Below are 288,358 nucleotides of genomic sequence, written 5' to 3'. Positions count from 1 at the left end.
TCAATTAGGACATCTACTTTGTGCATGACACAAGTCATTTGTACAACAATTGTTTACAGACAGATTACTTAACTGATAATTTTCTGTATCACAATTCCAGTGAGTCAGAAGTTCACACACACTAAGTGTTCCTTTAAACAGCTTGGAAAATTCCAGAAAATTATGCCATGGCTTTAGAAGCTTCTGATAGGCTAATTGACATAATTTGAGTCAATTGGAGGAGAAACTGTGGATGTATTTCAAGGCCTACCTTCAAACTCAGTGCCTATTTGCTTGACATGATGGGAAAATCAAAAGAAGTCTGCCCCAAAAATTGTAGACCTCCACAATTCTGGATCATCCTTGGGAGGAATTTCTAAATGCCTGAAGGTACCATGTTCATCTGTACAAACAATAGTATGCAAGTATAAACACCATGGGACCACGCAGCCGTCATACCGCTCAGGAGGAGGCACGTTCTGTCTCCTAGAGATGAATGTACTTAGGTGCAAAAAGTGCAAATCAATCCCAGAACAACAGCAAAGGACCTTGTGATGATGCTGGAGGAAACCAGTAGAAAAGTATCTATAGCCACAGTAAACCAAGTCCAAAACCGCCTTAAAAAAGCCAGACTATGGTTTGCAACTGCACATGGGGACAAAGATTGTACTTTTGGAGAAAGTCCTCTGGTCTGATCAAACAAAAATAGAACTGTTTGGCCATAATGACCATCGTTACGTTTGGGGGAAAAAGGGCACCATCTCAACCGTGAAGCCCTGGGGTGGCTGCATCATATTGTGGAGGTGCTTTGCTGCAGGAGGGACTGGTGCACTTCACAAAATAGATGGCTGCATGAGAAATGAAAATTATGTGGATATATTGAAGCAACATCTCAAGACATCAGGCAGGAAGTTAAAGCTTGCTCGTAAATCAGTCTTCCAAATAAACAATGACCCAAGCATACTCCCAAAGTTTCGCCAAAATGGCTTAAGGACAACAAAGTCAAGGTATTGGAGTGGCCATCACAATGCCCTGACCTCAATCCCATCGAAAATGTGTGGGCAGAATTGAAAAAGCGTGTGCGAGCAAGGAGGCCTACAAGCCTGACTCTGTTACACCAGCTCTGTAAGGAGTAATGGGCCAAAATTCACTTATTGTGGGAAGCTTGTGGAGGCCTATCCAAAAAGGTTTTACTCAAGTTAAACAATCTATAGGCAATGCTTCCAAATACTAATTGAATGTACAGTGCCTTGCGAAAGTATTCGGCCCCCTTGAACTTTGCGACCTTTTGCCACATTTCAGGCTTCAAACATAAAGATATAAAACTGTATTTTTTTGTGAAGAATCAACAACAAGTGGGACACAATTATGAAGTGGAACGACATTTATTGGATATTTCAAACTTTTTTAACAAATCAAAAACTGAAAAATTGGGCGTGCAAAATTATTCAGCCCCTTTACTTTCAGTGCAGCAAACTCTCTCCAGAAGTTCAGTGAGGATCTCTGAATGATCCAATGTTGACCTAAATGACTAATGATGATAAACACAATCCACCTGTGTGTAATCAAGTCTCCGTATAAATGCACCTGCACTGTGATAGTCTCAGAGGTCCGTTAAAAGCGCAGAGAGCATCATGAAGAACAAGGAACACACCAGGCAGGTCCGAGATACTGTTGTGAAGAAGTTTAAAGCCGGATTTGGATACAAAAAGATTTCCCAAGCTTTAAACATCCCAAGGAGCACTGTGCAAGCGATAATATTGAAATGGAAGGAGTATCAGACCACTGCAAATCTACCAAGACCTGGCCGTCCCTCTAAACTTTCAGCTCATACAAGGAGAAGACTGATCAGAGATGCAGCCAAGAGGCCCATGATCACTCTGGATGAACTGCAGAGATCTACAGCTGAGGTGGGAGACTCTGTCCATAGGACAACAATCAGTCGTATATTGAACAAATCTGGCCTTTATGGAAGAGTGGCAAGAGAGCCATTTCTTAAAGATATCCATAAAAAGTGTTGTTTAAAGTTTGCCACAAGCCACCTGGGAGACACACCAAACATGTGGAAGAAGGTGCTCTGGTCAGATGAAACTAAAATTGAACTTTTTGGCAACAATGCAAAACGTTATGTTTGGCGTAAAAGCAACACAGCTGAACACACCATCCCCACTGTCAAACATGGTGGTGGCAGCATCATGGTTTGGGCCTGCTTTTCTTCAGCAGGGACAGGGAAGATGGTTAAAATTGATGGGAAGATGGATGGAGCCAAATACAGGACCATTCTGGAAGAAAACCTGATGGAGTCTGCAAAAGACCTGAGACTGGGGCGGAGATTTGTCTTCCAACAAGACAATGATCCAAAACATAAAGCAAAATCTACAATGGAATGGTTCAAAAATAAACATATCCAGGTGTTAGAATGGCCAAGTCAAAGTCCAGACCTGAATCCAATCGAGAATCTGTGGAAAGAACTGAAAACTGCTGTTCACAAATGCTCTCCATCCAACCTCACTGAGCTCGAGCTGTTTTGCAAGGAGGAATGGGAAAAAATTTCAGTCTCTCGATGTGCAAAACTGATAGAGACATACCTCAAGCGACTTACAGCTGTAATCGCAGCAAAAGGTGGCGCTACAAAGTATTAACTTAAGGGGGCTGAATAATTTTGCACGCCCTGTTTATCAGTTTTTGATTTGTTAAAAAAGTTTGAAATATCCAATAAATGTCGTTCCACTTCATGATTGTGTCCCACTTGTTGTTGATTATTCACAAAAAAATACAGTTTTATATCTTTATGTTTGAAGCCTGAAATGTGGCAAAAGGTCGCAAAGTTCAAGGGGGCCGAATACTTTCGCAAGGCACTGTATGTAAACTCCTAACCCACTGGGAATGTGATGAAAGAAATAAAAGCTGAAATAAGTCATTCTCTCTACTATTTCACGTTCTTAAAATAAAGTGGTTATCCTTACTGACCTAAGACAGTGGCTAAGGTGTATGTAAACTTCTGACTCCAACTGTTTATAGAGCAGATAATCAAGGAGGTGATGGAGTCCAGGTGAGTGTCATTATGCACTGATGCGTGTAATGATGGTGACGTGTGTGCGCCCTAACGAGCAGCGTGGTGACTAAGAGGCCGGAGAGGGAGCACATGTGACAGGCTGGGCGGTCTGGCTTAAATCTGATATAGATTATGTCTTGATAAAGACAATCAAAAATTAAGTCTTTGTACTTTATTTGTAAGACGTGTTCATTTGTTTGGCTATTGGTTAAAGGTGCAACACAATATTGATTATTGAATTATCATTGATCTATTTCAGTCTTATCAATCACTTAAACATATGTAATAATGGTCTCCTACCTAGCTTGATGGCTGTCGTCATTTTTGCTTACTTTTTGTTTTAAACAGAGACGACTAGAAGGGCCATTGTCATATTAGATTGGGTAGAAATGTGAAAAATGGGTGGAGCCTCAGACCCCTCGCCAAGTTATGTCCCCCCATTTCTAAAACCAAAGTTGCTCCCCTAGTGAGTACTCTATAGCAAACACAACATAATAACAAAATGCTACCTAATCTCTAAGCTCTGGGGACCATCCTGAAATTGTTCTTCTTTGAGGTTTCTGATGGTTCAGCCATTTGAATAAACTGCTTGCGTTCCAAGAGCCGCAGTAATTGAGGGAAGTTTGTGAGCAGGCTGCTTGTTTGTAGTTGTATGCAGATCACATCATTTTCTCCCCCTCTTTCCCCGACTGGTGTTTCTAAGCTAATGCAGTAGCCTGGGTCAGAGGAGGAATGCTGATGATGCCGGCCCCATCCTCTGGTCCTGACAAGTTAATACGGACAAACAGAGCACTCCCTCCTCACTGCAACCATGGCTAGCAGATCGGGGATAGATCCCACTGGACTAGGGGGTGTGCATATCATTATGGATGCCTCTCATTTCACATGGATGACCTAACTTCAGAGTGTTTGTGGAAATGTGTGGGGATGCGAGAAAAAGAAACAGAAAGTGGGTGGAAAAGAAATGTTGGTTTGTCTGAACTGAACTGCTTACAAATTGTGTCATCATCTGGTGAAATATGAAACTATGAAACCTTCATTACTGTTTGTTTCTTATCCCATGGTCATTCTCTGCTTAAACTAGACCATTTATTGTGTGTTTTTTTTTCATTAGTAGTGTTCCCTATACATAGTCTGTCTGTATCCTGTCTTACCACAGTGGGGCCAGGAGTCTTGTTTAGTTACTTTTAAAATGAACACAAATCATGTGATACGGTTATTGGGTTAAAAGTAACAACAGGGTGGTTGTGTTAAAAGTAACAACATGTGTCTTCCCTAACTAGACACAGATGTCTAACACAACATGTTTTGTATTTATCACATCTGTTCTAAATGTGCAGGTTTGAATGCTGACGTGTGTTACTATTTTTAAAATGATGGAGCATGGCATGGAGATAAAAATAGAGGCAGGTATGAAACAACTGAATCGAGACAATATCCTCCACACAGCGCAGGTATGAGGGCCATCATGTGTGTAATGCACAAGAACTTTCCAAATATAATGAGAAATGTGGCAGCCTTTGCCATTCGATGTGTATCTCTACAAAAATAGAGCTGAACTGGCCTAAGACTAGGCTATAACCCGGTTGTTAAAATCACACAAAGTAAACTTTTCCACCCCGTCAGTGCCTGATCCAACCTGCCTGGTCCACCCGTCACAGAGAGGATCAAGCAGCTCAGAGAAGACAAACAAAATCCTACAGATAAGGCAACGGACTCGATCATCCAGAACTTTTTTGATGACTAATAGAAAAAGCTGTGGATGAAAGCGAGGTCCGAACGAGCATTGATGGAGAAAAAACCCCACATACACTAGAAATGCAGGGTTGGCGCAAATGTGTGTTTGGGGAGAGGTCAGGGTAAACATGCAGTGAGGTCTCTGGAGAGCGAAGGGTCCGCCAAATTACAGCAACCCTAATAATTCATAGAGAATATGCTTATAAAAAGAATAGGGAGAGTAGCCGTTTAATATTATCGTCCCCCTGGACTACAAACCTGCAGGAATATGATTAACTTTATTTTCAGCACATTATTCTTGTATCACCTCTCTGCACACACAGACCATAGAGGGGCTCAAGTGCCTCTATATTTTCACCCTCCCGTTGAAAGTCACTGCTATTTCTCGAGGGTTTTGTGGGCCCTCTTAATAGAGGGTTCCTGAGTGTGCTGTCAAGGTCCCCTATTGGACCTTGGCAGACATGTTTGATATGTTCATTATGTTACTGGCACTGCGATGCGCTGTTGTTGGTGGTGCTTTATGTGACGACCATGTCACCCAGGTCCCAGGGACCCATTAAAAACATTTAACCAGAGAAAGTGATGCTGTAAGCAGAGCCACCGCTGCCAGATGGCGCCAGGAGAAGGGGAGGTATACGCTGGCTAATAAAATACCAAAGGTCCTGATCAAACAGACTTATGTATGTATCAAGTGCCACACCTTCAAGTGCATGAGCGGGAACACTGGAGGCCCTCTCCTTGACAGGTTTGAGATTATTGCCAGGAGTGGACACATCATACCTCAGTCATGTTTTAATTCAAACGTAGTTCAGACCTTTTAGGAACAAGCTACTGATAGGTGGCTCCTCAACTGGAACTCTACAAGTGGAACAATGCCAACAGAACAGAGCCCATGCCTGCTAGGCAGCAGCAGGTAAAGTACCCTCAGTCGCCTGCTCAGCTGAACTGATACATTTCTATCATCCCTGTGAAATGAGGAGCGTATTCCTGGCAGATGAATGACCTGACGGCAGTGAGAGGAGAGATTAGGAAACAAAGACAGAGAGAGTGTTTCTCTTTGAAAGGACATTATTCAGGTCTGACTCAAGCCCGTATTCTAATTGTAACTGAGGAGAGAGCAATCTGAGAAGGGAAAAAAAAATTAATTTAACATTAAGGGAAGGGGACAGCTGCCCTGAGGGAGCGGGAAAGGTATGTTAATACAGAAATCATAAATCGCCACCATCCTCAGCACAGGGAACCCAGAGCGGCTGACTGTGTGTGTGTGTGTGTTAGTGCACATTTGCGCGTGCGTGTGGGGGGGTGGGGGGCGGGGTGTGACTGTGTGTGTGTGTTACTGTGTGTGTGTGTGTGTGTCCGTGCCCTTGTGTAATTCTGCATGTAAATATGTGCATGCCTTTGTTTATTTGTGTGCGTGCATTTGTGTGTGTGTGTCTGCAGTTTTTTTTTTGTCCGGCTCTTGGTTTGGATTAGAGGAGAACCCGCTGGCCCCCTCCTGGTCTTCACTCTTCCTCCGTTCCCACAGCAGCCCCCTGAGGAGGCGACGGGACGTGTCTGTTTCTAGGAGATAAAGGGTTGCTCACCGTGTCCCCAGAGCTAGCCCAGTTGGCACAGAACACACTGGCAGTCTGCTCATGTAAGAGGCCATGTCACTGAAACTGAGAGAGGGAGAGAGTAGAAGGGAGGGAGGGAGTAGAGGAGGTGGGTATGGGTATGAGAGGGATGGTAGGAGATAGGGATGGTATGAGAGAGGGATGGTAGGAGATAGGGATGGTATGAGAGAGGGATGGTAGGAGAAAGGGGTGGTAGGAGAAAGGGATGGTAGGAGAGAGGGATGGTAGGAGAGAGGGATGGTAAGAGATAGGTATTGTAGGAGAGAATGATGGTAGGAGAGAGCGATGGTTGGAGAGAGTGATGGTTGGAGAGCTGTTAAGAGGGCAAAATACATCTGGCTCAATAACTTTCAGAAGAAAAGGAGCAGCAGAGACAGAAATCCAATGGAGCCAATATCCTATTATATTTGCCAGAGATAGCTAACAAACAAATTACTAGCACTTAACTTGGTGCAAACTCCTTGGGAAGAAATGCCTTTGGATTCTTTACACGTTTCTTTTTCAGATACAGGTGCTCCATCTGAGGCAAGCATATTGTAACATGTGTTACTTTTAAATCATAAAGTAAAAATAAAATGAGTCTATTATGCAGTAGAGCATTAAGGCTGCAGGTATGTGTGTGGTTGGAGGGTGACCATACCAACCCATAAGTGCCTAGCATTTGTTGCAAAAAAATAGGGATTTCAGGCCTCTTTTCTCAGAATGTTACACAAATAATAGTTCAAAGCCATCCATTATGACATTCTGTTACAATATACTTCTGTGATGTGCTACAAGGTACTCTTTCCATGGACCATCGCCAATTCTCCAGAAATGGATCTGTCTTCAAGGTCAAATGTTAAAGTACTAATGTCTTCCGAGAGAAGTATTGGCACTAGGCATCATGTCCATAATGCCCTTCCGGCCACTGCACACAGGCAATATATGTGCAATATCCCATGTCTCAGGAAAATATGCAGCACAGCATTGATTAAATCAAATCAAATCAAATGTTATTTGTCACATTGCCACGTTCTGACATTTATTTCTGTTGTTTTTGTCATTATAGTATGGTCTTGGCGTGAGTTGGGGTGGGCAGTCTATGTTTGGTTTTCTATGATTTTGGGATTTCTATGTTTCGGCCTAGTATGGTTCTCAATCAGAGGCAGGTGTCATTAGTTGTCTCTGATTGAGAATCATACTTAGGTAGCCTGGGTTTCACTGTTTTTTGTGGGTGATTGTCTATGTTGATTGCTTGTGTCAGCACAGTTCTCATTAGCGGCACGGTCGTTATTTCATTTATTGTTTTTGTATAGTGTTTCAGTGGTTTCTTTATTAAAATTCATGATGAACACATACCACGCCGAATTTTGGTCCTCCGATCCTTCTCGCCTCTCCTCTTCAGATGAAGAGGAGGACGACCGTGACAGAATCACCCACCTACCAAGGCCCAAGCGGCGTGGTAAAAGACAGCGCCGACAGCGGCCAGCATCACAGTACTCCTGGACATGGGAGGAGCTATTGAACGGAGAGGGACCCTGGGCACAGGCTGGGGAATATCGCCGCCCCAAAGCAGAGCTGGAGGCAGCGAAAATTGAGCGGCGGTGATATGAGGAGGCAGCACGGCAGCGCGACAGGTACGAGAGGCAGCCCCCCAAATATTTTTTGGGGGGTGGCACACGAGTTGTGGGGCTAAGCCAGGTAGCAGACCTGGGCTCACTCCTCGTGCTTATTATAAGCAGCGTGTTACTGGTCAGGCACTGTGTTATGCGGTTAAGCGCACGGTGTCGCCAGTACGTGCCCATAGCCCGGTGCGCTATAGGGCAGCCCCCCGAGAGTGTCATGCGAGTGTGGGCATCGAGCCAGGGTGTATGGTGCCTGCTCAGCGTGTCTGGTCGCCGGTACGCAGTTTTGGTCCAGGGTATCCTGCGCCGGCTCTGCGTACTGTGTCTCCGGGGCGCTGGGAGGGTGCAGTGCGTCCTATGCCTGCGCTCCGCTCGTGCCGGGCAAATGTGGGAGTGGAGCCTAAAGGAGAGGTGCGCGTAGTAGGCACTAGATCTCCAGTGCTTACCCACAGCCCGATTCAACCTGTGCCTGCACTCTGGAGGGTCCGGGCTAGAGTAGTGATCCAGCCTGGGGGAGTGGTGCCAAGGCTGCGCACCAGAGCTCTAGTGCTCCCCCACAGCCCGGTCCTTCAGGTGCCTCCTCCTAACACCAAGCCTCCTGGAGGTCTCCCCAGCCTGGTGGGTCCTGTGGCAGCCCCACGCACCAGGCTGTCTCTCTGTCTCCTCCCTACAGGTGTTCCCGCCTGTCCGGCGCTGCCGGAGTCTCCCGCCTGTCCGGCGCCGCCGGAGTCTCCTGCTCCAGAGGAGCCGCCGGAGTCTCCCGCTCCAAAGGCGCCAGAGCCCCTCAGTCCAGCGCTGCCAGAGTCTCCCGCCTGTCCGGCGCTGCCAGAACTTCCACCCCTCAGCCCAGAGGCGCCAGAGCCCCTCAGCCCAGAGGCGCCAGAGCCCCTTAGCCCAGAGGCGCCAGAGCCCCCGCCCCTCTGTCCCGAGCTGCCCCTCTGTCCCGAGCTGCCCCTCTGTCCAGTGGGGTAATTTAGAAGGGTCGCCGTGGTTAGGAAGCCACGGAGGCGGACAATGAGGCGGACTAAGACTATGGTGAAGTGGGGACCACTTGTTTTTGTATAGTGTGTTTCAGTGTTTTCTTTATTAAAATTAATGATGTACAAATACCACGCCGCATTTTGGTCCTCCGATCCTTCTCGCCTCTCCTCTTCAGATGAAGAGGAGGACGACCGTGACACACATGCTTACTTACAAGCCCTTAACCAACAATGCTTTAAGAAGTTAAGAAAATAAATACTAATAAGTGTTAAGTAAAACATAGAAAATAAAAGTAACAAATAAGTTAACAGCAGTAGCAAAATAACAAGCGAGGCTATATACAGGGGGTACCGGTACAGAGTCAATGTGCGGGGGCACCGGATAGTTGAGGTAATTGAGGTAATATGTACATGTAGGAGTTAATTCAAGTGACTATGCATAGATTGTAAACAGAGAGTAGCAACAGTGTAAAAGAGGGGTCTGGGGAGATTTGTATTAGCTGTTCAGGAGTCTTATGGCTTGGGGGAAGAAGCTGTTAAGAAGCCTTTTGAACTTCGACTTGGCGCTCCAGTTACGCTTGCCGTTCGGTAGCAGAGAGAACAGTCTATTTGTAGAGCCTTCCTCTGACACCGCCTGGTATAGAGGTCCTGGATGGCAGGAAACTTGGCCCCAGTGATATACTGGGCCGTACACACTACTCTCTGTAGTGCCTTGCTGTCAGAAGCCAAGCAGTTGCCATACCAGGCAGTGCAGCTCTAGAACCTTTTGAGAATCTGAGGACCCATGCCAAATCTTTTTAGTCTCCTGAGGTGGGGAATGGGCTTTGTCGCGCCCTCATGACTGTCTTGGTGTGTTTGGAGCATGGTAGTTTGTTGGTGATGTGAACGTGAAACTCCCGACCTGCTACACTACAGCCGTCTGAGAATTTTGCCCTCCTTTTCCAGTAGTCCACAATCATCTCCTTTGTCTTGATCACATTGAAGGAGATGTTGTCCTTGCACCACACGACCAGATCACTAGAATGGATGGAATATGCATAGTGCATGGAGGGAGATCTATAATTGTTTACAGGCTGACCAGGTTACCCAGAATACTGTCTCTGGTCTGGGGACTTCTAGAATCAGAATGAGAAAACAGAGAATTACGCAAAATTGAACTAAACACAGCCTTGCACATTTGTCTTCGAAAGTTTGTTGTTTGTACCCTCGTTTCTTTCCGCAAACTGCCGAGCCAGGCACTGAATCCTTTTATTGATTTCACAGCTTCACAGGTGAATGTTCCGGCTGATTTCACACCGCCACCTCTGGGAGAAAGTGCTAATGGCACACCACTGGACGAGCTGCTGAGACAGATTGGTAACTAAAAAGGGCACAGGAAATTAAAGAGTCACATTGTACCCAAATTACTGTGCATACTAAATCTGAACAAAGGCAAAAAAGAGAAAATTATACAAAATCTGAGTAGTTACCTCAGCCTGCTTTATTTGTTCATAAACACTTTTCTTCATTATTGAGGCTCCATCTTCAATCACAGCCTCCTAACTAATACCACTAAGCCATGAACCTCTTCACACATGAATGCATGCATATGGTAGGGCAAACACACACAAACACTCACACACAGACTCATAACCCTCAGAGACCAAGCTCAATATCACAGACTGAACATTCTTACTACTCAGGCAGATCTGCCTTCATTTTACCAAATGCAGGGTGTCCTATATGCTCCACCGGTGGGAATATCAATAGCCAGCTATAGTATTAGCAAAAATCAATACAGTAGAGTACATGAGTACAAATCTCTCTCCCCAGACTATTGGGTCCCTTTGATATATAGTCACAGTGACACACATCCTAGCTGCTCTTATTCTGCACTCTCCTAAATCATATGCTTGGTGATCAACGGACCGTGTGACCTAAATAACAATGAAATGGTTCTGTCCATTGATGCCCAGGTTATAAGACATCTGGAAAGAACTACAAAGACAGTGTACTATATCATGTCATAAATGGAACATTCATGTATGCTTTATTACATCTATTCTGGGGCATGCCCCCCCCCCCCCCCCCCCCCCCATTTGGTTACAGTATGGAGCATAGAATCCATGTAACTAGTTAAATGAGGCACCACTACGCATGTGCTCATCCCTACATGCTTGGGGGCTTTCATGCTCTGCTGGACTTACACTTCAGCAAAGCAAAGACAAATGCTGTAGTCCCAATACAGTTTTCAAGATATGTAACTTTCAAAATACAGAAATCAACCCAAAATGCAAAATGCATCATATGGTGATGGTTTTCTATATTTTCAAAAAGTTACATATCCCTAAAACTTTTTGGGACTGTGTCAACCATGGATTAATGAACCAAATACCAAAAAATTGTGGTGGAGTTTTCCTTTAATTATTAATGTCCATTTAATGCGTTTTAGCTAACATTTTCCATCCACAGGCTATTTTGTTTCAGTATGCCTGAAGACAAAACAATTCTCAGATAATACACCATCTTTTCCCTCTTTACTTTTAGCTTTATTCAGCACTCGGATCATCTGCTCTTTCTTAGAGGTTGTTGCCGGAGTTTTTACTTGGTTTGGAATGCACTTGCTCGTCAGTGACCCAGAGTGTTTAATTCACCACGATTCATAATTGTTTTCAGTATCTACTCTATAAAAACACAAGCAGCCACAGAAAATATGCATCATTATCTCCATTTCATTCCAACGTCCTCTTTCTCCTTCGTGGCATTTCTGTGTGCATACGATTCATTCTGAGCATAATCACTCGATACACAGCAGATCAAAGTAGTCTCCATGGGGCCTCTGATACAATAGATACATCCCTCCCAGCTAATTATTGATTGGTTGAAACTGGAAATATACACTGTCTATGTGGGTGTTGTTTTCCTCAGAAACAGGCTTGGTGTAGAAAGTATATTCATAGTTGTAATCTTTGTTTTCCAATTATGTAATGCATGTCTTGTTTATTTGTCTTTCTGATTAAGATTCAAGATAATGGTATGCATGCAATGTTTAGTATTCCACTTCTTAATTTCCATATTGAATTGCTAAAATGTACACTACTGTTCAAAAGTTTGGGGTCACTTAGAAATGTTCTTGTTTTTGAGGGAAAAGTACATTTATTGTCCATTAAAATAACATAAAATTGATCAGAAATAGAGTGTAGACATAGTTAATGTTGTAAATGACAATTATAGCTGTAAACGGCTGATTTTTTTAATGTAATATCTACATAGGCGTACAGAGGCCCATTGTCAGCAACCATCATTCCTGTGTTCCAATGGCACATTGTGTTAGCTAAGCCAAGTTTATAATTTTAAATGGCTAATTGATCATTTGAAAACCTTTTGTAATTATGTTAGCACAGCTGAAAACTGTTGTAATGATTAAAGAAGCAATAAAACTGTCCTTCTTGAGACTAGTTGAGTATCTAGAGCATCAGCATTTGTGGGTTCGATTACAGGCTCAAAATTGCTAGAAACAAATAACTTTCTCCTGAAATTCGTCAGTCTATTCTTGTTCTGAGAAATTAAGGCTATTCAATGCGAGAAATTGCCGAAGATCTTGTAGAAGGCTGTGTACTGCTTCCTTCACAGAACAGTGCAAACTGGCTCTAACCAGAATAGAAAGAGGAGTGGGGGGCCCCGGTGCACAACTGAACAAGAGGACAAGTACATTAGAGTGTCTAGTTTGAGAAACAGACGCAGTTCTCAACTGGCAGCTCCATTAAATAGTACCCTCAAAACACCAGTCTCAACGTCAACAGTGAAGAGGCGACTCAGGGATGCTGGCCTTCTAGGCAGAGTTGCAAAGAAAAGGCCATATCTCAGACTGGCCAATAAAAATAAGAGATTAAGATGTGCAAAAGAACACAGACACTGGACAGAGGAACTCTACCTAGAAGGCCAGCATTCCGGAGTCGCCTCTTCATTTTCTTCCTCTGATACCCATGATAAGACAGATGCATGCAGATCCCCCACGCAACCAACCACATGATTCACAGAGTTCATTATCAGTGGATTTGTATTGTCTGTCGTCTAATAAGTTTGGAGACATTATCTACAGTACAGTTAATAGAACACTGTTCAGTGTTACTCCTTTACACTGTAAAATAAAATAACACATGCGCCTGATAGTCGAGTCTATTTGATATGGACAGCTGGTTTAACTTTCCTGACCATTTAAGAAATATGGACTCTGGATTCTGGAAATTGGCAAAAATACCATGTATTACTAATCAAATAATACAGGAGTATTCAGGGCTAAGTCTGAAAATGCCAACACTATTTAAATCCAGTCCATTTCAATTTCAGCCGAGCAAATAGTGGCACCTGATATTGTACTGCATTAAATCCTAAGGAAATTATGAATTCTTCCTAGAACTAATCAGTTCTAATCACCATGATTGCACTAAGCAGAAAATTAATCTAATTCTCATTTAAAGCAGCTGCCAGTTATTTAAGGAGTGACTTCCCATGTCTCTCTAGGCCATGGTTAATTAAAATGGGAAGGGAAGGGGGTGTATTTAAGGATTTGCAGTCAGTAATTCAGGTCAACCTATTATACCATTTTTTTATTGTGAAATTATATTAATAACCTTATCAAACAACTGTACTGATATCAGTGAGGAGTAAAGGTGCTAAGATTAATCTACAGCATCACAACCTCCAATTCAGTTTCAAGGTCATAGAGTAGATTGAGCAAGTTACAGTTTATACTGTATTTTCAATGAAAGACATACCCTAGTTGAAGTACTGTATGTGCTAATAGCCTTCCTTACTTGGTATTTGTGATTGTAGCCTTGACCTGATAGATTGTCCAACACACCTCAACATTGCGTATAACCTTACAGTTCTCGCACTGCTACATTGTAAGTAGTCTAACTAGCAGACAGAGATGTGCAGACAAAGAATAGATGAGGCTTGAAAAATGTGTAACAGTGACTGCAGCTACACAAGGGGTCTCTGTTGTTTGGTCCAGCAACTGGCGGCTTGCTTGACTAGCCTGGCTGGCTAATCGCGATAGATGAAGCAACTTTCTATCAGCTCTGACCTAATTGGCAGGGCCCACAGTCCCATGCTGGAAGCCAGACGGAGCACAATGCTGTCATTGTCAGGTCCCGGGCCCTAGTCTTGTTGTCATTCTGTTGGCTAGAGCAGGAGAAGCAAACACCCAGCTCCCCCAGTGCCCCGCAACCAACACTCCCCCCAAAAAACACATCTTCCCATGTCTTGGAGGCAGACTTTCCGTCACGTCAATCATAATGTGGAGCAATGTGTCAGATAAAAGAAGCCTGTAGGCATTGCCTTTATGTTTTGATTGGAACCCTGACTGTATAGATTCTCATACCGTATTATTATTGCATAGAATACACACGAAAAGCAGGGAAACACACACACACTAGTGTTAAACCCATGGTATGATATCCATAACACCTTATATATTTTTGGTACATTGATTTGATAATAAGAACATTCATATGTTTCATAATACTTTCCTGCTGCACTGGAAATGTCAAAAAAAATATGGACTCATGAGCAATGAGATCTGATTCAAATCTGAGTACACATAGCAACGTGAGTCTCATGCTCCTAAAGTAGAAACACGTTTTTTTTACTATGCAATAAAACAAATGTGCTGCTGTAATAATTTTGTATGGAGCCATATGGTGAAAATTGCCTACAAAATAATTAGTGGGAGTGTCAAGGTATTGAGAGAGACATATATATCTGTTATAGAGTATATGCAAAAATATGCTGCATAGCATTATTCACCAAATGTGCACCATGGGATCAACGATTTTACATTTGAAAGACAAATCAGGCTCCAAGTTCAGCTATGGCTGAAAATGCAAATAATTTGAGGGAGCCCAATCTTCACCATAGACTCAAACTGGCAACACGAGGATACAAAGGATTTACATTGCTTAGCACAATTTTGTAAATCTGAGAATTTAGGAAATATTAGTGCCCTTAATAGAACTTAAAGCTGTAACAGTTTATATTGGTGCAGTTTTACCATGATCCAAAACAAACTTTGGAAGAAAATATGAAGATAACTGCGGTAATCTTATACAAGTACTTTATGTAATTAACACATTTTAAAAATATTTCTACTTTCTATTCCCTTGAAGCCCTTTTCACCATGTTATACATTTTATCACATTTTGTTTTCATAAAAGTATAACAGAACCATGCAAGAAGAAGAAAAGTACTAGTGTAAGTCCTCTCCTGGTATGGAGATGAGCTTGAAGTATGAAGATGCAGTGGTGAAGTCAGCTGTGTTGGCCTTCCTCTCTCTCTTCACAGAGGGTGGGGCTGAGGGGGTGAAGAGGGAAGGAGGGTTATTATCGGATTCTGACTCATGCCTCACTCGATAAGTCAATGCCGCAGGCTTCGCGGGTCACTGTGCTTGGGATATAAGGCCAGGATTAGATGTTTTGATATCCCTCCCATTCCCTTTCTGTGAACAATTTAAATCACTGGAATTACCTTGTACATTAGACACACTACCAGTACTAGCTGTGGCAGTTTCTACAGGAGCATGTGCAATAATGTCTGTTTGTTTTGCTTATTTCCTCAGTCATTAAATGTTTGAACAATTGGTCAATCAGTATTGAATACAGTCATATAGAGGAGAAAAATGGTCCTAATGCATTTTCAATTCTGAATATTTTGCAGGAGAGAAAAATGTTAAAACATCTTATTGTAGGATATGCAGTATGTTTGAATTGTGTCCTTTTGTGCTCCTTCTACACTGAGTGTACACGACATTAGGAACACCTGCTCTTTCAATGACATAGACTCACCAGGTGAAAGCTATGATCCCTTATTGATGTCACTTCAGTCAGTGTCGATGAAGGGGAGGAGACAGCTTAAAGAAGGATTTTTAAGTCTTGAGACATGGATTTTGTATGTGAGGGTGAATGGGCAAGACACAAGATTTAACTGCATTTGAATGGGGTATGGTAGTAAGTGCCAGGCAAACCAGTTTGTGTCAAGAACAGCTGGCTTTTTCACGCTCAATAGATTCCTGTGTATGAAAAACGGTCCACCACCCAAAGGACATCCGGCCAACTTGACACAACTGTAGCAAGCATTGGAGACAACATAGGCTAGCATCCCTGTGGAACACTTTCGACACCTTGTAACAACTCAATAGTAGAAGGTGTTCCTAATGTTTGGTATACTCAGAGGCCAACCAGTCTTGCTATTTTCACACCAGCAATTGAAACATGGGCCATATTTCAACATCATTAGTGTCCTTTTTTGAGTAGAATGGATGGAGCAAAAGCTTCATATCTGACTTTTAAATGCTTTATTTGACATTTAGTGAGGAAGAAAGACAGAATTAAAAACTCTCAAGATAATTAAAAAAGTTCCCTGAAACCTTTGACTTATTAATTAATGTACAGTTGAAGTCGGAAGTTTACAAAAAAATACATTTAGACTCGTTTTTCAACCACTACAAATTTCTTAATAACAAACTATAGTTTTGGGAAGTCGGATAGGACATCTACTTAGTAATTTTTCCAACAATTGATTACAGACAGATTATTTCATTTACAATTCACTGTATCACAATTCCAGTGGCTCAGAAGTTAGTTGGATATATTGAAGCAACATCTCAAGCCATCAAGCAGGAACTTTCTTCCAAAGTTGTGGCAAAATGGTTTAAGGACAACAAAGTCAAGGTATTGGAGTGGCATCACAAAGCCCTGACCTCAAGCCCATTGAAAATGTGTGGGCAGAACTTAAAAAGTGTGTGCGAGCAAGGAGGCCTACAAACCTGACACAGTTACACCAGCTCTGTCAGGAGGAATGGGCCAAAGTTCACCCAACTTATTGTGGGAAGCTTGTGGAAAGCTACCCGAAACGTTTGACCTAATTTAAACAATTTATAGGCAATGCTACCAAATACTAATTGAGTGTATGTAACTTTCTGACACACTGGGAATGTGATGAAAGAAATAAACGCTGAAATAGATAATTCGCTACTATTATTCTGACATTTCATATTCGTAAAATGAAGTGGTTATCCTAACTGACCTAAGACACAGAATTTTTACGAGGATTAAATGTCAGGAATAGTGAAAGACTGATTTTAAATGTATTTGGTTAAGATGTACGTAAACGTCCAACTTCAACTGTACCTTCCTCATCAGTATCCATCCTGCAATAAAATGGTGGCAAATGATTCTCTCTCTGAATTGAATTGATACTGCGTACGATTGGGATCTGTCCTCTCTTATTAATAGCATGGACGTCATCTCACAGAATTGGATGGTGACTAATTTGACCAGATGCCAGTTGGAACAGGGGTCCTTGTTAACTTAGGGATCGGACCCTGCTGGCGGGATCAACATCGACAACATCGGGGAAATTGGAGCGCGCCAAATTCAAATTACAAAATCGTAATATTAAACATTCATGAACATACAAGTGTCTTACATCATTTAAAAGCTTCATTTCTTGTTAAATAATCCAACTGAGTTGTCAGATTTAAATGTATACCCTGAGATTATCTAACGACAGCGCCCCACATCAAAATACTCTTTCAACCTACTCCGGCTTCACAAACATCACAAATACAGTGCCTTGCGAAAGTATTCGGCCCCCTTGAACTTTGCGAACTTTTGCCACATTTCAGGCTTCAAACATAAAGATATAAAACTGTATTTTTTTGTGAAGAATCAACAACAAGTGGGACACAATCATGAAGTGGAACGACATTTATTGGATATTTCAAACTTTTTTAACAAATCAAAAACTGAAAAATTGGGCGTGCAAAATTATTCAGCCCCCTTAAGTTAATACTTTGTAGCGCCACCTTTTGCTGCAATTACAGCTGTAAGTCGCTAGGGGGGTGTCTCTATCAGTTTTGCACATCGAGAGACTGACATTTTTTCCCATTCCTCCTTGCAAAACAGCTCGAGCTCAGTGAGGTTGGATGGAGAGCATTTGTGAACAGCAGTTTTCAGTTCTTTCCACAGATTCTCGATTGGATTCAGGTCTGGACTTTGACTTGGCCATTCTAACACCTGGATATGTTTATTTTTGAACCATTCCATTGTAGATTTTGCTTTATGTTTTGGATCATTGTCTTGTTGGAAGACAAATCTCCGTCCCAGCCTCAGGTCTTTTGCAGACTCCATCAGGGTTTCTTCCAGAATGGTCCTGTATTTGGCTCCATCCATCTTCCCATCAATTTTAACCATCTTCCCTGTCCCTGCTGCCACCACCATGTTTGACAGTGGGGATGGTGTGTTCAGGGTGATGAGCTGTGTTGCTTTTACGCCAAACATAACGTTTTGCATTGTTGCCATTTTGGTTTCATCTGACCTGAGCACCTTCTTCCACATGTTTGGTGTGTCTCCCAGGTGGCTTGTGGCAAACTTTAAACAACACTTTTTATGGATATCTTTAAGAAATGGCTTTCTTCTTGCCACTCTTCCATAAAGGCCAGATTTGTGCAATATACGACTGATTGTTGTCCTATGGACAGAGTCTCCCACCTCAGCTGTAGATCTCTGCAGTTCATCCAGAGTGATCATGGGCCTCTTGGCTGCATCTCTGATCAGTCTTCTCCTTGTATGAGCTGAAAGTTTAGAGGGACGGCCAGGCCTTGGTAGATTTGCAGTGGTCTGATACTCCTTCCATTTCAATATTATCGCTTGCACAGTGCTCCTTGGGATGTTTAAAGCTTGGGAAATCTTTTTGTATCCAAATCCGGCTTTAAACTTCTTCACAACAGTATCTCGGACCTGCCTGGTGTGTTCCTTGTTCTTCATGATGCTCTCTGCGCTTTTGACGGACCTCTGAGACTATCACAGTGCAGTTGCATTTATACGGAGACTTGATTACACACAGGTGGATTGTATTTATCATCATTAGTCATTTAGGTCAACATTGGATCATTCAGAGATCCTCACTGAACTTCTGGAGAGAGTTTGCTGCACTGAAAGTAAAGGGGCTGAATAATTTTGCACGCCCAATTTTTCAGTTTTTGATTTGTTAAAAAAGTTTGAAATATCCAATAAATGTCGTTCCACTTCATGATTGTGTCCCACTTGTTGTTGATTCTTCAAAAAAAATACAGTTTTATATCTTTATGTTTGAAGCCTGAAATGTGGCAAAAGGTTGCAAAGTTCAAGGGGGCCGAATACTTTCGCAAGGCACTGTAGCGATAAAATAAATAAATTATCTTTGAAGATCGTCCTCTGTTTGCAATCCCAAGGGTCCCAGCTACACAATGAATGTTTGTTTTGTTTGATAAAGTCCTTCTTTATATCCAGAAAAGTCTGTTTAGTCGGCGCCATTGATTTCAGTCATCCATTGTTTTCAGTAATCCAACATGCATACAAAGGAATCCAAAAAGCTACCAATAAACTTCGTCCAAACAAGTCAAACAATGTTTCTAATCAATCCTCGGGTACCCTAATATGTAAATAAATGATAATATTTCAGACGGAAAGAACGGTGTTCAATAGAAAAGGAAAATAACAAAGAGCGCACCCTCATTCACGCGCGCCAAAAGCCTACCTTTCCTGATGAGAACACCTTGGATAAACTACAACTACTTGTTCGTTTTTCAAGAAACAAGCCTACAACCCTGTATAAAGACTGTTGACATCTAGTGAAAGCCATAGGAACTGCAATCTGGGAGCATTTTTTTTGTATATCCAATAGGTTTGCATTGAAAAGGCCTGTGACCTCCCCAAAAATATTTCCGGATGGATTTTCCTCGGGTTTTCGCCTGCCATATCAGTTATGTTATACACACAGGCATTATTTTAACAGTTATAGAAACTTCAGAGTGTTTTCTATCCAATTATACCAATCATATGCATATCCTAGCTTCTGGGCCTGAGAAACAGGCAGTTTACATTGGGCACGTCAGTCATCCGGAAATTCAGGATACTGCCCCCATAGTCTTAAGAAGATTTATTTAATGAGTTATAAAGCAAGAATGTATGGCATTCATTAGAAGGGGACATAGTCAGGGCATAGGATGACATGGTCTGAGATGTACTGTACTGTACAGTATGTACAGTCGTGGCCAAAAGTTTTGAGACACAAAATGTATACATTATATTAATCTTCAAAAATGTATTAATTTTCACAAATTCTGCTGCCTCAGTTTGTAAGATGGCAATTGCATATACTCCAGAATGTTATGAAGAGTGATCAGATGAATTGCAAAGTCCCTCATTGCCATGCAAATGAACTGAATCCTCAAAAAAAAAAATCCATTGCATTTCAGCCCTGCCACAAAAGGACCAGCTGAAATCATGTCAGTGATTCTCTCGTTAACTTCTCTAGGGTAGGAATTTTGGATGAAAAGCATGCCCAAATTAAACTGCCTTCTACTCAGGCCCGAAAGATATGACATGCATATAATTAGTAGATTTGGATAGAAAACACTCTTTCAAAACGTTTTCAAAACTGTTAAAATAATGTCTGTCAGTATAACAGAACTGATTTGGCAGGTGAAAACCTGAGAAACATCAATTCAGGAAGTAGGATTTTTTGTTGTTGTTGTAGTTTTCTATTCAATGCCATTACAGTATCCATTGACTTAGGACTCAAATTGCAGTTCCTATGCCTTCCACTAGATTTCATCAGTCTTTTTCAGGCTTGTATTCTGAAAAATGAGGGAGTAAAATCAGTCTGAATGAGTGGACCCTGCTGTGTCAAAGAGCTTTTTATACGCAAGACCGAGAGAGTGCCTTTCTTGTTTACCTTTTATATTGACAACGTTATTGTCCAGTTGAAATATTATCGATTATTTAAGCTAAAAACAACCTGAGACTTGAATATAAACATTGTTTGACATGTTTTTATGAACTTTACTGATTTTTTTGTATGCCTGTTGTGACTGCATTTGAGCCTGTGGATTACTGAAGAAAACGCGCAAACAAACGGAGGTTTTCGGATATAAAGAAAGACTTTATCGAACAAAAGGAACATTTATTGAATAAATGAATGTCTTCTGTGTGCAAACATATGAAGATCATCAAAGGTAAGTGATTAATTTTATCTCTATTTCTGACTTGTGTAACTCTTCTACTTGGCTGGTTACTGTTTGTAATGATTTGTCTGCTGGGCTATGTTCTCAAATAATTGTAAGGTATACTTTCGCCGTAAAGCATTTCTGAAATCTGACACCGTGGTTGGATTCACAAGAAGTTAATCTTTAAACCTATGTAAAATAGTTGTATCTTTTCTAATTTTTATAATGAGTATTTCTGTATTTGAATTTGGCGCTCTGCAATCTCACTGAATGTTGGCCAGATGGGACGCTAGCGTCCCACATACCCTAGAGTGGTTTACACAGGTGTGAGTGTTGATGAGGACAGGCTGGAGATCACTCTCTCATGCTGATTGAGTTTGAATAACAGACTGGGAGCTTCAAAAGGAGGGTGGTGCTTGGAATCATTGTTCTTCCTCTGTCAACCATGGTTACCTGCAAGGAAATATGTGCCGTCATCATTGCTTTGCTCAAAAAGAGCTTCACAGGCAAGGATATTGCTGCCAGTAAGATTGCACCTAAATCAACCATTTATTGGATCAAGAACTTCAAGGAGAGCGGTTCAATTGTTGTGAAGAAGGCTTCAGGGTGCCCAAGAAAGTCCAGCAAACGCCAGGACCATCTCCTAAAGTCGATTCAGCTGCGGGATCGGGCACCACCATTACAGAGCTTGCTCAGTAATGGCAGCAGGCAGGTGTGATGGCATCTGCACCCACAGTGAGGTGAAGACTTTTGGAGGATGGCCTGGTGTCAAGAAGAGCAGCAAATAAACCACTTCTCTCCAGGAAAAACATCAGGGACAGACTGATAGTCTGCAACAGGTACAGGGATTGGACTGCAGAGGACTGGGGTAAAGTCATTTTTTCTGATGAATCCACTTTCCGATTGTTGGGGCATCCGGACAAAAGCTTGTCCAGAGAAGACAAGGTGAGCGTTACCATCAGTCCTGTGTCATGCCAACAGTAAAACATCCTGAGACCATTCATGTGTGGGGTTGCTTCTCAAACAAGGGAGTGGGCTCACTCACAATTTTGCCTAAGAACACAGCCATGAATAAAGAATGGTACCAACACATCCTTAGAGAGCAACTTCTCCCAACCATCCAGGAACAGTTTGGTGACAAACAATGCCTTTTCCAGCATGATGGAGCACCTTGCCATAAGGCAAAAGTGATAAATAAGTGGCTTGGGGAACAAAACATTGATATTTTGGGTCCATGGCCAGGAAACTCCTCAGACCTTAATCCCATTGAGAACCTGTGGTCAATCCTCAAGAGGCGGGTGGACAAACAAAACCCCACAAATTCTGACAAACTCCAAGCATTGATTATGCAAGAATGGGCTGCCATCAGTCAGGTTGTGGCCCAGAAGTTAACTGACAGCATACCAGGGCGGATTGCAGAGGTCTTGAAAAAGAAGGGTCAACACTGCAAATATTGACTCTTTGCATCAACTTCATGTAATTGTCAATAAAAGCCTTTGACACTTATGAAAAACTTGTAATTATACTTCAGTATTCCATTGTAACATCTGACAAAAATATCTAAAGACACTGAAGCAGCAAACTTTGTGGAAATTAATATTTGTGTCATTCTCAAAACTTTTGGCCACAACTGTACATCAAAGAGAGCAAAGGAGATAATGGCACTATAGAGTGAGACATCATTTACAGTTTCAGTGTCCAACCTTTCTAGTGTAGGCCCCCATTTTCTCGTTGTAAAAGAAAATAACTTGTAGTAAAGGGATTCCATTCCATCCAATGAGATATTCGATGGATGTATCACCTGTGAGTTGTTCTGGCAGAGAGGAGGAGCACTATACAAATTTAAGAGGCCTAATGGTATTGACCTGTCAACAACAACTTCCATTATTAGTACAACAGGTCAATGTCAACAAAGCCTCACTATTTTTAGCCTAGGACACTATATCATCCCTAGAGATTAAACAACATGTTGTTCCTTTCTGTTTACCTCAGAGACAGTCAGGAGCATATCTTCTTGGGCCAGTACATCTATAAGTCTGTTTTTTGTGTGTTTGTTTGTTTATATATTTGCTTGTTTGTTTATTTGCTTGATGAATACAATAATTCTACAAGTTTCTTGTTTGTCCAATGAGTGTATTACCATTGACTCATATTGAAGGTCTGGTTAAAAGAATCCTACTCCATAGAAGACATTAAATAATGAATGCAGATCTGGCACCCCAGTTATGGTGATTTAGATGGCCTATGGACGGAGATGAGATTGGTCCAAACAAATCAACAGTCTTCTAGAAAACAAAAGGGGAATAATTTACTGGATAATATATGCAGCACAATCTTGAGAAAATGTTATTAATATGCAAACTCCATTTTCAATGTGTGCCTCACAGCACTGTATACATTTCAATTTACTTTGTAGCAGTGACAATGTTTAAATATTGGTTCTGGGACAATTTTCATAATTCATTCACTAGCACTTAATGCATTCCATGTATGAAAGCTTTCGTTTTCTCCCTGGGTGATTCTCTGTCGTTCACAATATATAAATCTTGTTTGCATTGTAGTAATGTGCTCATGATTATGAAACAAAATAGAAAGCCTGACTTTGGAAGAGTGTGTTAATATTTCATTTGTCGAGGCAACTTTCTCTTAATTTGGTCTTCTGACGTCCTCCTTGAATGCTAACAAGCTGACATGCCCCTGCTTTTCCAATTATCAGAGTGACATTAAGGAATTCTGAGTGAGCGAGAGTGCGTAAAACGGGAAAGGGGAAAACATTTACACAAAAAAATATATAATTAAGTGCCATTTAGATGGGAAGAAATATTGCCATGCCATTGTTTTAATACGTGGAAAGGAGTTTGATTAAATTAGATTTACACAGTAGCAGCACTGTAGGCTTCCTCTATGGTACTCTAGCAGTACAGGAAAGACTAATGAGTCCTTGTTATTGTACTGTGCTGAATCAAATCATGCCTACTCACATTTCCAGATCAGTTTAGGTTATTCAGTAGTTCATGTCACATGTCCTCGGATCATCATGGAACTAAATGCTCCTAAAATATCTTACAGGCTCTTCTTCATGAATCAATGTCCTTGCAAAGAGTCGTTGCAAAACAGTAATTTAAGGCACATAAAACAGCTGCATGTTCAGTTTTTAGCTGAAACTCAATGAAAAAACACTAAACTCAGTGAGTCATTAAACTATGTACTGAGCGAGAACTCGATGTGCGTGTTCTTCTGTTCTGACCTATTCTTCTTTAGTTCCTCATAGGAACAGCTGTGTGTGGATGCAGCCAGGGTACATCAAATGCTGAGCTCTTCCAGGAAACACTTTCAGAGGGTCATCATTAAACTCCAGTTAACAGCTGTGTATGGTCCTATTAGCCTAGCCCAGACTCTTTGTTTGCAGCTCTCTCTTGTATCCCAGTATGAAATGAGTACCTGTTCTGCCACCCAAAGACATCTGCTTTATACACTTACAAATGCTTCACAGATTCCTTTCAAATACATTGGTTAACAAGTTTCTGGGAGAGAACTTCTCAAACCTTATGTTATTCAGAAGTAGGTATCTATTTTGTTAAAGGAGTAGGAGTAGGGCTTTCGAACCAGTCATTGATTCCCAATTACATGGGTGCTTGGTAGCATTGGCAATCATTACAGTTATCTACCTAATAATACAGTCACTCAAGCTGTTGATGATGTTTGCACAGACTGCTGGGCTCTGTGAACGGTATAACTTTATCTCAACCATGCATTTCCATGCACAATCCATGACTCACTTTGTCCCCGACCAACAGTTTGCTGCTTTGTGAGCAATTGATGAGGCTGCTTTTGCGATTGCCAATATGCATAACGATAATGGGCATGTAATGCGATGCACTATCTGCTTCTTATTATGACGGGATGGATCTCAGAAGCCACACGGGGCACATCTATCAGGAAGAAGAGGGAAGGGGAAAATGCAGTGCCACATTCATCAAAAGGTGTCAGTGCCCCAAGCGTGCTCTCTCTCTCTCTCTCTCTCTCTCTCTCTCTCTCTCTCTCTCTCTCTCTCTCTCTCTCTCTCTCTCTCTCTCTCTCTCTCTCTCTCTCTCTCTCTCTCTCTCTCTCTCTATCTCTCTCTCTCTCTCTCTCAGGCTTATATTGGACCCCATGGGTTCTTACAACAAGCACAAATGCATCCAGCTGATTGGCTCCTGTCCCATATTTTCTATTCATGTTCCACAAGCTCAGCTGAAGATAGTAGCATATAAACTTTCCAAGTCTATAATATTTTTCTGAAGACTGATATCAAACTTTTGTTTGGACTGTGCCAGAGGTTGTTTACTTCTTACATATGAGCCTGCAGTACACTGAATGAAAATAGATTTTTACAACCTCAAACAAAAGCCAATAAGAGAGGGAAGGAGAGAGGGAGAGAGAGAAAATCAATAATTATCATGGCCATATTGTCTTATCAGAGGGTGCTTATGGATTCTCTTCCCGCCCTATGGGTTTCTTTATTGCAGGGCTAGTGCATGTATAATCCCCTTTTGCAACATAGAATGGGAATTTTCTCATTACAGCAATAGGCTGCTGATAAAGAAGTCTTAATCAATGGCACCAGATTCTAATAAGATTGACTCCCTCTGCAAATTGCATTGATCCCCAGTAAAAGGAGGGAAATAAACTAATGGTCAACAGGTGCATTGTTTTCCCTGAGTATTAATGTCTTCCCATTCCTTTAAAGGAGAGTCAGCAGTCTGTGTATTCCTCCTCTTCTGCAGTGGAGCGCATTTCGGTGCTGCCTGCCTGTCTGCCACAAACTCGTTTTATAGCTCCCTCCATCCAGTGCCTCCGCAGATTGGCTGTCATTTGGAAATCCCTTGGGAAATGTTGAATAGAAATGTCTACTGAAGTCTATCCTGGAATGAATATAGGTGAAAAGCAGAACAAGAGCACCACATGGCCAAGATACTGTACAGGTATGTGAGGCAGCTCATGTATCGCAACAAAATACCTTCTGAACACAAACATCTGTGAACCCTCTCCAACCCCCATCATTCTTTATCTCATATTTATATTACATACTGTGAGTATTTCGGATGATTACAAATAATTACATGTACACAAATTATGTATTGGTTGGCTATTAATATATCAGATGAGGAGTCTGAGTTTCCTCATTTATTAGAATAAAAAGATTGCAGACAACTTTGTAGACCAAATGACTATGCATTAATCACATTCAGTGCGTCCATTTTCAATATAACCTTTAAAGTCACCCTGTTCTGGACAGTTAATTATGAAGTTGGCATACTCTGCTGAGGCCTGTAATTCTCAAGATCAGGGCACAGGTCATTGACTTCAGACAGTTGAGCCAATGTAGTTGATCTTCATTTTTTGTGCCATCTCCCATATACAGTTCAGACATAAATTAATATGTTACCTAGATTATAGGAAACACCTACTAAAAGCTATCTTTTCAAGCAGACGAAATTACATGGGAACATTTTCGATCTGATACTACTTCTGCCACAGAAATGTATCAACGTTTTCCTCCTAGACGTGTGAGAGCATTGTTAACAGAAAGGTCATACTTGCTTGTTTACTGAAAATAAGACGTGAGGCAATGCTTTTTTGATCCTCCACTTCGAGGCAGGCCATCAGTTATAACCTTGCAGAGAGGGTTGAAAGTCATTTCTTGGAGCACAATGCCCTGGGATGATGTATCGATGGAATGAGGAGAAGTCAGGCCTGAGATGAGATGGGTTTAAAATGTTTCTTCCTTTCTGTGCATATGTCCCATATTCTGGAACAGTATTACCTACTGTAGTTGTTTGGTTTCTTGGATTTACACACGTATGTCTTCATTTATTTAGTTATGGTGCTATATTACATCAATTCAAGCACATATAACAATCATATATCTTTCAAAACAAATAATGGGATAACCTTGTTATAACATTGCTATAACCTTGGTATAGCCGTTATTATTGAGTCAGTCAATCCTGTAATACATATTTGATTGAATAGTGGCTCTAGTCCTTCAAATACTTAGAAGACCTGAGCTGTGCATTGCTTAATCCCTGTAGTTATTGGCAAGACAAGATATGACATTGAGATAACACGTTAAACTATGGTGGTGATTGGTGCAGGGGTGCCATAAACAATGACCATTATTTGACTGGTAAGAAAGACTGGCATGGAAAAAGCAATGTGTCTCCATGCTCTGGAGCACTGGGCTCATTTATTATTATTTAAGCATAGAAAGAAAGCCCAGCGGACTTGAATGTTTTAAGAATCCATGATTAATGAAACATGAATCATACATTTTGTAGGGGAACAGGAAGAGTTGTCGCGTTCTATTTAGACCCAGGAGGAGGAGGAGTAGAGGATAGAGGATAAAGAGGAGGATGATTTGGGGGTGGATGTCAAGGGAGGAGGGGGCGGACCAATGGAAAATGGAAGGGAAAAGCACTTTGGAATTCATAAGACGTTGACTTAGTCAGCCCCTTTGAAGATGCAAGGCCTCACCAGAGTGGGGAGGCAGCAGTACGACAAAGCAGGCACCATGCAAGGAAGTGTCAGCCTCACTTTGGAGCCAGTGATAGTGACAGGGACAGGTGACGCTTTAGTCTGACACAGTGTTTCTAATGGCTAGTCATGAAGAGACAAATCCCTGCAAAGTGCTGCTGCATGACCCAACTCACTTCTGAGTGGATTTGAAATAGCAGGGTGGTGGTAGATGACTTAATATGTGTGATAGCTCTGATATGTCGGCATCTTTGTGGCAAACCGTAAGAGGACGGCAAAGAAATTGTTGCTGGAATAAGAGAGTAAGGGAGCTCCAATATGCTACTCATCGTACTGTTACCCCTGATTCCATTTAATTAAATGACTAATTATTAGAATTTGCAAGGTTAAAAAAGGAATTTAGAGTGAAGCACTTGCTTCCACATAAAGAAGCCTTCCATATACTCTCAGAGCCAGGAGATTCTTCAACCAACAATGCAGTTCAATATTTACTGAATAAAATAAAGTAAAAAAATAGAATAAAAAGTTACACAATAAAATAACAATAATGAGGCTATGTACAGGGGGTACCGGTACCGAGTCAATGTGCGGGTGTACAGGTTAGTCCAAGGTAATTTGTGCATGTAAGTAAGGGTAAAGGGACTATGCATAGATAATCAACAGTGAGTAGCAGCAGTGTAAATACAAATGGGGGGGTCAATGTAAATAGTCCGGGTGGCCATTTGATTAACTGTTCAGCAGTCTCGTGGCTTGGGGTAGAAGCTCTTAAAGAAAGTCTATGACTGGGTGACTGGAGTCTGACAATTTTTTGGGCCTTCCTCTGACACCACCTAGTATATAGGTCCTGGATTGCAGGAAACTTGGCCCCAAGGATGTACTGGGCCATACGCACTACCCTCTGCAGCGCCTTATGGTCGGATGTCGAGTAGTTGCCAAACCAAGCGGTGATGCTTCTGGTCAGGATGCTCTCGATGGTGTGGCTGTAAAACTTCCCACCGAATCCGCCTATGTAACTGTTACGCCCTGGCCATAGAGAGGCTTTTATTCTCTATTTTGGTTAGGCCAGGGTGTGACTAGGGTGGGCATTCTATGGTCATTTTCTATGTTTTGTATTGCTTTGTTGTTTTGCCGGGTGTGGTTCTCAATCAGAGCTAGCTGTTTATCGTTGTCTCTGATTGAGAACCATATTTAGGTAGCGTTTTCCCACATGGGTTTTGTGGGTAGTTGTTTTCTGTTTTGTGTTTCTGCACCTGACAGGACTGTTTCGTTTTCGTTCATTCTCTTTGTTATTTTGTTTTGTGTTCAGTTTAAATAAAAATACATGAACACTGCGCTTTGGTCCACACCTTCTTCATATGACGACCGTTACAGTAACACTTCCGCATCAGCAGTGAAAGGTGACAGAGCTGAGCAGTGTTTGTCAGACCATGAGACATCCTGAAAATATTGATTTAACAAAATTGTCTGTAGCTTTTGTATGGGCTAATAGGAGTAAGACCCAAACAACTTTTTCATCAAATATATACAGTACCTGTCACGCCCTGACCTTAGAGCCTTTTTATGTCTCTATTTTGTTTGGTCAAGGAGTGATTTGGGTGGGCATTCTATGTTCTGTTTTCTATGTTTTCGTATTTCTATGTTTTGGCCGGGTATGGTTCGCAATCAGGGACAGCAGTCTATCATTGTCTCTGATTGGGAATCATACTTAGGCAGCCTTTTTCCCTTCTGTCATTGTGGGAGGTTGTCTTTGTTATGAGCACTATAGCCCTTAAAAGCGTCACGGTCGGTTTTGTTATTTCTTGTATTGTTGGCGACATTTTACAAAAGAAATGAAAATGTACACTCACCACACTGCCTGGTCTTCCTTGAACGACGGTCGTGACAGTACCAGTCAAAAGTTTAGACACACTTTCTCATTTAAGGGTTTTTCTTTATGTTTACTATTTTCTACATTGTAGAATAATAGTTAAGACATCAAAACTGTGAAATAACACATATGGAATCAAGTGGTAACCAAATAAATGTTATACAAAATATATTTTATATTTGATTCTTCAAAGTAGCCATCCTTTGCCTTGATGACAGCTTTGCACACGCTTGGCATTCTCTCAACCAGCTTCACCTGGAATGCTTTTCCAACAGTCTTGAAGGAGTTCCCACATATTCTGAGCACTTGTTGGCTGCTTTTCCTTCACTCTGCGGTCCAACTCATTTCAAGCCCTCCCGGGGCGGCAGGGTAGCCTAGTGGTTAGAGTGTTGGACTAGTAACCGAAAGGTGGCAAGTTCAAATCCCCGAGCTGACAATGTACAAATCTTTTGTTCTGCCCCTGAACAGGCAGTTAGCCCACTGTTCCTAGGCCACCATTGAAAATAAGAATTTGTTCTTAACTGACTTGCCTAGTTAAATAAAGGTAAAAACAAAAATGGTTTATGGTCAGGTGATTGTGGAGGCCAGGTAATCTAATGCACTCCTTCTTGGTCAAATAACCCTTACACAGCCTGGAGTTGTGTTGGGTCATTGTCCTGTTGAAAAACAAATGATATTCCCACTAAGTGCAAACCATATGGGAAGGAGTATTGCCTCAGAATGCTATACTGTGTGCCTTGAATTCTAAATAAATCCCAGACAGGGTCACCAGCAATGCACCCCCACACCATCACAACTCCTCTTCACAGTGGAAACCACACATTCAGAGATCATCCGTTCACCTATACCTACAAAGACACGGCGGATGTAACCAAAAATCTTAAATTTGGACTCAGATCAAAGGACAGATTTAATTGTTTGTGTTTCTTGGACCAAGCAAGTCACTGCTTCTTATTGGTGTCCTTTTGTAGTGGTTTCTTTGCAGCAACTGGACAATGAAGGCCTGATTCACGCATTCTCCTCTGAACAGTTGATGTTGAGATCTAAATAAACAGAACATAGCCTACAGCCTATTGCAGTGAGATGGAGCCATGCACAGCTGTCTTGCCAAACAAATACGTCTATAGGACAACTTTAACAATGGAAAACCATGCCGCTCAAAACCAATAGGCTACCAAGAAACAATAACAGAATGTACCTCTACCTATTTCTATGATGAAACATACCGATATGTAACTATAACCAGGGGCATCATTTGGTTTCTTGCATTGGAATTATGTTGAATTCTGCAGTAATCGAGTATTCCATCCACTCTCATCCTATGAACCAGTTGCTATTATATTAACATTCTTTGGACAGAAGGGTAGGGTAGGATTCTAGGCTAACCTGGGCTGGCTCGTCTGCTCCACGATTGTCAGGAACAGTCAGAGGTGGAGGGGCTGTGGAGCCATTATCCTAGCTGCGCTTGTGGAAGGGTGGATAGGCTGGGCATCATCGCTGCTGGGCCTGGAGGCGGCCTCGGTGGTTTGATAATGCTGCTCATCGCTCTCCTTCTCCTTTTAGCTTTGTTTGGGTACTTTGGTGAAGCCAATCTCTTTTATTCATCATGGCAGTGGCAGATTAGCTGGTTCAAGCTAGCTAAATAGGTTAAGGCTAATAACACTAATGCTTTTTACAGTTAGCTAAGAAGCTAACTAAACTCTGTAGTTGTGGGGCGTGAGGCAGAGTTGAGTGAAGCAGCTGCATTGGTAAACTTGACCAGCCCTTATAAATCTAAGTCAAATATTAGAGCCTTGTCATGTTATCCACTTAGCCTGCTGCAGATGAGAAGTGTTTTTCCCCGCTTTTTATGGAAACCCAAAGGAATCATACCTAACCACTCCAGAATACTTGCATAGCCACCGTCATTTTTTGATATTTTAATTTAACCTATTTAACTAGGCAATCAGTTAAGAACAAATTCTTGACGGCCTACCCAGATGACGCCCAATTGTGCGCCGCCCTATCGGACTCCAAATCATGGCCGGATGTGATGCAGCCTGGATTCTGGTGATGCAGCCTGGTACTGCAGTGACGCCTCTTGCACTGAGATGCAGTGTCTTAGACCATACTGTGGTGAGCTCTGTCCATTATACTGACGAAGTGCAGTGGAGATACAGATTTTCTGCCAACCTGTCACTCAATCATTTCAACTTTTTTGCCATTTTTATATGGGGACATAAAACTAAAACTGAGGGGGCACAGGTTTCAACTGAGCGGGCTAAGCCTCCTTTTGTCCCATTGTGGATCCATTCCCGCATACCTCTATGCTCTATTCGTAATATATCCAACCAAGGGTATGCAAATCATTAAAAAAAGCTAGAATAAAAAATAGCAATATTTTTGCCGGGTGCAACGGACTCCGCTTCCTCAGTCTGTCTGTGAATGCAAACTACAGAAAGAGAATGAGCGACAGCGGGAACATGAGACTTCTAAATGATGTTGCCTTTGAGGCAAACACTTCTGTGTTGAATGGACGGAAGAAGGAGAAAATAATCCAACAAAATAAACACTGCAGCTTCTTGTGTTGTAGACTTCCAGTGACTTCACAGCTCCCAAAATGTGACAGTGGTGCCACCATTGAGTGACTGCTGATAACAGATTGAATGCTTTGAGCGAACAAAACACAACATGACAGTTTTAGTCCTGCACACTAATAAGCAGTCTCTGGACCCATTGTGTTTTTGTTTCTGTCTTTACCCTTCTACAGATGTGGTGAGGGTAATGGTATTGCACTATAAGAGTGTTCACAATGAAACACAAACACAGTTGTCTTGGGGTGAAGACAGGTTTGGAGACATACATGGACAGGCTTGGAGCCTGTACAAGGACAGAGGAATAGATGGAAGGAGGGAATGTGGTGCCATGGAGCTGGAGTTGAACTGGATTTGACTTTCTCCATTTCACATTCCTGTCACCACTTGCCTAGGGGTCCACAGTACAAAGGGAGACTGAGACCAGAGAGGAAAGTAATTTCCTTCCTCCACCAATCTAGCACTTTGGCATAGCAGGCACCTGACACTTATCCCACATCTATCAGGGGGTAAGTCCTGCTTGGCTCCTGATACCATGGTCCTCTCTCCTTGGCCCTATCCAGACTGGAGCACAAGCCAGGCACATTGGTCATGCATAACTGGGTAACATCAAAGACATGGCCAAAGCAATCTCCTCTTCTATCATCCCAACTAAATTACATCCAATCACAAATTAGATATTTGGGCTTGTGTCCAGACATTCAAAGGCTCTGTGAATACTGCAGTTATAATATAACAATGATGAACACCTGAAGGAAAATGTTGCATCATGGATTAAGATCACTAATACCAACATCTGCGGACATCTATCATCCATATATAAAACATAACTACTTTCTCTCTGTGTTCGCTTATCAAAGACCTTCCTCATGTTTTATTTGCAGTATTCACTGTCAGATGTATCCAACTCTCGAAGGCCCCCCATTGTGTCGCTCGATTTATCAAAAGCAGAAAAAATGTGGCCTCATTTGCACAACAGAGGCAGACATCCTCAATCTGGCATTGATTTATTTTGATATACAGTTGAAGTCAAAAGTTTACATACACCTTAGCCAAGTACATTTAAACTCAGTTTTTCACAATTCCTGGCATTTAATACTAGTACAAATTCCCTGTCTTAGGTCAGTTAGGATCACCACTTCATTTTAAGAATGTGAAATGTCAGAATAATAGTAGAGAGAATTATTTATTTCAGCTTGTATTTCTTTCATCACATTCCCAGTCGGTCAGAAGTTTACATACACTCAATTAGTATTTGGTAGCATTGCCTTAAAAACTTGTTTAACTTGGGTCAAACATTTCGGGTAGCCTTCCACAAGCTTCCCACATTAAGTTGGGTGAATTTTGGCCCATTCCTCCTGACAGAGCTGGTGTAACTGAGTCGGGTTTGTAGGCCTCCTTGATCACAAACGCTTTTTCAATTCTGCCCACAAACGTTTTATAGGATTGAGGTCAGGACTTTGTGATGGCCACTTCAATACCTTGAATTTGTTGTCCTTAAGCCATTTTGCCACAACTTTGCGACCAATGTTTAACTTCCTGACTGATGTCTTGAGATGTTGCTTCAATATATCCACATAATTTTCCTTTCTCATGATGCCATTTATTTTGTGAAGCGCACCAGACCCTCCTGCAGCAAGGCACCCACACAACATGATGCTGCCACCCCCGTGTTTCATGGTTGGGATGTGTTCTTCAGCTTGCAACCCTCTCCGTTTTCCTCCAAACATAATGATGGTCATTATGGCCAAATAGTTCTATTTTGTTTCATCAGACCAGAGGACATTACTCCAAAAATAATTATATTTGTCCCCATGTGCAGTTGCAAACCGTAGTCTGGCTTTTTTTGGCGGTTTTGGAGCAGTGTCTTCTTCCTTGCATCCCGGCCTTTCAGGTTATGTCGATATAGTACTCGTTTTACTGTGGAACTAGATACTTTTGTACCTGTTTCCTCCAGCATCTTCACAGGTCTTGGCTGATTTCTTTTGATTTTCCCATGATGTCAAGCAAGGAGGCACTGAGTTTGAAGGTAGGCCTTGAAATACATCCACAGGTACAACACCAATTGACTCAAATTATGTCAATCAGAAGCTTCTAAAGCCATGACATAATTTTCTGGAATTTTCCAAGCTGTTTGAAGGCAAAGTCAACTTAGTGTATGTAAACTTCTGACCCACTGGAATTGTGATACAGTGAAATATAAGTGAAATAATTTGTCTGCAATCAATTGTTGGAAAAATGACTTGTGTCATGCACAAAGTAGATGTCCTAACCGAACTATAGTTTGTTAACAGGAAATTTGTGGAGTGGTTGAAAAACAAGTTTTAATGACTCCAACCTAAGTGTATGTAAACTTCCGACTTCAACTGTAGCTAATAGAACTAACATTTTGCTACAATCATGCAATACAGTGTAACGTCAGTAAGCAGGTTAGCAGGTCCCGGTGGCAATAAATTCGTAAAACCAAAAGCTTACCTTGACTTGGAAGAGTTCCAGTGTTGGATAATCATAGACAGCTAGCTAACATAGCATCCCTCTTTTTGAGCCAGGTGTTTGAGTAGGCTAAACTAGCTAGCTTCATTTGTTAGTTAAGTAAGTGAATGTGAAACAAAATGATGATATACAGCTATGTCTCTCTCTCTCTCTCGCTCCTCCTTAATTTTGGAATATATTATTTTTTGCAAAACTGTTCAACTATTGCCTTTCTCTCTCTTTGAGTCAACCACTCACCGCATGTTATGCACTGCAGTGCTAGCTAGCTGTAGCTTTCAGTAGTAGATTTATTCTCAGATCCTTTGATTGGGTGGACAACATGTCAGTTCATGCTGCAAGAGCTCTGGTAGGTTGAGGACGTCCTCCAAAAGTTGTCATAATTACTGTGTAAGTCTATGGAAGGGGGTGAGAACCATGAGCCTCCGATATTTAGTATTGAAATCAATGTACCCAGAGGAGGACGGAAGCTAGCTGTCCCCCGGCTACACCATGGTGCTACCCTACAGAGTGCTGTTGAGGCTACTGTAGATCTTCATTTCTAAACAGTGTGTTTTAAATAATTATTTTGTGACTTAAAGTCCAAGGAACTGTCCTTAGATATTTTGTATTGTATATCTATAAAGGATAACTTTTTAAATGTTTCTCAATAATAATAAAAAATGAAATTCACTGAGTAGGATGGTCCTCCCCTTCCTCCTTTGATGAGCCTCCACTGCAGAGAGAACAGTCTATGACTTGAGTGGCTCGAGTATTTTACCATTTTTCATTTCACCTTTCTCCACACACACACACACACACACACACACACACACACACACACACACATACACAGAGAGAGAGAGAGGGCGAGGGAGAGAGCACTGGGGAAGTGGTGGGAGGTCAAGGAGGCACAGGAAGAAAACCAGAGGGCGTGGCAGGAGCTCCTTCTCAAATCAAATAGTAATCTGCGCCTCCCAGTCACATTGTAAGGAAGGCAGCAAGGTGTATCTTTCAGAAAGACACAAAATGTATTTTCCATAAAGTATATGTTTTCTAGGGAAGGCAGATAAAGCACATACAGGCTTTTATCACAAGAGCAAAAACTTTGCATGTGAAAACTCAGAATCCTGAATCCCGTCCCTGTTTTGAGCCGACTTTGCCATCGGCTTTAATCAGGGCACCTGGCTCACACTAGGGAGGCAGCCATGTTCAAAACTAATGCACTCACTTTCCACACTAAAATGAAATAAGCAAAATCAAAAACGACACTTGTGAGATTTGAAAAATAATATTTTAATATTGGTGAATAGATGGGGCGGCAGGGTAGCCTAGTGGTGAGAGTGTTGGACTAGTAACCAAAAGGTTGCAAGTTCAAATCCCCGAGCTGACATGGTACAAATCTGTTGTTCTGCCCCTGAACAGGCAGTTAACCCACTGTTAACTGCTGTCATTGAACATAAGAATTTGTTCTTAACTGACTTGCCTAGTTAAATAAAGGTTAAAAAAATTGTATTTCTATGTATGGTTCACGGATCATAGGCTCTTACATGAGATATGTAATGGTCCTGTGAGTAGCTGGTGTAGATAGTCAGGTGCAGGACAGCAGATTTGAGTAATCAATGTGCTTTACTCAAAATGATTGGTACACGTAATTGGTTGAGTGAAGCCAGGTGTGATAAGACAAAAAACAGAACAAATGAAAAGTGGATCGGCGGTGGTTAGAAATCTGGTGACGCCGAATGCCGCCCAAACAAGGAGAGGGACCGTATAGGTCTAAAAAGTGCCTGAAATGGACACTTTTTAGTGCACTTTTTAGACCTATACTGTCACGACTTCCACCGAACTTCCACCGAAGTCTGGGCGGCATTTGGGCGGCATTCGGCATCACCAGATTTCTAGCCACCGCCGATCCACTTTTCATTTGTTCTGTTTTTTGTCTTATCAACCAATTACGTGTTTATTATTTAACCGGCTATTCCCCATGTTGTGTTTGTGAGTGATTGTTTATTGTAATTCGATCCGCCTTTGTGGGCTCGTGATGTTACTTTGTAAATGTATCATTTTGAGTAAAGCACGTTGATTACTCAAATCTGCTGTCCTGCACCTGACTCTCTACACCAGCTAAAGCATTTTTTTTTAATTGTGTGAATTGCCAGAACAATCTGTGATATCAAAAATATTTGGAATTGGAATTGAAATTTGAATTGGAATTGCCCAATAACAAATGGAATGCATGATATTAATATGTATAGCTGATTTGTAGACTGATCGCAAAAAAGGCAAACTCTGGATAATAAAATAATATTATTTAAAAATAATATAATAATAAAAACCTATTTCTGCACATGGACAATTGCCTTTGTCTGTCCATGTCCATTTCTATTTCCACCCAGTGTTTTCTTTGTGCATGAGTGGGCAAGCAGTCATTCAATTACCTCATGTGATTAGATGTGTAATCAAAGTTAAGGCTCACTCACACTTAGTTTGCCTGTAAAGTCAGCAGGGCTCAACCTTCCTCTCGTATCCCTCCTCTCCTCTGTATCTCCAGTCACATCTAATCATTTAATGGCATCTATAATTTGAGTCACTGCTTATTCATCATGCCTGGCATCCTTGCAAATGTGTTTGTCTTGCCGTGACGACAGTATATAGATTAATTAGGTTGCTTGCGAGGTTCTGTGCAGAGCATATTCATCACATTGCAAAGGAAGGTGTGGGTGTTTGAAATGACAGCAGATGGATCTTGGATCAAGCAATCAACCAGTTACCAAACTTTGCATCTGCACTGCTCTTCAAGTCAATGTGTTTATGTAAATTCTTCACCGCAAATTGTTAAAAGAGGTCCTTGTACATAGAGTTGTGTGGTTTCTTTAACTTTGCAATAATGGTTTGACATACATTTCAACGTGAACAATTTGAGTCTAGGCATCATTATGTTACAGTGGAATTGTCCTGAGATCAACAATTAGAAAAAGCAATGCCTGCCTACGATCGTGGCATACACCTGATGGAAAGGAATCTGAAGAGCACAACATGGGGCATTGACTATGCCTGATCTCTGCTATTATAAATATCATAGAATGCAGATGAACCGATACTATATGCTAAAACAGATTTGAGCTTTCCCTTGAACTATCTTGAAGTTCCTTCTTAACACAAGGAAATAAAAAATGCACGGTATTCTTGAATAATTAATCAACTTCTCCAGTCCCAGAGCCTGGCTATTATAAACATATTCATTGAAAAAGTCTTCTGAAGCCTCCCAAACTCTGGACAAGCTTGCATTATTCCCAAGCTCCAGAGACAGTGGGCTTTGTTCCAACTTTATTGGGTTTTTCATAAATTAACTTCATGAGAATATTTAGCACATGCTCTCTAGTCTGGTCTCTGTGAGCAGTTTTTTTTTATTTACTGATTTGTGACTTGTTTTCTCTCACGCGCTCATTGCAGAAGTTTAACAACACTGGCTGAGGATGACTTCTGTTGAATCCATGGGCTGAGTAATGGCTAACCAATGAGCGCTCTTCTACAGGAAGAAAGGTGATGTGATGAGCACATGCATTCTACTATACTTTTGATGTGCTTTTAAAAAAAACTTTGCAATAAAATATTATATCTTGGGAATCTTATTTTCATACAAAATTGAGAATATTAAGTAATATTCATATATTGTTCGGTGTTGTACGCCATTTCCACATAATTTTTACCAGCTTAAGCCCTTCTCACATAATGTCTACTTGTTGATCTTGTTTTGACCATGAATCCCAACATAACCTAAAATGAATCTGTATGCAGTAATGTAAGCTCTACCATGGTGTGTATTGAGGCAGTAGATGCCGGAGACTTGGGGGAGTCGAGAGAGATCTTAAATAGGACTTAGCCTGCAAAGGAGGAATGTGATGAGTGATTCGGTTGCACAAGAGAGTGAAGAGATATGAACAGATAATTCAAAGTGAAACTAACACAACTGAGTAAGAACTTGTCTATTTCTCTAAAATCTTCACAACAGTTGAATACTAATGAAGATGACTATACCACCTCTCACTGATGACACCTTTTCAGATACCCAATATAATCCTATCCTTTTCATAATATTAGGCAATAAGGCACCTCTGGGTTTGTAGAATATGGCCCATATACCACATCTATGGGCTGTTCTTATGCACGACTCAACACGGAGTGCCTGGATACAGCCCTTAGACGTGGAATATTGGCCATATACCACAAACCCCCAAGGTCCATTATTGCTTTTATAAACTGGATACAAAGGTAATTAGAACAGTAAAAATAAATGTTGTCATACCCGTGGTATATACGGTCTCATATACCGCAGCTTTTAGCCAATCAGCATTCAGTGCTCAAACAACCCAGTGTATATATAATTATGAATATACTTATAATAGAATGTCAGCCAATGCCTTGAGAGACAGTAGTATTTGGGACATACCCATGGTTCATTCTGTGTTGATGAACCAGAGGAACATACAGTATGGTCCCAGGCTGAGCTATTTCTGCTCAGTAAAGCACACTATAGGCCACCCTATTGAGCCAATTGGAAAGGCCATGAGGTATGGAAGATAAAGCTGCAAAGCCAATGGCCAGGGGAAATGAAGCACTACCCAGGGAATATTCCCAGTTCAATTGAACTGTGGTGGGTGGAAATCAATCTGTCCAGTGGAGAATGCTGCTAAGTTATGTGTGTAGATTTCATTAGGAATGAGAGGATGAGAAATGGCATGGGGAGGAAAAAGACAGAGTAAGAAATATAGTTTAGAGGAAGACAGCTGAAGTGATGATGGTATTGATTACATGTTTTTTTTAAAGACCAAGGCTAGTGCTCGAGTCAAGGAAAATTGGGCATGAGACCTCATCAAATGTTGTTTTTGTGGTCGGCTGCCATTTATTAAGCTACACCCAATTAGTGGGGAGGCCTTGACAATTCATAACTTGATTGGAATGGATTTAGGGCTCGGCCCTAAATAGGGCTCGACAACATCCGCTGAAAAGGCGCGAAATTCAAAAATATTATTTTGAAATATTTTACTTTCATACATTCACAAGGGCAATACACCACATTAAAGCTTAACTTCTTGTTAATCTACCCATCGTGTCCGATTTCAAAAAGGCTTAACAGCGAAAGCTCACCATATGATTATGTTAGGTCAGAGCCTAGTCACAAAAACACATACAGCCATTTTCCAGCCAAAGAGAGGAGTCACAAAAAGCAGAAATAGAGATAAAATTAATCCCTATCCTTTGATGATCTTCATCAGATGGCACTCATAGGAGTTCATGCTACACAATACATGAATGTTTTGTTCAATAAAGTTCATATTTATATGCCAAAATCTCAGTTTACATTGGCGCGTTATGGTCAGTAATGTTGTGCCTCGAAAGCATCCGGCAAATTTTCAGAGAGCCACATCAATTTACAGAAATACTCATCATAAACGTTGATAAAATATACAAGTATTATGCACAGAATTATAGATGTACTTCTAATTAATGCAACCGCTGTGTCAGATTTCAAAAAAGCTTTACGGAAAAAGCGAACCATGCAATAATCTGAGTACGGCGCTCAGACACAAAACAAGCCATACAGATACCCGCCATGTTGTGGAGTCAGTAAAAGCCAGAAATAGCGTTATAAATATTCACTTACCTTTGATGATCTTCATCAGAATGCACTCCCAGAAATCCCAGTTCCACAATAAATGTTTGTTTTGTTCGATAAAGTCCATCATTTATGTCCAAATACCTCCTTTTGCTAGCGCGTTTAGTAAACATATCCAAACTCATGAGGCGCGGGCAAGTCCAGGTGAAAGTACAGACGAAAAGTTCAAAAAGTTATATTACAGTTCGTAGAACCATGTCAAACGATGTATAGAATCAATCGTTAGGATGTTTTTAACATAAATCTTCAATAATATTCTAACCGGAGAATTCTTTTGTCTTTAGAAATGCAATGGAACGCAGGTTGCTCTCACGGGTGCGCGCGTGATCACCTTCTGACAGACCTCTGTTTGAAACAGCTCTCATTCTCCCCCACCTCAAAGTAGAAGCCTCAAACAACGTTCTAAAGACTGTTGACATCTAGTGGAAGCCGTAGGAAGTGCAATATGACCCCATAGACAATGTATATTTGATAGGCAATTGTTGAAAAACTAGAGTTGTTGAAATTGTTGAAAAACAAGAGTTGAAAAACTTCAAACCTCATATTTCCCACTTCCTGGTTGGATTATTCTCAGGTGTTCGCCTGCCATATGAGTTCTGTTATACTCACAGACATCATTCAAACAGTTTTAGAAACGTCAGACTGTTTTCCATCCAATACTACTAACAATATGAATATATTAGCTTCTGGACCTGGGTAGCAGGAACGTCAAAATGCTGCCCCCTATTCCAAACAGGTTTAAGCACCATCAGCACCAGGTTTACATGTTCATATTCAATGCAATATGCATGCTGCACACTCAGAAGTTACATTAGATTAACTGTAATCTAAATAGTCCCTGTTCACTTTTTTTAATGATTTGATCAAATATGCTTATTTGGACACAATGGTAAGAATATCGTAGTGTAACTCTGACATTTGGAAATAGTACAACTTCATCACATGCTGCTGCTACTGCTTATTATATATCCTGTTGCCTAGTCACTTTATCTCTACCCATATGTACTCTACATATCTACCTCAATTACTTCGTACCCCTACACATTGACTCGGTACTGGTACTTCTTGTATATAACCAAGTTATCATTACTCATTGTGTATTTATTCCTTGTGTTATTGTCTTTCTATTATTTAAAAAATATATATCTCTGCATTGTTGGAAGGAGCCTGTAAGTAAGCATTTCACCATTAGTCTACACCTGTTGCTAATGAAGCATGTGACAACATTTGATTTGAACTTATTCCCACAGTGAAAACCTTATTTTAAGACAGAAAAAAAAATCAAATAAGATACAGTTGACACACTTCTCAATCAAAATAGCTTGGTTTTGCAGATACTAAAGAGCATAATTACTGTAAAATAAATGATTAACACTTCTACAAAGACAATTGTTCAATGTAATGCATGCTGCACTCTCAGACACATTTGATGAGTTGTCATCTAAAGAGCGCCTGTTCATTTTTGTTAATGATGATTTGATTGAATATGATTAATTGGACACAAAGGCCAGAATCGTGTATTGTTATAACTCTTACTTTGTCAACAACTCTTCTGTTCTTACATTCAAAAATAGTGCAACTTATTCACACAGTGAAAATCTTATTTTAAGAAAGAAAATGACAAGTTCAAATGAGATACAGTTGCCTTAATCAAAATAACTAGGCTATGCAGATACTAAAGAGCCTAACTGCTATAAAATAAATGATCAACACTTCTACAAAGGAAATTAGAGCACGGTGTGAGGCGAAACTCTTTCATCCCAAACATCAAAATGTTGTTGTCAAAATGTTTTAAATTGATTCACCATTTGCTCCCTTTACTTTCTTGGTCAAATTCTTATTTGATGCATACTTAAAATAATGGTCCAGTGTTTCCAGATTTCTATGAAATATGACCTCTCATTAATTACAATATGAGTGAAACACAGCTTTGCTGTGTTTGAATGATGTGGGCGTACCCTAACAACAGAATGGTGTGGGCGTATACCGGTCATGTGAGTAGACCACTGATCAGCCAGCTCAGCCAATGAGCCAACATGACATCATGTTCTATGTGGAAAAAACAATAAATGTTTAAATGTCTGTTTGCGATACAAGCTTGACAGAGTTTTTGTGCTTTGGCCACAAATATGAGTATAGGACGAGTCAACAACATTGTGTGTATAAGTTAACATAATTACTTTGAAAAGTGTGATTTACACTGGACAGTATCTTCAAAGTATAACATCTGGATGACATGACAATTGGATGATTAAAGAGACATTGCACTTTTCTTACGACCACTTTTTGACATAGCTCAGTAATTTATGTAAAAGTAAAACTGCTGAATAATGTAATACACCTAATTTGCCTGATCTCCAAAGCATTTCAATGATTCATTGCACAATGTGCTAAATGCTATAGAATGCCACATATTTTATACATCTGGTCATCTTAATAATTATATTTAAAAAATGTTGTCATTGTTTTTACATTTATGACAACATTTCCACAGTCTTCAGTAGTAATGACAGTGCCTGGGGAAAAGTGAGGCTTCTTTTAGCATGCAGGATCAGAGACACGGTAAGTGCTCTGATTGTTCTGAAAAACCCTCCAGTGAAAAACAGGCCTGTAGATCCCATCCTTCTTATGACTGACACTTTCAAGGTGAACTATTAGAAAAACGGTACTCTGCTTTCTTTGATGCTCTATCCATTGTGCCTGAGTCAGCAAAACATTTTACAAATGTCCCCCAGTTCCCCTGATGAGTATGAAATTAGTTCACATTGAAACCAGGCACACCTGCAGCAATGGAGGTGTCTCAGTCAAGTGATCTATCTCCGATGAAAAACCCAGAGAGAACAGTGGAGGGGAAAAACACTGAATGCCAAGCCATTGATGGAGAGTCAGAAATAGACAGGGAAAGCATTGTGTAGTTCGTACAGCATGTGATATTGATGCTGTCAGAGAAGCTACTCACTATCCTATGAATTGATAAAAATCAAGACTCTTTACCCAGTTTAGCACCAGCTACTTTACCTGTATGTGACAAGCAGGCAATGCATTTCCTTAAGGAGAGTGCTCTATACGTTGGCTTGCAAAAGTATTCACCCCCCTTGACATTTTTCCTTGTTATGTTGTCTTACAACCTGGAATTAAAATTGATTTTTTTTTTGGGGGGGGGGGGGGTTTATCATTTGATTTACACAACATGCCTACCACCTTGAAGATACAAAATATGTTTTATTGTGAGACAGACAAGAAATAATACAAAAAAACTGAAACTGCATAACTATTCACCCACCCAAAGTCAATACATAGTAGAGCCACCCTTTGAAGCAATTACAGCTGCATGTCTCTTGGTGTATTTCTCTATAAGATTGGCACATCTAGCCACTGGGATTTTTGCCCATTCTTCAAGGCAAAACTGCTCCAGCTGCTTCAAGTTGGACGTGTTCCGCTGGTGTACAGCAATATTTAAGTCATACCACAGATTCTCAACTGGATTGAGGTCTGGGCTTTGACTCGGCCATTCCAAGACATTTAAATGTTTCCCCTTACCACTCAAGTGTTGCTTTACTAGTATGCTTAGAGTCATTATCCAGCTGGAAGGTGAACTTCCGTCCCAGTCTCAAATCTCTGGAAGACTGAAACAGGTTTCCCTCAAGAATTTCCCTTTATTTAGTGCCGTCCATCATTCTTTCAATTCTGACCAGTTTCCCAGTACCTGCCGATGAAAAACATCCCCACAGCATGATGCGCCCACCACCATGCTTCACTGTGGGGATGGTATTCTCAGGGTGATGAGAGGTGTTGGGTTTGCACCAGACACAGTGTTTTCCCTGATGGCCAAAAAACACAATTTTAGTCTCATCTGACCAGAGTACCTTCTTCCATATGTTTGGGGAGTCTCGCACATGCCTGTTGGCAAACACCAAATGTGTTTGCTTATTTTTTTCTTTAAGCAATGTTTTTTTTCTGTCCACTCTTCTGTAAAGCCCAGCTCTGTGGAGTGTACGGCTTAAAGTGGTCCTATTGACAAATACTCCACTGTGTCTTTGGTCTCCACAGGTTATCTTGGGTTTCTTTGTTGCCTCTCTGATTAATGCCCTCCTTGCCTGGTCCATGTGTTTTGGCAGGTTTGTTGTAGTGCCATATTCTTTCAATTTTTTAATAACTGATTTAATGGTGCTCCGTGTTATGTTCAAAGTTTGGCATATTTTTTTATAACCAAACCCTGATCTGTACTTCTCCACAACTTTGTCCCTGACCTGTTTGGAGAGCTCCTTGGTCTTCATATTGCCACTTGCTTGGTGGTACCCCTTGCTTAGTTATGTTGCAGACTCGGGGGCCTTTCAAAACAGGTTTATATATACCTAGATCATGTGACACTTAGATTGCACACAGGTGGACTTTATTTAATTAATGATGTGACTTCAGAAGGTAATTGGTTGCACCAGATCTTATTTAGGGGCTTCATAGCAAAGGGGGTAAACACATATGCATATACTGTACATACGCACCACTTTTCAGTTAATTTTTTTTTTGAATTTCACTTCACCACTTTGTGACAATTTTGTGTATGTCCATTACATGAAATCCAAATATAAATCCATTAAAATTACAGGTTGTATTGTAACAAAATAGGAAAACGCCAAGGGGGATGAATACCTTTTGCAAGGCACTGTAGCTTTTTCCTGCATTGTAAAGTCTGAGGTTACGACTAGTTATAGCAGGACATCCTAGTGTAGAAACAGGTCCTGGTGTCACCAATAGCTAGCTACAGATGTGCGACTCATTTGGTTTTACATTTACAGTCACTGTCCCAGGTGCTGAGAATTCACATTACAAGACCCTCCAGGCCATATGTCGCTGTCCCGGTGCTGAACCCTCTTAACCGCCTCTTGCTTACTAGTTGAGAAGTAAAAACAGAGGTGTGAAATTGTAATGCACAGTATTTAGAATACAATAGTTAAAACAAACTCTAACTATCCAGAAACAGGTGTTGTGCTGAAGCATGCCAAAAATTAAGGTGTTTCGTATGGCGTGAAACAGCAGCAAGATTTTCTCATAACATACAGAGAAACTGTTATATCATTGTAAAATCTGCCCAACGTCTGCCGCCCTTTGGGTTTACATGCTACTATACCTGAGGATAGAAACTTGACATCTGTAACTCCTCCCTTTCAGTTCTACCCACACAACAGAAAAAAGCAGGCATCACACTCAGTGTGTCATGCAACCTGCAGACAAACCTGAAAAATAATAAAAGAATGGGATGGTACACTATGTGGACTCTCTGCCACACCTCCTCCCCCTGTCTCCCTCTCGTCCTCTCTCTTCAAAGGGGAGGGGGAATATTCAGGAGCCAGGGTTAGGATCCCACGAGGGCCCACAAAGAAAACGATCCATGGGCCGCTGCATGTAACATTTCACAATTTAACCACCTTGGATGATAGTTAAAAGTGGATTAAAGCACAATGTTATTAGGAAGACACTGATTTGCAATATAAATGTAAATCAATCCCCTTTTTTTCGATAATTATAATGCTGGATAACTTCTAGTGGAAGACGGGAAAAAATGTAGAGGATCCCTGGAAATTAATAGAATCCTGCAAGGCAGTTTGTGAAGAGAAGAGGCTTTAACTTAGTCAAGACTGTGGCAGTTAATAGCTGGGGGATAGCATGGGAAGACAATGTAGAATGGAACTATTCTTTAAACACAAAGTCCTGTTATACATTAGTATGGCATAAATTGTATTGCTATTCTGGAGAGTAGACAACACTCTGAGAGTGATCATATTTCCACCTAAACAACATATGTTGTTTCCTTGTTCATTGGTGAGTTCAAGGGAATACTGTTAATGCTGAATAATGTTTGTGGTAGCTTATTCACATGATTTATTAGAAGGAAATCCTGTGCAGACAAAAACAGAACCGTTTGGGTCTTGGCTCCTCAGACTGGTAAGATCCTGAAAAGCTATCTATCCTGTATTACACAAAAATTCCAGTACCTAATCATAATCCACACATCATCTGAAAGAATAGTATCTCAAATGATTCACTAACAAAAACAGAGTAGCAACCCAGTTTAGCACCTCAGAGTTGAGATAATATCATGCTGTGTGAAGCACAGTCTGTTTAAGTGTGTTTGAGATGGTGATGTTACACATTTGGGAACAGCTGTCAGGTATCAGAGCATGCAACAGCAGCCTTCCAACAGTAACTGTAGAACTCGGTGGTTTGACAAACGACTTAACAACGTTTTTAGTCCTAGTTTGTTTGCTGTTCACATAGTAATCGAGAGGCCCTCGCTATTGACATTAGGCACTGCATTTTGACTTCACAATAGGGGTATGACATGCGCACCATCCTCTGTATCAAGTGTCTCTCCCTGACAGACTCCCTACTGCTTTCAGACAGTCTGGCCACATCAGAGGTGAGAGCTGTTACACAAGGAGCCTCTGTCTCAAATATCCCTCAAAACCTTCAGTACAGTATTTGCAAGCAGCCAGACGACACTAAAATGGGCCTGAAACCCGAGCTTTGAGTGGAATGGATGAGGGCCACTGGGAAAGGGGCAGCAATCCAAGCAAGAGCAAAGAGATATGAGATGGCACCACAAAATCAGTTTTCTTCCGCAATTACCGCTAGATAACTTTTATTCCATCTGGGGAGGCAAGGGCGAGTGCAGTTAGGTCTGTCAGCAAACGCGACCTAAATCCGTTGCCTACAGTAAATCTTGTGGGTTTTTGAGGATGTTTTAATGACCTGCCTTGTCCCCAACATGGCTTGCAATCTGATTATGAGCAGCGGGGAGGACGAGAGGCTAATTGAAGTGTCACTCAGAGCAGAAGTGTATTTCTTTCTTTCATTCTGCTGAGAGAGAAGATGATCTGTTTGAATAGGAAGTCGTCAGCACTTGAAATGCAGAGATAGTCACTGATTATTTTCAGCAGGAGCTCTATCATGAAAATGAATGGAGCATAATATGTAAGAATATCCTTATATGGAATAATGACTGTGAAAAGCTATATATAGGGTAGAATAATCCACAGAATAGTCTGTTTTGTCCAAGAGAGTGCATTATTTTAGCATTTACTTCTTCTTTGAAACTCTTTAAATCCCTCTGGCTTGAAATTCAGTTTGAAACAAAGGTTTTGAAGATTATGTCAACAGTAATGATTTCCATTAAAGGGGACTTTCAAAGGAAAAGTTCATTTTGTACAGAATTTAGAGCATAGCTCCCTTCAGTACCGGGCAAAACATTAGTCTGAAGAGGCTTTCACTTCAGCTTGATAGCAGTGCAATACTATGTCCTGAAAGGCTGTTTACATTTCAAACTGCCCATTCCTGAACCATCATCTAACATTTTCTTCGCTTTTCTTCTTCTAAGAACATAAAGTGCCTTTTCGCCACTTGAACAAGATAACCATCATAGACTATAGCTAGCAATACAATAGTCTGAGCTGTGTTTTGGATCTGATGGAGGGAGGCATGTATAGAGCTTTCTCCGTCTTCCATCTTTCACCCAGTTCAGTAAAAGTGTTATTTGTGTAACCACTGGGTCGGCGCCATTTATTTCATTTTCAGCAACGGGGCGAGAGGGAGGGAGGCACACGAAAAAACCACTCTGGAGCCTGTCAACTGCTTTTTGCGTTCCAAAGACATGTGGCGATGAAGACCTTCCATCTGAAGGTAGGACCGCACTCAGCCATTAATCAAAGCCATAGTAGAGGCTAGCGGCACACTGGAGGCTGTCAGGGGATAATTCAGACTGACCTATAAAGCTTCCATTGATCCAGGAGAGTCCCCTGTAATCCCACCGGGATTAGTGCTGGCTAAAAGTAACTGATATATTTGCAAACAAAAAGCTGCTTACATTCAAGACATTAGTCCCTAAAATAAGTGAGAAATGCAGTAGCTCCATGGAGGGGAAGGTCCTGTGTATCATGATGACTCATAAAGACATCCATAGTGTATAGATCCGTTTGATTCACCTTTCAGTTGAACTCTTCTTTTCTCAATTTTCTCCAGGAAATAGGAGTATGGTAAAACATCTTGTTCATGGAATATGTTGGACACAGTTGTCTCTAAACTCTTGTTTTTTGCTATTTCAGGTTTCGTCTAAGGAACTATTTCTCTCTTGATGTTTGATTTGATCTATTTGCTGCTATTTTATGTTCTTGTTATTGATGGGGTGTCTCCGAGTAGTTGGAAGGGCTTGACGAGGTGGATAGGTGTCCTTCCCATAACATACATTGCTGAAGTCTTCATTGAAATGTATATTGTGAGTATACTTGTAAACAGAAAATGTAGCCCCATGATGACTTTGATGGAGACTGCATGGACTAGCATTAATTGGTCGATCACTTGTATGACAAGCTAGCACACAGACATATTGCACATCATTGTTCTGCTTTTCAAAACAGCTGAAATTTGTATGATATTCTAGATCGATAGCAAATTTAAAAGCAATCCAGAAACCACATTACCGTAAATCCTGAGTAGTTGTCCACTTGATTGATTATGAACACTAATGGCATGACAACATAATAAACAAATCTACATATTTGGCAGATATTATTGTGGGTGTAGCAAAATAATTTTGTTCCTAGCTGCAGCAGTGCAGTAGTAGTATCTAACAATTCACAACAATACACAGCAATCTCTAAGTAAAAATGTTTTATTAAAACATGTACACAGTACCAGTCAAAAGGTTAGACACACCTCCTTCTTCAAGGGTTTTTCTTTATTTTTACTACTTTCTACATTGTAGAATAATAGTGAAGCGATCTAAACTCTGAAATATCACACACGGAATCATGTAGTAACCAAAAAAGAGTTAAACCAATAACAAATATATTCTATATTTATGATTCTTGAAAATGGCCACACTTTACCTTGATGACAGCTTTGCACAATCTTGGCATTCTCTCAACAAGCTTCATGAGGTGGAATGCTTTTCCAGTCCAGCTCATCACAAACCATCTCAATTAGGTTGAGGCCAGGTGATTGTGGAAGCCAGGTCATCTGATGCAGCACTCCATCACTCTCCTTCTTCTCCATCACTCTCCTTCTTACACAGCCTGGAGGAGTGTTGGGTCATTGTCCTGTTGAAAAACAAATGATAGTCCCACTAAGCACAAACCAGATGGGATGGCGTATCACAGCAGAATGCTGTGGTAGACATGCTGGTTATGTGTGCCTTGAATTCTAAATAATCATACCATCATTCCTCCTCCTCCATGCTTCACGGTGGGAACCACACGTACGGAGATCATCCATTCACCTACTCTGCGTCTCACAAAGACATGGTGATTGGAACCAAAAATCTCAAATTTGCACTCATTAGACCAAAGGAGAGATTTCCACCTGCCTAATGTCCATTTCTCGTGTTTCTTGGACCAAGCAAGTCTCTTAATTTAATTTGTGTCCTTTAGTAGTGGTTTCTTTGCAGCAATTCGACCATGAAGGCATCATTCATGTGTCTCCCTGAACAGTTGATGTTGAGATGTGTCTGTTACTTGAACTCCGTGAAGCATTTATTTGGGTTGCAATTTATGAGGCTGGTAACGCCATTGAATTTAAAGAAGACCCAGAGGTATCTCTGGGTCTTCCTTTCCTGTTGCGGTCCTCATGAGATCCAGTTTCATCATAGCGCTTGATGGTTATTGCGACAGTACTTGAAGAAACGTTAAAAGTTATTGTAATTTTCCACTTCATGATGACAGAAATGAGTGCTATGGGGTGATAGTCATTTAGTTAAGTTATTTTTGCTTTCTTGAGTACAGGAACAATGGTGGATATCTTGAACAAGCGGGGACAGCAGATAGGGATAGGGAGAGATTGAATATGAATATACAGAATATAAAGTAAGACTATACTTTAAAAAACAAGTTTTATTAATGGAATAATTCCACTGAAATAAGAAATGAGAACATGCATCGACATGGGTGTCACCTTGGCCTTTTCAGATGCTTACTCACTTATTTCTCCCTGTATTGAGGACTTACAGTGCCTTGCGAAAGTATTCGGCCCCCTTGAACTTTGCGAACTTTTGCCACATTTCAGGCTTCAAACATAAAGATATAAAACTGTATTTTTTTGTGACGAATCAACAACAAGTGGGACACAATCATGAAGTGGAACGACATTTATTGGATATTTCAAACTTTTTTAACAAATCAAAAACTGAAAAATTGGGCGTGCAAAATTATTCAGCCCCTTTACTTTCAGTGCAGCAAACTCTCTCCAGAAGTTCAGTGAGGATCTCTGAATGATCCAATGTTGACCTAAATGACTAATGATGATAAATACAATCCACCTGTGTGTAATCAAGTCTCCGTATAAATGCACCTGCACTGTGATAGTCTCAGAGGTCCGTTAAAAGTGCAGAGAGCATCATGAAGAACAAGGAACACACCAGGCAGGTCCGAGATACTGTTGTGAAGAAGTTTAAAGCCGGATTTGGATACAAAAAGATTTCCCAAGCTTTAAACATCCCAAGGAGCACTGTGCAAGCGATAATATTGAAATGAAACAAGTTTGAAATATCCAATAAATGTCGTTCCACTTCATGATTGTGTCCCACTTGTTGTTGATTCTTCACAAAAAAATACAGTTTTATATCTTTATGTTTGAAGCCTGAAATGTGGCAAAAGGTCGCAAAGTTCAAGGGGGCCGAATACTTTCGCAAGGCACTGTATTTCTCCTTGAGGACCAGTAACAAAAGGATGCTGCTTCTGCCTGGAAAAATAGGTTTTTAAGATGGAACGCATACACAATCTCTAATGGGATTGTTTTCACCTGCCTAGCAGAATTTGCTGGTGTCCTTCACAGAAGAAAGAAGGCTCTCTCTGAAAATGTGATTAACACAAATAGGAAAACAACACATGCTTAATCCAGACAACAAGGACATTGGACTCTTAATGCAGGGCAGGATAATATTCCTTTATACACCAATGATTATATGAAAGTATTTTCTAGTATAAACAGCCAGGGAAAGGTAAAGATCAATAATTGGTTGTGGCTAGCGAGCAGCAGTAGCAGCAGGTCAGCTGAGTGCCTTATTTAACAGCAAGATGTGACCTATTGTGATCCCCACTCTTGCCATCCTGTCCATTTCTGTTTACGTTAATGCAAAATTAGAAAATACGATTTTACTGTCATCACTGTACTTTGGAGTCCGGGGTCATGTTTTCCTTAGGTCTAAAAGGTACTACCGCCCATTGAAAAAGCTCTGAAGGTCACTAAGGGATGTGGCATGGATTAGCTTACCGTCTATTAGAAAGATTTGGACAGCACAAATAGGTTTTATCCCCAAAAACTCCCTAGTCCTTGCCAATAACAAGCACACACATAACAGGATGCAGCCACCACCATGCTTAAAAATATGAAGAGTGTTACTCAGTGATGTGTTGTGTTGGATTTTCCCCAAATATAATGATTTATATTCAGGAAATAAAGTTAATTTCTTTACCACAGTTTTTGCAGTTTTACTTTGGTGCCTTATTGCAAAGAGGATGCATGTTTTGGAATATATTTTCTGTACAAGCTTCCTTCTTTTACTTATTTTCACATCTAGCATATAATTAATAACTTCACCATGCTCAAAGGGATTTTCAATATCTGCTTTTTATTTGTTTTACCCATCTACCAATAGGTGCCCTTCTTAGCAGGGCCCTGGAAAACCTCCCTGCTCTTTATGGTTGAGTCTTTGTTTGAAATTCACTGCTCGACTGAGGAACCGATAACTTTATGTGTGGGGTACAGAGATGAGGTAGTCATTCAAAAAACATGTTTAACAGTATTATTGCACATAGAGTAAATCCATATAATTTATTAAGCACATTTTTACTCCTAAACGTATTTAGGCTTGCCATAACAAACGGGCTGAATTAATGAATTAAAATGTAAAATTGTCAAAAAACATAATTCCACTTTGACATTATGGGGTATAGTGTGCAGGCCAGTCACAGAAAATCTCAATTTAATACATTTTAAATTCAGGCTGTAACACAACTAACAATTTATGTAGAAAAAGTCAAGGGTTGCAAATACTTTTTGAAGGCACTGTATTGCTCATCGGGTTCCTGAGTCATTGGGTAGCCATTGCAAATCTCTTAGTCCAGGCTGTATCCTGTACGTAAGAATAAAGAATGAATGACCAGTACAGATTATTATATTTTCAAAGCTGAGCCCTAAGGGTGCATTTGTCGTAAGCACTGTTAGAACGTCTGGAACTCATTGCTGATGACAACTAGGACAAAATACTTCATTGTTTTAAATAACAGTAAAATAGGGTGATATAGGCTACTGTATAACTTAATTCAACAAACAACCACCAACAATGAACTATAGTTCACGCCAGATGATTGTTTTCTTGAACGGATCATGGTGTTGTGTCACATTCAAAGCAGACTAGAGGTTGCCTCATTGCTGTTGAAGAAACGGCACCAATTAATGCCCGTGGAGCATTATGGCCAGCTTGTAGGAACAAGGAGAGGAAAATAATGCATATATTAAGGTTTTTGGTAACATAAGTAAAGTTTATTTGACCTAATTACATTGTTGAAGATGTCTACAGAAACAGCAAATGAGGACAATATTAATGCTGTTCTTGTTTATATAAAAGCACTTTACCAGTCTCTTAGAGAAGTCTGGATACAGTTACAGTTATTAGGATGGGTCCTAAGAGCCTCTATTAAATATACTTAACATTTTTTTATGTTTTGGACATTGTGTGTTGTTGTACATTATGGGTTTCTTATTTCATTAACATTATTTATTTATTAAATATACTGAACAAAAATATAAAGGCAACATGCAACAATTTCAGTTCATATAATGAAATCAGTCAATTGAAATGAATGCATTAGGCCCTAATCTATGGATTTCACATGACTGGGAATACATCTGTTGGTCACAGATACCTTAAAAAAAAGGTAGGGGCACGGATCAGAAACTGTCTGGTGTGACCACTATTTGCCTCATGCAGAGCGTCACTTCTCCTTCGCATAGTTGTTCAAGCTGTTGATTGTGGCCTGTGAAATGTTGTCCCACTCCTCTTCAATGGCTGAGTGAAGTTGCTGGATATTGGCGGGAACTAGAACACACTGTCACGCACGTCGATCCAGAGCTTCCCAAACATGCTCAACGGGTGACAGGTCTGTGTATGCAGGCCATGGAAGAACTGGGACATTTTCAGCTTCCAGGAATTATGTACAGATCATTGGGACATGGGGCCATGCATTATCAAGCTGAAACACGAGGGGATGGCGGTGGAGGAATGGCATCACAATGGGCCTCAGGATCTCATCACGGTATGTCTGTGCATTCAAATTTCCATCGATAAAATGCAATTGTGTTCGTTATCCATAGATTAAACCTGCCCATACCATAACCCCACTGCCACCAGGTGGCACTATGTTCACAACATTGACATCTGCAAACCGGTAGCCCACACGCACCATACACGTGGTCTGAGGTTGTGAGGCTGGTTGGACGTACAGCTAAATTCTCTAAATCAACGTTGGATGCGGCTTATGGTAGAGAATTAACATTCAATTCTCTGGCAACATCTCTGGTGAACATTCCTGCAGTCAGCATGCCAATTGCACGCTCCCCTAAAACTTGAAACATCTGTGGCATTTTGTTGTCACGTTGGTAACAATGTTTCATGAGACAGGCACAGGGATGCGTAATTTTTATTATACCCCAAATTACGCTGTGCTGTGTAAGGGCATGGGAACGAAGACCAAACACACAGGGTTGACACCCAAATAAAAGAGTGAGGAGTACCTCGAATAAATAGACACGTGCACAATGATTAACACACGGGACGAGACCCGTAATCATCTGCGCAATCCATGAGGCACGAAAGACAAAACACACAGCACAGGTACTCACACGTACCAACGGACAATAAAACAATAAACGACAGCCCGGCAAAATTATACAAATACTAATAAGTGGGAATAGGGGACAGGCGTGCGTAATGAAAGTTCTGGAGGGATGTCCCCAGCACAAGGTGCACCTGTGTAATGATCATGATGTTTAATCAGCTTTTGGATATGCCACACCTGTCAGTTGGATGGATTATCTTGGCAAAGGAGAAATGCACACTAACAGGGATGCAAACAAATTTGTTCACAAAATTTGAGCGAAATAAGCTTTTTGTGCGTATGGAACATTTTGGGGTCCTTTTATTTCAACTCATGATACCTGGGACAAACACTTTACAAGTTGCGTTTACATTTTTGTTCAGTGCAGATTCTACTATAATGGATGGTGATGCTTGCAGTATTTTTCATGTTAAATCCTTGACGTGTAGGTGAATTCTGTGTGTGTTTTTCTCTCGAAGTTCTAGTTTTGAGGTTTAAAAAAACACTACGACAAATGCCCACATGTGCAGCTAGCACCTGCAAATAAATTAAGATTGGGATCCATCCATCTCCACACCCCTGCTTATGTTTTTAATTAAGTGCATTCCTCCATATCTCAGGAGTAACGTGTGAGAGGGTGAGGGGTGGATTTAGGGCTGCCGGCTGCTTTAGAGGTGTGGAGTGGAGATGGAGCATATTGGCTGCTTCACTTTGCATTTTCAATTGCAACCAGTGGCAAAATACCTAAAAACGGAATATTAATGTATGCTAATAATTGGCTGAATCAGCGTATTTTACAGGGTTTTGCTTTGATGCCATATGGCACAAACATCAGCATTTTCCCCTCTAAATGTATGTGGAACTTCCTCCATCCCCCCACACATGTATAAAAACAGTTACCATATTCACTCAATAGTAAATACTGCAATGCAATCTGCTTTTCTAACACGAACTGGGATATTGAAGTATCTACAGGATCTCAATGCATTCACTCATGTTCATATGGATAAACTATACAATATATCAGTGATGTTGTATTACAGTATATCATTTGGTATGTCATGCAGGCCAATTAATACTTTTATGCTTGAACTCATTATAATGACACATTTTCATGGAGTAGAGAAATACATACCTATTTGAAAATACATTAGTGGTTGTCGCTGGAGAGATTCCATACATAAGTAAGGCTAATAAAAACATCTGTATGAATGTTTCAGAGAGCTACTTTGATTTACAGTACCACCATAGTGTTAACCGAGATAAGCAGTATTCTATTACTGCCATGTAGAGAGAGTGTTCTTACCACAGCCTGAGTTCAACCCACTGTGGTTGTTTACAGCTGTGTGTCAGGAGAGGGCAGTCGTAGGGATAATACATGCAATGAAGATGTCGATAGTCAGTCTTTCAAATGTAAAACAATAATTTTTATCATTAACCTCTCAAGCACGGAGTCAAGGAGTCACCTTGAGGGAACCCGTGACGAGTTCTCTCAAGGGGCAGACTGTTGCTGACCACTGCATTGTTCGCTTAACATTAGACCAGGCGAAGTAAACAAATCCATACAGTCTTTGCATAGCATGTAAAACCGCATCTCCTTCAATGCAATGCAGATTACATTCAAATGTTAAGTGGTTGGGTGGCACAGCCAGGCCTGGGGCTGTGTGATCTCATGTGGAGTGGAGGCAGTGAAGGGTTGTGTCTCAGAGAGTTTGAGTTTGCTATTGATGCCTTGAAGTTGGGCCTGACTGCCTCAGAAGAGCCACCAGCAAAGTCATTGTAATAATTCCCTGGAGTGTGACTACTATGCCCTTGACACTGGTAACTCTATGATTAATATACTTTAATACTTAACACAAATTATAACTCATTCAGCCACAATATCCTATTTGTCGCAGGGTAAAACTTAATTCAAGAATAAGCCCCAACATCCCTGAACATTCCGCAATGCCTTTATCTTAAAAAGCGCGCCGGGAGAATACGAGGTCTCGTCTGTCTTCTGCTTCCTGATCTGTTGCCCTCCTATTTAATTCCATTCATTTAGCACCTCTGCTGCTAGGCTGTACAGGGTTTATTAAAATGAGAATCAAACACATCTGGGTTGGAGACGTCTCCCCTCCCGGGAACCTGACTGACAAAGATTGAGCCGATGTCCTTCCTTGAAGACAAGAGGCTGTTATACTAATTTCGAACACAAATTGCTAGAAACACGCCGAGGTAATATACACACACACACACACACACACACACACCGACAGGAACACATGTGCGTAGAAGCTTTAGGAGCTTTTCGGCGGAAAGTAGGGGATATGCAGAACTGAGATAAATAAATAGGCATGCCACTATCCATCTAGCTCAAACTGAGGACCTGTCCATCATCTTTATGTCACTGAGTGTGGAAATGTCTCCACTCCTCACAGTTAATCTGTTATTGGGAGGAAAGGAGAGAGCCAAAGTGAGTTTATAGTAACCTGAGCTTAAGAGATGTACAGTACATCTTCAAAACACATCTCATGTGTTTTAGGGGGTTTTCATGGTTAGCATGCTGTGACTGAATTGATTTATAGACTTGAATTCATATTTGTTAGCGTAGGTTGGATTCAGAGACTTTCATTTTTATTTTCCATGCCAATGTGGCATTATATTTTCCCTGGTAGACGATTCTGACATTCAGTGCTGCACAGTTACTCATCTGCTCTGAATTCGAGTTTTGGATTGATGCTCAATTCGTTCCAGGTAATGTTTAAGCCTTTAAGTTTCAAAGGTCACTTAGCAGCTCTACTTAATTAATGAAATGAGTTTGGAGCTGCTTCCATGCCTCTGGGCCGTACTGCGAGTGGGGTGGAGATGTATGTGTTGTGCAGCACCTTAAGATTACGGGATGAGAAAGTATGCAGAAATAAGATTCATTGCCATTTCTCCAAGTGAGAAAACAAGTCTGCCTGCTGCTCGCATAATGTTGTTGGTGCTGAAACCTGGTTAAAATGGAAATCAATTCCTCATCCAAGTGTTAAAGCTTTTGGGTTTTGCTATTTTTTATGCATGTGTATTTTTATTCTAAACATTTACACCTTTTCTCATTAATTGGGAGTATTCTTCCCAGGCATGAAAATGGTTCTAAAGCTGGGTTTTTGGACCATATTGTCACATACATAAACAAAGCCAACTGTTAACAGTAAGAACCTGTTGCATATTCTCATGCTAGAATGGTTATTAGGAGGTACAAGTACAGCCAGTTCTATGATTCTAGACCAGCCTTTTATCTGCTTGTTATTTCAGCACTACATTCAAGTTGTGGAAAATGTGCTGTAAATTCTTAATGTCACACATATACCTTTGTCAAAGCATGACATGCATGTTTGATACAGGGTTGTTGTTTTGTATTGAGGCATGACTGTGATGTTTACATGGGCAATGTGATCTCAGTAACCAGGTTAAGATAGAATGACCTTGCAGTAACTTGTATAGTACTCAGTAGTATAGTAGGAATGACCTGTATTTAAAATGATGGGAGATTTACTGAAAAAGTTGATATTAACATCGCTGTCTTCACTGGTTTCTCCTCATGTCCTTTTGACAGTGGGATCTATGGTAAAAAAAAAAAAAGTTATTAAACCTGGAAAGGACAGCTAGCATCATGCAGGACCTTGGGTCAAAACAGATTAGTCGGTTGTGGTTTGCCTTGTTGGCCTCCTTGCTTCACTTTCAAGTGTACAGTATAAGCTCCATTGTTGTTTTGTTTCCTGTGTCATACTCAGTTTATGTCCCTTTCCTACTGTGTTGTGATGTTTCTGTGTGGAGCCCTAACTGATGAAAAGACCACCTGTCATGGTCTTTTGATTGGATTATAGGGTAAATACCGCATTCATGTAATCATCTTTATGAAACAGATATGAAGTCTAGACCACATGCCTTGCCGTACATCCGTACATGAATGATCATGACATGAAGGTAAATTTGATCCTACTGTATGCTATTATTGTTTTAAGAACAACTTCTTATTTTCAATGACGGCCTAGGAACAGTGAGTTAACTGCCTGTTCAGGGGCAGAACGACAGATTTGTACCTTGTCAGCTCGGGGGTTTGAACTTGCAACCTTCCGGTTACTAGTCCAACACTCTAACCACTAGGCTACCCCTTGACTGACGATCGCTTGCTTTCTTGAATGTTTAATTATTATCACACTCATCTTCATTAGTCATGGTAGACAAGTAATCAGGGGGGTCCGTGGGGCGACGCACAATTGGCCTAGCGTCGTCCGGGTTAGGGAGGGTTTGGCCGGTAGGGATATCCTTGTCTCATTGCGCACCAGCGACTCCTGTGGCGGGCCGGGCGCAGTGCGCGCTAACCAAGGTTGCCATGTGCCCAGTGTTTCCTCCGACACATTGGTGCGGCTGGCTTCCGGGTTGGATGCACGCTGTGTTAAGAAGCGGTGCGGCTTGGTTGGGTTGTGTATCGGAGGACGCATGACTTTCAAACTTCGTCTCTCCCGAGCCTGTACGGGAGTTGTAGCGATGAGACAAGATAGTAGCTACTAAAAAACAATTGGATACCACGAAATTGGGGAGAAAAAGGGGTAGAATTCAACAACAACAAAAAAAGAAAAATAAAGAAGTTGTGGCACAGTACTGTGTCCTTCTACTAGCAGCAACGGAAGTGTATCAAGGACACAAAACAGCAAGAACTACAAAAACTGCTGCTGTTAAATATTGATTCCTGTCTTCTGTTTCTTGGAGTAGAAACAGGGATCTGTCTGAGTTTCTCATTTTGAAATCTGCCCAAACAAAAGCATTGATTGTCAGAACTAACAAACACCCAAGGTTCAAAACTACAATGAGGATTAAAAATAAACTCTCTCACAGAAGGTGGAAATTCTATAGTTTTTCTGCCTTTTCAGGCTTTCAGCACTTTGCGTGCTCAGTCTCTGTGAACTAATATCTTTCTGCAGAGTTGTAAAAAAATAAGTTCATTTTGCCGTTTATTTCAATTCCAAAATGATATCCCAGCATCACACACACAGAAACACAAACACTGGCACATACACTCACAATACATATCCTCATCCACACATGCACTTCCATATACATTCCTTTTTAAGAGGCCAGTAAAAAACAATGTTATTATCGCTGAATAATTTATACAAATATAAAGAAGGTTTCCTTGACCTAGTAGCTATAAGTAACCCTGTAGCGCTATCCAAGCACGCTTATTTCTAGAAATATGAGACTGGGTGTAGGAAACTGGTTGAGCCAGGCAAGTTAAAAGATGAAGAAAGAATGCTCCTTTTAATATTTACAAGGTGAAACAGACTTGTTAGCAAACACTGCATTAGAGGGATTTACAGCCTTTACATTAGAGCTCAATCAATGAAGGACTGCAAATCTAAATCACTCCTGATAGAAATTGCAGACTAATGAATATTATAGGACATTAGTCTTGCATTCTAATGTATGTGTTTACATTATCACTGCTCTATGGGGCAAACACACTGATTCAAACCCAGATGTGATTATGTGGAATACTAGTCCCATGTTAGGAAGGAAGCCAGGACGGAAAGCAGCACTTTTGTTTGTGGACGTCTGTGTTGTCCACGGCCAGTGCAGCCAAAGCTGGTCCTCTTTTAATTCTAATTGGAGGAGCTGCCTTTCTGCCTGCCTCCCCTCCCATGGAAGTCCCAGTTCAAAGAGATTTGAGCCCAGCCGGACCTGCTCCGACACAGGCTCCGGACACAGGCACTGAGACAGCCAGGCAGGCAGAGAGAAAGAGACAGAAGAGAAAGAGAGTGGGAGCTGGAGGGAGGAGTCTTATTGTGGAGCTTTACTAGGCGCCTCTACTGGGTGAGTGATTGGGCGAGAGAGTGAGAGAGAGAGAGAGCGTGAGAGAGAGGGAGAGAAGGGAGGGGTGCGAGTAGAGACACTGGAACGGCAGTGAGACCGAGCGAGTGTACGAGCGAGAGAACACGAGAGAGCTCACACTGAGAGTCTACACAGGAGAGCAAAGCAAAGCTGACCACTGTCCACAAGAGTGACATAGAGAGAAGGAGAGAGAGAAGAAGAAAAGGAGGAGAAGAAGAGAGGAAAAAAGGAAAGAAGGGAGATCATTGAGGGACTGTAGCACTCATCCAGAAGTGCACAGAAGAGCACTGTTGTGTGTGTGTGTGTGCCAACATCAATTTCACACACTCGTCCACTGTGTTTCAGAGGTTCACCCGCTTCCTCTCCAGTCATGATCCCCTGGGTCGTTGTGTTACTGTGGATCTCCGGAAATGGTAAGTCAACTGGCTATGGTCCTCTTATCCACTGCATTTGTCTAGTATCTTTCTGTTATTATCTGTGTTAGTTGGTGACTGCATGTGAATCTTGAGCATTTTATCTGAAGTAGTCTTTGGTGTAAGCTGTCAGACCTGATGCTGTCAGATGTATCTAATTTTGCCTCAATGATATGTCACTGTGCTATATGGGGAAGAAACTGGTGGATAATAACGGAATACTTGTGTTTATAGCTGTTAACATTTGTAGCCGGTGCTATCCTATCTCAGGAGTTCATCATGGCTTGTGCCGATTCAGACTGAATAACCTCATCTGACAAGCTCCTCTGAGTGTTCACATCCCAGCTTGGCGAAGCGTTCGCTCCCCGTGACTCACATTATTTTGAACCTGCGACCATGTCTTTGCTGGGGATGTGCCGGGGGTTGGTCAAGACCACAGTGGACCACAGAGAATATAGAGCACTCTGACCAACACAATCGCCTTGGACTAAATATGCAGGTGATTTCATTCTTAGACAGTGTATTAGAAATGAAGATGGATGGATTGGTTATTTCCCCTACTTGCCAGCAGGTGGTTGTCTTTGGAAAACAATGTAACTCTCGCTGTCAGTAATCTGTGAGAATTCTGTAAACTTCACTATGTCGGGTGCGTGAGATGTGGCTGGTCTGAGGGCAGGTAGAGAGTAGATGAAGTGTGTTTGTTCCTCCGTGGTCACTAAGAGAGTAGAGGGAGTGTGTTTACTCCTCTGTGGTCACTAAGAGTAGGGAGAGTGTGTGTCAGTGGAGTCTACTCACAGGAAGAAGGGGAGGACCATACTCCTCAGTGAATTTCATAAAAAATACAAATAGCCAAACATTAAATATATTCACATATATTCCAAAACCTCGGAGGCTCATGGTTCTCAGTCCTTTCCATAAACTTACACAGTAATTATGACAGCTTCCGGAGGACGTCCTCCAACCTATCAGAGCTCTTGCAGCATCAAGTGACATGTTGTCCACCCAATCAAAATATCAGAGAATGAATCTAGAACTGAAAGCATAAGCTACAGCTAGCACTGCAGTGCATAAAATGTGGTGAGTAGTTGACTTAAAGAGGTAGAAATACAGTAGCTGAACAGTTTTGAACAAATGTATTTATTTTCAAATTAGGGAGAAGCACGCGAGAGAGAGCTTGCTAGCTATATTTGGTTGTACATTTTATTACTTTCACCTTCACTTAGCTAGAGAATGCAGCTAGCTAGTTTAGACTACTTGAACATCCGGCTCAAACAGAGAGGGATGTTATGTTAGCTAGCTGCCTATGTCTATCCAACACTGGAACTCTTCCAAGTCAAGGTAAGCTTTTGGTTTTATCAATTTATTGCCACTGGGGCCCACCGGTGTAACTGCTTTCTGACTGTACTGCATGACTGTAGCTAGCAGGTTTACTAACGTGTTAGTTCTAGTAACTGACTATGACGTGACAACGATGTAGTTGTGTGTAGCAGTTATGATATGAAGGTTTGGCTTGCAAAGGTTATTTTGCCAGGTCACAGACAGCTGATGTGTTGTGCGCTGAAGTCCACAAGCGATGGAAAAATGTGAGAGGAGGAGAGCGTGTAGATAGTTGCGAGAAGATTTATATATTCAACAAGCAAATTGATCATGCTGCTATGAAAGTGAACTGTGTTTGTGTGTGATCATTCTGACAATTCAGAATTTTTTATTTTTTGTATTTTTATAGACATTTCTTAAATGGAATCAAACAGAACGAAACGGGTAAAAAAATACCTCAATTTGTTCAATAGAAAATCACATTTGCAACTGTTTCTCCCTAGATTCTCGTTTCTCGCCTAGCAGGCGAGAGTGTGCAAGGCGGTATTGAATGTGTGACTGTCTTTCTCCTTGATTACTCAAAATTATCTACATAGGTAAACTTTCATTCATAGGCTAGGTTGTAGCAACCTCATGATGGGTACAGGGAAAACTTCAGTATCATCTAGTAGCCTAAACCTATTGATGTTACATTGAACTGGGTGAATGGAATATGAATGACTGTCATCATGCTGTAATAGAAATAAGGCCATGCTCATAAAAACATTTAATAATCCTCCCTCTTCTTAAACGGCACCGACCGCCACTGGTGTGTTAGCTCCTACATGGTCATGGTAACTGACCCACAAAGGGAGCAGGAGCTCATCCCAGAGTGTGTCAGGGTCAGCGGAGCTGTCACAGCTTATTTTCAAAGTTTGACCCCTCACGCTGGGCAGCCATCTAAGCAGGGTTCTGTCCCTCAGCTCTCTCAGTGTGTGTGTGCGTTTGTGTGGCTGTTTGTGTGTGTGTGTGTGTGTGTGTGCGTGTCAGATATAGAGAGAGGCATAACCTTTTGTTCAAAATCATAGAGAGAAAGAGGAAACCAAGTCTTTCTAGTTTGTGTCACAATGAACTGAATCTGACAGCTTTGAGGTTGGAACATTTACAGCGGAGGTCGTTATCAACGCTTAATTTGTTTTCCAGAATTGTATTTTCCCTTGTTCTCTAGATCACATAGAGAGAAATCAAGTAAATAATTCAAATGATAGAAAAGGTCAAGCTTGTTTTCGCTTTCAAAAACATTCTATTGTGCCCTTTTCAATGTCTAGAAATTATGTATGCATATGTTCAAGTGGCAAAAAAATATGTTCGGATGCACTTACACAACCCACTACTTTAACGTTGACTATGTTACTAAAGCTGTTAATATTGCTCTCAGTACTGCTGGTTCAGGAGTTGTACATCACATCTGAGGAGGTTGTCTGTTGTTGTATCTGTTTTTATGCTTGTGTAAGTGTATCCTGGGATGTTGACACTAACATACTGGTGTCCTGTGAAGTAGTTTGAAAGTACGTAGTAGCTATAGAGACTGTATTCCACAGTTGATGGTTATTTCTTCATGACCAGATGTTTTTTTTCTGAGATCATTGTACTATGGAAATAAGTTTAAATTGCACACGTTGAGACTGTAACATTAGGTGTCTGCCTAATTTGTGTCCTTCACTGCATGTTCAAAATGACTGCCTCAAGCTATTTATTCTCCTTTAAGCTAAGAAGCTGACAATTTACAAACTACCTGATGATGATAGCCTACCTGCTGAAATACCATATAGACAGATTGTACATTCCAATCACATCGCTGCATAGATCTCCATACATCAGCTCTGTGTGCCCAGGTATTTTACCGGCATGATATTTTATTTCCCTCATTACAGGTGATGCTTTCAGTTCTGGGAAAAACAACTAAAAACCAACCAGCACATATCTCAGATAATGCAGACAAGAGCGAGATTGCTCTGCAATTCAGCTGTTTGTTATTACCATAATATAAAATAATATAAGCCCTGGCAGGTAAACAGGAGATAACAACCTGCTTCTACTTGCCTTTTTCCCATCTCTGGTAGAGAACACGTCACCGTGTTGCTAATTCTAGTTTTACAAATTGTTACTCGGTTTATGTCGCCAGCTACTGTCAGCAGAAAACATGAGAAACCTATCTATTTTATAAAGAAGGGACGGAGGGAATTGTGAGGCCATGACTAGAGAGAGAGAGAGAGAGAGAGGTTCTGCTGATCTCAATCCTGCCTGTACTATTTGTAAGTCATCTTTTCTTCCCACATTCCATGGCACTCGCCTGGTCCGCAACTGACGAAGTGAGCCAGGAGGACACGATGTGAGCCAGGAGGACACGATGTGAGCCGGGAGGATCCTGAAAGAATGTCCCCAAAGAAGGCAGTCAATGCAGGCAAAACCTATCCCAAGACGTAGTCTGTCTCTCTCATTCCCTCTCTCTTTCTCTCTCTTCCCCTCTATCCCTGGCTCTCTTGTGTGGTACAGTGTGATTGAACACCATCTCTGCTGTCAGGGAAATGGTGCTGGAATTTCTGAGTACAGAAAGTCCCTGTGGAGGGAGCCTATTTAAGAATAGAGTCTTGTACTGGATGTGACCATCCCTGTGGCAGACTGGAACCGAAAAACCACACAGAGGTATATGGAGTGACTCTCTCTCTCAAACTAGACCCAGATTGCTGGCCTCCTTATTAAATCCATCAGCAAACTGTCCAGTGGTTCCTTGGATGGTACTTATAGGCAACATGTCTAATCATTTTGCTGGCCTCAGATTTGCACACTGGGGGCAGTGCAGCATAGCAATGGACTCCATTTCTCTCTCTCTCTTTCTCCCACTCCATCTTCTGGCTTCCTCCCTCCTTCCCAGCTCACAAGCACACTCCTAGACCTCCTAGTGCTAAGTCACCACCCTGCCATGACACTAAGCTGTTTCTTAACCCTGGAAAGAAGGTCTTAGCACACCACAAGCCTCTATTTCATTTGCTGCTGTCTGTTAACCGTCTGCCTATTCTGAACCTAAACCCGCTTTTCACGGAACACGAGCTTTGATACCAAATTCCTAATAGCTTCATAATTAAATGTCAACACAATGTCATGTTTGGTTTTTGAGATTTTGGAGTAAATCTCTTTGCTTCTTTAAAAGAGAACCCCCCCCCGTCACATTTCACAATACAAATCATCCCAAAATGACATTGGCCAATTTTGTCTCCATTTCATTGCATCATTCTGCATTCTAAGTAGTTATTTGTAAATAATGCATGTGTTAAACCCCTTGTAAATGCATGGATTATGACACAATAATCCAATTGTAATTAATAGATTTAGCTATTTCAACCACAAGCTAAAACAAATTATTATTATTTTTTTCCATATGCTTTCAAACTCCCTCCTTTGCTCATCATATGTACTTTCTCACACAGCTCCTGCTGTGGTCTACCTTCCTGTTGTCTGTGGTCAAACATGGTGGCTAAGAAGATAGAAGATATACCATGTGTCCTTCCTATATCTTAACTCTTCACTCGCTCTTCATTGACGGCACATGCTGTTAGGACATTAACCTTTGCCAGGTCACGTCTCCACAGGAGATTGATATTGATGTCCTCCATTGGGGTGTGACGTTGTAAGCCAAACTTTGTTTCCTTGTTTGTGCTTTGTGTACCATCGAGGCTAGCGTCATAAGTCACCTCAGTCGCCCATGACCCCTGCTGATTTCCGTGTCATGCTAGATTAAGCCTAATCCAATCCAGCCTGACGTTTCCCAAAGGATATTTCTGGTAGTAAACATATGAATAAATAATCAGAAGCTGTCTCTAGTAAGCTTTGGCTCTTGGTCCCAGTGGTTAGCAATGGATAGGTCTTCAAAATGTTATTTTCAAGAATATCAGATAAGGTGGGTTTATGCTGGGTTTATATGGGTTTATGCTGGGTCAATAGACCATTTTTAGTAGGTTTTTGCATTCAGAGTAAATGGCATTGTTTTTGTTTTTTTACATTCATTGATGATTGATAATAGGTTATGGCTTTTGTTACAATTTGATTAGAGTAATTAGATCATTGAGTTACCGTTTAATTAAAGCTATTGCATTTTAATCAGCTGTTGTCTGTGTAGTTAATTGTAGTGCATCATGTATCTTTATGCTTGCATCATAGGCCTTTAGCAGACACAAACAAGTATAAAGTAAGTAAGAGATCAATTCAGAGACGTAATCTTCTCTTCATATTTTTTTATTACCTTTATTTAACTAGGCAAGTCAGTTAAGAACAAGTTCTTATTTTCAATGTCAGCCTAGGAACAGTGAGTTAACTGCTTTGTTCAGGAGCAGCACGGCAGATTTTTACCTTGTCAGCTCGGGGATTCGATCTTTCAACCTTTATGGTTATTAGTCCAACGCTCTAACCACTAGACTACCTGCTGCCTAGTGTATCTGACTGCTTCATCCGATTAAATGGACGGAATCTCTTCAAGTCGGATTCCGGTCAGGGAGGAAAGGAAAATGATTCGTTTGGAACCTATTCTTCCTAACCAGGCAATGATCCACTTCCACGTAAGCAGTGTTTACTGGAGTTCATTACAATTCACCAATGGCATTACTGTTCTTAAGTATACTCCAAAGACCACCTACCTACCATTCAGAATGACATACTCCAATATGCACTCCAACCCCCACCCCCGCCTTCTCTCCCTCTCTGAGACTTTGCTCTTGGATCTCATTCCTAGGGGATGAATTTATCCAGATTGGAGCACTCTTGGCAAAAGGGCATTATCCTGGATTACGTGTCTGCTGGGCGTAATGTTAAGTAATTCAACCAGATGCTGTTGTGATCATGAGGTCACCTGTGGAGTGAGGGTTAGCACCAACCCACACTCCTCTGTCCCACCCTCTCCCCTATTCCCCCTCTTTCCTTGAAGACATAGGGCAGCACCCTACTTGGCCTGTCTGCCTTTCATAAGGAGTGTTAGGATACAGGGAGATGGCAGAAGGGGGAAGACGGGCACACTGGGCGGCAGCTGCCTTCTCTGAGCACAGTCGGGATTTTTTTGACAGATTAAAGAGGGGATTAATGGGTTCTAAATTGCAGCCTAATGCACAGGAAACAACAGGCAATGTTATTCCCTCTCAGTGGGAGCCGAGTGCAGCGGCTTGGCAGGGGAGGTCAACAGAGCCGGAGTAAGGCGGGTCATACACCACGCTTCTGTTCCGGCAGTGTTTTTCTGTCACAGCTGGTAAAAAGTGCCTACCAGTGCCTACCTCCTTGTTCCTGTGCAGGGGGTTGCCGGGCGGAGAAAAGGGGTGGAAGGAGGTAGTATAGTGGAAGTAATGCTATAACTTTGAGTGTAGCTTGGTAATCAGTTGCTAATAAGGATCTGACCCTTTTTTTAAATTTTGACCTAAAATGACATGTAGGAGAAAATAACACATTAGATCTGGTAAAAGATAATACAAACAAAAAAACGTGTGTTTTTAAAAAAATGTTCTCCATCATATTTGAAATGCAAGAGAAAGCCCATAATATAATATTGCAGTTTAGCCACTATTTAGATTTTGGCCACTAGATGGCAGCAGTGTGTGTGCAAAGTTTCAGATTGATCCAGTGAAGCATTGCAATACTGGACAATATTTTGTATCAAGTCTGCCCAAATGTGCCAAATTGGTCAGTTTATATATTTTCAAGTACATAACTATAGAGAACATACAAAAATTATATGGTAATACAAAATGTAAGTTTACACACTCCCAGGAATATCATACATGATGGTTCATTAGCATATACACTAACTTTCACACATCTAGATGGCTGGGCGGGGTGGTTGGGGAGCCAGAGACAGCAGGGGTTCAAACTGTAGAAGCCAGTTCCTACATTTGAATGTAAAAATAGATTTTATCAAACAAAACTATTCCACATTTTATCTCTGGGACTCTCAGGATGACAAATCAGAGGAAGACTACTGAATGTAAGTACATTATTTACCTTCAGGGGTGAATGTATCAAACCAGTTGCCGTGCTAAAAGTTTTTTGTTGTTGTGCACTCCCCTCAAACAATAGCCTGGTATTTTACTGTAAATTGGACAGTGCAGTTAGATTAACAAGAATTGAAGCTACCTGCCCATATAACCATGTCTATGTCCTGGAAAGGTTGCTGTTACTTACAATGTCATGCTAATCACATTAGCGCACATTAGCACAACCATCTCTGTATAGGGACACCGATCCCGAATAGGTTATTAACTTGATTTCCTCCCCTTTAGTAAAGAGACATTTCTTTCAATTATATAGTTTAGCATGTATCGTATCGAAAATGTGTGCAGATATGATCAGCTTGACACTATACACTGCATTTTAGGATTCAGAGCACTGTTTCTATTGATTTATAAATGGCACATAATAGTGCCATTCAATCCACTTTGTAGAGTTCAAAAATGATAGTTCTAATGTGTTATAGTTGTCGTTTATGTTCTTGAGAACTCCTGATTTTGCCTAAAAATAACAATCCACATATGTATTTTCACGCCTCGGCTCCATTCGCTGCCCATTTCTATTTCAGAGTGGGAAAAAAGCTGCTCCCCGCATCAATATTGTTATCAGGGCAGATCGGGAGTCATTACCTTGGGTAAATTGCATGCCATCCTATTCGCTGCCTACTGCTGCCAATATAATGTTGTGTATCCTGGAAGCGGCTGAAGCATTTGTGAGTAAGCCACCTAGCAAATACATTGACAGGATTGTTACAGGCCATGTTGGAGGGAGGATGGAAGATGCATTTGGTGTTTCGGCACAGGAGGCACTTGAGGAATTGGGTTTCTGATCTGATAACAGCTTCAGAGTGTTTTGTGGGAAGTTTCTGGGACAACCCAATATTACACCTGGATGAACTCGGCTGTCTCTACCTCCCTCTCTTCCGCCTTCCATTTCTCTCTCTCTGTTCTCCCTCTCTCATGCCAGTGTTACCTACCAGAGTTGGAAATGTCTTTTAAATTGGCCGATGCAAGTTAGCCGTATGCGTTTGTTCTGTGTGTATCGGTATGCTTGTTAGCGCATGTGTGTGTATGTGTGTCGGAGTTGCAGGTGTACGGTTGTGAAACGCCAATTACGCCTGCAAGCCTTGTGCGGCAATATATACTGAACAAAAATATAAACGCAACATGAAACATTTTTGTCCCATGTTTCATGAGCTGAAACAAAAGATCCCAGAAATGTTGCATACGCACTAAAAGCTTATTTCTATCATATTTTGTGCACAAATGAGTTTACATCCCTGTTAGTGAGCATTTATCTTTGCCAGGAAGCTGATTAAACAGCATGATCATTACACAGGTGTACATTGTGCTGGGGACAATAAAAGGTCACTCTAAAATGTGCAGTTTTGTCACACCACACATTGCCATAGATTTTTCAAGTTTTGATGGAGCGTGCAATTGGCATGCTGACTGCAGGAATGTCCACCAGAGCTGTTGCCAGAGAATTGAATGTTCATTACTCTACCATAAGCCGCCTCTAACATTGATTTAGAGAATTTGGAACCAGCCTCAGAACCGCAGACCGTGTGTAACCACACCAGCCCTGGACCTCCACATCCAACTTCTTCACCTACGGGATCGTCTGAAACCAGCCATCCGGACAGCTGATGAAACTGATAATTATTTCTGTCTGCAAAAAAGCCATTTTGTGAGAAAAAATTATTCTTATTGCCTGGGCCTGGCTCCCCAGTGGGCGGGTCTATGCCCTCCCAGGCCCAACCATGGCTGTGCCCCTGCCCAGTCATATGAAATCCATAGACTAGGGCCTAATTAATTCATTTCAATTGACTGATGTACTTAACTGTAATTTCGCTGAAATTGTTCAATGTTACGTTTATATTTTTGTTCAGTATACATGCAAATTAGCCTTTTGACTTGTTTGTGGGGAATCAGGAAAGAAAGGAGCGCCTTGCAAACTCAACTGTGGTTAAATATGTGTGTGCTTCCCTGCCAGTACAACACACATGCATCTATCTGGAAACAACAGAACAGCGGCAATATATAGCTCGCTTCTCCCAGTGATGCCTTGCGGCGGACAGCATTGACAGCAGGTGATGGCCTCCGATAGAACATCGGTTTTTTTAATTTATTTTTATTTCACCTTTATTTAACCAGGTAGGCTAGTTGAGAACAAGTTCTCATTTGCAACTGCGACCTGGCCAAGATAAAGCATAGCAGTGTGAACAGACAACACAGAGTTACACATGGAGTAAACAATTAACAAGTCAATAACACAGTAGAAAAAAGGGGAGTCTATATATACATTGTGTGCAAAAGGCATGAGAAGGTAGGCAAATAATTACAATTATGCAGATTAACACTGGAGTGATAAATGATCAGATGGTTATGTACAGGTAGAGATATTGGTGTGCAAAAGAGCAGAAAAATAAATAAAGAAAAACAGTATGGGGATGAGGTAGGTGAAAATGGGTGGGCTATTTACCAATAGACTATGTACAGCTGCAGCGATCGGTTAGCTGCTCAGATAGCAGATGTTTGAAGTTGGTGAGGGAGATAAAAGTCTCCAACTTCAGCGATTTTTGCAATTCGTTCCAGTCACAGGCAACAGAGAACTGGAACGAAAGGCGGCCAAATGAGGTGTTGGCTTTAGGGATGATCAGTGAGATACACCTGCTGGAGCGCGTGCTACGGATGGGTGTTGCCATCGTAACCAGTGAACTGAGATAAGGCGGAGCTTTACCTAGCATGGACTTGTAGATGACCTGGAGCCAGTGGGTCTGGCGACGAATATGTAGCGAGGGCCAGCCGACTAGAGCATACAAGTCGCAGTGGTGGGTGGTATAAGGTGCTTTAGTGACAAAACGGATGGCACTGTGATAAACTGCATCCAGTTTGCTGAGTAGAGTGTTGGAAGCAATTTTGTAGATGACGTCGCCGAAGTCGAGGATCGGTAGGATAGTCAGTTTTACTAGGGTAAGTTTGGCGGCGTGAGTGAAGGAGGCTTTGTTGCGGAATAGAAAGCCGACTCTTGATTTGATTTTCGATTGGAGATGTTTGATATGGGTCTGGAAGGAGAGTTTAGAGTCTAGCCAGACACCTAGGTACTTATAGATGTCCACATATTCAAGGTCGGAACCATCCAGGGTGGTGATGCTGGTCAGGCGTGCGGGTGCAGGCAGCGAACGGTTGAAAAGCATGCATTTGGTTTTACTAGCGTTTAAGAGCAGTTGGAGGCCACGGAAGGAGTGCTGTATGGCATTGAAGCTCGTTTGGAGGTTAGATAGCACAGTGTCCAAGGACGGGCCGGAAGTATATGGTGTCGTCTGCGTAGAGGTGGATCAGGGAATCGCCCGCAGCATGAGAAACATCATTGATATATACAGAGAAAAGAGTCGGCCCGAGAATTGAACCCTGTGGCACCCCCATAGAGACTGCCAGAGGACCGGACAGCATGCCCTCCGATTTGACACACTGAACTCTGTCTGCAAAGTAATTGGTGAACCAGGCAAGGCAGTCATCCGAAAAACCGAGGCTACTGAGTCTGCCGATAAGAATACGGTGATTGACAGAGTCGAAAGCCTTGGCAAGGTCTATGAAGACGGCTGCACAGTACTGTCTTTTATCGATGGCGGTTATGATATCATTTAGTACCTTGAGCGTGGCTGAGGTACACCCGTGACCGGCTCGAAAACCAGATTGCACAGCGGAGAAGGTACGGTGGGATTCGAGATGGTCAGTGACCTGTTTGTTGACTTGGCTTTCGAAGACCTTAGATAGGCAGGGCAGGATGGATATAGGTCTGTAACAGTTTGGGTCCAGGGTGTCGCCCCCTTTGAAGAGGGGGATGACTGCGGCAGCCTTCCAATCCTTGGGGATCTCAGACGATATGAAAGAGAGGTTGAACAGGCTGGTAATAGGGGTTGCGACAATGGCGGCGGATAGTTTCAGGAATAGAGGGTCCAGATTGTCAAGCGGGTCTGGATATGGTTAACAGATAGAGCCCTTCTGTAATGTTCCCCTGGCACTATTGGCTCATTGGAGTATGCCCAACTCATTCCTGCTCAGTCGGGGTCAATTCAACTGGATTATACTTTTTTAAACTAGAGGCCGCTGGGAACAGAGTTGTCTGTGGGAACCAGTCATACAGTAATTGTTAAGAGAGGCGCTATTCTTTGAGCAACTATTTAATCCAGCACTGATCAAGAAAAATGTTTTATTCAGCAAAGCACATCAGACACAACAGCTTTCACTGAACTTTTTCTTCATTCTAAACTTTTTAAATCTGTGGGCTATGTAAGCTTTGTCAATCAGGAGGCCTAATAGTGTCAGGCCTCATCCCCTTCATCAGTCTGTTGATGTGGATAGTATTTCACTAGCTGCCAAACGGGGGGTTGAGCCACCTGCTTGTCCTACTAAGATAATTAGGCAATTGAGGGAGAGGCCATTCAGTAGTCATGATCAGAAGGCTGGTATTAGAGTTAGACAGAGCCGCCCATCTACCATCTCCAACTAACGGTGGCATGATGCCAGTTTTCTTCCAGCCTAATTAGCATGTTTGTTGAAGGAAATGTAGGAGCGTTTGACACCAGGCTTAGGAAACGATGGAGCGCTTGGTTGGTGCTTAGACAGAAATATCCAATTGGCCCCCAGACAAGCCTCTACTGTAAGGCCTGTGGCTCTGTGTCATTATGAAGTTGTTTACCATCCCACTCCGTCCTCATCAGTTGTTTCCTCGAGTTACCAAAGAGCAATATGCCAATGCATATGCCTCCCATTCACAATATGTCCTTTGGTGGGCGCTACTGAGTAGAACACTGCTGCTTGAATATTGTGGTTGGGGGGTGATCTTCTGAAGTATATATCCAAGTTTCCATCTCACACTGAACATTAATACAACCCATCACACTCACGGTCCCATATCGATTGAGAGTCTCTCTGATGTCTCTGATACGAATTAGCTTGTATTCACTGAGTCCTCTCCACATGGAACAAAGAGATCTATTTTTACATGCAGTAGTAACTGGTTTTCAGACTCAGGATCAGCTATAAGTAATCAAAACATATTATGTCTCAGCCCCATCCTATACTTTATATGATTTGTCTCTCTTCATCTACATCTCAAGTCCTTATTTTATCGCCATGCCACTTTAAGGGGGTTTCAGAAATGAGTAAGTGTAAACATTGTAAATTAAACATTGCAAACATTGTGAAAGTGTAAACATTGAAAATTAAACTGTAATTAATTGGAGTTGGTATTCATATTTCTTTAAGGATTTGTAGCTTCAAGAGCACTTTTCACACCACTCTCTTTTTGTATTTGGAGCTGGAGTCCAAGTGCAATTTAATATTGTGTAGATAATTTTTTGCCAGGCCCAGGCGAAAAAAATGGTTAATTCACGATCGAGCGGTTAAATGATTTGCTATCCTTTCAAATCTGTTGGCAGGGGTTTCAATCTGGCAGGCCTCCCGGGTGAATTGACAGTGGTCATTGCTCAATCCCTAGGGGACATTAGTGCAAATCACAGAGGCACACCAGAGTCATCGCAGTTCGCCCCTTTCCCTTGGCCAGCACCCAATGCTAAATAGCAGTGCTCACTCTGGCTAACAATACTGGGTAAGGAGACTACCCTTAAACCTGATTTAATTATAACGCCTCAAAACAGGCCTGGCTCTAACACTGAGCGAGACCAAACAAAACATTGAAGGAGGAAGACCTAAGCGTAGGCAGGGAGAAGGGTCGTCCATTATTATTATTATTATTTAAAAAAAAAAGTATATATTTTTTTAGGGGGTAGAACAGCTTTAATATTGCAGATAGATTGTAGCTTCCATCAATGTAATTGTCTGCATCACTTCCAATCCCCCATATATTATTTTGCAAATATATATACATATATATACACCTACATATATATATATACATACACATATAAATACATATACATATATGTATCTTAAAAAAAATAGATATTTCCTTTATTACCCTCCAACCCTACCAGGGTCGTCCATTATTTCCTGTGTAAGGGGAAGTGGAGGGACACAGAGGATGCTCCGGCAGGCCGATGATAAACAGACTCTATGTCAGAGATTGGATTAGAGGGATAGAGAAAACTTAAAAGCAGAGTGCAGTTTATTGTAGCCTTATCTAAAGTGATAATGTTACCACAGACGGATGAGTGCAATGACGGATGAGTGGATGGTAGCTCTTATACAAGATATAACAATGGGCCAGATAGCTTGGTGGATATGCAACAACTGCACTTCTGAAAGAACAAGAAGGGCTAGCATTCAAACAGCAGGGAATAGCTCCTCCGAAATTCACCATCAATTGCAAGACCTCTAGTTGGCCCGCGGTGTGATCATTAAACCAGGTGTAGACTTCGCTCAGAAGGGCACAGATAGAATCATGGTATGTTGCTGCCATTTGAGGGCTATTTTAGCTAAGATATGTCCAAGACAATGGAGAAGTTATTCTCAGATATGTGTAAGGTGGAAGTATGTATTTCTGCTCTAGTTGGGGGTTGCTATGTTTGAAATGAGTGTTTGACAAAGTTGTGTGTCTGAGAGGATCACTCTCAGGGAGGGTGTAGATTGCTGTTGATGCTCAAAGAAAGCTGAAACTGGTTACGTTTGGAGGTATTTAGGTAAGCCAACTGTTCTAGTTTTCCACAATGACTCCTGGGGATTTTCTCTCCCTTCTGAAGTCTATGTTATCTAATTGTTGGTCTGATTAAGAACATAAGAATACAATACCTCCCAAGGTAAACAAAGCTATCTCCTGCTTGGAAGAGGGAGAGAAAAAAACTCAAAGGGAAGGGGGGATTGTTGTCACAAGTTAAACGTATCTGAAGCTTGCAGTCCTAATCCGGGCTAGGGATGTGCATGTGTGTTTTTGTGTGACTGAGAGCAAATGAGATTATTCTCCTCTTTCGTTGGATGCTAATTGTATTACTAAACATTGTTTGCGTATCTGACTCATAGCAGCGCGACTCTCACGTTGGGTTTCTGTGATGTTGGACACAATTTTGCTCATAGTTGAGGAGTAAGAAAATAAAAAATCTGACTGGGAAAAAACTTGTTGAATCAACGTTGTTTCCACATCATTTCAACAACAACAACAACAACAATATATGTGATTACCTTGAATCAACTTGGAAAACCGATTGGATTAGAGAAAATTAATCAAGGAAATTTAGATTTTATTTTCACTAGACGTTGAACTGACATCTGTGCCCAGTGGGATGGGTTTTGAAATACCCTTGCATGACTTTTGAATAATGGTGCATGCCCCCAGGCCAATTCTGTGTGACACTAGCAAGGCAGGACATAAAAAACACAGAAGGGCATCTAAAGTTGATCATGGCAGTGCACTGTGGCATGTTCAGGGGTGTCACAAATCCCCCACTCACCTCCTCCGAGTGTCCTTAAACTTCTCCAGGTCTTTGTGTTCACGGGGACCGGCTTGAATTATTAACAGTCTTTCATTAAAATGCACTTTTCAGGACTGCAGCCAGAGAAACTCGGGCTAGTTTGACGAACTCGTTTGGATTAAGGGAGACACAGTGCCGTGGTGGAGATTTACGACGGAAAAAGTTGGATGTCCCGCAGCCCAGAGAGTCTCTTCCAGATGGGCCTGTTCCACACAGAGTGGGGAGTTAATGGCTTGGAGTCTGCCGTCACTCCTCTACTGCTGCTCTCTAACTGCCAAATGTGATCTTGTCCCCCTATTTTCTCTTTTCTTCCATGGCAGCCTATTACCTAGGATCGTTTCAACCCAAATCCTTTCTGTTATTTGTAAGGAACCATAGGTATTCATAGTGTGTTCATATTCATACTGAATTCCCTACTGAAAACATACTTTGTTTTCATGAGCCAAAGTACCAGAACAACACTAATGAGCAGTGCCTGTGTGGGCCCTGGCATCATTGTAGTATGAACTGTAATTATTCTCCCAAAAGCAGCCATCATTGCTTCAACTCTGCTGTGCATCTCTTGATCACCTCCATATTGGGAGAAAATGGGGAATGAACAACCCAAAAATACAAGTAACTTTCAGTGCCTCGGCAGCTCTTTGAAGGCTGACAAACAAGTGTCTTTCATGTTAAAACCAGCAGACGTGTGGTACAGAAAGAGAATAACACAGACAGAGATCAGTATCCAGGGGTAGGAGATCAGAGATCAGTATCCAGGGGTAGGAGATCAGAGATCAGTATCCAGGGGTAGGAGATCAGAGATCAGTATCCAGGGGTAGGAGATCAGAAAGGGAAGATTTTGCGGTCTCTCTTTATGTGCCTGTACTCAAGGCCTCCTCAGGAAATGGCATCTACTTCATAGTTTCTCCTCACATTTATTCTGACCCATCTCTCTCTAGCAAAGAAAGATGAAAAAAGGGAGAAACCAAACCCCATCAAAAGGCTCGAGCCCAATTAGGGTGCAAAGTGAACTGACCATTTACTAAACTGGAAAGTCACCCTGATGCTTTCCACAGTTAATGAGGTGGGATGATGAATTGGAACATGTAACTGATGCTCTGATTTCATCAGCCACAGCAGGTAACAGGCAAAGGGCATCAGAGACATAGAGCGAGTATACACTTGATCTGTCTCTGTATTGTTGTGAAATGAGGAGGGTGTTAAACCAAAGGAGACATTGTGTGTTTCACATCCTGGATTTCTTGGGGCTAGTGTGTCAACAAGGTTTAGAGATGGTTACACATAATATTTTTCCCCGTCCACAACACACACACATACACACACACAAGCACGCATATACCCCTGTGAGAGAGAGTGGGCTGTTGCTTCAAGAATCTGTTATCTCTGCATTAATGATGGAGCGGGAGCTGTGGTGGCCCTCACCGAGACATGAACCAGATTTTAACCTGGGCTCCCATGGGTTGAGGGCTGCATGTCTCCAACATGTCACAACTCTATCGCTGCTGGGAGGGGGCTGTATGTCATCATTGTAATACCCCCCCCCCCCCATCTCTAAAAGTAAGGCAGCTTTCAATGGAAGAGGAAGGAGGGTGGAGGGGGTTGGATGTGGGGGCTGTTTGCCTGGCTGAGATGGCTTGCCGCAACAGTTAGACCGACAGCTCTAATCAATTACAGGGACAGACCGCTGTGAACAAACAGCCTAATGGAAATAAAGTGGAAATTATCAACCCAGGAATGAGAGGAAAGAAGGAGGAGAGAGGATGAAAAAGATGCAGGCTCAGACTTGATCATTACAAAGGCAAATTGCCACTTTGAGAAAGGAAAATATGTTTTCATTTACATCATTATTTATAATGAAAATGGAGAAAGAAAGAGAATCCATCCGCAGACCGTCAAATGTCCCTTTCTGACTTCTTGTTCTCTAACAGCATCACCACCTCAGATCCCCCTCCCTCCCTCCCTCCCTCCCTCCCTCCCTCCCTCCCTCCCTCCCTCCCTCCCTCCCTCCCTCCCTCCAACACACACACACACACAAGCACACCATGTTGCTCTGAGGAAGCCACGCTCCACTAATACAGCTCGGCTGGAGAAAGCATGTGAGCATATGTCATTAAAATGCTTAGACATGTGGAAGGGAGTGTCGAGAGATGGAGAGGAAAGGAGAAACATCTGGGGAAGAGTTTGTCAGGTGCAATCAGCATGATATCTACCCACCTATAGACCCCTGCCAGACAGGTAGGTCAAGGGGGAGCCAAAATAGGACACCCCACCATTCTCCTCGACTTCTCAGAGAGAGAGAGAGAGGTGTGTGACTCATATGAGAGAGACAGTTGTTTGTGTGAGAAAACAGAGTGTAATGAAGGACGGTGAAGGGGAAGAGAAGAGTATTTCTTCTTAAGACGATGTAGAGGATTCAAGAAAATCTCAGATGGCTCCGTCTTCAAGAATATGAACTGACAGGTGGGAGTGTTGTTTCACCTAATTTTATAAGAAAAGGGCTTGGGGCGAAGCCGAATGAAGATGTATCAGAGATTTCAGACTAACTCAGAGTGGAGACAGAGGTCAAACGGCTGAGCTGGTGTAACAAGAGAACAAGTCAGGTGAAGCCGATTAACAGAAGACTGAATTTCAAATAAGCTCTATTGGCCTCAGCTGTCAAATTTAAATTTGAGACCTTGTCGTCTGCTTTTCAAAGTGCGCCCATGCTGTTAGAGAGAATAGCCAGCCTTTTAACGGCAGGGATTGTGACGTTGTATCAGGTCAGGCAGGTGGAAGACAAAAAAAGTAAGAAGACAAATGATGAAGAAGCAGAAACAGTTTGTTCCTAAAGGGCCAGGGAAAGTTTCAGTGTTGTGCAGTTTCCCAGTAAGTGTTGCAAGGGCTAAAGACACCACCGGGGCAATGTTGTGTTACTGAATTAAATTGCTGAGGAACTGACCCTGTGGGGAGGCTCGCAACAGTCCGCTGAAGTTCTGCCCAGTTACCTTTCTTAACCAGACTGTGCGGCTCTGGTCCAAGGTTAACCAACGCTGCTCTCTGTCCTGCTGCTTTTATTATGAGTCTGAAAAGGACTGATGTAAAAGAGGTCAGGCTCAATGAGACACAGCAGTGAAAGTTGATTTGAGTGTCACCCAATAACAAATGGTTGAATAGCTGCATTCCACAAAAGACTGCTACTGTACAGTTTGTGCATGCAAGCTGTTTTCATAAGCACGTTAAGTGAAAGCAGGGCAGGAACAGAGGGAGAAGGATGTTTGGTTACGTGTGTGCATGTGTATGTGTGTGTGTGCATGTGTATGTGTGTGTGATGGAACCACAGAGGTTGTGTGGAGGCGCTGTACTGCGAAAGGTGCCAGAGTGTGTTTGTCATAGGCAGCGTAATGTCGAGGAGAAAGGGGACTGCAGAGAGAGACTTTCCCTAGGCACACAGAGTCTGTCAGACTGATTAAGTCATACGGGCTGAGTGAGAGCTGGGAAATTGAATCAGTGCATGCTGGGGTAGTATGTCATGAAGGAAAAATAAATAAATAAATAAATACAAACATAAAAGTATTAACATGATGGTACATCAGATATGCACTTATACCTGTTCCCAAAGGCCATGGCGCACCAGTGTGCTCTCATTCCCCCTCCTCAGGCAATGTAAAGCAGGTCAAGACATCTTAAAGTTCACCGAACGCAACATGACAGGACAACTCCAACATACTGTGTGACAGCTAGTGTTGTGGAGAGATGAGTGATGTTGGCCTGTGTCTTGTAGTAGGGGGAGGAATATGAAAGCCTGCTGGTGAGATAGGGACTTATCTATTTTAGCTTCAACTCACAGCTAAGAAACATGATGAAAAAACAGATGTGAACCACAAAAGAGTTTCACGTAGGAAGTACAAGTACAAGATTAACTTTTTAAAATTCTAAGTATGAGAGAGGCATATAGTTTCACAGCCATCCACCCAGTCCGTCTCTAGGCTGAGGCTGTCTATCACGTTATGGGGTGTGGTACAGGAGTGAAGACATCTGATGGAACACCGGTCTCCACTGCTACTGGCACTCTCACCCTCCATATGAACACGCTCCCTCTCCACCTCTCTAAACACGCTCCCTCTCCACCTCTCTAAACACGCTCCCTCTCCACCTCTTTTAACACGCTACCTCTCCACCTCTCTAAACACGCTCCCTCTCCATCTCTCTGTCTTTGTTCTGGGGACCTCGCCTGCTATCAGTGCCCTGGTCATCCTCTTTCATCTATCTATCTATCTATCTATCTATCTATCTATCTATCTATCTATCTATCTATCTATCTATCTATCTATCTATCTATCTATCTTTCTTGTTCTCTTTCTCTCCATCTTTCCTTCCCTATCTTACTCGCGCAATGTTGGAACACAGCATGCTGGTCAGCGGAGGATTACACAAGGGGAGCATCATTAACGCCACAGACAAGCCTCCCAGCAGTGAAGCCAGGATGAGCTAGTGAACTAGGGACAGAAAGACGTGGAGATGTGAAAGGGCCTCTTGCCTCTGCCTCCCTCCCACGACTAGCCTACCTCCCCCACACTACAGCACATGGGAAACACTGGACCCTGTCGCAACCCCCATACACCACATTTCTATCTATAGCACTGCCAGCGCTAAATGGTAAACGTCTCGTTACTCTGCAAGTGAAAAGGGCACATTGAATTAAGAGTAATTTAGCTGGAGATTGAGTTCGCTTTCGTAGCACAATGCCTAGCAGTTAATTCACTCGCCTACTGAACCTGGCCTCACACAGAGCAGAGCAGAGCAGAGCACAGAAGCTGCTTTTCACAGCTCAGCTGATGCTTACAATATTCACAATACAAAATGTCAGTATACTACTGTAGCTCGGGGCTGACTGGGACCAAAAATCAAACCTGACATTTCTAAAACAGGAAACCATTTTTTCCCTTGAATTCGCCACATTGGCCCATTTTATTTCCTTGTGACCCCCATTATCAGTCAGATAATGATCATTTAGCGTAAAAACAATTTAGACAGGCCCACCAGGCTAAAAATAAACCAGCCCATTTGTCATTTGCCCAAAATGCCAGATGCCCAATCTGCCCCTGACTTTTGCCATTACCTTTGAATATAAATTGTTTCCCTTCCAAACAATTACTGTAGTGAAACAAAAGGTTTAAGTAAGCTTCAAGGGTACCTTTGATACAAAATGTTTCTTTTTTGGGAGGGAACACATCCCCTATTCAAGTTCCGACGCCTCTTTGGTCTGTACATTGGTTTTAATTTGTCAGACAAGGAGTTGTTTCAACAACATCTCTTTCAAAGGGAATTGAAACAGCAATGAATAGACAAGTGCACAGCAGTACTTCGCCTTCACAGAGAGGAAAGTATCCCCCCATTAAACCAGGACAAGAAGTGGGGAAGAGTGTATCTTTGATCAAGGGCATGTCACTATTTGATCACAATGAGAAGTCTCCTGGCTGTCCCAAGAGTGGCATAACCTCACCTTCAAAGTACTCTTTGTTTTTCCTCTCAAACATCCTATTTTCTGTGGGTTTCATCAACATGTTCAGAGAACACTCACGGCAGCGAGAGCAGTCAACAACAAACACAAAGCGATGTGCAGTTGACAGAAAACAAAAATCAATAACGTATTCTGATGGTATTCCAGTCCAAAAAGCGTTCTAAAGAGAAATAATCAAGGGGACCAATTTATTTGTTTCTGTCTGTCTGTCGTGACTCAGGTACAGCAATCAAAATGGACCCACAGCTATAGAATTTAATTGAACCACAAAGGAATGTATTCTGTCACGGGTAACTTGGTGCGTGAGGGAAGAATCAGGCGCAGAGAGCATATAGTTCTACAGGAAGACGTGCACTTTTAATATCGCACTGAAATTAATGCCCAACAACACAGGGCGCGGAAAAATGTGGACCAACCCAACACACAGGGTACCTGGTCCAGAGCACGAACACCAAAAAACATAAACAGGTAGAGGAGACCTGCATGGAGGAATGGGCCAAAATACCAGCAACAGTGTGTGAAAACCTTGTGAAGACTTACAGAAAACGTTTGACCTCTCTCATTGCCAACAAAGGCAATATAACAAAGTATTGAGATAAACTTTTGTTATTGACCAAATACTTATTTTCCACCATAATTTGCAAATTAATTCCTAAAAAATCCTACATCCTACTATCCTTGATTTTCTGGATTTTTTTTCTCATTTTGTCTGTCATAGTTGAAGTGTACCTATGATAAATTACAGGCCTCTCTCATATTTTTAAGTGGGAGAACTTGAACAATTGGTAGCTGACTAAATACTTTTTTGCCCCACTCAGTAATCCCGCTCGAAACAAGGGCGGGTAAATGTACTTTAAATAAGGAAGCCCATCAAGCACACAAATAGACACAGATGCAACTAACTCAAGTCTCTCAGGAGGGAAGGATCCAAAATGTCCCCCACCGGTTCCCAGCACCTCTCTTCCGGACCGTACCCCTCCCAGTCCACGAGGTACTGTAGTAGGCCCCTCGCCCAGCATCTCGAGTCCAGAATGCCATGTACTGTGTATGCCGGGGACCCCTCCATGTCCAGAGGGGGCGGAGGGACCTCAGGCACCTCACCTTCCTGAAGGGGACCAGCCACCACCGGCCTGAGGAGAGACACATGAAACGAGGGGTTAATACGATAATACCTAGGAAGTTGTAACCTGTAACACACCTTGTTTATTCTCCTCAGGACTTTAAATGGCCCCACACACTGCGGCCCCAGTTTCCTGCAGGGCAGGCGGAGGGGCAGGTTTTGGGTCGAGAGCCAGACCCGGTTCCCCGGTGCGAACACGGGGGCCTCACTGCGGTGCTGGTCAACGCTCCTCTTCTGCCGTCCCCCCGCCAGTCTCAGCGACTCCTGGACTGCTTTCCAGGTGTCCTTTGAGCGCTGTACCCATTCCTCTACTGCAGGAGCCTCGGTCTGGCTCTGATGCCATGGGGCCAGGACCGGCTTGTAACCCAACACACACTGAAAGGGAGACATGTTCGTTGAGGAGTGGCAGAGGGAGTTCTGAGCTAGCTCAGCCCAAGGAACATACCTCGCCCACTCAACTGGCCGGTCCCATCAATATGATTGCAGAAACCTGCCCACATCTAAGTTTACACGCTCCACCTGCCCATTACTCTCGGGGTGAAAACCCGAGGTCAAGCTGATCGAGACCCCCAGTCTCTCCATAAACACCCTCCAAACTCTGGACGTGAATTGGGGGCCCCGATCAGAAACAATGTCCTCAGGCACCCCATAGTGCCAGAAGACATGGGTAAACAGGGCCTCTGCAGGGCCGTAGGGAGACCGGGCAAAGGGATGAGACGGCAGGACTTAGAAAACCGATCCACAACGACCAGGATCGTAGTACTTACCTGGGACGGGGGAAGGTCGGTGAGAAAGTCCACCGATAAGTGTGTCCACGGCCGTTGTGGAATGGGGAGGGGTTGTAACTTCCCTCTAGGCAAGTGTCGAGGAGCCTTGCTCTGAGCGCACACCAAGCAGGAGGAGACATAAAATCTCATGTCCTTAGACTCCGCATTGTCCTCTCGATGCCAGGATGACCCGAGGAGGTTAGAGTATGAGCCCAACGGATTAGTTTATCATGCACCCCCCTCGGCACATGTTGAGCCCCTGCTGGACACTGAGAGGGGGCTGTTTCTAACCGTGATGCCCTCTCTATCTCTGCGTCCAACTCCCATACTAACTGTGCCATGAGACATGAAGGTGGAAGGATGTGGTTCGGCTCAACAGACCACTCCTCGGTATCATAGAGGCGGGACAGTGCGTCGGCTTTGGTGTTTTGGGAGCCTGGCCGGTACGAGATGATGAAACGAAACCGGGTAAAAAACATGGCCCATCTAGCCTGACGCGGATTTAGTCTCCTCGCTGTATATCCGCGGTCACCGGATATACTCAAGATTACGATGGTCAGTCCAGATGAGAAAAGGGTGTTTAGCCCCCTCAAGCCAATGTCTCTACACCTTCAGAGCCTTGACTACAGCTAACAACTCCCGGTCCCCCACGTCATAGTTTCGCTCTTCCTCGAAAATAAGGCACAAGGGCGCAGCTTTGGTGGCACCCACGGTCCCGACCCCAGCCTCGGATGCGTCCACCTCCACTATGAACGCTAAAGAGGGGTCATGATGCGCCAACATGGGCGCATTGGTGAACAGCTCCTTCAGACGACTGAAAGCTCTGCCCACCTCTGCTGACCAACGCAAGCGCACCGGTCCTCCCTTCAGCAGTGAGGTAATGGGAGCAGCCACCTGGCCAAAACCCCGGATAAACCTCCGGTAGTAATTGGCAAACCCTAAAAAACGCTGCACCTTTTGGTGGTCGGAGTCAGCCAATTACACGTGGCTATAACGCGGTCACACTCCATTACCACCCCGGAGGTGGAAATACGATAACCCAGGAAGGAAACGGCCTGTTTGAAGAACACACATTTCTCGGCCTTGCAATACAGGTCATGCTCCAGCCTCGCACCAGATTATACGCACTCCTCAGGTCCAGTTTTGTGAAGAAGCGCGCCCCGTCAAATGATTCCACCGCCGTAGCGATGAGCGGTAGTGGGTAACTAAACCCACTGTGATGAAATTTAGACCTCGATAATCAATGCACGGACGCAGAGTTCCCTCCTTCTTCTTCACAAAAAAGAAGCTTGAGGAGACGGGTGATGCGGAGGGCCGAATGTACCCCTGTCCCAGTGATTCAGCAACATATGTCTCCGTAGCTACTGTCTCCTCCTGGGACAATGGGTACACGTGACTCCTAGGAAGTGCAGCATTCTCCAGGAGGTCTATCGCCCAGTCCCCTCGACGATGGGGTGGTAATTGGGTCGCCTTCTTTTTACTGAAAGCGATAGCCAAATCGTCATATTCAGAAGGAATGCGCACGGTGGAAACCTGGTCTGGACTCTCCACCGTAGTCGCACCAACGGCAACTGCTATACACCTGCCTGAACACTCCTCTGACCACCCTCTAAGAGCCCGCTGTCACCAGGAAATCACCAGGTTGTGCTGAGCTAGCCAGAGAATTCCCAACACCACAGGAAATGCAGGTGAATCGATAAGGAACAGACTAATCCGCTCCTTATGACCCCCCTGTGTTACCATGTCCAGTGGCACCGTGGCGTCCCTGACCACTCCTGACCCTAATGGTCGGCTATCTAAGGAGTGCACGGGGAAAGGTAGGTCTAACGACACCAGGGGAATCCCTAGCCTTAACGCAAGCCCACGATCCATGAAGTTCCCAGCTGCGCCTGAATCGACTAGCACCTTATGCTGTAGAGAGGGAGAAACCCAAGGAAAAGAGGTTAACACAAACATATGAACGACAGGAAGCTCTGGGTGAATCTGGTGCTGACTCCTCCTCCTCCAGTCCCCCTCGATGCAGCCCCCCCTAAACTCCATGGGGATAGGAGCAGGAGGGCTGGGGGGTGGAAACAACAGGGCCTGTTCCGGATGCCCGCGGGCAGCCAGCAGGTTGTCAAGACGAATGGACATGTCTATAAGTTAATCCAAACTGAGGGTGGTGTCCCAACACGCTAGTTCCCTGCGGACGTCCTCCCTGAGGCTACAGCGGTTGTGGTCTATCAACACCCTGTCATTCCACCCCGCTCCTGTGGCCAAGGTCCTGAACTCCAGGGAAAAGTCCTGCGCGCTCCTCATCTCCTGTCACAGGTGGAACAGTCGTGGCTGATCGAACACTGCTCGGAATCGGCGGGTGAACTCGGGGTAATGATCCCTCGTCGAGTCTGGGCCATTCCACACTGCGTTCGCCCACTCCAGGGCTCGTCCGAGGACAGAGGATTGCTCCTCTGTGAGCGTCTCTGTGAGCGCTCATGCTCTCCTCCCCGGAGGGAGTAGAACGGACAGTCGCCAGGTATAGTTCTAGTTGAAGGAGGAACCCCTGACACCCAGCCGCCGTCCCATCATACTCCCTAGGGAGCGCCAGACGCAGAGCCCCGGAGCCAGATGCTGTAGCAGGGGTAGGAGGTGCTGATGGAGGGGGTGCTGGAGATGAGGTGGGAATGCCACTCCTCTCCCATCGGTCCATCCTCTCCATCATCAGATCCATGGCCGATGTGATACACGTACTTTAAATAAGGAAGCCCATCACGCACACAAATAGACACAGGTGCAACGAATAAGACAAAACAAACAGACAACAAAAAAACGGATCGGTGGTGGCTAGTAGGCCGGTGACGACGACCGCCGAGCACTGCCCGAACAGGCAGGGGAGCCAACTTCGGCGGAAGTCGTAACAATATTCTGCATAGAATGATGGTGTATGTGGTTAGGATTATTAAGGAAATAGAGGAATAACTATCATCCAGGATCTTTTACTTTTTCTGATGAAGAGACACAGTGTCAGATAGTGTATGTTTGGCAAGTCGTGTGACAAAGATGAGGCCAGTTCATTCTGCCATCTCCATTCTCAGTCAACTAAGGGGCTTGCACTGAATGTCACTGACTCCCTCTCCTCTGCCCTGCTAGCTCTAAGTTGTGTCTGTGAGACGGGCACACGGAGCAATCCTCTGTGAATGGCATAGACCCTGTACTGCGGCTGGGTCAGGGTCCAGGGCCAGTAGTGCCAGATGGGTCCCTCTGTGACTCACAGTGCCCAGGCAGCGTCACACAGACAGACAACAGAGAGGGTCAGAGGAAGAGTGACAGGAGCTAGTGTCTCTGGAGTTTCTGCAGTGTCACTGTCCCTCTCCAGCATCATTGACACTGTTATTACGTAAAAGGGAACGTTTCAGAAATTTCACCAATCACACTGACAGGCCCCACAGCAGTGGAACTTCTGTCCCTCTCCTCATCCAGGCCATACAGTGTAGAATAGGAAGTATGTGTACATACTGTGCAAAACAATGGTGAACAGAAAATCAATGTAAACATGCAGAATGATATAATGAGGGAGCTAAGGGAAAGAGAAGCTATGATATTGTTCTTTATATTCAGGCTGTGTCATTTGGTCAGTAAAATCTAAGAATGAACTGAAAGGAATCGGAACGCTGGGCTAGACACAGCCATACAGCCTGCTCAGACGCTCTTTAATCCAATGTTGTTTTTTTCCTTTCCGCACATAAAATGCTCTGAACCTGCTGGGAAATTGAATTTTCCACCCATGTGTGTGTATGTGAATCAGCCGAGCACAGCGTTGTCAGAGTACTCAATTAGCTCCCAATGCAGGAGCCAAAATGTTTCTCAACAGCGTGTCTTGAAATATATTCTTTACAAGGAAAGCACTCTTTTACATAATACTATAACCTATACAAGAAATATATTCATGGTCCCCTTCCAAAGGCTAGAACTATAACAACCAAAACAGCCCAAAGCTCAGTACTACTGAGTACCTGTGCCACATCATCATCCTAATAATAATTTGGTGGGTGCTTATACTTGCCCAATTTCACACATGTACAAGCGTGTATAAAGCGTGTATGAATACGCATGTGTGAATTGGATTATTGTAATAATTTATTTCATATCCTAACTCTATCAAATGCGATGTAACGTAGATGCTGGAAGTCGAGAAGCAGGTGGTAAGTTTAATATAACAAGAAACATGGAACGATACAACGTAGGAGTAGTGTCTAGACATGAACAACAGAAACAATAATGCCTGGGGAAAGAACCTATGGGAGTGCCATATAAAGTGAAGGCAATAGAGTCCAGGTGTGCCTAATGATGAAGCGCAGGTGCTCGTAATGGTCCCCTGGACCGGTGGTTAGTAAACCAGCGACATCTAACGTCGGAGTGGAGGAGCCGGACTAGACATGACAGTACCCCACTCCAGACGCAGGGCGACACTGGCCAGAGGGACGGCCCCGAGGACGAGGAGCGGGACGGTCGGCGAAGATGGAAATCACAGATGATGTTGAGTTCCAGAATATCCTTCATTGGAACCCAACACCGCTCCTCTGGGCCGTACCCCTTGCAGGCCACCAGGTACTGGAGCCGACCTGGGAGTCCAGTTGGCATAGGTGGGAGATCCCTCGACCTCCATGGGGGACAGAGGGATGTTGTGGGGGACAGCATCAGCCAGGGGATGAGGAACCACCGGCCTGAGAAGGGAGACATGAAAAGAAGGTGAGATCCAGTAGTCACTGGGAAGCTGTAACCTGTTCATCACCTCTGGGGGCTCAGCTTCTTGCAGGGCAGGTGGAGTGGGAGGTTCCTGGTAGAGAGCCTGACACAAACCCTGGATGAAACACGGGAGTCTTAATGCAATGGTGGTCTGCCTGCTCCTTCTGACGGTAGACAGTGTGTTGGAGTCTCATGTGAGACTCGCTCCACACCTCGTCTGTGTGCCTGAACCACTCATCAACCGTAGGAGCTTCAGTCTGACCCGGGGTCCATGAAACCAGAGCCAGCTGAAATCCCAGGACACACTGGAACTCCCTTCAGCCCTGTGGAGGAGTGATGTAATGAATTCTGGGTATACGCCGCCCATGGAAGGAATTGGGTCCACTCTCCCTGCCGGTCCTGGTAGTGACTCCTCAGGAACCTCCCCAGCTCCTGGTTCACCCTCTCCACCTGCCCGTTGGACTGAGGTCTATACCTGGAAGTGAGGCTGACCGTGACCCCGATCTTTTCCATAAAGGCTCTCCATACCCGTGATGTGAATTGGGGGCCACAGTCAGAGACAATGTCCTTCGGGAAGGCCATATTGCCGGTAGACCTGATGGAATAGTGCCTCCGCGACCTGGAGAGCAGTAGGGAGAACAGAGAGGGATGAACTGACAGGATTTAGAGAATCTATCCACAACCACCAAAATGGTGGTGAAACCATCAGAGGAGGGGAGATCAGTGACAAAGACAATGGATAGATGAGACCAGGGAGGATGAGGCATGGTTAAGGGGAAGGAGTTTCCCTGCTGGAGCATGCCGGGAGAATTTGGTTTGAGCACATACAGAACATGAGTTGACGTAGTGACTAACGTTCTGCGACAAGGTAGGCCACCAATACTTCTCGGAGATAGACTGGGTAGTGCGAGAAATACCTAGATGTCCAGCGACGACAGCTGTGTGCGCCCAGGTCAGCAGCCGATCCCTTATCCCTGTGGGATCGCTCAGGAGGACAGTTAGTGGGTGAGGGCTCACTTTCCAGAGCCTGGTGGATGTCCAGATCTACGTTCGAGACCACAGGGGCTACAACTCAAGAGGAAGGGATTATGGATACATTCTGGACAGGACCATCTCCAGAATCGTAGAGACGGGACAGGGCTTTGGTGTTCTTTTAAACTGGGCAATAGATCAGCATGAAGTAAAATCTTGTGAAGAAAAGGGCCCAACTTGCTTGGCGCGGATTCAGCCTCCTCGCTGTCTGTATGTAGTCCAGGTTCCAATTGTTGGTGAGGATGACACATTTGTCCTTGGCGCCCTCCAGCCAGTGTCTCCACTCCTCTAATGCCAACTTCATGGCCAGGAGCTCTCGATCACCGACGTTGTAATTCCTGTCTGCAGAGGGCAGTTTCTTAGAGTAATATGCACACGGATACAATTTGTGTGGGTTACCTTGTTGTTGAGACAGAACATCCTCCATGCCCACCTCTGAATTGTCCACCTCCACCACAAAGTATATTGTGGGCGGAGGTGAACGTCCCTTGAGTAGGCAAAAGGCCTCGTCAGCTGCTGGACTCCACATCAACCTACGGGGACCACCCTTGAGGAGAGAGGTGAGAGGAGCGGCGATGTAGCTGAAGCTCCTGTTGAAACGTTGGTAGAAGTTCCATTCGTCCCCCTCCCAGATGCGGATGAGATTGTATGCACTCCGCAGGTCCAATTTGGCAAAGAACCAGGCCCCGTGGCTGCAGGCATCAAGGGGGTAACGGTACTTCGTGGTGATTTCATTGAGTCGTCTGTAATCAATACATCCATCTAGGCCACAAAGAAGAAACCTTCCGACGCAGGAGAAGTGAGGATGAAACCTTGTTGGAGAACCTCATGGATGTACTCCTCCATGGCCTGGGTTTCAGCCACTGACAGAGGGTCAATGTGTCTGTGCGGGGCGCTGAGCCTGCAAACAGGTCGATGGCACAGTCCCAGGAGCAATGAGGAGGGAGACAGGTGGCGCGGGTTTGGAAAATACCTCCCGCAGGTACTGGTATAAGTCTGGGATGTTGGGCTGAAGGGCAACCACAGGACTCAACCGACATGGAACCACGGGGACGGGGAAGCAGGTCCTCCGGCATTCGGGTGAGATGGTGGGGTTGTGGTGGTAAAGCCAAGGGAGGCTGATCTTGTGAGCTGGTGCACTGGTGAAGGGGATGTTCCCCTGATGGATGGACACCACAGTGAGGGTGAGTGGTTTGGTGATGTGTGATGGTCCCGGAACATAATGGCCGATTATCAAGGGCTTAAACCAGGAAGGAGAGGACAGCGGGTATGAGGTGATGTTGAGAGAGAGGAGGCAAGGGTCTGGTCAATAAAGTTCTCTGCAGCACCAGAATTTAGTAATGCTGTAGAAACAGTACACAAGGGACAGTCAACTAGCGCGATCGCCACCAAAAAGGGGATACTCGCACCTGCCCCAGGAGGTGGAAGATCACGTGACCATCCCTCTGCTCTTGTGGATCTCGAGTTGAGACGTATCGTACACTGCTGTAGCTGGTGCCACAATAGAGACAGAGCCGCAGCTGTCTCCATCTGTGTCGCTCCGCCACAGGGAGGCGTGTGACCCCTACCTCCATGGATTTAGTCTCTGGTCCAAACTGTTCACTGAGGCAGGGAGAGAAGCAATGAGAGTGACAACGATCCCAAAGAAGGTTATCCAGATGGATGGCCATCGCGGTGAGTGCGTCCAAGGACAGGTTGTCATCTCGATAGGCCGGTTCCACCTGAACCTCCTCACTCATTCCGTCTGCTGGATACTGCAACTGTCCAGAAGGTGAGCGGATACTCGACAGCAGTCTGGTCCTCCTGCCGTAGTTGGAGTAGGAGCTCACCCCCCTCTCTGCTCTCTGGTGGATGATTGAAGATACCTCTGAACTGAGCCATGAACCCCTCATATGAATCCAGCTCCTCCTCTACTCTCTCCCAGGAGCCATGGCCCATTCCAACACTCGCCTAGCAAGCAGAGAAATAACCATGGCAACCTTGGACCTCTGTGGTAGGAGCTCCAATCTGGTACGAAAAGTAGAGGGAGAACTGTAGTAGGAGGCCAAGGCATTTAGATGAGGTGCCGTCATATTTAACCAGGAGGGACAAACGAGCATCGCTGACCTGGGCAGGTTGCTGAATCGGCTGGTGTGCTGGCTTGACTGGTGGTAGAGTATCCTTTGCTAGTTGAAGGCAATGCCTCTCGGGTATGTTTGAGATGTTGAACACTGCGATGAACCTCTTCCATAGCCGTCTCCAGTTATGCCAGCTGGTCGTGGTAACGAAGCAGGTATCCCTGTTCGTTAACTGTCTCGGAGATGTTCTGATTTCCTGCTGCTTCCACTTGTGAGGCAGTATTCTATAATGTAGATGCTGGGAGTCGAGAAGCAGTTGGTATGTTTAATATAACAAGTAACAAGTAACATGGAATGTTACAACATAGGCGCAGCAACTAGACATGAACAACAGAAACAATACTGCCTGGAGAAATAACCTAAGGGAGTGCCAGATAAAGGGAAGGTACTGAGTGAGGTAATGGAGTCCAGGTGTGCCTAATGATGAAGCTCAGGTGCGTGTAATGATGAATGCCAGGTGCGTGTAATGATGGTTCCCAGAACCGGTGGTTAGTAAACCGGCGACGTCGAAGCTGGAGAGGAGGAGCAGGAGTAGACGTGACAGGCGACCCTGGAAAAGGTTTAGGATTCTTGCTCAAGGGCACAGCGACAGAATTTTCACCATGTTGGATCAGTGACTTGAGCTAGTGACCTTTCAGTTACTGGCCCAACATTCTATCTGCAAGGCTACCTGCTGCCCATCATCTCATTTCGTTATGGCACTTACAGTAACACTCAGCACTCCCGTGGAGGAATGTTTAACATGTGCTGTGGGTGACTCATCAACATTAATATGGCCACTTAAGTTCTACTTGCACCACTTGGCTTCTTAGATATTAAGCAAATAGGAATGTGTTACCCTTTCTCCTCAGTCCTTATACATACACTTTAGTATGACCCTTTCAGGCTGCACTTTCTCTGTTGACATGTACTCAAGTGTACTCCCAACATGAAGACAACAAGAGTCCTCAGAGTGTGTCATTACTCATGCGCACCAATGGGAAAAACTTGCTCTTGTAGTGCTTGTTCACAAGAGACATTTTCTGAAGCACAACGAGTTCAATCGATACATAAAATAGGAGCAAAGCTCTCCAGTTAGTTTTTTCATGATCTATAAGTCTTTGGTCCTTCAAAGTTTTAGTGAGATTGAATCATGTTATTTACTGAACAGACATAACTGGCATTGACGAAGTTGACAAAATGACAGTAAGATTCCACATTTTTTACAGAATTTTCAATTAATTTTTATTTTATTTCAATCAATAGAATACAGATTAGACGCAACACTCAGTTTTGTTACTTAATGACCTTCTATTGCCATTCTGGAAGCAAAGGTCCTTCAAAGTCGATTGAAATCTTCACAAAATGCTTCAACAAGCATATGTGTATGTTCTATGTATATTCCATAAGGTCCAGATGCATGTAAAAAGAGATTAGAGACTGAATAGGAGATGAAGGAGAAAACAAAATGACGTAAGAGCTCCATATGTGTATGAGTCACCTACAGCTAAACAACCCATTGCACAATGGTGACTGACTGGGGCATGTGGGGAGCATACCGCAGAGTTCATCTCCAGTGTTCCATCACAGTGTCACAAAGAGACAGCATGCATGGTCGTCCAATCATGGGCTTCCAATATTGCCCCTATCTCGTCCCATTACCAAGGTGCCACCACCTCCAAATTTAGAGCTCCTGTGCTAGCCACCTGCCCTAGGACCTGTACACCAACCCCCTCCACCCCCTGACAGGGCCCACTAGCCAGACTGGGGTTGGCTCAGAGACAGAGGGGAAGAGGGCATCTCCACACCATGCCCCAGTGTAAATCCTCTGGCTTGTTTCCTTACAGAGGTCCTGTCAGGAAGATTGGACACAGATCAATCATACACTGTCTGTACATGTCACTGTGCCAAAATAGACTGTGTGCGTTTAGAAATGTAGGGACAAAAGGTGTTGATAATGGGATTTTCTTATTCTTACTCTGTATTTTTGATTGAATATTGCTTACCTGATTGAACTTGGCATTACCTTAGTTTCTATTGGGATTGTGTTTTTATTAAAATAAATAAAACATGAACTCAAATGGAGTGAACAATTGCTGTGAGGGAGAAGGCATGCCTGTGCTTATTTTGTCATCAGGCATATGATAGCTGTCCTGACTGCTTGACGTGATTGACAGGTCAAAATGTGTGAAATAACCCTAAAGACATGACAAAATTGCATTAGTAAGATCAAAATATTTATTAGATCTTTACCTACATGAAACACAATGATTATCAGAAGTTATACTTGCAATTCAAGAATCATATAATATTGTTTATATGTGGACTAAAATGCACAAACAGGAATTTGTTGTAGAAAACAGTGCTCTCAAAATTTGAATAGAATGGACTGACCAATGGCTTTTCTCAAAGGAAAGTGAGCACTGAACTGGCAAGGAAATCTCATGAACTGTAAGAACCAAGTGGAAAAAACCATGTCCGTTACTGTAAATGCCCATTGTATTGTAACTGCACAATTGTATCATGGCTCACAAACCTGTTAGGGTCTCCACATGGGAGTGTGTGTGTGTGTGTGTGTGAGTGTGAATGTTTGTGAGTGTGTGAGTGTGCGTGTGTGTGTGTGTTTGAGTGAGTGTGTGAGGGTGTGTGAGTGTGTGTGTGTGTGTGTGTCAATACACATGTGTGTGTTTGTGATTCAAAAGTGGCCATTTGTAAGTGTCTGTTCTGAAGCTTTTGAGTTAACCTCTCTGAGCTTTTAAATGTCGCACTCAGATTAGTGTACCCTATATAAGGTGCAGACAGACAAAGGATTAACCTTGTTTTAAAGATGCATTGTGTAGAGATTGGTTGACCTTAGGATGACTGGGGTGTGGGGCGAAATATCGCAGATGAACCCCTGGCTGCTACCGGACCTCACTGTGCAAAAAATTGAGAAGTCATACATACATTTTTGAGGTAAACAATGTTGTACAATAGCACTCAACTGCTCTCTTTCTCTCTCTCTCGCTCACTTGCTCGCTCTCTCTCTCTCTCTCTCTCTCTCTCTCTCTTACTCTAATTTTAAGCGAACACATTTCAAAGTACATTTGCTATAACAAAGTTCCTAAATGACTGTGCTCTAATGATTTGATTAGTATCCATATCACATGCATTGCCTAATGCTCTAATTGGCTTAAAACTGCAGGTAAAAAGTCAGACCCATCACCTTGTTTGCCATCTTATTTTTAACATACAAATTACAGGTGGTAATGAGAGGAGTGTAAACAAAGACCCATACAAAAGGTACTGTACATAAGGACACTTGCCCTTACTGTTTCGAGTGATTGAGAAAATTATTACTGGAGAGGAAGGTGGGGAAAGAGAATTGGAGGCAATTTAATAGCTTGCAATAGACAGAGTATTGTAGAGGATGATGTTAGAGAGGAGAGAAAGATAGAAAAATCAGACAAAACATGTGGAAGAAGGTGCTCTGGTCAGATGAAACCAAAATTGAACTTTTTGGCAACACTTCAAAACGTTATGTTTGGCGTAAAAGCAACACAGCTCATCACCCTGAACACACCATCCCCACTGTCAAACATGGTGGTGGCAGCATCATGGTTTGGGCCTGCTTTTCTTCAGCAGGGACAGGGAAGATGGTTAAAATTGATGGGAAGATGGATGGAGCCAAATACAGGACCATTCTGGAAGCTCCATCCATCTTCCCATCAATTTTAACCATCTTCCCTGTCCCTGCTGAAGAAAAGCAGGCCCAAACCTGATGGAGTCTGCAAAAGACCTGAGACTGGGATGGAGATTTGTCTTCCAGCAAGACAATGATCCAAAACATAAAGCAAAATCTACAATGGAATGGTTCAAAAATAAACATATCCAGGTGTTAGAATGGCCAAGTCAAAGTCCAGACCTGAATCCAATCGAGAATCTGTGGAAAGAACTGAAAACTGCTGTTCACAAATGCTCTCCATCCAACCTCACTGAGCTCGAGCTGTTTTGCAAGGAGGAATGGGAAAAAATTTCAGTCTCTCGATGTGCAAAACTGATAGAGACATACCCCAAGCGACTTACAGCTGTAATCGCAGCAAAAGGTGGCGCTACAAAGTATTAACTTAAGGGGGCTGAATAATTTTGCACGCCCAATTTTTCAGTTTTTGATTTGTTAAAAAAGTTTGAAATATCCAATAAATGTCGTTCCACTTCATGATTGTGTCCCACTTGTTGTTGATTCTTCACAAAAAAATACAGTTTTATATCTTTATGTTTGAAGCCTGAAATGTGTCAAAAGGTCGCAAAGTTCAAGGGGGCCGAATACTTTCGCAAGGCACTGTAGATACCTTAAATCCTTCCCATTAGAGGACTCCATTGCCAGGGAGGGATTGTGGGGTTTGATTCAGTGTCCGAGATGAACCAGGCTTCCTGGGAAATGAAACAGGATGATGGAGATCAGTGGAAATGCTGGAGGGATAATCACACCCAAAACACAGCCATCTGCTTTCAATCTCTACCCCGATCCACACGCACCACCGGCAATCCCTCCTGCCAAATCCTTAAATCCTGACAATCTGCAGCACTCAGTTTAGGGGCATCTTAATCCACATAGCACCCCACATTACTGGACAGTAAAACCCGCCATCCTCCCCTCCCACCCTGAGAGACACACACCAAGTCTGATCCCCACCAGACACATCCCTGATCCCAGTAATATCACTGATCCATGATCATTAGAACCTCAACCTAAACGACCACCAATCCTTTTGTTCTCAACCACTAGCCACTCCTAGCCTACCTTCACCTCCCAAACCAACCCACCACACTATATCCCCATGCTCTGACTCTTCCCCACTATCACATATATTCAACAGCATCAGTAACAGAGGGATGCTTCAACATTCTGAAATGAAAGACCTCACTGATTGTCAGGTGATAGTTGTTTGGTTCTCTGATGTGGGAGGAATAGTACAATAAAAGGAGTGTTGATAAAAAAAGAAAAACAGTTTGAATTCCATAAGTGCACAATTTCCTTGAGGGTTTAATAGACTACAATATTGCATATTATGTTGTAATTGCTTGAGTATATCTCCAATGAGATTACATTGATTGGAATCAAGGTATTCGTTTTTGTATTGGTCCATTAAGGCTTGTATGTTGCTAGTAAGGATCGTATTTTCTCATCTCTGTATCAATGGCACTATACAAACATGCTATCTTCAAAACGAATAAGGACGTTGCCAGTAAGAGGCAGTGTTGTAATTTCTGCCCTGGTGCACCATGCACCGACAATGGGTCCTACCTCAAGCTGCATTTTTTATCAAGATCCTTTATCCTATCCAATCCAACACTAAGCCAATTCTATTTTATTTTGCCAAGATTGGAAAGCAAACATCCTACTCTGAAAGCAGAGAAAATACGGGAAGAAGAAGCAACTTCCCCTTAACTCAACCCCCAGGAAAGGTTTAGATAATGGTCTGAGAGACAACCAAACACAATTGAATCTTCCCCTCGCCCTGGCGTCTTAGCCAAGAAATGGACCACTTAAAAAAATTGTCATTCTGATCAGTACAGTATGACGTTTAAAAACTTGATATAAGATTAATTTATTGTTGTTGTTTTCCCCCTGCTATATATCTTAAGTGCCATCTTTGTGTTGGCTAAACACACAGTCGGCTAGCTAACTTGGTCTGTTTTATTTTCCCTTCCTCCCGAGAGCCTAATGCTGTCTGACAGCCTGTCCGCCTATCCAGGACCCATGTTAAAGGGAGGATTCTATCCACTGCTCCTTCCTTACCCTAAGGGACTGGAAGAGGAGGGTGGAGGGGCCCCCTCCACTCGGCCCAAGCTGCCACTCTCACAACAGGAGGCCTTTTATCGACATCTTGTTTGTTTACTCAATTTGTTAGCCCACGTCGTCGCATACACTCCGACAGTTTGTTGTCAGAGTCTTTTTCATTTTTTCCTTATTGTATCCCATCTGGTTCCCTATGTCTCTTCATGGGTGTCACTTAACCAACTCTCTAAACCACACTGTCGACTATGTAGAAACGAAACAGCATTTATTGGTCTTAAATCCTCGACACGACAGAGACGACAAGTGTCCCAGTTTCTCCTTAAAAACATTTTATTTAATTACAGCGTGGGTTTATGGGTAATACATTATTGATGTTCCCGTTTCCTGAAGTTTACACGTAACAGTTTAATGGGTCTCCACCAGGACATTATGTATTCACCAACCTATCAATCAAAAGCACTCTCAGCTGACACTTTCAAAATTAAAATAACTTAACAAAATGTTGTTCTGCCATGATCCACTGATTTAGTCTCTTTCCTTTGGGATGCATATATTGTGTTATGATGCTTGGGGTTTATTAAAACAATCTTCTATTAATGTAATCACTATTTTAGGCTTTCTGAACTTTGAAAGCTTGAAGGCACAAAACTATCAGAAAGAAAAGTTTTAAACCTGTTTCAGATCTAGAAGTTCCTGTTGTTATAAGACAAGAGAGTAGATCCACTCAACAAGGGGTGCTTACATCTCTCTGGTCTTCTGTGGTACCGAATGGTAATAGACTGGTCAGAATCCTGGTCTTTGAGAGGGATTTCAAACAAAAGTAGCCCAAGAGCATTGAACCTAAGAGGGATTAGACGCCAGAATAATACAGGCAAATGTGTTTATTTATGTCCCTTCTCTTCCTTCTCATCCTAAGTATGTTTGTATTGGAAAGAGATTGGAAGAAAGCTTCAAGACTCCTAGCAGAATCACTGCTGAAGAGATTCATTATCATTTGACATTCCACCTAATCCTTTCGCATTGCACATTTATGATTATTAATCGAGTGCCTAATGCCGAGCGGAGGCCAGGCTGTTTCTTGTTCGGGTTTGGCAGCCTGAAAGAATCTTGGTGAGGAGAGAGAGAGAGGACGGTTCCAAATCCATGCCCCCCCCCTGCAGAGCCGAAACTGTACTGTACACACAGTTGCTGAACAGTTCTGAGTGTATTTGCATTATACCCAACTTGTTTTGGTGCACTCACAACCCATGCGGCGCCTCATCTGACTGCTCCAAGTATTTGTGAAATCAGGCAATTTTGGGCTTTTTTCACAGCGATTGATCTGCATCACCATGGATATCCACTGGCGCAGGTCTTACAGTACTGTTTGGGTCAAGTAAATTACACGGAATGGGAATTCAGTCTTGACCTGACTTAGTTAAGCTGTTCATAAAAGCCCCAAAACATCCAAATGGGATTTTAAAATATCACGAACGACCCCACTGCATAGCCTTTATGGTTGAAAAATTTAAAAATGTTTACCTGCAATTTAGCCACCAATAGGTCACACAGCTCTCAAATGTGAAAGGAGCCCTATAGAGGGACCTAGGCAGTAAAGAGCTCTTCTGTTGGTCAGTTCCCTCTGCAAAACAGATGTGTCCAGATGTCTCCATGTCCTCCCTCTCCCTGCTGCTAAAGCATGCACTCTGTGATGGATAAAGATAAAACTTGCCCACTTAATTGTTTTAGGTCAAGTAAATCATTAGATGTAGTCTCCTTTTGCACAGGTTTTACTAATGTAGTTAGGGCCAGATAGCCTCACAATTTTGGAGGCTTGTTATCATAAGCAGCTTGGGAGCTCAAATCATAAGGTCAGCTGCACTGACTATGGCTGGTACAAGTCTGTGCTGAACTATTTGTTTATCATAACAAATACTGGGGAAATAAGTCGGACTTAACTTAGAAAGACACTAATTATTTAGTACATATGGGAGTGTTTAGATTATATGGCAATACCCCAGACAGACTTGTTGATGGAGGGATTCAATGTGGTGTGCACTATGCATGAGCAAGATGTGCTGTGCTTGGCGGGATCCGCAGATGCTGAGATCATATCTCAATGCAAGATTGTGCCTCTATGCATTTAGGATAGCATGGATGGGGTAGTTGAACAGACGTATCTCCCTATTTGAGAGTGCTCAAGGGATGTTATCTGGAACGCACTTTCAAAGAGCTGACAGCGGAAATCTCTATTTCAGTCCACACATCAATGTGAGGAAGATCTCTCCAAACCCTATTGGGGGGGATTAATGTACATTTTAAAAGACAGCTTACATTTCTAAACTCAGTCTTCAATTCACATTTTGACTCTGAAAATCACATTCTCCAACACCATTACAATAAATATCCTGCCACAGAGACTCCATCCCATGCTTGAATATGGAAAGTAAAACTACCATCATATGCCTTGTCACCGGAGGAAGAAATAATTTCACTTGTAATTGTTCATTTTCAATGAATGAGAAGCACACATTTCAACATGGCAAATATATGATCACAATATCCCTGTAGCTTAAACATGGAGTGCTTTGTTCTCTCATTGTCTTTACTTCCCCCATCAATCTATTCTGAAGATGCAGACCCGGGTATTATTCATATAACTACATTAAGGATAAAGCTACTGAGTGCTGAAAGCCTCATGTAATAAATTGTCTCTCACGTTTAGTGTTGTGTTCCAAACTGTACTGCATATTAAACTAAGACGAGGTGAACACTTGAAGTAACGGAACAGCGGGGACCGCTACTCTCTGTCTCTATCTATCTGCAGCGGGCAAAAGAGCCATCCATATAAGATATTTTATCATTACCAAGCACAGTGCATGGATCCACACAGGGAAATAGGTTCACTGGGAAACTAATGGTACTTAACAGATACTGGTGTGAGATTGCATACTTATCTTTGTACTATGTGAAAATGAGGCATTTTGAGAGATTTGACAGTGTGTGTGGTGGTAGTTTTTGGAGGGGTGTAGATAGGGATGTTACAGAACAAAACCACCACTGCACTCACACAGCTCTCTTCAGTAATGGCAGTTTGAAAGCAGCAACAACAACTAACTATCCTCTCTCACTCTGTTTTTATCCATTTTAGTGTAGATGATATACAAAGGTACAAAATACCTGATTTACTCCAAAGAGTAGCAGTCTTCTTCTCTTGCTATCACCACTCCTCTACCACTTGTTTTTATTTTTTAACCTTTATTTAACTAGGCAAGTCAGTTAAGAACAAATGACGGCCTAGGAACAATGACGGCCTAGGAACAGTGGGTTAACTGCCTTGTTCTGGGGCAGAATGACAGATTTGTACCTTTTCAGCTCGGGGATTCAATCTTGCAACCTTTCGGTTACTAGTCCAACGTTCTAACCACTAGGCTACCTGCCGCCCCATATTACTTAAAGATATGTCTGCATGAAAGACTGCTAGCAATGTCCCCCTGCAAAGGAATTCACAGCTCTCCCTGTACCAATCACAGTGGGAAAAATACAGAACAGAACCATTTCCTCAACTGTGGTCTGAATGCAGATTATTTGGGACCTACCTACGATAGTGCAGAATACTCCACTCTGAGCTTTTCCATTCCTTTACACTGGTACTGTAGCCTTCCCTCGCTGTATCCCCATATCCACTTCCTCTTCCCTTCCTCATGGTTAATATATGTGTTATTAATTCCCCTGTCGGTGCTGTGCGATTCATCTGGTTTCTCTGGAAGGAAGACTGAACCCTGATTAGAGTCCGTGTGTGTCACAGTGGGGAGATGGGCCTCCTAGCCTACGTGAATGCACTTCATTAGAAGGTGAGCGGGCCCACTGATTGTTCACTACAATTAGTTATGATTCAGTTATACAAGGTCAACGACTTCATCTATCACTATGGCCTGGCACAGCCATGCGGCTTCCACGGTTAATCTTCAATAAAACTAGATCTTTGTGTGTTTACTTTTTTTTATTTTTAAATCACACCATGAAAAACACATCTGTCATAAATTAGATGTATGACGATAATTTATTGTTGTGCCCTAGCATTGCTTCCAATTGAGCAGTCTGGCCACGTTGCCATGAATGATAGATTGGCAATGTACTGTATATGCCTTTCTCATTTTCCACTGATCTAAGACTTGAATGAATAGCACAGTAGATTGCACTACCACCCAAAAAACTGTTTCCAAAGCCTAAGTGATGAGGGAAATGACTTGGTATATAACAAAGACATCCCTGTAAGCTCTGTATGGGAGACTCTCCTACTAAACTGCTGCTCTCAATTAAGAAAGATGTTGTTTTCACTGGATAGAGCCCGGTGATTAGGTGATACTCTCCCGTCAGAAGACAATATTTAATAGCATCTCTCTCTCTCTCTCTCTCACACACACACACACACACACACACACACACACACACACACACACACACACACACACACACACACACACACACCACCCTCTGCTCTGCTCTATTGAAAGTTGATAGTCACAATTAAAAGAAAAAAAAACGTCCAGGTCTTGATTCAATAAACCATTTACTGAGGCCTATTGCTTTAACACGTTTATTGCCTGTTATACACTGCAAAACCCCATACATCTCCCTCTGAGTTGCCACCTGAGGAAATAAACATATTAGTCTGCACAGCTAGATTTATCCACTATAGCAATAACACATTTTGCACAACATGTTTGCCTTTTGCCAACACATATTGTAGTACAGAACATGTACTTCATGGCTTCTTGCTTTGATTGTATTTCCCGACACAATGTGCATAGCAAAGGCACAGAGTGTATGACAAGTGGCTGTGTTCCTTTCCGACTTCGACAATATCAGAACACGGTGGCCTTAGTACTAGTGCGATAGTCCAGGGAGCATTTTATTGCAAAGTACCTATATTATTAATGCATCGCCTCACAAGATGGAATGGAATGATATTTGCTGTTGTTTGAATGCGTCGTCCAAGGGCTATTAATAGAAACTGGAAGAAACACACCAGATAATTACTGCTGGGATGCTGCTTTTTCTGTAAATATAGTATTATTTAAAATAGGGAGTTTTAATGCTTCAGTAACTCCACTTCCTTGTAATTGTCCAATGCACCATTTTCTTCCTTCTCTCTTCTCTATTCCTCTCTTCCCTCCCCCTCCCCCTCCCAGCGTTTTACCAGCAGAAAAGTTCACCCTCTTCTCTTGCTGCTGTCCAGGTTCATCTGAGGCACTCAGCATGAAATTAGGAATCGATTATTGTAAGACACTTCTGCTTGGTTAACCCCATTCAGCACTGTTCGCTCACACGCTCCTCCCTCCTTTCACCAGGTCAGGCATTCATTCTCTGTGTTTAAAGATTTACACAGGCAAGCCTTCCTTCACCTCTCTGTGTCCTTGCTGCCCAGAGCTCGGGCTTCCTCCATGTGTCCTTGCAGCCCAGAGCTCGGGCTGCCTCCCTGTGTTCTTGCAGCCCAGAGCTCAGGCTGCCTCCCTGTGTCCTTGCAGCCCAGAGCTCAGGCTGCCTCCATGTGTCCTTGCAGCCCAGAGCTCAGGCTGCCTCCATGTGTTCTTGCAGCCCAGAGCTCAGGCTGCCTCCGTGTGTCCTTGCAGCCCAGAGCTCAGGCTGCCTCCATGTGTTCTTGCAGCCCAGAGCTCAGGCTTCCTCCATGTGTTCTTGCAGCCCAGAGTTCAGGCTGCCTCCCTGTGTCCTTGCAGCCCAGAGCTCAGGATGCCTCCATGTGTCCTTGCAGCCCAGAGCTCAGGCTGCCTCCATGTGTTCTTGCAGCCCAGAGCTCAGGCTGCCTCCATGTGGCCTTGCAGCCCAGATCTCAGGCTACCTCCCTGTGTCCTTGCAGCCCAGAGCTCGGGCTGCAGGCTCCACAACCCCCCCAGAGCCCACTGACAGACAGTATTAGTCCTCGGTTGTTATCACAGGTGAAGATAGCGGTCAGAGTCACCCAAGCAATATCTCCCCAACTTATTTCTGATTGCAATTATAGTTGTGATCCCTGACATGTGTATTCCTACTGTCCATCATAATTTACTTAAGGCAGATCTACAGGAGACTGCAATGCAACATAAGAGAGGAAAAATAAACAAGCCGCATGCTGAGATGCCATGAAGGATTGTGACATGCGGCTAGGGAGTTGGTGATGGGTTTGACAGTGGTTTTGTCAACAATACACTTGAGGACAAAATATATTTAGATTCATCTTGTTTAGTCTTTCATCGTCCTCACTGGGAATGTGAATTGCTCAAGAATACTCTTTGGACAATTGTTTTTTTGTTTGTTTTTTGTTTGTTTTTACACCAAAATAATTTGCCTTATTCAATGCATTACACAGCTACACAAATCCCTATATACTTTGTATATTACTGTATGTGGAGCCATTCAAATCATTCCAAAGAAGGTGGAAACTAAAACTTCAAAGATCCTCTGTGAAAAATTAAGTACTGAGCAGACTTCATCGCTCAGTAGAAAAGAGACACCTCTAAAAAGTGGGTCCCTTGGAATTCAATTCAGGGCTTCCATGGTGGTCTGTACAGTGTTGTGTGTGTATCTGTATGTATGTGCGTGTGTGTGCGTGCGTGCGTGCGTGCGTGTGTGTGTGTGTGCGTGTGTGTGTGTGTGTGTGTGTGTGTGTGTGTGTCCTTTGTAAGCAGGTGTCCCAAGGCCCCCTAATCCTGCTATCCGGCAGACGCCATGTGAGAATTCAGCAGGAGGTAAAAGTGATGGGGGGCATACTACTGAGTCAAGGACACTCTACAGAGGCCTAACCTGCATCCCCATCCTCCCCTGCCTGGTCCGACCCCATTCAACACCTTTAAGTAGCAGTCTAGGAAATAATCTGAAGAAAATCAGTCCTGGAGACGACGATAAGCAGCTTCATCCTTCAATAAGACGAAGCAGATAAGTGCTGATTAAACAAAGGGTCGTGGAGGGGAGAACACAAAGTTATGGTTCCTAAGGGACATTGAGTGTGTTCAATCTCTCAAAAATGTAAGTTACTTAAACATGTAATGATATGGTTATGGGAAAGCCACAGGTAGAACTCTGAAAATGTTCACACACTTATGCGCTCGATTTGGAGCCTGCATGCCAAAGCCAAATGGAGAGGGGGATGGGTGCCAGGCAACAGTAAGAGGGAAATGGTAAGCATGAGTGTTCTGTGCACCTCGGCCTCTGGGAAGCTTCTCTCCATGCCGTTTTACTGTATCTCACACACACACACACACACACACACACACACACACACACACACACACACACACACACACACACACACACACACACATAGAGAGTTGCACAAAGATCAGCAACCCAAACATTTAAATACGTTTCTTCTTTTTCTCTCCCAGCCGTGGGGTTGTGCTGACCTGGTGGTTATAAGAGGGATTTTTTCCATGATTCTCTTTGTTACTTGTTTTTCCTGCCCACCAGAGGGACCCATTATAATCAATACATGCCAACAAGTGGAAGTCACAGTGGTGCTCTGCTCTGTCTGCTCTCTTCTATATCCTGTTCCACAGATGCCTCATTAACAGCAGGCCCATTCCATTCTCTCCATTCTGCCACTATTTCCTCTACTGTGTCCAGTGTATTACTTTACTCCTTCCTTCCTTCCTTTCTTTCTTTCTTTCTTTCTTTCTTTCTTTCTTTCTTTCTTTCTTTCTTTCTTTCTTCATTACTCCCCTCCATCCCCCTCCAGCTCAGTGCTCTCTCTCTCTCTTTTAGTGTGATAAGATCAGGTGCCAGTGGACTAAGATGGCCACCCTATATTTTCCTCTCTCCTCTCTCCTCGCGCTCCTCTCTCTCCTCTCTCTCCTCTCTCCTCTCTCCTCTCTCCTCTCTCCTCTCCCCTCTCCCTCCTCTCTCTCCTCTCCCTGATATAATAATTCTACATCTGTGCCGGCCTGATATTTGTCAGCTTAAAGGCTGTAGCTCTGGCTGCTCTGGTTGTCATTTTGTGAGACAGCAACGCATAATTATTTTCCATTCTATTTCGAGGTCTGATTGACGAGCCGACAGGCTTGACATTCACCGCAGCATTGTGGAGCCTGTTATTATGCGAACATTAACATTCTGATAAACACATGGTCTCAAACAGTGGGATGTTTGTGGACGTGTGTCTTTCTGTTCTCATGTGCATGTGTGTACGACGCGTTTGTTTTTCTGCACCATTTCCTTCCCCCCTTTTCTACCTCTCTTTCCATCTATTCAGGCCTTCATTATCTCAGTAGTGGCTCCTCTTATTCTGTAGGGATTCCATGTGTTCTTTCACTTTCTGCTGCTGTAAACATGCATACAACAGTCCTACATGCAACATGTTCACTGTATATGTTTTGAGGACTCACACATTCAACCTCTCCCATTATTCTCTCAAGCCTTATTATAATATGCTAGTTGAAAGCAATTCAATAAACCTACAACAATTCAAAGCAAAAAAAAGATGATGTGAGGCTTCCTGGAGACCTGTCTTTTGAATCCATGGCAAATGCTGAGAGCGAAACGAAATAACAACAGAATGAAATACATTCAAAATGAATGAAATTGACATTCAAAATCTATTCCAATGTTAGTTTTCTGTTTATTGGTTAACCAACTCAGAGTATTGTAATATGCTTGAATTTCAGTACAATACCCTGAGTTGGTAATCCAATGAACAGAAAACTAACATTGGAATAGATTTTTTATGTCATTATCATTATTCTTATCTCAAGGTCTTTCTATGATCACATGAATGTGATGATTCAAAGCTTATTGTAAAGACATTTGGCTTCATTGTAATATTTTTGAAGCCATTGTGCTCTAAGCAAGTATATCACTCCCACTCACACACACATTGTGTTTCTATCCTGTACGTGGAACAATGACGACACCCTATGCTAAAGCTGCCCTGTCCAAAAGAGTTGATCATGTCTCGGTGTTCTCCCAGCCTTGCCTGGCACAGCACATTGACATCATGACATTTATAGTTAGACCAGTGTTCTTTTACGCAGCTTGAAAACTGATTCATAGGATGACCTTGCCCAGCAGTAGAAAGCCAATTTAATAATTATAGTTTGGCATGGAACATATTGCCAGATGCTTTCTGGGGCTTTCAGGGCCACCTAAATCAGATTCCATTCACGCGAAAATTACACACGATATCAATCAGTTGGGTCAGAATCGTCCGTCACCCAGGATCTGATTTATGGGGCCTGGCAGTGAATGATTGTGTTTGTGTCAGCAAGTGTCCAGCCTAATCACCTGAGTGCAGACCCCTGCTGCCATTTTAATGCAGGCACCAAGGTAGGTGCCATTTGCTTTCTGTGACCTGTCGGGACATTTGTATTTTTTTAAGTATCAAGTATTGTGCAGGATAGGTCCAACGAAACTACAATAAAATATTGTACTATATCAATATCAAAACACAAACATGTTCAACTCTTCATCTCCACCATTGCAGAAATATTTAGTGGATATTACGACATCTTGGCTGGCATTATCTGCAGCATTGACTATATGCGAAATGTGTATGTGTCAGCACATACCTGTATGAAGTCTCCACACAGCACCAGTAAAATGGGGCTACAGTAACAATATAATAGGGCATTGAGTTGCAAGCCAAGCAGGAGGTATCAGATTATACTAAAGTGGAGCTGGCTAACTTAAAAGTAATACAGAGTGAAATGGAAAAAAACCAGGCAGCAGAGAGAGGAGATCTAGCGTCCATACAGTGTGGTGTGTGTCACGCCTGCTCCCGCTCTGCCTCCCTGGAGCTCGAGGGCACCAGGCTACCTGCTTTACATGCACCCGTCACCATTATTACTTGCAGCAGCGCTCATTGGACTCACCTGGACTCCTTCACGTGGTTGAATATCTGTCTGTTCCTCAGTGATGTTCCCTGTGTCCACATTAATGGTGGTTCTTTGTTCCTGTCCAGATGCTGTTCCTGTTCTTTTTCATGTCCGTCAGTTATTAAACCTTCACTCTCTGTACTTGCTTCTCATTTCCTGCGTCGATCCTTTCAGTGTGTATATGTGTTCGTCAGAGAGAGAGAACGGGAGTCAATGTACAGTTGAAGTCAGAAGTATACATCCAACTTAGCCAAATACATTTAAACTCAGTTTTTCACATTTTCTGACATTTAATCCTAGTAAAAATTCCCTTAGGTCAGTTGGATCACCACTTGATTTTAAGAATGTGACATGTCAGAATAATAGCAGAGAGAATGATTTATTTCAGCTTTTATTTATTTCTTTCATCACATTCCTAGTGGTTCAGAAGCTTGCATACACTCAATTGGTATTTGGTAGCATTGCCTTTAAATTGTTTAACTTGGGTCAAATGTTTCGGGTACAAGCTTCCCACAATAAGTTGGGTGAATTTTGGCCCATTCCTCCTGACAGAGCTGGTGTAACTGAATCAGGTTTGTAGGACTCCTTGCTCCCACACGCTTTTTCAGTTCTGCCCACACTTTTTCTATAGTATTGAGATCAGGGCTTTGTGATGGCCACTCCATTACCTTGACTTTGTTGTCCTTAAGCCATTTTGCCACAACTTTGAAAGAATGCGTGGGGTCATCGTCCGCTTGGAAGACCCATTTGAGACCAAGCTTTAACTTCCTGACTGATGTCTTGAGATGTTGCTTCAATATATCCACATAATTTTCCTGTCTCGTGATGCCATCTAGTTTGTGAAGTGCAACAGTCCCTCCTGCAGCAAGGCACCCCCGCAACATGATGCTGCCATCCTCGTGCTTCACAATTGGGATGGTGTTCTTCGGCTTGCAAACCTCCTCCTTTTCCTCCAAACATAACAATGGTCATTATGGCCAAACAGTTATATTTTTGTTTCATCAGACCAGAGGACATTTCTCCAAAAAGTATGATCTTTGTCCCCATGTGCAGTTGCAAACCGTAGTCTGTCTTTTTTATGGCAGTTTTGGAGCAGTGGCTTCTTCCTTGTGGAGCAGCCATTCAGGTTATGTCGATATAGGACTCGTTTTACTGTGGATATAGATACTTTTGTACCTGTTTACTCCAGCATCTTCACAAGGTCCTTTGCTGTTGTCCCGGATTGATTTGCACTTTTCGAGTACGTTCAGCTCTAGGAGACAGAATGCGTTTCCTTCCTGAGCGGTATGACAGCTGCGTAGTCCCATGATGTTTATACTTGCATACTATTGTTTATACAGATGAATGTGATACCTTCAGGCATTTGATGAGGATGAGCTAGACTTGTGGAGGTCTACAATTTTCAGGTCTTGGCTGATTTCTTTTGATTTCACATGATGTCAAGCAAAGAGGCACTGAGTTTGAAGGTAGGCCTTGAAATACCACCACAGGTACACCTCCAATTGACTCAAATGATGTCAATTAGCCTATCAGAAGCTTCTAAAGCCATGACATTATCTGGAATTTTCCAAGCTGTTTAAAGGCACAGTCAACTTAGTGTATTTAAACTTCTGACCAACTGGAATTTTAATACAGTGAATTATATGTGAAATAATCTGTCTGTATTTATGGAAAAATGACTTGTGTCATGTACAAAGTAGATGTCCTAACCAACTTGCCAAAACTATAGTTTGTTAACAAGACATTTTTGGAGTGGTGGGTTTGTCTCTAATTTGTATTCCACTGAAGGCTGTGATTTCTGTGATTTTGCTCCTGCTTCTTCACACCTTCGCTGCCTAAAAGGATGGCCCTCTGGGGTCTAAGGGGGAAGATCCTGTCGGTAAAAGCTCGACTGGCAACACGAATTGCGTCAACCTGACAAGCAGCCCCAAGTCCTGAGGGAAAATCGTTGGTAAACCGCCGTCTACAAAGCCCGCTATCTGTGCAGGTTGACTCTCTGCTCACTTTGTCTTAGTGGGCCCGGTCAGTAAATCAAAGACTGCAAACACTATCTCTCTCCTTTTTTTCTTACCTTGAATAGATCGCCTGTGGTCATGGGGGAAATAGGGTTTACGTGAAAGAATAGCTAATGGTTCACCAGGCCGCACAGAGCAGACACACCAAGTGGAAAAGTGAATGCGATGTGATGTGATCGTCAGGTTCTTTTAACACGTAGTCCTAGCGAGAGACTTTTAATTATTCAACCTTTTCTTTTCCCTTGAAGTGTACATTAGTCTTGTTATTTTTTTCCTGTGTTAGCAGGCGATGTCTGGCCTGTTCATGCAAGGATGTGGCTGTCGCCACCATTTCACTTCATAGTGTTTTGGGAGCTGAGAATAAAGGCCAAAAAGAGAGTCCTCCACTGTCAAATGGAACCCGCTGTGTATTTTTATAAAATACCTTTTCAGCTGTAAAATCACAGAGGCTACTGTCTGTTGACTATATGAAAGGGAAATTATGATAAAATTGATGCCGGTAGGATGCTGGTGCATACAAGCGTGTGACTGTGTGTGTGTAAGTTTGTGAGCACATATCTGTGTGTGTGTGTGTGTGTGTGTGTGTGTGTGTGTGTGTGTGTGTGTGTGTGTGTGTGTGTGTGTGCGCACGCATATGTGCAGGTTTGGTTAGTTCTAAATGTAATCCGTTACAGTTACTAATTACCTGTCCAAAATTGTAATCAGTAATGTAACTTTTGGATTGCCCAAACTCGGCAATGTAATCTGATTACTTTTAGATTACTTTCCCCTTAGAAGGCATGTAGCCTAGTGGTGAGAGTGTTGAGCCAGTAACCAAAAGGTTGCTACATTGAATCCCCGAGCTGACAAGGAAATAATCTGTCATTCCGCCCCTGAATAAGCTGTCATCGTAAATAAGAATTTGTTCTTAACTGACATGCCTATTTAAATAAAGGTTAATAAAAATAACAATCAAACACATTTGGTGTGTCAAAACAGTTGTTTCTGACTTCAACTTGTGCCTTTTTTCAATGCTGAATTAAATGTCTTGGAGAAAACAGTCATGTCATAATGTATTTTTCCCAAACATTCTTTTTGATTTGAAAAGTCATCCAAGAAGTCAACATCTAGTTTTTCAAATGTATCTGTAATCGGATTACAATATTTTAGCTAGTAACGTTTACAGTTACAGTTTTTTGTCATCGGATTACATGTAACTGATTACATGCAATTACAGTACATTTACATTTTAGTAATTTAGCAGACACCCTTACCCAGGGCAAGTGTTGGTTTTGGAATATGTACATGATGAGCTCGGGTTTCAGGTGCTTCCGAAAGATGGGCTGGAACTCTGCTTTCCTAGCATCAGGGGGAATCTGGTTCCACCACTGGGATGTGTCAGGAAAGAGAAGACCTTGGTCTGGGCTGAGCGGGAGCTGGGATGGGGTGGGAGGGCCAAGAGACTACGGAGTGCTCGGGTTGAGGTGGAGGGTTTGAGTATAGCCTGAAGGTAGGGAGGGGCAGTTCCTCTTGTAGTGGAAATGAGCTTCGACTGGAAGCCAGTGGAGTGTGTGGAGGAGCGGGTTGACATGGGAGAACTTGGGAAGGTTGAAAGCCAGACAGGCTGCAGCGTTCTGGATTAGTTGCAGGGGTTTGATGGCACAAGCGGGAAGCCCAGCCATCAGCGTGTTCCAGTAGTTCAGATGGGAGATGACAAATGCCTGGATTAGGACCTGATCCACTTCCTGTGTGAGGTAGGTTCGTACTCTACGGATGCTGTAGAGCATGAACCTGCAGGTGTGAGTCACTGCTTTGATGTTTTCAGAGAATGACAGGGTGTTGTCCAGGGTCACGGCAAGGTTCTTTGCACTGGGTGGGCGACACTTTGGCATTGCCAACCATGATGGAGAGGTCTTTGAGTGGACAGGCCTTCCCCGGGATGAAGAGCAGCTCTGTCTTGTCGAAGTTGACATTGAAGTAGTGGGCTGACATCCAATCTGAGATATCTGCCTGGCATGCAGAGATGCGTGTCGCCACCCGGGTGTCCGAAGGGGGGAAGGAGAAAAGTAGTTGTGTGTCATCTGCATTGCAATGATAGGAAAGACCATGTGAGGATATGACAGAGCCAAATGACTTGGTGTAAAGAAAGAAGAGGAGAGGTCATAAAACCAAGCCTATACCGAGCCCTGAGGGAACCCCAGTAGTGAAAGTACGTGGTGCAGACACAGATCCTCTCTACTTCACCTGCCAGGTATGATGCAATCCAATAGTGTGCAGAGCCTGAGACGCCCAGTCCTGAGAGGTGTGTGTGTGTGTGTGTGTGTGTGTGTGTGTGTGTGTGTGTGTGTGTGTGTGTGTGTGTGTGTGTGTGTGTGTGTGTGTGTGTGTGTGTCTGTCTGTCTGTGTTGGGAGGTTCTTAATTGACAAACACACAGGCTGGTGTAATGAACTGAGACATATCTCTGGGTGTAACCTACAAGTAGCAAAAACGCAGCTACAGCTAATTAATCTGGCAGAAGTGCCTGTGACTCCCTCTGAAATGCATTTGCAGTATTTAATAGTTAGTAATTGACTTGTATCCTGTGAAATGTGAAATGCAGAGAGTCCCTCCCATGGGGAAGACTTCCTGTGGAGGGAGCTACGCAGTGAGGTAATACAGTCGGGAAGAGGGGTTTCACTTTGTAAAGCACTGCCAAGAGATTTCAGAAAAGTTTTCTGTGTTGAGCTGAGACTCATACATTACATACCTGTATACAGGCCAGATACTCAAGCATAGTTTGCACATACAGATAAACCTGATGGAGTTAGTCACCCATTAGAGCAGTTATCCCTGGTGGTCCTTGTCAGTTGTGATGATAGCTCCACAATTGCACATCTCCTGTTGGTCTGCTAAGTCTGGGGCAATGCTCCAGAACAGATCCACCTGACCTGGATTCCTCCATTGTGTCAGGACTGGGTCATCAACCTGTGCCAGAGAGCACAGCTTGACTACTTATATTTAGGAAGCATTACCGTCTGTCCCAAAATGATTCAAGCTGTGTTCTCCCCTGGGTATCCAGTTAGCTCATCCTCCCACTGCCTCATCTAAAAGGTAAGGCTGTGACCTTTCATCATGACCCACGCTGTTTGTCTTTTGCGGGGTGCTGTACCTTGACCTTTCCAGTCCCTTTAGCCCCAGCAGGTAATCAATTAGCGGCTACTTAGATTATTACAGTCAAAGGTGAGTATTATATGGCGGAGTGAGCCAAATGAAATATAGTTTTTAATGATTACTTGGTCTCAGATCCCTCGGGTAGTTGAGGCCGGCCGGTAAATGGGAGGACACATCCTTGAAGACTCTGGAAGGGTATGAGAAAGTGCATACGGTGGTTTTCAGATTGTTAGGTCGTGGCTGCACTGTTTACAGATGTGCGATTGGAGGGAGTCCATGGCGGGACTGGACTGGTGGAGACACCACATCTCTCTTGCTCTCTCTCTCTCTCTCTCTCTCTCTCTCTCTCTCTCCGTGTCTATGTTAACTAAGTGCACAATGTTAACTATGTGCACAATCAACTTCATTATTCAGCCTGTCAGGTCAAAGCATGGGAAAGGGATATTTTCCGTGGCAGAAGAATGGTGTTCAGATTTGTTGAACAGTTTAAAAAATATATATATAGTCCTTGACACTCGTCCATCTTTCTTCTCTCCCTTGACAAGACTTAGTGTCAGGCATGAGAGGGAAGGAGGGAGAGAGAGAGTGTGGCAGCCTCCCTGGTTCCTGCTCACTGCCATTGCGGGATGTGCCCTCTGATTAAAGACGAGGTCGTCCCTGGATACCACAAAGCTTTTTAAGTGGCACGCCGATCTTCAACCTGGACCAGAACTACAGTAGCACCAGCCTAATGCACCTGGGACAACACACACAGCTCCCTATAATTGTCACAAATCTCTTCTTATTAAGTGGGGGAGTTGGCGATGTTCATGTGAATGAGTGAGTGATAAGATGAGTCCAGTTTGGCTGGAGGCATAACTAAAGCTGTGCCCCTCTTTATCCAAGATGACTGAGGGGAGGAGACTTGAAGAAGCTATATGTTGATGTCTGAGCCAGTGCATCAGAAATAGAGAAACAGGAAGCAACCAGCTATCTAAGCCTTCAGAGGTGTGACAGCAGTGGGTGCTGTGTAACAGCGGAACCATCCAATCCAGTTTTCCACATGACCACTTCTCTGCTTTTAATGACCTTTTGGCCTGCGAGGGCTGGTGTAGAGACAGCAGGAGTTAGCCCGGCAAATCTCATTCTTTTTCTCAGGAGGTTTACTGCTACTCCTGTGAGACGCAAGGTTTAGCTACTGTACCATGCTGATTTTACCAGCACCTGAATGAGTCAGTCAACTATAAAAACTTTTCTGAAGAATATATGAGATTTGTCCTTGATATTTTGTATTTACTTTTGATATGGTTAGTTGTCTTTTACTTATCAAGTTTGTTAAAGTAGATTTAATTGTCATTTTTGGTCAACGATCTACACAAAATACTCTGTAATGTGAAAGAAGAAGAAAAATTCTAACATTTGTAAACAAAGGAACAGAAAAAGTCAGGACATGCCCTGAGTCCAGACATGTTAGAAACCCCTTTGGAAGTGATTACAGCTGTGAGTATTTCTGGGTAGGTCTCTAAGAGCTTTGCACACCTGGATTGTACAATATTTGCACATTATTATTAAAAAAATTCTTCAAGCTCTGTCAAGTTGGTTGTTGATCTTTGCTAGTCAGCCATTTTCAAATCCTGTCATAGATTTTCAAGACAATTTAAGTCAAAATTGTAACTAGGCCACTCAGGAACATTCAATGTTGTCTTGGTAAGCAACTCCAGTGTATATTTGGCCATGTGTTTTAGGTTATTGTCCTGCTGAAAGGTGAAATTGTCTCCCAGTGGCTGTTGGAAAGTAGACTGAACCAGGATTTCTTCTAGAATTTTGCCTGTGCTTCGCTCTATTCCATTTATTTTTATCATAAAAAGCATCCTAATTCTTATCAATGACAAGCATACCCATAACATGATGCATCCACCATTATGCTTAAAAATATGAAGAGTGGTACTCATTGATGTCTTGTGTTGAATTTGCCTAAAATATAGCACTTTGTATTCAGGACAGAAAGTTAATTTCTTTGTCAATTCTTTTGCTGTCTTACTTCAGAGCCCAATTGCAAACAATATGCATGTTTTGGAATATACTTATTCATTCTTTTCAGTCTTTTAGGTTAGTATTGTGGAGTAACTGCAATGTTGTTGATGCGTCTTCAGTTTTCCCATATCACAGCCATTAATACATTTTGGAACTGTTTTAAAGTCACAATTGGCCTCATGGTGAAATCCCTGATTGGTTTCCTTCCTCTCTGACAACTGAGTTAGGAAGGACGCCTGTATCTTTGTAGTGACTGGGTGTATTGATACACCATCCAAAGTGTAATTAATAACTTCATCATGCTCAAAGGGATATTCAATGTCTGCCTTTTTATTTATCCATATCCATCTACCAATAGTTTACCTTCTTTGCGAGGCATTGGAAAACCTCTGTGGTCTTTGTGGTTGAATCTGTGTTTGAAATTCACTGCTTGACTGAGGGACCTTTATGATAATTGTATGAGTGAGGTATAGAGATGAGGTAGACATTCCAAAATCAATGGTCAACACTATTATTGCAAGCAGAGTGAGTTCAATTTATATGACTTGTTAAGCACATTTTTACTTTTGAAGTTATTTAGGTTTGCCATAACAAAGGGTTGATTACTTATTGACTCAATACATTTCAGCTTAAATTTTTTTTTTTTAAACATTTAGAAAAACATCATTCCACTTTGACATTATGGGATATTGTGTGTAGGCCAGTGACACAAAATATCAGTTTTATCCATTTTAAATTCAAAACAAAATGTGGAAAACGTCAAGGGGTATGGACACTTTCTGAAGGCACTGTATACACAATGGGAAATATGTAAAGAATTGGCTTTTACTGATGGTATTTTAGCACATGATAAAGCTGCAGGCATCATCAATACATCAATATACTGTATGGGGTGCTGACTGAGAGCATAGGCTGTGTTTACTGTGAAACCCCTGGACACATTCCTTCACAGCTATTGATCGGTTATCCCACAAAACACAAGCCTTTGAGTTTCAAGGTTCCACACACGCTCACACACACTGAGCGCCCCTATGCCTCTTTTGGAGGAAGAACTCACTCCCGCAATGCACCAAAGGTCAGCGGACTTATTTCACTTTATCTCTCTCTCTCTCTCTCTCTCTCTCTCTCTCTCTCTCTCTCTCTCTCTCTCTCCCACCCACCCTCCCTCCCTCCCTCCCTCCCTCCCAAGGATTCCTTAAGCAGTGAAAACGCCACTTTATCATTTTGATGAATCTGCTTCTCAAGGAAAGCCCATCTATGTTTCCTATGAGCTAATGCCAAGACAAATGCCCCGTCCTCCTCACAGGTTTTATGTTTAGGGTGATGCCGAGTGACACCTTGATTAAAGAAGGTTAAGGGATCTGGCGAAGCTGTCAGTCACGTCCATGACGGATTGGTGACAAAGGGGTCAAGGCTGCAGTGGAGAGGGTGGAAATTGTCCCCCAGAATATCTGTTGGCTCTACAGGTTAGGTGGATTTACGATTGCCCAGGTGTTCATGCAGAGTCATGGCAGCCATGTTTAAATTTCACCAGACGTCTGAGAAGGGACAGTGGAAATGTGACTTTGAGGAGAATGTTCGCTGGAAGGAGAAAAAGGATGATGTGGTATACCTTTTTTTCAACTTAATACCCTATGACTGACCTCCATTGTTGTATCAAATAACACTCTCGGGAATGCAGTGTCCGTCATAGATGTCCCTAAACAGACCCTTGTGGTTGCTGAAGGGTACTCTGTGCATAGAAAGGGGGAGATATTGTCCTTAGACAAAGTAGCCAAGATAGAGAGACAATTCTCATACATACCACCACACGGCAGAGCATTCTAACACATAATCTCTCTGTTACGTACTACCTGAGAACTGAAGAAGTGACATTGGAAAGAAAACAGGACCATTGTCCTTGAACGTAAGTGATGCACAGGGGTGTATGATGTTATTTTGCTGTAGATTACCACTGTTTTCTGAGATGGGTTGTTTGACCTTGAATAAAGCTGTGGAAAGTAGTTTCGGCAGAACTTGGTAGCATGGGAGGGAGAAGAACAACTCGCCTCGACGTGAGTAATTTCCCCGGCCCCACTCATCCATATCTGGACCAGAGAGATCTGCACTCTCACTGCAGAATTATGTATGCTCCTTTGAGAGATAGTTCCAAGCACAGAGAAAATAACTCTTGCCAGCTGCAAAGGCTTTGGGCCGCTGGGCATGTCTCTGTTCGACTGCTATATCTTAGATAGGCCATATTCTATATTTTGAGTCCATTCTTGTTGTGAGGAATCTGAAAATGTGCTCCAATTATGTTAGTTTTGAGCATTATTGGCGTTTTAGAGTAAATTTTTTTCCAATGCAACTTTTAGATTTGAGGATACAATTGACGGTGCTAACCTTAGTTATCCTCCAATGTGGATTCTACATTTGATTGTTATTGAGCTTTTGTGTTGCCCAACTGTCAAACAGACACAGCTGGATACCTAGGATAAAAGTAGAGACACAAGCAAAAACATACAGTATCAGAGGCTTGTGTGTTTGTTTGATGTAAAGAACACCCTCAGCGATTGTCACGTTCTGACCATAGTTCTGTTATTTTATTATTTGTTTTAGTATGGTCAGGGCGTGAGTTGGGGTGGGCAATCTATGTTTGTTTTTCTATGTTGGTTTTTGTGTTTGGCCTAGTATGGTTCTCAATCAGAGGCAGGTGTCACTTGTTGTATCTGATTTATAATCATATTTAGGTAGCCTGGGTTTCACTTTTGGTTTGTTTCCGTGTGAGTGTTTGGGCCACACGGTACTGTTTCGGTTTTGTATGTTTCACATTTATTATTTTGTTCCAGTGTTCAGTTGTGTTTTTAGAATAAATTAATATGGACACTTACCACGCTGCGTTTTGGTCCAATCCTTACTCCTCCTCAGACGAAGAGGGCATTGTGGGTTTATATGTCTAACAGATCCATGCTCTCCTAGTAAGCCACCCTTACAGGCCTCCACCATATAAACACTGGGCTAAACATCTCCACTGGTGCTTCCTCTAGCCTAAACACACCCTCCACACCCAGAGGGCCTGGCTGGCTGGCCTCAGTGTGCCTCAGTGTGGTATACCAAACACAACAGCATTCTATAATAACAGGCCTCCTTAACAGCCATGACTGGAAGCGAGAGGCTAATTGGCACAGACATATAGGGGGCTTTACAAAGAAGAAGGCCTTAGGAGTTTTTCTGGGCTTTTGCTGGGTGGGCTGTGTGCTTGTAGATAAACATGTCACCAACAAACCCCTATCAGGGCTTTCCCCGTTGTAGTTGTTGGTGTTGTTATAGCTGAACGGCTGTTTGTAGTTCTGCTGCGCTAGCTGTTGAGAAACGTGTTTGTTTTTCCTATCTGTCTTTATAATGCATGAGAGAGAGAGAGAGCTGCTGTCATTCCGGATGGATATGCCTTGTTCATGTCAGACATCAAATCAAATCAAATTGTATTTGTCACATGTGCTGAATACAACAGTGAAATGCTTACTTACAAGCCCTTAACCAACAATGCATTTTATGAAAAATACCTAAAAAATAAAAATAAGAAATAAAAGTAACAAATAATTAAAGAGCAGCAGTAAAATAACAAAAGCGAGACTATTTACAGGGGGTACCGGTACAGAGTCAATGTGCGGGGGCACAGGTTAGTCGAGGTAATTGAGATAATATGTACATGTAGGTAGAGTTATTAAAGTGACTATGCATAGATAATAACAGAGAATAGCAGCAGTGTAAAAGGGGGGATATGCAAATAGTCTGGGTAGCCAATTGATTAGATGTTCAGGACTCTTATAGCTTTGGGGTAGAAGCTGTTTAGAAGCCTCTTGGACCTAGACTTGGTGCTCTGGTACCGCTTGCCGTACGGTAGCAGAGAGAATAGTCTATGACTAGGATGGCTGGAGTCTTTGACAATTTTTAGGGCCTTCCTAGGACACCGCCCGTTATAGAGGTCCTGGATGGCTGGGTGAGGTACTAGGGCCAAGCTTTCTGTCAGTCAATGGGTATCTGGAGGGGGCAACGCAAACCAGACAGATATATTGTTTACTCTTTCTGAAGAAATACTGATTTGAAACCATAGAGTACGAGTACAGTATATACCTAAGACATGAAAATAAAGTTGCTCTGTTGACATGTAACAGCACTTTAGTGTTGGGAGAGTTTATCCTGGATTTAACATTTATTTACCACAGCTTTTGCTCAGGGATAATTCCTGGACTTAAATTCAGAGGAAATCCTCAAATTTCCTGAAGGGGAGAGTTGTGTGGGATTAAATCGGCCCGGTCTTCTTTTCTACCCTGTCTTATATGAACATTTCCCCCTCTGCTCCGCGAGGCTCTAGCACTGGGAACTTGGGTTGCTCGTCTTTGGATTTCCATGTATTACTCTGAGAAAAGTTCTCTCTACAGCTGAATTGGAAATAGGGAAGCAAGGGGACATTTTTCTCCCCTAGTAGCCCCATAGGTTGGCTTATCAGACCCAGCAGATGCACAGAGCTCATGGGACCTCATCAAGCAGTCTCTTGGAATGCATACCTGCTGCCGCTCAACCGTTACCCCGTCCCTGAGAGCCCCTTCTCTCCAGGGACAGGCACACCAATTACCTAAGCCAGGGAAGAAACCTAATGTCATACATGGTAAGAAGTTCCATCACATTCGAAAAGTCTATGCGGTTGGAATTCGTTTTCTATAGCAGCATCATATCGTATAATTCCTCAAGAGGGTATATTGATATACAGTGGTGTGTGCAGTGTATCAGTATACTGTTGATGTACACTGCTCAAAAAGGGAACACTAAAATAACACATCCTAGATCTGAATGAATGAAATATTCTTATTAAATACTTTTTTCTTTACATAGTTGAATGTGCTGACAACAAAATCACACAAAAAATATCAATGGAAATCAAATGTATCAACCCATGGAGGTCTGGATTTGGAGTCACACTCAAAATGAAAGTGGAAAACTACACTACAGGCTGATCCAACTTTGATGTAATGTCCTTATAACAAGTCAAAATGAGGCTCAGTAGTGTGTGTGGCCTCCACGTGCCTGTATGACCTCCCTACAACGCCTGGCCATGCTCCTGATAAGGTGGTGAATGGTCTCCTGAGGGATCTCCCAGACCTGGACTAAAGCATCCGCCTATTCCTGGACAGTCTGTGGTGCAACGTGGCGTTGGTGGATGGAGTGAGACATGATGTCCCATATGTGCTCAATTGGATTCAGGTCTGGTGAACGGGCGGGCCAGTCCATAGCATCAATGCCTTCCTCTTGCAGGAACTGCTGACACTCCAGCCACATGAGGTCTAGCATTGTCTTGCATTAGGAGGAACCCAGGGCCAACCGCACCAGCATATGGTCTCACAAGGGGTCTGAGGATGTCATCTCGGTACCTAATGGCAGTCAGGCTACCTCTGGCGAGCACATGCGGCCCCCCAAAGAAATGCCACCCCACACCATGACTGACCCACCGCCAAACCGGTCATGCTGGAGGATGTTGCAGGCAGCAGAATGTTCTCCACGGCGTCTCCAGACTCTGTCACGTCTGTCACGCGCTCAGTGTGAACCTGCTTTCATCTGTGATTCATCTGTGATTCGCCAGTGGCGAATTTGCCAATCTTGGTGTTCTCTGGCAAATACCAAACGTCCTGCACGGTGTTGGGCTGTAAGCACAACCCCCACCTGTGGATGTCGGGCCCTCATACCACCCTCATGGAGTCTGTTTCTGACCGTTTGAGCAGACACATGCATATTTATGGCCTGCTGGAGGTCATCTTGCAGGGCTCTGGCAGTGCTCCTCCACTCCTACTTGCACAAAGGCGGAGGTAGCGGTCCTGCTGCTGGGTTGTTGCCCTCCAACGGCCTCCTCCACGTCTCCTGATGTACTGGCCTTTGTCCTGGTAGCGCCTCCATGCTCTGGACACTACGCTGACAGACACAGCAAAGCTTCTTGCCACAGCTCGCATTGATGTGCCATCCTGGATGAGCTGCACTACCTGAGCCACTTGTGTGGGTTGTAGACTCCGTCTCATGCTACCACTAGAGTGAAAGCACCGCCAGCATTCAAAAGTGACCAAAACATCAGCCAGGAAGCATAGGAACTGAGAAGTGGTCTGTGGTTATCACCTGCAGAACCACTCCTTTATTGGGGGTGTCTTGCTAATTGCCTATAATTTCCACCTGTTGTCTATTCCATTTGCACAACAGCATGTGAAATTTATTGTCAATCAGTGTTGCTTCCTAAGTGGACAGTTTGATTTCACAGAAGTGTGATTGACTTGGAGTTACATTCTGTTGTTTAAGTGTTCCCTTTATTTTTTTGAGCAGTGTATATACAGTGCTGTGAAAAAGTATTTCCCCCTTTCTAATTTTCTCTACTTTTGCAAATTCTTTACACTGAATGTTTTCAGATTTTCAAACAAAACCTAATATTAGATAAAGGGAACCTAAGTGAACAAATAACACAACAATTACATACTTATTTCAGTTATTTCACAAACAAAGTCATGCAACACCCCTATGCCCCTATGTGAAAAAGTATAATAATAAGATAAGATTAGGGAGATACCTAGTCAGTTGTCCAAGTCAATGTATTCTGAAATGTGTCTTCCGCATTTAACCCAACCCCTCTGAATCAGAGAGGTGTGTAAATTGCCCCCTTACACTCAATAACTAGTTGTGCCACCTTTAGCTGCAATGACTGGAACCAAACACTTCCTGTAGCTGTTGATCAGCTTCTCACGTCACAGTGGAGGAATTTGGGCATGTTCTTCCATGGAGAACTGCTTTAACTCAGCTTTCTAACCATTTTCATGTGGACTTGATTGTGTGTTTTGGATCGTTGTCTTGCTGCGCTTCAGCTTCAGCTCACAGATGGATAGCCTGACATTCTTCTGTAGAATTCTCTGATACAGAACATAACTCACGGTTCCTTCTATTAAGGCAAGTCGCCCAGGTCCTGAGGCAGCAAAGCATCCCCAAACCATCACACTACCACCACCATTCTTGACCGTTGGTATAAGGTTCTTACGGTTGAATGCAGTGTTTGGTTTTTGCCAGGCATAATGTGACCCATGTTGTCCAAAAAGTTATAATTTTGACTCCTCTGTCCATAGAACATTCTTACAGAAGTATTGATGATCATTTGGGTGCTTTTTGGCAAACTTGATTCAACTTTTTAGACGAGATGGTTCCCATTATGTCTGGCGAAAACCAAACACTGCATTCCACAGTAAGAACCTCATACCAACGATGTTGGTAGTCTGTTTGGGGATGCTTTGCTGCCTCAGGACCTGAATGACTTGCCTTAATAGAAGGAACCATGAATTCTGCTCTGTATCAGAGAATTCTACAAGAGAATGTCAAACCCACAAATATCGCTGAGGTAAAGCAGTTCTCCATGGAAGAGTGTGCCAAAATTCCTCCACAGCAACATGAGAAACTACTGGAAGCGTTTGGTTTCAGTCATTGCAGCTACAGTGCCTTGCAAAAGTATTCATCCCCCTTTTCCTATTTTGTTGCATTACAACCTGGAATTTAAATAGATTTTTATTTGGATTTCATGTAATGGACATACACAAAATAGTCCAAATTGGTGAAGTGAAAAAATTACTTGTTTCAAAATAAAAACAAAAAAAATGGTGCATGTATATGTATTCACCCCCTTTGATATAAAGCCCCTAAAGATCTGCTGCAACCAATTACCTTCAGAAGTCACATAATTAGTTAAATAAAGTCTGTCTGCAATCTAAGTGTCACATGATCTCAGTATACACCTTTTCTGAAAGGCGCCAGAGTCTGCAACACCACTAAGCAAGTGGCACCATGAAGACCAAGGAGCTCTCCAAACAGGTCAGGAACAATGTTGTGGAGAAGTACAGTTCTGGGTTGAGTTATAAAAAAAATATCAGAAACTTTGAACATCCCATGGAGCACCATTAAATCCATACTTTTTTTGAAAGAATATGGCACCACAATAAACCTACCAAGAGAGGGCTGCCCACCAAAACTCACGGACCAGGCAAGGAGGGCATTAATCAGAGAGGCAACAAAGAGACCAAAGATAACCCTGAAGGAGCTGCAAAGCTCCACAGCGGAGAATGGAGTATCTGTCAATAGGACCACTTTAAGCCATACACTCCACAGAGCTGGGCTTTTGCGGATGTGTGGCCAGAAAAAAAGCCATTGCTTAAAGAAAAAATAAGCAAACACGTTTGGTGTTCGCCAAAAGGCATGTGGGACACTCCACAAACATACGTAAGAAGGTACTCTGATCAGATGAGACTAAAATTGAGCGTTTTGGCCATCAAGGAAAACACTATGTCTGGCACAAACCCAACACCTCTCATCACCCTGAGAACACCATGGGGATGCTTTTCATTGGCAGGGACTGGGAAACTGGTCAGAATTGTATGACTTAAAGATTGCTGTACACCAGCGGAACCCATTCAACTTGAAGGAGCTAGAGCAGTTTTGCCTTTAATGGGCAAAAATCCCAGTGGCTAGATGTGCAAACCTTATAGAGACATACCCCAAGAGACTTGCAGCTGTAATTATCAAGCCACAAGGCGAGACCCAAATGCAGACACAGGAGGCAGATGGCTGGAGTCTTACAATGTTTATCAATCTGTCACGTTCTTTCAAAATCGAACCCAGAAGCAGACCAGGACAAGGAGAGTAGGAAGAAGGTGAGTATTTATTTACAAGTGAATGTGAATGGGTAGATATATCCAGGTGGCGTAGCGGGGAGCGGTGGTGAGTTGATGGGAGTAAATAGGTGGATCCAATGGGGTAGCGGAATCCTCCGACGACCAGGCGGGAATGGGGTAAATGATCCGGGTGAGTAACTGAAGACAGAACAAACGGAGGTAAGTTTAAGGCAAGCAATACGTAAAAAACAACAAAACAAATTCTATCCAACTTGAGGCTGATCCTATGGCACAACATACTGTTCATGGCTAACGATCCGGCAGGGAATGGATGTCAGGTCGGAGCTTTTGAAGGGGAGAGGTGATGATCAGGACAGGTGTGCAGATTACTGATGGGATACAGGTGCGGGTGAACATCGATCTCCCAACAAGCTAATTCGCCGGGCAACACACTCCAGGACAGAAACACAGGCAAACACAGACTCAGTAAGCGGGATTCGTGACACAATCCAAAGGGGTAGGCAAGAGAATGGTCGTGGACAGGCAAAAATGTCAGAACCAGATCAGAGTCCAGGAGGTACAAAGTCACAGACAGGCTCGTGGTCAAGGTGGGCAGAATGGTCAGTCAGGCGGGTACAAAGTCCAGAAACAGGCAAGGGTCAAAACCGGGAGGACTAGAAAAAGGACAATGCAAAAAGCAGGAGGACGAGAAAACCGCTGGTTGACTTGAAAACATAGAAGACGAAAACATACACAGAAACAGGAAACACAGGGATAAATACTCTGGGGGAAAATAAGCAACACCTGGAGGGGGTGGAGAAAATCACAAGGACAGGTGAAATAGATGAGGGCGTGACAGTAATTGCTGAAAAAGGTGGTTTTTACAAAGTATTGACTTGGGGAGGGGAGAGGGGAGGGGATGGGGGGTGAATAGTTATGCATGCTCAAGTTTTCATTTTTTTTGCCTTATTTCTTGTTTGTTTCACAAGAGAAAATATTTTACTTCAAAGTGGTAGGCATATTGTGTAAGTCAAATGATACAAACCCCCCAAAAATATATTTTAATTCCAGGTTGTAAGGCAACAAAATAGGAAAAATTCCAAGGGGAGTGAATACTTTCGCAAGCCACTGTAATGGTGGCACAACCAGTTATTGAGTGCAAGGGGGCCATTACCTTTTCAGACAGGGGAATTAGATTGGATTTATTTATTTGCAAATGCAGGTTCCCTTTCTCTAATATCAGGTTTTGGTTGAAGATCTGCTAACATTCAGAATAAAAAACTTGCAAAAGTAGTGAAAATTAGAAAAGAGGCAAGTACTTTTTTACGGCACTACTTTGTCAGGACTTGTACACCTCCCACACTATACCCAAAGCTAGGAATTAAATGCAGGCTTTATTATACTTAGAGTGTTGTAATTAGCTTGTTGTTAGAGGGTGGACGTTCCATGTATACATGGTGTATGAAGCAGATTCTTTGCTGAAGATCATTTAACTGCTTCGAAATGTGAAGCCATTGAGTTCAGAGAATCTGTGACCTTTCGTAGTTCAGACTTCTCTGCTTATATTATTTGTCTGCCAGATATGCATTTTTAATCAGCACATCCATCAAATGAGGCCTCCAGATAAGGACCGAGCTCACACCTCGCGTTAGGTTTGTTTAGCGGGAGGAAAGGAATGACTTTCCGCAAGCAGCTTAAATCATAGACATCTCTCTTTTCATTTAACAGAAAAAGACATGCATCTCTAATACTTTTGTCAGTGAAGGTAAAGAAAAGTATTTCATGATGAAAACAACATATTTTCCTCAATTAACTTGTGGTTTTCCATAAATTCTGTCTACTCTCCAACCATCCCTTTAATATGGTCGGTGGTGGTGTCTATTTGAAGACAACTAACCTTTCCATTATCTGAACGCATTCAAAGGTGAATAGAACAGAAAATAGAAGTGTGTGAACAAACATACTTCTCTCATTTACAAACATTTACAAACCCTACCCCACAATGATGTACATGCTCATACAGTGCATTGCATTCATTTTCCACGTTTTGTTACGTTACAGCCTTATTCAAAAATTGATTAAATATTGAGTGATTGATGGAAAGATGAACAGAACAAAGTACAGAGAGATCCTTGACGAAAACCTGCCCCAGAGCGCTCAGGACTTCAGACAGGGGTGAAGGTTTAACTCAGCTTCGGGACTAGTCTCTGAATGTGCTTGAGTGGCCAGTCAGAGCACGGACTTGAACCCAATCCAACATCTCTGGAGAGACCTGAAAATATCTGTGCAGCAACACTGACAGAGCTTGAGTGGATCTGCAGAGAAGAATGTGAGAAACTCCCCAAATACAGGTGTGCCAAGCTTTTAGTTTCAACTCAAATCAAATGTTATTGGTCATACCCAAGAACACTTGAGGCTGTAATCGCTACCAAAGGTGCTTCAACAAAGTACTGAGTAAGGGTCTGAATAATTATGTAAATGTGATATTTCCGTTTTTATATTTTTATATTAGCAATCATTTCATTAAAACCTGTTTTTGTTTTGTCATTATGGTGTATTGTGTTTAGATTGATAAGGGGAAAAATGAAGGCTGTAACAAAACAAAATGTGGAAAAAGTCAAGGGGTCTGAATACTTTCCATATGCACTGTCCACTTTAGAAATTAGGGTATGAGCAGAAGAACTAGGGGATAAATTGTCTGAGAAAAACTGATGATTGAGAAAGGGTCAACATTGCTGGGGAGTTGCCAGCTAGATGGTCTGTTGTGTCCAAGGGGGAGATGGCCAGGTGGTTTTCACTCGCTTTCTCTCACATGTTGATGCTTTCCTCACCTGTGCCAAACCGACTCACCACACTTGCCTCGTTTACACTGACATTCACATACTGTATAGCCTGGGCATCCACACAAGACATCTCAGAGAAAACGTGCACGGAGAAACCCATTCATTTGAGGATAGAGTGGGAAGGAAAACCAAGGTTGATGTGTGACCTTTAGGTGCTTTTGATTAGCATTGATTCTAGACGGGTCTACAGTCTAAACATCTGCGCTCATAATTGTTTCTCCGATTTTTAAAATTGCTTTTCCCCAAAGAGCTCTTTCCATTTACTACAAGCAAGCAACCTGTGTAAGGTAGAAAAACGATGATAAACAGGACTTGTTAATTGGTGAAAACGACCTACCACACATGCAGCCAGACCTTTTTGTTATTATTAGGAGAGAAAAGGGCTCTTAACCTCTCAGTAATTATGCTTACACATTACTTGCTTATTTTCTGCCTCCCTGGCAGGTACTAATTGAGTAGCCAGTGGAAGATTTTTGACTTAATGAAAAGCTCTCCACTGTTGGAAGCACATGCAGACTATCTTTTAATTAAAACTGAGGTATCCAGGTAATTTACTTTCATTAAGCGTTAAATGCGGAGTAATTGGACTACAGATTGTAAAAAGATGATTAGTGGTGTTTGAGTCATTTGCCGAGTTGAACCATCAACGAACCTGCTACTACACTCTGGTAGGGGGGCAGATGCTGTTTGACACAAATGCCTTGTGTCCGTAGATCAAACCACACAGATGTACAGAATAGTAGTAAATCTGGTGTAAACTCAGGGCCAATGTTATTCTCTCTCCCTCTCAATTATCTTTCTCTTGCGTGCTTTCTCTCTCACACTCTCTCTCTCTCCCTCCATCAAAACCCTCACTCCCTTCTCTTTCACTTTCTCTGTGGTTGCTGTTGCTCACTTGTGGTGGAAGCCTGTTGATGGTGTGCAGTAGTGGAGTTGGTGGGAAAAAGGTCAAGTCTAACGGCTGTAAGGGAAGGGAAGTGGGAAAGCTGTAGTTGAGATGGGGCTGAGGAGGAGTTGTCAGGTTTGATTTATTAAGTGTAGCTCCCTCCCTGACTGCTGGTAACTTGTCAGTCCCCACATAATGGATGGGGCTCACAGCTCGCTGTGCCGTGATTGGCTTTTTCCCTGGACGCCAGGCGATGTGCCTTCTTTTCTTTGCCCATCTTTCTCCATTCTTAATGAATTTGTTATTCACATCCTCAACCTCCTTCTATGTTTGCCCGGTGTCGGGAGGACCAGGCAGGACTTTTCTATTTCTCACTATCCTTCCGACATCCTTCATTTAATTTCCTGCTCTGTTTCCGGTTTCCACCATTTTCTCTCCTCTGTGTTGAATCTGGCAAATAACTGCCTGTCTCGACCCCGTCATTCCACTACAGTATCTGTCCATTGTGATACCAGATCGCTCCACAGTCAGTCAACAGAGATTGAAAGCATTTGTCTTCACCTTTCACACCTGGGAGTCAAAGACAACCATCGGCTCTGAGCACATAAAGCTCCTAACCAACTCTGTGCTCTCCTGTTGTGTTGGTTGGATCCCGTCACAAGTTAGCTGATCTTTTATTACACTAAATATCTAAGCCGAATCCCGAATCCCTCACCATTACCCCCGAGCCTGTTCACCCAGAGAGATGAAATGCGTATTGATGGTGAGGTACAAGAAAAGTGCAGTGTGGATAAAATAAAATAAAATAGAAATTGATTGCACTGAAATCGCTTGGCTCCTTTCCAGCTTGGGAGCCTTACAACTTGCCAGAGAGGCAGACTCAATGTGGGCCAGTTCAACCTTTCAAATATGATCCATTCTGAGCAAGGAACAGATACATTAACTCTGGATGGCATGTTGGACATACATAATAAACTGTATCACTGTATCTAAAGTGTTAACAAAATGTGATATGCAGAATCAGAAGAGGATGCATAGCTAGACAAACATTTTTAATAGAGAACAAGTTATATTGAACTAATAGCGGCAAATGCAACTACCCAGACACGCTAATGTTGTTTGTCGTGTAGACAGTAAGCCACAGTAATATCTGCTACGCTTGCCAAATCATTGTAAGCTGTGAATGGACATCCCAGTTGGGTCAACAGCTTGAAGAGATATACACATACACCCACATGAGAGAACAAGACAGAGAGGTACATCTTTGTGATATGTGGACCACGAGACTTACAGCCTAGAGCTTCTGGTCATAGATGTACATATCACACCCGGCATGAGGCCAGCTGCCCCGTGGTCAGCCCGTCCACAGTGATCCCTCACATCGCTGTTGCCCGTCCCCCAGTATTAGCTTTGTCTTCACCCAGATAGGATGCAGCGCATGGACCTGGAGGAAGTAGCACAGCAAGCTAAGTTATTACTCAAAAAACATCCATCAAAGCAACCCCCTGATGCCATGTTTTTAGGTCTGGGCACAGTAGGATGGCACACTTTGAATGTGAAAGTGATTTATTTTCCTACTATAGAGATTCATTGGTGCCAGCATTGGAGCATATTTATCAACTACCTGAAGCACAATACAATTCCTTAAAGAGAATGCACCCCTTTCAATGGTAGGCAAGATTATCAATTAGGCGCTGTCAATACTATTCACTGATATTACACATATCCAGAGATATGTAGTTTTTTCACAGAAAAATTGCAGCCCAGACAGATTGAGATGGGACATGATTGGTCACTTTCTTAACTCTAGTTGTTGTGGATGTGTAGGTGAGGGGGATGTGTCAATAACGCATCAGAGTTACCAAATAGAGGTGTGGTTAACAGACAGCACCGATGTCATTATTAGACATGTCTACACCTCAAGGGAAGGGGGGTGGGCTCTGTTCAGGACAGGATTGCAGCTTATCGATTTGAACAGTTTATCGATTTGAATATCCATACCCCACAGCTAATGGGGTGCGTCATTTGGCTTTTCCCCGCAGCTCCCGTCATCCATCTCCAATCCGTCAAGCGTGGCACCGGGGCGCACGCCATTGTTTAGGTGATTTATGAAGAATTTTGTCGAAAGGGCAGTTTGTCATTCAGAGGAGTCCGGGGTTCAGCATTTTAATAGCTCCCGCATCCGAAGGGAGAATGGCAGGTTTGGAGAAAGAGGGTTCATGAAGGCATCGCTGGGAAAGAAAATCAATGGTTTTTCAGGATATCAGAGATGAAGGGCAACTTGAAAATGGCACTCTCTGATGATTTTAAATGGGGTCACAGTTTTGGGTTCTATTTGCTTTGTTTTATTTTATCTGGCTCCCAGCCCACATCCAGCTTCTATCCTGACAGAAAGTGTTGAGCTGTAAAGTGTTTTTACAATTAGCTAAATCTAACACATAGAATAATAACAGAAAAAGTTTCAGATGTGTTTGACCTGTGAAGGTAGCGGCAAGAACTATGAAGTCAAAAGCAAAGTTGTTGTTATTGGTGCCAGAGACATGTTTTACACTTTCCCCTTGCAACACTTTCCTCTGAACACCTCACACCTTGGCTGTGCCGAGAGCTTGTCTGTGTGGGCGTAGTGAGGAAGCCAGTGAATACAGAATGCAACACTCAAGCACATTTGCATCATCTATCTTGATTAAATATGAATCCACCTCTGGTTCTTCTCCCCATGACACCAATAGCATGGTTGGCATTATGTTCAAACTGTACTGCAACACCTGTTGTCTGATACAGAAAAGACTGTCTACTTTAATGTGTCTTTTATTCAGATCCCTTTCTACCTGCAGCATAGGGAACAAGCCCTTGACAGAAGTGAGCCGTGTAATGTAAGGTTAGATACAGCAGAGCAAATTAGCCCAGAGTCCTGTCAATTTGACTACTATGTTTCAGGTTTTGTCAGGTGTCTATCTTTCCATCTTCCTGTGATACAGAACTTGAAGGAAAAAAACAGTGTTGGATACTACAGACATCGTCCTACTTCACCACTGAAGTGTAGCATGCCTGTCCATCCATCCACATAAGTCTCCCATAGAACATCTAAGTTAAAATGACAATTCAGAGTTATATCCCCAGAGTTATACCCACCCATAGCACATGTTCCAGCAGGTATATCTCACTGATCATCCCCAAAGCCAACACCTCATTTGGCCACCTTTCCTTCCAGTTCTCTGCTGCCAGTGACTGGAACAAATGGCCAAAATCGCTGAAGTTGGAGACTTTTATTTCCCTCACCAACTTTAAACATCAGCTATCTGAGCAGCTAACCGATTGCTGCAGCTGTACATAGTCCATCTGTAATTAGCCCACCCTTAGCCAACAATCTACCTACCTCATCCCCATACTGTTTTTATTTTATTTACTTTTCTGCTCTTTTGCACACCAGTATCTCTACTTGCACATCATCATCTGCTCATTTATCACTCCAGTGTTAATCTGCTAAATTGCTATTATTCGCTCCTATGGCCAATTTATTGCATACCTCCTCATAGACTTTCTTTTTTTTCTACTGTGTCATTGACTTGTTTATTGTCTTACTGGTTTGTTTATTGTTTACTCCATATGTAACTCTGTGTTGTTGACTGTCACACTGCTTTGCTTTATCTTGGCCAGGTCGCAGTTGTAAATGAGAACTTGTTTTCAACTAGCCTACCTGGTTAAATAAAGGTGAAATTTAAAAATGTTAAAAATCAATGCATACAGAGTTAGTATTGACAGGAGCGTCTTTGTGAATAGTTACAGTGAAGATAAATCTGATGTGTCACAGTTATCTATTATCATCCATCAGCCTTCAGATGGTGAAAAGTGATGTCCAATGACAATCCTTCACTCAAACTCCTAAGTGATTGATGCACCGTGACTCAGTGTGTAGTCACATGCGCAAGAATCTCATATTCTTTTCAAATAACTATGCTGTAACTTCTATTTGCTAGGGAAGAACATGTTACTATAGTGCCCCACTATATAAGTCCCGTGGAGGGAGAGGGAGAATACAGTAGCCATAGAAAAAATAATTACAATAATTGCCTCAACTAACCTGTACCACCGCACATTGACTCAGTACCATTGTTGGTTAATGGCTTGTTTTTTCTCATTTCATTTAACTAGGCAAGTCAGTTAAAAACAAATTCTTGTTTACAATGAAAGCCTACAGGGGAACAGTGGGTTTGCTGCCTTGTTCAGGAGCAGAATAACAGATTTGTACCACTTCAGCTTGGGGAGCGAATACAGCAACCTTTCGGTTACTGACCCGAAGGCTCTAACCACTAGGCTACCTGCCACTTTGTAAGTAAGCATTTCACGGCACGGTTGTATTTGGTGCATGTGACAAATAAAATGTGATTTGATTTGAGGAGAATAGGATCTCTGTGAGAGTGACCATACTAATGATTCTCATACATCATTTAGTGATATGGGAGTGTAGCCGTACCTAATACATGTATGCTCTTTTGGGTTATAGTGTTTAAGATGTTCTACTACAACAAGCTATAGTATAGGACTTTTGCTGTCTCTCTAATGTAGTAGAACCACTCTCCACTAGATGGCCTACTTAAATTAATAACGCCATATTCCACAAATAGATGTTTCTGTTGCCATGGTATTGATCGACATTGCCCAATGTAAACAACATCTGAAGAAATTGTAAATATTCAGGAGAAGAGTTGCATTTTTGAAAGCTGTCAAAAAGTTATAAGCAAATTCTAAACTTGACTAATTGTAGAGGAGCTAGCTTCCGTATGCACAGATGTGAGATCAATCAAATCTAAGGGAATGTTTCCTGATGGTATTTATTATCTCTACCCTATCTGTCTCACAATTCACTCGTAAGCTGATGCTATTTGATTAACATATGCCAGTGGAGTAATTTCTTAGCAAAATAACTATTCTCCAGTGGCTGTGGACCAAGTCTTTGAAGAGCCATTAGCCCAGAAAAGCTCAAGATGTATCTCCCTCCCTTAAATGAGCTGTCTACATCTTGCCCATGTGAGACCATTTTATTTGAATCTTGAAGGTTCAAATTTTAAACATTTGTTACAGGGGCGTAACTTTCACTGGGGAGGAGGGCCCCCCATTCTGAAATTGCATTTATATCATTGGAATGTGATACATAGTGAGGCAACGGTTTGCTTTCGGACCATTTTCCATCAGGGTAATTCACCTGCACTCCGACACCTTATGTTATTGTGCTCAGAGGCTATAGTCACTATCCTTTTTGGGTTGTTGGAAGGCTGTTTACACTAGTTTTTATATATAGCCATGTTGTTTCCAACTGTGTTTGGGCTTTGGTCTCTGTGTAACATCTTATGTTAGACAGATCCGTCTTCTGTCCCTTAACGTTTTCTCCACTCCAACAAAACACTAGCTCTAGCACAAGCTAAACTTCTACTAATAATTTAAGGTCAGTGAATGACCTTTAGGTCATTGTAATGTCTCAGAATGCCTGGAAGCAGGCAACCACACGCTGAGTGGAATGTATCAGTGCAGAGACTATTGGAAGATCACACACCATTGAGCCAGGGTGAGAGTGCATTGAGTAAATTTCACTGGAGTCAATAAAGAAACACATTGACTAGAGTGATTGAAAGAGTTACCGTGACCTTGTGTTGGCTTAACAACCTCTTTTGTTATGGCCAAGGACAACACTTTGGAAAGCCGTGAACACATAATCAAGGAATGGGAATCTGAGTCCTATTCACCATTTCACCCTCAATCTCTCTTCCCTTCGTACTCTTTCTCATCACCCTCAATCTCTCGCTCACTCCTTTGCCAGCTCTAGCTATCCTCGACAATCCAATAATTTATACTTAGGAGGCCAGGGGATGCAGTAGAGGGAGAGCCAAAAGAGCTAGCGATAGCAGCTAATTAGCCACAGCTGCTGGTGGGACCACCGCATGTCGGCTGCCAGAAAAGCCTTGACAAAATTGTTATCAAATGCAATTAGAGAAAGACAGACGTTTTTAGGGGGATAAGACCCTGGGTAAACCTGGATGACGGAGGATTTGTGTGTGGTCAGGTTAGATTTGTGTGTATTAGGTAGTTGTTGTGGAATTGTTAGATTACATGTTAGATATTGCTGCACTGTCGGAACTAGAAGCACAGGCATCTCGCTACACTCGCAATAACATCTGCTAACCTTGTGTATGTGACCAATAACATTTGAATTGATTTTAGATACTGTTTCAGCAGGTGTCTGCTGGGAAGCTTTGTTAGCTTAATGTGTATTCTGCATGTGTCTACTGCATGTGTGGGTGCATGTCTTCGTGTGTGTGTGTGTGTGTGTGTGTGTGTGTGTGTGTGTGTGTGTGTGTGTGTGTGTGTGTGTGTGTGTGTGTGTGTGTGTGTGTGTGTTGGTGTGTGGTCAGGTTAAACCAGTAGGTGAACCATTTTTTGATCTTTAAATGAGGTCACAGACTACGCATCAAAAACACCTTGCAGATCCCTTTACAGTACAGCTTTTCAGCCCTGTACTACGACAGCACTGTACACAGACTTTACCATGACACAGTCACAGCATGGCAACTTGTCACAAAGTTAAGGCACCAGATGGGATCGCTGTAGTGTGTGTGTGTGTGTGTGTGTGTGTGTGTGTGTGTGTGTGTGTGTGTGTGTGTGTGTGTGTGTGTGTGTGTGTAGACATGAACATGCGTGCTTATGTCTGCATATGTGCATTCTCATGCATACCCACTCATCTTGGTCTATATATGCACACGTTGACGTTGGGAAGCTAGCTTGTTCTGTTCTACCATACTGCTCTCACAGACCATCCAGATGGCCCAGTAGGTAGAGAGGCCTGGTGCCTAGCCAAGCATACAATCATCACTGTCTCCAGAAAAATATTTGAATAGCAATCCATATACTGTATCCCCCTCCGCCTCACATGCTGTGACTCACACAACCACATAAAGTAGGTATGGGTGGTCTGGTAGTCGATTTGGACTGGGCCAGCACTGGTTTAATGAGCCTTCTGGACAGATAGGCCTAAGGGGAGCTTTCTGAACCCGAGGTTGCGCCACCAATGGCTGGGCTGACTTTGTGAGAGAGCAGCCTGAGGGGAGAACATGAGTAAAGTCCTGGAGCCACAATGCCGCTCGCATTGGAGAACCAAGTCAACCCTGGTAACTTTCTCTCTGCTGCCTCTGTCACAGACACACGTTTTAAGCCTGAAATGAGCAGCAGCAATGGCTCACAGAGGGGTTTCACGTTGCTCTCAGGTGGATACCAGAGACAATAGGAACCAGAAGTTGACGTGATAGCCATCAACGCTACGTCCCTAACCACTTCCCTGGAAAACATGTAATGGCCCTTGATTTGTGTCTGCTGTTGGATGAGGGATGTGAATGGATATAGTCTCCAGTCTAAATCCTTACTGTGTGTATGTGAGTATAATGCCTTTTTAAGGTGAGTGTATTTGTGTGTGTGTCGTTCCCAGGTGTGGGCTCTGGCCGTAGGCCCCTGTCCAGGGAGGCCCAGTCAGGCTGGGGTGCTGGCAGAGGTTGGAGAGTGGCAGCAGATGTGAATTGTCAAGCGTTGTGTTTGGCTCATTAGCTGCCCTTCCACTTGCACCAAACACAGCTGTTGCCTGGCCAAGGAAGCAGAGGGGAGAGTGTGTGTTTGCACAATATGGAAGTGAAATATGATTTAGGAACTTATTTATATGTAATTTACTGATCTTTAATGCAATGCAATACTATGTGTCCTTTACTATGTAGTGTGTACCATCTCTCTCATATCTTTATCATCATATCTATTTCCTATATCCTCACAGACAGTTCAATACATCCACATGCAGGTTATTCAGACTGAATTAGTGGCATCATAAGGAACCATTCAATAATGAATACAGTGTGCTGCTATGTGTTGTGATTATTCTGCCTGTCTAACCTCCCCAGCCCACTGATATCAGCATGTTATCTCCCATCTGGATGAATTTGCAGTAGCTGGCTGTGGATATTGCTCATGTAGCCCGGTGTTTAGCTATGCTATTGATGGCCCTCTGACCACGGCAGGTATCTTGTGGTCATTATAGTTTGCTACATAGTCAAACCCAATGCCCTGCTAGTTCTATGATTGTAGCCCTAATTTACCTCATAGCTGGCAGTCGGTGTTTCGGAAAAACCCCTAAGAGTGTATTGACATTGTGGTTGTAATTCAGGGAAAACTTTGATATTTCAACAGTAGTTACAGTATCCTAAAGACTGGAAAGCTGCCGTGGTCATCCCCCTCTTCAAAGGGGGAGACACTCTAGACCCAAACTGTTACAGACCTATATTCATCCTGCCATGTCTTTCTAAAGTCTTCGAAAGCCACTGACCATTTCGAATCCCACCGTACCTTCTCCGCTGTGCAATCCGGTTTCAAAACCTCAGACACGCTCAAGGTACTGAATGATATCATAACCGCCATCGATAAAAGACAGTACTGTGCAGCCGTCTTCATCGACCTGGCCAAGGCTTTTTACTCTGTCAATCACTGTATTCTTATTGGCAGACTCAACAGCCTTGAAATCTCAAATGACTGCCTCGCCTGGTTCACCAACTACTTCTCAGATAGAGTTCAGTGTGTCAAAGAGGGCCTGTTGTCCGGACCTCTGGCCGTCTCTATGGGGGTACCACAGGATTCAATTCCCGGGCCAACTCTTTTCTCTGTATACATCAACGATGTCGCTCTTACTGCGGGTGATTCCTTTATCCACCTCTACGCAGACGACACCATTCTGTAGACATCTGGCCCTTCTTTGGACACTGTGTTAATAACAAACCTCCCAATGAGCTTCAATGCCATGCAACACCCCTTCCGTGGCCTCCAACTGCTCTTAAACGCTAGTAAAACTAAATGCATGCTCTTCAAGCGATCGCTGCCTGCACCCGCCCACCCAACTAGCGTCACTACTCTGCACAGTTCTGACTTAGAATATGTGGACAACTACAAATACCTAGGTGTCTGGCTAGACTGTAACTCTCCTTCCAGACTCATATTAAGCATCCCCAATCCAAAATTAAATCTAGAATTGGCTTCCTATTTCGCAAAACAAAGCCCCCACTCACGCTGCTAAACATACCCTCGTAAAACTGACTATCCTACCGATCCTCGACTTCGGCGATGTAATTTACAAAATAGTCTCCAACACTCTACTCAGCAAACTGGATGCAGTCTATCACCGTGCCATCCATTTTGTCACCAAAGCCCCATACACCACCCACCACTGCGACCTGTATGCTCTCGTCGGCTGGTCCTCGCTACATATTCTACGCCAGACCCACTGGCTCCAGGTCATCTATAAGTCTTTGCTAGGTAAAGCTCCGCCTTATCTCAGGTCACTGGTCACCATAACAACACCCACCCGTAGCACGCGCTCCAGCAGGTATATCTCACTGGTCTTCCCCAAAGCCAACACCACCATTGGCCGCCTTTACATCCAGTTCTCTGCTGCCAATGACTGGAACGAATTGCAAAAATCGCTGAAGTTGGAGACTTATATCTCCCTCACTAACTTTAAGCATTAGCTATCTGAGCAGCTTACTGATCGCTGCAGCTGTACATAGACCATCTGTAAATAGCACACCCAACTACCTACCTCATCCCCATATTGTTTTTATTTACTTTTTTGCTCTTTTGCACACCAGTATTTCTACTTGCACATCAACATCTGCACATCTATCACTTCAGTGTTAATTTGCTAAATTGTAATTACTTCTCTACTATGGCCTATTTATTGCCTTACCTCCTTACTCCATTTGCACACACGGTATATAGATGTTTGTGTTATTGACTGTACTTTTGTGGAACTCTGCTGTTTTTAGTCGCACTGCTTTGCTTTATCTTGGCCAGGTCACAGTTGTAAATGAGAATTTGTTCTCAACTGACCTACCTGGTTAAATAAAGTTGAAATTATTTTATTTTATTTTAAATGTTCAGTACAGCTCTACACTCTTAGGGAAAAAAAGGTTCCAAATGGATTCTTCGGCTGTCCCTATAGGAGAACCCTTTTTGGTTCGAAGTATAGCTATTTTTGGTTCCATGTAGAACCCTTTTGGGTTCCATGTAAAACCCTCTGTGGAAAGGGTTCTACATGGAACCCAAAATGGGTCTACATGGAATAAGAAAGAGTTCTTCATAGGGTTCTCCTATGGGGACAGCCAAAGGACAGTTTTAGGTTCTAGAGTGTAGAGGAGAAACATATTGTATAGCACACTTTATATCAGAGATGTGGTTTTAATATTTTCCTCCTCTTGTCTCTTATTTAAACAATTTAAAGCCCTATCATTACTGTGGTATATGACCATCTATCAAAGTAAAGCATTGACATTTTTTTTTATTGAAGTTACAATTCAATTAAGGAGAATTTACAGAGAACATCAATTACTTTTAGTTCAATTTGACTTGTCAATTGAAGTTACAATTCAATTAATGGGAGAATTTAGCTATTGTAAACCTTAAGCATCAATTACAATGTATTTAGTTTTGTCTTTTTTAAAACTTAATCTGTATTTACCAACAGAGGGTATGCATTTAGCACTTGATGGCCAAACTGGCTAGTAGGTTCTGAGTAATTTATAAACTTGTTAATGTGCAGTAGTGGACATGACCCAAGCTGGATCTGCATGGATAATCAAACAAAAATCTTGAACCCAGGTCAGTGTCCTGGGGCTGGAGCGGGTGTAGCGACACGCACCAAGCAGTATACATACAAAATAAAATATTTAATGTTGTTCATAAACACTTGGATGCTGATATGCTGTTTGTAATTGAAAGCTTAGATAGATAGATAGATAGATAGATAGAGAGAGAGAGAGAGGCAGGGAGAGAGAGAGAGAGAGTAGAGAGAGAGAGAGAGATAGAGAGAGAGAGACAGGGAGAGGGAGAGAGGAGACAGGGAGAGGGAGAGAGTAGAGAGAGAGAGAGAGAGACAGGGAGAGAGAGAGAGAGAGAGAGAGAGAGAGAGAGAGAGAGTAGAGAGAGAGAGACAGGGAGAGAGAGAGTAGAGAGAGAGAGACAGGGAGAGAGAGAGGAGAGAGAGAGAGAGAGAGAGAGAGAGAGAGAGAGAGAGAGAGAGAGAGAGAGAGAGAGAGAGAGAGAGAGAGAGAGAGAGAGAGAGAGAGAGAGAGAGAGAGAGAGAGAGAGAGAGAGAGAGAGAGAGAGAGAGAGAGAGAGAGAGAGAGAGAGAGAGAGAGAGAGAGAGAGAGAGAGAGAGAGACAGGGAGAGAGAGAGACAGGCAATAGCTAGATTGCTTCAGTACTACTGGAGCAAGTAGAAAGCCCCCACGCCAGTGTTTTTAATGAAATCCCTCCAGCCTAATTATGTGAAAAAGCACAATATGTTTGTGAAGCACTCTCTGTAGCCCTCGATAGGCACTAAAGAGCCATCGACAGCTAAAGAGCGACAGGGCGAATAGACTGTACACAGAAGAATGTACCACAGGGGTATTCACCTCAAACCAGCAATGTTTGCACATATGACATCTTAATAAGCTAAGCACCATAGAACAGGATCCATTTTTAATAGCGTGAGGAGGCCTCTAGAGGGCCATGTGAAGTGCCAACATCTAATTGTTTTTTATGTTACTTAAAAATCTCTCCAGCGTTACATTATTACAATAAAGTTTTACCTTCATTCCCAATTCATTCAGATGTAACTTGCCCAACCATAACATGAAATAGCCAAACAATTCATTCTGTGTTGCATTCTTCCTTGAGTTATGGAACAATGACGTAATTGACTAAGCACTTTCTGTATAAGTACCTTGTGACAACTGCTGATCTAAAACAGGCTTTATAAAAAAAATATATGTATTGAAATCCATTTGATGGATTATGCCACATTGAAACAAATTGAAGCTTTTATTTCTTCTCATCAATTAATTTAGGCTCCTAATAGCTCATGCAGACCTTGAAATATGCTAACTATACGAGGGAGGATCACTGAGTGGTTGTTGGTATTATTGCTGCAGTAGTAAGAGTGTTAGACATACAGTAATTCACCCAGTAATACAGTTGTGAAGAGGAAGCCAAGGTTATTCGACAGCAAAGATGTCAGAGCCAAATGTTTCCTTGTCACAAAGCATCCATTCTTCCCTTTAATTGCTTTCATATGAAGGAGTCCATTTGGAGTTAATTATAAAGGCATTCATTGACTGTCTAATGAGTTGAGTTTGTGTGAAGGGGACAGCGGCAGGTCAGAGGCACCATAACAACTGTGTTCACCTGTTAGAAGGCAGTCACAACTTTATTAAGGGGAGGACAAGAAGTCACCAACAACATCATGGTGTATTGTCTTCATTTTAATTCAACATTAGAAGTGAGGGAAAGTGGGAGTTGAGGGGAGTGGCTGTTTTTAGCATATGACACGATTGGTTTGTGATTCGGATAGATGCCAACCATAATATTTCTACCATCTCCCCCATCGGTCGAACGAGAACATGTGATTGTGTCTCCTCATTGTTTTTGTTGATGTTTTATTTTTCTGGCCTTGCCACTTCAGAGACCTCTGTGTCTGGAATGCTGCATATCAAATGCTTCCCAGGTCACCATCATGCTGCACCATCAGTGTGTGGCAATGTGGAGCCTTTGTCAGCTGAGACAACTGTATGTGGAGGGGTAAAAAATAAAAAAGTGGGCAATTGTGTCACTTTTTTAAAATGACACACCTAGTTGCCTTGGCTCCGGGCCTGATGGTTTAGCCATAGACTAAAAGAAGGTGTCTCTGTCTGCTGCCTACACCGGCTGCTGCCTGCAAATCTGTTAATTTAACCGTGCTAATGGTTGTAATTGCAGGCGTTGGTGAACCCAGCAGCTGAGGTAAATGCTAGGTTTACCACGGCTGCCAGGATTCAACTGTCTCAAAGATGAGAATACCCTGACTGCTCTGCGTGGGCACAAAATGCTGGGAGGGAGGAAGGCATTTGTTAGGTGAAAGGGGAGGGATATTGAGGTTTTACCTCCTGACTCCTGCTCTCCTGCCCCAGGCAGATAGCAGCTGCTCCCAGCCAGATGCCCAGCTGTTGGCGCAAGCCCCAGTCCTCTCCAGGGACCAGAGATCAAGGAGCAGGGAGAGAGAGATGGGGTAATGCAGGAGCTCATCCAGGACATGATGTATACAGTACAGCAGCCCACCAGACCAGGTGTGGGGGTGGTCAGCAGGCTAGTTTGCTACTTTGATCTGTTGTGTCTACTTATACTATTACTAACAGGACAAGCTGCCATGTCTGATTGATGGACACACACCTCACAAAATGCAGTGCTTTTAGCTCACACAGTGAAGTACGTATTTCTGGATTGTGGTACTTTGGGTAATTGGTTTCACTACCTGCAGAGAGAGCATTACTTTATTCTCCCTTCAGGAAATAGACTGTTAGTGGCTTATGTGATCCTGGCAAAGAATCTATTTGATGTAGCGGATCTATAGTGTCAATGGTGCTTGATACACAACATTATTTTTGGACAGGTATTGGTGGTACACTGTACCTGATGACCCTGTGGTCTCATCTGTTGTGGTAGAAAGTCATTCAGAGGATTTGAATAGCATCAGCTCATAGAATCCCCTAACTCTCGATAAAATAGTATTTTTCACAGAAAATTCACAAAAGATACCCTTCGCTAAAGGACTACTTAAGAGGGGCTGAAAATAAAATAATGTGTAATAATGAAGCTTTTTAAATTTTTTATCCCCAGGTCTGCATTTCATCTGTCCCCTTTCATGTATTGAATCCGGATGAGGGCCTAGCACAAGGCATTTCTGCATTCTATTTGAACTCATTGAGAGCGAGCCATTTTGATTCTCTAATGGTCTTCAAAGCAGGTTCTGGTATGAGAGAGAAGCTTGGCTTTTGTATCATCTCCACTTCATATATTTAAACTCCACTAAATACATTTATATTCAGTCTTATTCTCTCTCCCTTGCATACTATTCCATTTCCTTCCCCTTATTCTCCCAGTCTTTCTTATGAAAACTGGACATTAAACTATAATGTTCTGTCCAATAATGGGAGTAGTGAGAGAACATATTATGCTTACGTCTGTGAGGCAGGGGGCAAAATGTGATGAGGCCTGGAGAGCAGAGGCAGAGGCACAGGGCTGTTTGGTCTCCCTCCCAAACCCTGAGGCTAACGATGTAAGCCAGGGGGCCTTTGGATTATACAGCTCTCTGATACCCCTCGACTTCGATTGACGACTAAATAAACGTGTGATCATTTAGCAACTCCATAACAAAGGCATGATAAAGAGGGCGGCGATCATTACCGGTGAGGTCTTGGCGATGTGCAACTCTTCTGCAACCCACCATGCACCCAAGGAGGGACATACGTTTGCAACCCTGAGGAAGTTTGGTCTCATCTGTAAAACAGAGAAATCCATTACAGGGGACAGATCTTTATCAGCCAGACCAGAGAGAGGAGAACTGTAATGTGCTCATTTGGACTTGTACCCATTGTACCCTATGTAGTTAGAGATTAATTCAAATCTATATTTATTCATAATTGTATAAGAGTGATTTTTGTGATTTGAATGTTTTTTTTTATTTATTATTATGTTCTTTCTAGCATCTATATCCATTGCATTTACGTTATTGAAATACTCAAAGTAATCACTGGTAAACTTAATTGCCATATCATTACTTAAAATTGCACAAATACAAAACAGCCAATGAACGTCAGCCAAGGGGATAATAAATGTTTGCAGCACTAACCCTCCTTGGCTTGGTACCATAAACCAGTCAGGCTAGTGTAACATGCAGTAGCCATTGATGTTATAAATAACCTTCCCTGTTAAAGTCAATAAGTCATTTTACGTTACTCCTCAATTGATCTCAGAAATCACACAGAGGAGTGATTGAGGGAGAGGAAAGGGAAACGGCTGTGTGCACTGTACTGAGAATACGCTCTTTGTGTATTTGTGTGTCCTCTCTGTCTGTCTCTGTTTCTCTGTGTCTCTGTTTTCCTCTGTGTCTCTGGTTCTCTCTCTGTCTCTGGTTCTCTCTCTGTCTCTGGTTCTCTCTCTGTCTCTGGTTCTCTCTCTGTCTCTGGTTCTCTCTCTGTCTCTGGTTCTCTCTCTGTGTCTCTGGTTCTCTCTGTGTCTCTGGTTCTCTCTGTGTCTCTGTTTCTCTCACTGTCTTTGTTTCTCTCTGTGTCTCTGTTTCTCTCACTGTCTTTGTTTCTCTCTGTGTCTCTGTTTCCCTCTGTCTTTGTTACTCTCTGGGTCTCTGTTTCCCTCTGTCTTTGTTACTCTCTGGGTCTCTGTGTCTCTGTTTTTCTATGTGTCTCTGTTTCCCTCTGTCTTTGTTACTCTCTGTGTCTCTGTGGCTCTGTTTCTGTTTCTCTCTGTCTCTGATTCTCTCTGGTTTCCATGTGTGTGATACCATTCCATTAACTCCGTTCCAGCCATTATTATGAGCCATCCTTCCCTCAGCAGTCTCCACTGACACATACACTCTACACACACACACCCCTCCTGTCCTCTCCTACCCTAATCGTGTTCATCTGTCCGTGGTGCCGGGTCGGGCTTTGCTCTGCGACAGACAGCCGAGTAGTGTGTGTGTGGGGCTGATGATGATGATGATGTCAGATGGAGCTGATTAGCCTGGCCGTTACCTCAGTAGCTCCCAGGAGATGGGGTCCTGCCAGTGGCAGCAGTGAGGGATGGGGGGCTGCTGTGTCATTACTGCCAGCCAGCACAACTCAGTGGCTGCTCAATAATCCCCCACTAGCTACCTCTCAACCCGCCCGCTGCATTGGAGAGGAAGAGGAAGATTCTATCCAATGCTCTCTTATCACATCACACTTCAAGACAACTTTTCAGAGATTAATAACTCACTTGGTGCTGTGGACAGTGTACATGGACATATCTCTGTAATATGAATAGAGAAAGTAGGGGGACCGTGTCTATGCAATTGGGGAATGGTGCGTCTATGTGTGTGGGTATGAGTATACAGCAGCTTTTTCCAAACCCCCCCCCCATCCCCACCCCTTGGTGTACCGAGGACCGATTTTGAAAAACGCAGGTGTACAGTTTGTGTAGAGTATGTGCATCCCCTTTTGACCTCTGTGGTATTATGAATTGAAAGAGTTTTACAGGGTCTCAGAGGTACTTAGCTGTCACTATCAGAAATAGGCCAGAGGACACAACAATGGTCAAACATCAAGATATACCCTGTTGGCTTCAGGGTGGGCTGAGATATGGAGCTCCAAATTGCTTGTTTGTAATCCATTCATTCTCAATGGGCACCTCAAGCTGCAGATTATTCTAGTAATCTCTTCCAAAGACTCCTTTGTTCTCCAGCACAGTGTCAGTAGTACTGTAACATACACAGGAATTGTAGGGACATCTTTTTTAGCCGTGCAGAAGACATTGGGGTCACCAGGACCGTCCTCATTGAGTAGAAAATATCCACAATAGGACATAATGTAGTGTACAAAACAGGGCACAGCGACTGGGTTCTGTCTCAACCATAGCAGAGCCCAGTAATGACTCATGAGTGGACAGATCAAGCCTGTATGCTTTAGAGACCGTGTAGGCTCTCAGTGCCACCAATGGGAACAGGAAGACAGAAAGACAGGAAGACACAGGCCTATTAATCTGCCAAACCCTCTCTCCTCCCAGTTTCAGACAACAGGGGCATACCAAACGTGTAGGGAACAGGGGTATGAGCCATCGCTACTCTCCTGTGGGTATCCTCCGGCACAGGTATCAGAGACTATTAATCTGTTTGTCACCCAGCCCCATGCATCTGTCACCAAGACGACAGGGCCGGGAGCCTGGACAGGTAGGGAGGGGAGGGGGTTAGAAGAGGGGGGAGAGGGTGAGTGGATAAAAATGATGGCCTTCAGGCCATACTCTGGATCCTGAAATCTATTGTGAGAGAGAGGGGGGGGGGGGGGGGGGAGTCTTATCTTTGTATATCAGAACTTATGGATGTCTTTTCTCTGTTCTTTCTTTCTTTCATGTCTCCATTGTATCCACGTCCTATATTTCTGCTAATCCACAATAGGTAAGTACCTTGATCCAACTAGCTACCCTGAGTTAACCTGGTGATTTGTCAGTTGAAAAACCTTTATAGTAGCACATGTCTATAGCGTGGTAGTGGAGGGGAGCTGTGTGAAGAGGCAGTATGTCTGTCACTAGGCTCACCGCTCCAAGTATATGAGAGAGAGAGAGAGAGAGAGAGAGAGAGAGAGAGAGAGAGAGAGAGAGAGAGAGAGAGAGAGGGAGAGAGAGAATGGTATTTACCATTGTCTTATCTTTGTATCTGTCAACCGTGATGCTTGTGAAGTCTCCATAAGAGCGATGCACCCCGCTCTCCAACTGACGAGGCCCTGGCTCCTATTTCGATAGAGGCGGGTATAATAAAGGTACAATGGGATACCTAGGGCCTATGAAATGCCAGACACACATCATAATAAGGATCCCTCACTGGGATCCGTTGCCTCTCCACAGCCTTTGGCCACTCTCTCAGTCTGGCACCACGCTAACGGCATTAACACGTAAACACTTGTTCTGTGAGGTGTCTCTCCTTCAGAAGTACATAAAAGGCATCCCTGTATCCAGCTGGTGCCATGTCCTCATTCTGCTGACTCAGGGAACCAGTTCCTAACAGGGGGAATGGGTACACCATGTGTGAAGGCCGATTAAAGGATAGAAAAAATGGCTAGGAAAATGTAGCGACGTCCTGGACAATTACAGGCAAGCAGAGCAAGCAGAACAGGGATGTTCAGGGATGTTTGAGGCACATGGCTGGTAAGGTAAAAATTCCTGGAGTCTTCATGGAGAGCAGGTTTGTCACTGCAAGGCTAGTGGATACCATTAGTTACCGGCGGCAGTTGCTCTGAAGTGAAACTAACTAAAGCTGAGAGACTGAACAGTAACCTCCCTGAGCAACAAGCACAGGTGGCGACAACAACCGCTGGCTTTGATGTGCTAGCTGCAGAGAGATATCATCACGCTACCTTTGTCCTTAAACAGACTGACTGGCCAATCTGCTTCATCTCTCCTCCCCTGGCGCATCGTTTGTCGAGAGGCACTTTTGCAAATGAAATGTGGCAGGCTTTCATTTTGATAGATGTGTGTGTGTTCGGAGAAAAGGAAGAAGGGGCAGAGCTTGGATGCTTGTGGATGCTTGTGGGTGCTTGTGGATTCTTGTGGATGTGCGGGGGCCCTTGCACAGGTAAATATTTATTCAGTGATTTAGATTTGGTCCCTGGTCTTTCCTCTGAGAAGGCCAGGTACGTCTGGATGATTTGTTCTCCCTGAGGAGAGGATGTGTGGCACCGTGTTTACCGTGTTTATGTATCCCCCCTCCTTTCACACACTCCCACCCACCGCTGCCTGTCTGCAGTCCTGGGGGAGACAGAGAGAAGACAGTGGAGGTGGGAGTAGAGAACTCGTTTACATTTCTCCTTCACACATTTGAATGTGGTGATGTCACAAGGGCATGCCACAAATAAAACACCCAAACCTGTTATTCTAAAAAGGTTTCACCCCGGATCCTGCCTGGCCCCTCACACACGAAAGTGGTGTGGTGATTTATGTTTATGGCCATATGCATGCTTAGGCCTGTCCTCAGTGTATTCAGTAAAATTCTACCATGATACATCTTACACATAGAGCTCTGCTACATACCTATGAAAGCACATCCATTATCCACGCTGTCAAGCAGTCCATTCAAAACCGTATATCTACGTTAGAAATAGTTATACCCTAACAATGTGTTAATGTTGATTGAAACGTGTATGATTAGAGATTTTAAAAAAACGTTGTATTTTAATTTGTACTAATAACAGAGTCGGTAGTTTTGTGCTGCCCATTAGCTGATCATGTCAATTAAGCATTCATTACTGTACTCTGCTCCCTTTGAGAGATAGGCTACATGCTACATGCCTTTGAGGTAGCTAATGCTAATTTTCTTTTAGTGCTACCATATCAGATGTAATATGTGACAGGTGTTCTAATTCTGGCCATGCCATTCATTAGTGCTGTTCAAACAGAAACCCCATGGGAGAGAAGCACATACTGTAACCACATATGAATCACTAGTCAATATGGTGACCTTTATGTAGTGAGGGAGGGGTCACACACACACACACACAGTCACGCACACAGACAATGATGCTGGGCTAGGGATTTGGAGGCAGGCGGGTGTAAGGATGACTAGGTCTGAGAAAAACAGCCTGGGTGTTTTAATCCAGCATGTCACCAATTAAATCCCAATCCTTTAATTTAACCTCCTTTTGGTTAATTAACCCAAGTTTCAGCGCTAACAAGGATCAGGTATTAAAGACAGACTATTTCTGCCAAGGCCGACCTCCTGGAATGAGTGTAGATGCTGTTTTCAGAAGACCATGGAGATGAGTGTGTCTCGGTACAGGTCAGATTAAATGGGAGGTAATTGGGATTTGCTCAGTATGGATGCATGCCCACAGGACAACCCTTTGAAGAACCCTTATTCATTCCAGGTAGAATCCTTTTGGTTCCATGTAAGAGCCCTTTTTGGTTCCATGTAGAACTCTTTCAACAGAGGGTCCTACAAGGAACCCAAAAGGGTTCAACCTGAACCCAAAAATGGTTAAATGGTTTTCCCATACCTCTGACAGAAGATAAAATGCCATCAGACAAAATAGAAAAGACAACAAATCAATCTGAAAAACAATGACAAGACAAGCGAAACAATGATTCATACAGTACATCATCTGAGTGGAGAAAGTCATTACTGATATCAAAATAAGTTATGTTGTTTCTCCCAGTCTCTTTCCATCATACTTACAAAAAATATCATGACTTCGAACTATCAATGTGATAAAGGTAAAGCTTATGCACAAGCAACATCACCCTTCACCTCCTCTGTATCACTCTGCTGCCATTCTTCCCTCATCCATCCTCACTGCCACCTAAAAGCTAGTTTCCTTGTATCATTGCAGTACATTAACATAATGGAAAAGGCCCTTGTTAATGGCACCAGGCAGAGAGATAACGGAGAGACACCAGGGTTTCACCACTGCTTGTTGCTCTCACATAATCACTGAAATGCTTATCAGGACTTCAGAGGATATTGACCTCTGTCTGTAATAAGGCCCTAATGGCTCTAGTATGGTGCAGGTACTGAGAGATTGGCCTAGACATACGTTGCCATCTGACAGACCGCACGCACCGTGAGCTGGTCCTCGCCCCACCGTCGGGCTGTCATGGCACACCTCGTTAGTCTGGTGGGAGATCCATGCCCAGCGGCCCCCATACTAACCCCTGGAAATCAATGAGTTCACAGCGTGGTGCAGGAGGAGAGGTCTGGGCTTCGGAGCAGTGGCACGCGTCAGCCACATCCTTTGGGCTGCCAAGCGTGGGTTAATTATCACCATGGTGATTGTGGACCGCCGAGTTACTTATGAGTGGAGCATCAACAACAACAAATTGGAACAGGTATTACATGGCATCTAATTTAGTCCTCCTGGAGGGCCTGTGCTGATTACAACAATCACTGCATGTGTCGCTGGGACAGATGAGTACACGGAGTGGTACTTATCAGTGGCTTATCACCAATGTAATGGCAGAGTTCAATTCATCCATCCACACAGCTCATAGAGCTATTCAACTGCTCTTCTGACAGATGAAGCTAGTTCACAACAGAGAACTTTCATTATTACAGATTTTTTTAAATACATTTTTTTAACACTCCATAACCGAGGAAGGGATATTTTGGGAGATGTTTTTTTTTTTTTTATCAATCCGGTGTCAAGAGTTAAATGCTATTTGAGTTCCAGAAAATCCATTTGGAGCAGTGTTTCATTTTGTAAGTGTGTCCTTTTTGTGGATATGCTTCTATAAACCATGGCAAACACCATGGCAATTCATCAAACACGGTTCTTCTTGATTTCCACTTCCAGGTCTACAACCAGCAGGTACAGGCTGAGGACAAAGAGCACTATAATCAAGTCAGCTACAACAAAATGGTAGCAAATGAGTCATAGATTGATCATTGGTGGACATGATGTACAATTTAATGTACTGTATATGTTGTGGTAGCTCTGTGTGTATTCGTTGTGTCTTAACGCACTTTAATCTGGCTCCATGTTTAGTCAGTTCTCCTCTTTAAGTTGCATTCAACTACAATATATTCATATGTGTAAACACTCAAAAGGAATTTAGGGCACTTCCATGGTGTGCTCCAATCGTATTTTACGCTCTTTTGGTTCCTCCTTCACAAGCCAGTCATCTCCTGCAAAGGTATTGTCATGCGTTTGCACAGATCAATATTCAGAGATAGGGGAAAAACACCAACGCCTGTAAGTCATTTACAACACCTGGCTCAGTGCAGGTGACGACTTGAAAAGGTTCCTGCCTTTACCTTTTAATATCTCTGATTTCACCTCCTCTGACAGTTGCAGAGACATGGCTGATAACCAACGTTTTCCACACACACTAAATGTATGCAGGTTTTTCATCAAATGTATTTAGCATTTCATGAGGGGCATATTTTCCTCAGAATGGAAACACACATACCCATACACACCAACATATTAACCAGCCTTTATATGCATCAGAACTCCCTGTAGCCAGCCCACCCCATAATACAAGTTTAGCTAAGATTTGTCAGCAGTATGCAAGCTACCGGTAGTTTACCAAAGTTACCTGAATCTTCAGTAATTTTGGTTATTAACAGAAAATCAATGGCAATCTATCGATTGCAATCTATTGTAACTTTAGTCATTAATACTTGAAAACTTAACAAATAAAAATCATATATAGTATTTATTTTTTATATCTGTGTACATATTGTCCAGTAAAAAAACAGGGTCATTCATTTTAAAAAGTATCTACTCAACAATGGCATCATTTTCAATTAACTCTGCAACTCTTCCAACCAATGACTGCCACCAGTTTGACGCCAAAACACTGAAAACAAATACATACTCACAGTGAAATATGTCATTCCATTAATTATTTCATATATTTTACATGTGAGAAGGCCACACAGAGGGCAAGAGATAATTAAACACCTGCGATCCTCTAAAGTACCCAAAAGGACCCATAGATGTCGTGTGATAGATTACATAAAATCCATAAAACCAAAATTCTGTTTACAATAATATAACCTCCCTTTGCAACCCTAGTCAGAAGTTTGAGTTTAAATGAGGTAAAACACTGTTTAGTTCCTCATCGACTCTCTCTGGGACCAGTCTTCTTGGTCATGTGTTTACGAGGTCATGGCTGCCCCTTAGCCGCCCGACAGAAGAGACAAACACACCACAACAAGCCTGGCTCTGCCATAATTAACTGGAGAGGCTGAGTTTAGGGATAACTCCAAGAGGAGCGGCAAATTAAAGCTCAGCTAATGAGTTGAGGTTTCTTAATTTGTTCTCCCCCGTAATTCCAGAATGGATTAACGTGGCTTTATTTGCCTCTTTCTCGTCGATTAGCACGGCGCTCGGTTTAGGAGTTCAGGGGGGAGAAGGGGAATCGGGTTATAGAGCTTATGAAGAGACTGGTTCAGTGGCTTCTGCAGTGTTTAGCAGATAAAGGAGTTCACCTTTTCTGGAACGTCGGAGACAGTATGTCGGGGACTATTATTGGATTTAGTTGGCCTGATAAAGGGAAAGCGTAATTCTCAACAGTGATCCCCTATCTTTCTGGGATCTTGGGTTGGTTTGCCATTCAGGGCCCACCTCACAGATACAGCCACACTGCATCATTTCATTCCTAGTTTACAGAGATTTGCTTAAGCACTTACCTTTCTTTCACATCTCATCAGTCACTCAGGATTTCTTGGCCAACGTTGTCCTGCTATCTTTTCTTGTTCTCAGTATGCTCCCCTTTACCATCACGATCTATGCTTTTCTCTCTCTCCCTCTCTCCCTCTCCCCCCCAGACCAGAAGAGTGGACTTTAGGCTGTTAATTACGGTTAAAAGGCTGGTAGCACGGCAGTGTGCAACATTGTGTGGAACCCAGACCTGGCATGGCACCTGATACTGCTTTTGATTCTCCTGCTGCAGGCCAAAACTCCAGCACAGCACAAAACAGCCGCAGGGCAGAAACTCACACCTCCAGGCTAGATGCTTCTCCCATTAGGGTAGTGCCTGGATTGTGCTGGAGAGCAATGTGTTAGTAATACACAGTTTGAAGTGCCAATCAACATCAGTGAGGAGAATACACCACGCTTTGCCAATACTGATAAAACAGCTCCACAACACTGCCTTTTACCTCTCCTTTCTCAATAAGACAGACCTGTGTAGCCTCTTCAAAATAGTTCAAGCAGTTCAAACTGTCTTAGATACACATATAGGGCCTCCGAGTCACATTACCTCCCACCTGATATCTCCCAAATCTCCCAAAATAACTGATCAAACAAATGCTCTCATGGCCCCAGGTGTTTATGAATGCATGGAAACCAAAGCCTTAAAGACAATTTCTAACCCAGTGCTTTGTTTGAGAGGTAAATATACTCTCTCCATTTGTTTCCATGCTCCTGGAGAGTAATGACAAACACACTGAGAGACAGTAGGTTGAGATGGCAGGGAGATTTCAACTGTGTTGTTTGTACAGGCCTGCCTGGAGTATATATTTACCCAGATAGGCAGGCCTCCTTTGACCAGTTCACTTAAATCTATCGTTTTACATCTCAAACACACTGTGGACATCACCTTTGTTGGAATATCTCTCTACATCAGTCACCATGTTGCTGTGCATTGGTGAGTCATGACTCCTATGCCGGTCAGCGCTTTATACTGTATCCACTCTCTCATATTGTCAAAACGTCTAAAAAGAGAGGTCGGCCGCAGGGGGGGTTGGTCAATTAGACTGCAGTATCAGACAGACCTGAGGTGGTTGTAATATTGTGATATGGCTTCTCATTCTCGTCATCCTCAGTATTTTTACCCCCACCACGGCTCTGTGGTTTTGAAAGGTATGTGTAAATGCACCGGAAAGAAGGCACACCCCCCCCTCCCCCCGGCTGGTATGATGTCAGAACCACTCTTAACTCCAGAGCTGCACATGTGCGTTTTCGTTAGACTCTAACGTGGGGAACATGAAAGGGCTGGGATCCTAAGGAGGATCAGAGCTGATAAATTAATACGTAGGCCACCTCCCTTGTGTGAGTCTGCAGCGTGTCAGCCAAACCATGACTCAGAGCTTGCAAAGGTGGACAGCTTGTCATCAGAAAATGCAAATCGCCATGGCGACGGCTATGAGTCACGGCAGCCAGGGCCAGTCAGCGGTCGCTCGGATACATTAGCAGCCTGTTCATGTTGTTTGGACAGTCTGATGCCGTCTCACTGTGAATGGGCTGCTCAGCTTCTGAGTGTAGTGGTTTATTATTTTCTTTAAGTGCATTTTAGTGATTTGGATTCGCATTACAGGATTTCAAGCTGGAAGGCATGAGTATCATGTATGAGTGTTGTGTATGAGTATCATGTATGAATATCATGTATGAGTATGTGACAGATATGCAGGGACAGGGAGGGAGTAAGAATGTCTGAGAGAGATACATTGAAAAAGAGAGAGAGGGGAGAGAAAGCCCTGTGATCCTGACATTAAAAGAGGAGACCTTAGCTTTAGCCTGGGGCCAACCGGCACTGACCGTAGCCGTGACCTCCGCCGTGACCGGTGTAGACAGCAGACACACATCAGAGACACTCCCTCAGGTCCGATCTGTCCACAAGCCTCAGAGAGAGGGGACCAGACGTTTGCTCGCACCCGCCTGCCGCCGAGCCTAACATAACACCATACACCATGTTGTGCCATATCACTCATATAGCACATGCAGCCAGACTGAGATCAGTTCCTCCGGTAGGCATTCATCTCAGTGGGCTGCCTGTGCCCGTCAGGGAAGATATGAAACCAGAGCAAACATAAAGCGCCAACATTCGTGCATAGCATTGTAAGCCATCGACTCCAATATTAACTTCAGGGTTTGATCTCATTCATGTTTGCTCAGGATTTTGTCTGTTGCTTTCCGCTGCTTTCCGCTGGGTTTGGGGGAGGTAGAAACAGCTTGTGTTCTGTTCAGATGCAGAGCCAGTTGGTCCTCCAGTTGGTCCTCCACTGGCATGATGTAATTAAGCAGCCAATGTGTTTCTATAGTATTGGGGGCTTGGCTCTTGTGTCCCAAACACTAGCCAGCAAGCTTTTCTTGAGCTATTTTTATTTATATATATATATAAAAAACTGTTTTAATAAAGTAACAATTTAACAGCCACCCAATTTAAACAGTATAATTTCATCTAATTGGAAAAGAAGAGCCAAGGAAAAAACTACAAAATAAACTGCTTCAGTTGAGATGGCATCGCACACTTTTGGATTTCCCCAGGTTTTAAGTATTCATAAACTGGCCTCTGCACTTGAATTAATTCCTATATGGTAATTAACCATGTGTAATCATATTCCACACCATACAGAGCAAAGGTTTCCCTCTGCTCACATAAATGTCCATGCGCTTATTATGTAATAAATGTGGCAATTAATTTTATGGTAATAAGAGTCCCATTTTCCCAAGGTTATTTGCAGGTCTCATCTTGGTCCCTTGCCGTCAGTGGCGTTGTGTTGAGTTGAGGTTGGTACTGGGGGTAATTGCTCTCGTTCAACACAATAAAAACGGCTCCGGGAATCCTCAGGTGAACTGATAATGGGGACAAAAGTGTATGTTCATTATGTGTCCAAGTCCATTCTTTTATGGGGCAGATGGGAGATAGGATGACTCCTTTGGACTTGTGTGTGCAGAAGAAAAGTCCCCCACCACTTTCATTACGCCGTTCCATAATTCATTCTGCATACTGAATTTTTTAAGAGTCCTCCAATGTCGGATTGGAGATTTCTATCTACAATGGGCTGCTTTGTAGTTCACTGAGTGGCGCTCTGCTCAGACTGGGTCAAAAGAGAGACAAGAAAGAAACATGAAAACCCCTGTCAGAGAGAGGATACCTGCCAAACCTGTCAATGTCCCACGCCTATTCTGCTATTCAACTCCTGTGATAAATGAGTGATGAATCATGTCCAGGAGAATGATACGAACGATTAAAGAATAATGATTTTCAGAGCAAATTGCTCTCAATCGTGAATGTATATTCAGAATTATTAAACAGTGCACATTCACCATTTCCAAGCCTACTATTACCGTGCTAAGTAAAAACACATGATATGCTCAGCAGTCTAGTCAAGAACCAGTTCACACTCTTTACAACTCAGGTGAATGAAACCATACTGGTACTGTACTGTACCTCTCAGTGGATGTAGCCTTATTATCTCCATGATTGGACTTCTTGTGTGGGAATAGTCCTGCACTCTCCTCTCCTCTCCTGCGGGTTGAGTCTAATGCTGTGTGGCAGGGCCGGCACCCCACTGTCCAAACACATCTGTCACGTCATGTATCAGTGACACCGCAACCAGTCAGACTCCCACCTCTACTGTACGGCAGGAACCTACGTCACACACTCATACAGAGGCACACACATTGTGAGACACACACACAGGTTCACACACTGCACACAAACATATGACACACACGCATTAGCTCATGCATGAAATATGCATGCCGAAATATGCGGCATTTACCTTCAATGCGATCTCCTTGATCGCGGTAACATTGCTTTTAAATGGTCCATGGCCGAAAAGGGCCGATCGGATTTAACCCCGGCCAATATCAGACTAATGTGAAACTTTTAGTTTGTAGTGTTTGATGTATTGTTATTTTAATTTTTCACGTACAGTACTGTGGAGCCTTCAAGACATTAATGATGTCAGGGAAAATAGATCTGACCTAGAAAATACGAATAAATCAGAAACAATATATTTTGGCCAACATTGCATTGTAATGTAATTCACTGTTGTTACCCTATAACATCTGCAATGCAATTTTGACTTATAATGTAAAGAGATTACCAGATAAAAATGTACGTTTTTCAAAAGATGTTCCAACTTACTTTCTAACGTCTCTTTTTCATCGCTCTGCATATATCTGGTTCAGCTTCTGAATTACTTTCATAGTAATTACATCTCCCAAATAGCTGCGAGAGGATTACGTTTTTTGCTTTTACTTTCCCATTAGGAATGAGGTGTGAGTGAAGCTTTTAAAGAACATTCACAGAATCAAGCAAAGCAGGTTGAGTACTTGGCTTGACATGATTAGGCTGATTCCTTGCTAACCCTGGTGTGGGTTCTGTAATACAAGGCAAGGCAGCACTCTCTCTCCTCCAACCGGGCCCCCTTGAGGGACTGCTGTCAGGCTTTGACAGGCAGGCGGGCATTGTCAATATGGGTCACGTTGGCATGGCAGAAGTGTATGTGTGTGTGTGTGTAAGCGAGTGAAGCAGGGAGGAAGGAAGCCCCAGTGTAAGTTAATTACCAGGGCTGAACATGATACACACTCCACAGAGCAGCAGGGGTGTAGGGGGAGAGAGAGAGAGAGAGTCCCTATCTAGATTGGGAGTAGTGGAGCAGTAGATGCTTCACTATTACTGGTGCAAGTAGACTGTGTACACGGCCTCTTAACCCCACATGGTGCAGTATGTGCCAGATGTTGCAGTGTGCAGTGGAAGGAAGATGTGACTACATCTAAATGTGTGAGGGGATGATATGGCACCAGGGTCGTAGGGCAAAGACATAGTTGGCCAGGTCTTAAATACACAGCTTCAGGAGCCTTCGAACTCTCAGTATGTTGTTTCACGTTCTTCTCTCCTCTATTCTGAAGAGAGCTGACAATATGGCAGGATGCAGGCATTTATTAGGTAGGAAGGAATTTATCAAGCCAGACTTCAATGCTGTCCACTTCTATGATCATCTAAGCTTTTATCAAATCAAATTTTCAAATCAAATGTATTTACTGTATATAGCCCTTCATACATCAGCTGATATCTCAACGTGCTGTAAAGAAACCAAGCCTAAAACCCCAAACAGCAAGCAATGCAGGTGTTGAAGCACGTTGGCTAGGAAAAACTCCCTAGAAAGGCCAAAACCTAGGAAGAAACCTAGAGAGGAACCAGGCTATGAGGGGTGGCCAGTCCTCTTCTGGCTGTGCCGGGTGGAGATTATAACAGAACATGGCCAAGATGTTCAAATGTTCATAAATGACCAGCATGGTCAAATAATAATAATCACAGTAGTTGTCGAGGGTGCAGCAAGTCAGCACCTCGGGAGTAAATGTCAGTTGGCTTTTCATAGCCGATCATTAAAAGTATCTCTACCACTCCTGCTGTCTCTAGAGAGTTGAAAACAGTCGGTCTGGGACAGGTAGCACGTCCTGTGAACAGGTCAGGATTCCATAGCCGCAGGCAGAACAGTTGAAACTGGAGCAGCAGCACGGACAGGTGGACTGGGGACAGCAAGGAGTCATCATGCCAGGTAGTCCTGAGGCATGGTCCTAGGGCTCAGGTCCTTCGAGAGAAAGAGAGAATTAGAGAGAGCATACTTAAATTCACACAGGACACCGGATAAGACAGAAGAAGTACTCCAGATATAACAAACTGACCCTAGCCCCCCAACACATAAACTACTGCAGCATAAATACTGGAGGCTGAGACAGGAGGGGTCAGGAGACACTGTGGCCCCATCCGATGATACCCCCGGACAGGGCCAAACAGGATGGATAAAATCCCCCCACTTTGCCAAAGCACAGCCCCCACACCACTAGAGGGATATCTTCAACCACCAACTTACCATCCTGAGATAAGGCCGAGTATAGCCCACAAAGATCTCTGCCACGGCACAACCCAAGGGGGGGCGCCAACCCAGACAGGAAGATCACATCAGTGACTCAACCCACTCAAGTGACGCACCCCTCCTAGGGAAGGCATGAAAGAGCACCAGTAAGCCAGTGACTCAGCCCATGTAGTAGGGTTAGAGAAAGAGAATCCCAGTGGAGAGAGGGAAACTGGCCAGGCAGAGACAGCAAGGGCGGTTCGTTGCTCCAGAGCCTTTCCGTTCACCTTCACACTCCTGGGCCAGACTACACTCAAACATATGACCCACTGAAGAGACGAGTCTTCAGTAAAGACTTAAAGGTTGAGACCGAGTCTGTGTCTCTCACATGGGTAGGCAGACCATTCCATAAAAATTGAGCTCTATAGGAGAAATCCCTGCTTCCAGCTGTTTGCTTAGAAATTCTAGGTACAATTAGGAAGCGTGCGTCTTGTGACCGTAGCGTACGTGTAGGTATGTACGGCAGGACCAAATCAGAAAGATAGGTAGGAGCAAGTCCATGTAATGCTTTGTAGGTTGGCAGTAAAACCTTGAAATCAGCCCTTGCTTTAACAGGAAGCCAGTGTAGGGAGGCTAACACTGGAGTAATATGATCAAATTGTTTGGTTCTAGTCAGGATTCTAGCAGCCGTATTTAGCACTAACTGAATTTTATTTAGTGCTTTATCCGGGTAGCCGGAAAGTAGAGCATTGCAGTAGTCTAACCTAGAAGTAACAAAAGCATGGATTAATTTTTCTGCATCATTTTTGGACAGAAAGTTTCAGATTTTTGCAATGTTATGTAGATGGAAAAAAGCTGTCCTTGAAACAGTCTTGATATGTTCGTCAAAAGAGAGATCAGGGTCCAGAGTAACGCCAAGCCTTTTATCACTCAATGATTTCCAAATACTGTTTGCAAATGATGTAGAAGAATGCTTGAGTGTTGACAAAATCATTTGCAGACTTGTCCCCAAGCCATGTAGTGTAGAATGTGAAATCAAATAATACACAACAAAATATCAAAAAGTGTTATTATTTGAAAATGATATATTGTACAGAGAGGCAGGGAAGCATAACAAACAAGATTGCTGCACTCCCATTGCCTGAAGGTAGAACCTGGAGTTTGGAGAAACACAACAATAGATTAAAGAATATGCCATTGGGCAAATTTGGAGAGTCCCATAGGTGCTAGGCCCCGCCCCCCCCCCCCCCGGTAGACATAAACTACACTACATGACTAAAAGTATGTGGACACTTGCTCGTCAAATCTCATTCCAAAATCATGGCCATTATTAGGGAGTTGGTCCACACTTTGCTGCTAATAGCCTCTTCTGGGAAGGTTTTCCATTAGATGTTGGAACATTGCTGTGGCGACTTGCTTCCAGTCACAAGAACATTAGTGAACTCGGGCACTGATGTTGGTCGATTAGGTCTGACTCGCACCTTGATTAGGTCTGGCTCGCGCTTTGGTCCGTCTATACTAACGAACGTGACAGAATATCCCATCAACAAAGGATCAAGCAGCGTGCCCGGGAGGGGATGGCATCCTGGTCTTTGGAGAAGATCAGGGAGAGAACATCCTGGACTTGGGACGACATAATAGCAGGAGAGAAGAGCCGGCCATGGAAGCAGGCAGAAGCAGCGAAGGAGGGACAGCGACGAAGTCGGGGAGGAAGGCCACAGAAACCCCAAGAAACATTTTTTGGGGGGTCATATGGAGCAGTCGGCGGAGCCGAGGAGTGAACCAGAGCCAGTCTGAGAGAAGAGGGAGAATATGGAGGAGAGAGAAATGTGTTCCAATTCATCCCAAAGGTGTTCGATGGGGTTGAGGTCAGGGCTCTGTGCAGCCCAGTCACATTCTTCCACACCAATTATTCTTCCTCCAACAAACTTTACAGTTGGCACCATGAATTGGGGCAGGTAGCGTTCTCCTGTTATCCCCCAAACCCAGAATCGTCCGTCGGATGGTGCCAGATGGTGAAGCATGATTCATCACTCCAGAGAATGCTTTTCCACTGCTCCAGATTCCAGTGGTAGAAAGCTTTACACGACTCCAGCCGACACTTGGTATTGCGCATGATGGTCTTAGGCTTGTGTACAGCTGCTCAGCCATGGAAACCCATTTCAAGACGCCCCCGATGATCAGTTCCTGTGCTGACGTTGATTCCAGGGGCAGTTTGGAACTCGGTAGTGAGTGTTGCAGCTGAGGACAGGCGATTTTTACATGCTACACACTTCAGCACTTGGCGGTCCGGTTCTGTGCGCTTGTGTGGCCTATCACTTCGTGGCTGAGCCGTTGCTCCTCCAAGACTTTTCCACTTCACAATAACAGCACTTGCAGTTGACCGGGGCAGCTCTAGCAGGGCAGAAATTTGACAAACTCACTTGTTGGAAAGGTGGTATCCTATGACTGTGCGATGTTGAAAGTCACTGAGCTCTTCAGTAAGGTCATTTTACTGCCAATGTTTGTCTATGCATGGCTGTGTGCTCGATTTTGTGCTTGATTTTATAAACCTGTTAGCAACCAGTGTGGCTGAAATAGCAGAATCCACTCACTTGAAGGGGTGTCCACATACTTTTGTATATAGTGTATGACTCAAAGAAATAAACAGAAGTTGCTGTCATTCAAGATGTTCACTTTGTTATTAAGAATGATGCATACATTGTAGCACAATGGGCAGTGCATGGAATAGAGGTGGAGCTAAATAAAAGATTTAGCAATAAGGAGAAGGAACATTGATTGACAGAAAGAACAGTGCTATTATAGTACCTGCCTAGCTAGAGGACAAAGGAGTGAGCATTATTTTGCTATCCCTCCACTTCTCCTCTGTTTCTTTCACTCTCCTTCCTTCTGTGTGTCAGACAATCTCCCATGCACACCAATACTTATTTTGTCTTCAGCACATGTTTTTAACACAATGAGCCCATTTGCTCAGCAATTACAGAACAATGAATGCTAGTCCTCATGAATATCTATTAAAAACCTGTATGCCTCTAATTTCAACATACATACAACTGCCACATTGTTCCTCACAGCAGCAGCCGGTCTGACCTGTTATTTCCTTTCCTGACTGTGGTCACATCAGAACAGTAGAGTATGATGATCTTTCCAGGTCATCTGACAGTTCAGTGTGGCCTTGCCATGCTAAACAGCTGGAGACCAACATGGCCACTCTCCAGGAACACAAGATGGCAGAGGCAGATGGCCAATTACATCCCATAATGCCTAATTGTAAATGATGAGGCAGGTGTCAAATTAGGCATACCTGCAAATGAATAGGAATTCATTAACTGGCTCACAGAATATGCTCTAATTCAGAGAAACAGAGGAGTAAGCAGGACTCTCAGGATCTCTCCATAAATTCCTGGGTGAGATGAAATGGAAAGGTAAAATGATGTAAATGATTTATCGGTAGCAAGTCCTTGTCATGGTAAAAGCTGTGGTTCTAATGCTCTACTGTCACGTTATGACATGATTCACCCAAGGTCACTGTAATGAGCTCTTCTCAGAGGACACATAGCGTCTCCAAGTCATCAATGTGGCTTCCTCCTCTCTGTTTCCTGGGGACGGCAGCTTTGTCCCACCCTCCCTCCATCCCGCCATCCTTCCTCACAGGTCAGCGCGCCCTCGTTCCCCCTCCTCTCTAACCCGATTATCGCCTCTCCATCCAGACACTGCCGCCCTCTGCCCTGTTAATTAGAGCAAACCCTTTAGTCACAGAGCACACAGAGATGTCCCAGTCACCCAGACAAGGCAAGACAGCGCCCGGCTCACCACAGACAAACAATCATTAAGTTAACGTTGACCCTGTGATCTCCTGAAGCCCTCAACCTCAGCCACAGTGACTCTATCTTAAAGGACATAGGTGGCTGCCACATCCACCCTTCCGGAACGACCCGGCAATGAATATTAAAAATCCATCAGGCAGCAACAACAAGCCAATACACGGCAACACTATTATTTCATACGGCAGTACAGTTACCTTTGCCCCCCCCATTAATGCCACAGCGTTATAAAGAAAGTGATTTAATGCATTACCGTTCCTGTGCTAGTCCCAACAACCAATTGACCCGCTGGATTACCAATCTGTCACAGCTGTGCTGCTTTGCAACAATCATGTTCAAAAAAGGAAGGAAAAAATGTAATCAACTAATGCTGCATGTCCACCCACTGCTGGAAAAGTGGAGGATGTTAGAGAGCTTTAGAAAATGTTGATTACAAACACAGATAGCCATAGGTTGTTAACATAACAGCTTGGCCTTTCGTGATGATCCAATCCTCTTCTCTCAAACACACTCAGATGCTTTTAAAGATGCTATTTAACGTCCCTGGCCTACCCGCCACACAAACAGATTTGATGATGCCGCCCGCTTCGCATGGAGAATGGAAGCTCTTCTGCTCCAATTGTGTTGGTGGAGGATCTCTCAGCAAGCCAGGCCCTGGGCTAACAGGTGTTGAGGGGGTTTAGAGACTGAGCGCTGGCCTAGAGGGGGCAGAGTGAAGAGAGACCCAGGCTGGAGGAGAAATGAGCTACTGTACTGTGATGAGGAGAGACCCCGGCCGCTGGATAGATGAGCCAGAGGGATGAAGAGAGACCCAGGCCGGAGGACAGATGAGATACTGGGATGAGTAAAGAGAGGAGAGAGACCTCAGCTGTGGAGCTTGGCTCAGTGTACTGGAACAGAGACAGAAGAGCACTAACGATGATGATGATGATGATGATAGATGATGGATGATGGATGATAGATGATAGCGGTTACCATGCATATGTAGGGAATCAACCAGATCTCTCCTGGGTCAGCGGTGGTGAGATGGAGTCAGAGATTGAAAAGGACCTTCTCCCAGTCCTATCCCAATGTGACGTGGCAACTACCTTTCAGAACGACTTGGTCTACAAGGAAGGATGCTCTGTCCTCTGCTATAGGCACAGTGTGTAACAACAGCAAAGACAGGAGGATAAGTATTCTGGAGACATACCTCAGAGAGGACTGAGAGAATGTAACACACTCCCCCATATCCATCTCCATCCATGGCTGCTGCAGCCTGAGGTCCAGTCGGTGCCTGTGCTCTGGGCTTCTCAGCCTTGCTCTCCAACTCAGTTAATGAGGGCTTGTATGAACTGCCAGTTTACAGCGAAAGCTGTAAACACCAAAGAGACAGAGTGTCCCCAGCTGTCCAGCCCTGGACTCACAGACCCCAACACTCACCTCCGCAGGCAACAGCTGAGTGCCCCAAATCACCCATGTGCTCCACAGCATATGGAGGCAAAGCGCTGCCAACGGGTCGAGAAAATGGTGGTCGAGCGAGGGCCATCTGAGCCCCTCTGTCACTCTGCGGCACCTAGGGCATCTGTCTCACCCCACTGTGCCACATTCAGGCTGTGGGCGAGCATTCAAGTGGGAGAGAAACTGCCCCAATATCAGGTTAAGGATAAGCTCTTTTATGGCCCACTTTCCAAAGCTATTCACGTCAATAAAAAACAAAACAATAATGACGAATCGCTTGTGAGAGCTAGTGTTATTGTTGACGTACGCCTCCCAAGCATCATAACGGCCCTAAATTGGATTTTGACATTATTAAAGTATATGTTTTTTGACTGAGCATACTTCTGTTCGCTTATGCAAATAAATGAATATTCCCTGGCGCTATATTCCCCAGCCTGCCACAGGGCAGGCATTAATGTCCCACTCTGTTCAATGGAGGTTTGTCATAAAAGAGACATCAACAACCAGGACGTCTAGCTGTTCGGCAGTATACAGTATTAAGCCATTATTATTATTATTATTCTTTAATGCTGGGTTAGTTTGATTTAATTCCCCCTGCTTTTTTTTGCCCGTCTTTGCTTATCTGCAGAGTTTCATTAGCATGCAAAGTCCTCTCTTGGTGGTGGGGTTTGAAGATAGCAGTGAGCGAGTTAGCTCAGCTTCCTACTCCCTCTATGCTGGCAGCCCGCGGGACACTACAGATGATGGGAGTAGGGGGCTCTGGCACATTATGGCTTCCCACACACTGGTAGCAGGAAGACAGCCCCCGGACCCAAACACTCCCACCCCAGGGAAAGAAAAAAAATACTTCATTTGGAAAGCATGGGGATAAGACAAACAGCAGTTGGCTGGCAGAAGACGGGGCATCAGCGAAGGTAAAAAGTCACTCAGACAGCGGTGCTCACTCAGCTGGGGCCGGTGAGAAGCGGTGAGCCTTGCTGTGCCTCGACTGGGCTTTATTTTCGGGAAGTCGCTCTCCACAGTGATGGGATCTGCCAGGTGGTTCCTATTCCGAGAGACGCTGGCTTTTTGAATGCCACTGTTGTCAGGAGTTTGAGGGCTGCGGTTTATTCACACAGCCAGGCTTGGCCTGGAAACAGAATACATCTCAACCTCCTATCTGGAGAGCTGCTGTCTTCAGTTGTATGCCTGTTGATCCCCTGGTCCAGGCATCTCCACTGTCTTCAAGTCCTTACCGTTTTCTGTTTCTTTAAATGGTAATTGTCAGGGAGAGAGAGAAGGTGCAGACATCCAGTCAGCAAACTACATATGTTCTTCAGTCCTTGCCTCCCTAACCATGACAACCCAGAACAAACAAGAACACACATACATACATGCAGACTGGGGCCCCTCTAATGTGTAGAGAGGGAAATGTAATTTGTTGTTCATAAGTCTGGCTTCATTATTTCTGTATGACTTGGAGCCCTCCTGCTTACTGAACCAGCCCTCACGCAAATGAACAAGTCAGCCTGATAAAGTGGTGGTCTCACTGGGGTAGCATTTGCTGTCATTCCTGCAGGTAACACTTTCACACACAACACTCTGCACCTGTAACCTGCTGCCACAGGGGTAAATTGGCTCTGCTCTAATTGGTTTGTTCCAACCTGGCGCCATACGACCGCACTGGGCTCTTTTACAGCCAGCGCACACCAAGTGCTGTAGAGTGGGAGGGGGTGGGGGGAGGAGGTGGGGGTGGCTCCGGGGATAAAATTATGTGGCAGACAGGAAACAACCATTCATTATGAGGTGTCATTACCAAGTGTCTCTGTGAATTGTATGTTACTACTAGCAAGGAATTCATAGTAATTACAAAGAGAATCTGGCAGTTACTTTTTCCAGCTCTTATGAACACAGAAGAAGACAGAAGTCATATCAGGTCTTTTCTCATCCCCATAGCGTGCAACATCAGATAGTGTTTCCGTGTTGGATGTTAACGCCTCTCTTCTTTCCCTTCACACCACTGCCCTATGGCTAACCAAATAACATGCATTAACCGTAAGCACATCCCCAAAGGGATCCTCCTTCTCTTGAGGTATTGGGTGCATCTATCTCCTCCACTTACAGCAGCATCCCTCACTCTGGGAACCCTTGGACAGGGAGCAATCTGGGGCACCCAGCGTTCACATTGGATCTTATCGCACTCGTGTAATTCTCTATCCCGTAACTAGATGCGTGCTGCCTGTTGACAGGGAGGTTAGGCACTGGATGTGTACTGGAATGTAGTGGGAAGCTGACAGGCCAGTGTGCCTGCGGATTAGCACCCTCTGTTTTGGTGACTGCATAATTAGGCCAATCTGTTGAATGTGCTGGAAAATGGCCTGCTGCTCAGAACCCCTCCTCCTTCTCCTTCTCCTTATCATCATCTTCCTCTTCCAGTGTGTGTACTCCCCATGTTAGGCCCAAATGTAAATATCCAAAGTACTAAATGGGTTTTAGATAGGGGGCACTTGAATGAGGGCAAGTGGTTTTGAGCCAAAAATAAGGCAAATTAACTAAAGTATTCAGGTATTCTAATGTGGAATGGGACATAGTTAAATCATGGATACAGAGGTTCTGCAGCAAATAATGTATGCATGTGAATGGAGATGGTGAATGGGGATTTTATCCAGTTTAATACAAAGTAAAATGTTCTTGGCCTTAAGGGAGCGAGGGATATGATTGAGGGAAAAGGGAGGTTGTCACGTCCTGACCATAGAAAGCCTTTATTTTCTATGGTAGAGTAGGTCAGGGTGTGACTAGAGGTTTTAGTCTAGTTTATTATTTCTATGTGGGGTTCTAGGTTTAATTTTCTATGTTGCTTTTTGGGTATGATTCCCAATTAGAGGCAGCTGGAATCGTTGTCTCTAATTGGGGATCATACTTAAGTTGCATTTTTCCACCTGTGGGTTATGGGATATTGTTTATGTTTAGTTGCCTGTTAGCACTGCATTGTCCTCACGGTTCATTTATTCTTTATTGTTTTTTCTAAGTTTCACTCTCTAATATACGTGGAACTCTACGTACGCTGCGCCTTGGTCCGTCTATACTAACGAACGTGACAGAGGTAGAGAAGCCATGCATTTCGATTTCCACCTCTCTGTCTGACAGAGGCTCTCCCTTTCATCAAAGTGTTCTTGGGGGTACTTGCGCATCGCAGGCATCAAATCTCTCTTCTCTTACTCTCCTTCCTTTTTTCTTTGTATTTCACTTTCTTTCCCTTTCCTCCCCCTCTTTAGTTCCTTCCAACTTCCACTGTGCTGTGTTTAGCTGAGAGCCTGAGCTGTGGTGCAATGTCTACATGTCCTCTCAGGACAGCCGTCATGCCTAAACTACAACAAATATCAATAATTGAACCACACGCCTCAGTACCGTCGTCTTGCCAGAGTCAGTCAACTACCCCTGACATGGAGGGGGAAGGATTTCTGATTGTGTGTGTGTGTGGCATTGTTCTGTGACAGGGCCTGATGGTCTGTTGTGCTCCAGGTAATGGCTGACATTTCTTCATTTGTGCGGCTAATTGCCGATTTACACCGCCTCTAATGACATGTGAAGTCTGATCCAGAGTTTGTAATGGGAACAGGATCTAGCCCGGGGTGCAATCCTCTCTCCTTCCTTCTCTTCCTCTGTCTATTTCACTCTTCTCGTCTCTGACATCTGTTCTGCATCCCTTATTTATGTACTCTTTCATCAGGGTCCGTTCTCCTGGCAAAACGGCAAGGCAAATCGTCACTTAAGATCAGAGATGAATTTATGTCTTTCTCTTTCCTCCTCCATCTCTCTTTTCCTCTCTCTCATCCTCTCCCAGTGTCACACTAGTGGTCCCTGGACACGGCGGCTCAAAAACGATTTAGAGATCAGTTGGCTGGAAAGAATTTAATGCAGGCTGGCGTAAAGAGATTCAATACCTCAGCTCTAACTGACACTAAGCAGAATCTTATTTTTACCTTTTACTCATACGGTACATATATATCACATCTGGCATTCTAGACATAGCCAGGCTCAGATGGACTAACATTTCAAAATATTAAGCAATAACGTCCAAATTAACACCTCACCATCCATTTTGCTAATTTACAGTTCACTAATCTTCCCACACATTTTAATTTTCTCTATCTGAAACTGTTCTCCTAAGATACAGTCTGCATCTCAGCCAAGTAAATAATCAAATTAAGATGTTCTTGCATCCCACATATTTCAGTTTGAAGCTATACTCTGGTGCAGGGAGAGAAAGGTTGGCATTGCACCATACATCACAAAATAGGGTGGAGGAGGATGGGGAAAATATTTTGAGGTCTACTTCCATGTAACGGCAATCTCATTGTCCTTTATGTTTGAATTCAAAATCCATCTGCCATGAATTTCACACTAAACGCATTAGTGCAACATGATCGATTGCCCCCCTGCGAGGTAGGAAGGCGGAAGTCACTCTCCCAGCACCAGTGTTTCTTAATTATGGTGCCCAGCTAGGAGTTTGTCCTGCTACGTGTTGTAAAAAGGCCCACCAGTTGTGCAGTGTGGGGAAGGTGTATGGGTAATGGCTGTGGAGCTCCCTCCATCGTGGAACTCTGGCTGGGGTTTACGCTGGGGTTTACGCTAACCGGAGCTGACGTTAATGGCTGCTTTAATGAAAAGCTGGAGCCCTAATGAAGCCTCCTTAACATTGCTGAGGACAGGCAAGTCACTCTCTTTCCCCAAGTGCCCGTTCCCTCCGTCTATCCTCCAGGAAATATTTGCTTGACGCGCAAAAGCTTTCTTTTGATGACTAACGTGTGTCTGCGTGGATGTTTGCCTGCGCAAACATATGCTCGAGCAACAAAGCTTTGATAATGCAAAACCCACTGTCAGCCTCTTCCTTCTGGCATCAGATCATCACTGAACCATTAACAGTTTCAGCTTCCCTTTGTTCATTAGGAATCAGCCTGATGTCTTAACAGGCTAGAAAGGAAATGCGGCTCTGTTTGAGATGTCATTATGCTGCAAATGGGATAGGAAAATGGAAGATGCAGGATTTTTTTCTCTATGGAAAAGGCTTGACAATCACTCCCTTTGAGGATCATCTTTCCAAACAACCTTCTTCCCCAAAGCTCATTTGCAGCTGATTAGAAAAGGCGATGCGTTTTGCCATTGTCTTACAAGATCAACATTTTCAACTGAGGATGACATAAAACCATGAACGCAGGAGGCATAATAAGTGAAGGGACCCCAAAATGTGCCCTGATGTAGTAACAAAGTCAGATGACAAACGGTGACTCCCATGTGCGCACACGCACACCTTTTGTCATACTGATGTCATTGTCTTCTCTTTTCTTGCTGTAGCAGAGCATAAAGACAGGGCTATTTTATTTTCCTTTTAATTAGCATCTGCGACCTTCTGCTCTTTTTAAGTATTATATTTGATTAAATCTTCCCACTATATATACTGTATTTGTTTTCTTCCTCTATTTCATTTTGCTTCCTTTAATCATGATCTGTGCTCACTGTCACAAATACATAATGAGTGAACTAAAGGTAGTCTTTGATTTGCCAGAGCTTAGCCAAGTCACAGCTCAATCGGCAGGGAAAAGGTTTGTAGTTCCATCCGTTTGTAACTGTGAACAGGGATACAGTGCCTCATTTGTAGTCAGACAGTGTAGCTACTGAGTGCTATGGAGTCTCCCATTGGAAACTCTTGATCCTTGAGATCATGACAATATGCTGTGCCTGACTGGAGAAAAGAGAACACTTCCTCTGCATGACAAATTCCACTCTTAGACAGGCATTTAATAACACATTGATTCATTGATCATAGAAATCCAGAGGAAAAAATTGCAGTGTTAAGTTAAACCATGGGCTTGCGATGGGGAACAGCAGCGAGAGAGCGGACATAATCTACACCTACCGTGTGACCACTCTCCTGATGAAAAGTCACATCAAGTAAGGACCTGCATTTAACTCGCACTGCCCAGAGCTGTGGCAGAGCAATGGCAGCCGACAGATTTGTGTCCACATATACGATCCCTAGCGCCCCCTAGGAGTCAGAGAGTGGATTTACGTCTGTCACATCAATCTTCAAGCCTACAGTCAGAATTAACACATTTGCTGTTATTAGCCCATCATGTTTGAAGGTGTCTGTCTCTCTGTCAAAGGGCCAGTAGCTAGTTTATGAACGTAAACAAGTCGGCTTCTCTCCCGTAGGGCTGCGCTCAATCATGCTCGTGCTAGCATACTTGGTATGCATGCCCTGTCTTGCTGGCCTGCTGCTGATTCAGTTTAGCAAGATAGCTAGTGTTCAGCGCTAGCCTCATATGACCACAGGGGGGCTTCTTCTGATTCTCAGTCTGGACTCTCCACGCTGATCTAATTCTTATAGAGCCTCACCTCTCTCTCTCCAGCGGTCTAGCCCTTTTCTTCCCAAACACTAGAGCTTTTTCTTCTCCCCTCCGTCAAAAGCACTGATGAGATAGAGATGCACAGAACAGTAAACAATGCCGCTCCCTCAGACAGCAGGGAGGTGGGACAATGAATATGCCTGCAACAGCGATATGACACTGAAAGGAGTAAATCAGTAGGCGTTCCATCTCAACTTTATTTCAAAAGACTTAAACACTCACCAGTCAAAAACTTGATGTGTCTCCTTAGCTACACACCAGATGGTTTTTCCATAGGAACATCATACGAGCCACTAAAGCTAAGCAGAATATCCGTCTGCATGGTTGGTTAAGGGCTTGTAAGTAAGCATGTCATGGTAAGTATTTGGCGCATGTGACAAATACATTTTGATTTGAATGTATGTTTTATTAATCAAATAAAAGTTTGAGTTTCCTGGGTTACAAATTATGTTATGCATAATTACAACACATACCTCTTGCATGTAGTTACAGGATGCCATAAATCCTTAAGGATGGATATGTTAAATACTCTCACAAACAAGAGGTGTTTCTGGTCAGTAGAGATTACATTTTGTGGGCAGTGAACCTGAATAAATAATTTTATGTTTTTAATTAAACTCTCAAGCTAATTTGTCCACCTTCCCCTTATCTCTACCAGCAGGCAGTTTAGAGCAGTTTAGAGCTAGTGGTCAAATCTCAGTTATTGTGGCTCATCAGTCCCCATCCTCAGCATGGACACTTTATTCACTGCACCTGCAAATTGAACCAGCAAGCATTATGTCTAGTGCTCCATCTCTGTAATGTATTTGAAGGTATTTTTAACACCAGATAGCACAACACACATTTGAATGACCTGAAACACATTATTCATTACGTTTTTTCAAGGTTAAAGAGGGACGTGAAGAGGACACCTCTGTAATAGGGACGCCACTACAAGGGGATATATGTTAATGCACACCACACTCATGTTATCAAGAATCCCCGCTTGCATGCTCAAGCATTTCAATCAGATAACCACTCTTCAGTCCTCTGTTTGGTTCATTATCCTGCTTGTGTTTGTTATTGACTGGGACTCTATTTGGCCCTAGCGATACCTGGCCGGTAAATCAAAGCCTGACACATCCATGTAGATGCAGGCAATTTGAAACTCGATGACAAAATGTTCAATCAAAGTCCTCATTATATCTGGTTTGGATCAATGTTGTAGGTGGTTTGGTAGGAAAATATCAACTTTTGCATGGGTAGTATTGTTTGATAGCACTATGATGGCTGCCCGAAGTCCTCAGGGTTACCTAGCCTTCATGTACTGTTCTGGAGCCACCTCTAGTTTTCCTTGAGCATTGGAGATGGGGAAAAAGCGGTTTTCACTAGTGGCACAATGTGAAGGACAGCTGAGCTGCATCTTTTGCTTCCCCCTACACACCTACAGTACACATTTGGCTGCTGTTGGCCAAGGGTAAGCTCTGTTAATTGAGGGCTGAAGAGAGCAGCTATGACGACACCTGTCACCTTGACCGGGGATTGCTGGGTCACACCAGGGCCAGTGGGGTAGCAGGGGGAGGGGTAGAGAGGGGTGAAGAGGTGAAACAGTACAGAGAGGTGGGGGATGTAAGAGAGAAGCAAAGAACGCGAGAGAGCGCGAAATAAAGTGAGAGAGAAAGAGAGCGAGTGTGAAAGAGAGTTAGAGAGTTAGAGAGAAAGTGAGAGAGGGAGCATAGGTTGTGACATTGTAAGTACAGAGAGAACCTGCTTCTCTCCTCTCCAGCCATGCAGGTGTGGGAGAGAGTTGTCAACCTGCAGTCCACAGGGGTTAAAACAGGAACCACCAGGGTGTCGCACACATCTCCTCTCCTCCCTCTTCTCCTCTTCGCCTAGCTCCCTGTCACACACTGGGAACTAACAGAGACATGCTTTGCCTCTTTCAGTATACAGACAAGGACTAACAGAGACTCCAGCTTTGCACTGTAAACAGCTACATACAGTAGACTTACAGAACATCGCTAAAGCATGGTTTGTGGCAGTGACACTCATCATCTTTGTTATCTCTGAGTTGTTCTCCAGTAAGACCACTCATCATGATCCTCCCACTGCTCCTCAAGTCCTAACAGTCCTTAATGGCTTCAGACTGAAACGTGTTAGCTACAGTGCCTTGCGAAAGTATTCGGCCCCCTTGAACTTTGCGACCTTTTGCCACATTTCAGGCTTCAAACATGAAGACATAAAACTGTATTTTTTTGTGAAGAATCAACAACAAGTGGGACACAATCATGAAGTGGAACGACATTTATTGGATATTTCAAACTTTTTTAACAAAACAAAAACTGAAAAATTGGGCGTGCAAAATTATTCAGCCCCCTTAAGTTAATACTTTGTAGCGCCACCTTTTGCTGCGATTACAGCTGTAAGTCGCTTGGGGTATGTCTCTATCAGTTTTGCACATCGAGAGACTGACATTTTTTCCCATTCCTCCTTGCAAAACAGCTCGAACTCAGTGAGGTTGGATGGAGAGCATTTGTGAACAGCAGTTTTCAGTTCTTTCCACAGATTCTCGATTGGATTCAGGTCTGGACTTTGACTTGGCCATTCTAACACCTGGATATGTTTATTTTTGAACCATTCCATTGTAGATTTTGCTTTATGTTTTGGATCATTGTCTTGTTGGAAGACAAATCTCCGTCCCAGTCTCAGGTCTTTTGCAGACTCCATCAGGTTTTCTTCCAGAATGGTCCTGTATTTGGCTCCATCCATCTTCCCATCAATTTTAACCATCTTCCCTGTCCCTGCTGAAGAAAAGCAGGCCCAAACCATGATGCTGCCACCACCATGTTTGACAGTGGGGATGGTGTGTTCAGCTGTGTTGCTTTTACGCCAAACATAACGTTTTGCATTGTTGCCAAAAAGCCAATTTTGGTTTCATCTGACCAGAGCACCTTCTTCCACATGTTTGGTGTGTCTCCCAGGTGGCTTGTGGCAAACTTTAAACGACACTTTTTATGGATATCTTTAAGAAATGGCTTTCTTCTTGCCACTCTTCCATAAAGGCCAGATTTGTGCAATATACGACTGATTGTTGTCCTATGGACAGAGTCTCCCACCTCAGCTGTAGATCTCTGCAGTTCATCCAGAGTTATCATGGGCCTCTTGGCTGCATCTCTGATCAGTCTTCTCCTTGTATGAGCTGAAAGTTTAGAGGGACGGCCAGGTCTTGGTAGATTTGCAGTGGTCTGATACTCCTTCCATTTCAATATTATCGCTTGCACAGTGCTCATTGGGATGTTTAAAGCTTGGGAAATCTTTTTGTATCCAAATACGGCTTTAAACTTCTTCACAACAGTATCTCGGAACCTGCCTGGTGTGTTCCTTGTTCTTCATGATGCTCTCTGCGCTTTTCACGGACCTCTGAGACTATCACAGTGCAGGTGCATTTATACGGAGACTTGATTACACACAGGTGGATTGTATTTATCATCATTAGTCATTTAGGTCAACATTGGATCATTCAGAGATCCTCACTGAACTTCTGGAGAGAGTTTGCTGCACTGAAAGTAAAGGGGCTGAATAATTTTGCACGCCCAATTTTTCAGTTTTTGATTTGTTAAAAAAGTTTGAAATATCCAATGAATGTCGTTCCACTTCATGATTGTGTCCCACTTGTTGTTGATTCTTCACAAAAAATACAGTTTTATATCTTTATGTTTGAAGCCTGAAATGTGGCAAAAGGTCGCAAAGTTCAAGGGGGCCGAATACTTTCGCAAGGCACTGTATGTTAATGTTGTAAGCCTACAGTACATGGCCTGAAGCAGTCATACCGGCATATGCCACCACTGGGTAGTTTAACGGAGCATCCTAATCACTGTTAGTATGCCTGTTGTTCCCACTGCTAATTTCACCTAGCTGTGCTCTAGCTCGTCACCTGCAGTAGACAAGCCACATACACTATGTCCTACAAGTGGAAGGCAGCAGAGCAGGGACATGTTAGTCCACCCCAGGGCACCAGTCCAACTCACTCAGCCTGGCTGGAACAGTGTTCCCCCTCACAGCAGCATTTTCACACTGTGTGCCAGTCCACATTTGGGTTGAGGTGAGGTGAGTGCCCCTGTGCCTGGGAGGGAGGCAGGAGAGCTAGCACAGACGTGGCTGGGCAGGATCCTTCTTGCAAGGATTAGCCTGCTAAAGGTCAGACTAGCTGTCAGAGCAGGGCATGAGTTCTAATCTCCCTCTCTCCATTTGACCTTTCCAAGGCTACATTAGCTCCATCAGTGGCTGCTGAGGTTACACTGCTACACCATGCAAAATCTGCCCACTTGTGGGTGTGATAGGTGGCGTTTTGCAAGTTAGCAGGGCTATAGCTGCTTTAACCTGTGTGACAGGGAAGAAGGGTAATATCCTCCTAGTGCAGGAGTTTAGTGTAGGAGGTTAAATGAATGAGTCACCGGTTAGGCTAGGCTAACAGCTCCAGCCAGTCATAATGGTTGCCCTCTCCTCGTGAAGCCCTCTAGCTAATTGGTTTAGAACACGTCATCATCACCACTTAGGGGGGTTAAGACATGCCACATACCTCAGTAGGCACACATTCCAGTGGAGAGGAGAGCAAGGCTTCCTATATCATCAACAGGTTTAAATGGATCTCATTGCGACATAATGAGGTATATATAACCTCTGTGGAGGGAAGTGGATGGCACAATTTCTAAGACTAACTTCTGGATTCTGAGTCGGATACAGTAGAGTATATCCCCATTACGCTCTCATTAGATAGAGACAAGGCCATTGTTGAATATTTTCCCACTTCACTGTTCACTCCTGGCCTTTTCCTACCCTCATCAAGTCCAAGAAGAACTATGTCGAGCAGGATTCTTCACCAGGGACCATCCTCCTTCTGCAGTGTTAATGAGACTGGAACCGTGGGCCCATTCGGTCACACAGACATTAAACCATTGTTAGGTACACAGTTAATTATCACTTGTTAACTCTGTGTCTGAACTCTGCTTTGGGTCCTGCGGTGCCCGGGCTACCTCCGTCACAGCTGGTCGGGGAAGTACCCCAGTGTATAATCACTTCAATACCATCAGTCAGACAGGACCCAACAAAGCTAAAGTTTACCTTTGTTGGAAGCTGTGTGTGTGAGTCAGTGAGCTCATGCCATGCATGTTGATTCGCAGGAGCATGTCTAAAATACATGACATGTTGGGATTGACAGGAGTATGAAGGAGACATCAGATTAGCAAGGGGAAGAGTAAGATGCTGTAGATGGGTTTCAAAACTCTCTGACTTTCGGGAGCTGAATTATTGCCCCAGGCAGCGCTTCCGGCAACAGAACTTTCAAGAGGTGGGGAGTTGAAGTCAGAAGGCGGGGAACCGTGCAAAAAGGCTGTCCTGTGGCTTCACACTCCAATGCACCAGTTGTGGATGGGGATCTGACATGGGCCCCAGAGGGAAGGCCTGCAGCCCAGAGTGAGTGAGGGTAACTTGGGAGAAGACTCCCCTGAGCTACGACATCAAACCTCTAGCACTCCTCAGAGGACTGGCTCTCTCTGTTCACTATTATCCAGACAATGCCCAGTCTTAACACCCTCGTCAGTCTCCAGATGCCCCCAAGGCTCTGCTGGTTACCATGCAGTCAGGGAGGAGAAGTGTGGGTGTTGTAGTACCTTTGAAATGACTGGAGATTGAGATGTGCTGTGAGATACAGGTCCCTGCCTTTTTTGAAAAGTGGTAATCTATAGTGCAGATTCCACTTTCAACAGTATACTAGTGGGATGTTTTTATTTATAAAGAGAATAACTTTTATGTTGAGAACAAAATCTTTTTAGGGTGGGTTTGACTTAAGAGCAACACCATCTAGCAAAATGGTGACATTTGGCTCTCTAACTGAATCCAGCTATTGCATAATATGTTTTCTCCTTCACTGAAACGCAGTAGTTTTATAAACAGTGTTTTGAAGATCACCCTGGAACTGGTAGAATAACTGGTAGGATAACTGGTAGGATAAGCACGCATCTCTCAGGTGAAAAATGCAAAAAATAAAGAGGAGCATTTCCATTGATCTATTTCACGTCTGATTAATACCGATGCATTCTGGGGCTATTTGCCCACAGAGTCTCAGGCAAACCTTTACCCTCTCGTTTGCGCTACTGCCTAAATGCTGTGCCAACAGAATAAGGCACAGCTGTGCACTTAATGGCATTTGTTAATGTACTGTAAAGGACATAAAATATAAATGGCTTCGTTTTCTGCAAGCTCCCTCTTTTATATAATATGTTTTATATGTTGAATTCCCATTTATTTATTTGAAGGCAGGTGTGATTTATGTCCTCGCAATTGCTGTAAAGTCGTTACATTGAAAAGCTAATTCTGTTTTGATTGAGTGATTTTCCTAAAAATGGTGTCGTGTACAAGGTAGCAGCATGATAGCACATCCAAATTGAGATGTGTTTGGTCCCATTTGGGCATGGATATGCACTTCTGTAAAAGCCCATTTGAAGAAGACATCCAGGGAGTTGCCAGAAATTGGCAACCCTGTCTGGTCCTCTCTGAGACAGAACTCTCTGCCATTGTGTCACGCCCTGACCTTAGAGAGACTTTTTTATGTCTCTTTTTGGTTTGGTCAGGGTGTGATTGGGGTGGGCATTCTATGTCCTTTATTTCTATGATTTGTGTTTCTATGTGTTGGCTGGGTATGGTTCTGAATCAGGGACAGCTGTCTATCGTTGTCTCTGATTGGGAATCATACTTAGGTAGCATTTTTCCCTCCTTTCAGTGTAGGTAGTTAACTTTGTTTGTAGCACTTAGCCCCTTAAGCGTCACGGTTGTTTCTTTTGTTTGTTGTTTTGTTGGCAACATTTTAAAAATAAAGAAAATGTACGCTCACCATGCTGCACTTTGGTCTACTTCCAACGACACCCGTGACACATTGACAGGTCATCTCATTCTATAACCTTTAGCCCACATCACCTCCTCTGTAGCACAGAAATGCTAGACCATGTCCAGATATTCAGGGAAAGTCCATAATCTTGTCTTTTTTTCAGTAATAGGATATACTGTATTTAAAAAAAAAAGGTTTAAAAAAAAGGGCTTCCTGAATCTTAACCCACCTTCCCCCATTTTCAGTAAAACATTAATACAATGCTGTCAGGGAAGGATTCAAAGAAAGACGAAGGAGGTCCACATTAAATTATTTTTACCTTATATACACTTATGGTGAAGTGTGCACTTGAGGGATAATGACTTTCTTTAGCCATGTGTTATAGCGCCCAGGACTGAAATGGATCTCTTTATTACGAACTCAATGGATTCCTTTTAGCGAAGGTGTGGTGTAATGCCGCTTTGACTCAGGATGCTATCTCATGGCAGCAGCCTCATACACATCTTCTGATAAAGCCTCCTCTTGTCCTGTAATAACAGCCCTGTCTCTGACAGGTTGCTACCTGCAGTCTGCCTCTCATCTCCAGTCTCACAAAGGCTTTCCTCTCTAATGCTACAGATAGTGTTGGGAGATGGATGCTGCTCAAGTCAAAGAAGTACATTAGCGACACTTCCATCACTTGCATTCTTTATGTGCTACGAGTCCTCAACCCCCAGACTTGAGTTGAGATAAGAGTGCTCTAATGGTTACACAAACAGACTCATGACGCTGTCATCGGGACAATGTAGTTGAACTCTGACCCAGAACCCTCTCTCTCCCTCTCTCTGTGTGTCTGTCTCTGCCATACGAGGGAAGTCTATTTCCTACTGGCAGGGGAAGAGTAAAACGTTACAAATGCATCACGACTAGATTGGAGAGCAGTGGCACTTAGTGCTAGGCTGCTCTGACAACACAAATGTGGCAACATACCGTCTTAAAGGATAAAACCATGTAATGTGGTCCATTTGGTGATGTCCAGTGACAGCTGGGAGAAGGAACTCTGTACTTAACTTAATGCCACACAATGCCACGTATTGGGAGAAAACAAAAGGGACTGCAGGTTGTTGTAACCTGGTGGTGGCTACACACACACACACACACACCACACACACACACGCACACACACACACAGAGAAAAACTAAGCAAAACAAAGAAACAAATGATTTGTCATTATTTGTCACAATATCCAAATCCTAATCACAGCTTATATGACAATAAATAAGCATGGGATCATTATGTCAGAGTTCATGGTGATGGTGGTGGGATGGCTTCTTGGTGGTAATGGCTATGGCAGCGCTGTTGTCGTTGTTTTGATTTAACCTGGCAGTTTTGCTGTGGCGAGCAGCTCCCCCAAATCAAGGCTAAGTGGCGGATTCATCAGTATCCCGCCGACACAGAACACTCGCCTGGTGGTGACACTGTGGCGGGCACTGATTGGGACAAATTCGTCTCCCTCTGGTGTCAGCTCTCATTCACCTATCTGAGCGTCGGTTGAAAGAAAGACAAATGTTTTGATTAGGGGCCTCTCTCAATGTCACGGCGGCCAGCGGATAAACATGAGACGAGGTCCTCGCTAAGGGAGCAGCAGAGATGGGGGGAGAAGAGGAAAATGGATGTATCCGCTGTCTGGAGGGCATTAAATGGGCTTTTTATGAGCGAGAGAAAGCGTCAACAGTACAAGCATCTATTTTAATGAGTCCCGTATCCCATTGCCAGAGGATCATTTTTAACCTTTGCTTGGTAATACCATTTCCAATAACATGATACTCGGAAAACTATAAACAATAACATAAGCCACGTTACTGCTGCCTTCATGATAAAACATTATTTTATTTTTTTTAGACTGCATGGCATTGTATTGATCAATCTTCTTGTCATAGATTCTTAGATTCTCCTCTGGTAGTGTGAGGGAAAGGCCATCTATGGGTAGAGATTCTTCCTGCGTAGACAATTAGGAGCCTTGGTGACAACAGTGATGTAATCACCATCATGGCCTTCACTATAGTACACCTGGCTCTGGCTGGGAGCATAAGTTTGAATGGTTTACCTTACGCCCACCCATGTCTCATCAACCCTGCTATCCATCTCATCTCCTTGCCATGTAACGAGCTGTCAGTTATTCCCGCTTAGCTTTCCAACTTCTGATGCCATCCATGAGGAGTATAGGCCAGGATTGGAATCCCATTTCTCTTGGAGCATGGGAGCATTAGCAGTCTTATTTCACCAGCAATATATGAGTTGTGGTGCTCTCTCTTGCTTTTTCCCCTCAGACAATAATTCATTATAGCAGACCCCTGTAGAGCCACCCAGGACCCTTTCAGAATTCCTCAGATGTGCTTTAATGGACCTGACCCCCTGGCTGATCACACACTGAACAGGAAATGTATTAACTTGAGCCATCTCCAACCGGCTTTGTTCCTAAAAAGAGTCAAAAATGTATTTTGATTTGTAAAGTTGCTCTATGATTTTTTTACCTCCCCCCTATTCTTTCTCCCTCCTTCCTGGCTGGCGGCCTTGGGCTGTGTTTTAGAGTCTTTTGTACTTGCAGCAGGAGAATCAATCGAAGGAATCAAAGTCGCTGAGGATACATCTCTCTCTCTCCTACACCCTCCACTCTTGTTCAATCAGCCAAACACTAGGCAGACTGAACCCAGCATCTGATATAGAACACTTCTTCTCCCAATGAGAAATTAATGCACTTTTTTTATGTTAGGTTTGAGAGAAAAACCTTGACACATCAACAGCACACTGTAGAAAACGTTCAACAACTTGAGCTGCATTTGCGCTTCTGTGTTGCACTTCTCAAACAATACTCAATTGTGGCTAAATGAGAATGGTGTCAACCGATTACATTTGGCAAGGCCAACTTTTAAATTGTCATTGGGGACAAACCAGGCCCAACTGTGAAGCAACAGAAAATACAGCAATACTTTATTCCCATTGTTGTTTTGGACACAGCAAGTCTGCAAAGGAAGGACACATTGTAGAACAATACAAGTCGACAAGGGAGAGACCCATTATGGGACAACTTAGTGTGTTGAGCACTGCTAGCATTATAAAGCTGAACTAAAGAGCCATCATCAACGCTTCCATTTAATTGCTGACACCATTTATCACACAAACTCCCGATTTCCCAGTATACCTTTTCCTGTCTACTGTAACAATTAAATACAGCTGACAAATTAGTGTCCTTATCCAGTTTAAGTGTTTGGGGATTAGCACCCCCTACGTAAGCTCGCTGACTTTGTCATCTCTATATTTCTCAGTAATAAGATAAGACTCAGTAAAAACACTTTTCCGGGTGAAGACATTTTCAAAACAAACTCCCTGTAGACAAGGTGTTGCATATGCTCCAAGATACATTTAGTAGAAGAAAAGAAACGCCTTCCACACAGAAGAATGTGTGATGCTGATAATATTTCATTATCTTTACAATCCTGGTTGACAGCTTTAGTAGGCTGATCAAATATCACTGCATATAGTTCAGAACTTGACATATTGTTAACTTGGTTAGGTTATCTCTATTTATTAGACCCTGAACGTGAATTGTACAGATTTCCTCACCTTTCATGACACGGCAGTTATGCCTTTGGGCTTATTTCAAAACACTTCATCTGTCTTTCTATTTAATTTTTGTCAAAAAGGAGATAGTCGCTCAATGCCTTGAACCCAATATGCCATGAAAGCCGCATCTTTTATCTCATCAACCCACAAAATATGAGCTATGGCTTGACAAAGGGCTGTGTGGCTCTCAACCTGTTGTGACACAGCATGTAATGGAAAATTGGACTTTCCCTTTAAATGTATGATGTGTCCATTGAAGGAAGGCCCTCTCTATAGCACATCCATCAAGCAACTCAACCGAGGCTGGCCAAAGATCTCATCTCTCAATAATGAATCTGATCAATCTCAATAAAAGCACATTGTGACTGGACCTTTCAAGGTCTATCTCTAGCAAAAACGTATTCCCTTTATAAAGCATCAAGAGTTTCACTACACGACTATTCCAAGAAAGTGCTTGGTCTTAATGTCTCAGCTACAACCCCATTGTGATATCTCCTTGAAGCCTTGCCACTACACATTGCACTGTGTGATGGAGAGGCCTGAAGAGCCAGGGAGGAAGTTCATAGAGGAAGAACCTAATTACAATGCTGGGGAAACAGAAGGGGCCCTTGTATTTCTATCAGACACATCTGATCTTCACACTCCTTCTACCCATTTTTCATTACCATCTCTTTTATGTTTTTACTTGTCATTATGAAAAACTCAAAGCTTAAAAAAAAAAGAAAAAGAAGTAAAGTTTGCAAAGATAGCCTCTGGGTTTTCAATCAATACACGTCCTGAGAGACTGCTGTGTTACATTGCATTCTATGCTAAGTGAACTGTTATGTCTGTTCAACTGGAGTTACCTTGGAAACAAGCCCATGGTACTCTCTTTTTCCATGACAGTAATCACAATCGCTGGTCAGATTAGTCCCATTGTTTACATCAAAAAGCCCTAATAAAATATGATAGGCCAACTTTATATTTATCTCTACTACATTTGAACACTTAAAAAACTCAAAAGGCTGTCTGGCTAGCCATTTCCATTAGCCCTCCTTCCCGTCTATTATAAAAATGTGGATACAGAATTATCTTAGGACAGAACATGACTTAAGAATCCATTCTGTAACTTTTGAAGCCTTAAAGCTCTTTTGACTTGATTTTATGCCAACTGAAAGAAAGATGCAGGCCAGAAAGATTTAATAAAGGTTTCTGGCACTAGATACTCAAATGTCTGTATTCCGTAGAAACAATATTTTTTCTTTCCTGCCCCTGTGGCTGATGATAGAGAGTGTGTCTATGAGGCTGTCTCTCGTTGCCATTTGTAATTTTTTTAACTCATCATTGGAAGCAATCCGTCTTGATTGTGCCTCAGCAACTGTCCTGTTCCACTAACGAGCAGCGCGAGAGCGGGCATAAATACACAGGCTTCCCGCGGCTGCAGTGTTTATCTTTCCTGCTCCATGTATTTACAGTCTCAGAGACAAATCTTCATAAGAACAGCAGCCATCACATTGCAGAGAGGGCCTGGTGGATATGTTGGCTTATTTGTTTTAGCAGTGGCCGGGTGAGAAAAATGGGTTCGTACATTCTGAGGGATGATACATACATCAATGCAATGCCTCATCTAATGGATTCCACAGCCACTTTATGAAATGTTCATTATTGCTAACTATTGCTATATCTTTGCAAGCTGTGGCTGAGGGATTCAGTTTTGTCCACATTGATGAAGTATCCAGAAAAGCCAATACATGATGTAATGTGCAGCTCAGACAATTCATCTAATTATTCAGGCAGGAGAGAAGAGAAAAACCTTGAGGCTAGTCTGAACCTAGTCTGAATCTATAAAAAAAATCTAACTTCGAACTTCATCGTTTTGGCCCATCATCACTAATACATAGAATTGTAGCTTTGTCATGAAGACGTGGATTCTTTCCTGGTTGCCGCAAAAAAAAAAAATTCCATGATGATTACCCTAATTTCTTATGGACTGTCTTTCAAAATGCTTGTTCTACATCAAATGTAATTGTCAGTAACTGGGATGAAGACAAAAGCAATTCGAATGAATTTGATTTTCTGAACAGCTCACTTAAAGCCTTTCAGTGCATAGGCTTCAGGTGTAATACCAGTTAATTTACATCTGCATATCAAAAGTGAGTTATTCTTGGCTGGCAAGCTAACCATTTGTCCATCTCCAGGCCCTTTCATTTGAAGTGTCAGTTAGTCAGACTGCTTCAGACATTCTGTGCTCAAAGAATCCCTCTGAAGAGATCCAGAATATTTCAGAAGAGAAAAAAATTAAGAATAGCAAAGTGTCTTATCTTGCTTTCAAGCAAACATCATTTAAAGGTTATTATCTACTACGAGTGCTTGGACTATAAGGTTCTATCGGCTAAAAGATGATTCTGACATAATTTACTTTTAATTTCCAAACCCTCATTGGTTTGAATGGTGTAAGCAATTTTGTTTCTTGTGTTCTTTTAAACTTAACAACATGCATTGGGATATTTAGAGTACTATATACTGTAGGTAGAGAACATCGAACAGAACAAGGCTATGTCAATAACAAAATGGCAACAAAAATGACTATAGAACCAAGCTCATATTACGATACTTGTGTGTGTGTGGGAATGCAATGAAATATCAAGGTGACCAAACATCAGGAAAGTGACCTTATAATTGGCATATTAAGCTCTATTAAGAAGTCAATTAATGATAAATACTTGAAAAGTTAATATGGGACTGACTGACGTGGTGACCCGCAATCTCCTCAGTACTATTTTCCTATGTCATTAATTATTATAATATCATAATAGATAAGATTATAATGACCATTGATTTGAAGTTGACCTTCAGAACATGATAACATGTAATCAGGTCCCAGTATGATGTCATAAAGCTAAGTATATCATAGCAAAGGAATCCATTAAATCTCTAACTCATCCATTTTAGTCTTTTGTGGGGTACCAGGGAATATCATACAGTATGTTAGCTATCTCAAAAGGGGATGACTATGGAGTGATTTCAGTGCCAACAGTGCTCCACAGAAGACCCTTATTTTTCAATCTGATTGGTGTTTAGCACAATAGAGATAGATGAGGTGTAGGGCCTCAGCCGTGGCCTCACCTTGCTGAAGTTAATGTTATTCAAACGCTTCATGCATCACATCCTCATAATTGTCCAGCCTCACCTCACTTCCTGTCAGCCACTTAGTCCCCACGGTCCAGTCTAGAAGTAATGGAAGAAACAAAAGAGATTGATAAGTAGTGCAGGGAGTCAGTATAGCGAAGCAACTAGCTAGCTTATCCTCATACCTAATGAAAGAAACTCAGGAAAATGCCACGACTTTGAGTATTATGCACTGTGGCTTTCTGCTTTATGCCCTACTAATTAATTGATGCACCTCACAGCACGGTTCTGTGAGGTAGTCGAATTAGTGATTGCGCTCCAGATAATTAAATGCGTCAATCATGGCCCCAGCACTGTCAGTCGGAGAGGGAGTGGTGGAGTGGTTAGTGTGTGACTGATCAGCGTGTGGCGATGAAGGGCAAGAGCATGTGTCTCTGTCTCCAGGAGGAAGGACAACTGGCGGCGAGATGGAGGGGGATGCATTGTACATTTCTGCTGTCAATCACAATGTGGCATTTTACTCTAATAAGTTGGATGCGAGGCCAAATGATCGGGGTTTGAGTTGGAACAAAGCCATTTGAGGAGAAATTACATAGAATTGAGAGTGCTGTGTGTATGGTGTAGTCTAGTATGGCTTCAAAGATCATTTACTAATGTATGATGTTTATGACTCCCTCAGCAGAGACAGATGTAGTACAGACATTGTTTACAGTTGAGAATCACATTCAATTAATTCATTTAGTATTCTTGTTATCTTATTCCCATAAAACCCAGAAGTGAATACACTGGAATACATGAATCAAAAATCCGTGCAAAAATCCAATGACATGGAAGTGCTGTCATATTTATGCAACTTTGTATCACATTCCCAGCAAAGGAAGATTACTTTTTAAAGTAAGACTGCATTAGGGCTCCCGAGTGGCGCAGCGGTCTAAGGCACTGCATCTCAGTGCAAGAGGCGTCACTACAGTCCCATCACATCCGTCCGTGATTGGGAGTCCCATAGGGTGGCGCACAATTGGCCCAGAGTTGTCCGGGTTTGGCCAGGGTAGGTCGTCAAGAATTTATTCTTAACTGACTTGCCTCGTTAAATAAAGTTGTTTTATTATTATTATAAAATGTTAGTGCGGTCTGCCCTTCTGAAAGAAGTTATTTTAATCCCCGATTTTTAACACTTGTTGGTCCAGTGTAAAATGAATCTTCATCCACTGACCTCCCTGACTTGCTGGTCCACATTCTCTGGTGTCTTTCTTTTTTGTGGAATCTACACATCGCACATATGGATGCACAGTTTTAAGATGTGCCTTGTTGGGGATTGAGTGAGGAGAATTAGGGAGCCAAAGCGATATATTGGGTGATAAGCCGGAAGGATGAGCTGTAGATAAACATTTGGCTATGGAGATATAGGCAGAGAGGTGGGGAGCTCAGATTGATCCAGACATCAGGTTAGGCCCAATAGGCAGAATTCAATTAGAGAGAGATGGGCTTAGATACAGTAATCCATATTGCTGGGGCTTGTGTTTACTTTGGTCCTCAGGCTTGGATTAGTGGAGAACTGCTGGAGTCCTTTTACCCATTATTGTGTCCTCAAATAACTCACATCGCCTCGGCACAGGTAAATTTAAAGCCTGTCGCTGCGTTTAGATAATTTTCCTATCTGTCTTCTGTGGGGCACTTTTCATCTTTGGGCAGGAGGAAATGGAACTGTGGGGGCCCACTAGCTGAGTGGATGGTGATTCTAACATGACTGAGGTTGCCTTGGATGTTGAAAAGGAAAACACAATAATGATGGGATTTATTCATTAATTTCACACTCTCATTAGAGGTAGCTGGGCTCGGCAGACAGTCCCCATGGAAAACAGGCACAGGATTAGGAGACGGAGCTGCCGCCCCCAGCAAATGAATACACAGACACAGCATGCCCAGTGGGTGGGAGAGGAGGTATAGGGAGGGATGTTAGGAGGGGCAGGTGATTGGCATATCCATGCCAATATAGCCGTCAGGGAAGTCATACCATGTGCTCGGCCAAAGTTGTCACAAAACTACCTTCCCTATTGTACATTCCACCTTCTCTCTAGCTCTCTCAGGGCTGAGGAAATGTGAAGACCAGGGGGGATAATAGTCCCTGCTTATGATCCGTAGCTGAGCTCCAGGCAACGCGGACGGCATGACAGGCGTTGGGCAGCCGCTGCTCTGATTAGTAATCTCAAGTGGACTGGATGTGTGGCTCTAATGGTAATTTCTAGGTCTGATTGGCAGACAGCGGTGAGATTGGGGCCCGCAGCGAGGCCGTTAGCGATGGGTGAAGTGTGTGGAGTGTGTGGAAACGCAATCACCATCCAACTGTAAACAAATGATCTGAAGTGAAATTAAAACATTAGGTGAAGGCAATGTACTCATACAGGCATTATGTGGACCTGCTCAGCGCCTCTAACAGCCTGCTTCCTCCAGAACCCTCAGCCCTTCATTCCCAATCATAGGTCTGCCGCCTTTAATTAATCAATTGACCCACAGAGTTCAATCAAAATGCGTTGTGTGAATGAGCAGTGATTTGTGTTAGTTAAATAGGGATAGATGCAGCTGCAAGTTCACTCAGGGGTTGAGCAGAGGTCGGGAGGCCGATGGGTCAATGGTGAGAGGTATTCATGTTCTATATGGCCCTACTTGAAACACAACAAAGGATAGACCCCATTTATTCTATTGCTGCAGACAGAGACGCACCAAGGTATCATGTAGTGGCACTCTGATATCTCCATCTGAGAGAAACATACCTCCCATTCACAGAAAAATGGAGAATTAACTGGTCAGCGCTTTTTTATATTTTTTTTTTGTGAAAACAGGTGAGAGGTTTAAGCTTGAGGAGGTGTTGCTAGGTGGGGAAGCCTCCCTACCTCCCTCCCTCAGGTTGTCGTCAGTGATCGTCACCTGGTGTCTACACTATCTCTACAAATGCCACCACATTCCTACACACATACACACACACACACACACACACCTGACCCCTCTAATCAGGCCCCATTTATCTCAGCATATTGCTTTGTCTAGACATTTCACAAGGCTCATTCTCATCTTCCTCCATTAGCAGAAGTTAATAAAGCGTTATTAAGAGGGATTTCTGCTCTCTTCTGTCTCCTCCAGCACCTGAGCCTCACTGAAATCAGCATTCTCTCCAGCTACCAGCACCTCCAAAACCCCACCATTTTTTTCATTCACTGTCTATTTGTTATTATAAAATCGGCTGGGTTTTTCTTGCTCCACTTTTTTTTGTCTCTCACTCCTCATTTTTGATCATCTGGTGTTATCGACCCACCATTCTTCTGCATGGGGAGAGGAGGAGGAGAGGAGGAGGAGAGGAGGAGAGGAATCTGTTGTCTCCACTCCACTGCACGTCATGCTCGGCTGCCCCTGCAGCTGGCCCAGGGAGGAAGAGGAGGAGGTAAATGAGGGGGCTCCGCTAAAGCCGCCCTGCTGTCCAACGGAGCCGAAAGCTGGCAGATGCGACATAGCCTTGTACGACGCACAGGGCTGTGACTTCACCGACACTGCTGAAGGACCTCCAGTCTTAAATGGGCTTACTCTGCTCCCCCATCCCTTCCCCATCCACCCATCCTCCCTAACCCCCACCCCTACCCTGTTCTCAGTGCTCCTCTGGTGACCTACATATGTGGACTGCCATAGATAGCCTTTTTACGTGAATGAAGCAGATCTCCATTTTGCTGCTCAAGTGGCCACACCAGGTGGACCTTGTTTTTCTCTGTGGGTGGGCACCTCTTAATCTCCCAGCTTCTCTCTCCCCCTCTCTCTCTACCACAGACTTCTGCAGCCCTCCTACGTCTGTATGGGTCTATGAGAGGCTGTACTCTTGAGAAACCTCTGTGCTCCCGCATTTATGTCTGTGGAGAATGGCTCTTTCATCAACTAAGGGGGTGGTTTATGAATACTGGGGGGGGTTAACAATAGCTTTGGCACTGTTTGATCTAGTCTCTATTCACCTAGTGAACCTGGAATTTGTGCATAATGTGTGTAGTGTGCATATTTCCTTTATGCAGATTTTAGAATATTAACTTGAAAATCTGTTGCCAATTGGATGGAAACCAAGCTACTGTCTTGAAACAGAGTATCTCCAGAAGGGAATATTTAGGTTAGCATGTTTTTTTGGCATTGAATTATTTTTCATTACCGTTTTAATTAGATGTTGGTAGTAATTAAAATAATCATCCTAGGCTGTGAATAATAATAATTACTGGTGAGTTGAAGACCTGATGCAGGAGGAAGAGAGGCTGTGACAACCTCTGAGAAAATCATCCTAATCTGTCTAATTTGTTACAATGACGGGAAGGATTTTGACAGGGTGGGGAGAAGGGATTTGAACAGCGGGTTAGAAGGGGGAGAAGGTATGGGGGTATTAGTGCTGCCAAGGCGGAGACGCCTCCGACATTAAATCAATTACAGCACAGGTTGAAGTGGTTGATAATAGCAATCCTGACTGAGAGGATAGAGAGCGGAAAATAAGCTAATTTTCTTGCATTCTCTTCTTCTCTCACATGCCAAGAGATTTCACAAGCTGCCGTCTCTCCTACCATGTGTCTGAGCACTGACTGGTTCACTGCGTGCAGCCAAGATATACCCCTCCTAGGGGAGTCGGAACAAGGCTGTCTGGGTAGTATACCCAAGGCCAACACAACAAAAACGTCACAGGAAAACATGCCAGAGAGGCCCGTCGTGTTCCCGAAGATGAATAGCCCAGTATACTGTATGCTTACAGATTCTCAGCTCATTTTTTCAGATGTTGATTTAATAATGAGGGCGCATGCACGAGATGTGGCATACAGTGGGGGAGAATTTGTATAAATCAATATGGAGACTTGTGTTTACCTTTAACTAGCTATCACTCATGTTTCATCGGTCACAGGACTAAATTTGACTGATGTGTTTACTAATGTAATACTTACACTGATGTAAAGACATTGTGTTTATATTTCTATCATCTATTATTGTCCCTCTCTCTGCTTTGTGTTAATGTTGTAAAAACAAAGCTAATCTGTTTTTTCTCTGTAATTACTATCAGAAAATAGGAAAACAACAACCCAAAGCATGAAAGAACAGGATTATTGTAAGCAATTCCGATATGTTGTGTAGATAGAGGTGCATTAAAGACAGGAACATCATTTACTATGTTTGTTGTTATTGCTATTATTGCAATCCGTTACCTTTCCTCTCCTATCTGCCACTTTTATTCCCCTTGGACATATTGCAACAGAATTATCAGGGGGGAAGCACATATCTCTTCATTATTTTCTTTGTTTGTGTGTGGATTGGGTTTTTTGTGTGTACATAAGAGGGAAAGCCAAGGCCATCCTAAACTTTGCACAACAATTTCACTTGAAAGTTTTAAAAAATAAGATAAAAAGAAAGGAGAGAAATCAACGAGAGTCTGTCTTATTGATCTGAGACCACGTCACTTGTCGAGATTCCTTCCTTATTCCCCCCCATCCCAAGATGCATTGCCTGTCTTTACATTATAGTAAGCCGAACACCGTGCTTTACCTCCTGGTAAACACAATGTGCTGGAGAGGCTAACATCTCAGCCAACCCCAGCTTCAGATGATGACAGCGAGACGCAAGCAGGCGAGAACTATGGCCCAGATGACAGGCTGACTTTAAAAGGCTTTTTTTCTCTCTGCTATTCCTCTCAGAAGACCTTCCAATTACCCAATGGTCTTTGTGCTACAGTGTGGTAGGATGCCAAGGAGAAGGGGATGGAGGGCTGCTGTTCAGGTGGACTCAGAGGGAGATAGCTTCAAAGATATCAGAGCCTCAACATGCTCACCAACACTCTGCATGTCAGTGACACGTCTCACTAAGTGCCATTCCCCGACTGCACCTCCAGTACCCCCTCCCTACCCCACCACCCCCTCCCTACCCCTAATGGGGTCCGTCACACCGCACTTTCTGCCTGAGCTCTGGTAGCACCATGCGGCTAATAAAGGGAATGGATGAAGTACATTAATGTGAGTGTGAGGGAATGGCTGCCAGAGATGTGGTGTTAGCAGACAGGGCTGTGATTTCGAGTGTGTGTCATGCGAGCAGCCAATCTGCATGTGTGAAATCCTATGTAAATGAAGATTGCTTTTCTGTTGTAGAGTTTCAGCAAAGTGGAACAACTCTAATGCACCTATCTTGTTGGGTTAGGGGTTTGGTGTTTGCAACAGTCCTTCTGGGTTCGATTTTTGTTAGGTTTGGTGTTTGCACCAGTCTGTTTGGGTTAGGTGTTTGTGCCAGTCTGTTTGGGTTAGGTGTTTGTGCCAGTCTGTTTGGGTTAGGTGTTTGTGCCAGTCCATTTGAGTTAGGTGCTTCCACCAGTCCTTTTTTGGTTAGCTGTTTTGAAGGTGATATCTTTGAATGTCTTATAGAACTGGATCATAGTATCTGACTGTTCATCTATCTTTCTGTGTGTTTCTCCAGGGGTCCAGGCCATGTTCTCCCAGCAGCCCCAGGACCTGGTGGTAGTGGCCGGCCAGCCCGTCACCCTGCCCTGCTCCATTCCTGGCTACCATGGTGTTGTCCTTTGGATCAAAGATGGCCTGGCTCTAGGCGTTGGCAGAGACCTATCAGGTAAGGTCACGCTCAATCTCCTTCTGTCATGTGTCTGTTTCGGAATCCCTTTTCCAATCGCTTACACGCCAGTAATATTACTTACTCGCTGTCATATATCTGTCAATGTTAGACTTCTACCTTCACTGCTTTTTATCTTTTGAAAGCCTAAGTCTTCTTTCTCATCGTCATAGAAATGTCACTGCAGGTAGATAAGCATACAGCACAATCCTATAATAACGCAGCACTGTGCATTAAATGTGGTGTTAACTTCATTGTAACCACAACAAAACAAGCTGAAATGCACTACTTTCATTAATCTGCATGCTCTGCCTTCATATTTAGCCTAACATTGAAGTGTTTGCCATTTTCTGTTCAGGACAATCAGGACGACAAGTCGAACATGAAGTAACATTTGACAATAACAGTTACATGCATGAGTTGTATTGACAAATGTCAATAAACAAATGAACAAAACCATGATAGAAAATGTAATCATAATAATGCTGTAAGTACAGAAATGGTTTACTCAGTGGGAAATTAATATCCAATTAGTAAGTGACAACTGTGTGGAGTTTAAAGTTTGTGACAGCAACTATGTGAGCTTACAGTATTATAGACAATATGGGATTTCTTATTATCTCTTTGTAGAAAAATTAGCTAATGGTTGGTATCAGCAGATGCAGAAGACATCATCCAATGGTACAACCCAGAAGTCTGTAGCGCCAACATAGTGTTTAAAACGGGTCCAAAACACAGTGAAAATGGAATTGAAGATTTAATTACCACATTCCATTGTCCACCCCAAATATCTAGGGTCCAATAATATATACAGTGAAATAACCCAGACAGTTGTATTCACTTTAGCACTACCAGAAAAATGAGGCCCCATTAGAATCTAATAGAAAGATAAACCTAATTCAATAACAGTTTGTGGTGAGCAAAGAAGCCCCCAAATCAACACTAAATGTGAAATCAATATAGCCAGGGGTCACATTTCAAGTACTTTTAGCTAGTAAATGGGTTTTGGAAGAGTAACTCACAATCCAAATGAAATCGGGCCTCTTGTATTATTACCTTAATTGTTTAATTTGAAGTACCACTTACTGCTGCACTGTCATTTTAGTAACCCGCTGCCTCTCCACTTGACGCTGGCGCCTGATCCATATTCATGAGACGCTATGACTATCTATTCTTCCAAATAAATATTTACAACCTTTTAACTTCCGACCTCTTGAGAGAGTAAATCCATATAGCTTGGAAAATCAGCATTATTTTTTAAAATATATTTTAATTCGATTGACTTTAGAAATGGGATCCCTGGGATTCACGGCCTTAAACAGGGAGTAAGGGAGATGAGTCTGAAAACACCTCTCTTCCTCCATCACTGAGGGATCACTAGCCTGTCTCTCAGAGTACTTGCCATTCAAGTCATGGCAAAAAAAATCAACCGGGGCCCTTTAAAAGCGGAACCTCTTATGCTCCGTGTGATTAAATATGTATTCCACTAGAGATCTGGGGTCTCCTACCCTCTTACCTTCAGTGACTGCTCTAGTGTGCCTTTCTTTTCACCGATAGAGCTCTTTAATTAAACCTCACTGGACGACGGTGCCCAATAAATCCATTCCAGTCACCGGTCTGGCCCTTATCAGACCCCGGGAGGCTGGGGATTCAGTAAACAATGGCCCAACAGTTTTGAAGTGATCGGGAGGAGAGGGAAGAGAGGGAGAAGAACTTATGATAATGAGGAGAGAGAGAGAGGATGTGAGCGACTCTTAATGGCACATCAGCAGCAGTTTAACAGTCATGGGCGAGAGAATATGGAGGGAGGCTGTGGACTGATCTCATTGTGTCTCCACCACGGTGAACCAACACTCCACTCTGTATGCGGATCAATTGCCGGGCCAGGACGCTCAGAGATGGGCAGAATCTGAATGCCACTCTCCATACAGCCTGTGTTGTTGAGATACATCGAATTGGAGAAGATTGCCATGGACGAAAGCGATCTTTATTAAGCAGTGTATTAAGATGAATGTCACTTTTTGAAATAAAGTGTACCATGGCTACTCTGTTTATTGTCTGTGCCTACGTCAACAAGCAATACAGTCGGCCATAAATAATGATGGCATATACACAGCTATATACACAAGAAAGCAGCGGTATACATAAAAGTGTGAGGCGTCTAATATTGTGCAGCGCATTTCAATATAGGACCCACTCTGCTATTCATAGAAGGAGCTGCATTTGCAGTAGCTCGCTCTGCCTGGGCCTGTTTCAATTCAGGGGAACAGTGATTAAAATGAGAGAAATATTTCACTGTTCAGTCTGATAAATCAGAGGACAAAAGAGGATGATTCCTATCACTCCCTGAATTCCTGCTCCTTCTCATTGTGAAGCGCCTTCTATTCTAATTAAAGAGAGAGATGCAAAGCTGCACCAAATAACTGGCATGAATGGCATGAATATATCTCAAAACAATCCATGGAGAGTTCCCACCGGTGTACGCTTTTGTGGAGGGCACACATGAAATGATTGAAAAGCTAAGTCTTAGAATGTTCCAGATAGTGCTCTTAACATTCTAGATAGAGGTGTAGAGTCATTGGAATCTACCTGACACGTGTGCTCCTCTGGCTTGTCCCCCAACAGCAAATGAATTGGTCATCAATTTCCGAACACCAACTACCCTATTTCCATCCCTGGAGGTGTCAGTGTGAGACGTGTCCTTCCTGAATAGCGTAAATCACTATTCCCCTGCCTCTATTCATCGTCCCTTCCCCTGCCATTGATCCACCATAAAGACAAATCAATTTCTGTCCTAATGGATTCATTACACTTAATGGGGCTATTTTACATGGTTTGCTTTAGTTAACAAACATTGTCTTTGAGATTCATTGAGATTAATGTGAGTTATACTAATACAACAGTGACATCCCTGAAATGTCCTCCCGTAGAATGAAGCAGTGTTTTTGTATGCTCTACACTCTACATAAGAATGCCATTGTGTGTATGATATGTTTGACATGAACGTAACCCAGTTATGACTGACTTGCCTAGTTAAATAAAGGTTTTTAAAAAAGTGTTTCATGCCATGGGACAAGGGCGTCACTAAATCCACTAAGGTCTATTTAAAAGGCATTTAGATGCCATTAAACTGTTTTTTACATAAAGGTATTTTTGAAATTTACTCTCTGCAAGATTTATTGTATTACAACAGCACATCTTATTATGTTCAATCTGCTAGAGGGCAAGAGGAGTCAATTGACTAGGTCATTTGTTTATGTACATGAACAGGGAAACTCAGTGGAATGCCGTTGTATAGTACAACACAATATGCCTACAGTACATACACTATATATACAAAAGTATGTGAACACCCCTTCATATTAGTGAATTTGGCTATTTCAGCCACACCTGTTGCTGACAGGTGTATACAATTGAGCACAAAGCCATGCAATCTCCATAGACAAACAATGGCAGTAGATTGGCCTTACTGAAGAGCTCAGTGACTTTCAATGTGGCACTGTCGTAGGATGCCACCTTTCTAACAATTCAGGTTTTTTTCAAATTTCTGCCCTGCTAGAGCTTCCATGGTCAACTGTAAGGGCTGTTATTGTGAACAACGGCTCAGCCACAAAGTGGTAGGCCACACAACTGACAGAACGGAAAGGCAGAGTTCTGAAGCGTGTAGCGCGCAAAATCATCTGTGCTCGGTTGCAACACTCAGTACCGAGGTCTAAACTGCCTCTGGAAGCAGTGTCAGCATAATAACTGTAGCTTTATGAAATGGGTTTCTATGGCCGAGCAGCCGCACACAAGCCTAATATCACCATGCGCAATGCCAAGCGTCTCGGGAGCAGGGTGTAAAGTTTACCGCCATTGGAGTCTGGTGCAGTGGAAAAACGTTCTCTGGAGTGTTGAATCACGCTTCACCATCCTGCAGTCTGATGGACTAATCTGGGTTTGGCAGATGTCAGGAGAACGTTACCTGCCCCAATGCATAGTGCCAACTGTAAACGTTTGGTGGTGGAGGAGGAAGAATGGTCTGGGGCTGTTTATCATGGTTTGGGATAGGCTCCTTAGTTCCAGTGAAGGAAAATCTTAATGCTCCAGAATACAATGACATTCTAGACGATTCTGTGCTTCTAACTTTGCGGCAACCATTTGGGGAAGGCCCATTCTTGTTTCAGCATGACTATGCCCCCATGCACAAAGTGAGGAAGAAGTTGACTGGCTTGCACAGAGACCTGACCTCAACCCCATGGAATATATTTGGGATTGGAATGCCGACTGCAAGCCAGGCCTAGTCGCCAAACATCAGTGCCCAACCTCACTAATGCTCTTGTGGCTGAATGGAAGCAAGTTCCCGCAGCAATGTTCCAACATCTAGTGGGAAGCCTTTCCAGAGACTTGAGGCTGTTGTAGCAGCAAAGGGGGGGACCAACTCCATGTTAATGTCCAAGATTTAAGAATGATTTAAGAATGATTTAAGAAAGAGATGTTCGACTAGCAGGTGTCCACATACTTTTGGTCATGTAGTGTATAAGGCAGATGTGATCACTTCTTACCATTTACAATGCTTACTGTGGAGATATAATTTCAAATTTCTCCTGAGTTTACACAGGGTCACACCATTGCATTGTGCAGGTCCTTATACTTGAACACAACATGGAAGGATCTTCATTCAAAGCATATATTCCAGGAATGGAGTCTCATTCAACTTCAGAGAATGACGTCAGTCAAGCAGAGCCATTGACTCACTGACTGCATAATCAACAGCAGCATGGAACTCAAGACCAATGGTCATTGATGTTATTAAGCGAGTGATGCCCAGTTTAATCAACACTATATCAGAGTGACGTGTAACCTTTTTGACCTTCTTCTTCTGTATGGAAGCTTTTGTACCAATGTAAATAATAAGACCCATAACTGTAAGCGGTATGTGGGCAGATGAGAGCGCTCTCTATCTGATGATCTGGCTTTCCTATTAACAAAGGAACCACTCAGAGCTCACATAGCCAACCAACTCCTGTCTGTTTATTTGGTACCTCATTGTCAGCTGGTCTTGTTATGTTTTCCTATGTTCTATGTTTATGCTATATACTCTTCTATCCTGCTTCCATCCCTCACCTTCTTTAGGAGTCAGCATGCTTCAGTTCGGCTGGCGTCTAGCCGACTCGACAAGTGCTTGCCTACTCAATTAAAACCTCTTGGAACTACCCATCCCGGATCCGGGAGAATTGTCATCAACTACACTAATTAGCATAGCGCAACGGTCAAAAAATATTACTAGAAAATATTCATATTCATGAAATCACAAGTGAAATATAGTGAAACACAGCTTAGCCTTTTGTTAATCACCCTGTCATCTCAGATTTTGAAGTTATGCTTTACAGCCAAAGCAAGACAAGCGTTTGTGTAAGTTCATCGATAGCCTAGCATAGCATTATGTCCAGCTAGCAGCAGGAAGCTTGGTCACGAAAATCAGAAAAGCTATCAAATTAACCGTTTACCTTTGATGATCTTCGGATGTTTTCACTGACGAGACTCCCAGTTAGACAGCAAATGTTCCTTTTATTCCACAAAGATATTTTTATACCCAAAATACCTCCTTTTGTTGAGAAATCCATCGGAAATAGAGGTCACGACAACAAAAAATCAAAATGATGTCCATAATATTGACAGAAACAGGGCAAACATTTTTTAGAATTATCTATTCGATAATATATCAACCGGGACAATTGGCTTTTCAGTAGGAGCAAGAGGAAAAATGACTACCTCTGTCTTTTACGCAATAATCACTCTGATAGCCATCAGGTGGCCACTGACGCAATGTAGTCGTTTACGCTCATTCTTCAAAATAAAGGCCTGAAACTACGTCTAAAGGCTGTAGACACCTTAGGGAAGCCACAGAAAAAGGAATCTGGTTGATATCCCTTTCAATGGGCAATAGGGATGCATAGAAGGACAGGGGTTTCAAAATAAGAGTCACTTCCTGATTGGATTTTTCTCAGGATTTCGCCTGCAATATCAGTTATGTTATACTCACAGACAATATTTTTTACAGTTTTGGAAACTTTAGAGTGTTTTCTATCCTAAGTGTTTTCTATCCTATCCTTTCTATCCTCAAGTATATGCATATTCTAGCATCTGGTCCTGAGAAATAGGCGGTTTACTTTGGGAACGTTATTTTTCCAAAAATAAAAAATAGTGTCCCCTAGTTTCAAGAGGTTAAAATACTTCCGCTTGAAACATTTGAAAAAAGCAGCAATAGTGATGTTTGTCCATTTTAAGACACCATAGCCAGTATATCTGTCATAAATGTTTATATTTTTCCTGAAGAGATCTGCGTTGCGCAATTTTACGTCTGACTAAGATTTTTGGTGCAGTATTTTTCAATTACAAAATGTGCAGGAAATTGAGTCATCTCTAGTTGAATGACAAAAAATACTTTTTTGAAGAATCGCGACTGTTGACCAATCACCAACAAAGAGGCTTAGGTGTTGACTCTGAACTTCGGCTTGCCTCCAGATAAGAAAACACTACCGAACCTTTTCGGCTAGGAAGCATGAGGACGCCTTTAAAGATTAAAAGCTACATGTGGGTAGGTGAAATACAGAGTGGTTAAATTGGCTGTAACTCATTCCACTATCTGAAAATGAGGGCCACTTCATGGTCTATGGAAGTGAATGGGATCCAATGAAGCAATGGACGATAAATTGGACTTTTGGAGCACAGTGATCTCAGTATCCGAACTCAAGGAATTAAAGCCATTGTATCTCCTAGTCCATTTGTCCTAATGTATTATATTCATATTTGGTGGCATGTGCTAAAACATACCTCTTTATATCCCCAGTTTTTAATACTAAGTCACTGAAAAATATTTGAAGAGAACATGACTCATTGATGGATGCAACGGAATAGATTTTTCATCCAGACATTTATTGGCAGTATTCCAACAGCGGGGTTGGCAGAGATTGTAGCTGGTTAGAGTGGAATACCATCTGATTTATAAAGTTCAGTTTGACTAAACGCATCATTGGATAAAATGTTTAACTGTTGGCCTGGTTATGCTTAAACTCTCCACTCTATCGGGTTCTGTCATCAGTGAATTACAGGAGAACCTTAGGAGGAGAAAGCAATCTCTGCCAAGAAATACTGAACATTTTGGAGAATTTCACAAGCAGAGATTCTTGTTTAATTCACATTGCTCAAATAATTAGACAGAGTTCAGCCTTTAGAGAACTGTTCAAGTTATTCATATTGAGACTTTGTACAGTTTTCCATAAATATTCACAATCAAACATATCGTTTTCTGACTTATTTTTTCTCAATGGGGAAATGCGCTCCTCGACACACTCTCAATGCAAATTTCAATAAGTGAAGTGTTTTCGAGCTATCCCACTGGGCACACACTTGTTGAATCAACGTTGTTTCCACATCATTTCAATAAAATTATGCTGAACCAACGTGGAACATATGTTGAATTGTGCTGTAAAATGGTTAGGACTCCTGGACATACCTCTTCCTGCATTATTAAACTATAAATCTCACACCGCTGTGCTGCTAAAACACATTTCAATCTCTAGCCGTGCCTCTTCACCATTGCAATAAAACATACAGTCTCCCCAGAATACAGAAACCTCCTCAACCCCTATCATCATCAATACAACATACTGGCTCTCCAGAATACAGAAACCTCCTCAACCCCTATCATCATCAATAAAACCTGCTGGCTCTCCAGAATGCAGAAACCTCCTCAACCCTCTATCATCATCAATACAACATACTGGCTCTCCAGAATGCAGAAACCTCCTCAACCCCTATCATCATCAATAAAACATACTGGCTCTCCAGAATGCAGAAACCTCCTCAACCCCTATCATCATTCTCATCTACGGAATTCACTCTGCCAACATTATCATCCAGTGTTAAAACATTAATTTCAACATGTAGTGTTTTTTAACCCTTGTAATAAGAACATTTGTTTTCACGTTGGTGACAATAATAATTCAAAGACAGTTATACTATATTATATTATATTATATTAAAGTGACCTGCTACCCAATCTCATCTCATTTGAAAAATAATAGCCCATCTCCAATGAGCATTAAACGGTGCGTGGGTAAAATCACTGGGGGAACCAAGCCAGAAAAAATAAGCCATATTACAACGTATGTGTTATGTAAATTGCGTTGTTGCGCTATAACCTGTTAGTCTAGATGCTTTGCCACCATGATATATAAGCCTAAAGCCGAGACAATAAGAAGACACAGTGGCAGAAAACCGGAGAGCAACCTCTGTCCGGTGAAGTCCACAAAGCATATTGCATGTAACAAACAGTTACAAGACCTACAGCATGGTCAAGCAAGTTAATGTTTCCGACATATTCGTACTACAAAACAACTATTGATTTAGAACCACGGAGAGTTACCGCAAGTTGCAAAGAAAACAGGAGCTGCCTCCACTATTTCAGTCCCACTTCAGGCAAGTAGGCAAGTTAAGAACAAGTTCTCATTTACAACTGCGACCTGGCCAAGATAAAGCAAAGCAGTGCGACACAAACAACAACACAGTTACACATGGAATAAACAAACATACAGTCATTAACACAACAGAAAAAAATCTATAAACAGTGTGTGCAAATGAGGTAAGATTAAGGAGGTAAGGCAATAAATAGCTTGTAGTGGCGAAGTAACAACAATTTAGCAATTAAACACTGGTGTGATAGATGTGCAGAATATGAATGTGCAAGTAGAGATACTGGGGTGCAAAGGAGCAAACAATACAGTATGGGGATGAGGTAGTTGGATGGGCTATTTACAGATGGGCTATGTACAGGTGCAATGATCTGTGAGCTGCTCTGACAGCTGATGCTTAAAGTTAGTGAGGGAGATATGAGTATCCAGCTTCAGTGATTTTTGCAATTCGCTCCAGTCATTGGCAGTAGAGAACTGGAAGGAAAGTTGACCGGAGGAGGAATTGGCTTTGGGGGTGACCAGTGAAATAGACCTGCTGGAGAGCGTGCTACTATGTGTGGGTATGGGTGTGTGCTGCTATGGTGACCAGTGAGCTGAGAAAAGGGGGGTGGGGGATTTACCTAGCAAAGACTTATAGATGACCTGGAGCCAGTGGGTTTGGCGACGAGTATGAAACAATGGCCAGCCAACGAGAGCATACACAGTGGTGGGTAGTATACAGGGCTTTGGTGACAAAACGGATGGCACGGTGATAGACTACATCCAATTTGCTGAGTAGAGTGTTGGAGGCTATTTTGTAAATGACATCGCCAAAGTCAAGGATCGCTAGGATAGTCAGTTTTACCAGGTTTGTTTGGCAGCATGAGTGAGGGATGCTTTGTTGCGAAATAGGAAGCCGATTCTAGATTTAATTTTGGATTGGGGATGCTTAATGTGAGTCTGGAGGAGAGTTTACAGTCTAACCAGACACCTAGGTATTTGTAATTGTCCACATATTCTTAGTCAGAACCGTCCAGAGTAGTGATGCTGGACGGGCAGGCAGGTGCGGGCAGGTGCGGGCAGCGATCGGTTGAAGAGCATGCATTAAGTTTTACTTGCATTGAAGAGAAGTTGGAGTCCACAGAAGGGGAGTTGTATGGCATTGAAGCTCACCTGGAGGTTAGTTAACACAGTGTCCAAAGAAGGGCCAGAAGTATACAGAATGGTGTCATCTGTGTAGAGGTGGATCAGAGAATCACCAGCAGCAAGATTGATGTATACAGAGAAAAGAGTCAGTTGTTGAGCTCATTCACAAGTTGAGCTCACTCAGTTTAGCTCAATGCTGATTGGCTATTATTTTTTATTTTTTTTTATGAAGGGAGGCCAAATGCTCACTGGCTTCCCTTGCATTCAATGCTACGGGAATCAACAATGTCATACTCTTTTTGACCAGACAGCATCAGATAGATGGCCAACACATTTAGAGACAGGGGCGCTGTTTCGCTCTCTGGATGTGTTCTCTGGTGACATACATTCAATCTCTTACAAACTGAAGAAAATCATGAAACAGAGCATTATTTTTATTGGTAAATTTTGTATGCTTCCCTTGGCATCCATGAATACACACAACTGCAAATGACCTAATGTTTACGGTAACACAGTAGTCAACAATCTATATTGCACCATTGATCCTTTGATTACCTATGTTCAGGCATTGTTGCACAATTCATAACATGTCAGTTGGATTGAAATTTGCTGATAAAGGTTGAAAGACCAGACTCCAAGTTCTGACAGGGAATGTGTTGTGTCCCAGGCTACCCTCGTTACACAGTGATTGGGGACCACAGTACAGGGGAACACCACCTCCGGATCCAACGTGTGGAGCTGATGGATGACGCTGTCTTTGAGTGCCAGGCAATCCAGGCAGCAATGAGGTCCCGCCCTGCCAGACTCACTGTGCTGGGTAAGTAAGGATTACATTTACACACAAATGCACACCACACATACATGCATACAGTAGACAAATGTGCAATAATGTGCACAGAGAAAATGGCAATAGAGGCAGCCAGTGACTTAGCAGCCACCTCAAACCAACCACAATGTCATATCTGTAGTGCTTCTCCCTTCCCTCATAACATTCAACATTCAAAATCCACTAAATCTGTGTACTGAATCAATGATTGTGCCAGAAAAGCCACAACTTTGTATTAGCATAACAGCAACTACCAAGATAATGCTACAGCAAATAGAAACAATACAGCATCTCTAAACTTTGCCAGTCCCTAATGTTTTTACTTTCATTTCTTGCTTCACTCCCAGCTGGCTTCAGTGTTAAATCTGAGAGGCTACTGGTTCTTCATTAAACTTTATTGGGTTATCATTCAGTTTTGCCAGTTCTGCCTTATTGGGCAGCATTAGTAAAATCACTGCTCACTCTTCTCTATCTCTTCTCTCTGCCCTCCACGCAGTATACCCTTCTGCTGTGGAGGATTATGGGTAATATGAGGGGGAGCTGGAGTCAATGACAGAGCCAGAGGATAAGGGAGAAGGACTGAAGGGAGAGGAGGAGGGAGAGTGGGAGGTTGTGGAGCAGAGTATCCTCACACGAGAGACTCATCCACCTTATTGATCTCCGCTAATGAAAAGTGAAACTAATGATCTGGAGGCAGCCAGAGAAAGGAGCGAGGGGAGACAAATTGCGACCCAACGTCTCTCACTGCCGCACCCCATGCAAATGGTTATGAATGAATAATTACAAGTTCTTTACTGAGAGTCAAAGGAACTATACCCCGCTTCCCCTTCCTACCCTCCACCCATTCAAAGTTAAGTTTATCTTCCTCCAACCCCACCGTTCAAGCATCTAAGTAGTTTGATCAAGGCCTCAAGGATAGGAGAAGGGTATGACACACTAATGATTTAGGATGCATTGCTATTTATTTATTTTTGTTTCACCTTTATTTAACCAGGTTGACCAGTTGAGAACAACTTCGCATTTACAATTGCGACCTGGCCAAGATAAAGCAAAGCAGTTCGACACATACAACGACACAGAGTTACACATGGAGTAAAACAAACATACAGTCAATAATACAGTATAAACAAGTCTATATACGATGTGAGCAAATGAGGTGAGAAGGGAGGTAAAGGCAAAAAAGGCCATGGTGGCAAAGTAAATACAATATAGCAAGTAAAACACTGGAATGGTAGTTTTGCAATGGAAGAATGTGCAAAGTAGAAATAAAAATAATGGGGTGCAAAGGAGCAAAATAAATAAAAAAAATTAAATACAGTAGGGAAAGAGGTAGTTGTTTGGGCTAAATTATAGGTGGGCTATGTACAGGTGCAGTAATATGTGAGCTGCTCTGACAGTTGGTGCTTAAAGCTAGTGAGGGAGATAAGTGTTTCCAGTTTCAGAGATTTTTGTAGTTCGTTCCAGTCATTGGCAGCAGTGAACTGGAAGGAGAGGCGGCCAAAGAAATAATTGGTTTTGGGGGTGACTAGAGAGATATACCTGCTGGATCGTGTGCTACAGGTGGGACATGCTATGGTGACCAGCGAGCTGAGATAAGGGGGGACTTTACCTAGCAGGGTCTTGTAAATGACATGGAGCCAGTGGGTTTGGCGACGAGTGTGAAGCGAGGGCCAGCCAACGAGAGCGTACAGGTCGCAATGGTGGGTAGTATATGGGGCTTTGGTGACAAAACGGATTGCACTGTGATAGACTGCATCCAATTTGTTGAGTAGGGTATTGGAGGCTATTTTGTAAATGACATCGCCAAAGTCGAGGATTGGTAGGATGGTCAGTTTTACAAGGGTATGTTTGGCAGCATGAGTGAAGGATGCTTTGTTGCGAAATAGGAAGCCAATTCTAGATTTAACTTTGGATTGGAGATATTTGATATGGGTCTGGAAGGAGAGTTTACAGTCTAACCAGACACCTAAGTATTTGTAGTTGTCCACGTATTCTAAGTCAGAGCCAGGCGGGTAGGTGCAGGTAGCGATCGGTTGAAGAGCATGCATTTAGTTTTACTTGTATTTAAGAGCAATTGGAGGCCACGGAAGGAGAGTTGTATGGCATTGAAGCTTGCCTGGAGGGTTGTTAACACAGTGTCCAAAGAAGGGTCAGAAGTATACAGAATGGTGTCGTCTGCGTAGAGGTGGATCAGAGACTCACCAGCAGCAAGAGCGACCTCATTGATGTATACAGAGAAGAGAGTCGGTCCAAGAATTGAACCCTGTGGCAGCCCCATAGAGACTGCCAGAAGTCCGGACAGCAGACCCTCCGATTTGTCACACTGAACTCTATCAGAGAAGTAGTTGGTGAACCAGGCGAGGCAATCATTTGAGAAACCAAGGCTGTCGAGTCTGCCGACGAGGATGTGGTGATTGACAGAGTCGAAAGCCTTGGCCAGATCAATGAATACAGCTGCACAGTAATGTTTCTTATCGATGGCGGTTAAGATATCGTTTAGGACCTTGAGCGTGGCTGAGGTGCACCCATGACCAGCTCTGAAACCAGATTGCATAGCAGAGAAGGTATGGTGAGATTCGAAATGGTCGGTAATCTGTTTGTTGACTTGGCTTTCGAAGACCTTAGAAAGGCATGGTAGGATACAGTGCCTTGCGAAAGTATTCGGCCCCCTTGAACTTTGCGACCTTTTGCCACATTTCAGGCTTCAAACATAAAGATATAAAACTGTATTTTTTTTGTGCAGAATCAACAACAAGTGGGACACAATCATGAAGTGGAAAGACATTTATTGGATATTTCAAACTTTTTTAACAAATCAAAAACTGAAAAATTGGGCGTGCAAAATTGTCAAATAAGCACCAAACAAAACATGCATCTGTCATAAAATGTAGCTACCAACCTTGTACGACTGCATGCCTTTTCATTTTGGACAAAAATTATGAAAAAAAAAGTTATGAAGTTATGAAAACTGGTTGTTTTAAAAATGTTGAACTTATAATATGGCTACTAATAATGGAAAAGCTAAATCAAAGTCCAAGTATTCAGATTTGACGATATTCTTGCAGAAAAACTGTAATATGAATGTGAATGTCTCCTTCACGATTTGCCAAAATGTACCTGGGTGACTTCACACTAAATGTCATGTAGCTCGCTCATACTTCAAGTTATTCGTCTGAAACGTTGGACATATGCTGCTGCCATCTTTTGGACACCATCGGAATTACAACCAGAGTGGTGGCTGGAACTGGGTCCTTTCTGCTGCATTTCAAATTTGGTGGTAGAAAAAAACATGTTGTTTTTTTCTATGTATTTTCTTCTACCAGATCTATTGTGTTATATTCTCCTACATTCAATTCACATTTCCACAAACTTCAAAGTGTTTCCATTCAAATGGTACCAAGAATATGCATATCCTTGCTTCAGGGCCTGAGCTACAGGCAGTTAGATTTGGGTATGTCATTTAGGCAAACATTTAAAAAAAGTGGGGCTATCCCTAAGTTAATTGAATCTTGATGATGGTGTTGCTTTGGGGCTTGCTCAACATTGAGTTTAACTAAAGCATAATTTTCCTGTGCAGTACACTACTGCAACTGTTGATACACTACATGACCAATAGTATGTGGACGCTGGACTTGCTTCCATTCAGCCACGAGATCATTAGTGAGGTCGGACGATTAGGTCTGGCTCATAGTCTGCGTATGAATTCATCCCAAAGGTGTTCGAGGGGGTTGAGGTCAGGGCTCTGTGCAGGCCAGTCAAGTTCTTCCACACCAATCTCGATAAACCATTTCTGTTTGGACCTCGCTTTCTGCACGGGGGTATTGTCATGCTGAAATAGGACAGGGACCAAACTGTTGCCACAAAGCACAGAATTGTCTAGAATATTAGTGTGCTGTAGCGTTAAGATTTCCCTTCACTGAAACTGAGGGGCGTAGCCGAACCATGAAAAACAGCCCAAGACCATTCTTCCTCCTCCGCCAAACTTTACAGTTGACACTGTGCATTCGGGCAGATAGCGTTGTCCTGGCATCCACCAAACCCAGATTTGTCCGTCGGACTGCCAGATGGTGAAGCTTGATTCCACTGCTCCAGAGTCTTAACGGCGGCGAGCTTTACACCACTCCAGCCGACGCTTGGAATTGTGCATGGTGATCTTAAGCTTGTGTCTAGCTGCTTGGCCCTTTTCATGAAGCTCCCGACAAACAGTTCTTCCAGAGTCAGTGCTTCCAGAGGCAGTTTGGAACTCGGTAGTGAGTGTTGCAACCGAGGACAGACGGTTTCACGCGCTACACTCTTCAGCACTTGACGGTCCCACTCTGTGAGCTTGTGTATATATAGTGTACGTTTTTAACCCAAGTCTGTTGAGCTGCAGTCACATTCACAACAATGTAAAGATGGCTACTTAAAGGAAAGAGCTGTTTAAGCCCCATTAAAATTATTAATCATCAATAAACGAGGGGAGCCATTTGTCTCTATTCCTCTTTGGCTATTTGAGGGTGAAACACTTATCATCCTTTCTCATAAGCCCCGCCATAAGATGTTGTTTAGTCCCCTGCTTAGCTGGCTGACTCCTGAATACATTGTGAAGGAGGGCCCCCAGGCAGTCACACATGCAAGGTAATGGAATAAATATATGCAAGCCCCGTGTCACTGCAAACTCTAAGCTGTCAATTACCTGCCAGTGGTGACAGAGTGTGTCTATCGACTCGGAAGACAGTGACTGTCCGTCCACAGAGTGGAACAGTCTCCCTTCTCTCTTACCTGACTGTCAAATGAATCTAAAAACATTCCCCTACTCTCTCTCTCATCAGCCAATATCTGTTCCAGCTCTACTGTTTTCTACATCAAAGGGAACTGTTTTCTTTATGACTTTGCTATTTACAGAAAAAAGACACAGATTTGGAGTGCTTTTTGTCACTCGATATTCTCACATAAGATTGGTACTGTGTCCATTTGTTCATTTATTACAGAAAGGCTTACAATTCTAGTCTTACAGGCAATTACCTAAATTACCTGAATTCATAATCCTGAATCCTTTAATGATGTTCCAATAAAAAATATTTGAAATACCCAGCAAAAAGTTAAAGGATACACAGTCTCTAACCTGACATTACTCCTGTTTAAACATTAGCAAAACATTTGTGGGGGAGTTTGGAGTGTCTTATTTGAGTAGCATTAGGAGTAAAACGTAAGCTTATCAAATAAATGCGGTATGAGGAAAACACCATAGAGGAATGAAAAGGGTCATCAATAATGTAACGAGGCATCAACTTCCCTCCCCAGAAACGTTTCCCCTCTGGAAAATTGTCTTTGAACTTTGAACCCCATTATCTGATTGCAATCATGGGATCCAGGTTGCAGGCATGGAGGCCAAGTGGCTTGAGGTTTGGTGAATTAGGCATGAAGGTCAGGAGTGATCTAGGGGTTATGGTCTGGGGGTAGTCCTGAGGCTAATTATATCCCCTTCAGCAAGGTAGCAGGCATCCAAACCGATGCCTCAATGTGTTAACCTGGGGTAGGAAAGAAGGGGGAGGAATGGGCTCTCTGGAATAAGGTCTCTCCCCTTAAACAGAACTGTGAGACAAGGTAATCCTTTGTAAGAGAAATGTGCACCATTTACCATTTAGCGATGGTGAAAAAGTTGCTGCTTTTTTACAGAGTAGACCAACACTGAATGATGAGGACTGCTGTTGACTCTAATGTGACTTTTATAGAGCTCATTGACATTCATCCTCCGACAAGTATTCTAATGAACCTTCATTCCTCATCAATCGCTTATGTTGATCGCTTTCCTTTGTTGTTCCTTCCCGTTCCTCGCTAGGTCTTGCTTTTTAATGTCGTAGCCCTCTGTGATCACAACATTTGATGCACTCCAAGATGAAAAACTACATTTAAGGCATACAAAGTAATGCCACAAGGCCCTAATACGTTCATAAGTATTCTCTGGGAATTTATGTTTTGATACTGCCCATTAGGAAATATTTACATTGCTGCAGATTAACTCCACAGAAAATACGAGGGCCAGATCTGTCCTCTGTTTTTCATTTGCTGTCAAGATAATTATTAATTAGATTCACACTGCTACGGGAAGATCACGTTTCCTTAGCATGGAATTAATAACTGTGTCCCAGCCACTCTTCTGCCCTTGTTTGTAACTTTAGAGAGCATCCAGAGGCACACCGATTATTCACTTTTAATTACAAGAGTGCAAGATGTGAGATCTGACAAAACACTTCCTTCCAAATGGCTAAACATTTGTCTTTGGAGCAGCCAAAGACAAGGAAGGGCACTCAGCTGTGTTGAATTCAGAGGCAAAAATCACATTTTCCAAGAAAGCTTGTTGATTATAATTCTCTGGCTGGTCTAGCCTTGCGCAGTGCCAGGGGTCATGGTGTGCCTCGCAGCACAACGTTGGAATGGGGTAATCTAGTTATATCTAACTATGCACAGATAGTTTGCTTCCCAGTGTCCTCTTTTTACTGCTTGGAGCTCACATCTAGTCTTATGTCTAGTTTTTCTTCCTGTGGTGAAATTGATTGTCTGTTCAACATGACCCTTTGTTATTTTTACTTTACAATCCACCTCATCCTCTTGTCATTCCTTTGTCCTCCGAAAAATAGACTTGTCCAGTCAGGGGAGGGAGCCAGTGACTTACTTGACTTTACCACACCTTGGAGAGTGTAGGTCATCCACTAGATTTTTCCAATAGTGGTGGAGCAAACAATGCTGCTCTGCACTGCAGGGTCTTCTTAGCACGACATCTGATTAATAAGTACTCTCTCTACTGAACTGCATCTAATGTCAACTTCCAAATTCTTCCGTCATATGTTTATTCTATTACATTGCAATTTTTCTCAACTTTAAAGCTGTGATAGACAAAGGGGGAAAAAATGCAATCATTTAATGAAAAAAATGTCCTTCAACTGTAGTTGTTGAAGGTAAAACTGAATTTTGTCTCGCTCAAGGAACTCTATTGAAATCTTGACACTAAACCGAAGGGCAGCTTCATGAGAAACATTGTGTTTTTAACAAGACACAAACATGAAGCAGTAATTGTCTCTAGGTCTCCTGTAGTTCAAACCACTGAATCCCACTTATGATTTATGGAATCATGCGTTTCAAAATATATGCACTATATGAAAATAGAAAGGACACAAAGTATATGCCTTATTGAAGAAGCACAAGGGGGAGAATGCAAGTTGATTGGTTTCCAGTAACAGTCACGACGGGAGCAGTATTTCCATCGGCAACACTTTTACCGTTCCAACTAATTAATGGAAGTGGTTTTATGCATTCCCCAGCTCTCTCTTTCTCCCTTCTCTCTCTCTCTCTCTCTCTCTCTCTCCTTGACTGTGCATGCCAAAATTGTAAAGTCTTGAAAGAAAATGTTGAAACACCTCATTAAGCAGTTTAAGTGTGCTAGTTTTCTGTATGTAACCAATTTATCTCTCACATAAGTCAATTTGACTCTAGCCAAGAATGTCTGCTGAAGTAGGGCCAGATCAGAACCCCTGATCAGCAGTCATTTTGTTAGAAATATGGCTCTTCCATTTACATTATCTTGCGAACACTACCCTGATTTACATTAAAGTACATTACTGAGATCTAAGATAAAGAGAACATCTATAATATCACTGACTCTATGAACAGCTGTATGTTAATGCCCAACAGATTGCATGTAAGACATGCTTTTTTGGTTTGAGTGTTTTAAAAGGGAGGGGTACTTTTAAACACACACACAGCTGTGTTTTGAAATCTTTTCAAAATCAATATGTCATGTTCAGTAATAAATGATCATAACAAAAACTATTATTGACTTAAACAAATCTAGAACTGGAAGAGATGAAAGCTTGATTTGACACTCTATAAGGAACAATCCATTTCGATAACATTTAATGTGAAGGTATATATTAACAGGAGTCTGTTTTTACATTTCATGCAAAATGACAGCCATATTGCTACAGAAACAAACACACACACACACAAACACGGCAATGTCAGTGCCCTCCCAATCTGTTGAGAGCAACTTTAGCGCTACACATCGCTGCTCTGTGACGGAGCCATCTCTGCATGCTGCTGACAGCTCTGGCATCTCACCACTCCTCCCATGTCTCCAGAAAACCTCTTCATCCCTGCCTTCACTCTCCCTCTGTTGGTCAGCATACACACACCTACACCACCTACACCACCTACACCACACACACACACACACACACACACACACACACACACACACACACACACACACACACACACACACACACACACACACACACACACACACACACAGTCATATCGTCATACCTCACATTAATCTCTCTATCACTGATCATCTAACACAGCCGGTATTAGCAGAGTGGGAGAGATAGAGACAGTCTGTGTGAGCCAAGATATTGTGACCTACAAACAGGTGTATGGTGACAGCACTTGAAGAGGCCTGTGATTTGGGCCAGTGAGCCACGTATGTCTCTTGTCTTCCACCTACGATGGATCGTTCTTTTCTCCCTTCTCTTTTGTGATCTATCTATCACAACCTCTGCAAGCTGCCAGGGCGCCGTCGAATTGGGGTGACAGGTGTCTGGTGCGAGCATTCTGCCAAAACCGGCGGGGCGAGCCGACCCATTGTTGTTCCAGACACGTCGGCAGAAGCCCAGCACTGTGCACACTGCATTTCCAGACACCGTCGGCAGAAGCCCAGCACTGTGCACACTGCATTTCCAGACACCGTCGGCAGAAGCCCAGCACTGTGCACACTGCATTTCCAGACACCGTCGGCAGAAGCCCAGCACTGTGCACACTGCATTTCCAGACACCGTCGGCAGAAGCCCAGCACTGTGCACACTGTATTTCCAGACACCCCACCCCGCCCCCTCCCCACCTCAGAGCTCTTCTGAGGTTACCCCTCTCAATCACCCACCTCCAAATTGCCTTTTGAACCCACTCTCCTGCTCCTGGAAGGCTGTGTGTAGGACTATAGGCTGCTTGGAGAATGTTCCTCAGCCTGGCTTTGGTTGTTTATGACTCAGGTTGTCCGCCATCAGCAGAGCCCCAATGGTAATAGACTGGCTTTACTTCTCTTCCAGTCCTGGCGCCGTCAGGGTGTTTTCTCAGACCAGGCTAATCCCAGAGGTTCTGAGGTATTGAAATGTCTCCCAGGACACAGGGCAGGTTTATACTCTAGGTTTATTCGGACAAGCCCTGCCTATAACAGACTTACTGTCACACATGGTTGGGTTAATTACAAATCCATATTCCTTTGTCTCATTTATAGATATCTTTGATTATACACTAAAAATAAATGAACTCACTAAAACACAATCAATCCGACCTGCCCTCTTCTCCCCAGCCTGCTCTGAGTTTTATGGTAAAACATGGCTCTGAGATCTGGGTTGGGCAAAAACCTGAAACAAACCATAGTGCTATCTCTCTCAGGAAGGGGCGATGCAATTCCATTAAACTCCATTGCTCCTTTAATGAACTTCAGTGGAAGCTCTTATCTGAGGCAGAGGGCTGGGGTAATGGAAGTTGTGACAGACTGTGTGCCCCCTCAAAACACCCATCGCCTAGTAGTCTCACTCCCTGAAAAAGGTTGCTTGGAGCATAAATATGAGAAATTAACTGGTACACCTGTGATGGCCCAGGTGACAGACAGGCACATCATAGTCCTCCAGATAACCATTAAAGGTGAGAAAAAGTAATAAGAAAGATACATTTAGAGGTAAAATGTTAATACATGCCTGAGATCCCTCCTCCAGAGCAGGAAGGAAAAACAGGGAAACTAGCAGTATGAGCCAAGTAAGAGGAGAACACATACTATAGAACTAATCTCCTATTGATTAATCTACTCCTTTGAAGAAAACCCACAGAATCTCTCTTCCACGTCATATCTCAGACAACAAGAGGATGTTTTGCCCTCAAATCTAGGAGTTGAGAAACTATTGAGCAGTGTGTGTTTGTATGAGTGTGGAAGTGTGTGGTGTGAGACTGCATTATACTCTCCCAGAGTGAAGTGGGGAAAGAGGAAGTATTTCAGCAAGCCAGCTGGTAATTAAAGAGGCGCAATCAATCCGAGCCGCTGACCGGCTCGTGAGAAATCCATCACGGGGCCGCAGTAAAGCGCTAATTTGGAACCATTAGGGGCTGCCGAGTTTGCAAACAGGACTGTAATGATGATGACTGGCGTGGTTCGAGGCCTTTGTGCGGCTGTCAGACTGGCCCACAAGAGGGACGGTTGTGGAGAGATGGCTTAACAGCAACCCAGTATGGAGAGAGAGAGAGAGAGAGGAAACTGGAATTGCACTTCTTTTTGTAACGATTCTGGCTGTTAGACTGTGACTTACAATAGGCTACTCTTTACTGTTGCTTTACTGTCCACTGTAGGAGGTCCACTGTGGAATGTACAAACGTAGATCTATGGCTTGTGAGGTAGAGCGGTTGAGGTAAACTACCTGCCCATTGTTTGGTCATGCAGTGCTTACTGTACATCTGAGTTAGCCTTTGTTTTGTGAGGGGATTGCCCCTACGTCCCTAAAAGGGAAACCGAAAGTGGGAGATGGAGGAGTGCAGATGGAGAGCATGCCACCTGTGCCAATGACTTAGCAAAGAGATTACACTGGCACTCATTCTACTCAGAGATCCTCGGTGTCATCCCTGTGACAGATATCACACACATGGAGGAAATGAAAAAAGTCCTGTCGGAGGCAGCCAAGCGAGTCTTTCACCCTTTTTGTCTGTTTTTCATCTACCCTTGACACATCACCGCCTGTCTCCCAGAGCAGAGCACGCGACCTGAAAGCATAACGACAATCTGTGCGTCTTGCCATGGACCTCAGCGTATGGAGATTACCATGCATTAAATGTTAACGGCACTCAGGTCCTCTCTGAGGGAAACCTTATGGATCGTTTAAAGGATAAACTATTATTAACTTTACAGGTCAAGATGGGTCAATAATATCTCTAGGAGAGGGGTTGAAAGTAGCCTTTAAATTATTACACTCTTTCATATTCTGTAGTGGCATCACATCACTTCCTGGCTGTACTGTACCTACTGGGCACAGACACCAATTCAATGTCTGTACTACGATGGTCCAACAAAGCTTTATTGAATTGACGTGGAAACAACATTGATTCAACCAGTGTGTGCCCAGTGGGTAGCAGGTTTCTGGTAGCCTTGAGCTGTCATGTTCTGTTTTAGAAAGTCAATACATTTTACCTGGATTAGTTCACAGCCATTGCTCTTCCTTGATGGCCTGGTATTGTGACTGGAGTGGTGACAGTCAATACCAGCCTGAATCCACAGCCCACTTACTCCATCTTTAATATGCATGTCTGTGCTGTCGTCAGTCACATAATGTTAGGCTCTCAGAGAGCTCCAAATGGAGCAGTTTTTCTATTCAATTTGCCCCTTCAGAAGATGGAAGCTATGCATACCTCAAACAACTTGACAGTTAGTTAATGTTTCAGCAGCATTGAGTGAGCGCTGACAGCAAGCCAATAACACTAGATCTCTAGAAGCATCTCTCCATCTCTGTTGCTCACTATTTCATATTTTCATAAACTTCTCTCATTCTGGTGACAAAGAGAAGGAACAAGCTTGTTTCCAATCTTAAACCACAATATTACCATACTACAATGTACCGTATATCCATTTGTTCAGATCCGTAAATATTTTCGTATTCTAAATAAGACCTAGTATTTCTATCTTACACCAACTTGTGTAACTTCACATCGTGAAGAACACCAGATCAAAAGGACATATACTAACCACAGTATTTTCTGTTCAAACAAAACATTTCACACTATATCACTGTTTCCAGAGCCATTTGACAAGGCAGGAATGTGACTATGGGTCTGGTCTAGAAACAGGTTGGAGAATCACCTGGGACCTGAGTCACAAGGCTTAGCCGGACTGAACTGGCAAAGCAAAAAAGCAGCCCTATTCCCAATGCTCCCCTTCTGCAAAATCTCACACTTTGTCATAGTGTGTCACCAGTACTATACAGCCCTGCCTTTTTAATTGCTTGTCCTAAGGAAGGAGGATGTGGGTGGAAACAGGGGAAAGCATCAGTTATATTTAGTCTGCAGTTTTCATTCCTTTCATAACCAAAAAATACAATTAACTAGAGGCAGTAAAAATAACCTGTATGAGCTTCCTTCCTGAGTTTGGATGTTACAGCAGCTCTATTTTATGTCAGACGGTGACACAGTCCTGGTTGATCATCCATAGGTCTGCTATGAGTCCCTCAGGATGTTAACGAGACATGGCTACCTGTTCCTATTTCATTTAACTAGGCAAGTCAGTTAAGAACCAATTCTTATTTACAATGACGGCCCACCCCAGCCAACCCCTAACCCAGACGGCGCTGGGCCAGTTGTGCGCCGCACTAAGGGACTCCCATCACAGCCAGTTGTGATACAGCCTGGAATCGAACCAGGGTCTGTAGTGACACCTCTAGCACTGAGATGCAGTGCCTTAGACAGCTGCCCCACTCAGGAGCCCTTTAAATGTTCCTGGGGAATGGCTGAAAGTGTAGATCCTGTTGAAAGTGAGTAGTTTAGTACTGTAAGTCATCAATGGAAGATCAACCATCAAAGTGATGCTCTGGAACTTTTGTATAATTTCAGCCAGTACTGCTCATGAGCCAAAACAGGTCCCCATTTTTTGTGTACTACAGTAAGTCATCCAATTGTGTGTAGCTTCATCCATTTCGTATTATATGTTACGCCCTGTAATTTGTATTTATATATATTGTTTTAATACAATTTGTACAATATGTTATGAATTTGTTGTGCTTAAGATCCCTGACTGCATCTTTAACCTTTAGCATTCAATGAGTCAGTGACAAAGCAGAACAGGAATGTCCCCTTTCAACAACAACAAAATGTATAACTGTGTTGTACGTATAGGCAATCAAACCTTTCACTAGAATTGACAGATTGCTAGGGAATTGCGGTCAGTCGTCATCTCATAAGCAGAAAAGAGACAGATAGAGGAAGAGAGTGTTGGATGACTGCAGAATGCAGATCCGTGAATTGGGCTCCCGAGTGGCGCAGCGGTCTAAGTCACTGCATCTCAGTGCTAGAGGCGTCACTACAGATCCAGGCTGTATCACAACTAGCCGTGATTGGGAGTCCCAGAGGGCAGCGCACAACTGGCCCAGCGTCATCCAGGTTTGGCCGGTGTAGGCCATTAAAATAAATAAGAACTTGTTCTGAACTGGCTTAAATAAAAAGAAATAGGCCATTATCCATAAAACAATTCAACAGTGTATCCATAGCTCCCCTTTTTCATTCCAAGCCTTGGCTGTTTGACAGAAGACCCCCGCCCACCTTCTCTCTCCGACCCTCTCACTCTCATAGGCAAATATGCCAGCTGCTCGCAGCCTTTGATTTCATCATGCCCCAGATCTGCACTGTAATGAGCGTGCAGGCCAATCAATAATTCACTGGAGTTTGAATAATAACAGGGTGATCAGCATGTGTGTATAAAGAGGCGTGTAATCAGTGCCATTCAGGGGCCTGCATTCTGCATTCATCCACCACTCTCTTCCTCTATCTATCTATTTTCCGCTTATGAGATGATGACTTGACTGCCATTCCCTGGCAATCTGTCAATTCTAGTCAAAGGTTTGATTGCTTCAATTGCATTCATGTACGGACACGTAAAAGTCATGATTAAAATGCACCGGTGTCTGTATCATCCATTCACATTGTCAGTAACAGCACAAAGCTGAACTATGCTTTGGATTTCTTAGGGCTCTTATTCAGAGTCTATTGTTGGCTACACTCCAGACATATGATGTGACCAAAGTCTGCCCAATACGGCTCTGACATCTCTGCATCAGTGACCATGGACACCAGAGATTTCAATCTCACGGGAGAGAAAATGGACAAAAGAAACTGAAACCCCTCACCTCACCTGTCATTCATAAAGCTATATTGTATTTGAAGTAATCTCCCTGTCCTTGGCTCACACAGGTATTACTCAAAAAGTGAGAACAAGCCGTTTTACACAGTCCCACAGATATCCTTATATGAACCTTCTTATGTCCAAGACATATCTTCTATCAATCCAATGGATGAGTCTGAGGTTTGATCAAATACCTTCATCGTTGAAAATAATGACACTCTGGCTTGAAGAAACAGTTGTTGTTGTATACAAGTATATGCTATTACATGTTTATAACGTAGCTACAACACAATGCCTTTCTGTTTTCCCTCCAGTGCCTCCTGAGGATCCAGTGATCAGTGGTGGTCCGGTGGTGAGCCTGAGAGCAGGAGATCCCCTAAACCTGACCTGCCACGCTGACAACGCCAAGCCAGCCGCATCCATCATCTGGATCCGCAATGGAGAGGTCCTCAATGGAGCCATGTACTCCAAGGTAAGCATCGAGGTGTGTAATACACAGTTTGTTTTTTAAGTGTGGAGGGAGGGCTGGGGCTTTTGAGGGGGGAGTGGTTAAACACTTACCCATTCCCATAGGTAGAAAGCAAAAGCCCTCAAACACTATTTCGTCCATGTAATAGGTTATATCACTCATCAAATTCCAGTTGATGCTAGTCAATCCTTCCCTTGAAATGTGTCGTGAATAGCCACTTCAAGAGCACTAGCCGTCTGTGACGGGTGATTTCTTGTGCCATCTGCAAACTGTGCCTCAGCATTCAGCCTAGATTGATTGGAATAAAATCCCCCGAAAATACAGTGTCTTCTCTGGGATGTCTAAAGGATGTTTGTCCTCTTTGCCCAGCTAATGCCTCTACTCAAACAAGCAGATGGTGAGCAATAAGAATGCAAGTCGGTGACTCTCCAGCACCTTTGCTGTCTCCTAGGTGCCATGCTTCTCTCTTTTCAGTGGCAGGGTCCATAAAGAGATCTGTTCGGTAACTTCTCTATTGGAGAAGCCGTCCCTGATCTGTGGTATTCAGAGAAGATGCTCTGCCAACCAACCCTAGCCTTCAACTCAACCATCACCACACACAATGCCACACCAGACTGCCAGCTGGCCCCTCTGGCAAGTCAATGACACTAACCGGCGGGCTAAACATGTAATCAATGCCACTATCTGAATTTCCATATAAACAAGGAGAGCGAGCGGGCACCAACTCTCTCTCCACTGTCTCATCCCATTATCGGCTTTTTTCAAAGAGCAGATAAATGCCATTGATTGGGCTGGGATACGGCACAAGCCCAATTGAATAAAACAAGGTGCCGTTTGCTAATAGTAAGGGGGATAGCGTGCTTCCTACATACACTTCCTCTTTCTGAAACAGCAGCAGCAGTGATGTGGGGACATTGTAGCCCAGCTGATGGATGGCAGCAGCAGCTCAGCCATGCAGTCTCTAGCCACAGCTTTCCCCTCATATCACTACCATTAAATATAAATGTGTTCAATTAAAAGTGGATGATTGTCTCGTGAGAAATGTAGCTTTTGAGAGAATAATTGGCTGTCCTGCCCCACCTCGACCCTCGCCTCGCTCCACACCCCACAGATGATGGGAGGTAATAAGGCCAGATGTGCCAGAGTAAGATGGTAGTTTCCTGATGCATGGCTTCCTCTACTCTACAAGAATGGCTTTGACCCCTATAGGTCTCAGAATGACCTCCCTCAAAATCCTAATGGATCAGTTATCTGCCATTTATCTTTAAGTAAGTTGTTACTTTGTGATGAAGTACTTGGACCTAGTATGGTCTGACTGTATGAAGCAGTCATTCAAAAGATCTGGTTATACTGCATGTGAATGGCATTGAGTATGGGCTTGACCTGGTACCTATGGATGTAGATTGTTATACTCATTGCATACTGTACATTGTGAGGAGGCCTAGTACAAGCTTCAGATGATTGAAAATCAGAATTTGAGAACAAGGGAGAATATCTAAATCCTAACCGTCTCGTATTCAGTTCCATTCAACGGGGGACTAGTACGAAAAAAGTAGGAAAATGAATGCACTCACTACTGTAAGTCAAATTGGATAAGGCTGTCTGCTAAATGACTAAAATGTATCATGTAAATGTAAACCCAAACCACATTTCAGTCAGCTCCTTATGGATGGACTGGTGAACAAGTGTAAGGGGTGTCATCATAGTAACTTCCACAGGGCTGAGGGAATTCATTATTCTGTGAAGCATTCAAATGCATGACACCAGAAAATAAGTTCTGCTTATCCTCCCTCTCTTCCTCCACAGATAAGTTTCCCTGCTCATTCCTCCCCCACTCCCCCACAAACCTTCAAAGCTTCTTTATCTGTCTCTCAATTTCATTATTTTCCTCCCAACCTTCATCTCAGCAAAGTTTTCTGTATAATTAGAGAGATTTTCTTTTAACCCTCCTGTTGTGTTCGTTTCATGTTAATAAATCCTGTGTTCCCGGTCCAAAATGACCGCCCCATTATAGCTGATTATAAATCCATAATAAGACATGTATTATAACCTAATGTTGTGTTAGATCTTCTTATCAACTTAAGTTATTGTGAACATAACACGTTTTTAACTTCTATTTGCTATTTATAGCCTGTAGCTTATACAACTTGTATGTGAGTAAAAAAAAAAAGCATAATGTATGGATTATTTTGACTATAACAAATACTCAGATGAAACATATTGTGCTATTTATCACAGACAACTTTGTGTCAAAGTGTAACAAGGACTCGCTCCTCACCAGTGTCATGATCAAAGATATGATCAAGAGCCTCAGGCTTTGTGCTGCAACAGAATGAATTGTGAGCAATACCTAAAAAAAGCATTACATGCCAAAACTGCGAGAAAAGTTCTATATATTATTGAAACAATGTTGCGATTATTTGTGAGAATTCCAACAGGTGTGGCTCCTGTGGGGGAAAAGTTCCCATGAGGATTGCCATGGTAGCCAAGAAGGGGAGTGAGGTTTGTGTGTGTGTGTGTGTGTGTGTGTGTGTGTGTGTGTGTGTGTGTGTGTTTGCGTGTGTGCTGAAACAAACATGCATGTGGGGGTCTGGGAGAGGAACTGTGTCCATCTGATGACTGGGCATGTGCCTGAACTCAATTTTATACACTAATTGTAGTCTCACCCATTCATTTCTAATGACCAGTCATTTTTGACCGGGAACACCACAGGCGTACAAAAGTTAAATAAAACACCCAAAATGTAATGAAAATCATCAACATTTATATTGTGTATTCAGATGCCCTGTGTGGACAAAGTCATGGAACCTTTTGACAGTCAGAATAAATTAACTAAATTCTTCAGAGAAAAAACTTGTAAATCGGTCCAATTCGAGTGGAACACAGCAGGAGGGTTAATAGTAATGCTCAATACCAAGTGAGGCTGTGGGAAATCATCCCGGGAAAAAGTAATTGATTAACTTTAAAGAGTGTATAATACATGTCACATTTTTCATACTCAAGAGACAGGTAGAGTTCCCAGTACTTTCGCTGCATAATAATCCATAGTACCCCTTACTTTCCCTGCATAATAATATATAAGTACCCCTTACTTTCCCTGCGTAATAATTTATAGTACCCCTTACTTTCCCTGCATAATTATTTATAGTACCCCTTACTTTCCCTGCATAATAATCTATAGTACCCCTTACTTTCCCTGCATAATAATCTATAGTACCCCTTACTTTCCCTGCATACTAATCTATAGTACCCCTTACTTTCCCTGCATAATAATCTATAGTACCCCTTTCTTTCCCTGAATAATAATCTATAGTACCCCTTACTTTCCCTGTATAATAATCTATAGTACCCCTTACTTTCCCTGCATAATAATCTATAGTACCTCTTATTTTCCCTGTATAATAATCTATAGTACCCCTTACTTTCCCTGCATAATAATCTATAGTACCCCTTACTTTCCCTGTATAATAATCCATAGTACCCCTTACTTTCCCTGCATAATAATCTATAGTACCCCTTACATTCCCTGCATAATAATCTATAGTACCCCTTACTTTCCCTGCATAATAATCTATAGTACCTCTTATTTTCCCTGTATAATAATCTATAGTACCCCTTACTTTCCCTGCATAATAATCTATAGTACCCCTTACTTTCCCTGCATAATAATCTATAGTACCCCTTACTTTCCCTGCATAATAATCTGTAGTACCCAGTACTTTCCCTGCATAATAATCTATAGTACCCAGTACTTTCCCTGCATAATAATCTATAGTACCCCTTACTTTCCCTGCATAATAATCTATAGTACCCCTTACTTTCCCTGTATAATAATCCATAGTACCCCTTACTTTCCCTGCATAATAATCTATAGTACCCCTTACTTTCCCTGTATAATAATCTATATTACCCAGTGCTTTCCCTGCATAATAATCTATAGTACCCAGTACTTTCCCTACATAATAATCTATAGTGCCCCTTACTTTCCCTGCATAATAATCTATAGTACCCCTTTCTTTGCCTGTATAATAATCTATAGTACCCCTTACTTTCCCTGCATAATAATCTATAGTACCTCTTATTTTCCCTGTATAATAATTTATAGTACCCCTTACTTTCCCTGCATAATAATCTATAGTACCCCTTACTTTCCCTGCATAATAATATGTAGTACCCAGTACTTTCCCTGCATAATAATCTATAGTACCCAGTACTTTCCCTGCATAATAATCTATAGTACCCCTTACTTTCCCTGCATAATAATCTATAGTACTCCTTACTTTCCCTGTATAATAATCCATAGTACCCCTTACTTTCCCTGCATAATAATCTATAGTACCCCCATACTTTCCCTGTATAATAATCTATAGTACCCCATACTTTCCCTGCATAATAATCTATAGTACCCCTTACTTTCCCTGCATAACAATTTATAATACCCAGTACTTTCCCTGCATAGTAATCTATATTACCCAGTGCTTTCCCAGCATAATAATCTATAGTACCCAGTACTTTCCCTACATAATAATCTATAGTACCCCTTACTTTCCCTGCATAATAATCTATAGTACCCAGTACTTTCCCTGCATAATAATCTATAGTACCCCTTACTTTCCCTGCATAATAATCTATAGTACCCCTTACTTTCCCTGCATAATAATCTATAGTACCCCTTACTTTCCCTGCATAATAATCTATAGTACCCCTTACTTTCCCTGCATAATAATCTATAGTACCCCTTACTTTCCCTGCATAATAATCTATAGTACCCCTTACTTTCCCTGCATAATAATCTATAGTACCATTTACTTTCCCTGCATAATAATCTATAGTACCCCTTACTTTCCCTGAATAATAATCTATAGTACCCCTTACTTTCCCTGTATAATAATCTATAGTACCCCTTACTTTCCCTGCATAATAATCTATAGTACCCCTTACTTTCCCTGCATAATAATCTATAGTACCCCTTACTTTCCCAGTATTTCCACATTACTCGCAACATTTAACCTTTTTACAAATGATTCAACAAATGTCAGTCTCTCTCTCTTCCATTGTTTTTCTCTCTTGTCAAGCTAATTAACCTCACTGGCTTTGTGCAAGAGAAATTAGAAGTAGGCCTTGGGTGCACTAAAAGAGTAATTTAATACATTTTGTTAAACAGAACGTTAGAAATGATCTGACTTTCTGGTAGTAGGATTATACAAGTTAATCAAGTAAGACCTCTTTAACCTCATGACCAGAGGAAATTGTGAAAATATATTATTTTCTCTTTCGTAGAAATAGGTTGTACAAAGTTTATGCAATTTATATTTTTTCTTTGTGAAATTAATATCCAGTAATGAGCTTTGAAATATGCCTCTGGTTTGGTCTGCAATTTAACAAATGCTGATTTAATTTAACTTGGAACCACATTTCATGTTTGGACATATCAAAGGCACGTTAGATTAACTGCAGAATATTAATGTCAGTCAAATTATTAGCGTAAACAGGGACTAGACATCCCTCTGAGCCTCCCTTCATATTCCCTTTCACTAGTATTTTGACCTAAATAATGGAAGTATTTCAGGCATGTCTGAAAGGTGAAAACTGTCCATGTTTTATTTTGTATTAGCCTGTTAATTGTAATAAACATAATTAGTGTAAAGGTTAGGTAAAAACAATTTACAGATATTTCTGAAAAATAGAAAAAGCTCCATATTTATCAGTAGAAACGTAACCAGTATTATCACTATACTATAGGTTCACTCATATTCGTTCAATATGACCTTCTACTGTCTATGCCCCCTTATCCCATATATTGAAGAGCAACCTTCACTCTCTCCCTCACCATTTTTCAATTCCTTTCTTAACTTGGGAAAGGTATTCTCCTCACATGCTCCAGGCAGTGATATGGGAAATCATCAATTTGTAATTCGGGCTATTTTAAAAGAGCTAGTCGCTGGGTGTTGAGTTCTATGCTGTACAAGATGAATGACTTTAGACAGGTCCAGAGCTATGAGAGAAACAATCCTGATGGTGTCAGAAAGGATATTACATTGACACATCCCGCTGCTGACAGCTAATACGTACTGCTTTAGAGGTGAGTGCCAGGGCTTCTGCAACCTGGTGAGATCTGAGACTCTTCACCAGGTCATTTTGTTTTCATGCAAATGCAGAATAACAATATATGATCATGTATCTTTATGCTATTTTGCGTGTTCCTTACATACATATTATTTCACTCCAAGACAATAGTATTTTTGCTTAGCTAGGTACAGGAAACACTTGAGTAAATGAGGGATACAAAGTATATTGAAAGCAGGGGCTTCCACACAGGTGTGGTTCCTGAGTTAATTAAGCAATACACATCCCATCATGCTTAGGGTAGTGTATAAACATGTTGGGCAGGCCATTATTTTGGCTACCATGGCTATTCTCACATAAGTTGACAATGTCCCCATCCACAGGGCACGAGTGGTGACTGAATTGTTTTATGAGCATGAAAATGATGTAAACCTTATGCCATGGTCATCTCAGTCACCAGATCTCAACCCAATTAAACACTTATGGGAGATTCTGGAGCAGCTCCTGAGACAGTGTTTTCCACCACCATCAACAAAACATTGAATTATGGAATTTCTCGTGGAAGAATGGTGTCGCATACCTCCAATACAGTTTCAGACAATTGTAGAATCTATGCCAAGGTGCACTGAAGCTGTTCTGGCTCATGGTGGCCCAACGCCTTCTTAAAGAGATTTTGGCAGTTACCTGTATATCTTAGGAAGACAGTCGTTGACTGGAGAAGGCAGAAAAGTAAGATGATGAAAAGGCATGCATTGAAGCCAAACCTCCAAACCTCCAAACCTCCTGGCACACAGCTAATATAATGCCAGGTTCCTTGACACTTTAATATGCAGTCTGTGTGTGACATATCTAGCTGGGTTTCATTACAATTCTCAAACTTTCATGAAAGTAGAGAAATGAGGTGGTAATTATTGCCATTATCCTTAAACCTGTCAATAGCTTTCATTGTGACATGCCTTAATATGTAACGACCATTGCAGCTAAAATATTTATTGTCACCATTTGCGAACTTACAGATATTATTACAAAACAAGGACTTGTTGAGAGCTGGTTTCAGAGGGCAGCTGTGATGTTTCAAATTTCCTCCCACGCAAGTCATGACCTTGGTTTGAAAAGTGCATAAAGGTCCTCAAAGGAAGTTTGATAAGCTTTCTTGTCTACGGTATTTTCTCATCAGAGCTCCTCATCATACTGCTAGCAAAGAAAGGGTTTCATCACAACCCATTTGTTTGTGAAGTGAGTCATTGAATTCTGAATAAACTGTAGAGAAATTGCAGAGGAGCATTTTGTTTTGCGGCTATAGTGGGTCACACACACACACACACACACACACACACACACACACACACACACACACACACACACACACACACACACACACACACACACACACACACACACACACAAAGCACCAAAGGAGTTTAAATAATGAAGAGCAACATGTCCCAACTTGCCATTGTATAACATGCCCTCTATAGCTGGACCTCTATAAGTGAAAAGTAAACTTAAAACCTCTTGAGGATCTCTACAGATTGATGTCCCATCCTCGGGACGGTTGAGCAAATGTGTGCTAATGTGATTGACGTTGTAAGTAACAAGAACATTTCCCAGGACATAAACATATCTGATATGGGCAGAAAGCTTAAGTTCTTGTTAATCTAATTGCACTGTCCAATTTATAGTAGCTATTACAGTGAAATAATACCATGCTATTGTTTGAGGAGAGTGCACAATTATGAACTTGAAAATGTATGAATAAACCAATTAGGCACTTTGAGCAGTCTTGATAAAACATTTTGAATAGATATGCAATAGTTCATTGGATCAGTCTAAAACTTTGCACATGCACTGCTTCCATCTAGTGACCAAAGTCTAAACTGCGCCTGGGATAGAATAATTTAAAAAAATCAAAACTGAATTTTGTCTGTATTATCTTTTAACAGATCTAATGTGCTATATTCTCCTACATTACTTTCACATTTACACAAACTACAAAGTGTTTCCTTTAAAATGGAATCAAGAATATGCATCTCCTTGCTTCAGGTCCTGAGCTAAAGGCAGTTAGATTTGGGTATGTCATCTTAGGCGAAAATTGAAAAAAGGGGTTGTTCCTTATTATTAATGGCCATCATATTTTTACTTGTTTCATTGAGTGAATAAGTACAGTGCCTTGCGAAAGTATTCAGCCCCCTTGAACTTTGCGACCTTTTGCCATATTTCAGGCTTCAAACATAAAGATATAAAACTGTATTGTTTTGTGAAGAATCAACAACAAGTGGGACACAATCATGAAGTGGAACGACATTTATTGGATATTTCAAACTTTTTTAACAAATCAAAAACTGAAAAATTGGGCGTGCAAAATTATTCAGCCCCTTTACTTTCAGTGCAGCAAACTCTCTCCAGAAGTTCAGTGAGGATCTCTGAATGATCCAATCTTGACCTAAATGACTAATGATGATAAAATACAATCCACCTGTGTGTAATCAAGTCTCCGTATAAATGCACCTGCACTGTGATAGTCTCAGAGGTCCGTTAAAAGTGCAGAGAGCATCATGAAGAACAAGGAACACACCAGGCAGGTCCGAGATACTGTTGTGAAGAAGTTTAAAGCCGGATTTGGATACAAAAAGATTTCCCAAGCTTTAAACATCCCAATGAGCACTGTGCAAGCGATAATATTGAAATGGAAGGAGTATCAGACCACTGCAAATCTACCAAGACCTGGCCGTCCCTCTAAACTTTCAGCTCATACAAGGAGAAGACTGATCAGAGATGCAGCCAAGAGGCCCATGATAACTCTGGATGAACTGCAGAGATCTACAGCTGAGGTGGGAGACTCTGTCCATAGGACAACAATCAGTCGTATATTGCACAAATCTGGCCTTTATGGAAGAGTGGCAAGAAGAAAGCCATTTCTTAAAGATATCCATAAAAAGTGTTGTTTAAAGTTTGCCACAAGCCACCTGGGAGACACACCAAACATGTGGAAGAAGGTGCTCTGGTCAGATGAAACCAAAATTGGACTTTTTGGCAACAATGCAAGACGTTATGTTTGGCGTAAAAGCAACACAGCTCATCACCCTGAACACACCATCCCCACTGTCAAACATGGTGGTGGCAGCATCATGGTTTGGGCCTGCTTTTCTTCAGCAGGGACAGGGAAGATGATTAAAATTGATGGGAAGATTGATGGAGCCAAATACAGGAAGTTTTCTGGAAGAAAACCTGATGTGGTCTGCAAAAGACCTGAGACTGGGACGGAGATTTGTCTTCCAACAAGACAATGATCCAAAACATAAAGCAAAATCTACAATGGAATGGTTCAAAAATAAACATATCCAGGTGTTAGAATGGCCAAGTCAAAGTCTAGACCTGAATCCAATCGAGAATCTGTGGAAATAACTGAAAACTGCTGTTCACAAATGCTCTCCATCCAACCTCACTGAGCTCGAGCTGTTTTGCAAGGAGGAATGGGAAAAAATGTCAGTCTCTCGATGTGCAAAACTGATAGAGACATACCCCAAGCGACTTACAGCTGTAATCGCAGCAAAAGGTGGCGCTACAAAGTTTTAACTTATGGGGGCTGAATAATTTTGCACGCCCAATTTTTCAGTTTTTGATTTGTTAAAAAGGTTTGAAATATCCAATAAATGTCGTTCCACTTCATGATTGTGTCCCACTTGTTGTTGATTCTTCACAAAAAAATACAGTTATATATCTTTATGTTTGAAGCCTGAAATGTGGCAAAAGGTCGCAAAGTTCAAGGGGGCCGAATACTTTCACTTTGCACTGTATAATATTACAAGACCTTCTACTATGAATCACAGTAGTTTATTTGTAAAGCAAACCCATAGGTTGTGTTAATGAACACTATATTTGTATAGAGCACCAATAGAGTATTATTTGAAGCAGTGTCAGTCTTGACTTTGTGGTTTGCCACACAGTGCTCCTGGCATGGCCAATTTGTTCTGGTGGGTCAGCTTGCACTGTTGCATGGTGGTTAGCAGGGCTCCCACAGTCCTCCCTGAGCACCAGGCAACGCAGAATTGTACCGGGCGGCCTCCAGGTGGCTCTCACAATGCAAGAAGGGCTACAGCTCGGAGGACGAGCACTGAAAAGAAGATTGATTTCCTTTGTGGAGTATGACAAGCTATGCGCCAGAGCACAGCTCCAGACACACAAAAGAGGCTCAGAAACAGATTCCTTTTTTCGGATCAATCATCCTTGGAGAAAGACTACAGGCTTGAGCATGCCAGGGGTTTATTTGTCTGTGTTGTCCCCAGGGCATCCAGGTGAATTGCTGCATTTGGGTTCCAGGCCTTGAGTTTCGATTGATGGTGTTATTCAGACTGTCCCACTATCTCCACTACCATATCATCGTTGAACTCTAAACTCTTCCTTTTTTTCTCCTCTCAGACACTGCTTCGTGATGGAAGGAGGGAGAGTACGGTTAGCACCCTCTACCTGTCTGCCTCCAACATCGAGACAGGCCAGCAGATCATCTGTCGAGCGTCCAACAAGGCTGTGCCCAACGGCAAAGAGACCAGCGTCAACATTGACATCCAACGTGAGATTCCCCTCCTCTAAAGGCCTATAACCTGGTCCCCGAACAAACTTTATTGTGCCCCAGGGTATTTCCCACCACAGTATCAGCCCCTGACTCGATGAATAAGACGTTTCTTTGTGTTTTTCTATGTTTACCATTTCTACTTGAAAGTGGAGGTATTAGCACAAAGAGGCCATTTTGACAGTTGCAGTTAAAAACCCATTATAAACATCTAGATTCATTTTAAGCTCTGATGAATATTCATAATTGGTTTTGAGTGGTTTTGCATTTCTTGTGTGGTTTGGTACGAGATCACCTTTTTGCTTCCAGTGATGAAATATCACTAGACCCGTCTGTCTTAAGTGAATGGGATTTTTTCTTTGCTCCAACAATCTCTTCGCGGCATTGTGCACATATCCCTGGCTCTTTTATTTCCTCTCCTATGCCATCAATCTTTTTGACGAGAGCATGCACAATCCCCTCTAAACTAGGAAAAGTAAGCCCAGTGTGTAAAACACATTGAGCCTCAATTTTCTGAAAATCTTTTTCGATCAAGAACTATTCACAGTAAGAGTGTGATTCTGAACAAAGGGATTTCACATCAGCCCCCTTCAACACCATTAAGTACGACTAATAAAGCATAAAATGCTATTTAGAGATCCATTACAAGTGACGGCTCCATTCTTTTCATTATGTACACCACGAGAGGCACATTACAGCTCAATGCCAGCATGCAGGCGATTGGAGGCGCCGGTGTAAAAATGATTAACAGTTGTTGGTGTTCGCAGCCCTCGCAGTTTGTTCTAATGTTTTTGTCATGCAAAGTGAGAGGAAGTGCGGTGTGTTGTGATTGTGTGACATGGAGAGTAATGAGGAGCTACGGTATGATGGCTGTGGCGGGCATGTTCCCTCCACTCTCCACATCTGGCTTCCTGTGGGCATGACAAAAGGCTTAACGAGGGAAGGAGTAGTTGCTTGCAAACAATCCTGGAAAACGATCTTTGCAACTTGCAAAACTGGGGCTTCAACTACAGTTTTTCACAGGGTGATGAACAAATGAGTGTGAGCAGGACCAAATTGACTAGCAACATGTTGCGTCCCACTCACCTCTTGTCTAACCCCAGGCCTCCCACTCACCTTCTGCCACTCTCCACCTCCACCTCTACACTTGGACTGTGGACAGGTAGCGAGGCTGGTGCTCCCCGCCTCCGTCCCTGGTATCATGCTGAGATCGAGAAATAAAAGGCACTGTAATTTAACTTTGAGTCATCGGTGCTGGGTAGCAATTTGATCACTCCCCATGCTGACTCATTTGATTATGGGGTTCATGCCTCGCGACTGGATATGAAACGCTCAAAATACACTGTTGAAACCAATATCATTCAGAGGAAAATGAGAACGAGGAGTACGTAGCCTATCTGCAATGAGATACATATTAGGAGGTGGATAGAGCTAATGGGATCAGATTCCAATGAGCGTTTATAGACAGCCTAAAGACCAGTTGAGTGTGAATACAGAGGAAGAATTGTCTAGTAGAGGAAATGGGCAAAAATTGGTATCCATTTGGTTTCCCATTGTAACAAGAGAAAACGGGTGTTAAATGAATAAATTATGGAGCAATTGGCAAGGTAGAGAGAGGTAGACATGCACCCTCTTTCCCCGCTAACCTCTTCTTGGCAGAGTAGTCACCACAGAGGCCCTGTTCTCCTCTCCACAGGGGGCAGTGTGTATGACAGAGGGAGGTAAATATTGATGAGAGACAGCTGTCTGCTCACAGAACAGGGAGGTACCTGTAGGAATGCTGTGCAGTAAAGTTTTGGGGTAAGGACCAAAAGAAAAACCATTCCAGCCCTTTCACACTGAAATAGACACACAGAAATGTAGGACTAAGCCAAGCCAAGGATGCAAATTCAACATGTTCTTTGTTTTTTTTGGTCACCCACCCAGTACAACCTGATCAAGGCTAAGCTAAGAGATTACACTGCATGACCATGTTCCCTGCAACTCTTTTGGGTTGCTTTAAACCCTCCTCAAACCAAATATTCCGTTGGGCCCCACACACCATTCAGGCCTGAATGGGCAACTTAATAGTACAGTTGCTGTGTTACCAAGACAAACTCAAGATAAAAAGTCTGAAATAACTTACATTACAGCCATGTGTGTAGCCCATGTCAAGTACTAAGACAAAATCAATACTTGTTTCCTTTGTATGTTGTATCTCATGTGTTATGACTGGTGAACAACTGTTCCCAGGCCCCTCCAACAAAGGCAGGCAGGACCGATGCCAGTTCCAGGTGAATAGAGGCTATTAGTCCAGCCTAGGCATTCATGAAGGTTAGTTACAGTACAGAGAGTCTTTGAGGTGCCGGTGAAACAGCGCTACACATCCGCACACCATGTCCTATTTTAGTTAGTCTGCTCCTCCAGCATGGAATTCTCTTTGGAATGCTGAGTATTTAGGTTGTGCTTTTTATTAATTTATCTATTTCAATGGAGGACACTTACAGTGGGAGAGGAGAAGAGAGGATGGTTATGGAGAGGGTTGATAGTGATCTTCTGTCACAGATACAGAGTGATATTTGACAGTCATGAGATGGCATGTGTGTGCATTTCAGAGAGGGAAAGAAACAGAGAGCAAAAGAAAGAGAGAGAGAGAGGGAGATATGCTACTGTGATGCAGAAGACAAGGTACTGACAAAACCTAATCTAATACTGTATTTCTCTATGTTTAAATGCTATTGAGAAAGAGAGGAAAGCTGTGTGTGCACGTGTGTCTCCACATATGAATTTTAATGATTGTCTCCAATCCTCTCATTCAAAGTTGACTAACTGACGTTCGTTCTGGTTCAATGTGATAATGTCAGCTACAACAAGAGTAATTCAAATGTTTGTAGATTTAACGCCAATATGGATCATTTTTATTTTGGTCACATTTCCCAGTTAACTCTCTCAGTCTAATTTGGAGTAATCTAAACATTACCCCAAAACTTTACAGCACAGCATAAGCCTGTGTCAAATCCAATATATTTGTGTGGACTGTTTCCCTTTATCATCACTTTAATGTGCTTGTGAATTACATTGGCCTCAGCATTTTCAGCTCAACATAAGTTCATATGGAGTTATCTGACCTAGGGGTTAAGCACATTAGCATCTTTTGCCAAATGGGATTTAAAGCAGGAGGCAGGCTGAGTTCAGGACCATGGACAGAGTGCTGACTTTAGTTGTGTGAGTGAGTACATGAGCTCACTAATTATTTAATAGCAGGGTTAGCTCATGATTCTCTCTCAACAACACCATGACTTTGGGCAACCTTTATATTGTGCTCTATAGCCTTTCCAGTATTAAAGCAAAGCCTGAAAATCACCTACTCCAAATCTGAACTGATAACACCATGTAGCAAGCCTTGTGATAACATCTTCAGCCTGGCTGGGTGTCTATCTGTCTGTTGAGCTGCGAACACGGCATCCCACACACAAGGGCTGATGGGAGAGGTGGGGGTTAAGGCTAACGTGTTTGCATTGCAAATAAGGCGAGCAGCAGGATAATAATGCCATTTGTTGAGACTAATTAATAGAAAACATGCAGATGTGTGGTGGGGGAGGATTTTTGTTTGTTACAAAGCTCCGCTTAACGCCCTTGTTGCCCAATCAAGCAGATAATGACAAATTCATCTGAAAAAACATGGATTTGAAATAAGTTTTGGTTGCTAGTTTGAGTATGCCAGAGGTGTGATGATGTTATAATAATGAATATATTCAGGAGCAGTGGCTTAATCTGGATTCATTGTATCGTCACGTTCATGTCACGTTTTGAATGGAGATCAGTAGCATCTGTACCATCACTCAACTAAGCTATGCCCACCAGCCTCCACTGTTTTCTCTTCAAACTTTTGAAAGTAAACCATGCGTCAGATCTACTGTTGAACCTTGCAGGTATACTTGAAAATGTAAAAAGCCCAAACAAAGGGCCTACAGTCTGAATGGCAAAGACATATGCCTGCATTGTGTGAGTGGGTAAATAAATGCATGGTGTTGGCTTTGGGGGCTAGTCAAGCTGTGAACCTGCAGTTGTCTGCCCCTGTGTGCCCGCCTTCAGTAATACACTGGGCCAACCAGCAGACAGCATCCATCTCCATATGGCTAGGGATATGCCACTGCTCTAGTAGCAAATAAACAGACTCCCCATCCTTCAGAAACAGCCTTGGCTCCTGGAGGCTTATCCTCATGGAGGAACAGCTGTCTACAATGACCCAAAGATAGTGGAAATTGAGCTTTAAGAAAGGGAAGAAAGCCATTTACGTTGGCACCATCTCTGGGAAATCTAGAGAAGTTGGCTGATTGTTCAAAAATGCCATCTGCTCCACTCTTTGAACTTCCGATCAAAAGCAATCATCAGACACTATCTTCCTCTTTTTTAGCCGTCCTGTTGTTGTTGCTCTACTGCCATCATCACCACCACTACTGTTCCCAGCACCCCTCCCACCATCTCTATATCACTCGCCTGATGAATCTGAGGAATTAATGGCCCTGCATATTGATGGGTCTGTCACGGAAGCCTCAAACAAGCTCACACTCACTCATGCATTTATACATCAAAGTGACAAACAGACTTCTTTAATAAGTGGCTGTCTGTCTCCATGGGGGTCAGAGGGCGGCAAGTTGGCGACCCAAGATCCCATCCCAGAGTCCTTCTCATCGGGCATTTTGGCGGCCGTCACTCTCTTCCCTCCTGTTCTCTAAGGACAAAGCTATCCAAACAGAATGGCCAAGTAGCTCATCTTAAATACATAATGACATTATGCCACAATGTCTCATAAGTGAGATACACTCAGAGGCTTCTTTCATTCAGGGAGGATCAGTCTTCACAGGCTGATTGACTTGAAATAACTCCCTGGCCCAATCAGTAATAAAAAACAGCAATTGACTAAATCTCACTCGCAGCTGAAAAAAATGAAGTTTGGTATTAAGGATTACAAGCATAATGTTGCCGAGGTAGTAGGCCCATGGAAAACCTCCCACCACAAAGCAGAGTAGCAGGGTACACTGCCACCACCTCCACATCTGCCATTTTGCCTCTCTTTGTCCGCCCAATTAGCCAGCCATAGTGCTACACACCTACCCTGCTGCTAACACTGCTGCTCACAGCTTGGCCTAGGTTCATGTTAATGATGGCCTGGTGTCTTCCAGGATTCAACATGTTGTTCCTACCTTCATTGGCCCGCAGGAGAGACCTGGCACGGGTGTGTGGGTTGTTGTGTGTTTGTAAGCGGGCATAGTGTCCCAAAAAGCCATTTGAGCAGATGAGGGGTAAAAATGGCACCTGGACTACCCTCCCTCTGGGGTGCGGTGGCAGCTGAGCTTGCCTAGAGCAGCTGCACACCCACAGGGCAAACAGAAAAGTGTATTACAGAACAGTGTGTTACGGCACAGTGTATCACAGCACAGTGTATTTTAGCACACAGTGTATTTCAGCACAGTGTATTTCAGCAGTGTATTTTAGCACACAGTGTATTTCAGCACAGTGTATTTCCTCTCAATGCCCACACACACACAGAAGGATGTATGCACACTTGCACACAAGAACACACACACACACACACACACACACACACACACACGCAAACTCTCCCTACAGCTACAACACTGGGTGGATTGGGCTGAGCAACAGCAGCCTAACTGTTCTCTCTGCTAGTGGCTGTGCCCACAGCCCACCACACTGTTACCTCTGCATCCAAACAACTGGGCCCCTGGATGTTACGTTAGTGTAATTGGACACAGAGCACATGGAGACATGACACCATCCAAATGGATGTTTGCTGCACCTGCACTAAACCCACTCCAATCCCATGGGATCTCCGTATTTCTCTTTGTTAGTTTGCTAATGTGCCCAAGGCTCTCCAAATTACAGAACTACAGATGTGTAATTTTCTACTTCCTCAAAGTTTAAAACTAGGGAGGTCTAAGGTCTGGAGAAGCTTGGGAACTTTCCAGTTTGAAATAATGATGTTGTAATATCTTGCTGCACATATCTATCATTCCTCATTCATGTATTCGTCTGTAGCCTGTAGGGTCAAGCCAAACCTATCATTGGAAACAACATCTAGCCATAGAAACTGCAATCATCATCTTGCATTTTTCTATTTTCAAGGAGATGTACCGTAATGACTGTATAAAATAAATTACTCAACTACTGAGTTTTATTGTATGCAAAAAATAGGGAAATTATACTTTTATACTAATACAATTTCACAAAAAGTAATACATTTCTTCTCAAAAAGGTTGGATCAAAATTAATAACACCCCTAAAGATTCTTATAAGTAAAGTAGTCAAAAGTGTACTTCGTGAATCATGAATAATGGTGAATAAGAACCTGTTGTCAAGTTGTCAAAGTCTTATTTTGTTTTATTTTTATTTTTTCATAAATGTTTTTGTCAACACCTGCTACCAACTAGATGGCATACAGTACCAGTGGAATATACCAAACTTTTTTTATATACTCAGAGGACCATTATTAGCATGTTTTAACCACTCCTATATAAACAGTAGACTATCGGACATGCAACAAGAAGGTCTGATTTCATTATTACTGAAACAGGATCCAAGTGGTATATATATAAAGATCCAGTCCATTTAAACAATTGGAGGCTTCTGCAGCTTCAGTGCTGTGATGCAAAAATTCTAGCTAAATGCCTGTCAAATATTATTCATCCTCATCAGACAGATTTTTTACATCGATGATACATTGGAGAAAATACAAGACAAGTACTGGAAACAATAGAATACTATGAAATATCTGGGAAACCAGGCTTGGTTTTCACAGCTGACATTGAAAAGGCTTTTGATAAAGTATGAGTTTATATATAAATGCTTGGAATATTTCCATTTTGGAGAATCTCTTGTAAAATGGGTTAAAGTTATGTATAGTAACCCTAGGTGTAAAATAATAAATGGTGGCTACATCTCACAAAGTTTTAAACTGTCGAGAGGAGTAAAACAAGGTTGTCCACTATGAGCACATCTATTTATTATTACCATCGAAATGTTAGCTGTTAAAATTAGATCCAACAATAATATTAAGGAATTAGAAATCCATGGCTTAAAATCGAAGGTGTCATTGTACACTGATGATTCATGTTTTCTTTTAAAACCACAACTAGAATCCCTCCACAGCCTCATAGAGGATTTGGATACTTTTTCTAACTTCTCTGGATTAAAACCACATTTTGATAAGTGTACTATATTACGTATTGGATCACTAAAAAAGGCAACTTTTACATTACTGTGTAGTTGACCAATAAAATGGTCTGATGGGGATGTGGACATAGTCGGTGTACATATCTCGAAAGAAAGAAATGATCTCAGTCCAATTCATTTTCATAGAAAGTTAGATAAGATCTTGCTACCATGGAAAGAAAAATACCTGTCTATTTGTGGAAAAATCACCCTGATTAACTCTTTAGTCATCTCACAGTTTACCCATTTGCTCATGGTTTTGCCTACACCTGCTTTAATAACAATTATATGAATAAAAAAATATTCAAAATTTAAATGGCCTATTTATATAATGAATATTAATTTGGAGGGCAGAAATTATTAAATATTAAAGCATTAGACCTCTCACTAAAGGCATCAGTCATACAAAAGTTATACTTAAATGGTTATCTTATAAATTAGTACGAATGTCGCACCCCATGTACAAGAATGGCCTTTTTACCTTTATTCAGATTACAACTGCTCACTTTCTGTTATTTGAAAATGAAATAATCTCCCAAATATCGATATCTTTTTAAACAAGCCTTAGAAAGTTTGCAATTTCAGTTTAATGCACCTGAAAAGACAGAACAAATAAGACAACAAATATTGTGGTTAAATTCAAATATACCAATTGATTTAAAAAAAATTGTTGTTCCATAAAATGTTTAAAAAAGGTATAATCTTTGTAAACTATATTATAAATAGGACTGGTGGAGTTATCTCACACATGCAGCTAACACAGACAGACAGTCTGCTCTACCCAAAATTACAACCAACTAATTGTAGCATGACCAAAAAATGGACAAGGCAAGTGGAAGGGGGAAAAAGTAAGGAACTTGTCTGTCGGCCCTGCATTAAAGACCAAAAATGGTTCAAGAAAATTGTGATAAATAAAAATATATACCAGTTTCATTTAAGAACCAAGAAATTGACAGCTGTGCCATATAAATTGCAAAATAGTTGGGAAGAGATTTTCAATGTTCCAATTCCATGGCAAATGGTTGATGAATTGACACGCAAAACGTTGCCGGACTCAAAACTTCCATTTTTTTAGTTTAAATTATTATACAAAATTCTTGCAACCAATATAATGTTATTTATATGGGGGATACAATCTTCCCACCTCTGCAGATTTTGCTGCGAGGAGGCAGAGTCATTATATAATTTATTTTGATACTGTCCATATGTAGCTCGTTTGGTCGCAGGTCCAGGAATGCATGAAGAATTGTAACATTTACCTATAACTAATGCTGCAGATAGTAATACTGGGTGGTTTGAAAAGTCATAGTCAATCGATCAATAATACAATAATAATTTTTGCAAAAATGTTTATCTTTAATTTACAATCTGTAGAAGCTATGAGAATAGAAAGGTTCAGTACTTTTGTGAAGCATCACAATACAGTTGAAAAATAGAAATCCAAAATGGATGGTGTTAAGAGATAGATAGATGGGAGGGGTTGAATGGAGCTGAAGGGTGGGACTAATAACAACTAAATAACAATATAAACTGTATATAGGTACAGAAATGTTGTGAAATGGCACAGGTAGAAATAGAAATCAAACTGGATGGATATCAGAAATAAAGTAAAGTCAGGACTAAAAACAAACAAAATATAACTATTGTAAAATAGATTGTGTTTGTAAAATGTGAATAGTATGTGTAAACTGAAGGTAGAAGCCTAAGTGTTACTGTTTATTAGTTTACTAATAGACTGGATTACTAATAAACTAATTAATTGGGGAGGGGTGGTGTGGTTTGCGGCGCATAATTAAGGTATTGTCACGATCGCCGTCGTCGTGGAAATGACCGTACCAAGGTGCAGTGTGGTGAGCGTACATTTTTCTTTATTATAAATGTCGCCAACAAAACAACAACAAAAACGAACTTGAGGCACAGTTGTATGATTCCCAATCAGAGACAACGATAGACAGCTGTCCTCGATTGAGAACCATACCCAGCCAAAACATAGAAACACAGAACATAGGGTTTCCCACCCGAGTCACACCCTGATCAACCAAACATAGAGAATAAAAAGATCTCTACGGTCAGGGTGTGACAGGTATAATCTAAAAAGGTGTGTACATGTATGTATGCATATACCGTATATGTGTAAACAGTTGAAGTAGGACGTTTACATACACTTGCAGTCATTTTCTATCACTCCACACATTTTTGGTTAACAAACTATGGTTTTGGCAAGTCAGTTTGGACATCTACGTTGTGCATGACACAAGTTATATTTCCAACAATTGTTTACAGACAGATCATTTCACTTATAATTCAATGTATCCCAATTCCAGTGGGTCAGAAGTTCACATACACTAAGTTTGACTGTGCCTTTAAACAGCTTGGAAAATTCCAGAAAATGAAGTCATGGATTTATAAGCTTCTGATAGGCTAATTGACATCATTTAAGTCAATTGGAGGTGTACCTGTGGATGTATTTCAAGGCCGACCTTCAAACTCAGTGCCTCTTTGCTTGACATCATGGGAAAAACAAAAGAAATCAGCCAAGACCTCAGAAAAAAAATTGTAGACCTCCACAAGTTTTGTTCATCCTTGGGAGCAATTTCCAAATTCCTGAAGGTACCACTTTCATCTGTACAAACAATAGTACGCAAGTATGAATACCATGGGACCACGCAGCCGTTGTAGCGCTCAGGAAGGAGACGCGTTCTGTCACCTAGAGATGAATGTACTTTGGTGCGAAAAGTACAAATCAATCCCAGAAAAACAGCAGAGGACCTTGTGAAGAAGCGGGACGAAACAGGTACAAAAGTGTCTATATCCACAATAAAACGAGTCCTGTATCGACATAACCTGAAAGGCCGCTCAGCAATGAAGAAGGCACTGCTCCAAAACCCACCATAAAAAACCCAGACTACGGTTTGCAACTGCACATGGGGACAAAGATCGTAGTTTTTGGAGAAATGTCCTCTGGTCTGATGAAACAAAAATAGAACTGTTTGGCCATAATGAACATCGTTATGTTTGGAGAAAAACGGGGAGGTGTGCAAGCCGAAGAACACCATCCCAACCGTGAAGCACGGGGGTGACAGCATCATGTTGTGGGGGTGCTTTGCTGCAGGAGGGACTGGTGCACTTCACAAAATAGATGGCATCATGAGGTAGGAAAATTATGTGGATATATTGAAGCAACATCTCAAGACATTAGTCAGGAAGTTAAAGCTTGGTGGCCATCACAAAGCCGGGACCTTAATCCTTAAGAAGATTTGTGGGCAGAACTGAAAAAGCGTGTGCGAGCAAGGAGGCCTACAAACCTGACTCAGTTGCACCAGCTCTGTCAGGAGGAATGATCCAAAATTTACCCAAACTACTGTGGAAAGCTTGCGGAAGGCTACCTGAAATGTTTGATCCAAGTTAAACCATTTGAAGTCAATGCTACCAAATACTAATAGAGTGTATGTAAACTTCTGACCCACTGGGAATGTGATGAAAGAAATTAAAGCTGAAATAAATCATTCTCTCTACTAATATTCTGACATTTCATATTCTTAAAATAAATTGGTGATTCTAACTGTCCTAAAACTGGGAATTTTTACTAGGATTAAATGTAAGGAATTGTGAAAAACTGAGTTTAACCGTATTTGGCTTAGGTGTACGTAAACTTCCGACTTCAACTGTATTTGTAACGAACCTCGTCCTCCTCTTCTGAGGAGGAGAAGCGAGAAGGATCGGAGGACCAATACGCAGCGTGGTAAGTGTCCATAATGTCCATTTATTTTAAAACATAAACTGAACACTACGAAATACAAAACAATAACAATAAATGAACGAAACAGTCCCGTGTGGCGACAAACACTGACACGGAAGACAAACACCCACCACCCAAAAGTGAAACCCAGGCTACCTAAGTGTGATTCTCAATCAGGGACAACAATTGACAGCTGCCTCTGATTGAGAACCATACTGGGCCGAACTCAAAAACCAACATAGAAAAACAAACAGACTGCCCACCCAACTCATGTCCTGACCATACTAAAACAAAGATAAAATAACAGAACTAAGGTCAGAACGTGACAGTATATGTATATGGGTATGTATATTGATTTATACGTATATTTACCACAAATACAGTGGGGCAAAAAAGTATTTAGTCAGCCACATATTGTGCAAGTTCTCCCACTTAAAAAGATGAGAGAGGCCTGTAATTTTCATCATAGGTACACTTCAACTATGACAGACAAAATGAGAAAAAAAATCCAGAAAATCACATTGTAGGATTTTTTATGAATGTATTTGCAAATTATGGTGGAAAATAAGTATTTGGTCAATAACAAAGGTTTATCTCAATTCTTTGTTATATACCCTTTGTTGGCAATGACAGAGGTCAAATGTTTTCTGTAAGTCTTCACAAGGTTTTCACACACTGTTGCTGGTATTTTGGCCCATTCCTCCATGCTGATCTCCTCTAGAGCAGTGATGTTTTGGGGCTGTTGCTGGGCAACACAGACTTTCAACTCCCTCCAAAGATTTTCTATGGGGATGAGATCTGGAGTTTGGCTAGATCATTGTCATGCTGAAAGACCCAGCCACGTTTCATCTTCAATGCCCTTGCTGATGGAAGGAGGTTTTCACTCAAAATCTCACGATACATGGCCCCATTCATTCTTTCCTTTACACGGATCAGTCGTCCTGGTCCCTTTGCAGAAAAACAGCCCCAAAGCATGATGTTTCCACCCCCATGCTTCACAGTAGGTATGGTGTTCTTTGGATGCAACTCAGCCTTCGTTGTCCTCCAAACACGATGAGTTGAGTTTTTACCAAAAAGTTACATTTTGGTTTCATCTGACCATATGACATTCTCCCAATCTTCTTCTGGATCATCCAAATGCTCTCTAGCAAACTTCAGACAGGCCTGGACATGTACTGGCTTGAGCAGGGGGACACGTCTGGCACTGCAGGATTTGAGTCCCTGGCAGCGTAGTGTGTTACTGATGGTAGGCTTTGTTACTTTGGTCCCAGCTCTCTGCAGGTCATTCACTAGGTCCCCCCGTGTGGTTCTGGGATTTTTGCTCACTGTTCTTGTGATCATTTTGACCCCACGGGGTGAGATCTTGCGTGGAGCCCCAGATCGAGGGAGATTATCAGTGGTCTTGTATGTCTTCCATTTCCTAATAATTGCTCCCACAGTTGATTTCTTCAAATCAAGCTGCTTACCTATTGCAGATTCAGTCTTCCCAGCCTGGTGCAGGTCTACAATTTTGTTTCTGGTGTCCTTTGACAACTCTTTGGTCTTGGCCATAGTGGAGTTTGGAGTGTGACTGTTTGAGGTTGTGGAAAGGTGTCTTTTATACTGATAACAAGTTCAAACAGGTGCCATTAATACAGATAACGAGTGGAGGACAGAAGAGCCTCTTAAAGAAGAAGTTACAGGTCTGTGAGAGCCAGAAATCTTGCTTGTTTGTAGGTGACCAAATACTTATTTTCCACCATAATTTGCAAATAAATTCATTAAAAATCCGACAGTGATTTTCTGGATTTTTTTTTCTCATTTTGTCTGTCATAGTTGAAGTGTACCTATGATGCAAATTACAGGGCTCTCTCGTCTTTTTAAGTGGGAGAACTTGCACAATTGGTGGCTGACTAAATATTTTTTTGCCCCACTGTATATGGGGGATTGGAAATGATGCAGACAATTACATTGATGGAAGCAACATCTATCTGCAATATGAAAGCTGATCCACCCCCTAAAGTAAGATTAGAAAACTTAGGCATGACATGCCAGCAACAAACGCTGACAGTAGACATCCAAGTATAACTGATCAAATTATGAAAGACAATCATTGTAATATTGAATTCTGTAAAGTGAGTGTGGAGGAAGTGAAGCCATTCTTGTTGTCGATCAACAATGACAAGCCACCGGGGTCTGACCTCCAGATGAGCTTCAATGCCATACAACTCTCCTTTCGTGGCCTCCAACTGCTCTTAAATGCAAGTAAAACTAAATGCATGCTCTTCAACCGATCGCTGCCCACACCTGCCCGCCTGTCCAGCATCACTACTCTGGACGGTTCTGACTTAGAATATGTGGACAGCTACAAATACCTAGGTGCCTGGTTAGACTGTAAACTCTCCTTCCAGACTCACATTAAGCCTCTCCAATCCAAAATTAAATCTAGAATTGGATTCCTATTTCGCAACAAAGCATCCCTCACTCTGCCAAACATACCCTTGTAAAACTGACTATCCTACCAATCCTTGACTTCGGTGATGTCATTAACAAAATAGCCTCCAACACTCTACTCAGCAAATTGGATGCAGTCTATCACAGTGCCATCGGTGTCATCACCAAAGCCCCACATACTACCCACCACTGCAACCTGTATGCTCTCGTTGGCTGGCCCTCGCTTCATATTTGTCGCCAAACCCACTGGCTCCAGGTCGTCTATAAGTCTTTGCTAGGTAAAGTCCCCCCTTATCTCAGCTCACTGGTCACCATAGCAGCACCGCCATGTAATACTTGCTCCAGCAGGTATATAAAGTCCCCCCTTATCTCAGCTCACTGGTCACCATAGCAGCACCCCCACGTAGTACTTGCTCCAGCAGGTATATTTAGCCTTTCCTTCAAGTTCTCTGCTGCCAATGACTGGAACGAATCTCAAAAATCACTGAAGCTGGAGACGTTTATCTCCCTCACTAAATTTAAGCATCAGCTATCAGAGCAGCTTGCAGATCATTGCACCTGTACATAGCACATCTGTAAATAGCCCATCCAACTACCTCATCCCCATATTGTTATTTTTTTTCCTCCTTTGCACCCCAGTATCTCTACTTTTACATTAATCTTCTGCAAATCTACCACTCCAGTGTTTATTTGCTAAATTATAATTTTTTCGCCCCTACGGCCTATATATTGCCTTACCTCCCTAATCTTTCTTCATTTGCACACACTGTATATAGACCTTTCTATTGTGTTATTGAGTGTATGTTTGTTTTTTCCATGTGTAACTCTGTGTTGTTGTTTGTGTCGCACTGCTTTGCTTTATCTTGGCCAGGTCGCAGTTGTAAATGAGAAGTTGTTCAAAACTGGCCTACCTGGTTAAATAAAAATATTTTTAAAGTCTGCTGCTGTAAAAACACATGTTTTATGGCTTAACACCCCCTAATATATTGTGGAAAAAGAGTTACCTGTCTAAGTGAACACAGAGGGTCTTCTTTAATGGAAGCCTCTCCAACATAATCCAGGTAGAATCAGGAATTCCCCATGGCAGCTGTCTTGGCCCCTTCATTTTTTCAATTTTGACTAATGACATGCCACTGGTCTTGAGTTAAGCCAGTATGTCTATGTATACAGATGACTCAACACTATACACTTCAGCTACAACAGCAAGTGTAATCACTGCAACAGAGCTGCAGTTATGGTTGTTTCAGAATGGGTGGCAAGGAATAAGTTAGTCTTTTTTTAAACTGAAAACATTTTATTTGGGACAAATCATTTACTAAACCATAAATCTCAACTAAATCTTGCTATAAATTATGTGGAAATTCAGCAAGTTGACGTGACTAAACTGCAAGCAGACTAACCCTGGATTGTAAACTGTCATGATCAAAACATATTGATACAACTGTAGCTAAAATGGGGAGAAGTCTCTCGGCCTTTTTAACAACACTATCAACAAAGCAGGTTCTACAGGCTCTAGTTTTGTCGCACCTGGACTACTGTTCAGTCATGTGGTCAGGTGTCACAAAGAGAGTCCTCAGAAAATTACAATTGGCTCAGAACAGGGCAGCACAGCTGGCCCTTAAATGTACATGGATAGCTAACATTAATAATATGCATGTAAATCTCTCATGGCTCAAAGTGGAGGAGAGATTGACTTCATCACTACTTTTGTAAGAAGTGTTGAAGTGCTGAATGCACTGAGGTGTCAGTTTAAACTACTAGCAAACAGCTCGAACACCCATGCATACCCCACAAGACATGTCACCAAAGGACTCTTCACAATCCCCAAGTCAAGAACAGACTATGGGAGGCATACAGTACTTCATAGAGCCATGGAACTCTATTCCACTTCATAGAGCCATGGAACATGGAACTCTATTCCACATCAGGTAACTGAAGCAAGCAGTAGAATCAGATAAAAAAAACATACAAATATACACCTTATGGAACAGTGGGGACTGTGAAGAGACACACACAGGCAGAGATACACATACACATGATAATAAACGCACTCTACAAACACGTACACATGGATGTTGTATTGTAAAAACAGTGTTTTCGGAAAGTATTCACACCCCTTGACTTTTTCCACATTTTGTTACATTACAGCCTTATTAAAAAATTGATTTAATTGTTTATTGCTCAGTTTGGCCGGGCGGCCAACACTAGGAAGAGTCTTAATGGTTCTCAACATCCTCAATTTAAGAATGATGGAGGCCTCTGTTTTCTTGGGGACCTTTAAAAGCTGCAGACCTTTTTTGGTACCCCTCCCCAGAACTGTGTCTTGACACCGTCCTGTCTCCAAAAAATGTGGAAAAAGTCAAGGGGTCTGAATTCTTTCCCAAGTGTTATGAAATGTAATGTCATGCAATATTTTTTATTGTATATAACTGTCTTAATGTTGCTGGACCCCAGGAAGACTAGCTGCTGGCTTGGCAGGAATTCATGGGGATCCTTAATAAATAAAAATACAAAAAATAGTGTCAATAATTTGGAACCAACTTTATATTTGATTAGTCATATGATTTATGGATATGCACTCAGAGAGAACTCCCCTCTAGCGTTCATGCTGCCCTCTTTTGCAGCAGAGGTTTGTTAAATCAAGGACTTGATTGTATTAAAAGCAATCTACATATAAAGCTAGAAATGGAAATGGCTTGGACAGTTGCCACAGTAGACGTAAAGAGGCAGTAGCCCATTTGAATTGAAGCAGCGGACGTAGAGAAGGAGAGAGGGGCCATGCTCGTGGCTGCCGTGTTCCATTAGTGATATCAGACAACCTTTGAGTCGCCCCACGATGTTCAGAGATGGGGCTTATACTGCTGAAAGGCCATAGTTTTTTATCACTAAGACTCCCAGTGTTTGATGAGGACTTTTGGCACCCCATTACATTACATTCTTCACAGGCTATCCCTATGGCCCTTTCATCAATGCTGGACTTAATTGAAAAATAGCTTGCCGTACTTGAAATGTTTTATGTGAACATAAAGGGGGACCGAAGTGGAGGATTCACCAGAGATGAAAAAGTGATTCAAATCAAATCAAAGTTTATTTGTCACGTGCGCCAAATATAACAGGTGAAATGCTTACTTACAGGCTCCAACCAACAGTGCATTTTTTAAGTAAAAAAATAGGTATTCGGTGAACAATAGATACATAAAAAAAAATACAAACAGTAAAAAAGACAGTGAAAAATAACAGAAGCGAGGCTATGTACAGTAGCGAGACTATAACAGTAGCAAAATTATATACAGGCAACGGTTAGTCGGGCTGATTGAGGTAGATTAAAATGCATCTTCAAAAATAATTCTATACCTTTGGTTACATTTAATTGCTGTTTATTGAATTAACATAATCTATGTGTTTGCTTTTTTAAGATCATTTTTAATTGTGTCTAACTCAGTGTTTGTTAATTATTGTAATTATAATGGAGTGCTTGGCGGAAAAATCACTGTCTCAATTAATCCTTATTTGCAAATTGCCAATTACTGAAAAACTCATTATCAAGAGTTGCATTATTTGATTTGATTTCCTGTGTTTTTCTGCTCTTTAATGTCTCAAATGAAAATGTAAAACAAGTATAGATAGTGTATTTCCGCACCTGTAAAAATATCTCACAACATAAGTTACTATAGGGGGAATATGCTGGTCTATTTGATAAATGCAACAGCCCTAGATTACTGTAAGGTTATTACAGGGGTCTTTTCTAATTGGTCGTCTGTCTCTGGTCTGTGTCCATACAGATTTGCCACTTGTCAATCTGTCAGTGGAGCCTCAGCCCATTCTGGAAGGAAACCTTGTCAAGTTCCACTGCTCGGCCAAGGCTAACCCACCCGTCACACTGTACAGGTAAGATTACCTACCTATACATTCATACCTCTCCCATCTGTCTCTGTCACTCTTTCTCTCTCTCTCTATCTGTCTTGATAGTCTATATCAGATTATTTTCACTCTGAACTTGGTTCCTTGGTAAGACTTTGAATGTGCTGTCTCAGAACTTTACTTTAAACTCCATTACTAGTTTCTCAATGAGAAATGTATTATAGCAAAATATATGTGAGCCAGACATAATGCATTATGCAATGCCCCATAATGAGAAAGAAAAACGCTGGCAAAAACTTCAAATGATATACAAAGGTCCTGTCTGATTAATGTTGCTTGTTGCTAATAACTTCTCACATTAAGTCAAATGTGGCACTTCACTATTGATGGTATTAATCATTGTCAGAGAATTCTTATGATGCCGTGACACTATTAAATCTCTTGTCGATTTGGAAAATTTTCACAGAAAAACATACAGAGAAAAATCTAATGCCAAACGTCTGTTGAAATTCATTCCCAGTCATGTACTTAGAGACTAATGAATGCATTGACTTGCATGGCTTTGCTTTGAGATACCATTGTCTATATCCCCTGAACATAGATACATTACATTGAGTGGGAGAAGAGCTGGCATTGTGTTGTATCTGATGAGGATGCCAGGGTTACAAGGTATCATGTTAAAAGGGGGACATGAGTGTCATAGTACTGCAGCAGGGCCAATGGACATTTGAGTGGAAGGAGTTGGTTGATCTTCTGAATCTACGCTGAACCCATGTCTGTGCTTTTTCTCAATCCTTTTTGGATTCTGACTGACAACTTCAAGCACACACTGAGAGACTTGATTTGGAACACTGAGTTCTTCAATTCTCACAAGAAACGTTTCCTTTCCTCTCAGAGAGGATTGGGGATAAAGAAGAAATTCTCATGAAACTTGGTCCTTGAAGAGGTGTAATGCCAAGGTGATTTGTCAAGACATGCTTTTCTGTGAGGGTTTTAAAACCAAGGGAAGAATAAGTGGAACAAAATCAATAGCGAAGGGAATTGCCCAGCCGACACTGACTCTGAAGCAGTATTGGGAAATTAAATGGATCTACAACACACTCACAGGTGGCAAAACAGAGACGTTCCTTTGATGGATTCTGCCCTTTTAAAAAACAGATATCAAGGCAAACAAGACTTGTGTTTGATTGTGCAGGTTTACACCAAAGGCAGGTCTTCTGCTACAATCACCGTGGAACTCAGTCTCTATTATTGTGGGACATGGATCAATGTTCCACTAAGAGGGCCTGGGTCCTTGGGAGCCTTGGTGGGTCAGATTCCTTTTAGCCTTGGAAACCAATGGATAATGTAATGAAAAAAGGAGGGAGGTTGAACTTCAGGCTGAAATAGGCATTCTCTAGAAGGGTTTCACTAGTGTTAGGATCCAATACCACTTTGAGTTGAGTCCTCTGCACGTCTGAACCCACACTTCACTGCTGTTCAGTGGGCTGTGGTAATATATATTTTTTTTTCAATATGCAACCATGCAGATTCATTTACGATTCATTTTAGCACACATTCTGTAACGGTTTTCGTTCTCCTCTTCTGAGGAGGCGTAGGAAGGATCGGACCAATGCGCAGCGTGGTAAGTGTCCATAATATTATTTTAATTAAATATAACTGAACACAGAAAACAAAGAATAAGAAAATAAATTGAAACCGACACAGTCCCGTATGGAGCAAACACTGACACGGAAAATAATCACCCACAATCAAAATGGGGAAAACAGGCTACCTAAGTATGATTCTCAATCAGAGACAACGATCGACAGCTGCCTCTGATTGAAAACCATACCAGGCCAAACACAGAAATACAACATAGAAAAAAGAACATAGACTACCCACCCCAACTCACGCCCTGACCAAACTAACACAAAGACATAATAAAGGAACTAAGGTCAGAACGTGACACATTCTTCGAAATAACTATTTGATATTTTATCTCCAGCTCTCTCAGTCTACATTTGGGAGTGTTGCACTGTTCCTGTCTCCACTGGGGAGTTGATTGAGGAGAACTCTCCTTGTCCCCCGGAGAGCATTACAGCAGTGCAGAGTAGGGAGCTAGTGGTGCGGTGTGTCTGTTAGTCAGCTCTAATACACCCTGTCTCTGGAGATCAGATATGGCACAAGGACAGGGCAGCCCTTAGAGTGATGGCCTCTCTTCTAACCTCCAGAGTGCCATCCATCCTCAGCACACCACTCTGCCATCCTCCACTTCAATAAGCACTTCACACACATACAGAGCCACGGTAGCAGAGGAAGAGTCAATGACATGGTGATTTCTATTCTCTATGATCTGCTGTGATTGGCCGCTCTATGAATGTTGCTTAACAAAGCGAATGGAAATAAGTCTCTAGTCTACAGATATCTCTCAGGCAGAGCCAGAACCCTTACTCCTGGGAGGAAAGAACATGTGTCTCAGGGATAGTGGATAGGATAGGAGTAGAGGATAGGGAGTAACCTAACGTAGCAGGCAAAGAAAGATGCCTGAGCGGAGTGCTCATTTGTGTTTTTCAGGGAAAACGGAAGTTAGGTTGAAAATACTGTATCTCTGAAAACCGGATGTTAGCGTTTTCTAGAGACTCATAGGATAGATGGGGGGGAAGTACTGTTGGAAATAAGTTTGTGCTTTTGTCTGAGTGTGTTGATGTGAATCGAGGAATTGTAAAACAATAGAGCTGTTAAGGGAGCTGTTAAGGGATCTTCATTACATAATGGAAGGAGGAGGGGCAACCATAATACTTCAACATCATATTGAACTGGTGGTACAGATACAAAGCTTTTTTTTCACTACTCCAAGAAGAGGCACTCCGGAGAGAGACACATCAGAAGAGGAGTTTCAGCTCTCTCACCTGCACACTCTACCACAAACACGTCCCTCTTCACGCCCAGAAAACACCATCCCCAATTCTCTTCCCAGTTAAACAATTAGCGTGTTGTTGCTACTTACAGTATATATTTTTTTTGTCAGTTCTACCATCTACCTTTTCCTCGTCTGTGTCTCTGAGGTGGCTAATGAAGAGGTTTACCATCATGGCACTTTCCGTCACATTGTCTGTGGGCATTGCCAATGTTTGTTTTTCCACAACCGTGCTTCCCCTGCGACTCGCTTTGTGCCACCCAGTGCATCCAGCCTACGAGAATAGCGAGAGAGAGAAAAAAACAGTAGCAGGCACAGCAAATTAAATCCATCTTGTCTGTTCTTCTGGCATAAACACTTTGGCTGTACAAAATATTTTGACTGGTACCATGCCACTAATGACAGTAATGTTTTAAAGGAAGGTACAACAGCGATGTTCTACGATGTTGTTATTTCATTGCCAGACAAACAGACTTCCTGGTTTTATTTGAATTGTGAGGCACCAAACTGATAGTCTCATCATCTTTGCTCATGTTCCCTACCCAATGGCAGACAATATATTGGAATGTCATTCACAATGTGTTGAAACTATAGACAATGTGTTGTTCTTTCTTCTAATATTGGGCCTTTTGTCATATTATGTCAAATCAAGAGACATTTCTGTATTATTTGTTTTACACATTTTATTCAAAGAACATCAGGGTGCGATTTGATCAACACATCATTATGAAAGTGTCTATTTTCCATTGAAATAAGTATTTTTATATATTCAACATTATGAAAATGCAAATGAGCAACATCATCTTTGCTGTGATGTACATAACCATGCTGATAATAATAATAGTGTATTCTATATGTTAATAACATAGCTAGATGTTTAATTTAATATAATTCAGTTTGACCATTCTTGTCCCCAACAAGGTTGGGTTTTCACTGTTCTTTCCCTGGTAAACACAGATGTCACTGATGTTGCCATACACAAACACACACACACACACACACACACACACACACACACACACACACACACACACACACACACACACACACACACACACACACACACACATACACACACACACACACCCTGAGGCACACACCTGACTTGCACCTCATTGTGTGACCTACATCCATGAATAGGTCCGGGTGGTAAGTGAGCTGTTGAGTAAGTTCTCGCTGGCCCCTCTGCCCTCCCAGAGGAGATGCAGTCTGATGGATGCAGAGCTGGCTTTGTTTAGACTCTATTGGATGGGGACCAGCACACCAGCCGAGCTTTCACACTCCCTGCAGGCACTAGCATTCTGTCTCTGCTCTCTCTGCACTGTGGACCTCCCAGTCCTGGCAGCCTCACACTCCATTTGGGAGAAACCTGCTGGCCAAACTTCTGTGCTTAACTCACTGTAACTCCTCCAGTACTCTATCAACCCTACACTCTCAGTCACAGCCTGTGGAGAGTCATTCATCATCAGACACTGAGATTCAGAAGGCATTAATGATCACTGTCATCATCAGCGCATTTATTGACATCTAATATTCATAGACAGTGTGTTGTCATTATCATAGTCATTATCATAATACTTAATTCAATATTTTGTGTACAGAATTGTTTTCTTGAGGGACTATACACACAAAATGTTTGCTTTGTGTAGATTACTGTAACGGTATTAATATTTTCTCGAATCCAGCACATTCTCCTCCTGAATCAGTTATGTAAGGAAGGGAGGACAGGCGAGCCAAGCACACCCATATGCCCTAATCTTTATATTTTTGGAAACACAGGTGTCCCTGTGCATATTAAGCAGACAGTGATCTCAGTGGCTTCAATTTGCACGCAGTGAACTGGCTCCTATAGTGTGGAAACATAGTCTCCTCAGCAGCAAAATGAGCAGCAGAGAAAAATCTACTGGAGCCAATTAGAAAGCTGCTTCACTTGCTGAATGAATGAGGTAATCTATTCTCATTTAAATTATACTATTCCAGTCAAGCAAAGACCAAGGCTTTACTCATGGATAACAAACAAGTCCCCTATCCCTGGAATACTGCACAGTGTACCCTGTAATCTTGGGTGAGAAAATAGAACCATGTTTTGTGACAGTTAGAAGTGAGAGGTTATCTTCGCCCACAAGAGCATGCAAATACATCTCTTTCTGGGGAAGGGGAGAGGATTAAGATTATACAGAGTTGAATGTCCCAAAATACCTTGTAAATGTGACCGAGAAGCAGCCCCAAACATCCACTCATGCCCTGGCTCGCTTTAATAAATGGTCCCTGTCTCCCACAGCAACAGGGAACCATCCAGTATGGCATGCCGAACAAGACAGAAGCGGTGAAATCAGAAGGCATCGCTCCAACACAAACGGATGTTCTTCATGCAATCCTGTGTCAATGTATTAACATCAGGTGCCTTTACGTGCATACAGTACGTGTCAGCCGGCATCGTCAGGGGGACACTAACATACAGTACGTGTCAGCCGGCATCGTCGGGGGGACTCTACCATACAGTACGTGTCAGCCGGCATCGTCGGGGGGACTCTACCATACAGTACGTGTCAGCCGGCATCGTCGGGGGGACTATACCATACAGTACGTGTCAGCCGGCATCGTCGGGGGGACTCTACCATACAGTACGTGTCAGCCGGCATCGTCAGGGGGACTCTACCATACAGTACGTGTCAGCCGGCATCGTCAGGGGGACTCTACCATACAGTACGTGTCAGCCGGCATCGTCAGGGAATGGATGGCTGCCACAAAAATATGCTGAAGCCAGCAGAGAACCTGCACAGGAATGTTTTTTTCAGAGAATAACGTGGTCCTGACATGGAAGGAGAGAAACTGTCTTAATGTTTCATCCCTCCCTCCTCTCCCCCCATCCTTTCATCCTTCAGACAGGTGCCATCATCCCTCACTGATGACCGGGACTGAAACGTTATTAGTCAGAAGCAACCCATTCTTCATATTGGTCTGGTGGTAATGTGTGTTCAAAATGTCTTCCTTCTGCAGATATTCTGGGCCCTCAGCAGAGTATTTTCTGACAATCATAGGCCAGGCGACCATAGGTCAACAATAAGGTCAAAGCAATTTGCGAATACCAGTAGATTATCAGACCACCCCTCTCATGCAGGGTATATCTCTCTCTCTTTCTCTCTCTCTCTCTCTCTCTCTCTCTCTCTCTCTATCTATTTATCTATCTATCTATTGCACTTCACTACAGGTGGGCCAAAGGAGGTAATGTGATAAAGGAGGTCTCTGGGGACACCTATGAGGTCATTGTGGACCATTCCTTCTTCACCGAGCCAGTCTCCTGTGAGGTCACCAACCCTCTGGGCAGCACCAACATCAGCCGCAACGTCGACGTCTACTGTGAGTACTACTACTGTGTTGCTCTTTCTGTGGCTATCCAATATTGATGTCCACCCAATGTTATACATCCTATTTAGATACATTCTGTAGCTGACCGTATGGTACTGTGTTATAGAGTGTTCTGTGTTGCTGGTGGCGTTGTGTTGATTGTACTGACTGTGTCTGTGTTCCTGCAGTTGGTCCACGCATGTCTGCAGAGCCCCAGTCCTTACAGGTGGATCTGGGGTCTGATGCTGTATTCAACTGTGCTTGGACTGGAAACCCCTCCCTCACCATCGTCTGGATGAAGAGGGGCTCTGGGGTGGTAAGTATTCACTCATCCAATGTCTTTCAGAATTTCATGATTGTTTTGTCTAGGTGCGATACACTGTAGATTGTGATCCATTGTTCCAATCAGGTTAGCCTATACTTTCAATGTCATTTACTTTATATTGGTATGTTTTTCACAACCACCCCCGTATCATGCTGGCCACAGCAGTAACTTCATTAATTATAAAACATCTAACCGCAGCAGTCATGCAGGATTCAGGTGACAAAGCAGTGCCCTTTGAGCTCAAATCAGTTGTTTTCAAAATCTCATTAATCTCAAAATTCTGAGGCAGCTAGTGGTTCGGGCTCGTTAGCGGTCCTGCTCCCTGACTCCTGGCCGGAGATGTGTTGAGGTGAGCAAAGGGGCATGCAATTGATCTGCCAGCCAGGCTCATTCCTCAACTCCGTACACATCAAACTTCCAAGCCTGGAGATGGAGACCAAAACCGCCCCTCTCTCGTATGAGCCTGGCCTCAAATTGGATTTTAATAATAGAAGAGAGGTGACCTTTAAGGCGTTAAGAGGAGCATAGGCTGCTTTGTGCTGCCTCAAATGAGAAGGTGACCTCTCACTGCTCATTCAGTGACTCTTGACCTCCGTGCGGCAGGTACTAAGCAACGAGAACATCCTGACACTCAAGGCTGTGAGGCAGGAAGATGCTGGGAAATATGTGTGCCGTGCCGTGGTTCCGCGAGTCGGCGCCGGGGAGAAGGAGGTTTCTCTCACCGTCAACGGTAAGTGTCACACTGGTCAGGAATGTATTGAGTGGTTAGGGGGTCACATCTGTAAAGAAGAAAGCAATTTATCACTACAGCCTGTACTGAGCATCGTCTGTGGTTTACACACAAAAACATATCTTCACCCCAAAGACTTTCCAACAATACGGGGGAAGTAGAAGGTTTGCTATTGGGTCTCTCCAGGTGTTCATGCTCTGAATAAATGTATGCAGTGACGCCATCTCTCAATGGACAGTATTTACTCTAGAAAAGGTTTCAAATTCAACAGTGCGTAGTAGCCTACAGCAGAGAGATTCACAGCATTGATCTGGTGGTAACGTGTGTAACAGATGCATGAAAATGTATTTCCTTGACATTTCATCAGTCCTTAGAAAGACACAGGGATGGATGGATAATATAGCTAGCACATCCAGGATATTGCATTATAATCCTTAAACACAGGAAATGTGCTTTAATGCTGATTAGATTCTGTAGGAGTCGAGGAGAGGGTTGGCGTTTTCAGGCCGTGACTGACTAATGAATGCAGAGCAATGGAATGGTGGGAGACCCCGCAACTCGCAGACAAATGACTTCATTAACACCGCTTGGTATTCACAGAGCGTGCATTAGTGTTGCAGCAGCTATCAGTCGCAGAATTTACACGTTCTTTAAAGGGCTTTTTCTCACCATGTCCATTTGCATGGGTGGTAGATGGAAGTAAGGTATTGTCCTCGACAATATATTGGATATCTTGAATGCAATCGTACAATGTCTGTTGTTAGCAGCGTTGTTGCTTATTTTTAAACTTGTACAGTAGCTGAGCATCAGACAGAATGGCATCCAAATGCCCCTTTCGTTATTGGATTACAACCACTAGAGTGTGCTATGAGCCCCTTTTCTATCAATAGCCTAGTTCTGTTCAAGATCAGAGCTCCAATAGTATGGAGCAAAGTCATTCCTAATTTACATCTTAACAGTTTTGTTTTATCCCTGTCTGGACTAGTAAACAAAATCTCTGTTCAAGTTTATTTTTCCAATTGAATTGGTCTTTCTTTCATGTACAACTATCTATGGGGATTGCGTTACTTCTGTATACAACACTATACAAAGAGAAGATACTTTGCTTTAATAATAATAGTGATAGCACAACTCATAGAACACACATTGGGAAAAATAACACAAAGCGGAAAATGTTTGCTTCAGTCTCTGCAAACTTCAGTCAAGCCGTTATGCGTTTCTTTATTGGTGTTTACTTCTCTTTTATTTGTTTATGTTTGCCTGTTCTTCAGCCTCTCTTGCCTCACGACCTGGATCTGTCTCTGACATTAAAAAACCAAATTCTTTGTTACAGTCTGAATAACTGAAATCCACGCTTTCTTAAAACCACACGATGGGTCCTCAGTCGAAATGTTCACATTTCTAACCTGCCCAGTCCTCTCAGCGAATCAGATTGTCAAGCCGAGGAAGCACAAACAGAGTGTTTGAAGTGGCAGCATGTGGAGAGGACTCTCCCACGGTTTGCTGCTTGATTGTTTTAAGTTGTCGTCTTTATGGCAGATGAAGCTGTATTCTCCTCAGCCCTCATCAACCTGAGGTCTTTGACATCCAATAGGATCCAATTGGATCTGACAGTGAAAGAAGGGCATGACTGATGACCGTGCGTTTTGGGAGACGCCTTGATCGTGTCTCAGAAAGACTGAGTATATGCACGGTGTGAGGGAGTGTGTGTGTATGTGTTTGCATGTTTTGCTATTTGTTTCCCATCGCTTATGCCTGGATCATTTTACACAAACAATTGAAATGCATGTGTTTAGAATTTGTCAATATGTTCTTTCTTCCGTTGCATGTCAACGACTCCCACTGAGCAGCAACACAGACAAGAGAATCCTCTCCTTCCCTGGGGACTGGTGTAATTTAATTAGAATCAAATAGCTAGCAGGGGAGGCAGTTTATGTTGAAGTCACTAATGAATACGTATTGCTCGCTGTAGTTTAACATCCTCACACAGTCAGTCTGAGCTTCAATATTTGTTTGAGTGAAAATATTGTATTGTGCTTGTTTTTTGATCATGTGTTCAATGCATCCTTGTGCAATATACACACACAGAGAAAACTAGTAGGTATATGGCTGAATTTTTACTTGAGATTTGTAGCCTACATGTGTTTGTGTCCCAATTAATGAACTTGGACATATTATATTTGAATGAGTGTTTGTTTGTAGAGGTATGAGTCTGCCCATCTTGTGTATTTCTTGGTAGGTGTGTGTTCCTGTTTGTCTGTCTGTCTGTCTGTCTGTCTGTCTGTCTGTCTGTCTGTCTGTCTGTCTGTCTGTCTGTCTGTCTGTCTGTCTGTCTGTCTGTCTGTCTGTCTGTCTGTCTGTCTGTCTGTCTGTCTGCCTGCCTGCCTGCCTGCCTGCCTGCCTGCCTGCCTGCCTGCCTGCCTGCCTGCCTGCCTGCCTGCCTGCCTAATCAGATGTTAGGCAGCCCAGGGAGAGGGAGCACATTAACACATTAATGGAGAAAGTGGGCCAATGTGCCTTCTAGTCTCCCACGGGGCATCTTGTTGTTGTAGTTATATTTTTCTCTGCCAGACATAGTCTTTATATGCTCAATAAATTAGCATTTCATTCCTTCTCCAAGTGCCAAGACAGAGCTTAAAGAAACCAGCACAAATTAATAATTCAGTTGAGAAATACCATTCAAATGGGTGTGACAGAGATTGTAATAGAATACAACATCTCTTAGGTGCTTTGAATGAGCTGTTGCAAGGAAGCACAAAAGGACACACCTTTTCAAAGCTCAGGCTATACTTCCAACTCTGTTTGCAAATGCAAGGCCCGGTCTTTGACGTAGGCTCTTTCGACAAGGTGATGAACAAAGAATTACAAAGAATCGGATTTTGAAGCAGCCCATTTCATACTCTTAAAAAAAATCTCTGACCATATCGACTGAGTCCACTGACAGTTGGAGCACTCACACCACCCACCACCAGCTCCCTCTCTCTCTGATCAGACAGTCTGCGCGCGCACACACACACACACACACACACACACACACACACACACACACACACACACACACACACACACACACACACACACACACACACACACACACACACAACACACACACACACACACACACACACACACACACACACACACACACACACACACACACACACACACACACACACACACACACTCCTCCCTTTCCTCTGAAGGAGTCACCACACCCCAGCAGTCTGAGGCAGAGAGATAAAACCATCTAATTATATTCCTCATTTGCAGCCCTGATCCACAGAGCAGATTCTCCCGAGCCACCAGCACTCGCCTTGGGCAGCCCGGGAGGAATAGATCTGAGTGTGTTTACCACAGGAGCCCATTCCAGCCATACACACACACACACACACACAGACACACACACACACAGACACACACACACACACACACACACACACACACACACACACACACACACACACACACACACACACACACACGATTTTATGCATCCAACTACACTGACACATCTGCACAGGTCCACACAGACCGGGCCCCATGCCAGTCCACCATAGGCTACTAAGACAGTGGTGTTGGGACATAGTGCTCAATGTAGTGCTGTTTGTTTGCCGCAATCATTCCACAGAATCAGCAACCAAACTCCCATTCTCCTGCATGAAGTGGCATACCGAGAGACCATCTGCCAGAATCTCATTAAAATGCTAATTTATTTTAATAAGAGACAGGTAATAAACTGCAATTATGTACATGCAAAGAGATGCCAGGGAACAGGTTGGAGGGGAGTTGGCAGTAAGCTCACCTTCTTACTAATCAAGTTGTTTCCCCACTACTCTACACTTAAACATCTTAAATCACACAAAAAAAAAAAAATCAATGTTTTTACTGGCTATTTAATCTGATAGACTGCTTCCTCTGTTGTCTTGTTGGGAGGACTGGAGGTTATCCGATGGATGGAATCTCTATGGGTCAAAGTGCAATGCTCTAGCGAGCTAAATTGAATGTTCAGAGACACAGGGAGAAAGGAGTGTTATCTCTCCACAATGACACTTCTCCCATCATGATTATGCCCACAGAAATGCCTCTCGACTCGCCACCATGACCCTTATCATACTGGGAGAAATCAAGAGCACCATAACATTTTGGGCCCACATGGATGCCCTTCATACAGCCCTAACCTGCCCTTGGATGGTATTGTGGTGGTTGGATGAGATGTTTGCATAAAACCACAATGCAATCCTCAGCGCCGGCATTAGGAGTCAGTTGGAAATTGGAAGTAGGATTTACTATGTGAAAGAATGCAGTCTACCTCTTAATTGAATGCAGCACAACCTGATTGAACCAGTGCTACATGGCATGAACCTGAACCCACAGGAATCTGGCAGTAGTTGATTGTGGTAATGTGTGGGTTTGTGATTGGCCTTTATGGTACAGTGTTGATATGTTCTCCTCTGTGCCCTCTCTACAGGCCTTCATGGTACAGTGTTGATATGTTCTCCTCTGTGCCCTCTCTATAGGCCTTCATGGTACAGTGTTGATATGTTCTCCTCTGTGCCCTCTCTACAGGCCCACCCACCATCTCTAGTACCCAGACCCATCAGGCTCTCCATGGGGAGAAGGGCGAGATCAAGTGCTTCATCCGGAGCACTCCACCTCCAGACCGCATTGTGAGTAACACCACTTCCTTCAATATCTATCTATTTTACTTATCTCTAATGGCCACAGCATTGCATGGTATATGGGTCGCATTACAGCCATGGTGCCCTGACAGGGCTACTGTTGCATTATCAGCATTTCATTAAACCATCTAAGTTAACATGCAATACAACTGAGAAAGATATCAGTTTAATGAATATAATAGTATTCTAACTGCTTGATTTTGTATGAATGGGAGGGCATGAAGCATGGCAAGCTTACACTCTTAATTTCTAATGTAATGCATGCTGATGCTCTGTTAGCACAGATCCCATTAAGATTTATGGCCCTTAGATAAACAGCCTACTCTCTCAGAGCCCTCTCTTGTTCCATTAACAGTGTGTGTGTGTGTGTGTGTGTGTGTGTGTGTGTGTGTGTGTGTGTGTGTGTTGTGTGTGTGTGTGTGTGTGTGTGTTTTGGCATAATTGCAATCTACAAATGAATGTTTTGTGTGTTGATAATTGGCATTAACTTGCTGCATAATTAATATGCTGTTGATTTGATGGGAGGGTCTAAAGAGGTAGCATGAATATTTATCCAACATAAATATGAAAGTAATTTTGCTTCCATGCTTATGAATATGTTTTAACCACCTGAAAAGTGCTTGCAATTCATCTTATTTGTCAGCAATCAATTGTTGTCAATTAGAACAGTACTTCTTGCTTCAGATCACCCAGTGAAAGATGGGGAACTCCTCCCCACTCATGTTTACCTTGTGATTCCCTTACAGGCCTGGTCATGGAAGGAGACAGTGCTGGAGTCAGGGACATCTGGCCGTTACACAGTGGAGACGGTCAGCACCGAAGAAGGAGTCATCTCTACTCTGACCATGAGTAACATCGTCCCTGCAGACTTCCAGACCATCTACAACTGCACAGCCTGGAACAGCTTTGGGTCTGACACGGAGATCATCCGTCTCAAGGAACAAGGTGGGAGCCAAGGTTCAACAGGTTCCACCTTCTCTACTTCAACACTGTGATGGCCGTGGTTCTAGTGTAGTGTAGAGAATGTGTGTGTCAGCTAGAGAGGGTGTGTGTCAGTGGATTTGATAGGTTTACAAGTGTTGAACCAACCATTGTCAATATCAGCCACAAAACACAATGAACCCCGATGCACCATACAGTGTTTAGGTGCTGACAACACCTATCTCATTTGAGTGACATTTTTGTGGTGTCTGATTTATCAACACTTCACATTATTTCACTTTAGAACAATAGGATGACCCAGACTGTTGAAATCGGACAGATACATTATGAAATAAACAGCCAATGCATTTGTAGTTACTGCAATCATTTTGTAGATTCAGTCACAGTGTGAGTAATTTGTAGCTAATTAGCTAGTTAAAAGATATTGTTCAACTCAAGTGCAGATTCATAGTCATAGCACATCAGTAGGCATACCAGATCAGTAGTCATACCACACGACAACACAAATATTCCACTATGGCTTTGTTTATACCAATGCTTTATTATTAAATTATTGGCTGGGTTTCATAGCTGGACGTGTTGCTCTGTCTTTTCAATGGGGAAGTTTTGTTTTTGTTCACTCCCCATAAATTATACTGTATTGCTGGCTTATATGAAAGGGACATTGATTAATTAAGAAATTAAGTAGACGTCAATGCTGGGGAAAAGGCTATCTATTGTGTTGCGTTTGTTTAAAGTGTGGGGAGGTAATTCATGTAGTTGGATGTCTAAGTCTTCATTATAACAGTGGAATCAGACCACGCATAGATACTTTAAAGGGATACGTTGAGATGTTGACAATAAAGTCCTTTATCTACTTCTCCAGAGTCTGATGAATTCATAGATACCATTTGTATGTCTCTGTCCAGTATGAAGGAAGTTAGAGGTAGTTTTGCAAGCCAATGCACAATGACTGAAATCTACAGGAGCATACTGTAAATTCATCTGACTCTTGGGAAGTAGATAAATGGCTTTATTGCCAAAATCTCAAATTATTCCTTTAAGGATTAGGCTGACTCAATTTACAGCCCTGTTGCTATTTATCCTCTCAATTAAAAAACTGCCAGCCACTTTTGTGAGTATGAATTAAATGTGATTGGAAGGAATCAGCACTGTAATAAGAAATATGTTAAAATACAAATCATGTTTTCTATCAACCATATATAGATATTTCTTAAATTGGACATCAAAACATTTGGGAAAATATTTATTATTAATATGTTATTGAGATGTGTGTATTTGTAAAACTAAGTAATGTCTTTATTATTTTACAATGTAATTTTTTGAACTTTGGTCCTTGTTTTATATGTTTGTATCTATGTATACTTTATATGTGTGTAGTATATTGGTTGTATTTGCAATGTGTTATTGTAGAAGGGAATGTTTTGATGTCCACAGAGTCTCTCCCGGTGGCGGTCATCATCGGGGTGGCAGTTGGGGCCTTGGTGGCTTTCATAGTCCTCATAGGGACCATCGGAGCTTTCTGCTGTACCCGCTCTCAGAGAAGTACGTATCCCGTACCTGTGCCACCCACTGCATGCCAAAGCAAAATGAGGCATGGTCCTCAGCAAGTGATAGACAGGGTGTGAGGGCTCATGTCTCATAATTGAGCAGTATAACTTACCTGACTATTCATTGCTAGCTACAGCTACTTCCATCCTGTGTAACGTTCAAATTCAAAACTCCATCCCTAACAGTGCCTCAGGTTAGAAACAGTCAGCCATTGCGCTTTTCCAAAACTGTGCTGCTGCGTGCGTGAGTCCCTGTGTGGGACCTTTTACTAGCATTCAGCATGTTGTTGTTGTATACCACAGAGGAAGCGCACCTGGTAATGCCCTCACTACCCGTCTCCATCTGTACTCACCAGCGAGAACTTGCAAGCAAAATTAAGACAGAAAGTAAGACTTTGTTATATGATAGTATGAACCGCATTGTTCTAAATGAGCCACCGCAAGGCCAGTGTGAGATGTGCTTATGTACGTAGAAAATAATCTTATCTTGACAACAAAACAAAAGAAATGTAATCTCTTGCTCTGTACTGTTGGGGAAGGGGACACTACTTTCAAAAGCCATGCCAAGAAGATTTGAAGTCCAGTGTATTGAAGTTATTGGGGGAAGTGCAATGTCTCTGTGAATATTGTGTGTCTCAGCATCTTGAGCTGTAACTTACTATTGTTTCCAACAGATCTGAAAGGGGTGGTGTCGGCCAAGAACGACATCCGAGTGGAGATTGTACACAAAGACCACAACGCGGCACGGGAAAATGAGGAGCACACCGCCATGAAGCAACTGATGGTGAGTGTGAGTGTCCTACCACCATTTCCACTTCTGTACCCAAAGTGAAAACAACAGAAAACCCTATCCCCTCCAGCCCTCTTTATACTCACAGATAATGAATGCTAATTATCTCTGGGATAGCATTAATAGCACTTCACTAGGGCACAAAAGCAACCTGCTGAATAATGGAACAGGACTGAGGTGTGTAGATGTACTGTATATGCTGTGATCAATGCACTGTGTTGGCCTATATCTAGAGAACTGGCCCACGTTGTTTCTCCCTGTGAGGGAAAAAGCCACAGTAAGGCGTAGCTTTTTTAATTGTGCCCTATGTCTGTCTATTAAAAAACCCTGCCTCATTTTTTGGGATGACATAAGTTCTGCGCTTTGAAAAGGCCCAGGAGAGCAGGGCTATGGTTTCAGCAAGGAGCTTTGGTTATATTATTAACAATTCATGGGAGTTCATGGGTCTGCATATGATACCGTACATATCTGCATTTCTCTAATGAGATTCATGGATACATTATTTATAGTTATGCGCCCGAGTGAAGTTGAAATGTGTCTGAAAATTATTTCCGAATTTTTCGAAAGTGATATCCCTGCATGCTGACTGTTATGATAACATCATATTTCTAAACGTGCCTTGTCTATTTTATTTATTTATTTATTTCACCTTTATTTAACCAGGTAGGCTAGTTGAGAACAAGTTCTCATTTGCAACTGCGACCTGGCCAAGATAAAGCGTAGCAATTCGACACATACAACAACACAGAGTTACACATGGAATAAACAAAACATACAGTCCATAATACAGTAGAACAAAAGAAAACAAAAAGTATATTTACAGTGAGTGCAATGAGGTAAGTTAAGGAAATAAATAGGCCATGGTGGCGAAGTAAGTACAATATAGCAATTAAACACTGGAATGGTAGATCGGCAGAAGATGAATGTGTAGGTTGAGATACTGGGGTGCAAAGGAGCAAAATAAATAAATAAATAAATACCAGTATGGGGATGAGGTAGGTAGATAGATGGGCTGTTTACAGATGGGCTATGTACAGGTGCAGTGATCTGTGAGCTGCTCTGACAGCTGATGCTTAGTGAGGGAGATGTGAGTCTCCAGCTTCAGAGATTTTTGCAATTCGTTTCTGTCATGGGCAGCAGAGAACTGGAAGGAAAGACGACCAAAGGAGGAATTGGCTTTGGGGGTGACCAGTGAGATATACCTGCTGGAGCGCGTGCTACGAGTGGGTGCTGCTTTGGTGACCAGTGAGCTGAGATAAGGCGGGCTTTACCTAGCAGAGACTTGTAGATGACCTGTAGCCAGTGGGTTTGGCGACGAGTATGAAGCGAGGGCCAACCAACGAGAGCATACAGGTCGCAATGGTGGGTAGTGTATGGGGCTTTGGTGACAAAACGGATGGCACTGTGATAGACTGCATCCAGTTTGTTGAGTAGAGTGTTGGAGGCTGTTTTATAGATGACATCACCGAAGTCGAGGATCGGTAGGATGGTCAGTTTTACGAGGGTATGTTTGGCAGCATGAGTGAAGGATGCTTTGTTGCAATATAGGAAGCCGATTCTAGATTTAATTTTGGATTGGAGATGCTTAATGTGAGTCTGGAAGGAGAGTTTACAGTCTAATCAGACACCTAGGTATTTGTAGTTGTCCACGTATTCTAAGTCCGAGCCGTCCAGAGTAGTGATGTTGGACGGGCGAGCAGGTCGGGGCAGTGAGCGATTGAATAGCATGCATTTAGTTTTACTTGCGTTTAAGAGCAGTTGGAGGCCAAGGAAGGAGAGTTGTATGGCATTGAAGCTCGTCTGGAGGTTAGTTAACACAGTGTCCAAGGAGGGGCCAGAAGTATACAGAATGGTGGTGTCTGCGTAGAGGTGGATCAGAGAATCACCAGCAGCAAGAGCAACATCATTGATGTTTATAGAAAAGAGAGTCAGACCGAGAATTGAACCCTGTGGCACACCCATAGAGACTGTCAGAGGTCCGGACAACAGGCCCTCCGATTTGACACACTGAACTCTATCAGAGAAGTAGTTGGTAAACCAGGCGAGGCAATCATTTGAGAAACCAAGGCTGTCGAGTCTGCCAATAGGAATGTTGTGATTGACCGAGTCGAAAGCCTTGGCCAGGTCGATGAATACGGCTGCACAGTAATGTCTCTTATCGATGGCGGTCATGATGTCTATATGCAGGTAGAACGCGGGGAGTTCCAGCAGGAGTCAGTGCTGAAGCAGCTAGAGGTGCTGCAAGAGGATGAGAAAGAGTACCAGCATATCAAGGTAGGTCCATGAACATGGATGATGGAGGGGGGACGGAAGGAGATAGAGGTGGAGAAGGAGAAAGACGGGAGGAGGCAGGCAAGAGGTTGATCTTCAACAGGACCATTTTTGTCCACATTGGCTAAATAAGGCCAGGGGTCAAATGTATCTAATTAAAGTTTAATTTGATGAATTAAGGGGTCAACCAAGGTGGTGTATTAGGAATCAGAATGTGTATGGCCCTAGAGGTTCAGGAGCCATGTCTTAGAATGCAGAGTACACTGGCACTACCAGGTACCAATAACTTTGAATGAAAACCATACAGCAAGCATAAAGCTAAATTGAAGTCGAAACTTTAAATACACTTACAGTGCCTTGCGAAAGTATTCGGCCCCCTTGAACTTTGCGACCTTTTGCCACATTTCAGGCTTCAAACATAAAGATATAAAACTGTATTTTTTTGTGAAGAATCAACAACAAGTGGGACACAATCATGAAGTGGAACGACATTTATTGGATATTTCAAACTTTTTTAACAAATCAAAAACTGAAAAATTGGGCGTGCAAAATTATTCAGCCCCTTTACTTTCAGTGCAGCAAACTCTCTCCAGAAGTTCAGTGAGGATCTCTGAATGATCCAATGTTGACCTAAATGACTAATGATGATAAATACAAACCACCTGTGTGTAATCAAGTCTCCGTATAAATGCACCTGCACTGTGATAGTCTCAGAGGTCCGTTAAAAGCGCAGAGAGCATCATGAAGAACAAGGAACACACCAGGCAGGTCCGAGATACTGTTGTGAAGAAGGTTAAAGCCGGATTTGGATACAAAAAGATTTCCCAAGCTTTAAACATCCCAAGGAGCACTGTGCAAGCGATAATATTGAAATGGAAGGAGTATCAGACCACTGCAAATCTACCAAGACCTGGCCGTCCCTCTAAACTTTCAGCTCATACAAGGAGAACACTGATCAGAGATGCAGCCAAGAGGCCCATGATCACTCTGGATGAACTGCAGAGATCTCCAGCTGAGGTGGGAGACTCTGTCCATAGGACAACAATCTGTCGTATATTGCACAAATCTGGCCTTTATGGAAGAGTGGCAAGGAGAAAGCCATTTCTTAAAGATATCCATAAAAAGTGTTGTTTAAAGTTTGCCACAAGCCACCTGGGAGACACACCAAACATGTGGAAGAAGGTGCTCTGGTCAGATTAAACCAAAATTGAACTTTTTGGCAACAATGCAAAACGTTATGTTTGGCGTAAAAGCAACACAGCTCATCACTCTGAACACACTGTCAAACATGGTGGTGGCAGCATCATGGTTTGGGCCTGCTTTTCTTCAGCAGGGACAGGGAAGATGGTTAAAATTGATGGGAAGATGGATGGAGCCAAATACAGGACCATTCTGGAAGAAAACCTGATGGAGTCTGCAAAAGACCTGAGACATACCCCAAGCGACTTACAGCTGTAATCGCAGCAAAAGGTGGCGCTACAAAGTATTAACTTAAGGGGGCTGAATAATTTTGCACTCCCAATTTTTCAGTTTTTGATTTGTTAAAAAAGTTTGAAATATCCAATAAATGTCGTTCCACTTCATGATTGTGTCCCACTTGTTGTTGATTCTTCACAAAAAAATACAGTTTTATATCTTTATGTTTGAAGCCTGAAATGTGGCAAAAGGTCGCAAAGTTCAAGGGGGCCGAATACTTTCACAAGGCACTGTAGTTTGGAGTCATTAAAACTCGTTTTTCAAACACTACACACATTTCTTGTTAACAAACTATAGTTTTGGCAAGTCGTTTAGGACATCTACTTTGTGCATGACACAAGTCATGTTTCCAACAATTGTTAACAGAAAGATTATTTCACTTATCATTCACTGTATCACAATTCCAGTGGGTCAGCATTTTACATAAACTAAGTTGACTGTGCCATTAAACAGCTTGGTAAATCCCAGAAAATGATGTCATGGCTTTAGAAGCTTTTGATAGGCTAATTGACATCATTTGAGTCAATTGGAGGTGTACCTGTCAATGTATTTCAAGGCCTACCTTCAAACTCAATGCCTCTTTGCTTAACATCATGGGAAAATCAAAAGAAATCAGCCAAGACCACGTTCATCTGTACAAACAATAGTACGCAAGTATGAACACCATGGGACCATGCAGCCGTCATACCGCTCAGGAAGGAGACGCGTTCTGTCTCCTAGAGATGAACGTACTTTGGTGCGAAAAGTGCATGTCAATCCCAGAACAACAGCAAAGGACCTTGTGAAGATGCTGGAGTTAACAGGTACAAAAGTATCTAAATCAATAGTCAAATGAGTCCTATATCGACATAACCTGAAAGGCCAATCAGCAAGGAAGAAGCCACTGCTCCAAAACCACCGTAAAAAAGCAAGACTACGGTTTGCAACTTCACATGGGGACAAAGATCGTACTTTTTGGAGCAATGTCATCTGATCTGATGAATCAAAAATATAATTGTTTTGCCATAACGATCATTGTTATGTTTGGAGGAAAAAGGGGGAGGCTTGCAAGCCGAAAAACACCACCCCAAACGTGAAGCACGGGGGGGGGGGGGGCAGCATCTTGTGGGGGTGCTTGCTCCCAGACAAACTAAACAATTTCTTTGCTCGCTTTGAGGACAATACAGTGCCACCGACATGGCCCGCTACAAAAACCTGCGGGCTCTCATTCACTGCAGCCAATGTGAGTAAAACATTTAAATGTGTTAACCCTCGCAAGGCTGCCGGCCCAGACGGCATCACAAGCCGCGTCCTCAGAGCATGTGCAGACCAGCTGGCTGGTTTGTTTACGGACATATTCAATCAATCCTTATCCCAGTCTGTTGTTCCCACCATTGTTCCTGTTCCCAAGAAACCTAAGGTAACTGAGCTAAATGACTATCGCCCCGCAGCACTCACTTCCGAAGTGCTTTGAGAGACTAGTCAAGGACCATATCACCTCCACCCTACCTGACACCCTAGACCCACTCCAATTTGCTTACCGCCCCAATAGTTCCACAGACGACGCAATCGCAATCACACTGCACACTGCCCTAACCCATCTGGACAAGAGGAATACCTATGTAAGAATGCTGTTCATCGATTACAAATCAGCATTTAACACCATAGTACCCTCCAAACTCATCATTAAGCTCAAAACCCTGGGTCTCGACCCCGCCCTGTGCAACTGAGTCCTGGACTTCCTGATGGGCTGCCCCCAGGTGGTGAGGGTAGGAAATAACATCTCCACCCCGCTGATCCTCAACACTGTGGCCCCACAAGGGTGCGTTCTCAGCCCTCTCCTGTACTCCCTGTTCACCCATGACTGCGTGGCCATGCACGCCTCCAACTCAATCATCAAGTTTGCAGACGACACTACAGTGGTAGACTTGATTACCAACAATGATGAGACGGCCTACAGGGAGGAGGTGAGGGCCCTCGGAGTGTGGTGTCAGGAAAATAACCTCACACTCAACGTCAAAAAAACAAAGGAGATGATCATGGACTTCAGGAAACAGCAGAGGGAGCAGCCCCACATCACATCGACGGGACAGTAGTGGAGAAGATGGAAAGTTATAAGTTCCTCGGCGTACACATCACAGGCAAACTGAAATGGTCCACCCACACAGACAGTGTGGTGATGAAGGCGCAGCAGCGCCTCTTCAACCTCAGGAGGCTGAAGAAATTCGGCTTGTCACCAAAAACACTCACAAACTTTTACTGATGCACAATTGAGAGCATCCTGTCTGGCTGTATCACCGCCTGGTACGGCAACTGCTCTGCCCCCAACCGTAAGGCTCTCCAGAGGGTAGTGAGGTCTGCACAATGCATCACCGGGGGCAAACTACCTTCCCTTCAGGACACCTACACCACCCGATGTCAAAGGAAGGCCAAAAAGATCATCAAGGACAACAACCACCCGAGCCACTGCCTGTTCACCCCGCTATCATCCAGAAGGCGAGGTCAGTACAGGTGCATCAAAGCTGGGACCGAGAGCCTGAAAAACAGCTTCTATCTCAAGGACATCAATCAGACAGTTAAACAGACATCACTAACTCAGAGTGGCTGCTGCCAACATACTGACTCAAATCTCTAGCCACTTTAGTAATAAAAAAATTGTATGTAATAAATGTATCACTAGCCACTTTAAACAATGCCACTTTATATAATGTTTACATACCCTACATTACTCATCTCATATGTACTGTATATACTGTACTCTAAACCATCTAGTGCATCTTGCCCATGCCGTTCCGCCATCGCTCATCCATATATTTGTATGTACTTATTGTACGTATTCTTACTTATTCTTACGTATTCTTACTCATTCCTTTACACTTGTTAAGGTAGTTGTCGTGAAATTGCTCGATTACTTGTTAGATATTACTGCACGGTCGGATCTAGAAGCACAAGCATTTCGCTACACTCACATTAACATATGCTAACCATGTGTATTTGACAAATAAGATTTGATTTGATTTGCTTTGCTGCAGGAGGGACTGGTGCACTTCACAAAATAGATGGCATCATGAGGAAAGAAAACTTTTGGGATATATTGAAGCAACAGCTCAAGACAGAAGTCAGGAAGTTAAAGCTTGGTTGCAAATGTGTCTTCCAAATGGACAGTGACCCCAAGCATACTTCCAAAGTTGTGGCAAAATGGCTTAAGGACAACAAAGTCAAGGTATTGGAGTGGCCATCACAAAGCCCTGACCTCAATCCTATAGAACATGTGTGGGCAGAACTGAAAAAGAGTGTATGAGCAAGGAGGTCTACAAACCTGACTCAGTTACACCAGCTCTGTCAGCAAGCAGGACGGCTACTTGCAGTTCGACAAGGACAGCAAGGCCTCCTCCTCCTCATCCCACTACTCCCACCAGCTCTGTCAAAATTCACCCAACCTATTCACCCAGCTACCCAAAACATTTGACCCAAGTTAAACAATTTAAAGGCAATGCTACCAAATACTAATTAAGTGTATGTAAACTTCTGACCCACTGGGAATGTGATAAAATAAATAAAAGCTGATATAAATCATTCTCTCTACTACTATTCTGACATTTCACATTCTTAAAATAAGGAAATTTTTACTAGGATTAAATGTCACGAATTGAGAAAAACTGAGATTAAATGTATTTGGCTAAGGTGTATGTAAACTTCCGACTTCAACTGTATGTATGTGTATTGTAAAATGAAATTTGTAATCACTGATGGATGGTTTGGAAAAATAATTTCAGAACGTTTTTCTTCACCAGATAGAGAATCGTATGATACATTGTAATATTCATTAGTCACACTTCGGCAAAGCAGAATCAGTGTTAAACTTTCGTAATGAGAGTTCACTATTTCTGCAATCAAATCACTTAAAAGTGAAAAGAAATTTCCAGAGCCATTGTATTCAACCAAAACCAATAATTTATAATAGAACGCGTTAATTGCCTTCCTCATATTTTCACTGTAATGAAAGAGCTCTTAATGTGACAAAAATTAAGTGCTAGAATTGCAGTATGCTCAATCAACAATGCTTGTTATGCCAGAGAAGCCCCATTACTGCTACTTTAGATACAGTTTGGAGGACTTGGTGAGTCTGTGCCTCGCAAAGGAGAACCTTTTAATTTGTCAACACTGTGACAACAGATATATTACTGTATGTTAATAGCACTATAACAGACTCACAGAATCCAGCACACTATACCTGTCTGGACCTACTTTACAAGCAACAAGTATTAAACATTCCCTCTGTATAATAGGTGGCCAACCTGTACCTTTCTGTGTTGATAATGAGCAGTCTTTGCACTGCTTTTGTTCCAGACCCTTCTCACGCATGACACCAGTTCTTGTTATTTCAACATAAACACTCACTTGGAGTGGAATATAAGTCAGTTGCGGAAGCTATAGTTAAAACAGACAGGCAAAGAGTCAGTATGGGGTCTTTTAACAAGAGGCCCCCTGGTTCTCAGATATGCAAATTCCTCAATTAGACTAGCACTGTGCTGTTCACTTCATCATTACCTCACTCTGCATGCAGAGTTTAGCACATCTACAGTGTGGGAGATATGGCATAATCCTTCTGAAGAAATAAATATTGAAATAAGAACCTCCTTCAAACGAGACACACAGATAATATCATTAGACTGTGGAACAAACAACTTACTATGGGTGATGTCCAATTCAGGCTCACCCCACAAACGCAAAAACGAATCAGGAGCTGAAAACAAAATTGTGGTCCTGTTTATTTATGCCATTGTACAGATGATTGTTCACCCAGTACACAATAGTATTCATCTGGTGTTCTGTCTGCATACCTGTTCCCATTGGACCTGGCTTTTTTGATCCACACTGATGAGTGTGTGTATGGGAGGAGATCACTGGGGACCAGACACCAGATAAGGGGACACAAAGTCTGATAATGACACTCATAATGAGGATTCTCTCAGGTTGTCATAGCTGTGCCATTTCGCCATGATTAGCATGGCTCCTCTGGGATCCAGCATTGTTCTCGTTGGGTTTGACATTCACGTTCATTCTCACAGCCTTGTCACGGCTGCTTCTTAGCAACAGCATCGTCGAGGCAAGAGCCAGGAGCTGTGTGACAACAGCAACCTCGGCACTGCAACCATGGCGCATTGTGCTCGTTGGGTTTGACATTCACGTTCATTCTCACAGCATTGTCACGGCTGCTTCTTAGCAACAGCATCATCGAGGCAAGAGCCAGGAGCTGTGTGACAATAGCAACCTTGGCACGGCAGCCATGGCTCCACACAAGTCATTTATTTTGCATACATCAAATTCAAGACTTTGTTTTCACAAACCGTTTTGGGCCCAATTAAACTGGGGTATTAGTGAACTTTGGGAGGACTTGTTGGCTGCCAAACTGAATCATCAAGGCCTGTTAATTAGCAAGTAACATGATTGTAGAGGTTTATGCAAAAGAAGACTAAATCATAATATTGAGCTTTAGCTACTATTTTTCCTGGTTCAGACCTGACACATGCAGCAGCAGCCTGTTTCCTTATTTATATGCCAATTTGAATGGTAATTAAAGCCAGTTTGACCTTGACACTGTTTAAGCTTTGAGAAGAATAAATACATATAAACGATGGGATGATTTACTTTAGTCTGTTTTCCTCCAGAGATGTACTGCTTTTCAGACTTCTGCCTCACTTAGAAAAATATTTTCTTGTCGTCTATTGTGCTTTGCCAACAAGGCATACCCAGTGGGATAATTTTTCAAAATTGACAATGACAAAACTAATTCAACTACTTTAACTTTCTCATCTCCTCTCCTTCTCTCCTCTTATATTCTCTCCTCTCCCATATTGCCTCCTAAAGGACCCCACCAATGGATACTACAGTGTCAACACCTTCAAGGAGCACCACTCCACCCCCACCATCACCCTTCAAGGTAACCAGACTACAGAGATGCGGAATCCCACCGCTGCCACCACCGGGGGCAAGCAGCGGGTACCCACGGGCATGTCCTTCACCAACATCTACTCCACCCTAGGTGCTGGGCCAAACCGCCTGTACGACTACAGCCAGCGCTTCGTGCTGGGCATGGGCAGCAGCTCCATCGAGCTGTGCGAGAGGGAGTTCCAGAGAGGATCACTCAGCGACTCCAGCTCCTTCATCGACACGCAGTGCGACAGCAGTGTGAGCAGCTACAGCAAGCAGGACGGCTACGTGCAGTTCGACAAGGACAGCAAGGCCTCCGCCTCCGCCTCCTCCTCATCCCACTACTCCCAGTCCTCCTCCCAGAACTCAGACCTCACACGGCCCCTCCAGAAGCGCATGCAGACCCACGTCTGACCTGACAGCCAGAGAGGGCCTGCCTGTCCTGGGGTATCCAGCCGTGGATTGGAACTATGGGAAACATACAGCTTCCTGAAAGGGACCTACGTTTCAAAGCACATGATGTGTTGGTGAGAAGCCTTGAAATAGGTGGCTTTAACTCACATTGGACTTGTTCATAATTCTCTGTGTTCCAACCAGTGTTTCAAAAACCTGGCATTCCCCCCACATCCCATCCTAAGCTCATCAGAAACCACCCCCTGTTGTCCAGTTCTTCACTTAGTAAATAAAGGCCCCATAAACCATAAACATACAGTAGCTGTGCCACAGAGAGCTCTTTTGCCAACATGGACACAACTCAAGTGTGGAGGTGGTTGTTGCACTGATAGACAGTGGAAATAACCAAACGCTGTGGCTGGGGGCTAACAAGTTGTCTTTAAAACAAAGCGGGACCACTCTCTTATGGGTGGCAAAAGTCACCCATCACTTTGTATGTGTAAGCCAATATTCTGCTGCTCTCTTATAGTTCTAAGCACAACTATGAATGTGTGTTAAATGTCAAAGCTTCTCCTCTCTCTTATACCCTTTCCACCGAGCCTCCCCTCACACACGCTCTATGTTAAGTTTGGCTGATCCAACTTCATCCCTTGTGTAAGTGGAGTAGGACTCTCAAAATGTGTCCAGACTTGCCAAACAATTAACCAAAGGCAGTCTTTTCCCCGGGGTTCCCAGCCCTCAGAACTCTACAGATAAGGAGGCCCGTGATCTCAACCGGAAAGCCTGAGTTGTCGTTTCAGAATTTGTGACCCTGAGATAAAGGAATAATATTAGTGTACATTACACATATTTTATTCAGCATTCTTTATTTTTACTCAGATGCTTGATTTAATTTGTTTTGAGGACTCGGATTGGGAAATGAGAGTAGAGTTTGTTCCCATTTTTTCTTTTTGCCTTGAGTGGGACTATTTGAAATGCAGAGAGACATTTCATGAGACAAACTTTTACATTCAGAAGCAGAACGGGGTGTGTTCTAATTTAAAGAAGGGGGTTGGTTTCTCAGTCAACCTGTCGGCACCATGCCAGCTCAAATGGAGGGGAGCATAGCTGCCTGACTATAATGTCTGTCCTACCCATGTAATGTGAAGTCTCTCATACTAACTGCTTTATATCATCAGCCATGTCCACATGATAGGATGCTGTCTGCGGAACCAAATGTAAACATTGTGTATCAGAGCTTTTCATCATGTGGCTTTCCCAATACCATGTTAATACTGGAGCTCAGTCAATGCAGACTGTATACCTACTGTGATCTAGCTGCTCATCGAAGGAAATGGATAGGAATATGTGATGTAAACTGTTGTTTTGATTTCTGGTATTTTGTTAATTTGGCTGCTGTGAGACTACTGTATAAACACTGACTGTTTTAAGTGAGTGTATTGTACATGCCAGATATGGAATTTCACTTTCTTCACCATTATCATTGTTGTCATTTTATTTGAGAGATTAGGGAAACACAGAAACAAATCCTATCACTGATAAAGACAAAAGCACTTGTATGGTAGATCCACAATGCCTCCTCTCTGCTAGCTAGCCTGCTGTGGAGGGCAACACGGTCACATGAAACACAGGACATGTCACATACAGGACAAGTAGTACTACACTAGACAAGACCAACCACGGTAATGTTAAACTAATACGGCACATTCTATTGGATGCGATAATCAATGTGGTGGTGTTGGTGATAATGACTAAAATATACAGTACATCATTTTGCCACCACGCTACATATCACCACGCACCATACAGTCAGGCCTGAGCTACCATACAGTACAAGACTTACGAGTCCTCCATTGTGGAGGTTTTAAGTGGGTGCGGCAGATGTACATTAATTCTCAAGCGCAGTTCTTGGAGTGTCAGTTAGTTACATTATATTACTCGTCTGCAATTTACCCTCGCAAATACGTCAAATGTTACATCATCAGTTAGTCTTCAAAAGTCTATAAAAGCTGTTTGCCTGTGGGTGGCTTCTAGGTCTGGACAGACAGACTGCTTTCTAACATCAGTTTGATCGGTATTAGATAAAGCATTAGAGAAGGGTAAAATGTTGCCTAATTCCAGAAAAACAACGTTCCAGTTTTACCGCAATACAGTGGACACCGAGTTGCAATGATGATGTAATTTCCTGTTTTTCAAATCTAAAACAGTCCTCTCTTATCTCATCATTTTGCATTAGTCTTCCTCTGCGGGACTACTCGGCCAATGGAATAGATATCAAATGTATTAACTAGTCCTTCACTTGTGTTGTCTTGCTGAAAATTGTAAATCCTGTGTAAGAGTTAGACAGTACCTACGACAAATGAGAAAGTTGTTGCTGTAAGCACTTTACATGTGATTATATTCAAGGCATTTCCATGGGCTTTTCTACTTGAGTGGTGGTGGTTTGACTCTAATTTTACAAATGGATTGGTGCCCATTGTGCGGCTTAAACACAAAAAGGTCTGTTTCAATGCTGATAATCCAGTTTGCCGCTTAGAACACTGTATATAAATCTCAAATGCTCCCTGTATATAATTTTGCTGTTATTTCTTTTCTCAGTCAGTTTTCAGTGTATTAGGGCAAATCAAATCCCTATGTCGTCAATATTGTACAGACAGACAATCAATTATCCGTCCCTTTTTTTCTCTCTCAGCATTCATTGACATCTCCAACCAAGCTTGTCTTTGCAAACGAGTGATTTGTGTGAGCAGTTTTTAAATCTCTTTGTGGCAGTCTCTCTCACACAGTCACACGGTCAAAGCTGTTTGGCTCTAGGGTTTGGCACGGGAACTGTTCATGGGGTGAGATAGGAGCTAGAATGTCCCTAGAGAAAAGAGACTCTCTTCCATGTGCTTCAGTTCCCAGAAACAGCATTGTCTTACTGATGGGTTAGAATAATACCAACTGACTCGGGCCGCAGTGCAGCAACTCCAAACATGCAATGTTTTTATTTGCAATGATGTATTTCCCGCCAAAGCCGGAAGTGTCATTCAAAAGCATTATAAATCATATAAATTGGCCTATGTCTGACTAGAGCTTTGATCGAAAATTCAACCCTGATGCTACCTGAGCCTGATGAGCCATACATTAAATACATTTAATGAGCCCAAGGCCAAAAAAGTCAAAATGATTGTGCCGATATCCAATACATAGAGTATATGATACGCACGACAGAAAAACATAAAAGCCCATAGATGTAGCTAGCTATATGCTCTCTTGGGTAAATAAATTAAACTAGCTCTAATAGGCTATTCTTTTTTAGTGTGAACTGTATTACTGTACTGTATTGTATTATACTGTATTATATGGACTAGAATTATGTACATCATTCAAATCATGATAAAGCAGGGAGGGAAATTTGATTCTAGTGCAGCACATACGGCCTAAAAAGTTACAAGTATAGGCTAGAATCTATTTATAATTTTCAAATATAATAGGGCCTATTTGTATAATTAGTAGGCCAACGCTTATATACCTTTCATAATATTTCCCATGATGTTATTGGACTACCTCCTCTTCCTCTCTCTATTGTTGCTTAATTTCTTCCTAGCGTTGAACAGATAGCCTAAATGAAATAACTTTTGTTGTCCTTATTGTCATCATTCTGATGACACCCTTGAATAATATAGGACACAAATTAGATGCAGAAGGCTTTCACTTCTCTTCACAAAGATTGAATGGTTAGCCTATGGGCCTAAATAAATAACTGCTATAGCCTATCATCATCGTCCGTTTGCTCTTCTTTCAAACTTCCCGTAAATTATATTGTCTGCTGTATTTAACATTCATCAAGCAAGAGCTCACATCCCTCTTCGAATAGTCTATTGGAATAAGAAATGCTAAAAACTATTTTGTCCAGCAAGCTATTCTAGTCTTGCTTTTCCTGCATGGGACTCCAAGAGCTAAGGAGAGTTTTTTAAGTTAAGGAGAGAGGGCAGCAGAGCACAGGTATGTCCGTATTGCGCAAGACACAGAGGCTGTAAGTTAGCTTATTATGCATAACCCATCATTAACTAGCTAAATATAAGGCTAATAATGTACATAATTTATAACCTGAAAGAGGTAGGCTAAGACATCTCTCTCTATATATATATATATATATATATGGGGTGGCAGGTAGCCTAGTGGTTAGAGCATTGGACCAGTAACCGAAAGGTTGCAAGATCCCAAGCTGACAAAGTAAAAATCAATCATTCTGCCCCTGAACAAGGCAGTTAACTCACTGTTCCTAGGCCATCATTGAAAACAAGAATTTGTTCTTAACTGACTTGCCTAGTTAAATAAAGGTTAAAAAAATATATCAATCTAGAACAGGATTATCTATTTTGAATGGAACTAACGGAGAAAGAGAAATACTGCTGATATTCGAGTGATAGGCTGTTTTAAAAAGGCAGCTGCAATTAGAAAAATATATTCTCTACAATAAAAAAACAAGATGAGCCAGAAAGCCAGATGGAGATTGGTAAATTAGATGCGCATTCAGTCTTTTTATTATTGTAGGTTAGACTATGCTGCAGCAAATGTAGGCCTACCTGTCACAACAACAAAATGTTAATATGATGAGATGATAGGTCTACATGCACTGTGAACTGCGCTCCAAACTGAAACGGCTGTCTGTCCCCACCCTGAGCGTTGTTGATTCATCATGCAGAGGCCGTAGAGAAGCCAGATTTAGACATTGCATATAATTTAACAGTTCCATTTAACGCCATGCTGTTCATATAAATAATGTATTATCATTTGCCGGTTTCTTGCAGTTATTTATCCAGGGAAAAGGGAGTGGTAACTGGGTTCCCTCCATTCTACCCTACTACCAACCCCCAACTTCCAACTCGCTACCGTGGGAGTCTGTGTATCACCTGTGCCATGCTCATCACATGCACTGCAGTGGGAATCAAAGCCCATGTGGGTACGCATACACCAGTCTGCATGTTTGACCTGAGGACGGTGTTTGTTTGGCACCAGCTGGTGCTGTTTGCCATGCTGTAGAAATATGCCTTGGCCAAACAGATGAATAAATAAGCCCACAACAATAACATGGGGTTGCTGCACTTACCTGATAAAACACAACATCCATTTGCCAGGGTCAATGAGACAGGGAAGTAAATCCTCTGTTTTTCAGTGGTGTTGATGACCATTGTTTGGTCCACAATTTCCCCATCCCACAAGGCTGTTTCTGAGGTAAAGGAGAGAGGGGTGAGCTAGTCTCAGATTGGTGGATAGTTCTCTTTGAAATGATTTCTGTGCCCAGTGGCTATATTGCATCAGTGACCTTTGCTTGGTCTGAATTAAATATTATAAAAAATGTATGAAGAATTATATCATGCCTAACACTAACACTGTCATAATGTAGCTCTGCCTGAAAATGGTTGTTTATGGTTATGTATAGTTTCTTACAATGAATTATGTCTTTACCAACACTAAGAGAACTGGCACATGAGAAGATGCCAACCAAACTGGAAAAACTGACAGTCAATCACATTTACAGTGTAAATGCCACAACACTCTCCATTTTCATTTCTACCTATCAATATCTTGTTAGTCTTTCAATAACATGCTACAAAAAGCTTTTGACATGGAAGTTTTAAAAGTCAATGTACAAAGTGAATCATCAACGTATATACTGTAATGTAAAGAGAAAGTGAACATTGTACTGGGTAAACCACTATTTTCAAGCAGTGGCCCTGTGGATTTAAAACAAATGAAAAAATATGAAAAAAATGTATTTTACCTGTACTGGTCTGTGAATCTATGATGCTTTTGCTCTGTATATTTGGGGAATAAAAAAAATTATAATAAAAAATATAAAACTGTCTGAACGTGTCTTCATTTCAACATCAAGAGTGCTTGTTTATTTGTCTTTGTGAGAAGGGTTAGTGTTGATGTGTGAGTGCTTGTCTAAATACAGTAGCTGTATGATTATAATACAGGTTAGGATAAAATGCTCTTAAACATTACAATCAGCTCACCATCTGACCAGATGTAGAATTCCCATTAAGGATCAAATATGTGGGAAGGGAAAGAAAGAGGCGACTGAGACAGAACATATGTGTACCAAGGAATTCTCCTTCTCACAGTGTTAGCTGCAGTCTTGAAATCCTGAAATTCAGACAGCATTCTCTCTCTTTGTGAGCCCTGAAAGGCTATGAAAAATAAGGTTTTTCTCTACATCAAATAAGTAACTAGACAGACTGTGCACTTGTTGTTCCTGCATGTTATGAAAGTTCCTTCAAAGCCAATGCCACAACAAGTTCTCAAATTCTCTCATGGTCTTATAATTTAACACCTACAGTACCTGTCATTGAAAATGTTTCTTGAAATAAAGTATATCTGATTATTAACACAGCATCTGCATAGAGGGAAATATAAAATGAACATCAATAAACTAATTCAATACAACCCAGAAGGTACATATTTGGTTATATCAACGTTACAGTGAAGTCGTCCTTGTTTACTTCACCAATGCATTTTAAACACATGTTCCTGACTGACCTTTAATTATTACATTTTCAGACAAAGTAAGGGGCTAACTCCACCTCTCTCTCCCCAAACCCTCCCAGGGCATCCTCACCTATTCCCAATTACCCACAAATGCAGGATTGTTCCCGAAATGACTCCCAAATTACTCTGCATCCTCCCAAATGAGTGATTACAGCAGGTTATTGTGTTGTGAATTACTTTGCCTGATAATTGGATTTGAAATCCAATTTGACAAAAGGACCAAAATTGGTGCGGACGGCAGAAACAGCATTTGATGCGCTCAAACACTCCATTACAGAATTATCTACAGACAGATAATACATGGCATTTGAGAGGAGGCAGAGAGAGATGGAAAGAGGGAGGGAACTGTACAATGAAGGCCTGTGTAGTGAGGTCCGATTTTCAAATTATGTCTGATTGTGTGTGTTATTCCGATAAACAAATCCTAACAAAGGTGCTCCCTCTCTTAAGTCCAAACCAGTAACCTTAATGGTTGTACCCAGTAATATTAATTTAACTTCTCTCAAAACTGCCTCGTACCTTGGTTCTCTATATCTATTCCATTCTTGTAGACATATGCCCGACCAGTATTCATCTACATGTTTCCTCATTGTGTCCTTATGTGATATTGAATGGAGTTGAGTGACAGGTCAATACTTGGCAAAGTCCTGCACTGGTGTAGCCTCAATGCAATTGCCTGTAAAATGCCTCGCTTACTCCCTTATTTGTTTAAGGGCAGCTGTTGCAGTAGAAAACTCATTATACCAACATCTGTCTTTTAGTAAATGATGGATCCTCTATCTAAAGCCTCAAACAAAAGCTTTCATAAAATGACTGATTTATAGGCAGCCTGTGTTTTTTTTTCTCTCTTTGAACCCAAAAAGTTTTCCATACGATCAAAGTTCAAACCAACCAAAAAATTGGACCATTAAAAATCTGTTTTAAATTTACCCCATACCAGCAAAAGGAGGACAACGGGCATTGTTCCGGATCCACCTTGGTTGGTGATTTTAATGCAAGGACAATGAAATCCATTTTACCTCATTTTACCAGCATGTCACCTATGAGACAAGATGCGCCAAAACTCTACATCACCTTTACTCCACACACAGAAGTGCCTACAAGGCCCTCCCTCGCCCCTGTCAAGACGTTGGCCTCTTTGGGATTAGCAAGCCCCACCCCCTTCTCCGTGCCTCCCCCTTTCCTCCTTCAACTAGGTTGCTGTGGTCAGAGAGATGTCGTAAATTCCTGAGGATCTCCTCATGGACACACAGTATAGAGAGAGTACATTTTCATAGAGGACAAAGGAAATCCTTCCACCTCACAGAACTTGAGGTACGAACAAATTTCATGTTCCAGAGAAAGTATAAAAGACCGGTGAAGAATCCAGCTACGAACTGGTCCATTATCACAACTTGTGGAAGCTCATGGGAGACGGTGTGGCCACATTACCATAACGCTGTTTATATAATAGCCTCAGATATGAGGATTACATCTAATTGTTGTATAAGATGAATGAGTGAGTATGATACTGTTTGTATAATTGTGTAATATGATTTTGGACTGTTTAATGAAGAAAAATACAATTACCTTTTGATTTGAACTAAATCAGAGGACCGCCCCTGAGCCCAGTTAGGGTCAGGCCTACTGGGACAGCCCTTTTTCAGCCCTTCCGAATAAAACCCCCACTCGGGTTTTCGATCAGCAGACCGAGCTTACCTCAATTACGAGATGGCTAAAGGTTGCAGACCATGTTTTTCTCCATTAGGATGACAAAGATTGTAGACCATTGCTGAATCTTTTAACCTTACCACGTGGTTAAACTCTTAGACTATCGATACCGACAGAATAAGAACAAGTCTTTGATTTTAATTACTAGTCTGCAGCTAGGAATTCAGTATCATTGAACGCGAAGAACGACAACCGCCGAAACATCCATTCTATAATGAAACGAATGAATGTCACTCTGAACTAACCACTATAACCGTGACAGAGAGAGAGAGACGGACAATTCTACAAAAGAAACAAACTTTTCACCAGCGATCAAGATGACACACTGAGTGTAAATATATATATATTTATTGCAATTGTTCCCGAATGAGTGAGCGTTCATGTGCAAAGGATTAGAATTTCATTATTATCACTCTGTAGTGACGTCTTAGTCGACCCCCACTTCCCCTTTTGTCTAACAAGCCGCCATGCCGTTTTAGCCAACTAGGGCACATTCTCCTATCATTTCATGTAACCACATGTACCTTGTTTGTTTGTTTGTTTGTTTGTTTGTTTATGCATTTCTGTGAATGACTTAGTAATAAATACATGATTTAAGACAATTGATGTATGGATGACTCATAGTGAAGACTGGGTTCGTGCAGATAATCAACAATTTACAATGTTTGGAATGAGACTAACGTGAGGTAAAGTAAATAATTCATTTATTCGAAGACTAATTGATCAGATAAAATATCTGAAAAGTTATTTTAGGAAATGATAAAAAAAATGTATCTGAATATTTTTCCTTGGTGCCCCGACTTCCTAGTTAATTAGTTACGTGATTAATCAGTTGATCGCCTAATAACTAATTACAGAGAATCGTTGATAAAAATGATCAGTCTTCAGTTAGTGATAGTAAAGACATGACACCCCCTTATTTTGGCAAATCCGACCATGAATCTATCCTCCTGCTTCCTGCTTACATGCAGAAACTCAAATGGAAAGTACCAGTGACGCCCTCATAACGGAAGTGGTCCAATGAAGCAGATGCTAAACTACAGGACTGTTTTGCTAGCAAAGACTGGAATATGTTCCGGGATTCATCCGATAACATTGAGGAGTATACCACATCAGTCACCGGCTTTGGTAATAAGTGCATCAACAACTTCATCCCCACAGTGACCGTATGTACATACCCCAACCAGAAGCCATAGATTACAGGCAACATTCACACTGAGTTAAAGGCTAGAGCTGCCGCTTTCAAGGAGCAGGACACTAATCTGGAAGCTTATAAGAAATCCCGGTATGACCTCTGACAAGACATCAAACAGGCAAAGCATCAATACCTGACTTAGATCGAATCCTACTATTCCTGCTCTGATGCTCAACGGATATGTCACGCCCGGACCTTAGAGATCCTTATTCTCTATTTTGGGTTAGGTCGGGGTGTGACTAGGGTGGACATTCTAGTTTCTTTATTTCTATTTTGGCCTGGTATGGTTCCCAATCAGAGGCAGCTGTCTATCGTTGTCTCTGATTGGGGATCATATTTAGGCAGCCTTTTCCCACTGGATTTTTTGTGGGATCTTGTTTATGTATGGTAGCCTGTGAGCCCTCCATGACTTCACGTTTCATTTGCTTCTGTATTGTTTTGGTGAGTTTCAATAATTAAACATGTGGAACTCTATGAACGCTGCGCCTTGGTCCGTTTATTCAACACACGATCGTGACAGGATATGGCAGGGCTTGCAAACTATCACAGACAACAAAGGGAAACCCAGCCGCGAGCTGCACAACAACATGAGCCTACCAGACTTCTATGTTCGCTTTGAGGCAAGCAACACTGAACTATTTATGATTGCACCAGCTGTTCCAGACGAATGTGTGATCTCACTCTCCGTAAACTATGTGAGTAAGACCTTTAGTAAGCTTAACATTGGCAAGGTTGTGGGGCCAGACGGAATACCAGGACGCATACTCAGAGCATGCACTGACCAGATGGAAAGTGTCTTCACTGACATTTTTAACCTATCCTTGACCTGTTTTCAAGCAGACCACCATATCCCATAGACCCCATTCCCAAGAACACCAAGGTAACCTGCCTAAATTGCTCTTGCTCGGTAGCACTGATATCTATGGCCGTGAAATGCTTTGAAAGGCTGGTCATCATGGCTCACATCAACACCATCATCGCAGACACCCTGGACCCACTCCAATTTGCATACCGCCCCAACAGATCCACAGATGACGCAATCTCTATTGCTATCCACACTGCCCTCACCCACCTTGAGAAAAGCAATACTCACACACCTGGACAAAAGCAATAGCTATAGGTATGTAAGAATGCTGTTCATTGACTACAGCTCAGCATTCAACACCATTGTCCCCTCATAGCTCATCACCAATCTTAGGACAATGGGACTGAACACCCCCTGGACTTCCTGACGGGCCACCCCCAGACAGTGAGGGTAGGCAACAACACATCCCCATGCTGACCATCAACACGGGGGCCCCTCCAGGGTGTGTGCTTAGTCCCCTCCTGTACTCCATGTTCACCCCCGACAGCATGGCCCCACACAACTCCAATACCATCATCAAGTTTGCTGACGACACAACAGTGGTATGATTGAACACAGATGACGATCAAGCAGCCTGTAGGGAGGAGGTCAGAATGGTGCAAGGATCGCAACCTCTCTCTCAACGTCAGCAAGGTAAAGGAGCTATTCGTGGACTACAGAAAAATGGAGGGACGCGCATACCCCTTCCACATTGAAGGGGCTGTACTGTAGTGGAACTGGTTGAGGGTTTCAGGTTCCTCGGTGTCCACATCACTAAGGAATTAAGATGGACCACACACACACACTCACATAGTTGTGAAGAGGGTACAACAGTGCCTCAACTCCCTCAGGAGGCTGAAAATATTTGGCATGGGCCCTCAGCTCCATAAAAAGTTCTACATCTGCGCCATTGAGAGAATCTTGACTGGCTGCATCACTGCTTGGTACAGCAACTGCAAGGCACCTGACCGCAAAGAATTACAGAAGGGGGTACGGCCCAGTACATCACTGGGGCCAAGGTCTCTGCCATCCAGGACCTCTATACCAGGCAGTGTCAGAGGAAGGCCCAAAGAATTGTCAAAGACTCCAGCCACTCAAGCCATAGACTGTTCTCTCTGCTACCGCATGGCAAGCGGTACCACTGCACCAAGTCTGGAACCGCCAGGACCCTGAACAGCTTCTTTCCCCAAGCCATAAGACTACTAAACAAGACTGCTAAATAGCTAAATCAAATGGCTTCCCTGACTACCTGCATTTACACTTTTTCGCACAAACTCTCTAGCACTGACTCTACACACTCACACTGGACCCACACACTCACACATACAATACTTACACTGACACCCCAACACACATACACTACATACGCCCACACACACACACATAACAAGCGTGCACATGCATACTGACGCCACACACACACTCACACACATCCTTTCACACACCACATACCCTGCTGCTACTGTCTATAAGAGCAGAATATGTGCTGTGTGTGTGTGTGTGTGTGTGTGTGTGTGTGTGTGTGTGTGTGTGTGTGTGTGTGTGTGTGTGTGTGTGTGTGTGTGTGTGTGTGTGTGTGTGTGTGTGTGTTTATGTGTGTGTGTGACATCAGTATGTGTGCATAGCAGTGAAGACTCCTCAGAGGAGGAAGGGGAGGACCATCCTCCTCAGTGAATTAAATGAAAAAACTATAGATAAAACTATACTAAATATATTTACGTTACCAAATGTTGAAACAGACTGTTTCGCAATGGTCTACAGTAGTCTCAACAGCACTCTGTAGAGTAGCACCATGGTGTAGCCAGAAAGCAGCAGGCTTCTGTCCTCCTCTGGGTACATTGACAATACAAAACCTAGGAGGCTTATGGTTCTCACCTCCATAAACCATAAACAATAATTATGACAACTTCTGGAGGATGTCCTCCAACCTATCCGAGCTCTTGGAGCATGAACAGACATGTTGTCCACCCAATCAAAGGATCAGAGAATTAATCTGGTACTGAAAGCATAATCTATAGCTAGCACTGCAGTGCAGTGCATAACATGTGGTGAGTAGTTGACTTAAAGAGAGAGAAAGACAATAGTTGAACAGTTACAAACAAATGAATTGTTTAAAATTGAAGGAGAAGCAAGAAAGAGAAAGAGATTTCATCATTTCTTTCCCACTTTCAGTTTCACTTACTTAACTAACAAATGCAGCTAGCTAGTTTAGCCTACTCAATCATCCTGCTCAAACACATGGATGCTATGTTAGCTAGCTAGCTATGACTATCCAAAACAACACTGGAACTCCTCCAACTCAAGGATAAGCTTTGGTTTTACTAATTTATTGCCACTGAGGCCCGCCGGTGTAACTGCCAACTCACTATAAACTGTAAAGTTACTGCATGATTGTAGCATGTTTACTAACGTATTAGTTCTATTAGCTACAGTGCATTGCGAAAGTATTCGGCCCCCTTGAACTTTGCGACCTTTTGCCACATTTCAGGCTTCAAACATAAAGATATAAAACTGTATTGTTTTGTGAAGAATCAACAACAAGTGGGACACAATCATGAAGTGGAACGACATTTATTGGACATTTCAAACTTTTTTAACAAATCAAAAACTGAAAAATTGGGCGTGCAAAATTATTCAGCCCCTTTACTTTCAGTGCAGCAAACTCTCTCCAGAAGTTCAGTGAGGATCTCTGAATGATCCAATGTTGACCTAAATGACTAATGATGATAAACACAATCCACCTGTGTGTAATCAAGTCTCCGTATAAATGAACCTGCACTGTGATAGTCTCAGAGGTCCGTTAAAAGCGCAGAGAGCATCATGAAGAACAAGGAACACACCAGGCAGGTCCGAGATACTGTTGTGAAGAAGTTTAAAGCCGGATTTGGATACAAAAAGATTTCCCAAGCTTTAAACATCCCAAGGAGCACTGTGCAAGCGATAATATTGAAATGGAAGGAGTATCAGACCACTGCAAATCTACCAAGACCTGGCCGTCCCTCTAAACTTTCAGCTCATACAAGGAGAAGACTGATCAGAGATGCAGCCAAGAGGCCCATGATCACTCTGGATGAACTGCAGAGATCTACAGCTGGTGGGAGACTCTGTCCATAGGACAACAATCAGTCGTATATTGCACAAATCTGGCCTTTATGGAAGAGTGGCAAGAAGAAAGCCATTTCTTAAAGATATCCATAAAAAGTGTTGTTTAAAGTTTGCCACAAGCCACCTGGGAGACACACCAAACATGTGGAAGAAGGTGCTCTGGTCTGATGAAACCAAAATTGAACTTTTTGGCAACAATGCAAGACGTTATGTTTGGCGTAAAAGCAACACAGCTCATCACCCTGAACCCACCATCCCCATTGTCAAACATGGTGGTAGCAGCATCATGGTTTGGGCCTGTTTTTCTTCAGCAGGGACAGGGAAGATGGTTAAAATTGATGGGAAGTTGGATGGAGCCAAATACAGGACCATTCTGGAAGAAAACCTGATGGAGTCTGCAAAAGACCTGAGACTGGGACGGAGATTTGTCTTCCAACAAGACAATGATCCAAAACATAAAGCAAAATCTACAATGGAATGGTTCAAAAATAAACATATCCAGGTGTTAGAATGGCCACGTCAAAGTCCAGACCTGAATCCAATCGAGAATCTGTGGAAAGAACTGAAAACTGCTGTTCACAAATGCTCTCCATCCAACCTCACTGAGCTTGAGCTGTTTTGCAAGGAGGAATGGGAAAAAATTTCAGTCTCTCGATGTGCAAAACTGATAGAGACATACCCCAAGCGACTTACAGCTGTAATCACAGCAAAGTATTAACTTAAGGGGGCTGAATAATTTTGCACGCCCAATTTTTCAGTTTTTGATTTGTTAAAAAAGTTTGAAATATCCAATAAATGTCGTTCATGATTGTGTCCCACTTGTTGTTGATTCTTCACAAAAAAATACAGTTTTATATCTTTATGTTTGAAGCCTGAAATGTGGCAAAAGGTCGCAAAGTTCAAGGGGGCCGAATACTTTCGCAATGCACTGTATGTTGACTATGAAGTTAATGTCAGGATTTGGCCAGGATTGTTCAGGTTTTGGTCACTAGATGCCCCCATTGTGCTTTTTTGACACTTTTGTTTTCCCCTTGTTCTAGTTATTAGTTGCACCTGTGCCTCATTTCCCTTGAATGTATTTAAACCCTTAGTGTTACTCAGTTCTTTGCTCTGTGTTTGTATGTTAGCACCCAGCCATGCTGTGAACTTTCGTTTCTCTAGTTGGATTTTCTTGCGGTACTCTGGTTTTGTTCTTGTTTATTTTTTATTATTCTTTTGAGGTTTGTTTTTTCCCTGCTGTTCTTACCACTTTGTGGATTTTCCTTGTGTCTTGGAGGATAAACATTTTTTCTCTTGGAATTACTTTTGACGTTGTGTATTTATATTTTTGCCTGAAGATCTTTTCCTTTTTTCTTTATTAAATCACCGTCTCTAGTACTGCTGTGTCTGCCTCATCTTCTGGGTTCTGCCGACTATTAGTGGCTCAGTTTACTAAGTGACTGTTTCTCACACCGGAGACCCGAGTTCGTAACCGGGTCCTGACAGAAACACAGAGCCAACTAAATGAACCCAGAGGCAGCCAGTACCCAGGACCTTTTTTCCATGCTGTCCCACCACGAGGGGGCTGTCCAACGCCACAAAGCTGCTCTGGTTCAGCAAGAGGCCATAATGGCTAGACATTCTCAACTTCTGTCGGAGATGCTGACTTCCATTAAGCAGATATCTGATCGACTTTCCCCGGCAACCGCTCCTGCCCCAGTACATCAGATTCAAGTGCGTGTGGCAGTTAACCCCCTGGCTGAACCTCGTCTGCCGCCTACCCAACGGTTCTCAGGTGATCCGAGTGCTTATGAGGGGTTTTTCACCCAATGTTCTCTCTCCTTCGAGCTGCAAACCTCGTTGTTTCCCACCGACCGGTCCAAGATCGCATATATCATCACCCTGCTGTCGGAAAAAGCCCTAGCCTGGGCTACTGCTGTGTGGGATGCCCAAAGTCCCTGCTGTGCCAGCTACTCTCCCTTTGCTGAAGAATTCAAGCGAGTGTTTCAAGGTCCTACCAGCGGCTCTGACTCAGCTCCTGACTCTCCGCCAAGGTCGGCGCAGCGTGACGGACTATGCCATCCAGTTCCACACGGTGGCAGCAGCGAGTGGCTGGAACGACGAGGCGCTCACAGTGTGCTTTTTGAAGGGTCTTCCCGACACCATCCAAGATGAACTGGCCACTGGAGAACCACCGGACAACCTCGAGTCCCTGATCAAGTTGGCCTCGTGCATAGACCAGCATCTGAGAGAGAGAGAACTCAACCGTAGACCTCTCACCCTAGCTCCTATCGGTCCCAGCTCAGAGTCTCCACCTTTATCCTCGCTGGCTCCACCGGAACCCATGCAGATTGGACGCATCTCCCAGGTTGAGAGAGACAGCCGGATGAGGGAGCGATGCTGTCTATATTGCGGCAAACCGGTCCATTTCCACTCCACGTGTCCCGGGCTCCTGGGAAACGTACTGTCCCGTGCAGGCCTGGGAGGACTGTAACGGGAAACATAACCTCCTCCCATCCATCCAACTCCCGCCTGCTCATTCCAGTCACCCTTTCCTGGTACAACCACGAGCTTCCCCTTCAAGCCTTGGTAGACTCTGGAGCCGCAAGTAACTTCATGGATGGTGTCTGGGCGAAGGAGAATGGTGTTCCCTCTGAACCTCTAAGTGACCCCATGAGGGTTACTACGTTGGATGGAAGCCCTTTGGGATCTGGACTTGTCACTCGTGTCACTACCCCCTTGCAACTTTCAGTTTCCCAACACCAGGAAGTGATGAACTTTCATCTGATCTCCTGTTCCGAGTTCCCTCTCGTCCTTGGATACCCCTGGCTTCACAGCCAACCCTCACATCGACTGGTCTGTGGGCACTATCAAGCAGTGGGGTCCTACGTGCCAAGCCACTTGTATCTTCCCGAGTTCCCAGAGTTCTCCTCCCGAGTCTCTAGAATCCATCGACCTGTCCCAAGTTCCCGAGTGTTACCATGACCTCCAACCAGTATTTAGCAAACAGAGGACCACCATGCTACCTCCCTATCGACCTGTTTCCGGGCACCTGCCCCCCCAGGGGTCGGATCGTTTCCCTATCTCCTCCCGAACGAGCTGCTATGGATACCTACATCAAGGACAGACCCGGTGACGAGTGGAAGACCGCTTTCAACACTCCTACTGGTCACTATGAATACTTGGTGATGCCCTTCGGTCTGACCAACGCCCCGGCTGTGTTCCAAGCGCTCATAAACGATGTGCTTAGGGATATGCTTAACATCTTCGTGTTAGTTTACTTGGATGACATCCTCATCTTTTCGAGCTCCCTTCAAGAACACACTAAGCATGTCAGACAGGTACTCAAGTGTTGGACTAATGATTACACACTAGATCAGCTTGATGCAGGAAAGTGTGTGCATTTTCTCTCAACCTGTGTGCACCTACGTTGTAATCTTTCATTCAAATTATGCTCCCTAATCTTAAACTGCACGGACCGCCACTTGTGCATAGAGTCAGTTCAGGAAAGTGTATGTGTGTGTTGGAGTGTGTAAAGACGCTCTATATGTATGCCTACATTGCTACATCAATTACCTCGTACCCCTGCACATTGACTTGGTACTGGTACTCCTTTTATATAGCCATGTTATTAACTCAAACCCTTGCACATTGACTTGGTACTGGTATTCCCTTTATATAGCCATGTTATTACCTCGTACCCCTGCACATCAACTTGGTACTGGTACTCCCTTTATATAGCCATGTTATTAACTCATACCCTTGCACATTGACTTGGTACTGGTATTCCCTTTATATAGCCATGTTATTACCTCGTACCCCTGCACATCGACTTGGTAATGGTACTCCATGTTATTTTTAGTTGTTGTTGTTATTCGTAATTCACTGTGTATTTATTTATCTTTTTTTGGTGTGTGTGTTTATCATCTTTAACTTTTCCTTGTTGCAAGAGGAACCATAAGGACCCATAACATCACTGTTAGTTTATGAAACGTGAAAATAAAATGTTATTTGATTTCAGACTTTTCATTCCTTGGCCTTGTGAGGGCACTGAAAATCGACTGCCGTGGGACTTTGGTTTTTTTTTTACCAGAGAATCTGTATTGAATGTTAGGAATAGATAAATAAATATCCCCTCTTGATTACAAGCAGAGTGGAGAGCAGAATCCCTGCGAACATCTTAAATGGATTATTGATCCTGTGACCTTTCTCTGGTTTAAGGTTTTCTCTTGTTTCTTCCAGCTGTGTCTACTTAACTCACACTATAGACAGTGTTGATTAATCAAAAATGACCTTTCAACATTAGACTGTTAATTACCCACGCCAAAATTTGTACACAATTTATACAGGTGACGTGAGAATGAGGAGTCTCTCTCTAGGACCTCTATCCCTTACTGGTTAGTCTGTTTGGACAAGGTTGTACTCTAGTATTGAAGACAAATGTAAGTCATAAAAATCTATTTCATTAAAGAGCTGAAGTATAACATTACCCAGCATTATGGCACATCATCTTCATCATAATTGTTTATCCGAAGTTGGAGCAAGCTGTATTGAACTGATCTCATTCTGATGCTTGATTTATTGCTATATTGATTTGGGGGGCAGTTTGAACAAAGTAGTCTAATAACACATTGTCATGGAATTAGAAAACAAAATTAAATCAATACACTTTTTGGGGGAGATTGAAAAAAAAGCAATAGCAATTTCAGAAACGTGGCAAATATTCAACTTAATTACATTACCCATCATGCATTGTGCATTCGAAAGGGCTTGCAGACGAGAGCAGGGTAGTTCAGGTCTTATTGTTCCCGTTGGACATAAATTAAAGTCTACACAGTCTGCCAGCAAGAGAAGAGAAGTGTCAACCAGTTAATCAACTGCTGGTATTGATGTGACAGCTGCCGCTTCTTGACAGAGTATTGTTTATAATTTACTGTCTACGAATATATTGACATTTTTTAAATGTCGACGTGCGGCGTCGCTTAATTTGCATGAGGAAGTGCTGACAAAGTGGCCGAGACAAATGTAGAAGAAACTGCGCAGTCCACACTTTTAATTTTCCTAATTAATTTTGCCTTTGCACTTCAACAGTGAGGGCTTTTTCTAAAGGTTGGCGCTCTCAAATTGCTTTTCAGTTGGAGTGCATTCAAAACAAATGGAGCAGTGTCTCCTCTCCTTTCACCAATCCATTTGCCGAACTAGCACACTCCTCAATTTGGAAGGGAGTCATTATATTACCAGAGAGTTGTTCATGACCCACCAAAATAGATAAACTTTCTAGATCTAAATCGAATTGAGGATGTAATATCACTACTCTGTGGCATCATACAAAGTCTTCCAAAAATATACATTCTTATAGCTTAACATTCTTTAGAGCTGAATTCAAATCTCTCAATAAGAGATGTAATGCCAGACATTGTACACCATTGAAACAGTCTTGAACATAATTTAAGTCTTCACAAGCCATCCTATCCTACTGAAGGTAGTAAAGACATTGCAAACAACTCTTTGAGAGGAGAGTATGCCAGTTGAGGCACTAAGGCCAGAGGGGTATCCTATGAAGCAAGCTAGATCTACTTTCTAAAGCTAACCAGCTTCAGTTATCTTCACATTCTAGCTTAGGCTTCATCCGTATTACGATGGTGGATATTGCTCGTCCGCCTGCCACTAACTCTAGCAGGGTTGTAACTGCACGTGCATGTCGCACAAGGCTAGTAGAAACGCCAAATTCTTCACTGAACCATGCGGAACAATAAATCCATGGGCTAGTCAGAACCACATTTTCATTTGTGATGAAATCAAATTGAAAGATAAGTTGTCTTTCAATTTTAGCAGGCTATGGTGTGAAATAGACATTTAGAAGTGCCATCTTTATTCTAATACTTACCGTTAATGCAGTCTTAGGTGTGCTTATCAATGCATGCACAAGCACCTTTTTCCTACTCCTATCGCTCCATCTTCTATCTGTGGAACAGTTTGTTGAGTTGTGGCTATAGACATATAATTTGTATATTTTTTGCATGCCAGCAAAGCCACTACACTACACAACACACCACTAAACAATACATGAATTGCACTATAATAGTGACAAACGGTGCCCAAAAACTGTTAGGGCCTACACCAGGGAGTGAATCCTTACCACCGCTACACCTGGCTATCAGAGGAGCATTGTCTGGCATCAAAACAGTTCATTCAGCCTCATTTACTGCCTTTTTAAAAACATAGCTGATATGCATGACTTGCTTAAACAAATGTGGTTTCTACTGACAATTAACATGTGAAAACTATGGCATGAGGGAACGATGAGCGGATAAGAGGCAATCCGTCATCTCGATTAAGACCTTAATTAGCGAGCTAGGACGGATGTAGTCAAAATGACTAATTGTTCGGCACTATTGAAATGTACAGTGACAGAATTCATAACATGGGTCGGTTTTACAGTATTCTCCCTGTAAACCAAGTCAGAACCATAGGATAGGTTCAGGCTATAGGCTACATGTTCACCACCGAGACAGAATGGTAGGCTAAGTTATGATGGGGAGAGGGACCAAATGATTAGGGTGAGGCACATGGGCTACTAACAGCTTACTACACAACATACACTTAGTATTATTTTCTTAGCTACAGCATACATATCTCCCTGACATATTACATAATTTATGCAGGGAACTCTAAAAAAAAAACATGGTCGAATCATGACGTCAGTGATCTTCAATGTTTATGTCCAATGGCCGATGAGCACAGATACGTTTTATCTATAATTTCTCTTCATATTACAAGGATTGAAAAGGATTGCCAGTAGATTGTCGATTTGATTCATGAAGATGACTGCTTGTCTAGCATGCTAGCTAAGATTTTGAAAGTATGATGTTGACATGATCAGTTCAATCAGCACTACGGTAGATATAACGTGATTTGACATAATTTTATCTGTGGCCAATGACCTTGAGCCTTCTTGCATTGGCACTTCTAATGTAACAGCAGCACCCAAAGGGGCTTGAACATTCTAGCTCTCACAGACAGATAATTTCACTTATAATTCCGTGTATCACAATTCCAGTGGGTCAAACGTTTACATTCACTGTGCCTTTAAACAGCTTGGAAAATTCCAGAAAATGATGTCATGGCTTTAGAAGCTTCTGATAGGCTAATTGACTTAATTTGAGTCATTTTGAGGTGTACCTGTTGATGTATTTCAAAGCCCAACTTCAAACTCAGTGACTCTTTGCTTGAAATCATGGGATAAAGAAAAGAAATCAGCCAAGAATTCATAAGAAAAATTGTAGACCTCCACAAGTCTGGTTCATCCTCTGGAGCAATTTCCAAACACCTGAAGGTACCACGTTCACCTGTACAAACAATAGTACACAAGTATAAACACACTGGGACCACACAGCCGTCATACCGCTCAGGAAGGAGATGCATTCTGTCTCCTAGAGATGAACGTACTTTGGTGCGAAAAGTGCAAATCAATTCCAGTACAACAGCAAAGGCCCTTGTGAAGATGCTGGAGGAACAGGTACAAAAGTATCTATATCCACAGTAAAACGAGTCCTATATCGACATAACCTGAAAGGCAGCTCAGCAAGGAAGAGGCCACTGCTCCAAAACCACGATAAAAAGCCAGACTACGGTTTGCACATGGGGCGAAATTTCTCAGAACAAGAATAGACAGTTCTTTGTTTCTGGACATTTTTTTTAAAGACCAGTTTTATTGCTTCTTTAATCAAAACAACTGTTTTCAGCTGTGCTAGCATAATTTCAAAAGGGTTTTCTAATGATCAATTAGCCTTTTAAAATTATAAACTTGGATTAGCTAACGCAACGTGCCATTGGAACACAGGAGTGATGGTTGCTGATAATGGGCCTCTGTACGCCTATGTAGACATTCCATTAAAAATCTGTCGTTTCCAACTACAATAATCATTTACAACATTAACAATGTCGACACTGTATTTCTGATCAATTTCCTGTTATTTTAATGGACAATAAATTACTTTTCTTTCAAAAACAAGGACATTTTTAAGTGGCCCCAAACTTTTGAATTGTAGTGTATATACAGTATATATATATTGTGTCTCTCTGTGTTTCATAATTTTCCTTCAATTCGCAAGAGGCTGCATGTATGTCACCAGAGAAAGCATCCGAGCGAGCGAAACAGCGCCCCTCTGTTTCAGTATGTGTAAGGCCATCTATCTGATGCTGTCTGTTCAAAAACAATATGACATTGTTGCCGCCCGTAGCAATGAATGGAAGGGAAGCCAAGGAGCATTTGGCTTCCCATGAAAATAATAATTAAAAAGAATAGCCAATCAACATTGAGTTCAACTGTGAATGGTCATGGCACACGCCAAAAAAGTGTCAAGGGAAGCCATTGGCTTCACCCCAATCACATCACATCAAAAGCACATGTAATTTACAGAAAACATTTGAATGGTTGCATGTCATTATGTCATCCTCAGGTGGCTTGCTAGCAAACTAATATAGTCCCTTTCCTAAATCAATCAATTAGTTGTCACTGTATTAGACTAATCAAATGTTTGTTACATGCAATATGAATTGTGGACTTCACCAGACAGATGTTGCTCTCCGGTTTTGTGAGGAAACAATGGTGTGGTTGAATTTACTCTGCCACTGTGTCTTCTTCTTGTCTTGGCCTTAGGCCTATATATCACGAAGGCAAGGCATATGAACTAACAGGTTATAGCAAACAACACAATTTTCTCAACAAATAGGTTGAAATGTGGCTTTTTTTCCCTGGCCTGGCTTCCTCAGTGATTTTACCCATTCACCACTACTTGCTAAGACTGATGTCTTCACTCACACAGACCACTGTGACAAGGGTGAATGTGAGGGTGGGAGGCAGAGGAGAGGGGGAAGGGCTGATTGTGACACGACACTATGGCACATCAGACCACGTACAGCCCTGCCGCTCTGGCAGATGAGGAGTGCCCACATGGACTGCCACTGCACAGCTGTTGGCACTGACATGACTCACGATTCCATGGCTCTGCCCGAAGGGGGAGCGGGGTGAAATGGGTCAGAGATGAGGAGGGGGTTGCCAGGGTTTCACAGTGGCGATGGAGAGGGTGGGCGATTGGAAGGAGGGGAGTGTGGAGGGGAAAGCCCCTCTGGTTGAGCCTGGAGTTTGGGGTCCAACGGAGGGTGTAATAATGTCTTAATTGTGCCACGGATGGGAGTTGAGTTATTGACACAAGGGGCTTGGGGTGATACAGCTAAGCCAGTGGTCAAGAGGCCTGGGCTCTGGGAACAATGAGTCATCCCTAATGAGCATTCTATCTTTATAACGTCTCCATGTGCAGTCAGACGTGAACCGATCATATTAGAGAGCATCTGCTTTGGCTACATGATATTAACTATGACTAACCGGTTTCCGTCCTAGAAACATAAGTAGTTGTTGTAGATTGGCCTATTATTACAGTGGCTGCATGTGGTTATGGTTTGTACAGTGTTAGATGATAGAACGGTGGTCATTGTAGTATGGGTGCTGTTAACAAAAGAGGTATTGGGTTGGAGTATGTATAGTGAGGGAAAAAAGTATTTGATCCCCTGCTGATTTTGTACGTTTGCCCACTGACAAAGAAATGATCCGTCTATAATTTTAATGATAGGTTTATTCGAACAGTGAGAGACAGAATAACAACAAAAAAATCCAGAAAACGCTTGTCAAAAATGTTATAAATTGATTTACATTTTAATGAGGGAAATAAGTATTTGACCCCTCTGCAAAACATGACTTAGTACTTGGTGGCAAAACCCTTGTTGGCAATCACAAAGGTCAGACATTTTTTGTAGTTGGCCACCAGGTTTGCACACATCTCAGGAGGGATTTTGTCCCACTCCTCTTTGCAGATCTTCTCCAAGTCATTAAGGTTTCGAGGCTGACACTTGGCAACTCGAACCTTCAGCTCCCTCCACAGATTTTCTATGGGATTAAGGTCTGAAAACTGGCTAGGCCACTCCAGGAGCTTAATGTGCTTCTTCTTGAGCCACTCCTTTTTTGCCTTGGCCGTATGTTTTGGGTCATTGTGTGTTTTGGGTCATTGTCATGCTGGAATACCCATCCACGACCCATTTTCAATGCCCTGGCTGAGGGAAGTTCTCATCCAAGATTTGACGATACACGGCCCACGTCCATCGTCCCATTGATGCGGTAAAGTTGTCCTTTCCCCTTAGCAGAAATACACCCCCAAAGCATAATGTTTCCACCTCCACGGTGGGGATGTTGTTCTTGGGGTCATAGGCAGCATTCCTCCTCCTCCAAACACGCACGGCGAGTTGAGTTGATGCCAAAGAGCTCCATTTTGGTCTCATATGACCACAACACTTTTACCCAGTTGTCCTCTGAATCATTCAGATGTTCATTGGCAAACTTCAGATGGGCATGTATATGTGCTTTCTTGAGCAGGGGGACCTTGCGGGTGCTGCAGGATTTAGGTAAAGGTAAAACTAACCTGTCTCACGACGGTCTAAACCCAGCTCACGTTCCCTAAAAAAAACATTTAGTGTGTTACCCATTGTTTTCTTGGTGACTATGGTCGCAGCTGCCTTGAGATCATTGACAAGATTCTCCCGTGTAGTTCTGAGCTGATTCCTCACCGTTCTCATGATCATTGCAACTCCACGAGGTGAGATCTTGCATGGAACCACAGGCAGAGGGAGATTGACAGTTGTTTTGTGTTTCTTCTATTTGCGAATAATCACACCAACTGTTGTCACCTTCTCACCAAGCTGCTTGGCGATGGTCTTGTAGCCCATTCCAAGCTTGTGTAGGTCTACAATCTTGTCCCTGACATCCTTGGAGAGCTCTTTGGTCTTGGCCATGGTGGAGAGTTTGAAATCTGATTGATTGATTGCTTTTGTGGACAGGTGTCTTTTATACAGGTAACAAACTGAGATTAGCAGCACTCCCTTTAAGAGTGTGCTCCTAATCTCAGCTCGTTACCTGTATAAAAGACACCTGGGAGCCAGAAATCTTTCTGATTGAGAGGGGGTCAAATACTTATTGCCCTCATTAGAATGCAAATCAATTTATAACATTTTTGACATGCGTTCTTCTCGTTTTTTTGT

The 288,358-nt window shown here is 42.7% G+C and overlaps 1 protein-coding gene across 2 annotated transcripts; it reads left to right on the top strand.

Annotated features, from left to right (window-relative positions):
• The first annotated feature begins 59,969 nt into the window (after nt 1-59,969).
• Nucleotides 59,970-269,698, top strand: LOC139386104 (kin of IRRE-like protein 3). Of its 2 annotated transcripts, XM_071131531.1 has the most exons (16): nt 59,970-60,232; nt 185,763-185,912; nt 196,161-196,310; nt 210,543-210,700; nt 221,183-221,333; nt 238,500-238,605; nt 244,689-244,837; nt 245,014-245,141; nt 245,754-245,880; nt 250,447-250,547; nt 251,306-251,504; nt 252,939-253,046; nt 253,355-253,438; nt 253,726-253,835; nt 256,029-256,115; nt 263,439-269,698. In XM_071131531.1, the coding sequence occupies exons 1-16, from the start codon at nt 60,190-60,192 to the stop codon at nt 263,913-263,915; spliced, it is 2,328 nt and encodes a 775-aa protein (XP_070987632.1). In that variant the 5' UTR covers nt 59,970-60,189; the 3' UTR covers nt 263,916-269,698. The 2 variants fall into 2 exon arrangements, with proteins under 2 accessions (XP_070987632.1, XP_070987633.1); XM_071131532.1 differs by lacking the exon at nt 253,355-253,438.
• The last annotated feature ends 18,660 nt before the right edge of the window (nt 269,699-288,358 follow it).

Source organism: Oncorhynchus clarkii, chromosome 27 (genome assembly GCF_045791955.1).
Source record: "Oncorhynchus clarkii lewisi isolate Uvic-CL-2024 chromosome 27, UVic_Ocla_1.0, whole genome shotgun sequence".
Classification (NCBI taxonomy): Eukaryota; Metazoa; Chordata; class Actinopteri; order Salmoniformes; family Salmonidae; genus Oncorhynchus; species Oncorhynchus clarkii.
Note: the sequence above shows the minus strand (reverse complement) of the source record. Positions and strands in the feature narration are given on the sequence as shown.

Excerpts from the sequence above, each read along its gene's own strand:
- LOC139386104 (XM_071131531.1), top strand. The coding sequence starts at position 60,190 with ATGATCCCCTGGGTCGTTGTGTTACTGTGGATCTCCGGAAATG. Across the intron at positions 210,701-221,182 it reads ATGGAGCCATGTACTCCAAG|ACACTGCTTCGTGATGGAAG; the intron begins GTAAGCATCGAG and ends TTCTCCTCTCAG. Across the intron at positions 245,881-250,446 it reads GGTTTCTCTCACCGTCAACG|GCCCACCCACCATCTCTAGT; the intron begins GTAAGTGTCACA and ends CCCTCTCTACAG.